This window comes from Phascolarctos cinereus, unplaced genomic scaffold, assembly GCF_003287225.1.
Source record: "Phascolarctos cinereus isolate Bilbo 61053 unplaced genomic scaffold, phaCin_HiC Scaffold_726;HRSCAF=1367, whole genome shotgun sequence".
NCBI classification, from domain to species: Eukaryota; Metazoa; Chordata; class Mammalia; order Diprotodontia; family Phascolarctidae; genus Phascolarctos; species Phascolarctos cinereus.
Genome location: NW_027556098.1, coordinates 193,128,681 through 193,417,038, shown reverse-complemented (window position 1 = coordinate 193,417,038; position 288,358 = coordinate 193,128,681). Strand labels below are relative to the sequence as shown.

General features: G+C 38.3%; 1 protein-coding gene across 5 annotated transcripts; it reads left to right on the top strand.

Moving 5' to 3' along the window:
- The first annotated feature begins 62,800 nt into the window (after positions 1 to 62,800).
- On the top strand, positions 62,801 to 279,956 carry MYO1B (myosin IB). Of its 5 annotated transcripts, none has more exons than XM_020993562.2 (31): positions 62,801 to 63,071; positions 119,111 to 119,254; positions 137,749 to 137,864; positions 173,333 to 173,427; positions 185,578 to 185,682; positions 189,970 to 190,016; positions 197,016 to 197,079; positions 215,004 to 215,102; positions 215,353 to 215,456; positions 216,476 to 216,623; positions 216,954 to 217,072; positions 222,629 to 222,715; positions 223,755 to 223,820; positions 234,400 to 234,504; positions 236,438 to 236,500; positions 239,787 to 239,987; positions 241,346 to 241,572; positions 242,964 to 243,164; positions 245,564 to 245,657; positions 247,272 to 247,421; positions 251,092 to 251,160; positions 253,707 to 253,793; positions 254,104 to 254,190; positions 256,678 to 256,764; positions 260,735 to 260,809; positions 264,147 to 264,281; positions 268,089 to 268,195; positions 270,725 to 270,857; positions 271,737 to 271,889; positions 273,692 to 273,819; positions 278,526 to 279,956. In XM_020993562.2, exons 2-31 carry the CDS (start codon positions 119,120 to 119,122, stop codon positions 278,647 to 278,649), a joined length of 3,411 nt encoding a protein of 1,136 aa, XP_020849221.1. In that variant the 5' UTR covers positions 62,801 to 63,071; positions 119,111 to 119,119; the 3' UTR covers positions 278,650 to 279,956. The 5 variants fall into 5 exon arrangements, with proteins under 5 accessions (XP_020849221.1, XP_020849219.1, XP_020849220.2 ...); XM_020993560.2 differs by lacking the exon at positions 62,801 to 63,071 and adding an exon at positions 65,970 to 66,063; XM_078146919.1 differs by lacking the exon at positions 62,801 to 63,071 and adding an exon at positions 92,451 to 92,529.
- The last annotated feature ends 8,402 nt before the right edge of the window (positions 279,957 to 288,358 follow it).

Sequence of the window (288,358 nt, the reverse complement as noted above, 5' to 3'; positions counted from 1 at the left end):
TAGGATTTGAATTAAGGTCATCCTGACTCCACCTCCAGTGTTCTAGCCACTGAGTCACTCAGCTGCCTGTGGGAGATAGAGCATCATCTCTGAGAAGCAAAGAGGCCCGGGTGGTTGGATCACAAAGTATGTGGAAGAGAGGAACTCAAAAGAAGCCGGTAGAGGTAGCAAGGGCTCAAGTTTTGAAAAGCTTTAAATGCCAAACAGAGGATTTTATGTTTGATCTTGGAGATAACGGGAGTTGCTGGAATTCATTGAGTAAGGGGTGGGGGTGACATGAACAGACCTGCACTTTAGAAAAAACAACTTTGAGCAACTAAGTCATTTTGATTCCAGTTATCCCTTCTATGTCGAGATTTTCCCCAGATATTTCTCGGGTCAGCATAAGAAATTAAATGGGAATTTTTAGGAGTTTTGCGGAAGCCATAGATGACATGTAAAGGCCAGCAGATGACGGAGACCAAATACTTAACCCAAATTTTACAATAAGGTACTGTAAACACCCCATAAAAGAAAAAGGAAAAAAAACAGACTTCTCTAGTATGAAAAGAGGGCCAAAAATTTTTACGTGGATTTTCTAGATCTCTTTGGGGGTGCCATGCCCCTAACTTCAATCATGTGGAAGGGATAATTGTATTATAAATACACAAATTAACTACAAAGGGCATATGAAGGATGCTGCTATCTGCATACAGAGAAAGAACTGATAAATAGAGTATGTATAGAATGATTTTACATATGTTTGTGTGTATGCGTGTACATACACACACACACACACACATATTTGTGCCTAACGGTAGCCATCTATAAGGCAGGAAGGGCAGTGAATAAAAAAAGGGAAAAAAGTCACATGATAATTTTATTATATATTTAAACAGAACACCAAGTTGTACATAATAGATTTGTAGTTTCATGTATAATCATCTTTTTTTCTATTCTACTATTTTATAGAAATATTTGTTTCATATCTTAAATTCAGAATAATATTAGTTAAATTAAAAAAAAGAAAAGAAAAGAAAAATCACCTTGACAGCTAAGTGGAGGACAGCTAAGGCCAGAATTTGAACACAGATTTCATCTGACTGTAAGTACAGAATTTTTCCCATTGCATTACACTGCTTCTCAGTTAACTATTGGTCTGAGACACTTAATTAATCTGCTTTCTGGAGGTCATTGGGCTGTGTGGGACTGGTGTTCTTGGGTCCTTCCTGCTAAGCATGAAAACGCACATGGTTTTGTGACAAACTGTAAAGCTGAACTTTATAAGCTCAGTTTGGTCTCATCCAGATATATAGACGTGGCTCTTTTCTACAAAGCAAGAGAAATAAACAGCTGAAACAATAACAGCTAGCATAATAATAGCTAGAATCCATAATGCAAAGCCCCTTAAAGTAAATAAAAATGATGTAAAGTCCCTTGTTGGACTGTCATATTAATTACTACACTATTACTACTACTAGTAGTTAGCATTTATATAGTACTTTAAGATTTACAAAATGCTTTACAAAAACTATATCATTTTATCCTCACAGCAACAAGTGCCATGATTATTCCCATTTTACAGCTAAGCAAACTGAGGCAGACATGGGTTAAACTGTTTGCCCAAGGTCACACAGCTGTATCCATATCAGATCAGGCATCCAGATGCCTGAAATTCTATGATTTTGTGATTCTGAACTCAGATTCAAATCTACTATAGACCCTCACCTTCCTTTATTCATATATGTGACCACGGTATGTGTATACTTCAGGTAAGTGGTTTACCACAACAAACTTTTCAATTCAGCAATGGGTCAATATATAGCATATATGGAAATTATTGGCACAGCAGATAGAGAACTGGACCTGATGTCAGGAAGATTCATCTTCCTTAGTTCAAATCTGTCCTCAGACACTAGCTGTGTGACTCTGGGCAAGTTACTTAACTGCCTCAGTTTCCTCATTTGTAAAATAAGTTGGAGAAAGAAACAGCAAACCACTCCAGTATCTTTGCCAAGAAAACCCTACAACCCTAAATGGGTCACAAAGAGTCAGACATCATTGAAAAATGACTGAACAACACTATATAACACAGTAGGAAGAGTATTAGATTTAGAGTTGATGAAAGTGAGTTTAAATCTGGCTTTGTCACTTACTACCCGTATGACCTTGAACAAGTCTCTTTGTCTCTATGGGCATCAGTTTTCTCATCTACATAATAAGAGGGTTAACCCAGATGGCTTCTAAAGCCCCTTCCAGCTCTTAACCTATGATTACATTAGATTAGAGATGAGGGAACTCTAAAATGAGCTTTGGCTTCAGTTTCCTTGAGAAGGAAATGTATGTACAAAGGCAGTACATAAAAGTAAAGGAGATGGAAATTTGGATGTGTATCTAAGGTACAGATTGTCTCATCCATTCAACAATTGCATAGCATTCTTATGCACAGAGAATGTTTCTTTAGCAATCACTCTGATTGAGACCACAGACTGCATAAGAGGTATGACTTTGATCCAATTGACTTGGCATTTGTTGTGACTATTAAGGGGTTTAACTATTGCATAGTTAAGCTCCTCCATTTACAGAAATGAAGAACTCAGTATGGCTGATTATATGACCCTTGAGCACCTCCTGCAATCTTTAATGCCCTTTTGTTTATACTTCTCTTATGCAATTATCATGTTTTTCTGTATTATATTCCACTCTAGAGACCTATAAGTTCCTTTAGGGCTTGTCTTAAATAACATTCTATTTCCCTCCATGCATAGCAAAGAACTTGGCACACAGTAGATGCTTAATAAAATCTTGCTGATGGACTGACTGCTTAAAGTCACATGGTTATTTAGTGGCAGAAACAAGACTAAGTTTTGAGCCATGCCAAAAATCCTAAAGCTATAAGTGTCTTGATCAGAGCACACACTTGGTAAATATGCTGAATAAAATCTATTGAATAAATTTTCTGTTGGATGAAGTCTCCTTTTTCTTGCCTTTTGGACTTACTTTTTTCTTCTCTAAAGACTTATCACAAGAGGATCTGTCTAATAAACAGAGCTATTAGATCAGTGCTAATGAGAGTCTGAGTTCAGTCATCTGATCAGCTTTACCAGTTCTCAAGTGGTGTATGTGGTGTTCAAGGAGACCAGCACTTCTGATGTGAAGGCTGCCAAGCCCTTTTCAGGGCTGCTCATCCACCTCTGGTGTTCAGTCTATCACCAACCTTTCACCTGTGGCTCCACGAAGCTATATCACACACAGCGGCCACACCCCAGTAAAACTGTCTTGGCAAACAGGCTAAACCAGGTTGAAGTCAAGCAAAAGGCTTCAAACCTATCGGTGAGGTAGGGGGATGTCTACACAAGCACAGTAGAATGGGTGGAATGGGCAGATGACAACAATATGTTCCAATGGCCTTGAAGGTAAGTAAAGCAGGCTCTGTGGTCAGACACCTAAGATGCCAAGGTCATCCACTGCATCTCAGGCCATTCAGAGTTGTCCTGACTTTTATCTTGCCACTGAACTTTGATGACTCTGGAAGAGAGACTGAGGCTGACGATTTTATGCAACTCTGCCTCACTTAAATTCAATTCATATGCAAGTCAAGACATCACCTCATAATATCATTGGTGCCCTTTGAAAATGAAGGAAAAACAAAAACAATAACAGTCCTCAAGTAAAGAGTAGGTCCCTTCTAGCCCTAGGAATCTGCGCTTTTAAAATATGCAGAGAAAAAAAATAAATTAAAATTTTAAAATTTTAAAAATTTTAAAAATTTAAAAAGTAAATTAAAATAAAATATTCAGAGAATCCCAGGATCAGGGAATAATAGTGGTCATCATATTTTCATAGGGTTAAATTGGATGAGATTTTTTAGGACACTGTATATGGAAACTTACTCCTTTAGAAAATTATATACGTACATGGAGTTCCACTTCTTATCCATTAAATACAAACAGTAACTCCAACCTTACTTCCTTCTTTTCCATCTGGCATCTTTGTCAATGAAATGAGGAGTTGGTACTCTGGAAAAGAACTTGGAGCTGTACAAGAAAAGCTACTAAATTGTTCATAATCCTTTGCCCTAGTGCTTCCACTACTGCAAATGTACCTCAAGGGAGTCCAAGGCCATATATATCCCTACATATAGCAAAATATTCATAACAGAATTTTTATATGGGAGTTAAAAACTAGAACCAAAGAGGGTGCCTATTGGTTGGACAATAGTGGAACAAAGAGTGGCATATGGCTGTAATTGAATCTTATTGCACTGTAAGAAATGATGGCTATAAGGAATTCAGAGAAACATGGGAAGATGTGAGAACTAATGCAGACCAAAGAAAGCAGAACCAGGAATATAATATACAAAAGGATGGCAATAGCATAAATGAAAAAACAGAGCTAATAGACATGAGTCATATTAATTGTATTTAACAATCTGGGTTCCAAAGGATGGATGATGAAACTCATTACCCTCTTATTGGTAAAGAGATGGTATAAATCTCTAAAAATTGGTATAAAATCGTCACATGTATTGTCAGATACCATATGACATAACTGAGTTGGCTATTTTGAAAATCAATCAACAAGAATCTATTAAGCTCCTGCTATATACGCCAGTTGCTGTGCTAGGTACTGGTGATGAATGAAACAATCCCTACTCGCAAGGATTTTGAATTCTGATGGGGGTACACATGTACACATGTAAATATATACATATATATCATAAATATAAAGTTGATGAATGCAAATATAATGTATCCCAAAAGTCTTAATGCATTTGAAGCTATTAAAGCTTTGATATAAAGTAGTTCCATCTAATGCAGTTTGGGAGGAAGGTGACTAGCAGTGGGGGAGAGTAGGAAAGGCTACATGCAGAAGATGCTCAAGGTACATCTTAAAAGAAGAGAGGGAATCTGAGGTGGAGGTGAAGAGGTAATACATTTCAGGCAGGTGAGAAGGCCAGGGAAAAAGCATGGAGACTTGAGTGGGAATGTCATGATTGGGGGCATGGAGAAGTTCAGTTTGTCTGGATTGAAGAGCATATGAGGGGGAAGAATATACAATGAAGCTAGAAAGATAAGTGGTGCCAGGCTTATAGGACTGTAAAAGCTAAACGTAAATGTTTACATTTTATCCAGTAATAGGAAGCCACAGGAGTATATTAAGTAAGAGAGTGACATGCTCAGATCTGCACTTAAGGAAAATTATTAAGACAATAGTATGTAGGGTGGAGAAGGAAAAGGCCAACCACTCCAATATCTTTGCCAAGAAAACCCCAAATGGGATCATGAAGTGTTGGACATGAAACAACTGAACAACAAAATGTAGGATGGACCACAGAGGTGAGAGTCTTACAGAACTGAGACCAGTGAGGAATATGTTGCAGTAACTTAGATGAGAGCTGGAGCTTGAACTAAACGTGACTATATAAGTGAAGAGATGGGGATCAGATGCAAAAGATGCTGTGAAGGAAGAAGTAACAATTGGCAAGTGATTGGATATGTGAGGTGTGGACAGTTACAAATTGAGTAAAATGCTAAAGTTACAAATCTAGCAGACTGGAAGAACGATGATACCTTTGAAAGATATAGGGAAGTGTGGAAGAGGAGGAGTTTCTAGAGAAACTGGTGGAAATATTACAAAAAGCATCAATAAAACACTTAAAAATGAAAAAAAATAAAATGTATGTTGGACTAAAGGATTTCTAAAATTCCTCCCAGGTATAACAATCTATTAACTTGCAGGAAATTTTTGTAGGAAATTTTGTTTGCAGGAAATTCTCTCCACCTATTTACTGACTCAACCCTACATTTCTTCTACAAATAAGACACAGAATGAATGCTCTTTAAGTTCCTACTACTGGTTTTTCCACTGACGTTACCTTTTCTCCCTGCCTTGACCTCTCACCAGCCATTCTGCTAGAGAAGGTGATGTGGGTCCAGCTAAATTCAACAAATATCTAATGGCCTAATATGGTACATGCACAACTCTGTGCCAGGGACCGGGAGATACAGATGAAATAAGTTGGTTCCTGACCTATGCCCCCAGAATGGCAATATTCTGTCATGTCCATTGCTGGGACTAAAAGGAACTTTGCAAAAGATTTAGAGTAGTTAGTGAATACTGAAAGCAATAGGCCCTTTTTACCAATATATTTGAAGATAGACTAAAAAAAGAAGACCACATTGTTTACCTAGAGACTTTAAAGACACAAAACAAAGTAAAGGTATCAGCACAATTCAATAAACTCCTCCACAGGCCAAAATTAACACCTCCAAATTAGGGGGGGAAAACCCTCAACATTTTTACATTGGGGTTTGGAACAAAACCTCCAATGATGGACAGTCCAACCATCTCACAATGGGGCTGGAACTTACACCTTCAAATTGGTACTGGCAAGGGTTAGGGAAAGGATGTGCCCCAGGATGTCACTATGGAACCTTGAGATTATGCTGGTCAGACCATGTCAGGAAGAAATTTTCTCCAGTGGCCTAGGACTAGTACTTCTGGGCCCATGCCTCAGGACAGCACAGCTCATGCTACTCCATTCTCCTATGTGCTATCAGAGCTCCTCAGATTGTTAGGGAGAGAGCTGAGGATCTCACTCAGGTGTGGCTGAAGTCACAGTCTGGGAGGCACTGATCAGCTATGCAAGTGAAAACTTTGCCTGACATCTTCCAAATTTGGTAGAAAATCCAGATATAGGGAAGTTTCAGAAAAGGGAAAACACAGGAGTAAAAAGTTACCAGATAGGAGGTGGGAACATGGCTGGAAAATAGATGTCCAGTCTGATAGAGAAAGAATAGTCCAGAAAACCAGAGGGCTTTTTTTTTCCCAGACTACATCATGCCTCTTTATTTTTTAAAGGGTTTCCCCCCAGCTAATCACTACCAGGAAACATATGGAGATTTAAAGCAAAAAGGGAAAAATACAAAGTTATAAAATATCTTAATATTTTAAGATCTAACCCATGCCATTGTTGGGAGAGCTGTTTAGAACTTCTGTTTCCTGACTGAATTCCTTCTTTTCCATTTTGTTTTCAAAATCCCTGGGCCTAATCTTTCTGATCCAAATACTAGCCCAAGAACCTTAGCTCAAGGCTTTTAGATTTCTCACCTCTTTTAGATACTGCTTCCAAGTCTTAGCTTTAGGGATGGGACCTCCAGTTTATGGAAGTTAATGGTTTCCAAGACAAATTCTTGACAAGGTGCCAAGCTGTCTTGCAATTAAATTGCACTCCCAATAGATGGCTCCAAGCCTTTTAGAGACCTAATCCTCACCCCTAGCTCCCCAGATAAGAAATATTCTTTTCTATGTAATCTCCGAAGATTCTTCCCCTGGGGTTCAGGACTTCTTGGAGTTACCTTGAAGTAGCCTACTTCCTTCCCTGGAGATTTCCATAGCTTTAGCCCCCCTGTTCCTTACCTCTGTTGTTAAGCGGGCTTGTCTGAAGCAAATTCTCCAACCAGTTGTTAAAACTGGTTTAGCTTTTTTAGGCAAAGTATAGTTTTCTCATGTACTGAAGGTGGGAATATTGCAAAATGGACAGAAAATGAAAGACCTCAGTTCAAATCTCACCTCTCAAAGTTGTGTCGCCATGGACCGGCTTGTGAGACTCATTTTCTCCATAGTATCCTATATTGCCTACCTCAATGCAGTGTGACATAATGGAGAGAGAGCCTGCTTCAATCAGGACAATCTAGATTCAAATCTTGACTCTGACCCATACTAACTGTGGAGTCATTGGCAAATCATTTAACCTCTTAGTTCACCAGGTGACTAACTCTCTAACACTTTAAGTTACAGAGCAGTTAATAATCTGCATTGGTAGAGAAAATTGCCATTTTAGGAGCTCCTGATACCAATGAAATCACAGGACTAGACTGAAAAAAAAAATTTCCCTACCTCACAGGGTTTTTTCGCAAGACTGGGAATGTTCAGCTGACATCATTCATATAAAGAGCTTGGCAGACATTTAGAAATTGCTTTATAAACATCAGTTACTTTTTATTGCTCTCACTTGGCCCGTGGACCTCCTCTTCTCTAGTGGCCATGGTTCTAGGCTGCCGTTTTCTCACCTCTGCCTTCTCAGACTTGAGGTTCTTTGAGTTTCCCCCTACATGCTCTACTTCTCTTTCTGTTCAAAGTCCAGCCCTGTGATTGACCAAGAATACAGTCAGTGCCTGTCTAAAGGATACCTTTATCTCTTAGGACAGCCATTAACAAAACGAAGAAGTTCAACAGGTACTCAGCTTAGAGAATAAATAAAGCTCTGTTAACCAGTGCTATTCATTCTTCAGCTGATTTCTCCCCTTTCTCCCCTAGGAAGTAGTTCTTTGAAAGCTCTAACACACAATAGAAAAGTACTTCACACAAAATAGTAACAATGGTAGACAATTCCTACCAGTCCTATGAGAATGATCCTTTTTCCCACCCATCTCTCGCTATCACACTACAGCAGGAAATATGCTATTTTGGAAAAAGGAATACAAACTCCACCTCCTGGCATTTAAAACCCTCCACAATCTGGTTCTTACCTTTTCAGCCTTAGTTCACATTAATTACCTCTGCACACCCTGTCTTGTTGACAAATTTAACCACTAGCTGACCCCAGAGTTCTACAAGCCAGTTGCCATTTTTGTTCATTCAAACAAGATCATGCAAGGGAATACATGTCCTCCCTATCTCCTCCTCTCAGAATCCTCCTCTTTCTTTTTAACTTCAACAAAGGTACCACTTCTTCCACATAGCCTTCTTGAATTCCCCTTTCCCCAGCCCCAAAGTAATCTCTTCATCCAACTTTTCTAGTTCCCTTTGTATCTCTCCTTTGCCTCTATATCACTCCTGAGCTTGTATTAATCTGTATCTGTGTATGTAACCTAGCCACCCTCCCACTATCAACAGAATGTAAGCTTCTTAAGGGCAGGGATTTTATCTTTTTTTTCATCCTTATATTCCCAATACCTTGTACATAGTAGATGTTTAATAAATATTATATGGTTAAATGAAAGGGAAATTAACTTTGGAAGATATGTTCGAGTCCTGGCTCTGACTCTTTGCAGATCTTTGTGACCTTGACCAAGACTTATCTTTTGAGAGTCTCATTTTCCTTATCTGTAACATCTATAACTTCTAGTGACAGAAAAACAAACAAACAAACAACAGCTAAGCAATGGTCTAGTCTAGCTCTCATATTTTACCAAGAAGGAAATTGAAACACAAAGAGGTTAAATGACTTGTCCAAAGTGACATGGACAATAAGTGACAGAACCTGAGTTCAAACCCGGGTCCCTGCTTCCAAATCCGATAATCTTTTCACTGTATGTTACATCATAGCGTATTCTAACCATGAAGCCTATATAAATATGAGGTCCTCTGCCTTCCATTCCTATCCTACAGGAATTTCCTTAGTTCTTACCTATCTCTCTCAACTAGATTCATTGCTCCAGGGACTCATGTCGCCTGCTCACTTTGGATCTCCCCTGTTTTCTTATTTGAATAGCTACTGGGGTTCAGTTCTACTGCCAGCCCTACTTACCTGCTTCTTAATGGAACGAGAAACATTTTGATTCCACTAGGAGAGGAAGGGATAGAAGGGCTGGGGATAATTTAGTCACTTTCTTCACTTGAAGTGTTCATCTTTCTTGGGGGATAAGGAGAAAGGGTCAGCATTTATAGCACAGTGGATAGACTGCTGGTACTAGAGTCAGGAAGATCTGAATTCAAATCCGGCCTCAGACATTTATTAGCCATGTGACCCTGTGTGATGCTTATAACCCTCAGTTTCCTCATCTGTAAAATGAGCTGGAGAGGAAATGGCAAACCACTCTTGTATCTTTGCCAAGAAAGCCCCAAATAGGATCACAAAGAGTGGGACACGACTGAAAGGGCTGAACTATGGCAACATTCCCTCCCAAATTCAGAGTGCAGTCCCAAGTGAGCCAGGCCATTTAAGAGCACCATAGACTGTCAGCCAATCAGCCTACAAGCATTTATTAAGTGTCTATTAGATTCCAAGCCCTGTGCTAATAGCTGGGGATACAAAAACGGGGGAAAAAAGTACTTGCTTTCAAGGTGTTCATGGTCTAATGCAAACAATTAAATAAATTGATAAGATAAATTGAAGATAATCAGCAGAAGGAAGTCACTAGCATTAAGGGAGCTCAGGAATGGCTTCTTGTAGGAGAGGAGATTTTAGCTGAGAATTGCAGGAATCCATTGAAGCCAAGAAGCAGAGATGAAAAGAATTCCAGGTATGGGTGACAGACAGTAAAAATTCCTGGAGTTGGAGGAGTCAGTGTGTTGTGTGAGGAAGGACAAGGAAGGTAATGTCACTGTACACAGAATACATGGTTGAGGGAGCATAGTATAAGGGGGTAGGGCGGGAACAAGCATTTATATGGCTTCTGCCTTATACCAGGAACAAATATTATCTCATTTGATTTCTTACAATAACCTGAAAAGCTAGGAGGATCCAGGTTATGAATGCCAAACAAAAGATTTTATATTTGACCCCAAAAATTAATAGGAAACTCCTGGACTTTGTTGAATAGATCAGACCTGTGCTTTAGGAAGATCAATTTGAAAGCTGAGTGGAAGATGGATTGGAGTGGGAATTTGTTGTTGTTGTTCGTTGTTTTCAGTCATGCCTGACTCTTTGTGACCCCATTTGGGGTTTTCTTGGCAAAGATACTGGAGTGGTTTGCCAGTTCTCTCTCCAGCTCATTTTACAGATGAGGAAACAGGAGCAAAAAAGGTTAAGTGTCTTGCCTAGGTTAATACAGCTGGTAAGTGTCTGAGGCCAGATTTGAATTCAGAAAGATGAGTCTTCTTGATTCTAAGCCCAATGTTCTATCCAAAGAGACAAATCAGAGGGTTATTTCAGTCTGGTGATAAGGGTCTGCATCAGGGTGATGGTAGTAGCAAAGGAGAGAAGGGGGTTTATAAGAGAGATGTTATGAAAGTAAAATCAATAGGACTTAAAAATAGATTGGATATGATCTTCCTAAAGCACAGGTCTGATCTATTCAACAAAGTCCAGGAGTTTCCTTCATATCCAATGAAAGAGTAAGGAGTCAAGAATAACACCTAGATTGTAAGCCTTAGTGTCTGGGATGATGGTGGTGTCTTTGACAGAAATAAGGAAATCTGGGAGAGGGGATTGTTTGAGAGGAAATATAATGAGTTCAGTTTGGGACGTGCTGAGTTTAAGTTGTCTATATGCAGTTTAAGATGTCCAATAAGCAGTTGGAAATTCAATTATAGATGCTGGGAGAGAACTTATGGTTGTATAAGTAGATATGATAAATGTTTATTGACTGACTGATTAGATATAAGAACCATCAGCATAAATATGAAAATGATTCCATGGGAGCTTGATGAAATCACCAAGGGAAATAGGATAGAAGGACAAGAGAAGTTAAAGGCCTTAAAGGGTGTTAAAGAGAGTCTTAGGGTATGCCCATTGTAAGCGGGCATGACCTAGAGGCAGATCAAGCAAAGGAGACTGAGAAGAAGCAGACAGACAGGGAGGAGGAGAACCAGAAGAGATCAGCATCACAAAAACCTAGAGAGAAGAGATTGTCAAGAAGGTGTTCAAAAGCTGCAGAGAGGTCTCAAAGGTTAAGTAGTAAGAAATGGCCATTAGATTTGGCATTAGAGAGTTCATTGGTAACTTTGGACAAAGCAGTTTCAGTTGAATGATGAAGTTGGAGGTCAGACTGTAGAGAGGTAAGAAGAGAGTGAGAGGAAAGGAAGAAGGGGCAGCCTCTCAGAGAGTTCAGCCACAGAATGAAAGAGATAAGGGATGATAACTAGAGGGGATGAATGATCAAGTGAGGGGGTTTTGAGGATATGGGGAGACATAGAATGTTTGTAGGCAGTAGGGAAACAGTCAGCAGACAGAAAGACAGTAGACAGTAGACAGAGAGAAGATAAATGAGAGAGTGGGAATGACAGAGGAGGCAATCTACTGGAGAAGATGGGATGGAATGGATCACTTGTACATGGGGAAGGGTTTGCGTTGAAAAGGAGAAGAACCACTTCTTCATGGGAAATAGGGATGAAGGAAGAAGCAGAAGGCATCTGAGTGATAGGAGATGAAGAGGATAGAAGAGTGAGCTGTCAAGCAATGGCTTCATTTTTTTCAGTGAAATATGAAGGATGGTACTCAGCTTGGAAGGGTGGGGAAAGGGTGAACTTTGGGAAGTTTGAGGAGGGATGAAAAAGTTTGGAAGTGAGTGGGTTAGAGTCAATTAGGAAGGCACAAAAAGAGTGTCTTGATGCAGAGAGGGCCCAATTTATATGATGTAACACAAATTCTTAGTGAACCCAGTCAGCATAGTTTTATAATTTTTTCTAGCTTCTTTCAGCTGCATGTGAATATGGACAAAGGCATTGGATGGTTTGAGTTTTAAAAGTCTGAAGCTTGGCAAGGCAAGATTGGTGATTGGATAAGGAGGCACGGATTATGAGAGAAGAAGACAGTGTTGAGTTGACCTGGTTCACTAAGAGGTCAAGATGGGGAAGGGAGGAAAATGTAGCCAGTGTGGGGATGATGCCCTGGGAAAGAACTGTAGGGTCAAGGGATTGTTGGTCCCTGTAAGGATGAAGAATAGGGTTTGGAGTTGCAAGGTAGAAAGAGAGGTAGAATGACATGAAATTATAAACAGATTAGGAAATTTCAGAGTTCATGAATATAGAAGTGAAACATTTATGAGTGAAACAAAGATCAAGGGTATAACCATCTCTGGGTATACCTGAGGTGGAGTAGAGGAACAGTTCATGGGAAATGAATAAATTGAGGAACTGGGAGATTAGGGTGATTGAGAGAGAATCAATATGTATATTGAAGTCCCCTAGTATAAGGGCATCTGTTTTAAAATGTCTTGTTATCAGGGGCAACTAGGTGGCACAGTGGATAGAGCACCGGCCCTGGAGTCAGGACAACCTGACCTCAGACATATAATACTTCCTAGCTGTGTGACTCTGGGCAAGTCACTTAACCCCAATTGCCTTGCTAAAAAAAAAAAAAAAGTCTTGTTATCTATTTGACTATGTAAAAAAGAAAAAACTGAATCTATAGTCTTTCTATTTCTTTTTTAAAAAATTGAGAATATGCAGTCTATTAGTTATACCATCAAGTCGTTAGCTTTTGTTGAATTCAATGTGCTGTTTTTTAACCTATATGATGAGGAAATAAAGCTCATTGGGTCAGGTGTTCAGTAAGCACTTCAGTAAGACTGAACCCTCTTTAAGAGGGAGGTAGTGGGTACCCCTGTAGGAATGTCAGATACCAACTTCCTTTGTTGGCATTGTCAGAGGAGTAGAGGCCCTAAGGTATACCTGGATCTTTTGTGGCAAGAGGGAACCTCGGGAAAAAAAGCTTTATTTCTGTTACTAAAGACACAAATAAGAAAACAAATAAAAAATTGTGTTTGCTATTTATAGTTTGTTCTTTTAATTGTAGCTTAAGTCCTAGTGGTGGAATCAATAGCTTAAAAGGTATGAATAATTCTACAACTTTTATTATATAATTCTATGTTGCTTTCTAAAAATATTATTCTAGTTTACAGCTCTGCCAGCAATGTAACAGTATGCTGATTTTCCACAGTTCTGCCAGCATTGAATTTTATAATTTTAAGCTGTCTTTGTTAGTTTATAGAATCATAAAATTATGTAATCAGAGAATTGGAGACTTGGAAGGGACCTCAGTGGCCTTCTAAACTAACCCCCACACAAAAGGAATCCACATTAGAACATAACCACTCTTTAATCAGATGCTATCTCAGATTTGTTTTAATTTGCAGTTCTCTGATTATTACAGTTATCATGGAATGGTAGAAAGAGACCTGGGCTTGGAGCCAGGAAGATCTGTGTTCAAATCCCAACTCTAATACAATCAGTTCTGCTAGAATACCTATTTTGAAAAACGTGGATTTGATCCAACATGATTGATGCAGTAAGGAACATTTTAAGCATAGCATGAGTTCTGAGTGTGTGGATATTTGGTTTCTTCAGTCAGAAGCATCAAGAATGCAGAAAATTGTACTACTTCATAATAACCCAGAAGCTACAAACATTTTCATAAGCAAAGTCAGGACTTTATCAAGTTAAAATGTCATTTGTATTGAATATCTTCTGCTGTAGTAAGAGTTCTGGGTGAAGGGGAGCTGCATGGACACACACACACACACACACACACACACACACACACACACACAGACTTCACCAGAATTGGAGCACAGGTGGAGCAGCAGCCCAAGGCCACAGAAGCCGCCACTATTTATTTTAGGATTTATGTATTTCTTAACCATTTAACATGGTTAAGAATGTACTACCACTTTTATTAGGTTTCTATATTTTTTTTAATGTGTCACTGGCTAAATTTCTGAGCACTGCACACCAAGACCATTTTCCTCATAAGCCCTGAGGTTTTTATTGCCCAATATTGCATAGTTCAGTGCTTTTTGGAAACCCATATGTCACAGTACAGCAGAACTGACTGCTCTTAAGGAGCTATGTGGCCCTAGGTAAGTCACTTAATCTTTATGTGCCTTAGGCAGCTACTTAGGTTTTATCTACTAAATTTTGGTTCTAGTAGAGAGAGATAAAATCAGAGCTCCTTCAAGTATTAGCATATATCTGATTATTACAAAATTTAAATCCTTTCTCATCCCAGTAGTTCCCTATTAGTTCTAGGATCAAATATAACATCCTCTGGTTTTTAAAGCCCTTCATAATCTGGCCCTTCCTATCTTTACAGCCTTCTTCTATCTTACTCCTTTCTGAGAACTTGGTGATCCAGTAACACTAGACTTCTCACTGTCATTCCTCCAACAAGATACCCCATTTCCTGGCTCTCAGTGTTTTCACCGGCTCTCCTCCATGCCTGGAATGCTTTACTTCCTCTTCTCCACCTCCTGGTTTCCCTGGATGCTTTCCAATATCTAAGTCCCCTACAAGAAGCCTTTCCAGTCCTCCTTGATACTATGGCCTTCCCTATAAAACTAACCCCAACTATCCTGTATTTATCTTTTGTTTACATAGTTGTTTTAAATGCTGTGTTCTCCATTACACTGAGAACTTTAGCAGAAAAGAGACTGTCTTTTGTCTTTCTATTCTCAGTGCTTAGCACAGTGCCTGGCACATAGTAGGTGCTTAATAAATGCTAGCTGACTAACTGGTTACTGATAATTTGTGCTTCTTCTTTTGAAAATTGTTTGTTCATATCCTCTGACTTCTTTTCTATTGAGGTATGGAGCTTACTTTTTATAAATATGTCTCAGCTCCTTAAAGGCTGTGGATGTCAGACTTTCCTCAGAAATGCTCATCACAGATATTCTTTCATAATTTGTCTCTTTTTATTTTATCTTGGATATAGAATATTTAAATATTTTGTTGCTGTCATTGTCTGGTGAAACTAATCCCCACTCATAATGTATAGTTTCTGTAATAACATGTGTTCCTACTTCTAAAGATGCAAATTAAAAATGAATTCCTGGAACACAGTCCATTTGATAAGTTTGGAACATGGTCCTCTCATAAACTGGGGCTGCTTGTACCTGTGGATGGATGCATGGATCTGGAGTTCTAAGATTTAGGTTCCAATTCAGCTTCTGCCCTTTGCCTCTTTCAGGAAATCACTTCACATTTCTGGGCTTCAGTGTTCTCATCTGTAAATGAGGTGCTTGGATTAGATGTTCTCTGAGGTCGCTTTTAGCTCTAAATCCATGACTTACGAGTATATGAAATCATGGAATGCTTATAGGTACAAGAGACCTCACAGATTGTCTCATTCAACCTCCTCATATGACAAATGAGGAAACTGATTCACCAAGTTCTCAAACTAGTTAGAATCACACTCAATGTTAGAATCTAGATAGATTTTATGAATCTTAGTCTAGTACTCATATGAGTATAAAATTTTTCTTTTGTTTTTTAGACTTGAGATATTATCCCTTGAGACTAGAGGATCAATTGTTTGGATTTATTTTACTAGCCAAGATGAACACCAATATATATTAATGGTTTGGATTCTTCAGACTGAATTTCAGCCGCAAATGATTCACTTGTGATAGAGAGGCTAGGATACAGGTCAAATGGGAAAAGATGGGTGAATGCATTTGGGGAAATTAGGAAAATTTGAAAAACTTTTTACCAACTCACTCTTGCAAATTATTTTGCTTATTTTATTTTTTTTCAATGGATTTTGAGGCCTTATTCTGCAATTCTCTTGGAAAGACATGGTTGGTCTTTGTTTTTATTGCACCTCTTCCTAAAATGGAACTGATATAATGGAACCCTTGAGGCAATCCAGTCAGATCAGACCGGCATCCACAGAGGAAAAAGGAAGATGGGGATACATAAACAGAATAACTAGAATGACTGATATGAATCTATAATGCAACCACTTAGTAGCAAAGGAATTTTTATCATATCTAACCTCATCTAGATTATTCTTGGCTGCTCTAATCAAAGATGCTGGAGTTCCCTTACTTTAGATTCTTGAATCCACTCCTTTTGTCCTCCTAAGTATAAAAAATGTCAAGTCCCGACACTCTGGAATCCCTCAGGACAGTCTATAGTCCTGTCAGAACTGATCAGCCCCTAAATAGAACTCATACTCTGTGGCATAGCTAGACTCAGCACAAAAAAGGAACTGAATAGCTACAAACACACTGGCTTATGTCCTCTTTCTATAATTTGTTTTAACATTAATAAATCATACATAGATGAATTTCCTATGAGCGTGAGATGTCTCTCTTCTTAGTTTTGCTGTGTGCAGCTAGGTGGCACAGTAGATAGAATGCCAGCCCTAGAATCAGGAGGACCTGAGTTCAAATGTGGCCTCAGACACTTACTTGATGTAAGACCCTGGGCAAGTCACACAACTCTATTTGCCTCAGTTTCCTCATCTGTAAAATGAGCTAGAGAAAGAAATGGCAAGCCACCCTGGTATATGTTTTCTCTTTATAGTTTGTTTTAACATCAATAAATTTTACACAGATCAATTTCCTATAATCACGAGTTGTCTCTCTTCTTATATAGCCCTCCTTTTAGTCTTTGATCCCTCTAATGCTGAGCCATAACTAGGGAATATCAACTGGGACTTTGTTCCTAGGAGTTAATATGAGGGAAGGGCTGTTTTCTTGGGGATGGGTGTAAAATGATATACCTTGTAATAGTCAAGAGATCATTATCTCTGAGGCTCATAGTCCACTGGCCTGGGATGGTTAAGGGATTGGGAGAGGCACACCCCAAGAGAGGGTAAATGAGCAGGACCACTGGCCAACTGAGAACAAGGAAGTAGTGAAGAGATGTATAGATACATATCTCCATCAACTGCAGTGACAGTCAGATCAGCCTTTGTATATACCATTCTCCCTCCACTTCTACTCTTCTGTGAGCTTCTCTTCCCCCAACAATTTTTGCTCTGAGTGAAAAAATTCTTCATTATTCTTCTGTTCTAAGGAGTCTTTCTCTCATCTCCACTGTGAAAAACAAGGAAGATCAGACAATATCCACATCTTTACAAACGGGCAAGTTGCTGTAGAATATAAAGAATTATTCATTCAAAAAATGTGCAACAAATATTTGGTCACCCATTATGGATAGAGTAGTTTAAAGGACAAAGAGATGTGTGGCACGTAGACTTTGCTCACTTGGAAATATCAACCATACAACCAATCTTTTCTTTAGCACTTACTGAGGCACTGTGCTGCTAGATACTTGGGTAGAATGAAAGTCCTAGTGTACCCACTCATCACAGGGGCTCACCAAATGGTTGCTCATGGATTTACCTAGATAAATCAGAGGATAACAGAAGGCAGTTTACAAGAATCAAAACAGTGGTATTCTTTCAGCAAGTACTAATTGAGTACAAGCTCTGTATAAGACTATGAGGATGCAAAAGGAATCAGACGCAATCTTTTCTATTTGGAGTTGTCTACGATGATCTAAGTCAGGGGTGTCAAATATGAAGCAGGTCTCATGCAGCTGCAATACTCCTGAGTGCAATTCAAACTAGGCTAAAATGTAATTGAGGAATATTTAACAAAATAAATCAAAATACAATAGAACATAGAGCATGCCAATGTATGCTTTTCTAAGTCAGCATGCAGCCCAGAGAGATCCTTTTATATGTGTGTGTGTGTGTGTGCATATATATATATATATATATAATTTAATGGCTCTTTTTTCTACTTGAGCTTGACACCACTTGTCTGGGGATAGCCTAGGCTTAGCGGGAGAAGGAGCTACCTGTGTGTTATAGTAGCAGGAGAGGGCTTTACACAGGAAATAGGATTTGAGCTGGGTCTGGGATAATTACTATTTGGAAGGCCTGAAATTATAATTCTGGCCTAGTCAAGTGGCTCTCTTCCTTATTTTAGGGCTGAATTTCCTGATCCTTTTTCCAAATGTTAGCTTTTCAATCCCAAGCACCTACTAGTCCAGTAGGTTGTCTTAACCCTACTGCCTTGAGACAAGTCACTTGGAAAATATCATAACAAGATGTGATATCAAGCCTACAACATCCTTGAAACTAAGTAAATCAACAATTGTGTAACAAGCAGAGAGAGTAATTCAATTTGAAGACTAAGCAAGGGAATATTTTTGATTCACATAAAAACCATGCTTGATCAAATACATCAAAATATTCTTCTAAGCTCTGCAGAACAAGTTGGGCTTATCCCAACATAGGGAAAGAGATCTTAGGTTTTGTTCTCTCTCAGTATTCTTAATAATTTGATGTTTTGGGAACTCCAGATATAGATACTGTCTAAGAGGTATTGGTTTTTTGCCATTTTAAAATGGTTTTTGCTGTTTTAAACTGCTTTAAACTGGTTTTCACTGGTTTGATCTGGTTTTAGACAGTTTGAACTGGTTTTGGCTGGTTAGAACTGGGTTTTTTGCCATTTCAAACTGGTTTTTGCCTTTTCAAAGTGGTTTCTGCCTTTTTAATATGTTTTTGGGGTTTTTTTTTTTGCCATTTTAATCTGGCTTTGGACATTTTGAACTGGCTTTGGCCGTTTTCATGTGGTTTTTGCCATTTCGAATTGGTTTTTGCAGTTTGGGCCGGTTTGAACAGGTTTTGACTAGTTTGAACTGGCGTTAGCCACTTTAAACCAGTTTTGCCCAATTGGAACTGGTTAAAACTTGTTTGATCCAGTTGTGGCTGATTTGAACTTGTTTGGCTGGTTTGAAATGGTTTTGGCCAGTTCAAACTGGTTTTTGCTTGTTTCAACTTTTTTTTTTTCATTTTAAACTAGTTTGAACTGGGTTTTGCCATTTTGAATTGGTTTGTGCAGTTTGGGCTGGTTTTAGAAGGCTGGAACAGTAGTCCTGAACTGGTTGGAACTGGTTTTGAGAGGTTTCACCTGGTTTGAACTGGTTTTGACCAGTCAGACCAGTTTTAGCCAGTTGGAACTGGTCTTGGTAGGTTTGAACTGGTTTTAGCCAGTTGGAACTGATTGTGAATTGAAACTGGTCTGAATCAGTTTTAGCCAGCTAAAACTGGTTTAAACTGGTCTTGATCAGTTTAAACCAGTTTTGGTTGGTTGGAACTGGTCTAAACTAGTTTTAGACAGTTTTGAGCCGGTTTGAACTGCTTTTGGACATTTGACAAATGGCTTTGCCATTTCAAACTTTTTTTTGTTTGTTTCAAACTGGATTTTGCTGTTTTAATGTGGTTTTTGCCATTTTAATATGTTTTTTGCCATTTTTAATCCAATTTTTTGTTGTTTTGAACTTGTTTTTGCCATTTGGGCCAGTTTGGACCAGTTTAACCAGTTTTAGCTGGTTTAAGCCAGTTTTGGACAGCTGGAACAGGCCGACCCAGTTTTGAGAGGTTTGAACTATTGTGAGCCAGTTTGAACCAGTTTAAGCCAGTTGGAACTGGTTTTTTGTTTTGCCCATTTGAAATTGTTTTAGCCAGTTTAAACCAGTTGAAATGGTTTGAAATGGTTTGAAAACAGTTTGAAATGGTTTTAGCCGGTATGAACTGGTCTTGACCAGTGTGAACCAGTTCTAACTGGTGCGAACTCATTTTGGCCAGTTAGAACCTGTTTTGGCTGGTTTGAACAGGTTTTGACCAGTTCAAACTGGTTTTTGCAAATTTCAACTGTTTTATTTCCAGTTTGAACTAGGTTTAACTGGTTTTTGCCATTTGAAACTGGTTTTTGCCATTTCAAACTTTTTTTGTTTTTTCAAATTGGATTTTGCTGTTTTAATGTGGTTTTTCCTATTTTAATTTTTTTTTTTTGTCTTTTTGATATGGTTTTTGCAATTCTGAATTGGTTATTGCCATTTGGGCCAGTTTGAACTGTTTTTTATCAGTTTTGGTCAGCTGGAACAAGTCTGAACTGGTTTTGACAAGTCTGAATCTTTAAACTGGTTTTGGCCATTTGAAACTAGTTTGAACCAGTTTTAGCTGGTTGAAACAGGTCTGAACCAGTTTTAGCTGGTTGGAACTAGTTTGAACTTGTTTTAGCCAGTTTTGAGGCTGTTTGAACTGGTTTTTGCCATTTTTAACTGGCTTTTGAGGTTTCAGACTGTTTTCTTTTGTTTATTTCAAACTGGATTTTGCTGTTTTAATGTGATTTTTGCCATTTTAAAACAGTTTGTGCCAGCTTTAGTCTGGTTTCTGCCATTTATAACTTGTTTTTGCCATTTTAAATTGATTTTTGCTGTTTGGGCCAGTTTGGACCAGTTTTAGCTGGTTTCACAGGTTTTGGCCAATTGAAATTTGTTTGAACTGGTTTTAACCGGTTCAAACTAGTTGGAACTGGTTTGAACCAGTTTTAGCCAGTTGCGACTGGTCTGAAATGGGTTCAGCTGGTTGGAACTAGTTTGAACAGGGTTTTTAGCCTGTTTAAACTGGTTTTGGCCGGTTGGAACTGGTCAGGTTTTTCAGCTGGTTTGACCTGGTTTTTGCCATTTCTAACTGGTATTTGCTATTTCAAACTATTTTTTTTGTTTATTTCAAACTGGATTTTGCCATTTTAATCTGGGGTTTTTTTGCCATTTTGAATTTTTGTGTGCCCTTTGGGCCAGTTTGGACCAGTTTAAATCAGTTCTAGCTGCTTTGAACCAGTTTTGGCAGGCTAGAACAGTGTTTAGCTGGTTTGAACAGGTTTTAGCTAGTTTGAGCCAATTTTGGCCAATTGGAACTGGTCTGAACCAGTTTTAACCAGTTGGAACTAGTTTTGGCTGGTTGGAAGTAGTTTGAACTGGTTTATGCCATTTCTGTCGCTTTTTCTTTCAAACTGGATTTTGCTGTTTTAATGTAGTTTTTTTCTCTTTTCATAATTTTTTTTGCCATTTCTAATCTTTTTTTGCCATTTTAAAATTGTTTTTGCCATTTTGAATTGGTTTTGACCATTTGGGCCAGTTTAAACCAATTTGGAACTTGTTTCAACCGGTTTTAGATGATTCAAATCAGCTAGAATAGGTTTTGACTGGTTTGAACCAGTCAGAACTGATTTTAGCTTGCTGGAACTGGTTTGAACTGGTTTTAGCCAGTTTGAACTGGTTTACACTGGTTGGAAATGGTTTGAATCCGTTTTAGCCAATATGAACTGGTTTTGGTCATTTTGAACAGTTTTTGACCAGTTCAAATTGGTTTTTTCATGCTTCGACTTGTTTTTTCTATTTTAAACTGGTTTTTGCTGTTTCAAACTGGATCTTGCCATTTTTAACATGGGGTTTTTTTGCCGTTGTAATCTGGTTGTTGCCATTTTGAATTGGTTTTTGCCATTTGGGCTGGTGTGAGCCAGTTTTGACCTATTTTAAATCCATTTTGGCTGGCTGGAACAAGTCTGAACCAATTTTTTTTGGTGTGAACTGGTTTTTGCCATTTCTAACATTTTTTGTGTTCCAAACTGAATTTTGCTGTTTTAATGTAGTTTTTGTCATTTTAATACTTTTTTTTCTTTTTTTTAACCTAGTTTTGTCATTTTATACCTGTTTTCTTCTGTTTTTAATTATTTTTTGTTATTTTGAATTGTTTTTTGTCATTTCAACCAGGTTTATGCAAGTTTCTGCTAGTTGGAACTGGTTTTAGCTGTTTGGAACTGGTTTTGAGAGGTTTGAACTGGTTTTAGCCAGTTTGAACCAGTTTTGGCCAGTTGGAATCAGTTCTGGCCAGTTCAAAGTGGTTGGAACTAATTTTTGCCTGGTTTGAGTTGGTTTGAGCCAGCTGGAACTGATTTTAGCTTGTTGGAACTGGTCAGAATAGGTTTTAGGCAGTATGAACTAGTTTTGGTTTGTTTGAACCAGTTTTGACCAGTTCAAACTGGTTATTGCATGTTTCAGGTTTTTTTTTCCATTTTAAACTGGTTTGAACTGGTTTTAGCCATTTTTTAAACTAGGGTTTTTTTTTTGCAATTTCTAACTGGTTTTTGCCATTTCAAACTGTTTTTTTTCCTTTTCAAACTACATTTTGCTGTTTTAATGTGGTCTTTGCTATTTTGAACTAGTTTTTGCCCTTTGGGACACTTTAAACCAGTTTTATCTAGTTTAAACCAGTTTTGGCCCGCTTGACCAGGTCTGAACTGGTTTGAACTGGTTTTTGACTTGTTTTGAATTGGTTTTTAGCCAGTTTGACTGGTTGGAACTGGTCTGAACCTTTTTTTAGCTGGTTGTAACTAGTTTTGGCTGTTTGGAGCTGGTTTGCATGGTTTTGGCCAGTTTGAACTGGATTGGGTAAGTTGAACATCAAACAGACAGATTTCTTTGGAAGGCAACCTCTCCAGCCAGGATGCCATTCATGTTAAACAAATTAGATTTGTAAACTGGTTTAACTAGCTGGATCAGAAATCAGCCTCAGGGCAAGAGTTTCACAAGTGCAAATGAGCATTTGCAAAAATCCTGGGGAAAATGTAGAAATTACCCGTTTTAACCTGAACTGCTTTTGGAGAGCTAACTAGTCTTTCTTCCTCCTCTCTCATTTCTCTACCTGATTACTATTGCAGTCATTATTGAGCAAGATCAATGTCCCTGATGATGATTTTTGGGCTTGGGCAATAATCCTATGCTATGCTAGTCACTTAATGAGCAGAGTGGTTTAGCAATGTCTTGATTAATTTAGATCAAGTGTCTCCAACTCTTTTGTAAGAAGGTAGCCCCATTTTCATATCCCTCATGGCCTGAGATCATGATCATGGAAGGAAAAGCAGGGGGCAGGGTTGGTGGGGACAGGGTTTTTTTTTGGGGGGGGAGTTTTTTTTTTTTGACTTGGTCCATGGGGTAGTGAAAAGACTCTGGATGATTAGTTGTGATTCCAGTGAATTGACAGGAAAATGGTGGACTTTAGCTGTGGAATCAGGCATATGCTCTCAGGCATGGCTAGTGTGTTGACTTGATTTGCTTAGCTGTACTTTCTCTGTTTCAACGGAAGGTTCTATTGGGTCATGGAGAATCATTGGAAAGTAATAATTGTGAGGATTAGTAGAACACTTTTTTTTTTAAGTCAGCCCTGTGTTTAGAAGCAAAGGGACTTTAGCTTAAATCTTAGTTATTCTATTATGTGATCTTAGACAAGTCATTTCTGCTCTTAAGGGCCTCAGTTTCCTCAAGTGCAAAATGAAGGGGTTTTTTTACTATCAGAAGTGAATTGGGCTACTTGGGTTTCGGGGGCTTGCCTTCATAGGAAGGACTTTGAACAAAGGCTCAATGAGCACTTCTGAGGTCTGTTGTAGAGAGGATTCTGTTTCACGTATGAGGAGGTCCCTTCCTCTACTGAAATTGATTCTGTGATGGTGTGACTAGATGATTTCTAAGGTCCCTATTTCTTCTTGAATCAAAGATACTCCATCTCTTGATTCTGGGCATTTTCTTTGATCTTCTATGCCTAGAAAGTTCTTTTCTGCCTTGGAACTGTGACGAGGATTCCCTATCCACCACCACTATGAGCTCCACCATGCCAGTGCTCCTCCTCACCCCAGGACTACCACCCAGAACTGCAACCCATATCCAAGCATGAGCAAAGCAAGAGAATCCTGCCTCAGTATCAGCAAAGAGATCCCTGCAATTCCCCCTGATCAGCCACTTGATTCCCCCTCAGTCTGTGAGCCAAAAGCTCCTAGGGCTACACCAAGACTGGGGCAGGGACGGAGCTTCACTGAGCTTCTCTCTCACCAGGGTCCCACAGACCTTTCCTCCTGTCCCTCTAAGTTGTGTTTGGTGTTTGTGGGTTGAGAAATCTGGAAACCGCCACAGCTGCCCATGAATCAGTCCCCTGAGGCCTGCTCCAGGTTCTCTGAGGCCTGGTCTTTGCCTACCTGCCCACGCTGAACTGTGTTCTTCTCCTAGCCCATCGAAATAGACTTTTCCAATCAATCATCCACATTGTCTTGGGCTAGAAATTTGTTTCATTCTGTCTTTTTGTGGGTTCTGCTGCTCTAGAATTTGTTTAGAGCCATTTTTTACAGGTATTTGGAAGGGTTTGGGGGAGAGCTCAAGCAAGTCACTGCTCCGCCCTTGGTGCAATTATTTCTGACATTCTTCTTCCATTCCACCTAATAGCTCACAACTCACAAAAGAGCATTCTATTCTGTATGAATCATTAAAGGCAGCCAAGCAGGATTCTGATTGCAGTGTTTTAGGGAGCTCATCTGTATCCTGGCTACCAATGATGCTACAACTCAGAGATATCACTACTAGGTCTTTATTCCAAAGAGATCAAAGAAAGAGGAAAAGGTCCCATGTGTATGAAAATATTTCTAGTAGCTCTTTTTTTTGGTGGCAAAACTGGACACTGGAAGGATGCCTATTAATTGAGGAAAGGCCAAACAAATTAGGGCTAATGAATGTTATGGAACAATATTATGTTACAAGAAATGATGGAGATGTTTCAGGGAAATCTGGGAAGAGTTGTATGAACTGATGCAGATTGAAGTGAAAACCAGGAGGATAATTTATATATTTGGGATATTATTTTGTGGTTGTTCAGTCATTTCATAAGAGTTCCCAGGTCTTTGAAAACTGTTTGTCTCTATAATATTGCTGTTTGACAGCTAGATGGTGCAGTAGATAGAGCACTGGGCCTGGAATCAGGAATATTCATCTTCCTGAGTTCAAATCTGGCCTCAGATACTTACTGAAAATGCAAAAAGAGGCAAAATACAGTTCCTACCCTCAAGCACCTGGCATTTTAATGAGGAGATGACATACAAACAAATATGTACAAAGCAAACTATATACAGAGGGAAAGCACTTAAAATTAAGAGGGGTTGGGGAAGGCTTCCTGCAGAAAGGTGGGATTTTAGTTGGGACTTAAAGGAAGCCAGGGAGCTCAGCAGACAGAGCGAAGGAGGGAGAACTTTCTAGGCATGGGGACCAAAGAAAATGCCCAGGGTAAAGCGATGGAGTATCATGTTCATGAACAATCAGGAAGCCAATGTCACTGGATCAAAGACTACATGATGGGGAGTAAGGTGTAAGAAGACTAGAAAGGTAGGAGGGGGCTAGTTTATGAAGGGCTTTGAATACCAAACAGAGCATTTTGTATTTGATCCTGGAGGTCATAGAGAGCCACTGGAGTTTACTGAGTAAGGGGTAGGGTGACATGCTCAAACCTCTGCTTTAGGAAAATCACTTTATTGACTGAATAGAGGATGGATTGGAGTGGGAAGAGACTTGAGGCAGGCAGACCCACCAGCAGCCTGTTGCAATAATTCAATTATGGAGTAATGAGGGTTTGCACTAGAGTGGTGGCAGTGTCAGAGGAGAGAAAGGGGAATATTTGAAATATTTTGCAAATCAATAGGCCTTGCCAATAGATTGGATATAGGGAGTCAGAGACAGTGAGGAATTCAGGAACTCCTAGGTTTCAAACCTGAGGGACCTAGAGGATGGCATTGCCCTCTACAATAATAGAGAAGGTAGAAGCAGGAGAGTTTGGGGGAAAGATAATGAGTTCTGTTTTAAACAGATTGAGTTTAAGATGTCTGATGAACATTCAGTTCAAGATATCTGAAAGGCAATTGGAGATGCAAGATTTTTAAAGGAAAATTGATTATGTATATTTAGTGTAAATTAGATTATGAAAGAAAACAAAAGATAAATTTATAGTTTTCTAGATGGAGTAGAGGAGGAGGAAAGAACCAGACTGATGATAGAGAGAGCTTCTAGTAAGCAAACCTTTGACATTAATGCAGAATTAGTAGTTGCTCTGAAATAAACAGTCTTAGAGAGACTCTGACACCAGGTCTCTACTCACTAAACCATGCTGGGTATTGAGTATACCAATGTGACAGAGGCCTCTTCCAACTGCATGGGCCCCAGAAACCTTTCTTTCCACATATTAGTATAGGAAACCATGTTTGGTGTCTAGCAACATAATTCTTTTTTTAGCAAACTCATATGTGTATTGTTGATTATAGATTAACACAAAAATTAATTTATGATTCAGGAAATTACATAGAATCTATCCACTGGGTGGCACTATACACTCTAAATGAGGGACATCCAAGGGCACTGTAGTAATGGTGTTTGCCACCTTCTCTGGCAACAAGATTAGTGTCAACCTATAGTTTTCTAGGCCTCTTCGGTTACTGTGCCCAGGAACGTATATTACTGGGTGTCGGAGAGCCACTGAGAATTGTGAACCATTGAGAAGAGAGCTCTTCAGCTCCCTTAGTGCTGATGGAGACGTCCCCTCCATAGGACACTTGCCATGCACATGAGACTCTTGTTTTTTAGATATGGAACAGGACGAAAACACTTTTAGCAGATGTTGTAATTCAAAAAAATCTCCTGTTTTTCAGAACTACTCTCTGTTCAGCAGATTATTTCCCCCTGCCACACACCCTTTTCTCCTTCTATAACCCTAATCTCCTTCCTTATCCTGGAATACCCTCTGGAATACTTGCCAAGCTAGAAATGTCCAGCTTACTAGCTAACTGGTGTCAGAGGCGGGAAACCAATCAGATCCACCTGAGTGGAACTTTCTAGAAAACATCTGGCCTTTCTCTGCTTCCTGGAACCGTGACAATGCTTGGAGTATGGCAGAAGTAACACGACTTTGATTTACCATTCTGGAGATAGCATTGTTCATCCTAGACTTTTTCCTCTTCCTGCTTTTGCCTTCATATCATCATGGCTGAGGGTCTTTGGCAATGTCTCTGATTGTGTCCCTTCCCTGTCTTCCTCTCCATCCCCAAGTGTTGGCTATTGCCTAAATTTGGGGGAGAGTGCTGGTAGCCAACTCTCTTGTTGGTGGGAGTGGGGAAGTATAAAGGATACACTTTAATCTACATTGTTAACATTTTCTCCATCCCTTTCCTAAGTCTAGACAATCAAAAAAAAATTTAGTCCTGATTTGCTGATTTCCTACTTGTTAATGCGTACACTGAAAATTTAACAATTGGCTTTCCCAATTTTGAGCTGATTCCAGCACACCCCAATGCTGCCCTTATTTTGGAGCTATAAACTGCCGCTCCAGTTTAAGGGGAGGAGGTGAATGCTGCCCCAAGATCCTTCCTTGGGTCCTCCTGCCTCTTCCTTTATGCTTCTTTGAATTTAAGTCAACATCAAACAAGAGGGCCTGTTTCCTTTAGCATCAACATGCTTGTCTAACTCTTTAGTACAAGCAAAAAGTAGTGGGGAAGACAGAGCAGTATAGATCTTTTACAAAATCATCTATAAAGAAACCATATATACTAATGGTCTCCTTATATTTCTTGCAATGGTAATTATAAAGGTAGATATGTGACATCTATAACATGGTTTATGAATCTAAGAAAGAGACACAGTTCATACTCACAGAGAACTTACGTAATTATAATTTACAAATATTAAAATAATGAATACAACAAGGATATTATAGCTGTTTTTAAGTTTTAGAGGTTTGTTATCTAAAAAAGGGATTCAATTTGTCCTGTTTGGCCCCAGAAACCAGAGTGTGGGGCAATGATTGAAAACTGCAAAAATACAAATTTAGGTTTAATGCAAGGAAAAACTTCCTAACGATGAGAGGAATCCAAAAGTGGAAAGGGCTACCTTGGGAGATAATAAGCTCCCACTCACTGGAGGTCTTTCAGCCAAGACTGGGTGACTGTGAGTCTGTCATGCTATAATGGGGATTTCCCCATTATATATGATATATACGTCATATATAATGCATATTATATATGATACATGTAATATATGTAATGGACTATAGGAGATGGCTTATGAGGTGCCTTCCTTCTCTGAGATTCTGTGACTCAGTAATATGCCAATCTGTAACATGAATCACCTGGATTTCTGTTGTCCTGATTTAGGACATGGTGTAGTCATATTGATTTTTGTCTTACCACTGGACTCTGATAACTCTGAAGGAGAGAGTGAGTCTAATGACTTTGTGCAGCTCTGCCCCCTTTAAATCCAATTTACAAGTAAGTCAAGATATCACCCTTGTGATATTATTGGTCCTCTTCAAGAATGAAGGACAAACAATAATAACAACATAGAGTTTTGCATGAGGCTTCTACAGAGAGAGAGAGAGAGAGAGAGAGAGAGAGAGAGAGAGAGAGAGAGAGAGAGAGAGACACTTCCAGAGCAGATATTATGAGTTAAACTTTTGTTACATGTATTTTTTACACACGTGCCTTATGATTATGATATAAGTTTAAGCTTACTTCTCCCATGGATGCTGTGTATATTTGTAGGAAGGACTGAACCAGGTTTTTAGGAGAACATTTTATATTAATTGCCTTTATACCATGTTATCTGTGAGTAGTAGTAACTGCTTTCTGGGGACCCAACTTGACAATTTGAGTTGAGGAATGATGCTATTTCTCCTTCTCCATCTCTTTCTCTTCCTCCTCCAAAACAACACCCTCATGATGTCACTGGTCCTCTTTGACAATGAAATGAACAACAGGACATGGCATACCACTAATCAGGCCCAGCCAAGAACTGGGTGTCTATGGCAGAACTACAGACAGATCTGACCGTTTTATACTCAGGAGTAAGCAAAGGTCTTACAAATGCAACAGCACAGAGCAAGCTGACCTCAGACTCCTTGGAATACATCAATTGTGAATAGGTTTAATGAAGAGGCACATGGGTTAAATGTCTTTGCTGCATCCTGGTTACGTTTCTGTAATTATCAATAATAGTCTTTTTCTATCTATATGTCCCACTTTCTCCTCTGGGAAAAGAGATCTAGTCTAACTAGATCGTCTTATAGTCCCAGGCCAAATAGTTCTTTCCAGGAGTATACAATTGCATTTTCCAATGGAAGTGCAGCAGCACACTCCAGCTGTGGTGGTCACATATTCTTCAGGAGTCTGTGTGTTTCCTCTCAGGTAACAAAGGCAGAAAAAGATCCAGAGACTTCTGAGATGTTTCCAGGACTGCTCTGGATCAGCCCAGTCATTGTGTTCATGGGTGGGGCTGGCATTTTCTAGTGTGCAAAATTATAGAAAAATTCTAGAACTCTACTATTTCCTTATCTTGGTGAATTTGCAAAATTAACCCATTTTTCTATTTGGTGGAGGTCAGGTTAGGAGGTGGTATTGGAGCATTTTTTTCTCCTTTCAGTAAAATGTTGTGTGTGCTATTTAGCAGTTCATCTCTTCTCTTTGTTCTGGAAAAAATTTACCTAATTCATGATTTTGTTCTACTTGGAGGCACCAAATGAGTGCTAGGCCTGAATTCCTCCCCTGCAGACTGCTGTTAAAGGACCCAAAGGAGGGTCATGCAACAAACCCACTGCTGAGAAATGGGAAATGTCCCAGCAAGTTATTATGTTTATAAAGGAGGGTTAATACAATCTTTCAAATAGTTTTCAAAAACTATCCAGCCCACAAGAATTATTTTTGCCCTCCTAAAGCTACTCAAATCAAATAAGAAATGTCAGACTTCTGGGGTTCTTAACAAAGAAAATAAATTACACTGGAATAGTTATCAAAATATATATTTTTTATATTCATGGATCGCCTGAAATCTAACCACAGTCCCTTTATTAATGAGTCCATGAATACCTGGTCTATAGACTAAGTACCACAGGGACTTAAGGACATTTTAAAAAATTCTTTTATCAATGGAAACAATGTTTATATATATATATATATATATATATATATATATATATATATATACACATACATATATATATATATACATATATATATATATATATATATATATATATATATATGTTCTAAATGGAACATATATGCATATGTTCTAAATTACCTAACAGAATTGACCTAACAAATTTTTTTGATTTTCTCCTTCACTTTGCCTATGTTAGTGAGAAGTAGACTTAAGCAAGATGTTGGAACTCTTTAAGAAAGCTGATTGGAATCTTTCCAGATTTCACATTTGTTTATATTGAATAGAACAGAAGCTTTCTTACTTGGGAAAACATTCTTTCTGATCCCCCTCCCCTTTTTTGAATTTCCAACAAAGACCTGTATCAGAGTGGGAACCATTTTCCGAGTCCCAAAGGAGTCTTCTATTCTTCCTGAAAGACAGCTGAACTGAGTTGTTGATAATATCATTCAAGAAGATAAAGACTCTAGCTGAGAATAACTTTTAAAAGCACTTTAGGCACATTTTCTTCATTCATAATAACATTTGTCTTATGACTCAGTATAAATGCAACACTAGAGACTTTTATTACTCCGCTGTTTTGCCTGTATGTATACCTCCTCTAACATCTCCAGCCATTTCTCTAAGAAGATGTGTCATGCAGGATGACCTCTGGACTTGATCCTGTAGCTCATTTACTCTTTGGGAGGTTTCTTTTTAATTCTTCTTTTGGAGTTTTTCTCTAAGTAGACATAAGAGAGAAGTAGTAGAAGTGAGCAGCTAGGTGGCTTAGTACATAGAATGCAGGCCTGGAGGCAGATTACTATAGGGCAGCCAGGTTGTACAATGAATGGATAGGGCGCTGGACTTGGAATCAGGAAGATTCATCTTCATGAGTTCAAATCTGGCCTCAGACACTTACTAGCTGTGTGACCCTGGGCAAGTCATTTAACCCTGTTTGCCTCAGTTCCTTACGTATAAAATGAGCCGGAGAAGGAAATGGCAAACCGCTCTAGTATCTTTGCCAAGAAAAACCCAAATGAAAAATATAGAAAGACTTGGATTTATGAAGGAAGGTGTTATCTACTCAGAGAAACAGAGGACAAACAAGAATAGTATGATCTTACATAGATGCATATGAATGTATGTCTACATATGAGTATGATGATAGACATCTAAGTACATAAGTATATGTGTATGTGATATGTATGTTTGTATGTATATATGTATCTATATGTGTATATGCATATGTTTATGCATATATGCATACATATCTGCACTTAATTGTAGCCTTCTTGGGGGAGAGGGGAGGAAGGGGGAAAAAAGAACAAAGTAAAAAGTGCACGGCAGAGAACAAAAGAAAACTTACAAGGAAGCAAAGAAAAGATGGACAGCTCTCAACAAGATGTATAGTATTTATTATACAGGCTTTCTTGAAATGCAAATTTATTGCTGTATATTTTTAATCATCTCTTATGTTCTGCTATGCACGTCAATGCTTTTTTTCTTTTCTTATTTTGTGTTTTAAGTTTTAGTATTTAAGTTTATAATATGTTTCTTTTTCTTTTCTTATTGTGTATTTAAGTTTTATTATTTAAGTTTAAAATAAATTAATGAAAAAAGAAAAAAGAAAATGAAAAATTGGACATGACTGACATGACTCAACAACAAAGCAGAAGTGAGGTCACTAAAAAGATAAAAGAAAATTTTAATCATTTTACATTATTTTGCCAACGTTTATATCATTATCATAACAGGAACTCTAGTATACATTACAAAGTAATTAGTGCAACTGTGATCAGATTAGGAAGAGTCAACAAATTAAATTTTGAAAACATTATCATCACACCTGCCTTTTGGCTCTTGAGGTAGCGATATAAGGAGTGCCCTTGTGCAACAAATACTTAAATGCTCAATTGGATCTGTGACCTCACTGACACGGGGTTGCAGGTTTAACTTGCCCCTCCCCCCATGCCTGCCTCTGTTGTAGAACTCTTTTCCATGTTCTCTATAAGCTTCTGCTGGAAGTCTACGTTACATGCTAGTGGCTTTTTCACTCTTTTTCTCACATCATAACAATACCAATGAAGTACATAGGTTGTCCATCAATTATCTCTCGCTTTCATCATGTATTCAATTCAATTCAATTCTTTTTCATTCTTGCAATACTTTGATGGCATATTTTATTTATATTCTCCTTTGTAATTCTTTTTTTTTCTGCTGTTTCACAGCCTATGCACACCCACCATGCACACTCACAATTGCCCTCGAATCGATCCTCATTTTCAATTCTTTCACCTTACATGGACAAAACAATTTTCAGCGGCGCAGGTCGACGAAATCCAATATTACTACTGGGATTATGACTCATGAACCAAGGAACAGAAAGTATCCACCTTAGATTTGCAGAAATGTTATTCAGAGTAGGGATTGTGAAAATGTAACCGTATAACGAAGGTGAAGTTGGGATTATCAACACACAGAGTATATCACTTTCAATGAATGCTACTGGATGCCTTGGCTGCTACTAGATTGGATTTGGAGCATGGGAGATATCTTGGCCACACAGTGAGAACTTACTTTGTTCCAGTGTACAGAAATAGGAGACAATGGACAAATGAGTAAAGAGATAACTACTACTGCACCAGATATCTTTTATATAGAGGAGCAGAACAGTATCGTATACCACTGTTTCTGCTACCAAAAATAAACCAACATTTTACACAATTGAAAGTTATGCGGTTGAGTATGAAGAGATGCACACAATGAATTTACCACCTTTGGACAAAGTTGATAAAAATATGTTTATGAATCATTTTTTAGGAGTGGGGAAGGACAACCAAACCCTGTTTTTTCATAAATTAATCAGATGACCAAAATACTCTTCACCTGGTAACCAACCTTCTGGTGAATGTCTATTCCTCAAGGGCAACAATTAGTTCTCATCTTTGTTTTTGTATCCCCAATTCCTAGCATGACATCTTGCATGAAGTAGGACCTTAATAAACATTTATTGAATTATTATTGGATAACAGCTTTAGAGCTGGAAAGGATATTAAAGGTCACTTAACTCTACCCCCCATTTTATAGCTGAGAGAACTGAAGCCCAGAGAGGTTACATATCTTGCCTAAAAGCACACAGGTATTAAACGGCAGAGCCACAATTCAAATCCATGGCCTCTGACTCCAGATCCAGCACCCTTGATTTGATGTCTCTGTCTCTATGCAGCTGGACAGGTACTTAGGTGACAGCTATTGTCTGTCTTTGGACCAGTACTGGAAGCCTTTCTCACTTGGCAGGAGCTGGATACTTGTGCTCCGCTCAAACAGCCATTGAAAATCCAGAGTCTCCTCCATACTATTATGAGAAAAATTACCTAGATAAATGAGGACAAAGATTCTTCTTAGAGATTTGGGCCTCAAGTTCTAAGCTTCAGATATGGTGGAGGCTTAAGCCTATCACCATTAGTCAGATTCCTTCCTCTAGCATCTCCCTCAGTATCACATGCAATTCATACTTCATAGGAATATTCAATAGCATAACTAGATCTTTGGGTGGCTTGGGGTGGTGGGAACAATTAGTCTACCAAAGCTGATGGAACATTTATCCTTAGGTGACTGATCTGATAACTCAGATTTTTTTCTTTCCTGGCAGTGAAGACTGCAAGCCACTTGAGGTCAGGCATCCTGTCCATGCATCTTTTTTTACTTTCCTAGATATGACACATATAAAGAATGGAAAGAATATAGACATAGGAAGACAGGAGGAAAGTTAAGTAGTGATTGGGTGGCATGTTAAATTGAGATGAGATGAGTAAAGTAAATTTTGAAAGGGTATGCAGAACCATAGCATGAAATGATTTGGTACAGAGCTATAGATAGTTATTTTTAGACTTGATATAACCAGAGGGATAGGCTTACTAGCATGTAGCAATCAGCAGTTGGAAAAGACACTACCACCCAGGACACCACAAAATTATTCATCTGTTAGTAAGAGAGGAAATACACCATAGAGCAAGGTTGCCACCACTGCCATGGGGGTGAGGAGGAAGCACACCTTGGGAAAAAGCCACCATGTGGGATTGTCAATGCCCTCTAAATTGTCTATCATGAAGCAAAGCTCTAGTCACTCCTTAGTTATAACTCTGATCTTGCAAAACCGTGGAACCATGGGCAGCAACAATAACTGCAGACCTATCTATCAAAAACAGAGTGGCTCTTTTTAGATATCTTGTACAGTGGGGAAAAAAATTCAGTGGACTGAAACTACTTATTGGTTCAAGGGGTTGTGCTAAAAATTCTTTAATGACACCTTAAGCAGTAAATAATTGCCCATTTATAGTACAAATATATTTTTCCTCTGTGATAATAGACATGTTCATGTTGAAGTATTAAAGGTTTGTTTCTGAAGTGATTTTATTTTATTTTTCCCACTCAATAGTATTTTATTTTTTCCAATAACATGCAAAGATAGCTTTCAACATTCACTTTTATAAGATTTTGAGTTCCAATTTTTTTTTCTCCCTCCCTCCCCTTTTCTCCTTCCCAAGGCAGCGTGCAATCTGATATAAGCTATATATGTACAATCATATCAAACATATTTCCACATTAGTCATGTTGTGAAAGAAGAATCAGAACAAAAGGAAAAAGCCATGAGAAAGAAAAAACAACAACAAAAAAATAGAAAATAGTATGCTTCCATCTGCATTCAGACTTCATAATTCTTTCTCTGGGTGTGGATGGCATTTTCCATCATGAATCTTTTGGAATTGTCGTAGAGCATTGTATTGCTGAGAAGAGCCAAGTCTATCAAAGTTAATCGTCACACAATGTTGCTGTTACTGTGTACAGTGTTCTGGTTCTGCTCACTTCACTCAGCATCAGTTCATGCAAATCTTTCCAGGTTTTTCTGAATCCACCTGCTCATCATTTCTTGTAGCTCAACAGTATTCCATTATATTCATTTACCACAACTTGTTCAGACATTCCCCAATTGATGAGCACCACCTCAATTTCCAATTCTTTGCCACCACAAAAAGAGCTGCTATAAATATTTATGTATATGTGTCCTTTCCCCTTTTTTATGATCTCTTTGGGATACAGACCTAGAAATGGTATTGCTGGATCAAAGGGTATGTACAGTTTCATAGCCTTTGGGCATAGTTCCAAATTGCTCTCCAGAATGGTTAGATCAGTTCACAACTCCACCAATAATGCATTAGTGTTCCAATTTTCCTACATCTTCTCCAACATTTATCATTTTCCTTTTTTTTGGTCATATTAGCCAATCTGATAGGTATGAGGTGGTACTTCAGAGTTGTTTTAATTTGCATTTCTCTAATCAATAGTGATATAGAGCGTTTTTTGTATGACTATAGACAGCTTTAATTTCTCTGAAGTGATTTTAAATCATTAGGATCATGCACACAACCATTTTGGTATTTGTTCAGTGATTACATCCAACTCTGACCACTTCTGACTAAGCACATGTTCTCGCAATTTTTTAACTTGTCATCAAATTGTTTCCAAACTGCCACAAGGGTTTGACATTTGAGCACAAACTGATTCCCAACAGATGTTCAGATACATGTGTATACCTTTATTTGTGTTCTGTACCTTCAACAGAGAAACTTTCTTATTCCCCTCTGTTACCAGGTACTTGTATTTCATCAGTTGTATAATCATGTGATCAAAGTGTGATAAATATTTCCATTCTTAAAGCACAAATATCAGGTGGTTTGAAAACCATGATTGCTAGGCATGCACATTATAAAGCATCTTGAAACCCTCAGGGACCATCACAAATGTTCCACAGAAACAAACCTTATACTGGGGCAGGTAGGTGGTGCAGTGGATAGAGTACCGGCCCTGGAGTCAGGAGGCCCTGAGTTCAAATCTGGCCTCGCTAGCTGTGTGACTCTGGGCAAGTCACTTAACCCCAGTTGCCTCATATTTAAAAAAGAAAAAAACAAGCCTTATGCTGTCACTCATTAAAGTATTAAGGCTGCTTTCCAATTTATATTTATTCTCTGTTTACTATTCTTCCATCTGTCAGATTTTCAAATGATATGAATGACAATACTAATCACTTGTTCAGTAGAGTTTTCATGAGCATAGAGCTGATATGCTGATGGTAGAAGAGAAAAAAGTCATGTCTGAAGAGATTATTTCCTTCCAAAGATTAGTTTACATATAAACATTGGTTTTTTTTTTAAAAAAAAGCAATATGCACTTTAAATACATTAAGCCCTTAATACAGTGCTTGTCATTAGCCAGTAAAAAAGTAAATATTTTATACCATAATTAATTACTTATTTTCATTGATTGGTTAGGTGGCTAAAAAATTAATTTCTGTATTTCAGTAAGAGAGATTGTAGAATTTTCCTACTATTTTCCAACACATACTTGTACAAGCAAGCATTTTTACTTTATTCTTGTTTTAAATTAAAATATGGAAATAAATTTGATATGGAACCAGATTTAAGACTGTTTGATTTTGAGCCAAAAATACAAACCTTTGTTCAAATAAAAAAGTCCAGCTTTGAAATTATGCTTACATATAATTATTATATTATGTTAAGCATCTTCTAAGTTATAACTTATTTCACTTAAAATGTTATTTATCTTCAAAAATTTGTAAAATAAATTTAACATGAAGTCTTGCAGTTAATAGTAAGCATATAAGGTCTTATTGGATTACTTGTTTAATTCTTACAGACTGTCCCAAATAAAATATTTATAATTATTTTATAATTTGAATTTTAAAGTTTTATATTTAGAGTTCTCATAATTATAGGCAGAATAAAACTTTATAATTATAATTACATAATATAAATTTTAATTTAGAGCTTTGGGGGAACATAATAATAATTGCAGTTATTGCAAGCATTTAATGAATAAATCAAAAGGAATATTATGAACCACATATTAAATTACTCACAACGCATTTCATTTTATTGAAAGGAGTTTATGGAACAAAAACACTAGGAACCACTGGACTAAGTCAGAAGACCTGGATTCCAATCCTAGCTCATTCGCTTATTTTTATACCTTTCAGAAAATCATTTAACCTCTCTGGGCCTCAGTTCCCTCATCTGCAACATAAAGGAGTCACTACACAAACTCCAAGCTCCAGTCCATCTCTAACATTCCGTGATTCTCCGATTCTAAAGGACAGTTTACCACACACACACACACACACACACACACACACACACACACACACACGCACGCACTGTGGAAATAACTCAGAAGTTCACATTTTAGTGTGTATATGTGACAAATCTTAGCAGACTCAGCAATTGTCCTTCCATTCTCCTCTTAAGTTGCAAGATTATATGTTAACCATCTGGGGATGTTAAGATCTATCCCTTTCTAAGAAAACTTTCTTAGAGGTTTAGAAGTGGGAAGGGTGGAAGAAGGAGCTATAAATGCTTGTTTAATAAGTCTGATGATTTTTCTAGTTCTCGAGTTTGTTGAGAGGACGAACTATGTCTACGATAACTTTAAAGCCCTGGAATCCAGCAGGATGTTACACACAACAAACACTGAATGAATGTTTGTTACAAATGAAGATGAGAGGGGGGAGGGGAAGGATACAAGAGGAGGACAAAAAATAAAATCTGAACAAAGGCACAGTGTTACTGTCTAACAAGCCAGGATAATTAATAGGGCTATATTCCTGGCATAGAACCCAAAAGGGGAACTTTTAAGCAAAGGGACGTTTTTAGTATTGTGAGAGGTGGGACCAAAATGCTTATAAAAGAATTTCCCTTGGGGGAAGATAGCTTAGTTGTGGTCAAGGCTGAATTAACTGCTCTAGTACCAGGCTTTCATGTATACCTGGGGCTTGGGCATCCATGGATGACTTTGTGGCCCATGTAAGAGTGAGAATTAAACTGGACATTTCCTGAACCAATGTTTTGTTTTGAGGTTCAAAAAGCAATTCTTGGACAATCCATCCTCACTGGCAAATTCTTTGGCTGAAAACAGCATCCTGTCTGCTTTCACCTAATTTGAATTCAGACTGTTGACAGCAGATAGCTGTCAGTCAGGCACGAAGAGCTTGCACAATTGTACTAGCCAAGCTTAAGAGGCCTCCAAAGGCTGAAGCTCCAATTATCCAGCTGCAGAGCCTCCATTTCACGCTAAACAGCTGTCTCGGATCAAAGAGCTCTTCAGCTATGAATCAACAGACCATCCTCTGCTGAGCCTTTACTCAGACTCATTGTTCAGCCAAGTCAATTTTGTTCCACAGACACAACCCATGGTTGGTACATGACCTCATGGAAAAAGAGTAAAATGGCCGTATGAAAGGCATAGTGTGTGAAAGAGTTAAGGCAGCTTCTCAAATTGCCCAAGCTGACTCTCATACAGGGATGCACTGGAGCAAGCTTGATTGTTAAATTTTCATTGTGAACTTTTATACCTCCCCATACAAATCAGGGGAGCAGCCAGGTGGTGCAATGCACAGAGTGCTGAGCCTTGGAGACGGGAAGTCTCGTCTTCTTGAGTACAAATCTGGCCTCAGACACTTACTAGCTATGTGACCCTGGGCAAGTCACTTGGCCCTGTTTGCCTCAGTTTCCTCATCTGTAAAATGAGCTGGAGAAGGAAATGTCAAACCACTCCAGCATCTTTGCCAAGAAAATCCCAAATGGGGTCACAGAGAGTTGGACACGACTGGACAACAAAAATACAAATCAGAGGGGCAGCTAGATGGCACAGTGGATAGAGCACTGGCCCTAGAGTCAGGAGGACCTGAGTTCAAATCTGGCCTCAGAGGCATAACACTTACTAGCTGTGTGACCGTGGGCAAGTCACTTAACCCCATTGCCTAGCCAAAAAAAAAAATGGAAAAAGAAAATAAAAAATTAATTAAAAAAATACAAATCAGGGCTTAGTTTACTGTCTTGTTGATTGTCTAGACTTAAGAAAATATTAATGCAGATTAAACTTAACAGTGTGTTTTGAGTATTTTGGGGGGGCGAGAGGGATAAGTTGGTAAACATCTAACAGCATACCCCTGCTTATGTGGCTCCAAACATGAAAGGACATATCTTGTCAACTCATAGGCAGAGGAACTGGGTTCAAATGACAGCTTTGCCACGTACTATCTGTGAACCTGGGCAAGTCCTTTAACCTCTCTGAGCCCCAGTTTCTTCCTCTGTGAAGTGGGTATGATAATAGCTCCTATCTCAAAGAGATGCTTTTAAAGAGAAAATGAAATAATGTATGTAAAAGCACTTTGCTCCAAATACAGGAATTTGTTTTGACTGACCATACATGTTTAGAACATGCTTTTGTTCTTCTGGTTTTTCTCAGTGGGGAGGGAAGGAATATAGGAGGCAGAGAAGCTAAGATCTTCTTTTGAAAATAAAATAAAATTTCATTTAAAAAACCTTAAAGGTCTTTGTAAATGTTAGCTGTTAAAATAATTACTATAATCGACCCCCTCTGAGCCTTAGTTTCCTCATCTGTAAAATGAGAGGGTTGGATAAGATAATCTTTGAGTTCTTTTCAGTTCTAGATCTGCAGGTGTCTAAGTACCTAAATAATATGGTGTATGGGAGAGACAGGCACAGAGTATTTATTTGACTGGTTTGATAAATAGGGAACATCAGCTCCTGCATTAGGGTTTGGTTTCTCTTCACAGACACATTTAAACCTTAAAAAATAAACTCGTCTGGGATAAGTGTGTATAGAAGCTTTTTTTGCCTTAACAACAGGAGATGTTGTGCTCTTGGCCATAGCCTCTTTCTCAAGGAATGCCTTTCTTTATTCCTCAGTCCAAAATTAGTTCTTTAATTTGAAGCAGTTATGAACACAGCACTGCACTTATCCCTTGGGTTTTCTTCTCCCACATCCTATCCCCATCCCACCCCACCCTCAGAACCCCACCCCCACATTTATTTTTTTATCCGCCTTTGTTAATTCTGACTTGCTTTTTTTTCCCCCAGACTTCATACACAAGGGCCTCCAGTGGTTGGGCTTTCCCAAATCCCTTAGTTACACTCTTTAAAGATCCCTAAATTCCATCTTGAAAGAATGAAATGAAATCTGCATTAATTTCAATCAATTCCAAGTTAAATCCAAACATCAAATTCTCTCATGTTTTGGTAGGGATCTTAGGTCTCTATTGATTTTGAAAATCTCTTCTAGCTTGAAAATTCTGTGATTCTATGGTTCTATATACAGTGAGTGGGAGTATAAGAATTATTGGGGTGAGTGGGGTCAGGAAGCAGGGGAAGGTCAGAGCTGGGGGGGCTGGGGGTTGTGAGAATGGTTGGAGAGTATGTGACCCTCCCTTTTACCTTTCTTCTTTATAGATACTTGCTACAACAGGACAATGGGACACTTTGCCTATGCCCCAACTCAGCCTAGTAGTCATGAAAGGGGGTGAAGCCAACAGCTTACATGATGAGGGGTTCTCTCACAGAGAGAACCTGTCTGCCCCTCAGGCTTTCAGAAACATAGGAAACTTGCATATCCAGCAGCCAGTTTGAATGGAGAATCTACCAAGGGGAGAAAGAGACTTTTCTCCTCTACATGGCTAAGAGGACTGGAGGCTGGAGAGGAGGGTTGCATGATCTCATTCGACCAGAATAGATATTAGAACAAGAATTTTCTTGTTTCTTAAAAACCTGTGCCAGGTTTTAAATATATGCCAATAATTCTCATATATTCCATCTGATATGGTGCCATTATAGTGGTCATAAAGCAGATCCGTGACCCAGAATGCCTGTGCCATGTAGGAAATGTGTTTTTTTCCTCTGACAATGCTCTTATACCTTGCAGAGGCTTTAGCCCTACTACTGCCTCCTGTATCCATAGCTACACCATTTTTGTTCCTTAATAAAGCCCCAGGCCACTACCTGTCACTATTGCAATCCTCCTGGGGCCCTGAAATTCATTTACCAGCCAATCAATGAATATTAAGTGCCTGTTATGTGCCAGGCACATACACCAAGCTCTGGAGATGCAAAGAAAGGAAAGGACTGTTCCTATCCTTACAATTCACACTCAATGGGGGAGACAACATTATTAACCTATTATTAACATAATGACTATGTAGAAACAAGTTACATACAGGATACATTGGAAATAGTCACACAGGGAAGTGTCTGGAATTAAGAGGGATAAGGAAAAGCTTCCTATAGAAGGTGGAGTTATAGCTGGGAATTAAAGAGAAACCAGGAGGCACAGATGAGGAGGGAAAGTGTTCCAGGTTTGGGGGACATTCAATGAAAATACCTGGAGTGGGGATACAGAGTGTGACATATGAGGAACAGCAAGGAGGCTCCAATGTCATTGACTCAAAGAGTACTTATTGCACTGAGAGCACATTTTTGCCATATCCTAGGATTAAGGGAAGCAGTCCCTGTAGCCTTCTCCCCCCACGTACATTTCCCTGATTCCATCTTTGTAGTCTTCCTTGATTCCACTCCTCCCAATTTTGAGAGATCAGGAGTCAAAGGGCTATGTTTTAGGGGAGAAAGCTGGACTCTGGAAGGCAAGCCACATCTACCCTGGCTTGACTGCACCAAAGTGCTGGTGAATGACTCTCATGAAAGCTACCTGTAGGATAATGAATGGGAAGGCTGGGGGATTTGGGTTAAGCTGGAATCTCAAGTCCTTCTTGCATGATAGGCGACCTCTTTCTAGCTATGCCTCCCTCTGCTCCCATCCCCAGCAATAGTTTGGTCTATCCTGGAATTCTTGTTCTCCCTTCTCCAAGGCTCCAACCCATGTAGCATGTCCCTGGGTACCTCCTCCCTTCCTAGCCCTTTATGCTGGGAACTTAGGTCTTTCCCTAGGATTGCCTTCTTCACCCCACCCCTTTTTTGTCCCAGGAGCTCTGCTTAGCTCTGCCATGAGCCCTGAACATGTAGATGGTCTACCAGCACAAACCAAGATCAATCAATCACACAGTCCTAATGGAGAAATATTTGCTGCTAAGTCTTTTCTTATTTTTTATGCAGCTTTGCAAATCACTTATGTTGCTGGGCGGTGAGTCACTATGCTTCTAGGAAGACCTTTATAAACTATTCCCCATGCTTACACTGTTCAGACTGATATTTCTAATTAAGTCCAGCCAGATCTTATTTGGAGTTATTTTAGACTAAGACAGATAGTTTAATATAGGTTATAGAATCATAGATTTAGAACTGGAAGGGACCTTAAAGTCCAACTTCTTCATTTTACAGAGGAGGAAACTGAGTCTTAAAGAACAGCTTAAATAACTTGGCCAAGGTCATATAGCTAGTTAAGTGTTTAAGGCAGGGTTTGACTCCAGTTCTTTCAGACTCCAGGGCCTGCTTCTATCCAATATACCATGTTGCCTCTCAATGTTTTATTCTTGTGATAAATAACTTCTATTTGATATTACACCACGAGCTCGGACAAATCACAACTACAAGTAATTCAAAGAGCAATGAAAAGCCACTTGGTAGACATAAGAAGGTTGCAGTATAGTACCAATTAAGATTCACAAATGAAAGATAGCATAGAAAGCACCAAAGACAAATGTGACTGAAAAAGGCTCTGGGCTAATCATGCGGTGAGAATGATAAAGAACAGAGTCCTAAAAACTTGAATATTGCACTAGCATCCTTGAAGATTAAAAGACCTAGAACAGGGGTTCTTAAGCCTTTTTTTTTTTGTCATGGACCCCTTTGGCAGTCAGACCCCTTCTAAAAATAACGTTTGTGACCTACATTCATAATTGAAGGAAAAGATAAATTTCAGCTGGAGATTAGTGAAAATTAAGATATAATTTTTTTCCCTTCTAAGATCACAGAACCGCATGGACTCCTGGAATTTGTGAACTCCAGGTTAAGAACCTTTGACCTAGGGGGCAGCTAGGTGGCTGCTAGGTGATAGAGCACCAGCCCTGGAGTCAGGAGGACCTGAGTTCAAATGTGGCTTCAGACCAAACACTTGACACTTACTAGCTGTGTGACCCTGGGCAAGTAACTTAACCCCAATTGCCTAAGAAAAAGACAGAAAGAAAGAAAAAACAAAAACCTTTGACCTAAAAAAAGGTCTCCCATGAATTGGATAGATCTATGTGGCCTGGTCACTTACCTCTCTGAGTCTCAGTTTCCTTATTTGTAAAATGGGAATAAGAATACTTGCAGTTCTTACTTCATGGGGTTGTTGGAAGGCTCAAATGAGGTAATACAGGTAAAACACTTTGCAAACCTTAGAGAACCATATAACAATTAATTATTTTTAGTAGTCAAAACTGCTGGACTTAGTGTTAGAAGAGACCTGGGCTCAAATCCAGACTCTGATACCCAGGACCCTGGTCAAGTCACATAACTTCTTGCCACCTCATTTCCTCATTTATAACATGGGGACAATAATATCTATAGTACCTGTCTCAGAGTTTTTGTGATAAAGAATGAAGAAGATGATGTAGTAAAAAGTGCTTGGTAAACCCTAAAGTACTATATAGATCTCCATTAAGTGGTGTTGTGGATAATTAAAATTCTACTTCAGATACTTAATAGCCATGTGATCTCAGACAAGTCATTCAACTTGTCTTCAGCCTCAGTTTCCTCATCTATAAAATGGGGATCATAACATCACCTAGCTCACACGGTTGTTGTGAGGACCAAGTAAGGTTTTTGTAAAGCATTTTACAAACATTAAATTGTTATATACATGCAGTTATATAATTCTATAAATTATAGTGATGAAAGACCAATTTTCTAGGATTTCAAGTTTAGGATTTGCCTAAGGCATTCACAAAAAAGGTATGCAAACAGGTCAGTCATGTTGCAGCTGCTGATCTCAGTGCCAGGATGGATCTTTTTTTGCTCATTCTTTTTGGGTCATGCCAAGGCTAGTCAGTGATTAGATTCATGGTCATGTTTCTTGGAATCACTCAGCTGAGAAATAAGTACTAAATGACATTATGCAATTGGTCCATGTGTCACTATGATCACTCAATTCTAGGCATTCAGGAAATAGGTGTTTAAAGTGAACCAATAACTCTCCTTTTCCAGGTTCAAAATGGTAGATTGGTTTGTTCATGAAGATTAGGGAGGGAAATGCTCTATTTGGACTCAGTAAGAGAAATCACAATTATTACTACTAAGTCTAACTTTTTTTTTTCCTGCAGTAGCTGGAAACCAAGATTTGGTGCATTAGGATGACGGTATAGAAGGGCCTAGCTAAAGAACAGAGGATATTGGACCAAATGCTTTCCAGAAAACAAATATACAAAAATTGTCTTTGCTTATGAATGTTTATAGCTCTTAGCAATACTTTGGCATATTAGGGCAGGGCATTTGACAAATTTCCTGAGAACTTTGATAGCAGATGGACAGTTGAGGCAATTTTTCTAAATGTGAGATGACAGGTATCCAACAGGGACCAACAAGAGTGAATAATGGAAAGCCTTGTCTGTCTGCCTCATCCTATGAAACCATGAAACACCGTCTGGTATAGTGAAAAGTGTTGGACTTGAACTCAGAAGAGCTCTGGGTTCAAATCTTAGCACTACATGAAATTAAGTGTGTGACCATTGGTGTTTCTTCATCAGTAAAATGATGATAAGAATAGATAGGGTACCTAACTTACAGGTTGTTGAAAGAATTAAAGAAGTAATGTTATTATGTAAAGAGTCTTGAAATCTTGAGTTCAGCTATCATCATAATATACCTACTTCACTACAAAGAGAGGAATTTGGACTGGTTGTGGCGGCAAGTAGATGGCACAGTGGATAGAGTGCCAGGCCTGAAAGTCAGGAAGACTCATTTTCCTGAGTTCAAATTTGGCCTCAGACATTTACTAGCTGTGTGACCCCAATATACAGAGAGGAATTTGGACTAGAAGATGGAATTAAAGGGATGAGTATAAAAATCAGTAGTGATATACAGACTCGTAAGCCCAAGACAGGGAAAGGACACAGACACTGCTGCTATAGCCATCAGTATAAGGAAACAGCTGATGGGAAATTTAAAGATGTTCTGTACGTGTGTTCACATGTATAGGCAGAGCAGACAGCTACAGACATAGTTGGATGGGAAGGGCATGAAAAATATCTTCTCAAATGGCATTGCTTGAAATTTTCACGTTACTGGGTTAAGGTATGGCTCCCCAACTCCCCAACTGCTGCCACCACTTCCCTCTCTACAAAGCTTAAAAGGAGTCATTGCTCCCAACTCCTCCTTTGGTGATTTGTATCTCTGCACTCCTACCACTGATGGGCCTTTTTTGTTAGTATTTATTCCTCTGCCCTATATCTGCTAATCTGACAGTTGACCATAAAATTTTGAGGAAATGAAAAGTATATCCTTCTCTGGAAAAATGTTGATACCCCTCTGTTTAAATTATTGAACTTAACTTCTACATCTTCAAATTTTATATGGGAAAGATAATACATTGTCATCATCAGTCATTAACAATTTTAATCAATTTATCAGATTGTTGAGCCAGTCTTGGGAAGTAGGTCCTAAATTAAGAGGTCAAAGGTTTGGTAAATTTTGATGGGCAGGGTAAAGAGGTTTGAATGTTCAGGAAAAGTGAGTCATTTACAGTAGGTATGCCATAAGACTGGGTAATACAGTATTGCGTAGAATACAGTAACATGAAAGCACTGGATGCCTTAGGGTGGGGAGTGGGAAAGTGATGAGGAGTCACACAGAAAAAGATGTGGGAGGGCTCTGAGGGTGAACTTTACCTTACTTTATAATTTTACCCTGGTCTGTACTTGGCTTAAACATGTGGACTCTAGACTTTTGTTGACTTTGTGTAAAGCTTCTTTGGCACCTACCACAGATACTTTCAGGGACAAAAGTAAACAGACCACTGAATAGTATCAAGTTCTAAAGCCACGGCTCAAGATGCGCTGAGAAGCAGCACATAAAACAAAGGAAATGAAGACAGGAAGAACTTCTAAACTAGGCCAAACAATATGCCAAGAAGGTCTGTGCTCCAGGTGACACAATTTTGAGGGCATTCCTGGATCCGTTTTTAACGTATCTGAAAGAGGGAAAGATCAAATGACTGGAAAATAAAAGTCATGGATGTGACCACTACTGAAAATAGGCATTCAAGGAGGTATCAAAGAAAACTGTACTTAGCCTTTGACCCAGTGATGCAACTACTGGATCTATATCCAAAAAACATTAAAGAAAGAGGAGAAAGACCTATATGTACAAAACTAACTAGAGCAGCTCTTTTTGTTGTGACAAAGAATTGGAAGCTGAGAGGAGGCCCATTAGTTGGGGAAATGGCTGAGCAATTTATGGTATATGTATGTGATGGAATGCTATTGTAGTGGAAGAAATGATGAAGAGGTTAGTTCAGAAAAACCTAGGAAGACTTGTATGAACTATAGCTGAGTGAAGGAGCAGAACCGGGAGAACACACAATATCGTAAAATCAAACAACTTTGAAAAGGGAAGGGAAAGAGGAATTCTGAAAATTCCAAAGGACTCACGATGAAACATGCTTCTCAACTGTGGATAGAGAGGTTATGGACTCAAGAGTGCAGACTGAAACTTCTTTTTTTAAAGCATGGCCAATCCTAGAATTTGTTTTGTTTTGCTGTATGTGTTTATAAGAAGTTTTCTTGTTTTCTCTTTGGGGGTGGGAGGTAGAAGAGAAAGGAGGTTGATCTTCAAGAAATAAAATAAAATTTGATCTAAAAAAGAAAATGCCAGTAACTACTAATCTTTATGTCTACTTTCCAATCTTCCAAAACTCTTTGTGAGAATAATTTATAGATGTATCAAGGGTATCTTTCATGAATCCTTTCATGAAAAGAGAACAGATAGGCTTTCACAAATAATATTCTACAGTATTTCATATTCTTTAAAGTCATGAAACTGATTAAAAGATTGTTTGTTGACTCCAAAAAAAATTGACACAGGAGCAAAACGCCACTTTCCCTCTAATTTTATGTCTTCCATGAATACGCAACAGCACACTGGCCAATGAGGTCTCAGTCCTGGAGGTATGTGTGTTTGGTGAGCCTGCTTTGGAAGGTTCTTGATGGTATGAGCCTGGCTGTCTACTTCAGAGTATGCCCAGGCATTTTATAACCATTTCCTATTCACTTACTACATAGTAAAAGAAAAGTTTTTCCACTGGTTTCTGAGCTGGAACTAAACATGCTTACAAAAGATCTCAGTGATTTGTGCAAAGACTCACCAGAGCCTGCCTTCTCTTTTCCTGCCAGGCTGTGTTTAAGTGATGAGGTTGGGCTATGCTGGTCCTCCAGGTGGGGGAAGGGCCTCCATTGGTGATGCTCCATTCATATGTGAACTTGGTGCGGTGAATGCTTTGCAGCAAACACTTTAAGTCTGAGCCCACTCTCTCCAGGAACAAGGCAGTATAAGGGAGAGTTTACCTCCTGTCTGTTGGGTGTTTATGCTTCTGTTTTTGCTATGTCTCCTCAGCAAATATCCCTTTTGTAAAAGTGTGTTTATGTTAATTGGTTAAATGATACTTAGGAACTAATCACTGGGTCTATTGATCACACAAGGGAGATATTAACTCTAACTGGTGATTGATATTCTGGGAAACACTGGAACGGAAGCTTGAGCTGATAGCACTAGAAAGATGCCCACCAACACCTCAGGTATACCCCTGGAACCCTAAGGGGAAGACAAAAACTTGATCTGGTAATGCAACTTGCCATGAAGAGTGGAAATCAGGAAAAGGACACCCAGAGCAAATATAGTCTACACGCATGTTAATATGACATACGATTTTCATAAAAAACAAATTACTTTGCTTGACTCCCCTCTGATTGTTAATGTCAAGTGAGGCATACAACAGGGACACATCTGTACACCAAAGTTGTTGGTTACCATGGTACAGAATGTTCAATGTTGAGTCAAAGTGGAAGAGGGATTCCCTACAGATAGCAATGTGCTTTAAGTGCTCCCATATATGGATGACATTGTGCTCATTATATCATATCTTAGAATATTGTACTGCCTTTTAAAGGAGATCCAGAAAAACTAAAAAGAATTTGGTCTAACTACCCACATGAGAAAAGCCAAGCGGATGAAGAATGCCTATTGCACAGGCTATGACCTGCAATTGAATGGATAGTCCATGGAATGGGTCCATCAGTACACATATCTTGAATTTACACTGCAGATGGAAAAAAAATAATGTATCCAAAATTGACTAAGAAGAAGATAGTGGGCTTTGGAAAATAGGAAAATACTTTCAAAGATCCAAACCTTCTCCCATCTTTTTAACACTAATATTCTTCTGGTGATGTTTTATGGCTTCAAGTCATAGAGTACCAGAATTTTTAAGAAATCAAAATTGCAGGTCATTCAAAGGGCAATGGAGAGATTCCTGGTAGACATAAATATGCTGTCGTATGTTACGAAAAATGAACTGTGTACAAAAAAGCTGAGTAAAAGATGTCATCCAAGAGATATGTAACCAGAAAAGGAAGTAGGCCAGTATTGATGTCGCCAAAGTGAGGAACAGCAGAACGACAGAACAAGCACTGTCATGGAGCAAATGTGTGTCTCCTGTCACAATGTCAAGACACTTAGAGGAGAGCCCCCAGCCTACTGGGCAGATCCTCTGGGGAAGACTGAATGTAAGAAGACATGGACAAGAGTTACATTAATAAGAAAATGTGAATGGGTTACAATTTGCATTGTTGGAGAGAGAATACATGTCAATGAGGTCGAAGATCCATTCAAATACTGAAAAAAGTATCTAAAATAAATGTGGCAAGCCAAGGTGTCACGCACGACAACTTTTCTCTCTACTCTTGGGCCCACTTCTTTTTGATAATAGGTACTTTGGGGCTATCATATCAATTCAGTTATCAACCAATATTAATCTTCCATTAAGATTGCTTAGAAAGGTCAACACACTATTATCTAACCTTAATAGAAAAAGGATTCAAGTGGAATGAAACTTAAAAGTTCTTATTATGAAAGATTCTGAAGAAGTGGCCAAGGAATTAAAGGGGGAAAATAGAGAATAACATTATTTCAAACATCCTCTGAGAGTGTGCATAGGAATTCACCACGTGACATTATTTGCAAAAGAAGCTGGAGGGGGAACTGTACTTTTCTGGCTTTATTTGGGGCTCCCAGAACAGGGTCTCAGGAGCTACAGAAGGGGGAAAAAAGCTTTAAGCTTCTGGTATAACCAAGAGAACAATTTTTACGATGACCACAATAATGCAAAGAAAAACAATATTGAGAAACATAAAAACTCCAGTTATTGAAATAATCAGTTTTGATGCCAGAGGATTCATCGTGAAATACTTACCTTCTCTTTGGAAAGGGTCAATGAGTACAGAATAAGGCATAGGATTGGTTGGTTTGGTTACAAGCAAAGGTTATATGGAAAAGGTCATTGGGAAGTAATTGAAATGTGGCTTTCAAAAATCAATAACATATTTATTTTTTAAAAGACTGTCTTGTGAAGTAGTTCCCACCTCTGAAATGTGGCTGGGGACATGAAGTCTGGGATACCCCAGTCATTTGAGTGATTCCTTGATGACAAAGTCTCCCAGAGGGCAAGGCAGAGACTCCATCCCTCCCATTCTACTCACCTTAAAACTGATTGTTAAAACAAACAAACAGACAAAAAAATGAGTTTCTTTTTGGAATGACAAGAGGTGGGGAAATCAACTGGATTTTGGCCTTTGTTTACTGTGAAAAGAATTGTACAAGTATTCTTCATTGGAAAAGATATTTGTCTCTTTTGGAGTTGAACTGCTTTCTACTGTTAAGATGTTCTGCTCAGGTCCTTAAGCCTTAAACAAGCTATAATTTGGTTTTTCATTCTCTCCAAAGGTGTTTTTAGGTAATATTTTATGGAAATTCCTTCCCTCCTGGCACCCTTTGGTCTAGTCAAACTGGCCTTACTGTTGTCTCTCATACACAGGAGTCCATCCCCCATCCCCAGGCCTTTTCATAGGCTCTCTCCCACATGTGACAGGCATTCCCTCTTCACTTCTGCCCCTTAAAATTCCTGGCTTCTTTCAAAAATTAGATGACATGCCTTCTCTTACATGAGGCCTTTCCTGATCCTCCCAGCTACTAAGCCTATTCTCCACCTTCTACCCTACCACCACCCTGTGTAACCTGGGGCTCAAGCCTGACATTTGTACAGGCTTTCTTCGGTAGTGGATTGTAGATTACTACCTGTGGTGGAATACTGAGTAGGAATTCTCTCCACCAGTGAAAAGTCTTATGTAAACATCAGGATTGAGTCCTGGGTTTCACTTATATTTAATTTGATTTTTTTTAACCTATTTTTATGTTGTTTCCCACAATAGAATGTAAGCTCCCTTAGGACAACACTGCTTAATTTTTTTGTGCTTCTAGTCCCAGCACCTCGAACAACACCTGGCACATAGCAGGTGCTTATATATTGTTTATTGATTGATACATCACGACTTTTGATCCTCTTAGTAATCCTGTGAAGTAACTATTCAGAACTCAGGTTAAGTAACTCACTACAGCATGCTACTTATCTTTTCTACAGCTTGTCCTTCCTGATCCCACTTGTTTTTTCTGTGCTGAGCATTGATCATAAAGAAAATTTCTCATTTTATTTAGTTCTCTGGAAGGACTTTAATACTGGTAAGTCAGTATATGTGAAAATGCTTATTGGGAATAAGGGCAAAACTAAAGTTTCTTGAAAGGTGGGCAGTATAAAAATGAACTTATTCATGCTTGGAACAGCTAGGTGGTACAATAGATGAAGCACCAGGCCTGGAATCAGGAAGATTCCTCTTCCTGGATTCAAATCTGACCTCAGATACTTACAAGCCATGTGATCCTGGGCAAGTCACATAACTCTGTTTGCTTCAGTTTCCTCCTCTGTAAAGTGAGTTGGAGAAGGAAATGGCCCACTCCAGTTATCTGCCAAGAAAACCTCAAACAGGGTCACTAAGAGTCAGATACGACTGAAAATGACTGAACAGAAAAACACAGGCACAGTGCCTGGCAAGTAGTAGGCACTTAATAAATGTTTATTAATTGAATGCTCTTGCAAATGCCAAGGCTAAAGAATGCTAGTTAAAGTTCACAGCTAAGAAAACAATTAGCAAATGTATTATTTCTCTCCTGTTTATACTTCAAACAAACACACACTCATTTATTTGTTTAGCAAACAGATCCAGAACCTTTCCTGTGGGCCATAATAGCCTTAAGGAGTTAAAATTCCTTTGCATTTCACTTCTGGAAAGTTTCTCCATATGTTTGTATTCATGAATCTAAGCTACTTCAACATTGCTAATACCTGTAATCAAGGAATAAAGTATGCTAAAAAAACCCCCAAACAAACAAACAAACAAAAAACCCCCAAACCCCTAATACTTATACTTTGAAATCAAACTATAAACTGAAGGGTAATTTGTGAATTAACTAATTGTTCTTTGCTGTATTAGTTGATTTCATCTTTTGTTATAGCAAGTCTCTCTCTCCTACATTTCTCCTTAGATCTGGGGAAAAAGCAGCTAGACAACAAAGTGTAATTAGGAAAATGAGAGCGCTCCAAACAACAATTCCAGTAAATCAAGTTGGTAGAAAGGTCGACAGACACTTTTTTCAGATTGATTTATGGTTTAATAGCAAAGGTTTGCCATAATGGAAACTTGTTACCACTGCTAAGAAGGAATTTTTAAAAATCAAAATAATTATTTTACTAATGGAGATAACAAAAAGCTAAATTACCAGACATCACAGGAAAAAAAAAAGTTCTGGGCAATTTGAATTCTATATGAATTCAATGGTTCTATAATTGTTTGAGGTGCCCAGAAGCATTTCAACTTTAAAAGAAAAAAAGTGTTATACTTTGGAGTTCTGTTGTGCAATTTTAATGCTTTATTTTGTTATAATATCTTAAAAGAAACATTGGCTTTGATCTCTAAATATTATAGTACCTATAAAATAACATGCTATATATAAATAATAATAGAGAATATAGTACATATAAAAAATCCCCTCCATTATTCCCTCTCCAAATCCTCCTTTCCATCCTCAAAAACTCTAATTTGCCAGTGACTGAGAAATTCTGTACTAATTTAAATTACTAATTTAAAATTAGTAATTTCATGTTGCCATTTATAACTTAGATCACAAGATTCTTGGAATAAAAGGATGCTAAAAATGTTAGAAGACTGCTTTTATAACATTTCATCTGAATTTCAGGGGACATTAAAAAGAAGTATTTACTTTCTTTTATATTGAAAGTGGTCAAAGGATGCAAATAGTTTTCAAAAGAATAGTTGCAAACTAAATGCTTCACATGGCTAATGGTAAGAGAAATACAAATTAAAATAACTGTAGTTTCATTTCACACCTTGAAATTTGGCAAAGATGACAAATAAAGGGAATAAGTCAATGCTAGAAAGACTGAGGGAAGACAGGCACGCTATAGAGAACAATGTGTTATAGTAGGAAAGAATATGGGGTCTGGAGTCAGAGGATTGGTTTCAAATCTTGGCTCTGTCCCTTCCTACTTGTGTGACTTTGGGTAAATAATCTGGTTGAACCTTAAGCTCCTCATCTAAGTGAGTTGGACTAGATGATCCCTATGGTCCCTTCCAACTCTACATCTATAATCCTTCAATATGTGGTTGATGGAGCTGTGAATTGATCAAACTCATCTGGATATGAGTTTGGAATTGTAGAAGAAAAGTAACTGAACTGTATTGGGTGTCAACTCCAATGATGTTAAAGACACCAACCTCTTCTTTCTAGGGGTCTCTTACTTTCCAATGCCAGCCCTTTCCTGCTTAGGCTCTCTCCTGCCATCAGCCACTGCCGTCCCAGGGGACACTATGGCGGCGGTCTTGCCAGCACTGACCAAAGGTTCTGTACCAAAGGAAAGAAGACACAAAACGGAAGTGGCCCCATTCCAGACACCAGCTTGTTTAGGCAGTAAGCCAGACCCTCTAGTCACCTCAGAATCATACTCACTTAAGTCAGAAGAAAGAGACTTAGCTAAGGCGTGGGTCAGCTGTTTTAATATAATCTTCTGGCTTAGCTGCTGATTAGGGCATTCAGCCCAGTAATGAATCACGGTGGCTGTTCTCCCCAAACCCCCCATCTTCCAGGTGGTGAACACAAATGGCCCCTAATCATGCTCCAAAGTGGAGGGGGAGGGGAGTACCCAAAGGGTGCACTAGCCCAATGGGTGCTGCATTATCCTAACCAATGAAACACATATTTATATATGTTATATATAGGCATATTTCTAGGTATATTATATAGTATATAAGGTATAATTCTTCAGGGCCTTCTTTTGTCACTTTATTCTAACCTTAATCCTTCTTTGATCTCATATGTGTTGCCCCTTAGTGCATAAAAGGAAAGCAGCTATGGCATAGTCTGTAGGTTCCCATCCCTGGTATAGGGAATCTAGAACTGGTCTCTGAATCAGGAAGATCTGGCTTGAAGTCTTGACTCTGACACCTATTAGTTCCCTAACCCTAAAAGTCATTTAACCTTTCAGTGCCCCAGGCAGCTCTCTAAAACAATAAATTACCTAGCAAAAGCTAATGTGAATCAAACTGAAATGGACTTCTAAGGCCTCTGCTTCAACACTTTTGCTTTACAGATGAAGAAACTAAGAGGACGGGAAGGGAAGTTAAGCGATATCCCTAAAGTTACACAATTTGTATGTGTCAGAAAGAGGATTTGAACCCAGGTCCTCTGACTCTTGAACCAGTGCTTTTTCCAATGTGCAGATTTTGCTTCCAAAAAAAAAAAGCTAAACAAAACCTTTTCATTGCAATCATGTACCACTGTTTATTCTTCCATCGCCCAATTACTGGGCACAAATATTTTGTTATTTCAAATTCCAGTGGTTGCCAGTTGCCTCCAGGATCAAATACAAAATGCTTTGTTCGGCATTCAAAGCCCTTCATAATTTAGCCCTTTCCTACTTTTCCAGTCCTCTTCTTCCCTCCCCCTTCCTCCTCACCCCTCAGATAGTCTCTGATCTGGTGACATTGACTTGCTGGCTATCACATAAACAAGATACTCCATCTCTGACTCCAGTCATTTTCTCTGATTGTACCCCATGAAATCAGGCCCTCAGATCAGAGCCCTACTCTATTGTACCCATGCTGCTTCCTAATGCCTGCTACAAGGAGATACTGAGTTTAAAAACAGGTATATTCAAGGTCCACAGTACGTGAAAGAGAGATGTCTAACATAGAGACAGGCATGTGGCTTGAGTACCTGTAGAACCAGATTAAAATGTAATTGGGAAATATTAACAAAGCAAATAAAAATATGATAAAATGTAGATAGCATTACATTTTAAAACTAAGCCAACATGTGGCCCATAGGGATCTTTATGTAAGGTTTAATGGCTTGTTTCTATTTGAGTTCAGCACCATTGCTCTGGGTAGTCAAGTGGCACAGTGGATAGACCTGCAGTCCTAGACTCCTTTTCCTGAGTTCAAATCCAACCTCAGATACTAACTAGTTGTGTGGCCCTAGGGTAAGTCACAAGCTGGAGAAGAAAATGGCAAACCACTCCAGTATCTTTGTCAAGGAAACCCCAAATGGGGTCACAGAAAGTTGGACGTGACTGAAAAACAATTAAGCAACAACAAAAACCATTGCTCTAGACTAGATGTACAAAAAAGTCATGCACCTAGGCTTCGAGCATCCCACAGGACCACGGGGACAAAACGAATGCATACAGGAGAAAAATTATCAACCTTCATTTCAGAAATTGCAAAATGATGGAGTAGAGATCGAATTCTTGAATGTTAAGGGAATGGAAAGATATGATCAGAGGGTATTTGAGTTAATTATTGATGGCTTTATTCAGGAAAAGCTTGCTTAGAACTTGGTCTCAAAAGAAAAGAATTCATACAAATTGGTAGAAAAGGTGTAGAGAGGACTCTCCAGGTGAATGTAGTATTACAAGCAGAAAACAGAACTTTAGAGTACGAAGGAATTATGTTGCTGTTGAGTTGTTTCAGTCATGTCCAACTCTTCGTGATCCCTTTTGGGGTTTTCTTGGCAAAGATACTGGAGTGGTTTGCCACTTCCTTTTCCTGCTTTTTTTACAGATGAGGAAACTAAGGCAAATAGAGTCAAATGACTTGCTCAGGGTCACGCAGCCAGGAAGTGTCTGAGGCCGGATTTGAACTCAGGTCTTCCTGACCCTATGTCAGGCACCCTATACACTGTGCCACCTAGATGCCCCGAAGTGACTCTAGAGATCCTCAAATTCCACATCCACATTTTGCAAATGAGGAAAATGGTGATGAGGTATGGCAGTGGATAAGACCCTGGAGTTGGAATCAAGAAGGCTTGAGTTCAAATGTGGCCTCTGACACCTAGCCTTGTGAACCTGGGCAAGTCATTTACCTTCTGCCTCCCCATCCTAAAATAGGGATAATATTAGCACCTACTTCACAGGATGGTGGCAAGCATAAAATGAGTGAGTATTTGTCATGTACTCAGCACAATGCTTGCCACACAGTAGTCACTTAATAAATGCTTGTTTAAAAATGTCTCGGGGTTACTTTCTCAAGATTGAGCATCCAGTTAATTACGGAACTAGAACTACAATGGTGGGGTCTTGACCTCCCGGTCAGTGTTCTTTCTCCTCTATCAGGTTAAAGCAGAACAAAATCTTTATGTTCCAATTCAGGGTCTTCTTCTTTGCCTCTATTTCCCATGTTAAACTATTTTAGAAGCTACACAGTATAACAGAAAGACCAGGAGTCAGCAAGTGCCGGCTGTTGTGAGGATAAAATGAGATAAGACCTGTGTACATTACCATTAAACATAGTAGGAGCTTAATAAATGCTTATTCCCTCCCCTTTTCCCTTTTATACTTACTATATGATCATGAGCAAGGCACCTGATCTCTCTGAGTTACCATGATAATTATGGTAAGCATGACCTAATAATCATAATCATCTTCCTATCCATAAGGCTCTGGAAGATATTCATATTCACCTCTACCTCTATAGCCTTGGCCTTTAGTTAGAGGGGTCACTGAGGTAGACCATAATAGTAGTAATCGTTATACATCTGATTTTTAGCCACTTGCCTCTGAGCTTTGAATCTTTCCTTTTTGGTTCTGGCCGTTTAGTAAAAAAATAATCTCAATATTTTTTCCCCTAAATCTTTACCATTCATTCTCTCCATTGACTTCAAAGTGCCTTCCAGATCTTCATCTTCCACTGTCAGCCCATTCAACTACGACCATGTTTTCCTAGATTTTCATTTTTATTAACTTACATCTTGTTTTTTGATTGATTGATCTGTAAAATTGGAGTAATAATTCCTGTAGTGCCTGCTTCACAGGGTTCATGGGATCTTAGATTTACAGCTAGCAGGGATGCTGGAGGCCATATAGTTCAATCTCTTCATTTTGAAGAAACTGAGGGCCAGAGATATTGGGACTTGTCCAGGGAGAGAGATACGGTCATAAGAGCTGGAGGTAGGATTTGAACCCTGATCCTCCAACTCCAGTGACCTTTGCACTGTGCTGTGCTGTGAAGAACAAATCTTATAACTTAAGTAAAGTGGTATTTAAATGCCTATCATTTTATGAGATTATTATAGCTATTGTTTAGATGTAAAAATTCTCCCTCTGTAGAAGAGTAGCAAGGTTTCACTTGTTTTTATTCAAATTGTTTCATATTTTCGTTCTAGTGATCAAGACTCCTACTTATCAACATTCTTTCACTTAGATATTTAGACAACTTATATTTTTCACCCCCAGATCTTAATAGCACCCTTTCTGCATCAAGGTATAAATGGGTGAGTATCTTTTTCAGAAGACTGAAACTAGACAGTAAGAAAAGATCCATTCTTAGCGCTGGAGTTATGATTATCATCCATTCTTGACAACAGCAGAAAGCATCTTATCTCTCGTCAGAGTATCATGGATCCAGGGTCATAGGGGACTTCAGAGGCCATCTTCACCAACTTTCTGAAATAACTAAGACTGAAGGAGGCTAAGTGATTACCCAAAGTCCCCCAGGTGGAATGTAAACCTGACTTCAAGACTTCAATTAGCCCTCTTTCTGAAGTACCTCAATGCAAATTACCACCATTCAACCTTTTGAAATGCAAAGTGAGAATACTTTTGTTTGTTTAGTTGATTTTCAGTCTTTTCTGACTCTTAGTGATTCCATGGGGGTTTTCCTGACAGAGATACTGGAGTGGTTTGTCATCTCCTTTTCCAGCTCATTTTACAGGTGAAGAAACTGAGGCAAATAGGGTTAAGTGATTTACCCAGGGAAACACAGCTAGTAAGTGTCTGAGGCCAGCTTTGAATTCAGGAAGAGGAGTCTTCTTGACTCTAGCCCCTGCACTCTATCCATTATGTCACTTAGTGAAAGGGATTTAAAACAAGAGAAAAATCTTAGGATCATAAAACCATAGATTATTAGAGCTAGAAGATTTCTTAGAGCTAATCTAGCTCACCTCCTTTGTTTCAAATATAAGGAAGTTGAGCCCCACAATCACATGTTGAATCAATGATAGAATGAGTACTAGAACAAGATCTTTTTTATCATTAATTTGGGTTACAAAGTTTATGAAAAATGATCGGTTTCCTTATCTATAATGGTGATAGTCACTTTTATTTATATGTCACTTTAAAGTTCATGAAGCAGATTGGACTAAATAATTTCTATCTAGGGTCCCTTCCAGCTCTAACAATCTCTGAATCTATTTAATATTAGTGACAGTTTCTAGAAGAAAGATACTGACTTCCTCTGGTTCTGTATTTATTTGTTTTTTATTCTAATGGTTTGGCAATAGTTTAGTCCAAGTGGTCTGTAGGACTAACAGTCAATTGAAGTAACCAGGTATTTTTAGATTTGAAGTTCAATGATATTTGACAGAAGAAGAAAAAAAGGAAGAAGAGGAAGAAGAGGAGGAGGAAGAAGAAGAAGAAGAAGAAGAAAGAGAAGGAGAAGGAGAAGGAGAAGGAGAAGAAGAGAAAGGAGAAGGAGAAGAAGAAGAATCTAGGTATGAAGTACCTAGCTCAGGAGATTGAAGTGGGAATAGAGAAATAGCATATCTGAGAGAAGTTCTGGACATTTATTGACAGATTTGATATTGGGAATAAGGAGATGGAGGAGGGATTAGATTTATTCTATCCAGTCCCAGGGGGCAAAGTTGGGACTAATAGAACTTGCAGAAAGGTTGATTTTGGCTTGATATGAAAGTAGAATTGGCCACCTTAGAAGGATAGTGAATTCCCTGTTGCTTGAGGTGTTCAAGTAGAGGATGTATCACCACATGTTGGGGACATTTTAGAGATTTCCGCTCATGTAAAGGCAGTGTCAGATGGCCTCAGGTCTCTTCTAACTCTGTGATTCTGTGCTATATTGCAACTTCCTCTGTGGCCATTCTTTCTATGCCTACTGACACCTTGCCAACTTTTTGCATCCACCCAAGGAAGGTGAGAGCCTCATTAAACTCACTTCCTGCCCTAAAATGCTTTCTTCTGTGCCTTAGTCATTCACAACTAGTAGCATTCAGCCTCCTTCCAGTTCAATTCAGTTTTGCTCTGCCTTTCAATCACTTCCACTAAAAGGACAAGCTTAATAATGTAGCATGTTTTAGGTTGTCATCCAGAAAATGATCCAGCTTCATGCATGCTTTCACCTCTCCACTCAGGGCAGGAGTTCCCGGAAGCTCTTTCCTAACAGGTCTCTCAATATTTTTCTTCCACCAAGCAAACAGATCCAAATCTGCCTTTTACTAAAACTTGGCCCACTTCCAAGATCAAAAGGTTATAGAATTTTCCCATTCTTCAGACCATTTGTTTACATTTTGGTATTTGTGAACCTGCCATGTGAATTTGTGCTGTTTAGAAAGGATGAACTGGGAGGCCAAGGGCTTACACAGGTCAGAGAGACTCAAAGGCATCCTCTTAAGAACCTAAAATCAGATGAGCAGGGGAGTGAGTCTGAAGTTTTATTATTGGATGGAAAACTATTTGTCTACTAAAAAGGTTAGGTCTTCATTAAAATCCTACATGAATGGCTCTTCACGGTCTAGACTTGACTTTGATTGACAGGATCGCAGATTTAGAGCAAAAAGGGGCCTCAAAAGTACTCTAGCCCAAACTCTTCATTTTACAGATGAGAAAACTGAGGCCAGAGATGTTAAGTGACTTGTCCAAATTTCCTAAAGTAGAAAGTAGCAAGATGAGGTTTGTAAATCTAGGTATGCTGATTGCAAATACTTGGTCATGTCACTGAATCAAAACCTCTAGCAAACTTCTCCCAAGGAGAATGGGCAAGGAATGGGCTAGTTAAATTTGGGGAGATGCATGACTAGGTTGGTTACCAGAAGATGACATTTTTTTGGCTACAACAACCCATGAAATCTAGTGAGATATAGAGAAGTCAGTGGGTCTGTGTCAGTGAAAGGAGTCACAAAAGAGAAAGAAATCTTAGTTCTTGATATATTGAAGAGAAGGCTGGACTCACTAGGGATGTCATTAATGCCTTCCACACATATTAATTGAAGATGATGGTGATTAGAGCTGTGACTACCTACCCAATAGATACCCTTTGGGGTAGGTGTTGGCTTTCAGAACCCCTCAGGAGCTGGGACTCTCCTTTAAGGATTCTGGGAAATGAATGTGCTTCTTATTCCTCGGAGGGACAACACATATTGCTATACAAGGTTTGAAAGTTTCTAGTTCACCTAGAAAGTTAACAGTTTCTAAATACAGGACAGCCCATTTAAGCCCGTTCCCATTTAAGGCAATTTATGTTATTAAAGGATTAAGTAGATAGTATGTGAGTAACACCTATTGTTACTACGATGTCTTTTAACACCTTAGCTAAGGAATTCTCACCTCACCCCTGAAGGGTTAGGTTAGCAAACTCATCTTTTTCATTGATGAGGAAACTGGGGCACAGGTTAAATGATTTATTAAAGTGAGTCAATGGCAGAGCAGAAATAAAAAATGTGGAAATTCTGATTCTCAGCCTGGGATAGTGGAAACCCAGCCCATATTGAGACCAGGAAGATCTGGGTTCCTACCAATAGATATATGTGTGTGTGTGTGTGTGTGTGTGTGTCTATGTATATGTGTCTATATATATATATATACATACACACATCCATATATTATTTATATATTTATACTTGAATCTATATATCAATACGTGTGCATATATACAGGTTCACATCACTTTATTGACTAGTACAGGATGTCAAATACCTACAGATTTTTAAAAGGTTAAAGAATATAAATGTCTATTTTCAGGTAGTATAGGAATTTGTACAGTCCACTCCTTTTATTTAAAAAAATCTGCAAAGCGGCACACTATACATTACCCATTTCTTTCTGCCATGGTATGAAAAATAAAACTCTTTAAGACTGAAAGCTAAGTGTACAATTTAGCATAACTTCCTTTGGTTCCCCAATCAATAGGGTTAAATAGTCATTTTCTGATATTCCTATTCTTGAAAGTTGAAACCTTGTTCCTTCTAGTAAAACAGAGAAACGTACTGCCCAGCATGCTCACTTTCTTACTCTGTGTGCCCTAGAGGGTGCTGGGGTCAGCTGCAGGAGACTCAGCCTCTGGGACCCCCAAAATCCCATTTACACCACAGCCCATCCTCTACTCAACTGTCCTGAAGTGCAGATTTGGCCAGATCACATTCTCTTTCCCCCTCAATAAACTGTAGTGACTCCCCATTAGGATCAAATATAAAATCCTCTTTTTGGCATTCAAAGCCCTTCATAACATGGTCTTTTCCTACTTTTCCAGTCTATTTACATCTGACTCACCCCTGGGTACTCTTTGACCAGGTGACACTGGTCTCCTTGCTGTTCATGGAACAAGAGACTCATTTTCCATCTCTGGGTTTTTTCATGGGCTATCTCCCATGACTCCTTATCTCTGCTTCCTCACTTTCTTGGCTTCTTTCAAGTCCCAGCTAAAATCCCACTTTCTACAGGAAGCCTTTTCTGGTCCCCTTTCATGCTATTGCCTTCTTTTTGTTGATTATCTCCAATTTATCACATACATTATGTATCATCACACATACATACATATGTACATATATGCATGGGATGTGTAGTTGTAGACAGTTGTTTTCATGTTGTCTCCCATTAGACTGGTGAGCTTGAAATCAGGGACTGTCTCTTGCCTTTCTTTTCAGCATGGTGTCATATTGTTAATGCTTAATAAATGTTTATTGACTAACAAACTGAGTAGGCCTGTGCCTTTGGCGGGCAGTGTGATCCAAAGGACATGCTGGAGCCAGCCCACCTTGCCAGCTCATTAATTTTTCAGCTTATCAAATTTTCAGCGTAAGCATTCATACCTTGGAAATCAGCAAACTATTTTTGTTGTTCAGTTGTTTCAGACATGACTGTCTCTTTGTGACCCCTTTTTGGTTTTTTTTTTTTCTGGCAAAGATATTGGAGTGGTTTACCATTTCCTTCTCCAGCTCATTTTACACGTGAGGAAACTGAGGCAAACAGGCTTCAGTGATTTGCTTATGGTCACACAGCTATTGAAAAATCTGAGCCCAAATTTGAACTCAGGCAGAGGAGCGTTCCTCATTCTAGGCCTTCACTCTATTCACTTCACTACCTAGCTGCCCCAAATAGTTATGCACACGGATTTCTTTAGTGGAATGTAGATGTTTTGAGAAAAGTAATGCTTTCATAACTGTCTTCATATGCTCAGCAGCTAGCATAATGCTATACACAAAGTAGGTGCTTAAATTTGTCTGTTGAACTGAATTGGTGGATTATAAATTGTAATAACATAGAAACTGATTTTGCATGTGCTATAATTCTAGGTGGAGCTATTTTATTATTTACAGATTAAATTAGTTTTCAATGGCATATTAACTTATATATGTTTATATTTTACCATTCATTTAAAGTTTCACTATGTTTTATATACCTGTTCAAATCATTAATATGGAATTACTATCCTGTATCTTTGTCCATAAATTTAATAATCCATGGTGGATGCATTCAGAAAACCACTATTATTTACTAAATCTTAATATGTATTTCACATATGACATTGATGACTAACTTAGTCTTGAAATTATTAAATAAGTTTAAATAAAATCATATAATGTGCAACATAAATTTCTTTGAATATCTGCATATGTGTATGCATATGCATGAAAACATGAAACAACATGAAAACAAATATGTACAAAGCAAGCTATTTGGATATACAGGATAAATACAGTGTATAGGATATAAAGGAGAAATAGGAAATAATTAACAGAGGGAAAGCACTGGAATTAAAAAGGTTGAGTAAGGCTTCCTGAAGGATCTCACTTCTCTTTCTTTCTTTTTTTTTTATTAAAACAATCCTGGAAAGCATCAGCGGGTTTACTGCGGGATACAGAGTAGGAAGGGAGGGGAATCTATAGATTCCATCCACAGTGCTTAGCACACAACAAGCACTTAATAAATGCTTCATCTATAGGAGGAGGCACGTGTATGCAGAATTTGGCTGTAAGCTCCCTGAGGGCAGGGGCTGTCTTTTGCTTCTTTTTATATCCCCAGTGCTTACCACAGTACCTGGCACGGAGTAGGTGCTTAATAAATGTTGCTTGATTGGATGAATGGCTGGCTGGCTGGTTACAGAGGCCACTGCTTGCGGTGGGGCCAGGTCTACGCTCTGCGCTCACCTGGGGGCGCTGTGAGGCCGAGCCGCCGGCCAGGCAGGCTGCTAGCGAGGGAGGCTAACTGCCTCCTCCTCCTCCTCCACCTCGTCCACGGCGGCTCCCTCTGCAGCTCTCCTCCCCGCGGAGGGGCGACTCCCGGGTGGCGAGGTCGCCGCCCCCGCCTCCGCCTCCGCCCCTACCGGCTCCTCTTTCTGCAGCCGGCGAGGGGAGTGGCCGCCCGGCGCTGAATGACTGCCTCCTGAGAGCCCGAGGCGAGCCTGCCTGCGTTCTCTTTGCGCACGGGGCAGACGGACGGACTGAGCGCTCGCTCCTTCGCTCGCGCTCTCGCTTGACTCTGTTTGCCGAAGACGCGGGGCTCGGAACCGCTGGAGGCGGCGGCTGTAGCGACAGCGGCAGCAGTCTGTGCCCGCGTCCTGCGGAGGTGTGTGGCGTGGAGAGGTAGGTAGCTCTTTCTTTTTTTCTCCCCAGTCCTTCTGCGCTTCCCGCTGCGCCCTGGAGCTGGAGCCGGGAATGGAGACCCGGGCTCCAGGGAGTGCGAAGGAGACAGCCTTCGCCAGCTGCAGTTGGGGGATCCCCTAGAGAGCGGGAGCGAGAGCCAGAGATTGGAAGGAAGGGGAGACTCTCCATACACTGTATTGTTCTTATTTATTTATTTATTTTGGTTGTTGGGCGGGGGGTTGAGAGGGGGACGCGGAAAGAACAGAGAGATGGAAGAATTAAGTTGCGCTTAGTTCGTCCGCGTCTTCCTCTTGCCCACCAGGAAAGGGAAGTCCAGATCCTCGCTCTCTCGGTGTGGACCCCTCCTCCAACCCCAAAACAAAACCTGATTGCTTCTCGTTGTCCCTATTTTATGAACATACACTCATTTCATTCAGTGTGGGAATGAAATTGAAGAATAAAGCAGGGTGCTGGGGTAGGGGGGGCGTGTTCGGGCTAAGGGCATTAGGGGTCCAGGTGAAGTGTGCGGTGTTTGGAGGGTAAGAACAAGATGGGGTTTCCTTTGCATACAGCTGCTCCTTCCTCCTTTGTTCAGGCACTGTGGCGGGGGTTGCCCTGGGTCCTGTTTCCTTGCCGGGATGAGATTGATTCATGATGGGGATGGGGGTGGGGTTGGGGAGGGAGGTGGATTGAAACCAGATTAGGAAGTGGAGAATATTTACATTTGAGCCACTTGTGGGGGAGGGCTGGAGATTGATGGTGTGTGTATGCCTTCCGGGGTACAGAGGAGTTGAAGAGGGGTGATGAGAGGATGGGAAGGGGGGTGCTTGTTCCAGCCAGCAGACCTTTACTTTAAGGGGCTGTGAGTCTCTAGAGCTGGCTTAAAAAAAAACCAAACCTTTGTTGAGGTTGTAACCATTTGTTTATTGCTGCAACAAGTTGTGTGCTTTGCGGTACCACTGAGAGTTTCTTCAGTAGTTTGTTGAAATCAAAGCTTGCCAGGTATCCTGGAAAGAGAGGGGAACCTGGCTGGTGTGAACCTGGAGGTTTCTTTTTGTGTCCTTCGAAACTAGCCGAGACCAAGGTATTAACCTGCATCCTAATACGTTATGGAAAACAAATGTAATGCAGTCAGATTCACATATGGTTAATTGTATACATCATAATGGAGAATAGTATAAAAAAAAACTCTCAGGAATGTCTGGGGGAAAACCACCAAAGGGACAGGCAGGCATTGCTAAATGTATGAATCAGGTTATGTAACATTCACTAGGAAAACCCAATTCAAGGACTTTCCCAGCAAATAATAATAATAATTATTTGTATTTTTAAAAAACCCTTCAGAAATAGTTGAGAGGAAGTGTAGTTTTCATTAGAGAATAGTTTTTTTTTTAATTCCTCAATTGTGCTTTCTACCCATGAGAGTCTGGATAAAGGAAGAAATAACACTTGGGAGTTTGGGGGAATCTGCTCTTATTGAGGGGACATAGCCCTTAAATATAGCATATCAAGAATTAGTTAAATTAACCTTATTCAGATTGGAAGCATTGACACACAAGGGAAACTGATGAAGAAGTAACTGGGTTTGGGGGAGAGGAAGTGAGTGAATGATCAATATTTTTGAATGAAGTATTTTGAGCAAAACTGTGTCTGGGAGGAGCCTGAAATTTCCAGGCATTCATGGTCTGGGCCCATGGGACACTGATGGAAGGGGCCCAACATTTTACTGAATGCGTGAGGACTGCTGTAGTGATGCAGAGAGATAGTCAGTAATACTCTGAAGAATTCCTGGGCAGACTATTTACAGAAAATAAGGTTGGTGTTTGTCTTGGGACAGTCCTTAACTGCAAGGGGGCAATATTTGTTTTTTGAGAGAGAGTGCCACTCTACTTTTCACCTCAGTCTTTCTCTTTAAGGTGAACCAAGTTTGAAAGTTGACTTTAGAAGGAGAATTGGGAGCATGCTCTGGAAAAATGTTTTCTACCCACTAACTGGTAATGGAAAAGCATTGTACATACTGCTGAGTGTGTGCCTTTTTACGTGGGGATGTGGTCAGCTTTTCAGGGCCTGCCTGCTAAGCAATGGGACATGTCCTTAGAAGCCATTGTGAGTTTTAAATTGAAGTGGGAATTTTTCCAACCAGGCAAGCTGTTTGTTATTATAACACAAAGCTGGGCAAAACATTCTGCCTTCTACAGTTAACAAAGAGTAACTTTTTCAAAAAGTTTCATCATTTTTAACTTTTACAGAATAACTCACAACATCAAGGGGAAAACCACATTTGATTATCTAACTTCTCAAATAACAATTGAAATATTCTTTAATGAAATATACATGACAATAGAAAATGATTGCTACATGGGGGGGGGTTTGCTGAGGGAGAAGCTGATTTTCCAGCATCCGGCTATCCTATTGTGTGATTGTATACAGTATTAAGGCCTGCAACAGGCTTTACCCCTTCTGAATGAATCATCATTTTGCCAAAGACAGGCTTTCCCCAGCTGTGAAGTGAGACCTCTGAAGGGAAATGGGATGGGGGTGGTGGGCTGGAGGAAAGGTTGTAAGAAGAGACTTCTGTTAATTATCTCCTACTTATCCTGTGTTTGCTTTGTGTATATTTGATTCCAAGTTGTCTCCCCCATTAGATTGTAATCTCCTTGAGGGAAGGGACTGTCTATTGCCTTTTTTTTTTATATTCCCAGGGCTTAGCACAGTGCATGATATTGATATTAATAATTTATTAATTGACATTAATTGACTATCAGAATGAAGACTGTGATTTAGCATTTCTTCCCTCTTTGATTTCTGCTCTCCTCCACTGCTAATAACAGGAGGTATGGAAATTTCTCACAAACTGTCTAATCTTTAGGAAGGCATTAGTGAAATTTGGAAGTTCAGATCTGAGATTGGTACAATGATGGCCTTTATGATGAGATTGAAAGACAGAGTGGAAAACATGGATTGCAGTCTGGCCTCTGATCCAGCCTTGGATGTAAGTAAATCCTTTCACGTCTTCTTGCCCCAAGCAATTCCTTTGTTTGTTTGTTTGTTTTTTTGCTAGGCAATGCGGTTAAGTGACTTGCCTGGGCCACTAGCTAATAATCAAGTGTCTGAGGCTGTATTTGAACTCAGCTCTCCGTGATTCCAGGGCCATGCTCTATTCACTGGGCCACCTAGCTGCCCCACCCCAAGCAGTTCTTAAAGCTGTAAATTATAGATGAGGTACAGATCTTCCTTTGTAAAGGGAGTTTGTTACTTAGGGAGTTATCTACACTTATTAAAAGTTACTTACTTACTTACCACTGCTACTACTACTACAAGTACTAACTTTTCTATGAAGCTTTTCCAGATCCCTCCAACTGCTCGTGCCCTCCTTTTTAAACTACCTTGTATTTAACTCTGTGGTATTTATTCTCTCTCTTTATATGCATATGTGTATGTGTGTGTATTTACATATAGAAAAGTCTCATGTCCCACACTTGTCACCTACTGGAATGTCAGCTTCTTGTGAGTACACATTGATTTGTTTCCCTGGTGTCTAGCACAGTGCCTGGTACATAGTAGGTATTTAATAAGTCCATATTGATTGATATTAAGATAAAAGGAAAAGAAACTTTAATGAAAAAGAGTCTGGTAGGCTGCCAATATGTAAAAACGCATCATTCCCTTTCAGTAAGCCTGTGTAAAAAGGAGAGGTGTATAAAAATGAGAGAAAAAGCATCTACTTTTTTTTAAGAAATTTTTTTTAAAAATTAGGAAAAATCATTTTCTCTGTCTCTCCCTCCTTCATTGGGAGGGGGAGAGATAAAAGCAAAAGCCTTGTAACAAGTATGCATAGTCAAGCAAAACAAGTTTCTGACTTGGCCATCTCCAAAAAAAATATGTATGCATCTCCAAAAAAATATATGTATGTTGAGTTTTTCACTGAGTCCTTCACCTCCCTGTCAGGAGGTGGGGAGCATGCTTCATCAGTCCTCTGGAATTGTGGTTGGTCATTGCATCCATTACAGCTCTTAAGCTTTCAGATTTGCTTGTTTTTACAGTGAAAGCATCTGTTTTTCAAGGTGTCTCTGCAGTGGTGAAAGACGTGTAACTTTTGGATAACATTTCCTAGGACATCAAAATTTGCTCCATGATGGGGGGAGATTTTGATCTTGAGTTTTTCTTATTACACTTTTTTTTTTAATAGGAGCAACCGGGAAGGAGGGAAGGCAGGCAGTTAATAAAAGGAGGAAGTGGTTCAGTGGAATTGGAAACATATGAAGTGGTCCTTAGTTTTTTCCCAGCACATGCTTTTTAAAAGTCCTGGCAGCAGCCCCTTTGTAGAAGACATTTTTCCTTTGGAAAGTGTCAAGGGTCTCTCTTTACAAGATCCTCTGAGATCATCACATTTCTGGACTCTGTGGGAATGAAATCCCACAGGATGATTTCTGTACTCATCTTTCCCCTACAGAGGAAGTGAGCCCACTTAGAAAGCGGCAAGAAGGAAGAGCAGAAGTGGAATTTTTAGCATTCGTGGAAGATGGGAGCAGAATGAAGAGTGATGGATGGGTAGGAGATACCTCAGATAGCCTTGGGAGAAAGCTGTTCTGAGAGTAGCTGCCAGTACAAACACAGAAAAGATTTTAACACTGGATTTTAACCCTAAATTGTTTATGTCTTCGTTGGAGGGATGAGATCAAAGGGAAAAGGTCAATATTAGTTGTTATGTACCCAAGATAAGGCTTCAAGTCTAGAAAGTTTGTCTTTACTTTATTTGGCACTTAATCATTTCATGACAGAAAAAGTCATGCAGTTGGCATAAGTCGATATTTTATATTTTCCAGTTTCAGGAAACGTCTTTTGTTTACTTTAAAATTCAGCTTTATGTTGGGGAGACAGGTACAAGGTGTGGCAAACAGCAATAGATATGTCAGGATTTTCTTATACCCAATTAGGTGTCAAACAATGAAGATGGAAAAGATGGTTCAGAGATGTTGTGGGCAGAAATTAATGAAGGGAGCTTCCCTTTTACAGTTATCTCATCTGATCCTTATGACAACTCTGGGATGTAGACGTCATTATCATCTTCATTTTATAGATGAGGAAACTTAGGTAGACATTGGTTAAGTGACTTGCCCAGGGTCGTACATAGCAAGTGTCCAAGTCTGGATTTTGAACCCAAGTCTTCCTGAGTCCAGGTCCAGAGCTGTATCTATGGTACCACTTACCTGTCTTCTAAGAGGCAGAGATGAAGAGAAAGAGCATTTCCAGCATGGGAAGCAGGAGATGGAATGTCCCTTTTTGAGGAACAGAAGGTAGGCTTATCTAGCTGCTTTGTAGAATTTGTGGAGGGGTTAATGAAGTGTATTTAGTCAGGAAAAGTAGGGAGAGGGCAGGTCATCGATCTCCAGGCTGCACTTTGAACTTCTGCCACACCCAAGCTCTCCATCTAGGAGTCTCACTTAAGCCTTGAAATTCACTCTGTGGCCTCTGTCTCAGATGGGATGGTTTCTTCTCCCAGAATTTCCCTTTAAACAGGGGGCCCAGGCCAGCCATGTCTGATTGTCTGATTCCTCTCCAGGCTGTACTCTCAACTTCTTCTGAAACTTATTAGCATCTCATTCCTGGGGCTTTTTTTCCCTTTTCTTGGAACAGCTGTGTAAAAGAGTACCAGTATGGAAATTCCCCTCCACCAATGCAGATCTGCAACTTAGCCGGAACTAATACTGTCTCACTGTTCCAGACAGTGCTTTAAGACTGAATGACTTGCTCATGGTCATTCATATAGCTAAGTATGTGCCAGAGGCAGGATTTGAACCCAGGTCATCCATGTTCCAAGGCTTCCCCTCTATCCACTCTACTTCTCATGGAGCTTCTCCTACATTGTTTTTTCAGTTGTCAGTAAAGTGTTCATCTTTGTCAGATCGTATCTCGTCAGGCATACAATTTAGTGCAGCACCCTGGCCTAGGTATTTTTAGGAAGCAATATGGGAAAAAATGCAAGTGAGAAAGTCTGTTGTCCCTGAAGGAGCACAAGGTTAGACACTTACTGAGCCGATGCTGGTGAATTCGGCACTAGAAGCTTTGGTGAAATGAATTGTAGTTGATAGCATCATATACCACAAAGAAAACAAACAAAAAATGCCATTGGATTGGAATTAAGGATTTTTTTTCTTTTTACTAGATTAACTGGCATAAGGTGAGCAAGATAGCTGCATAGAAGTGTTTTGAGAGGAAAGAAGACTGGTTTTTATACAGAATTTTTACTGTTGTGTGACTTTGGGAAGTCCTGTTGTCTGTGTCCTACAGCTTCATCATCTTTTCGTCAATGAAGGAGTTGGACTCTGGTTTCTTATGGCTCCAAATTATGTAAAGGAATAACTGTCCTTTTTCTTTTCACAAATTGGTAGCAATGGGGTCAGCTCTGTCTTTCTCTCTTATTTTCTCTTTCCCCACCAATCTGTAAGAATCCTTTCCACCTCAGTAGTAAATTAGACTCTGCAAAGGTGTTAACCAGTAATAATTATGTTGTTGTTCAGTCTTGTCCAACTCTTCCTATGGACTGTAGCACACCAGGCTCTTCTATCCTCCACTATCTCTTGAAGTCTTTCCAACCTCATGTATGATATTTCTGTGACACTATCTATCCATCTCATCCTCTGCTGTCCCCATTTCCTTTTGCTCTCAGTCTTTTCCAAGATCAGTCTTTTCCAATGAGTCCTGTCTTTTCATTATGTGGCCAAAGTATTTAAGCTTCAGCTTCAGTATTTGTCTTTCAGTATTTGCTTAGAAGGACAAATGAATATACTAGCTGATAAGCAACTCTGGCCCTTTTCCCTAGGATATTTGAATTTTAAAAGGATATACCTGAAGATTAAGGAAATCTTCTAGACCTAAGGTGAGGAGTGGGGTGGGAAGGGCAGGCATGAAGCTGTTGTGGTTGAATTATAAATGGTAGGGCTGGTGTTTAGGTTGAGTGGGCTGTCCACTTTTAAGTCCAAGAATTGTGACTGCATTAGTATTTAAAAAGAAATGTTCCTGCTAGGGGAGAGAGGTTAGTCAGTCTTCTCCTTCTAACTGTTTGTCTTAGTTGCTGAAAACTCAAGGCTTGGAGACCCTGTCACCAAGGTAGTGGCTAGGTGACGTAGTAAATAGCCCTCTAACCAAAGGTATCCCTCAAGGTTCTGTCCTGGGTCCTCTTCTTTTCTTCCTCTATACTGTTTCACTTGGTGATCTCATCACCTACTGTGCATTGTCTGTGTGGATGGTTTTCATATCTGTATTGCCCCAGTAATTTTGCTGACTTCTAATATTGCATTTCCATCTGTCTTTCAGACATCTCCAACTGGACGTCCAGTAGACATCTTAAACAAAACATATCCAAACTTTCCCCTTAACCCTTTCCCCACTCCCCACCTTCCCCCTTACTGTATGTAGAGGGCACCACCATGCTGTCAGTCCCTCAGCCATGAAACCCAGGAGTCATCCTGCATTCCTCACTATCTCTCTCCCCATTCCCCCATCCCTTCCATATCAAAGCTGTTTCCAAGGCGTATTTCACTTTTGCAACATATCTGGAATACATCTCCTTCTCTCCTCTGACACTACCACCAGCCTGGTACAGGTCCTCATCACCTCACACCTGGCCTATTGCAACAGGCTTGCTGGTGGGTATGCTTGCTTCAAGTCTTTCCCCACTCCAGTCTGTCTTCCATTCAGCCACCAAAGTGATCTTCTTAAAGTGCAGGTCTGACTATGTAACAGTATCCGCCTCCTGGTGCCCCCCCCCCCCCAAAAGCAACAAAACTCTAGTGGCGTACTTTGGCCTTCAGGATTAAATATAAAATGATCTGTTTGGCATTCAAAGCCCTTCGTAACTTAGGCCCTTTCTAACTTTCCAGTCTTCTTATACCCTATTCCCCAACACATAGTCTTCAATCCAGTGACACTGACCATGAAGAAGATGCTCCATCTCTGGGCTCTGGACATTTTCTCTGGCTGTCTACATGCCTGGAACACTCTCTTCTACTCTGACTAATGACCTGTCTGGCTTCCTTTAAGCCCCAATTAAAATCCCATCTTCCCTTTCCCAGCCCTTCTTAATCCTATTGCCTTCCCTTTGTTAATTATTTCCTGTTTATCCTGTATATAACTTGCTCTATATATATTTGTTTGCATGTTGTCATGACCATTAGGTTGTAACTTCCTTGAGGTCAAAGTCTGTCTTGTGACTCTTTCTGTATCTCCAGTGCTTAGCACAGTACCTGGCATATAGTAAGTACTTAATAAATGTTGATCGATTGAATGATTGATAGAATGCTGGACCTGACTTCAAGGCTTCAGTAACTTACTAGCTGTTTTACCCTGGGCAAATCAACCTCAGTTTCCAGATTTGTAAAATGAAGCGTCTGGGCTTGACAGTTTCTAAGGGCCCTTGCAGTCATAAATCTTTGATCCTTTGGCCTTAGTATGGCAGTACCAGCAGACTTAGTAGTGGCAGACTTGACTGACAGTTTCCCCTAATATGTCCTGCAGGAGCCTGCCACCTCCTCCTGCACACCTCACATACTCTTCTTTTCAAATAAAGCAGAGCTTCCAGGGACTGGAAAACCTGGCTGCCCCCTCTGCCAGGTTGCTGACCTTTGCCATATGGTATTTACTGTTCTCCTATGGTGGTGTGTTTCAAATATACCGCTCAGCAGGAACCAGGTTGCCTTCAGGTAGCTTTCAGAGAGTATAGGCTGGTCTCTTCTCCAAGACCAGCATATGGAGAATCTTGACATTCTTCCACTGGGCACTTAGATACTTGACTGAGATGAGTGGAATTAGTAAATGAGAGTGCTGTCCCTGCCTTGTGGCCAGGGGAATAAGAGGTGGAGCAGAGGTGTTGAAGTGACCTTGTAATGCAGTGAGAGCAGGTCTGTGTTGGAGAAAAGACTATGGTATAAGTCAAGTCCTGGTTTTCAAACTTACTAACTGTGTGACCCTAGGGAAGACCCTCGACCCTTGAACTTCATGTTCCTTATCTGAAAAAGGAGACTTTGCACCACTGCATTAAAATTATACTTTGTTCTGATCTTTCCGATCACCACACACCCCTAACCCCTTTCTGATTGGTTGTTCTTAGTAATCAAAGAGGACCAAAATGATATCACTATGTTGAAGTCAGTGTACAGTGTGTCTGACTGTGGCTGATCAGACCAATACGAGCTCAGAATGCTCTACCACAGGTCAGGCACAAATGGAATAGTCTGTATAAACATTTGGAATGGGTACGTCTCTACTTAGTATGGTAAGCTTTACAAGTAGCTAGTGTAAAGGGACAGTAGAAGGAAATAAGATTGCAAAGGGAAACCTGGAAGTCACGTATCAACTGTCCCAAAGATCAAAGGAGCATCATTTACAAATTGTACCATATAGTAACCCAAATTCACATCCTGGCAATGTGCTGGATCAGCAGAAGCCATCCTCCAGGGCCCTTTGGTCCCATGATATGTCAATCTCAGACAAATTCCAGACTTCCATGATAAAGACCAGCAGATTGCCACGTGGAGTCGATAATGTTGAGATGATGTCGACATGTTAAGTTTAATGTTTGACTGACAACTTTGAGATGATCTGATGTGTTAATGAACTTAACCCCAAGGTGGCCCAGATAAGAGGTAGTCTGATTGCCCCCAAACCCTGTAAAAATGAACCCTCAAACTCCTCCTTCCTAGTGCTCTTCTGTCTCCTAAGGGTCTGTGCTTTTTTTGAGTGTTCCCAACACCAATCCATGGTTATAGGAGTGATACACTCTGCCTCTCCTCCTCCTCATTTTCTTTCCCAGCCACCTACCTCCATTCACCATTCCAGCTGCCTCCCTGAGCCATCTGCCTCTGTCCCCTTTTGTCACCCTCTGTGCCATATTTAAGTGTGGTTGCAGCCTCACTTCCTGCTGTCATCATGGGCTTTTCCCAGAGTACCTGAAGAATCAAGTGTGCCTGTCCCCACCTCATAATTTCATGAATTAATTAATCAGTTCAGCCACTCCTCTCACAAGCCTTTTGTAGGGAAAATGCTGTATAGATTTTAGAAATGCTAGAGAAACTGGAGCAGCTACTGTTAATATAATGATAGTGACTGGGGGGGTGGTTTAGTAGTGATTGGCATAATGCCTTTCCCCTCTACATTAAGGAAACTCCGCTACCAGCTCAGGTGTGTTGGCACCTTTTCTGCACTTTATCGTCTGTTGCCTGGGGCTTCCTCAGGAGTTCATTGTCTTCCCCAAGGTTACACCGCCACTAAACTGAGTGGTTCTTCCCCTCGCCTTTTTCCTGCCTTTTCTGTACTTTGCCATGATGATGTTATTATATATGTGTGGAAATCAAATAGCAGATTTGGAGACTTGCAAAGATCAGAGGTGCCAGTTAGATCATTAAACACTAATTAGAAAAGGGTTATCTGAAAAACAAACAAAATCCCCCAAACAAACCTGCCTAGAGGGCAGGGACTATCTTTTGCCTCTTTTTTGTATCCCTAGGGCTTAGTACAGTGCTTGGCAAATAGTAGGCTCTTAATAAATGTTTATTGGCTGGCTGTAAGGAATAGGGTGATAATAACTGATTTTGTGTTTAGAAAAGTGCCTAGTCATTTTCATTTTGCTACATTTTTGAAAACCAGGTAAATTTGTTTTAAATGAAACAATTTATGGGCAGTGTTTTTTGACTGGCTGCAACCTATATTTACCAGCACCACACCCTTTCTGCCTTTCTTGGATTCTTCCCCCTCCCCCACCTTTCCCCTGCCCCAGTACTGCTAAGTGGTGAAAATTGCATGTGGTTCATAGTCACAGTTCTCTAACTGGTCATGTGAAAACTTAACAAAAGGAGACTCATAATTTCTCCCTTTTATTCCAGCGATCTTAATTTGCATTTGGAAAAGGCATATGTTTGAGCAAGAAGGAGATATGGTCCTGCTGAATATACCTGCTCTGGTATGACTATACCAAAGTGTAGTGTTCAGTTTTTTTAGGAGGGATCTTGGTAAGCTGGAGAGCATCCAAAGAAGGGTAGCAAGGATGGTGAAGGACCTTGAGGTCATGGCATTTGAAGAAAGCTTGAAGGAACTGGGGGTATTTAGCCTGAAGAAGAAAAGTGAGAAGGCAAGGTTATTTAAAGGATTGTCACAGAGAAGAGGGATTAGACTTCTCATCCCAACCCCCTTACTTTTTGCACATGTGGAAGCTGAGGCTCAATGGAGAAGTGATTTATACAAGGTCACACAGCTACTGAGTAGCAGGGTGAGGATTTGAACTAAGATCCCCCGACTCCAGATCCAACACTCTGTATTATAGAATGCTTCCTCCCATGCGGTTGCCAAATTCTGTGATTCGTTAGTGACAGACTTAGTGTCTTAGAGTCAGCTGGCCTGTGCCTATTCAAGTGTCTGTTTAATTTTGCAATCTTATTTAATCCATGGAGGTACATCAGTTTTGATCACTGACAGGTTAAATCTAGGCAGAAGTTAACATCACTTACTGGGATCAGTATACAGATAGGCACTATTCTATTAGGTTATAGCACTGGTCTATCTAGTACGTGGCAGCGAGTGCTGTCCCAGTCTTGGCCTTGTCACTAATTGCTGTGTGACCTTAGGCAAGTCTCTTCATTTCCTTTGAGTCTCAGTTTCCTCCTGAGTAAAGGGGTTTGACTTCAGGGGTGGGGAACTTGCAGCCTCCGGGCCACACGTGCCTCTCTAGATCCTTGGGTGTGGCCTTTTGAGTGAGTCCAAGTTTTACAGAGCAAATCCTTTTATGGGGTTTGTTCTGTGAACTTTGGATTCAATCAGAGGGCTTCACTTGAAGACCTAGAGGGCCACAGGTGGCCTCGAGGCTGCAGCTTCCTTATCCCTGGACTAGATGACCTCCAAGCACCATTTTAGCTATAAGATTCTGTGATTCTCAGTCACAATTACCCTATGTGATGTCAAATTTAAGAGGTTAGAAAATCATAGGCATGTGTTATTAGAGCTGGAAGGGGACCCTAGAGGTCAGGCTAGTCTGCCTCCCACCTTTTACAGCTGAATAAACTGAAGTTTGGAAAGTTTAAGTGACTTACCCAGATTCACACAGCTAGTAAGGGGCAGAGTCAGGATCAGGACCCAGATTCTCAGACTCCAAATCTAACATTGTTTCCACGGTACCATACTAGAAGTACCTTAAGTATCTTACCTTAACCTATTATGGGTTTTCTATCCATGAATCTACTTAAATTATAGTTCTTAACCCAGGACTTGTGAACTTGTTTTTTGAAATATTTTAAAAACTGTATTTCAATATAATTGGATTCTCTTGGTAACCTCATCTATTTTATTTTATTCATTTTAAAAACATGAGTCTGAGAAGAGGTCTATAGGCTGTGCTAGCCAAAAGGGTCTGTAATACAAAAAAGGTTAAGAACTTTTCATCTAGATCAGGGTGGGGAACCTTCGGCCTCAACTCCACATGCAGCCTGCTAGGTCCTTAAGTTTGGCCTTTTGATTGAATCCAAATTTTACAGAACAGATCCTTTTAATTTGGATTCAGTCAAAAGGCCAAACTTAAGGACCTAGCAGGCTGCATGTGGAGTTGAGGCCGAAGGTTCCCGCTTCTGATCTAGACCCTCTTTGAATCTTTCTATTTTTCTACACATAGTAGGTTTCATAACTTTGGACCCAGGTCCGTAGACTTCAAGTCTAACAATCTTTCTACAGTATTACACTGGAGGTACCTTAAGTATCTCTATCTTATCTTAACTTGTTTTAGGTCTTTTGACCATGAATCTATTTAAATTGTAGATTCTTGACCTGGGGTCTGTTTTAATAACTTCAATATTATTTCAAGTATTTCAAATGTGTGAATTTTAGTAATTTGTTTGAAATGAATTTGAATTTATTCATATATTTTCAAATATTTCATATAGTTCAATAATTTCAGTATAATTGTGTTTTTTTGGTAATCCTATGAATTTTATTTTAGGCGTTTAAAAACATTAATCAGAGATGAAATCCATAGGTTACACCAGACTGCCAAAGGGGTCTATGACAGAAAACTTAAGAAGCCTTGATCTAAGCGTTCTTTGAGACTTTTATTTTACTACCTATTGTAGATTTCAGAACTTTTCTGTCCTGAGGGTTAAGTGTTTCTTTTGTATTTACACGGTTTTCTACTTGGATGTTCCACCATAATTTTAAGTTTCATCTGCTTAGAGCCAAACTGAATGTCACCTTCAGCCCTACTCACCAGGAAGCTTCTCCTTATTTCTCCATTGGTGTGGATGGTACGCTTATTTTCCCAGTTTCCTCAAGCTTAACGTCTTGGAATCTTTGTTCCTTTTCCGGTCAGCCAGTCAGCTGCTTCTCCCCCCTCATTGCCCTCTCCTCTGTTCAAGGCCTCGACGTTGGATTCCCAGACTATAGGCAGTGTCCCTGACCCACCTTTCCGGAGTTCTGTTCTGTTGCTCTTTGACATGAATCCTGTGCTATACCCAAGCTCACCTCCTTACATCCCACAAGCACATTTTGTGCCTTTTTTTTTTTTTGGGCACTGGAATACCCTTCTCTCTCCTTGCAAGCCATGGATGTCCTGCCCATCCTTCAACGCCCAGCTCCCAACCCACTAACTTGCAAAGCTTTCCCAGGCTTTTCGAGCCCACAATGATCTCACCATCTTCTGAGCTCATGGGGCTCATTGCCTATGCCACTTGTTTGGCAGTCAATCAATTGTTGGAGTAAGATGTTCAGGAACCACACACAGAGGCCCCTAATAAATATCTGTTGATTGATTAGATTCTCCTCTTGACCCCTGTTCAGTATTTAGAGCTGGAGGCTCTGCCGCTTCCTAATAAAGAGTGATGCTGTCTTCATTATGGAAGAAGTGGACTCCATGGATGATAGAGGCTTCACCCAATTTCCCTTGAGGTGGGCAAGCTAGACTATGGAACCAGCTGTCATTACTTTAGCCTCTTATTTAGAAACCACTTTATAATTAGTGTTTTGCTCCGATCAGTGATTTTCAACTTTGTTTTCTCAGAATCTTCTAGGTGTCTTCCATGCTATCAGTGGGGGTTCTGAAATTCTTAAACTAAATTTTAATTCGACTTAAAAGAAATTCCATGTAGAAATTCTAAGGGGAAGAGGGGGGAACTACTTCAAGTCAAGTAAACATAAACTGTTAAAAATGCCTAAAGGTCAGGGATCACTGAGATTCAGTTATAGTATGGAATCAGGAAGTGGACAAGCTCCTACAGCAAGGACTGTTTAATTTTTGTCTTTTTGTCTCCAACACCTAGTACAATGCCTGCAGTAGGCACCTAACACTTGCCTTTGGATTGATTAGAGGGTGTGAGGGATCATCTGCTCTAACTCTCTTAAGAGAGAGGGGAAAAAAAAGTGGCATATAAGGTCTTTGGAGGGAAAGGAATGGAAGGGGAAGTGGTGAGTTTGTTTTGGGCCATGTTCAGTTTGAATATCAGGTGAAGTTATCAGGTAAGCAGATGGAAATGTGTGTCTTCTATCTATTTCATGGTTTTGCCTGGGGCTGGGTGTGTAACTGCCAATTTGTAGTGATAACATTGCTTTCTTAAAAAAATTTTTCCCCCTCGAGTAGAACCATTAGATGAAAAAGAAGATATTCTGGAAAATTACTAGTTAAAAAAAAAGCCACGTTAGGCTTGGCAAATTTCCCATTGATAAGGAGCCCTATATTAAGCACTTGACTTCATTGGCTTTTTCTAAAAGAGCTTAATGTGGTTTCATGCTTCCCTTTCATACAAATGTTACTATATGGTCATTCATGAGAGGAGGCTTGGGTCTGTGTAAAGGTGTGATTTGTTTTTTATAGGAATCTTTTCTGATGCAGTAGAACTCTATACATATTATTGCATAATTATAATATTGCATATAAGTATAGTAGTATAATATTGCATGTTACAGTGCAAGTTAGACCAGATGAGCCTTACCTACATTGCATTTTACACATGAGGAAATAGAGGCCCAGTAGACAGCAAATGATTTTTTTTTTTTGCCCCCAAGATCACACAGCTAGTTAGTGACTAAAGTTGGGCCTAGAACCCAGCTATCCTTACTCCTGGTTCAGGGCCCCTCCCACCATCCTCAGCCAATTCACATGATACTGTTGGCTTTGATTTTTGGCACGATAAGAGCTGTTGGCAGCTGCAGAACAGGGCTTGAAGGGGGCATTATCACAGGTCCCAGGAGCAGACTTAATCAAGGTGTCAGCCCAGCTTAAACCCTTTGCTAAACCTTTGCCAAGGTTTATTTGTTTGTTTTTGGTGTTATGTTATAGAAATGGTGGTATTCTTTCTCAGTCTTTGCTTTCAAGGTGACCTGTTAAGGTGCTTCATATAGCAGCCACCAATGGGGAAAAAAAGCTGTTGTATTTTTGATTTGAATTTGGCCTTTATCTCTACATTCTGCTACCTGAATTAGAGAAAATGCCCCCTGCTTTCCCTTAATCAGTTAGATTCGGTCCTACTCAGCAAGAGCTTGTTCCGGGTGATCATTGTATTAATGCATCTAGTAGCCCTGGCAGATGTTGTGAATCCAGTTGTTCAGCCATGCAGATGTTTGCGTGTCCAGTTGGATTTATTGAGAGAAGTAATCAGCAGTATGCCATTCCATAGGTTACGAGTATGTTCTTATTAGGTGGTGGGATCATTTTTTAGGATTTGGCATTGCCTATTTTAGGACAGATAGGATGGGAAGGATGAATTGTGGGCAGAAGAAAGAGGAGTACTATGCAAGAAATTTGCATTTGTCCCAAAGCCAAGCAGCTAGAAAAGTGACATCATCAGAATTCCTTCCCACGCCCCCCACCCCAGCCCTTCCCCCCAAATTTTCCGATACATGTTAGAGCATAGGTCTTATACCCTCAGCACTACCCTCACTTAGTAAACTGTAGTGGCTCCCTAGTACCTCTAGGATCAAATAGAAAATCCTTGTTTGTCATTTATGGCCCTTTACAGCGTGGCCCCATCCTACTTTTACAGTGTTCCTCGGTTTTGCTCTCCTTGTCCCGCTTTGCCGTCCAGCCATATCGACGTGCTTGGCGCTTCTTATGGCCCGTGTGTCTTTTTTTGCTACTGGCTTTCTGGAATGTTCTCCCTCCTCTCCCCTTCCTCTTAGCTCCCCCATTTTCCTTCAAGACAACCTTAAATTTTGCCGTTTTGCAGGAGGCCTTTCCCAATCCCCTCCCCACCCTGCCACAGCTGCTAAGAACTTCCAACTGAGATTACCTTTCACTCAATCAGTATGTATCTTGAATATACACTTTTTTTGGTCATGTTGTTCCCCCTTTGGATTGTGAGTTCCATGAGGGCGAGGAGTCATTTTTTTTTTTGATCGACATCTATGCTTGCGCTTTAGAATTATAGACTTTAAGAGTTTGCAGAGAATTTAGAGGGTTTCATCCTTCCTCTCAATGCAAGAATCCTTTCTGCATCATTCTTGGATGGTGCTTGTCTCACCTATTCTGCAAGGATATTTTCAGTGATGGGGAGCCTGTGGATTAACAAGGAAGCTCGTTCCTTTGTTGGAACAGTTTTATTTCCTGGAAAGTTCTCCTCTGCCTTTTCAACTGTTGTGTTATGCTGTTGGTTTGTGTTAATCTTGGGGATCAGAGGAAACTCCCAGGCATTTTTCAAATGGGAAGCAAAGGATGAAGAGGTAGAAGAAATGGGAAAATTCTTTGGAGTGTTTGATCCCCTACAAATTTAATTATCACATACTTTAAAGCTCGATAAATTCAATGCTAAAAAAACTCTGTAGAGATGTGAAAAAAATCTTTTTGGCTTAGGATCAAGAAATGAAAATGGCCAGATTATCAGTAAGTCTCTTGCCTGTATATCATGAATATTTATTCAAGAAGAGAGTTGGGAGATAGAGTACCTGATAATGAGCAAATAGCATAAAAAGAATGTGAAACTGATCGTATTCAAATGATGCCAGGAAATGACTTGTTGCTGATCCTAGAGTCAGTTCTGAATCTATCATCTGTAATCAGATCATCCCATCCAATAGGACAAACATTTATTAAGTGTAAGGCCTTATGTTAGGCAATGAAATATGAAGGAAATGGAAAAACAAATCCTGCCCTCAGGGAGCTTACATCCTACCATCAGAGCAAAAGATCAAAGCTAACCCCAAATTAGAATAATGAAAATGAGAAGACATGGTCTACCATTAATATAGATTTCGTCTGACATAGTTAAGCAGGCTATTGACCCTGGAAAAAGGGGAAATTGATAAAAGTGACAGACATCAATATGGACTATAGCGCCTTTTGCTAGTAAGTCTAACCACTGATGATTTTGTACAACTTAAATCCTTTTCACAAGAAATACTAAATCCAATTCACAAGAAATTCAAGACATCACCTGTGTTGTTATTGGTCCTCTGTGAAAACAAAGAACAAACAACAAAAACAGCAAACAGCAATAGTTACTACAAGGAAGCCAAAGTAGCCCAGAAATTGCCAAATTAGCACATATTGATTTTCTTGCTAATCAGAGACGTGTAGCAAAGGGTAATATCAGTTTAGATTATTAATGTATATGTTATATTTTACAGGGAGAATGGTGAAATGTTAATGAGTAATTGCCTTGTAAAACATAAAGAAGTGGTGAAATAAAGAGTGGAAGCTTAGTGTGAGACCCAATTCAGATCATCCTGAGAGCATTTAAGGATGAAATTGGAAGGATAACAAAGGGGCAAAAAAATAGAAAAGATCTGCCAGGATTTCTATTGCATGCTATTTTTTGCCCCCATCAGTAATAGTAGAGCAATCATAGCTGGATTCTTAAAATCATAGTCCTTGAGGGTACTGCATAATAAAGTGTAACTGAAGAAAACAGAACAGGCTATATTAAATGTACACAGAAAAAATCTATTTGGGAGGTGTTGAAGGATTGATTTTCAAAATATCTGAAAAGGGAAGATAACAAATACTTGGAAAAAAATCATGCACATTATTACTACCAAAAAAGTGATGAAGATATCAATCACAAATGCCTGCTGTATGCTAAACTCTAATAAAAATTCAGATTAGTTTATACACATAGGAGGACAACCTTGGCTTTTTAAAACTGATTTGCAGTAGCAGACCACACATCTTTATAGTTACATAGCCAACTGGAAAGTACAGAGAGCACAGGCTCCCATTATACTTATTTGTTAACTATAAAAAAGCATTTAATTGGACAGAGCAAAATTCTGAGGCTTTGCTCCAACGAGATTGTCTTTTATGCATTTGTTAAAATCATGCAAGATTCCTCGGTAGCATGTATGTAGGCAGCTAACCAATAGGAATTGGTAAAATTGGAAGGGGTTTTGAGGTTTGGAGTAGGTGAGATGAGAGTTCTTACAAGAGATGCATGTGTTTTCTGAGCTTGGGTACTCCCAAGTTTCCTTGTCCCCCATTTTACAGAGAGAAAACTCAGGTTTTGAGGAATTTAGTGATTAAGCCTTTGGTCATACAGCTAGTAAGCTAATAAGAGTATAGGTGGGATTTGAACTCGATCTTCCTGAAAGTCCATCCATTATGCCATGGGGCCATCTTTTGTGTATGTACATGTTCTACATCACATAGGTCAGGGGGGGAACCCTTTTGATAGGATTTTTATCATTTTCCATGAGGTCAGTCTTCCAGGGTTAAAAATCTTAGACGTGTGCCTGTCTGTTTCATTCTCCTTTCCCCCTAGCTCATCCCAGAGGGGTTTGATTTGGTAGGGTAAAAGTCAGTACTATTTTGTATTCCAAGAATTTCTTGCTTATCTCTAATTAGTATGCAGCAAAACAGAGTTTACAGATCATAAAATAACATGGCAGGTAATTTTATTGTAAGATTTTATTATAACATTAAGCTGTTTCTGGTAAGCTCAGATATCTAGTTTGTGGCTTTAATGTGAATTTTAGTTTTAATAGGAATGATCACCAGGCCTGAGATTTAGTACTGTATTAAGATTTGTCTGCAGTTTACAGTTTAGCCAATTTAGTCTGATTTTGGCTCATGGGTCAGGATTGTTCAAACCTTAGCTGTGGTTAAAAATAACTCTTTTAAGAAATTAGCAGTCTCTGTAGAGCCTAGGGCTAGAGTTGTATTGGAGAAAGTTTCTGTTTTCCTTCCAAAATGTAATTCCTTGGGAGCTGATCTTTTTAAAGATTCTTTGGAAGCCTTTAAGCAAAGGAAATGAAGCAATGTGGATAGGGTCTGGACTTGGAATCAGAAAGATCTGGATTTGAATCCTACCTCAAACGTTTATCAGGATTCTAAATATTAAGTTTCCTAATCCATAAAATGGAGAGGTTCGACTCAGTGACCTCTAAGGTTCTTTTCTGCTCTAAATCAATGATTCTGTGACTTTATTGGGCAGCTAGGTGGCACAGTGGATAAAGTGCTGGGCCTGGAGTCAGAAAGATCTGAGTTCAAATCTAGCGTCAGACACTTAACTATTTGTGTGACCCTGGGCAAGTCACTTAGCACTGTAGGCCTCAGTTTCCTCATCTGTAAAATAAGCTGGGGAAGGAAATGGCAAACCTCTCCAGTATCTTTGCCAAGAAAATCCCAAATGGGGTCATGAACAGTTGGACGTGACTGAGAATGGCTGAACAGCAAGGACGTGACCTTATTGAGTATTTCTGAGGAGATTCTTGCCCAACAATTAATTTGCATTAAATGGTCCCTTGCAGTTCTGAGATTTTATGATTCTGTGACTTGGGTATTATTAATGTTTTTGCAAAGTTATAGGTTGTCAGATAGGAATTTGTGTTAAGGTATTTTGACAATGTTTTGCTGTTCCTGGATCTCTAAATTTTTCTTTTGTGTCCATAGTGTACTGTATAATAATTTGTGTGTACCACAGAATTTTTATATCGCTATCATGTGTTGTCAGCATATTCAGTGGGTCAGTGACCTCTGGGTGGATACTGCCTCCATCGTGTCTACCTTGCATCCCATCTGTACGTCCTCTCCTTTTTACATTCTTGTTCACGTCTTCCTCCCATAAATCCTCCACAAAAGATCTTTCCAAAGCACTGCTACCTTAATATATGTAAAGCACTTTGAAAACCTTAACATGCTCTGTAAGTGTGAGTTATTTTGTCCTTATGTTATGCATTGCTTTTACTACATGACTGGCTCACCTTCTATTTAAAGGATTGCACATTTTCTGGATGATACCAGAAATTACCAATCCATATGCCTATTTTCCCATCTTTATGACTTTTTTATGAGACTCAGGTAAACATATTAGAGTGTCATTGATGAAGGTATTAGGAGGGAAGAAGCATGCTTTCATGAATGATATTGTACAGCTGACCACTTCTTTATAGTCATGCAGTCAACTAAAAGGTGTAGATTTTGCAGGGTTCTCCTTGTGCTTATTTTTGTTGACTTTCAAATGAAAGACGTTTGATTCTGTAAGTGCTTTAAAGAATAGGTTTCCAAAGCGGGTGAAACCGCCCTTTGGGGGGGGTACTGGAACAATGGGGGGCCGTAGTAACCTCAGGTGCATTTGGGGGCATTGAATAAAAGTAAGGGGGTGGTGGAAGGGTAAGGAAAGAAAAGAGAAGAAGATTTTGAAAAACCCTTTGTACATGTTTCATCTGTGTAACAACAGAGTTAAAATCGCAGTGATTACATTATTTTCCAAATAAACACAAAATGCAAGTTATAACTGATCAGTGTCAGTCTTCAGACTGACAGGTCTTTAGAAGCAAGCGTTGGCGTGGAGGGTGTCATGCATTGTTGGGAAGTCTCGCATGATTCGACAGGAACGTGTGCATGTAATGACTTGTTTACAATATGATACTATGTGGTTACATAGCACAGTATTGCATCATCAACATTTAAATGCAGGAAAAACCCACAAATTTACATTAAATTATTAAATTTAAGATACACCATTTAAAAAATATTTTATTTTGAATGATGTGAATTAAAAAAACCCTTTAAAGGGTTAAAGAAAGTAGATTTCCATGGTGTTGAGTAATTTTTTTTAAAGGGGGTAATAAGTCAAGTAAGTTTGAGAACCTCTGCTTTAAAGGATAGGTTCTTAATCTTTTTCAGGTTTTGGACTCCTTTGAAAGTTGGGCAAACCATTTTTAGAATAGTATTTTTAAATAATTGAAGGAAAATTCAGTTAGAGGTTTGAGAAAATGAGGGTGTAATTTTTTTCCCATCCAAGTTCACAGACCCCTGGAAATCCCAGGAAGATCCCGGGATGTCTGTAGACCCCAGATTAAGAATTCATTCCTTTTCCTTCACCAAGGGATATAATGGGTTATAGTCATAACAAGTTCCTTAAGTCATGTAACAACAGAGATAACTTATTTGAACTTCTGATAAATTCTTGTGACTTATAAAGCAGAGAGATGTAAACACACCAGAGCTGTTTGTCTCTGTTGGGTGAAGATGTCTGGCAGAGTCCAGATGGATAAGTAATTCCTTAGAGATGGGAAGGTCCTCAGGATCCCTATGGGTTGAGTATTGACTTAGAAAACCACATATCAATATTATCTATGTTTAGTTCTTATTTAATTTGTTAAATACTTTCCATTATATTGTACTTTGATTCAGGTTATGCTTGGGAGTTTTGCTGGCCTCAAATTTGATAGCATAGATGGATAATGAATAGGGCCTAGAATATAATAGGAAGGAAGCAGGCTCTCTCTCTCTGTCTCTGTCTCTGTCTCTCTCTCTCTGTATATATTTTTTTAAAATTTATTTTGATTCATCAACAATCACTTCCATAAGCTTTTGAGTTTTAAATTTTCCCCCCCTCCCTCCTCCTCTCCCTCTCCAAGATGGCATGCAAATCTATATAGGCTATACATATACATTCCTATTAAACATTTTCACATTAGTGATGTTGTAAGTAAGAATTAGAATATGAGGAGTCACCAGAAAGAGGAAACAAAATACACAGAAGAAAAATAAAAGCAAATAGTTATTCTTTGATCTGCATTCAAACTCCATAGTTCTTTCTTTGGATGTGAATAGCATTTTCCATCACGAGGCCTTTGGAGATGTCTTAGATCCTTGTATTGCTGACAAGGGTTAAATCTATCAATATTAGTCATCACACAATGTGGCTGTTACTGTGTATAACGTTCTCCTGGTTCTGCTCACTTCACTCAGCATCAGACCATACAAGTCTTTCCAGGTTTTTCTGAAGTCTGCCTGTTCATCATTTCATATAGCACAATAGTATTCCATTGCATTCATATATCACATTCACTGTTATGATTACTATCTGTGTCTTTCTCTCCATCCTTTCCCCCCCATCCTCGTTTATGCTTTTCTTTCTCCTTTCTCCTTTTTTCTCCTCACTAGTGTTTTGCTTTTGACCACCACCTCACTCAGTCCCACCTCCCTTCTGTTAGCCCCCCTCTCTTTTCTTTCCCCTACTGCTTATAGGTCAAGTTAGATTTCTATACCTAACTGATTATGTTATTCCCTCCTTGAGCCAAATCTGATGAGAGAAAGGTTCAAACAATGCTCATCTCCCTCTCTTCCTTCCCTCTACTGTAATGAGTTTTTGTGCCTTTTCCTGTAATGTAATTTACCCTTGTCTGTCTCCTCTTTTCCTTTTCTCTCAGTTCATTTTTTTTCCAGTTAAATCAGATTAATCTACTTACTTGGATCCATTTAACACACTTGATTAGATTTTATTTTGTCATTACATTAAAGTCAATTTATACCCACCCCCTTTATGTATACTCCTTTAACATGGTATAATAACAACACAGTTCTCAAGAGTTACAAGTGTCATCTCCCCTTGCAGGGATGTAAACAGTTTACCCTTATTAATAACATATTGTTTCTTTCTGTCCTGTTTACCTTTTTATGTCTCTCTTGAGTCTTGTATTTGAAGATCAAATTTTCTGTTGAGCTCTGGTCTTTTTATCAGGAAGGTTTGGAAGTCCCCTATTTTGTTGAATATACATCTCCTCCCCTGGAAAGATCATGCTCATTTTCACTGGGTAGTTGATTCTTGGTTGTAATTCCAAGCTCCTTTGCCTTATGGAATGTCGTACTCCATGCCCTATGGTCTTTTAATGTAGAAGGTGTAAGGTCTTCTATAATCTAACCGTGGTTCCATGATATTTAAATTATTTCTTTCTGGCTGCTTGCTGTATTTTCTCTTTGATCTGGTAATTTTGGAATTTGGCTACTATATTCCTTGGTGTTTTCAATTTGGGATCTCTTTCAGGAGGTGATCGGTGGATTCTTCCTATGACTATTTTACCCTCTGGTTCTAGGACCTCAGGGCAGTTTTCCTTGATGATTTTTTTTTTGGGAGGGGTGAGGCAATTGGGGTTAAATGACTTGCCCAGGGTCACACAGCTAGCGTCAAATATCTAATGCCAGATTTGAACTCAGGTCCTCTTGACTCCAAGGCCAGAGCTCTGTCCACTGTGCCACCTAACTGCACCTTCCTTGATGATTTTTTGAAAGATACTGTCCAGGCTCTTTTTTTTCATTGTGATTTTCAGGTAGACCAATAATTTTTAAATTGTCTCTCCTAGATTGATTTTCCAGGTCAGTTGTTTTAACAATGAGGTATTTTACGTTTTCATCTTTTTTTCCCATTCTTTTGTTTTTGTTTGACTGATTCTTGCTCTCTTATAGAGTCATTAGCTTCCATTTGCCCAGTTCTAATTTTTAACAAATTGTTTTCTTCTATTAGATTTTGTACCTCCTTCCCTTTTGGCCAATTGTATTTTTTAGGGACTTGTTTTCTTCAGTGTACTTTTTTTTTCCAGTTGGCCAATTGTTAGCCAATTGTATTTTTTCAGGACTTCCTTTTCCACAGTTAATTTTCGTCCTTCCTTTTCCAAGCTATTGACTCTCTCTTGCATACCTCTCATTTCTTTTCCCATTTTTTCTTCTATGTCTCTCATTTGACTTTTATTTATTTATTTTTTGGTTGGGCAGTGGGGTTAAGTGACTTGCCCAGGGTCACACAGCTAGTAAGTGTTGTGAGTCTGAGGCTGGATTTGAATTTAGGTCCTCCTGACTCCAGAGCTGGTGCTCTATCCACTGTGCCACCTAGCTGCCCTATTCATTTGTCTTTTAAAATCCTTCTTGAGCTCTTCTAAGAATAATTTTTGGGCTTCAGACCAGTTCATATTACCTTTTTATTACCTTTTGAGGCTCCAGATGTGAGTTTGTTGACAATGTTGTCCTCTACAGAATTTCTGCCTTGATCTTCACTCTTCGCATAATAAGAATCTATCATACGTTTCTTTTTGGTCATGGTATTTGCTTATTGATAGGCCTTTAAAGATATTGAGTTCTCCTGCTGGGGAGTAGAGGGCACGGACCTAAGCTGCTTGTGTTGGGAGCCTAGGGCCTGGTCCCTGGCTTTGTGCTGAGGTCTCCAATGCTGGCAGTTGGCGGTTGTGGGGTTCTGGCAGCTTACAGGGTGTTGGGCTGGAATCAGCAACACTAGAACTCTAGGGGTAGGATTGGGTAGTGTCGAACAGTTCTCTTAATGAACTCTGATGCTTCCCTGAAATAGTTGCCCACCTATTTACAATTAGTAGTTTTCTTGTGATTTATAGCTCCCAGTTTTAGAAAACAAACCATTTCCAAAGAATTAAAGTAGATGACCCAAAGGACAGTGGAGATGTACCTAGTGGGCAGGGGTAGGCTGCAGGTTTATTATTAACAAAGATATGTCCAAAAAGAGGGTGGCCATCATGTTGTGAGAATGACCAGTGGACCTCCAGTATTCATGCAGTAGCATGAGATCTAGAGGTAAACCCCAACACAGCGAGTTAGATCCACACCCATTCCTTTATGGAAGGAAGAAAAGTCTTACCTTTTAGGAAGATATGGGCAAGACACACACAGGATGAGAAGGTGTAAAGGAGCCTCTTCTTTTGGAGGGAGTTATTCCCATCAGTGAGACTGTATATTCACCAAAGTATTTTTTAACAAGAAAAATGACAAATGCTGGAGGGGATGTGGTAAAATTGGGACACTAATGCACGGTTGTTGGTGTTGTGAACTGATCTAACCGTTCAGGAGAGCAATTTGGAATTGTGCCCAAAGGGCTACGATACTGTGCATTCCCTTTGACTCAGCAGTACCACTACTAGGTCTGTATCCCAAAGAGATCAAACAAATGGGAAAAGGACCCACATGTATAAAAATATTTATAGCAGCTCTTTTTGTGGTGGCAAAGAATTGGAAATTGAAGGGATGCCCATCAATTGGGGAATGGCTGAACAAGTTGTGGTATATATTTGGGACAGAAATCTATTTTGCTGTAAGGAATGAACAGCAGGGTGGTTTCAGAAAAACGTGGGAAGAGTTATATGAACTCATGCAAAGTGAAGTGAGCAAAGCCAGGAAAACATTACACATAGTAACAGCAATATTGTAAGGATGAGCAGCTGTAAAAGATTCTGTACAGTGATCTAAGACAGTTCTGAAGGGCTCATGATGAAAAATGCTACCTATCTCTAGAGAAAATTTATGAACTTTTGAGTGAAGATTGAAGCATATTTTTTTTTAACTTTCGTGTATGTGTGTGTGTGTGTGTGTGTGTGTGTGTGTGTGTGAGAATGAGTGCGTGCTTTCTTTTGCAACATGGCTGAAATGGAAATAAGTTTTTTATGACTTTACATTATCTAATTGCTTGCCTTCTCAAGGGATGGGGAGAGGAACTCGAAATTAAAAAAAGAATGTTAAAAAGTTTTTTAACATGTAGTTCAGAATTATTTAACAAGATAAAAATATATATTTAAAAATGCTTCCTTTCCCCCTTATACTTTACATAGTACCTTGTTTCTTAAGTTTTTAATGCACTTATCATGTAATGTTATGTATTATTAGTCTATATGATAGTGTTCTAGCTTCCTAGTAGGGTGTAAATGCCAAAGTCCATGTTTAATCTAAACTTTATACGGCTTTCAAGGTGTCTCACAGTGCCCTTCATCATGTAGGTGCTGACTAAATTAAAAAAAATCTTAAAAATATATTTACATATTAGGAATGGGTTAACATCATGTATTTAGGTTGAGAGCATAAAGTTATTGGTCTACCTACTCAGGAAAGCAATTTGGGATTATGCAAATGAAGTGACTAGTCCATGTGCTTTGATCCTAAGATACCGCTGCTAGGCATATACCCCTAAAAAATAAAGATGAAAAGAAAGTTCCCCTTTTTTAAGTAGTACTTTTTGGTGTAATGAACTGGAAACAAAATAGATGTATGTTTTTTGGGGATTGACTAAACACATTCCCGTACATTAATGTACTAGAATATTAATGAGCCCTAAGAAATGGTGATTATGAAGAATAAGGGGAAACACAGGAAGAATTCTATGAACTGATGCAAAGAGAAGTAAGTAGAATCAGGAAAACAGTATATAACCAGTGATTAACAATGAAAGGAAGAAGGACAAAAACAAAATAATTCTGTGAGATTGTAATGACCAAGCTTTGTCCCAAAGAAAAGATATCAGAATGTACCCCTTTTTTTTGCAGATGTAGGAGACAGGATCATGTGTTTAGAATGTCTCATATAATGGACTTGGCAACCTGTACTGTTATTTTTTTTGTTGTAGTTTTTTATTTTTGGTGGTGGTGGTGGCCTTTCTTTTTATGTTCTTTGTTATAAGGAAGGCCTGCTGGCCACTTGAGGTCCACCAAAGGATTTCAGGGTGGTCCGAAAAATGTAGTGTTGCCATTGCTCATTCTTCTGTTTGTCACATGATCCGTGGTAACCAACCATCGTCAGTCTGTCTCTAGTCTAACCTATCTGTGGGCGAAAGAAGTTTAGCCTATTTTAATTTTGGCCCCTACCTACTGCTAGGTTGTGTAGGTTTGGTATAAGGGATGGATTTCTTGGAGGGGAACTTTCTACTTGTATGTGTATATGTTGTCCTCTATATCTCACTCTCCTCCTCAGAATGTAAGTTAGAAGTCAGGAAATTTGTCATTTATCATCTCTGTTTCCAATCATTTATTCAGTCAAGAAACATTTATTAATTGCTTACTATGTGTGAAGCATTGTGCAAAGCACTGAGCACCCACTTTCTAAAATGTTTATCTAGTTGAATTGATTGCTTTTTAGCAAAATCTTTGTTTTCCTAAGAAATGCAAGATTGGCTTTCAAGGAAAGTTTGTTTCCTCTGACTGTTGTAGAGAAACAGATAATTTTAAAGTGTGAAATTTAAATATAGTTTTAATAGTTACTTCTTTGTTTATCCTTCTTTTTTTAAGAGCCAGGTTATATAGAGACTACATTCTTGACTTTGGTTGTGGGCTTAAAGTGTATTTTGGTTCATTCTTAAATACTATGGGCATCTATTGCTGTGCATTTAGGATAGCATAAATATAGTTTGAGGGCAGCTAGGTGGCACAGTGGGTAGAGTTGCCTGCATTGGGAGTCATGAGGACCAGTTCAAATCCTGCCTCAGACACTTACTAGCTTTGTGACCTTGGGCGAGACACTTAACCCTCTTTACCTCAGTTTCCTCAACTGTAAAGTGAGCTGGAGAAGGAAATGGCAAACCACTCTAACATCTTTGCCAAGAAAACCCCACATGGGGTCCCGAAGAGTAGGATACAACAGAAACATCTCAACAACAACAAATGTAGTTTGGAAAGATCAACTGCATTACTAACTTTAGGTAGCATGACATTTATATCATCACCCTCTTCGCCTTATCTCCCAGCCTCTAAATATTGGCTTCATCTTTGACCTTTCTTTCCACATCTGGTCAGTCACCAAGTGTTGAAGAGTCTCATGTTACAGCATTTGTTACAGTCCTTTCCTTTTTATTGTCTTACTTTAAATCCTTACCTTGTGCTTTTCTTATTAGAATAGCTTCTTCCACCATCAATTTTTCTTTCCTCCGTTCATCTTGCACATTGCTTCCAGACTAATCTTGGGATCAAAATGCCAAATGCTGGAAGGGCTTTCTTAAAGGGCGGACTCATTTCTAACCCATAAGAAGGAGGTCTGGCTGGAAGAGCCACCACCAGAGGATACTTTTCCTGTTTGTATCCCCAGAATTTAGCACAGTGCTTTTCATATGGAAAGTACCTATTAAGTGCTTTTTCTTTCATTCATTCATTCACTCATTTGTTGCCCATTATAGCTTTTCTAAACTCACTTTTTCTTTTTTGCCTATTCAGATCTCACCCTTCTAGGTATTTGGATTGCCAGACTGACACATAGCCAGCCATGTGCACTTGCAGAAGTTAAAATCTCCCTGGGTCTCAGTTTCTTCATCTGTTAAATCAAGGGGCTTGGATTAGATGGATTTAGCAATGCCTTTCAGTTCCTGACCTATGAACCACGCTCCTACAACTTGTGTAAAATGTTTTGCAAACCTTAAAGCACTATCTAAATGTAAGTTATTAGTAGTAGTAAGGTGGTGGGGGTTCCTGCCTCTCCTCCTAATGGCTTTGCCAGACCAAGTCCATCAAGGTGTCCCTTCTCTGAATTCATGGCACTTAGTGGCTATATCACTTTTTAATTTTTGTTTTTGGTCAATTAGTAATGTTTTTTTGCTTTGTGATAATTTAAGATCATAAGACTCTAGATTAGAGCTGAAATGGACCTTAGAGGACATCTAGTGTCCAACCTTCTACATTTTACAGATGAGGAAATTAAGGCCTAGAGAGTTTTCATGACTTGCCTAAGGTCACACAGGAAATAAGTTGAAGAGCCAGGATTTGAACTCAGGCCCTTTGAGTCGAAATCCAGTGTTCTTTCTACTATACCACACCACTTCTAATTTGAATTTTATTGTTATTAAACTCTTGCAGTGTTATTTCACTTGGTATGTGTTATGTCTTTGTTTCCCCAAGTAATTTATAAGTTTGAGGCAGCTAATTGCCACAGTAGGTAGAGTGCTGGGCCTGGAGTCTGGAAGACCTGACTTCAGATCTGGTCTTAGACACCAGCCATGTGACCCTGAGCCAGTCATTTAACCCTGTTTGCCTCGGTTTCCTCCAGTTGCCTGGAGAAGGAAATGGCAAACTGCTCCAGTATCTTCACCAAGAAAACCCCAAATGGTCACAAAAAGTTAAATATAACCGAAATGACTGAAGAACAATTTATATGTTCAGTGAGTCCAGGAAATATTCTTATTTGTATTTCCTGTTCCACTTAGTGTGTTTTATTACAGAAGGTGATTTGTCATTTTCGGGGATTGGTTAAGAGTTAGAGTGATCATTGTACTGGATGGAAATGAATTTTTAAAAGCCAAAAATGTATGAGTCAGTTCTTTTCAAAATGTCACACAATTTGTTTTTTTCCCAATGGTTCTGCTCTTATCTATTTGCAAAATATTTGTTGTTCTTTGTGGATTTGCCTTTCGAAATCAGTGTTTTCTCCTCCCCTTTATGTGAATGATTAAATGACAGCAGCATAAGCAGAGTTCTAGAAAGAAACAATGGAGGGGAAAAGCAGTTGGTAAGTGGGTCTGATCTCCAAAGTTAGAGGGAACTTGTATTAGATTATTTTACACATCTCTTAAATAAGTTTGTACGATTAAAAACAAAAGAGTGTAGAGTAAGTAGTGTGACTTCTTTGATACTGGGGTCAACGGGAATACATTTTTAACTTAGGGCCGTAGGAAAAAGTTATCCAACTTACGTGTGATAGTTTTTGTTTACATGTGATATAAAATTTGAATTTTTCTGTTCTCTACTTTGGATCATGGCTTTTGATGCTTCCCTAAATGTCATTCTTTTACACGACATGAGTGATAGATTGTATGTGAAAAGGGAAATGAAAGTTTTTATCTTCTTTATAAATACTGTCAAGTTTGGCATGGAATGTTTTCTTTCTCTCTCAGGTGGGAGCTTCCCTTGGGAAAAATGCTTTGACTTAGTATATGGCCTGGACTGGCTTCTTCATTTGGCTGTGGGCAATGTGTTTCCAGCTGATCAACCTGAAAGATTGAATTGTTCTGGTGGGCTTGAAAGTAGGGAAGTTGAAGTGATTATTTTATAAAGTGAGGGGTATGTGTGTTTAGCAGTGGGGTTTGGTTGGTAGGGAATATGGTGGCATACCCCTGCGTTTGGCACAACCATTCTCTGGTTGCTGGTGGAACATCACTTCAGATTGAAATAAATAAACAGATAAATTGTGTGTGTGTGTGTGTGTGTGTGTGTGTGTGTGGTGTGTGTATGTATACACACACACATACACATTTCTGTGTCTGTAGGTATATATTATATATAGCATGTGTATATATTGTATGCAATATGTGTATATACATGTATACATATGCATATATTTGTATGTACATGGGTATATATATATAGTGCATTATATACATTTGTAATATATGTATAAGTAAATGTATGTATGCATATTTATTAATTGTTTACTACATGCCAAGCACTGTGCCTAGCTGCTAGTCACATAAATATAAAAAACTAGACAATCCCTGTGCTCTGCAGTCTTGCAGTAGAGAAAGACAACACATTAAAACCGTGTAAAATTCAGTTTATATATAATGAAGTTCAGTTTTAAGGTAGATGGAAGCTATGTTACTTTAGGAAAGAGCTGGGTATGGCTGGGATGGCAGTGTCAGGTAAGTAGAAAACATTCAGAAGAATCTTTTTCAGTGGATAATTAATTTCCTTCCAGTGCCTTGAGAGTTGTACTGGATTGCTTTGTACTGGTTCTAGAACAATCAACAACTAAAACCTGAAGTAAGAGGTCTTGGCCAGACCCTCTTATCCCCAAATTGTCCACAAAAATGTGTTTTTTTTCATGAGTAGAGAGATTCATTAGGCCTCTGAATAAGTGTTAACTTTATTATGTAGGGTTTCACTGAAATTTACTTGTACAGACAATTGATCTCCCCTCATGCCTCTGCAGTCAGTTAATAAGCACTTATTAACCCCTATTATGCGCCAGGCACTGTGCTAAAAAAGAGTCAAAAGATAGCCCTTGTTCTCAGAAAGTTCACGGTTTTAATGGGAAAGACACCATAGAAATAACTTTGTACAAATAAGTCATATCCACAGCATAAACTGGTGGTAACTAGTAGTAGGTTGCTTTAACTAGTAGTAAGTGGAATTGAGAAAGATTTCTTGTAGGTGAGATTTTAGCTGGGACTTGAAGGAAGCCAGGGAAGCCATGGATAAAATGAGGAGTAAGAGAATTCTTGGTCTAGAGGACCTGTTTGTTGACTTGACTGTGTTGTACAAATGACTGTGTCACCATAGGGTGTATTTGCTGATATCATGATGGGATTCATATTGAAAAGTGAAACAAAGCACACGTGAAGCCATAGCAAATTACATTTTGGCCTTTACAAACTGGCTTTGCAAACACCACTCCATTGTTACCCTACAGGTGCACAGCTAATAAACAAAATCCACACATTTATTTTTACTTTCTCCATGGATTTTGTTGCTTGCCTTTAGGCAGTGACTTGGAAACTGAATAATTTATTTGATGGATGTTTTAAAGCACAATGCTGAATTTTTAAAAAGTTAGTTGCATGGAGATGAAGTTAATTGAATTCTTGAGTATTTTGCCAAGGGGATTCATGGGTAGTTTGTTATGTTAGATGTGTTAGTCTGATTTTAAAATTTCTTATATATTGCTAATATGCAAATCTCTTAGGGAACTGAAATGTTAGGATTAAGTCACTCATAGAACAGCTAACCAAGGAAGCTGATTGTATGTGCCTGCTGACCTAGGTTTGAATCTTAGACAAAATTTTTGCTATTTAACTTTGTATAGGTTCTTTATAATGATAACAAAAGTGACCCACAATCAAAAGTTTATTCCTTTTTTTTTTTAGAAGAATGTTTTTATTTTTTCTCAATTATATGAAGACAGTTTTTAACATTTATTTTTTATAATTTTTGTTTTCCAAATTTCCTCTCTCCCCATCCCTTGAGAAGGCAAGCACTTTCATTTAGATTGTACATATGCAGTCATGCAAAACATATTTCCATATTAACCATGTTGCAAAAGAGAACACAGATTAAAAAAAATAAAGAAAGAAAGAAAAAACCCCCAGAAAAATAAAGTAAAAAAGAAAGTATGCTTTGACCTGCATTCGGACTCCATCAGTTTTTTCTCAGGAGATGGATAGCATTTTTCATCCTAAGTTCTTTGGAATTGTCCTGGATCATTATATTGCTGAGATTAGTTAAGTCATTTACAGTTGATCACTATTAAAATATTACTGTTACTGTGTACAATTTTCTTCTGGTTCTGTTTGCTTCACTTTGCATCAGTTCATGTAAGTCTTCCCAAGGTTTTTCTGAAAACATCCCCTTTGTCATTTTTTATAGCACAGTAGTATTCCATCCCAATCATATACCACAACTTGTTCAGTCTTTCCCTAATTGATGGGTAGCCGTTCAATTTCTTTCTTTTTTTCATCATTAAATGTTATTTTTAATTTATGTAATAAAACAAGCATTTCCATGGAATGGTACAATTTAAAAAAATGATCGTACATGAAACTGTAAATCTACTATGCACAACTTGCTTTTCCTTTCAAACATACAACCAAATTGTCATATAAATTTCTTTTTTTCTTCTTCCCTGCCCTAGAGATGGCTACCATTAGACACAAATAAGTATATATATGTGAAATTATTCTATACATACTTCTATTTATCAGTTCTTTCTCTGGATGCAGATAGTGTCTTTCTTCATATGTCCTTTATAGTTAATTTGAGTGTTTATCATAGTCAAAATAACTAATTCATTCAAAGTTGTTCAGTTTCCTTCAGTTTCCTATTTTTTGCCACTATAAAAACAGCTATAAATATTTTTGCAAAAATAGGATCCTTTCCTTTTTCTTTGATCTTTTTGGGATATAGCCTAATACTGGTATTGCTGGATCAAAGGGTATGCACGGTTTTAATAGCCTTCTGGGCATAGTTCCAGATTGCTCCCAGATGGTTGGATCAGTTCACAATTCCACCAGCAGTGCATTAGTGTCCCAATTTTTCCACATCTCCCCCAACATTTGTTTTTTTCCTTTTCTGTCATATTAGGCTAATAGCATAGATGTGAGGTGGTATCTCAGAGTAGTTTTAATTTGCATTTCTTTAATCAGTACTGATTTTGAGCATTTTTTTCATATGACAGTAGATCATTTCTTTTCTGAAAACTACCTGTTCATATTCTTTGACCATTTATCAATTGTGTAATGACTCATATTCTTGTAATTTGACTCAGTTCTCTCTATATATTTGTGAAATGAGGACTTTATCAGAGAAACTTGCTGTAAAAATTTTCCCCCCACTTTCCTGCTTTCCTTCTAATTTTTGCTACATTGGTTTTGTTCATGCAAAATCTTTTTAATTTGATGTAATCAAAATTATCCATTTTATGTCATGTAGTGGTCACTCTTTCTTGTTTGGTATTAAATTCTTCCCTTAGTCACAGATCTGACAGATAAAATATTCCATGCTTCCCTAATTTGCTTATAATATCACCCCTTATTTCTAAATCATTGTACCCATTTCAACCTTATCTTGGTATACAGTGTGAGATATTGGTCTATACCTATTTTCTGCCAAACTGTTTTCGGGTTTTTCCAGTAGTTTTTCTCAAATAGTGAATTCTTTTCCCCAAAGCTTGGATCTTTGGGTTTATCAGTCATTAGATTTCTGTGGTTATTTACTACTGTGCATTGTGTAACTAATTTATTCCACTAATCTACCACTCTATTTTTTAGCCAGTGCCAGATTGTTTTGATGATTACCACTTTGTATTACAGTTTGGGATCTGGTACTATTAGGCCTCCTTTTCCCTTGACATTCTTGACTTTTTTCCTTCCAGATGAATTTTGCTATTATTTTTTTCTTGCCCTATAAAATAATTTCTTGGTAATTTGTTTGGTATAATAAGTAAATTAATTTAGGTAGAATTGTCATTTTTATCATATTGGCTCAACCTACCCAGGAGCAATTAATATTTAGGATGTTCCTTTGATACATTTTTAGTACTTATGACAGATTTTCACTGCTCATTCTGAAGAATCTTTACGTTGTTTCTCTTATGAATTTTCTGAGATAGTTGGGTGAAATGAAGATATGTTTCTAAAGAGCTTCTCTAAGTACAAAGCTATCTGGCCAGTGCTAGAATTAAAATTACATTGTATCTACTTTGTATACATGTGAATCTTCTCCCTCTTCCCTCCACCCCTTATAATAAACTGTAAGCTTCTTGAAGGCAGGGACTGTTTAGCCTTTTTTGTCTTTGTAGCCCCAGGACTTTGTGTGATAGTAGGGGCTTTAAAAATGGTGATTGAATGAATGAAATAATCAATGAACAAATAATATAGGCCTCTTCAGAACCAAACAAGCAAATGAGTATTTATGTAGTGCTTTACATTAATTATCTCATTTTGATCCTTATTCCATTTTGATACTGTGAGTAGGTGCTGTTATTAATCCTAGAAGAATCTGAGTCTGAGAGAGATAAGTGACTTGTTCAGGGTCATACAGGTAGTATCTGAGGTGAATTAGGCCTTCCTGATTCCAGTACCAGTGCTCTTATTCTCTTTACCAGACTGCCTGTTTAACTGTTTTATATATTCATTAGCATAACACCAGATACATAAGGGGACACCTTTAAAGAAGTATTTGAATTACAGAGCAAGAAATAAAAGTTAGAGGTAGTTAGAATTGTCAATCCTTATTCTATGAGCTTGTTCATTAAAGGTTAGCCTGATCACCCTCCAAATCTAATGTCTTTTTTTTGCTGGAGATAAGATCTCATTAGTATCCTAATAGTATAGGGAAGGTTCTAGGCCTCGTGGTGAATTTGTTTTAGCTTATTAATATTTAATCACTCAGTTTGTCTACACAGGTCCTACCCTACTGCCTCAGCATGGCATGGAGTAGACTTGGGGTTCTTAATGACTACAATAAACCAAGTAGGTGATAAGTGCTACCAGGCCTTTCTTTAAGTCTTCCAGGGGTGAATTGAGGGATAGACTGTTGACCCAATCCAATCTAGCTAAATTCAGACATACTTATCACCAAAAGGTAGACTACCTGGTGACTTTTTGATTGGATTGGGGAGCCCCTTAGTTCAGGAAATGATGTACTAACATGTGGAGGTGCCATAATCTGTATTGGTGGTCAAGAGTCCAGATCAATGAAGTCACAGATTTTTTTGATGTTTTAAATAGGAGGTATTAATTGTAATGATGAAATCCCAGTGGGTGGGGAGAGGATGACTAGATGTCTAGGGGAGTGAAAGTCAAAGATACCAGTGGATTAAGAGAAGGGAAGGTATTTGTGAGTTGCTTGGGGGCAGAGACTGCCTTTTGCAGCTTTTTGTATCCCTAGCACTTAATATTGTGCCTGACACAGAGTAGGTGCTTAATAAATATTTATTGATTGGGGGAAATTGGAGAAGATAATGGCAGATGGGATTTAAGGCATTATCTTCTCCAATTTCCCCCAATCAATAATAGCTTTTATTAGTCAATTATTTTATTAGTCAGTAAATATATATTAAGCACCTATTATGTGCCAGGCACTGTGCTAAGCACTAGGGATATATATTATTATTGTTATTATTATTGTTATTATTATTATACACCATTAGGTCAGCTAGGTGGCACAATGGATACAGTGCTGAGCCTGGAGTCAAGAAGACTGTTTTTTGTGAATTCAAATCTGGCCTCAGACACTAGCTGTGTGACCCGGGGCAAGTCACTTTTTTACTTCAGTTTTACTTCAGTTTCCTCATCTGTAAAATGAGCTGGAGAAGGAAATTGCAAAGCATTTGAGTATGTCTTTGAGAAAACGCCAAGCAGGGTCATGAAGAGTCAAGACGTGACTGAACACCAACAAATACGTTATTATGCAATTAAAGTTAACAAACATTTATAAATGCTTCTTTTATGCCTGAGTGTACCAGGAACTAGAGTTACAAGGACAAAGCAATTAGCAGTTCTGCCCTTAAGGATCTTTACAGATCTTGGTGGTAGAGGGAGACAACGTGTCTGCAGAGGAGCTATTAGAAAATATATACATATATCCTGAGTAACTTAACTGGGATGGGAGTAATCAGGTAATGCATTTTGTAGGGAAGTGGTACCTGAGCTGAACAAAGCAAGGAGCTTGGCATCCTAATTTGCAAAAGTGAGAAGGGAGAACAGTTAGGCAAGAGCATGCAGGAGGAAGATTGAATGGGAAGCAATTAAGAAGTGAGAAGGCATGAAACGAAAGGCATTGCCGTTCTCCCACAGCTTTACTGGATTTATTAACTGAGAGTCATTGACTGTGTGACTCCACACACTTACTTTACTTTCTCTTAGAAACATGCTTTGGCAGTTCAGCCAGTAATATGTGAATGGAGGGGCGTCTCCAGTGTGTCGTTTATGTCCGAGGGGGATTTACACTCACTCAGGGATTGCAGGGTCACGAGCGCCAATTCAAATAAATTCTTTGGAATTTTTTAATTTGGCGGGCAAATATTGCTGGGCTTGTATGCAGTAGAATTACTGTGACCTTTGTGTAACTGAGTTTGTGTTTTCCTGATAAGAACAGTGTTCTTCCAGCATTAGGCTACTTTGTCCTGCAGGAGCTCTGCTTTTCTCAGACATTATCTCATTAGGCTTTGTAACGTTCCAGTGAGTTAAAAAGGAATGAAATGCCTCTCCATATTAACCCCATCTATTAAAGTGAAATTGAAATTTGAGGTTACCCCATGGGTTGATTGGCCAGACACCCACTGAGGTGAGTTCAAAGTAAGTGGATCCCATACTGGCAACGAGTCACACCCAAATCCGCCTGTGCTGGCTTGCAACTCTCTCTTTTCTTCAAGGTGACCAAAACCACATGGAACATTCTAGACCCAGTCGGTCATTGATAGGGACCAGGATGGCTGAGGATTTCAGAGGCTCTGACGTGGGCCTGAGAGGTAGCAGACCATCCTCGGGAACAGTTTAGCCCTGGGCAGACATAATCATCATCATGACTCACATTAGGATAGCCCATAAAGCATTACAGAAGCACTGTCCACACATTAACCCTGGGAGGTAAGTAGTAGGGCTATCATTATACCTACTTGACAGATGAGGAAACAGGCTCAGTAAGGTTAAGCAACTTAAGTCAGGGTCACATAGCTAATAAGTTGTGGAACTGGGAGAGTCATGGGAGCATGGTATCTGGGGCCCCTGTAAGGGTCATCTAGCCCAACTTTCCCATTTAACGGAGCAGAAAACTGAGACCCAGTGAAATTGTGCATCTTCCTTATGGCTGTAAAGGTAGCAAAGGACAGAGTAATGATTTGATCTCAGGTTCCCTTGGACAGGGGCAGCTAGGGGGCACAGTAGATAGAGTGCTGGGTCTGGAGTCAGGAAGACCTAAGTTCAAATGTGGCCTCAGACACTTACTAGCTGTGTGGTCCTGGGCAAGTCACTTAACCCTTTTTTGCCTCAGTTCCTCATTGGTAGAATGAGCTGGAGAAGGAAATGGCAAACCACTTCAATATCTTTGCCAAGAAAACTTCAAAATGGGGCCATGAAGGCTGGGACACAAATGAAATGACTGAACCATAACAATAACAATTGCTCCAACTCCAGATTCCACTCCCATGCTGGGTCAGATCTCCTCAATCCATATCTGCTCCTACTTTTGCTGCTCCACAGCGTCTGAAGAGCTGATTTTAGGCCGTTTCTAGTGTAACCTTTAGACAAGTCAGGTATATGTCCTCAGGGTTAGGCAATTCTTGTCTGTGTAGTTGGCACTGTGCATGTTAGAGCCAGTATCCTTTGCTCTTTGATATCAGAAGAGAACAAAGTTGCACTTATGTGCTTCTGTGAGTGAGTAACCTACCGTATTGGCTGTTTACATGGCTGTTACCCTAGCAAACAAAATTTGGTCGGGTTTTGGGTTTAGTACAAACTTAAGTCAAACATTAATTTCCTTCTTGAATCACGGCCCCTGGTTTTGCATAACTTTGCTTTTAGGAATTATTGTGTATCAGTTATTTGTGTGTGTGTGTGTGTGTGTGTGTGTCTTATAATCGCATTTATACAGTATAGAAGTTCTCAGAGACCCTTTCAGGGGGTGTGAGGGGTCAAAGCTATTTTCGCGATAATACTAGGACATTTTAATGTCTGTTATGGTAAATATTGATAGATATAACTCACAAAAACAGAAGCTCTTTTGGGGTCCTCAGTATTATTTTAAGACTATGAAGGGGGTTCTGAGGCCAAAAAGTTTGAGAACCACTGATAAAGCTCTTCGTGGTTTGCAAAGCATTTCATGCATATTATCTTGTTTAATCCTCATAACAACCCTGGGAGGTAGGTTCTGTTATTATCTCAATTTCTGTTTTGTTGTTTTGTCAGTTGGGGTTGTGCTTAACTCTTTGTGACCCCATTTGGAGTTTTCTTGGCAAAGATACTAGAGTATTTTGCCATTTCATTCTCCAGCTCATTTGACAGATGAGGAAACTAAGGCAAACAGGGTAAAGTGACTTGCCCAGGGTCACCCCAGTAGTAAACGTCTGAGGTATGTATTCCCTACTAGATTATAAACTTTGTGAAGAAAGGAAATGTGTATTCTTCATTCTGATATCTCCCCAGTGCCTCATGTCATAATCTGTTTCCAGCAAATGTTTGCGTGCTGTCGAATTGAAATGAGTTCCCCATTGAGAGAAAATAGGAATAGTTGTGAAAGGTCATGGTCCTGAAAGGAAGCTAAGACTTCTAATGACGTTTTAGTGGGGGTTCTTTAAAGGCTCACTATGGTGGTATGGTGGAACAATCACTGAATAGAGAGGGTGAGAAATCTGGGTTCGAATTCTTGTGCTGTTACTGGCAAGTCTTTGATTTTAGTACAGAGAATGACTTTTTAAGTCTCAAACTTTTTTATCAGTAAAATGAAGTTGTTGAAATGTCTGTGTTCTTAGTCCAGACCTATGAGTTCATCTGGGTGGGGAACTGTTAGTGTAGAAATTCCCTCCATGGTTACAGATTGCCAGGAGTTGGACACTGGTGGGTATGTGATAGGGCCAGACTTGAACCTTGATCCTTTCATTCCAAATTCTCTGACTTGAAGTCTTCAGGAGTTGCCTCAGGGGGGCAGCTAGGTGGCCAAGTGGATAGAGTGCTGGCCCTGAAGTCAGGAGGACCTGAGTTCAAATCCTGCCTCAGGCCAAATACTTGACACTTACTAGCTGTGTGAACCTAGCAAGTCACTTAACCCCAATTGCCTAAAAAAAAAAAACTAAAAAAAAGAAAAGAAAGTTGCCTCAGGCATTGAGAAGTTGTGTCTTACCCATGATCACTCACAACCAGCATATCTTAGCCCTTGAACTCAGAGCTTCCTGCTTCCATTATATCATGCTACCGCCCATCTGGATGATAATAATTCTTGGTATGGCACTTCATACTCCATAAAGCATATTCACAGCCTTAATTTCATTTTGATTTTCATCATAATCCTGTGAACTAATGTAAGGCATCTGTTATCTACATTTGACAGAGGAGGAAACCGAGGCTTACAGAAACAGCTGGCTTGCTCAGAGTCACAGAGTGAGAAAGTGGTAGCTCTGGGACCGATTCCAAATGTGATGCTCTTTCCACTATGCTGTGCTGCTGCTGTAGGCCTCTTCTGAGTCTGTGATTTTAAAAATGGAGCCCAAGGGATCTGAAATGGCATTAATGATTCCAAATGGTTACCTCCTTCTGTTACACAACCCAGAACCCTGCTGGTTATTATAAAAATAGCCATGGTAGCTAACTCCTACAGTGATCTTGCTTTATCAGAAGTTCTCAAATTAGGTTATGTCTAATATGTTCACCATGTGAGCTTTTTATTTATTTAGAGAAATCTGTGTTATCTGGCATGTTGCCAATAAGAAAGTTTTTAGAAGCAGACATCCAAATCTTTTGTAGTTGCTTGGAGCTGAGAGCCTTCCAGCACTTCATAGGCAGATTTTGTGGAGTTTGGGATTAGCCTTTTTCTATACGTCACTTTTTTTACTCTTGACCTCCCCTCCTTTTTGACAGCACTCCTTTCTCCCTTTTTCTGGTTTCTCTTTGTATGCTGTCTTCGCCCCTAGGAATAAGTTCTTTGAGGGTGGGTACTATTTTGTTTACTTATATTTGCATCCCTAGCATTTAGCACTGTGCCTGGCATATAGTAAACACATAATAAATGCTCTACATGGGAGACACTGGCAAAGGACAGCCCAGCATGGAGTGTCCACATCAAAGAAGGCGCTATGCTCTTTTAGCAAAGTAGAATTGCAGTAACTCAAAAGAAATGTGAGATGCACAAATTTAGACATCTTCACTTCAGATGTTCAAATGGATTATTTGTACTTGACGTGTGATAAAGCCTTCCAAGCTGGTATTGGTCTGATCAGCCACAGTTGGATACACTCTACCTTGACCCTAATGCAGTGCTGTCATTTTGGTTCTCTTTGAGAATGAAAGATAATAACCAACCAACCAGTCTATTAATCTGCTGAATTGTGTTGCTGGAGAAGACTTTTTAGAGTCCCTTGGACAGCAAGGAGGTCAAATCAGTCAGTACTTAAATTAATTCAGACTACGCATTGGAAGGACAGATGCTGAAGCTTAAATACTTAGGCTACATAATGGGAAAACAGGCCACCTTGGAAAAGACCCTGATCTTGGGAGCTATTGGAGGCAAAAGGAGAAGGGACGGCAGAGGATGAGATGGATTGATAGTGATGTGGAAGCAACAAATACGAGCTTGGACAGACTTCGGGAGATAGTGGAGAACAGAAGGACTTGGAGTGCTTTGGTCCATGGGGTCACGCAGAGTTGGACACGACTTAACCACTGAACAACAGTAACAAAGTTATCTAGAGCAGAATTCATTTTATCCAATTTGTGTGTATTCATTGTTTTTCCTTCAGGTAATCTTCCTTCCATTCCACAGTGGGCCCTAGCTCTATCTTGAAGGTCTTACTTAGGAAGAAGATCCAGGGGAGAACGAATGTCCCTAGGAACAGCATGAAAAGGCTCTTGGCTAATGGGAATTTTGATGAACAGATACTCCTATTCTTTGGTGTGCCAAATAACAGTTCTATTATGTGTTTGTCTTGCCTTAGTGCTGAGCATATTTCTTCTCCCTATTAAAATCCATTATACTTTCGTCATTGCCACCTTTCTTTGTATCTGTGTATATTCTCTGAAGCTTCAACGTAAGTAATCATAGCAAAACATCAGGGCTCTCAACAAGTTGGCACTGTTACTCCACAGAGTGCTTTAGAGGAAAAAGACCCTGACATTTTGGGACTTTTAATTGTTATCTACTCCAGTGGATCTGTATGCTTATCAACCTGGTTATTCCCTTCAGTGATGCCAGTCCTGGGCCATCCATGTTACCCATACTGTTCAACTGTGGTCCATGTTCTCCCATAACTTTATCACACTCTTATTTTTTCTTGGCATGGGGAAGATATCGGTGGAACATATGGGCCATACAGTGGTTATCCTTTATACTCGCCATGTTACCATTCCATTATTTTTTTCATGCATGCATTTCCCTTAATGATATTTGTTCTCCCATATAATTCCTTATTTGTAATATGTTGCAGCCTCCTTATACCCATTATCCATCTCTCTGTGGCTCTTTGTGTGAAATTTCATTTCTTCTCTGTTGCCATACCACTATGACTTTGAAAATACTATAGAATATACCACTCAGTTATTAATGGACCTGTGAGCTCATTGGTGGGGAGACACTCCAGAGGAGTAGGCTTTAACCCACCTGTGTCTACTCATCCTGTGCAATTCTTGTCCATATTCCCATATAACTGAGGTCCACCATGAACTGGGCCATGAGGTCCACCCAGTGGTTTGAGGGTATCCTTGTTTATTCTTGATATTGTGAGGATACTGGTGGAGTGCAAGGGCTGTCTATTGGTTTTACCTTACTCTTTCCATGTTCTTGTGTGTGGCAACCCATACAATCCATACATTTAAACCAGTGCACTATATTTTGTGAACAAAAATAACTTCTACCAGTGGTGTCAAACCTGCTGGTGCATATTGATTTATAAAACCACAAATTAACATTATTTATATTGTATTTTTACTTATTTAGTCAAACATCCCAATTACATTTTAATTTTCTTCCCCTGCACTGGGGAGTTTTGTAGAGTTTGACATCTGAATTACACTGTCAAAAAAGAATAGATTTCCAAGTAACTGATTTTCCAGTGTTGGTAATATTAAGTAGTCATCATTATGAGACTATAATATGGAAAGATTCTTATTCCTTTATTTGATGTTATTAAGAAGAAGAGTCATCTTTTTGATTCTCCCAAGTGGTATGTTAACACACTTTGGTTTGTAATAAAGACTTCTGTGTATGTTCTCTTGTGTTTTCTTGCTCTTCTCTGTGACTTTTTGAACAGGTATCGACATGATGGTAACTGTAGTGGCAGAGAGGTGGGGAATGACTCTCATGGAGTGAGTTTTAATATATGCCCGAAAACTACAAGAAGTATTATTTCATGGGATATTTGATCATCACATATTGCAGTAGTTAGAGTAAGTATATGCAAAAAGGCCACCATGAAAATAATTGCAACTTATGCATAAACATCTGTTGTTGAGGAAAGATTTAATCCTGACTTATTTAAACAAACTATTGCAAATAAAATAGGAAATGGACAACTGGAGCAACATTTACACCAACTATAATAATTTCCCCTAGAAGTTAAATCAGTGTAATTGCTACCATGACAAGAAAAGCTTCTTAGCAGGCATTTGACTTACTCATCAAACAGACCAGAGATGGATGTCATAGACAACACTGGGTTAGAATATAAATTCCCTCGTAAAATATTATGAAGAATGATAGATGATCCTGAGCAGTATTGTCTTATAATGCAGAGAGAAGCAGTGAAAGATAAAGCCAGTCTAAACGAAGTTTGGAAGAACCATCAACTGATCAAAGCTATCCCGAGAGTATTAAAGGATGAAAATAGAGAGAAGACCTCCAGAAGGAAGAAAAATGGAAAATATTTGCAAAACCTTTTAAAACAGTTTTTTTTCCCTCCAATTGAGAATAGTGGAACTGGTACAGAAATACATTTCATTCAGTGGGGAAATAGGGAAAGGGTAATTAAAGGGAGGATAGATTACAGGAGAGATTAGTCCTAAGAAAAATAAACTCTAAGGACGTACTGTACAGAAATATTTATAGTTCTTTTTAAGATGGCAAAGAATTGGAAACCAAGGGAGTTTCCATCAGTTAGAGAATGCTGAACAAGTTATGGCATATAAATATGATGGAATAATTTTGTGCTGTAAGATGAAATTCAGGAGAGTTAAATGTAAACTCTTGCCCCTACTTACAGAAAAATCAGTTCTACAAGTATCAAATGGGGGACGCATGAATAGATAGTTATTCTGGAAAAGATCTGGAGGTTTTAATGGGCTACAAGCTTAACAGGAGTCAGCAGTACAAAGTGGCAGCCCAAAACCTAACATTTTGGGTTACATTAAGAGGGACGTGTTATTAATTTGTTTTTCAGTAATGTCTGAATCTTTGTGACTCAATTTGGGGTTTTCTTGGCAAAGATACTGTGGTTTGCCTTCCCCAGTTCATTTTATGGATGAGGAAACTGAGGTAAGCAGGATTAAGTGACTTGCCCAAGATCATACATCTGATAAGTGTGTAAGGCCAGATTTGAACTTGGGAAGATGGATCTCTTTGACTCCAGCCCCAGTGCTCTATCTACTGAACCATCTAGTTTCCCAGGAAGGAAATAACTTCTAGGAATAAGGAGTTCTTCTGTTCTCTATCCTTTTGAAATTTCACCTGGAGTACTGAGTTGAATTCTAGGAGCCAAGATTTCAGAAAGATATTGATAAGCTTCTTAGAGTTTTCAGAGTGGGGCAGCTAGGATAGTTAAAGGGCCTTGAGTCCATGACATATAAGTATCATTTGAAAGAATTGGACGTGTTTATCCTGGAGAAGAGAAGATTGAGCTGTCTTCAGGCATTTGAAGGGCTGTCTTATGGAGGAGGGACTAGGCTTAATTTGCTTAGCCCAAGATTCTGAACCACGGGTAATGGGCTGAACTTGCAAATGAAGAGACAAATGTTGACTCAGTGTCATGGAAAACTTACCCTAAGAGCTGTCCAAGTTTAAATGGTTTCCTTGAGAGGGACTAGATTTCGCTTTCCTTGGAGATCTTTAAGCAGTCCCTGGACCACTTGTTGAGTTTCTTATTTGTGATTGGGTTTGTAATTTGTTTTATATTCCTTCTATATATGAGGTGAATTAGCCCCTGAATTACCTGCCAATTTTAGAATTCTGTGATTCTTTAAAGGTAACAAGGCAACGAAAGAGTGCAGGGGCACTGAGCAGGAACAGGAGTGATGTATGTCACCAAGAAATTGTATGATAGAAAGAGAAGATAGGTTGGTTATGTCAGTCTGTGAAGAGTCAGGATGAAGGATGACAAGTAGACAGGCAGATTATACTCCACTGGTGTCCTCATGGTACCGGGAGAAAGATGAGAAAGGCCTCCGGGACATTGGGAGGACCCTTGGAGTCAACTTTTGGGAAAACATGTATGAGAGTCACACAGAACTAGTAGGCATGGATGAGTTTTGATCCAGATGGTTGGAGAGAACTCCCAAATTACTGAGGTCACAGATCTGTTGGATTATTTAAATCATATGTGCAAAGGTGTCTGCCAGATGCAAGGAGAGATAACAGGAAGAATAAAAATTCCCTCCTTTTAGAGAGTCTAACAGGGGAAATAGAGATGTAAACAAAAGTTGTAGTTATTAGAATCAAGAAATGCTAGAAGGGCAATATGATATAGTTAAAAGGATCATTCAAAATATCTGGATTGAAATCCCAGTTTGGACATATACAGGCTATGTGACCTTGGGCAAATCACTTAATCACTGAGCATCAGTTTCCTTATCTCTGAAATGGGATAATACAGGAAATATGAATGTGAGCTATTAGAAGAATGGTGTGAGCATAGGTAGTGTTAGAGGACACTTCTGACTTGTGTTTCCCTCATCAAAATTGGATATGTGTCTTTAACCCTGTGGCTCTTAGAGCTTCAGTTTAATTCAACACCTACCTACCTGTGTTGTGGCTGGCAGCTTAATAAGCTAGATACATCTTCATGTAATTATAACTCCTCCTACCCCTTTGGACCAATGCTCCTTTAAGTTAAATAATTTTGGTGACTTAGTATTGGTTATCATTGTTTGTGTAACATCAGTTTTGATTGGCATGACCTTAATTCAAATCCCAGAATAGACAGGATTCAAATTTAAAGTAATATTTATTTTAATCTACTCTGAAAACAGATTAAATGGGAACTCTCCAGATGCATTATTCCAGTTCATGGTGCATTCTTTCTTGGTTATTATCATTTCTGAGTAGCATTGCTAGGTTTTCAATGCTACTGTGGTTTTGAATAATGGGTCAACTGTTTGTGCGTTTCTCTTGGAAGTACCATTTGGTCTAGCAATCTCTGAATGTGTGGGTTAATGGCTTGGCAACTGATGGTCTGAAAATTCCAGAGCACTGATGACGCTAGCTTGGTAGGTGGCTTGTAATTTCAGGGTGGTAGCTGAGAGATAGACAAGTTATATTTAAATGTTATAGTACAGAAGACCATTTTAAGATGTTATACGATACTTGAACTACACTTTTGGATGTTAAGAGATTTCTGAAATGGCATTTTTCATATTTGAAATAGTGTTAGCTAAAGACTGAAAAACAGATGTCTTATGGTGGAATGAATATACATTTAAAGATCAGTAAAGATTAGATAAAGGAAATGGCAAAAGGAACAAGCTGAAAAACTTTCACAGACTTAAAAATATAAGTTTGGGTGTTATAAGTGGCCCTGATGTTTAGGAAAAGCTAAGCGTATTTAATAGGAGGTTTAGAGACTTTGATTCTTGTTAATGTAATATTTTAAAAAATAACTTTTTTGTTCTGGCACAAATAGATTGAAGGTATGTGAAGTCTTTTTTCTTGCATTGCTAATATACAGAATTTTACCAGAATGAATTTAGCTCTCTGCTAAGAGACAAAGTTTCTTATTTGAGCATGAAATAATGTGGCCCAAGTTTTATCCTATATGCTACAGCACATAGGCAGGATTGAGAAACTGAGTGGTAACAGACTTTATGAGGATTGTGCTGTACGATGAATATAAAAACAATTTGACACAATGTGTGCAAATTACTTAAATGCTAACATTTGCCAAAATAACAAAGCAGTGGGCTTACTCTGTGGAGTGAAGACACATCTTTCCTGCCCTCGGAATGGAAGAAACATACCTTCAGAATTGGTGAATTGGCAGCCAACTTTGAAGTTTTTGTGTGTGTCTCACATAGAGGTACAGGCAGGCAGTCAGTCAATGAGCATTTATGAATTATATCAGGACCTGTGTTAGGTGTTGGAGATAAAACCTCAAGCCCTACTCAAGGAGCTTATGTCCTAACCAGGGAGAAAACAGCTATACTTGTTTGACTGTTTACAAAATTTTCAGTCATGTCCAACTCTTTATGAGCCCATTTGAATTTTTTTTGGCAGAGATACTGGAGTGGTTTGCCATTTCCTTCTCCAGTTCATTTTTATAGATGAGGAAACTGAGGCAAACAGGGTTAAGTGACTTATCCAGGGTCACATAGCTAGAAAAAGCATGTGAGGCCACATTTGTACTTAAGAAGATGAGTTTTCCTGCCTCCAGGCCTGGCACTCTATTCACTGTGCCACCTAACTGCCTAATTACAAAATAAATGTAAGATAATTTTTTGGGGGGTTGGATGAGGGGATGGGGCCAGAGGGAAGGCACTAACAGTAGGCAGATCAGTAAACAGTTTTCAATAGAAGATAATTTTGAACTCAGCCTTTTTGAGAAGAAGGGATTCTGAGTCAGAGCTAAGGAGGGAGAATGTTCTAAGCAATGTAAGTCAAGAAGCTGGGAAATGTATGTAGTATTATGTGTAAGGAACAGCAAGAAGGCAAGTATGGCTGCACCATAGAGTACGTGGAGATGAGTAATAAAGCTGCAAAGGTAGATTAAAGACAGGTTGTGCCCTTCCTGCTTTGATATCAGGTCGCCTTGGTGTTAATAGGGATCTACTGGGGTTGTAACTGACATGGTCAGACCTGCACTTCAGGTAAATCATTTTGACAGCTGTGTGGAGGATGAATTGCAGTGGAGAGAGATTTGAGGTAGAGAGATAATTAGAAATCTGTTACAATAAATAGTCCAGGTATCATGGAATCACGAAATGTTAGAGTTAGAAGAAACTTCATTTGTTCCCTAATCTAGCCCCTTCATTTTACAGAGGAAAAGGCTGAGGCAGAGGAGTAAAGTGTTTTTCCACGTGTCCCACACTTGGCCAGTGTTATGAGCCCAGGACTATTATCTGGTTCTTCAGACTTGTCATCTGGTGTGTGTTTCCTGACTCACCATGTCATGTTGGCCCCTTTTGAGGCCTGTCCCACTGGCTTGGGAAGCACGAATGACCTGTGTACCTTACAGGTGGTGAGGGTAGGAAACTCTCCACCTCAGTCTTCCACCTCCCCAAATATGTAAACTCATTGGTTTAATTCAAGCCAACCAGCTCTCTAACTTACGGGTTTGAGAAGAATTTCTGCCCTTTTTTCATTGCTTATTTTACTACTAATACCAGGGTGGGTTCCATGGTTATGCAAGGATATTGTTTCTAAGCAGTGAACTCTGATGGCAGTATCCTAGCAAAATTTTTCCTGCCATTGCTGTGGCAATTAGAAACACAGCCCCTTTGAAAGTAGAATCCCTGACCCTTGATGAAATCAACTATTTTTAGCCTACAGTATTTAATTAAAACAGTTCACACCTTTTTGCTGACCTCACCAGGTGTAGAGCCTATTGTTACTAATAAGGAGGGAGGGGAAGAAAATATGCCACTTCCTCTCAAAATAATCCATACAGAAGAAATTTGAATATATGTGTGTGTGTGTGTGTGTGTGTGTGTGTGTGTGTGTGTGTGTGTGTGTGTGTAGTGTGTGTGTGTGTTGTGTATATATATATATATATATATATATATATATTTATATATAATATTCCTTTAATTAGATAGCTTGTCTTTTATACTCTCCCACCTCTGAGAATAGAGGTTAGTAGATTTAGAGCCAGAAGGGACTCGAGAGGCCAACCAGGCCAACTTCTTCCTTTTACAGATGATGGATTAAGGTCTAGACAAGTGACATGACTTACCCAATGTCTCAGTCTCTGATGGGCTCCTTCCTTTCTTCCACTTTGACTCTGACTTCTACAGAAACTCTTCTGGAATTATCTGTTTTGACTTCTTTTCCCTTGGCTTCTTTCTATTTTCCAAGTTCATAAAAAGTCTCTTTTTCTGGTTTCATTTACCTTAACGGGGATCCCATGGCTTGTCTTTGAAGTAATTCTACCATCCTCATTCTGCTTATTTGTAGACCCTGACTGCCTACCTTATAGTTTGTTTTCTTTGTTTCCGTAGACTTCAAAGTACTGCTAGGAATACTCCTACCTCCACCATGGCCCCCAACATGCCAGCTGAGTCTGCTAGAAGTTCAAGGGACCTACTGTCTGTATTGGTCTTCATTGCTGTTAGTTTTTCTTTTAATTAACCTTTTGTTAATTGCTTATCAGATTCACCATGGCAGTTGTTCCAAATCATCTCTACTGTCCCCAAGCTCTTAACACTGTTACCCCCTTTAGTTTGATGATTTTGCTTTTATTATTTTTAATTAGACTTTAACATTATTTTAAAAAATTTTGAGCTCCAAACTCCTTCCTTCCAGTCCTTCCTCCAACCTTTGAGAATTTAAGCACTATGATATCAGTTATACATGTGAAGTCATGCAAACATTTCTATATTAGCCATGTTACAAAAGAAAAGCAAGAAATACAAAGAAAGTGAAAAAAATATGCTTCAGTCTATACTCGGGGTTGATCAGTTCTCTTTCTGGAGGTGGATGACATTTTTCATCCTGAGTCCTTTGGAATTGTCTTGGATCATTGTATTGTTTAGAGTAGCTAAGTCTTCACAGTTGATCATTGTTAAAATATGCTGTTACTGTGTACAGTATTCTCCTGGTTCTGCTTCACTTTGTAACAGTTCATGTAAGTCTTCCCAGGTTTTTCTGAAGACATTGCCCTTGTCATTTCTTCTATTGGGGTTAAGTGACTTGCCCAGGGTCACACAGCTAGTACGTGTCAAGTGTTTGGTTTGAGGCCGGATTTGAACTCAGGTACTCCTGACTTCAGGGCTGATGCTCTATCCACTGTGCCACCTAGCTGCCCACCCTCCTACCCCATCCCCTATCATTTCTTATAGCACAGTAGTATTCCCTCACAATCATATATCACAACTTGTTCAACCATCCACCAGTTGATGGATAGCCCCTCAGTTTCCAATTTTTTGCCACCACAAAAAGAGCTACTATAAATACTTTTGTATATATAGGGATGACCCTGCTTTTTCACTTTGCCAAGGAAATCAAAACTATCCTTCTTGAACTCACTTAATTCTTTCTTTACCTTAACAAAAAACAAAACAAAACAAAACACTTTTAAAAAAATTTTATTACTTTATTTTGATTTATCAACAATCACTTCCATATGCTTTTGAGTTGAAAATGTTTCTCCCCCTTCCTCCCCCCCCTCCCCAAGACAGTGCACAATTTGATGTAGGCTTTATACTTACATTCCTATTAACTGTATTTTCACATTAGTGAAGTTGTAAGTAAAAATTAAAACCAATAGGAGGAACCATCAGAAAGATGAAACAAAGCTCAACAGAAGGTGAAAATAAGTGATAGCGATTCGACTTCCATAGTTCTTTCTTTGGATGTGGATAGCATTTTTCATCCCAAGGCCTCTGAAGATGTCTTAGATCCTCGTAATGCTGAGAAGGGTTCAGTTTAACAATCTCAGTCATTGCATAACATGGCTGTTATTGTGTACAAAGTCCTCTTGGTTCTGCTCACTTCACTCAGCATCAGACCATATAAGTCTTTCCAGGTTTTTCTGAAGTCAGCCTGTTCATCATTTCTTATAGCACAATAGTATTCCATTACATTCATATACCACAACTTGCTCAGCCATTCCCCAATTGATGGGCATCCTCTCAATTTCCAATTCTTTGCCACCACAAAAAGAGCTGCTATGAATATTTTTGTACATGTGGGTCCTTTTCCCATTTGTTTGATCTCTTTGGGATATAGCCCTAGAAGTGCTATTGCTGGATCAAAGGGTATGCACATTTTTGTAGCCCTTTGGGCATAGTTCCAAATTGTTCTCCAAAATGGTTGGATCATTTCACAACTCCACCAACAATGCATCAGTGTTCCAATTTTCCCACATCTTCTCCAACATTTATCATTTTCCTGTTTTGTCATGTTGGCCAATCTGATAGGTGTGATGTGGTACCTCAGAGTTGTTTTGATTTGCATTTCTCTAATCAATAACGATTTAGAGCATTTTTTCATATGACTATAGATGGTTTTAATTTCTTCATCTGAGAACTGTCTGTTCATATCCTTTGACCATTTATCAGTTGAAGAATGGCTTATATTCTTATAAACTTGTCTTAATTCTCTATATAGTTTAGAAATGAGGCCTTTATCAGAGATACTGGTGGTAAATATAAAAAAAAATCTCTTAAAAAAAGCCCCCAACCCAAAACAAACAAACAAATAAAACTTCGGTAGCTTCCCTCACTACACCAAAACCTTTTTCTTCCTCCTCATTACATTCTTGAAGTACTGTTGCCTGTTGTTTCTTAAATGTTAGGTTCTCCATGACTTCCTTGTTCACTCACTCCATATTATCTTCATGTAATCTGGCTTCTCAAGTCAACTGTAACTGCATTCTGAAAGGTCACTAGCGACCTCCAAATCCAGTGACTTCTATTCTTAAATATTTTTTCATTTTGCTGTAGTATTTGACACTTGACCACTCCTGCCTTTTTTGCAAATTGGCTTGCAAAAGTGGCTTCTACAATATAACACTATCTTATTGCTCTGATTCTTCTTCCTTCCTTTCTTTCATTGATTTTTCCTCCTGAAGGAGCTTTCCTCCAGGGGAATCTGTTGGGACCTCATTCCATATTAATTCTCTCTCGTCTGACATCTTCTGTTCTTGCCTCTCTGTCCTTAACTATACAAAGTAGATATCTCTTGTCCAGACTTCTTCTATAGTGCCAGTCCTACATCTCTGCCCGTCTTCTGGACGTTTCAGCCTCTTCTTTGCACCTCACATAAAATTAATCAATGAGTTCTGTCATTTCTTCCTTTTGAAGTATTATCTGTATCCCTCTTGTTCTCATCTTTCTCACCCTCTTCATTCAGTCTCTCCTTAATTAACAGGATAGGATGGAGCTGAGAGTTGAGTGCAAACCCCTCATTTTACAGAGAATAATAACTGACATCTGTGTAATATCGTGAAGTTTATAAAGTGATTTGCATACATGATTTCTTTTCGGTCTTGCAACAACCCTGCAAAGTAGATATTACATGTTTTATTACATCCCTGCCTTTCCTGATGAGAAAACCGTGACTTGGGAAGATTAAGTAAATTTCTCAAGCTTACATGGTATCTATTATTTTCATTTCCCACTTTACTAGTTTGAGAACTGTGGTTTGGAAAGCTAGGTACTAGATTGCTCATGGTCCCATGGAGTCGGGGTTGGGATTTGAACCCTTGTCTTTCTGACTTCAGGTCAGCATCCTAGCCACTTCAGCATGATGGAAGCAAGGCTGAAAAGAAAAGCTAAGTAATTTGCTCAGGGGCACACGGCTAATTAGTAGTTGAGCCCAGACCAATATCAAGATTAGACTCTGTCTAGTCTTGTCTGAATTATTGTAATAGCCTTTGAACTCACTGTTTTACCCCTCAAATGCTGTCTCCTTCAGGAAGCTTCAGAAGATCTTTTTTCTTCTGAAAAAAAAAAAGAAGAAAAAAACAAAAACCAAACAGAACAGTCTTCATGAAGTAGTTTGTTTCAGAATGCTTCTATGCACTGATCATGTAATATTGTGTCCTCTGACTACCAGCATCGGCATCATCCTGTTAGTGGACTAGAGCTGTGAATTAGTCATACAATCACAGAATCTCAAACTTGTGCCTGCCTAGGAAGGAACCCTGTCTACAGTATCTCTGACAAGGGATCATCCAGTCCAGATCTCTCATGAGGGGAGGCAGCCCATCTTATTTTGGGCAGGAAATTTTTACTAATGTGGAGCCTATGCCTTCCTTTCTGTAGCCTCCACCCGCTCACTCCTGGTTCTACCCACTGTGTTCAAGCATAGCAAGTTGAATCTCTCTTACTAGTTGTGCGACCCTGGGCATATCACTTAATCTCTGTTTGCTTCAGGTTCCTCAACTGAAAAGTGAAGATAACAACAGCGTGTACTTCCCAGGGTTGTCGTGAGGATCAAATGAGATAGTATTTGTAAAAAGTACTTAGCATATAATAAGTATTATATAAAATGTAGCTATTATTAATATTTTTAAAAAGTACTTGGCATAATATCTGACACATAGTAAGCACAATATAAATGTTATCTATTGTTGATATTTGTAAACAGTACTTAGCGAAGTGCTTGGCACGTAGGAGGCACTTTAAAAATGCGTATTTTCTTCTCTTCCTTTGCCTTCCTTTTCCCTTTCTATATGGCATTTCTGTAGATACCTGAAAAGAGCTATTGGATTCTCCCCAAGACTTCTGTCTAGGTTAACTACTCCTAGTTCCTTGAAGAAATCCTTGTGTAGTCTGGTCTTATGGTTCCTCATCATCCTGTTTCTTGACTTCCTTTGTATGTTCTTTGGCTTGTTGGTATCCTTTTAAAAAAATTGTTACCCAGAACTGAATATGTTGCTTTAGTGCAAGGATTCATAACTCTGTGTGTGTGTGTGTGTGTGTAACCTCTTTGGCAGACTTCTAGTGAGGCCTATGGGACTCTTAAAAAAATGATTTAAAATGCATAAAATGAAATACATAGGATTATAAAGGAAAGCAGTTATGTTGAAAAATAAAAATCCCGCAAGGTCATTGATCTCAGGTTAAGAACCTCTGTTCTAGCTATAGAGTGGGCATGACATCTCCTGAGTGCTGGACACTCAGCGTGTCTTAAAGCAGTGCCTAGCAGAGTGCCTTGTACAGAGTATTTGCTGAGTATTTGCTTCATCAATATTTCTTGAGTTGAATCACATGAAGACTAAACTTACATTGACTTTTTTGGATCACACATTACACTTTTGACTTATTGAGCTCAGCCTGGTAAAACTCCCAGATCTTCTTTTTCTGAAGTTGAAATTTCATACCTTTCATTAAAACGAGTGAGTAGGTCTAGGTGATCTTTCTAAAGACGTTCTAAAGCCTACGATGCCTTATGGATCCAAGTGCCTTTTGGTACTTTGTCAGTTGGCCTTGCTTCATGGCTAGGCTTCAGACTTTCAGAGATGACATTTCATTACCTACTTTGGACTTAGCAGTTATTGTACTTCAGAATTTTTCTTTTCTTTAGACTTAACACAAAATTGTGTGAAAGTAGTGTGAACATTAGAGCTCCTGGGAACATAAACTTTTTTGATATGGGAAGAGACTGTGATAGGGAAGCCTTTCAGTGGGACTATTTGGGTTATGTTCCCCATAGGAATTAAAAACCTAAGTTTGCCTTTTCCCCAGTTGTGTCTGTGAAAAAAGACTTTCACACAGAAATCCATCAAGAGGCCAAAAATTCAGAGTTCCTGATCCAATTCACTTTCCCTTGTCTTAAATGTTAGTGAAGTTGTATATATTTTAAATACTCGGCTTCATTTTTCTCCTGTTCTCTCCCATATTCTCCCAATACGTCTCCCTCTCCCAAAAAACTAATTAATCCCCATAGCCATCCTTTTTCATATGTGTCTAATTCGAAATAGTCCATCTGAAGTTGGGTTTTTGGTTTGTGTTAATGTGATTTTTGAGTGCCTGAAAATTTGACTTGTGTTAATTTAGATCACTAAAAGTAATTTTCCTGTTTTAGTTAAGCCCTAGAGCAAAGCCACCTCTTGTTCAAAGATGGCCTGGCTCTTCCTATAGCACCAGGGATTGACTATTTCCTTCCTTCCATCATCATCTGTTCAGAGATGGAGTACAGTGCCTCATTCACTTGAACAGGCTGTAGACTCCACCCTGGGCCATTATTGTTTAACTGTAGTGTCTGGGGGCCATCTCTTAATAGACTGGTTGGCATGAAATCTTTACAGTATCACCAGTTTTTAAAAAGAGCATCTTTATTATCTTCTTTTAAATGTTAAACTTCCTTATTTGCCTCCACTCCTTCAACCTGTGAGGATGATTTCCTCACCTTAATCTTGGTTTTATTTCTTTAGATGTTTCAGAGCAGAAATCTGTGGGCTATTTATCCTCATAGGGACAGAAATGGTATGTGTTAGCCCTGGTGATAGTTCAAATTAATTACCAGAGTAGCCACGATTCTTGGCTTCTTTGAAGGAAGCACTGATTTAATGCAGTTTGACTGCCTTTAAGAGGCATACACCATAGAGTGTGAAAAGCAATAGTGATCCAGAGGGCATCTTTTTATGCTAAAACGCAGAGCAACTAAGCTACTATTTGTAAGGTAGAAGATGTTTCCGAGAGTTATTCTTTAATAGAAAGACCCCAAAGGTAGTTTTCTTCTTGTATTATGTGCTAAGGGTACAAAAGCTATTCAGAGCCATCTTGTTACCAGTTTAGGGAGCCTGAGGGCCCAGCTTAATTTGGTTCTAGAGCCTTATAACATTTAAAAAATAATTGTGTGCGGTGTGATTAAGAGAAAATTTTTGTATTCTTGAGAACACTCAGTTCTATAGCCCCAGGGATGGCACATTTCATAGATAGGTAGCTAGCTAGCTTCTATATACTGTACATTGGCAATATACACTGGCTTCGATATATACTTTTGTATGCACTGGTAAAAGTGGTGATGGAGAATTCTTTCCTCTTGGTGTGCGTCTTTTTCTACTTGGTAGAATCTCTATAACATTAAAAGGAAAAGTGAGTATTTTTGTTGTGCTAATTTAGCTTTGTGTAAATACTAAAATTTAGCATAATAACATTGAGTGGTATTTTAATTTTACTAGTATCAAGAAGCACGTGGTTATTTGAATGGAATGTGATACCACTGAGGTCACTATTGGCATGTTCTATAATCCTTGTGAACTGGGCAGCCCCCAACTCTTATGAATAGGTTTGGCTCCAAAAGTTGGTTTATAAGTTAATTGTTTAGAGTTCAAGATGCATTTTCCCTAAGAAACAATGAAATAAGAAGAGATTTGTTTATCCAGGCTAGCCCACAAAAATCTGTTACATTTGTAATATATTTGAACTGTAGAACCATGCACTTTTCATTGGAGTTTCTATGGAGAGAGTACATTGTTTTAACTTGGGATGCTAAGAACACATTTGCTGTAGGGGTAGGAGCTTCTTCCATGGTACTTCCCATGGGGATGGACAATGGCTGGGGTAGAAGAGGGTGAGGGATTTCTTCTTGTAGGAGAGAGAAGGTGGAAGGACAGAGTCTCTAGTTGTGAGGCTGGAGCAGTGGTGGACCAAGGGGTCAGTTCTGGAAGGGCTGGGAATTGGGAGGAAGTAAAGTGGCACCTAGGTGTGGGGTTTGGTATTTGCATCAATTGTTTGTAAGTTGGGTACATTGTGGCAGTGTGGGTTCTGAATGAGAGAACTGGGATTTAAATCCCAACTGGGCCCAAGTTCTTTGCTCTGTCAAACAGTGGGATTGGATTAGACAATCTCTAATGTACCTTGCCTCCAAATCTGTGATTCTGTGGGTGTTTATGTTTATAATTATATAATTATTATATTATATCATAGAATTATATTTTCTATATTGTATTAGAATATTATGTGATAATAGTATAATAATTATAATAACTGTCACTATTATGTTTCTGGGAGGCATTTAAGTGCCTAATGGAAGTGATTTTGCTCAGCTTAGTTGACTTTTTATGTTTTCCTTGATTCTAGTGGAGAGGAATGGCCAAAATGGAGGTGAAGACATCCCTTTTGGACAATATGATCGGAGTGGGAGATATGGTTCTTTTAGAGCCTCTCAGTGAGGAAACATTCATTGATAACCTTAAGAAGCGGTTTGACCACAGTGAAATATATGTGAGTACAATTCTTCAATCAGTTCACTTGGCAACCTCTCTGTACGGTGTGGGTGTTATGGGAAGTTTTTAGAGGGTCCTTACCGTGAAACTATCTATGTATAGTCAGAAGAAAAAGTAACCAAATCAAAATCCCTGGTGGCTACCTTCCAGGGGTGGCTCCTTTCCGGATATAGTTATCTAATAGCTAAGTCACTAATAAAATGTGAGCCACTGACTTTTTTTTTTTTTACAACTATGTTGACTTAATTGGCTCTTTTTTAGATGCTGGGAACATGAGCATATAATAAGTAGGCATATGTGTTTGGTGCCTGGAAAGTTTGGGAAATACAGTCATGCCCTATTTTAAGAAAATATGATACCATAACAATTCAAGCACAAAACTGCTAAACTAGACAAGCACAGAGGGGGGATTTTTCTTTTTTTTGTCTTAGAAAAGGATACCTCATTTTATGAAAGTGTTTACCAAAGTGCTAATTTCAAGTATTCTTTGACGGAATCCAAACTTCACAGAACAGATCCCCTTGGATTTGGCCTTGAGGCTGCAGGTTCCCCACCCCTGATCTAAGAATTAACCATCTGATGTATTGTTTTATTCCTGAGACACTGACAGTTAACATAGAATTGCTGAGGATTTTGACAACTGGCCCCAACACAAAGACATATTTGTTATACTTAAGAGATGGAGCTCTTCAAAGTGCTTATTTTATTGGGGGGAGATAGAAAGTGCCTTTGCCAAGCAATTAGCTTCATTGTTTGGGTTGGCAGTGACATGTGGTGTCACCTTCCCTCAAAGTGTAGAAAGCATTTTGCCTTCCAGGTGGGAAAACCCAGCAGTTAACACAGCTTTGGTTGTAATGTCTGGTCTGATGCCAAATAAAAGACCTTCAAACACAGATAGATTTTCAACACCAGTCTTTGTCACTGGGATAGAAGGAATAAATTATATCTCAACCAACTTTACTGATCACTTTTCCTTTTGGCCTCAAAAAAGTACAGTTCACCATTACATGAATTGAAAATGGGCCTGAGGGTTGAGAGTGGAACATTGAGTTCATTCAAATACCTGATCCATTGTGGCCAGTAAAAACAACTGCTTTTTCAGCCTAGTGCCAAGCTGTAGATTTGTGCGTCTTCCGCAGACGGGATGTCTGGGTTCCATAGCTTCCTAATTTTATTTTTTAAGCCATCCCAGGAATATCTTTTCTACTGTGAAGTCATTGTGCTACTTTGTTTCCAGATAGCTTTTGGGTATCACAATAGTACTGTTTCCATATCCTTAATGTGGACCAATTACCAAGCAGACATTTGGAATTATTTTATTTGAATGTAGGGGATAGCTCTATTTGGGGCCATCATCAACTGGGCCTATTAGGAAGATAGCAAAGTGGCATGTTGGATTTGGAGTCAGGGAGTCTCAAGTTGTATGACCTTTCCATTTAACATCTGTCTGCCTCAGTGTCCTCATTTGTAAAATGCAAATAATTAATACCTACCTTCCAGGGTTGTCATAAAAATAAAATGAGATAGTGTTTATAAAGTGCTTTGCAAACTTCAAAGTGCCATATAAATGATAGCTGTTATTGAGTAGTACTTTCAAGGGTCCTAGAAGATATTCCTTCCATATTGAGACATTCTAGAAAATATTAGCAGATGTGAAATTCAGTAATACATTAGCTATTCAGACACCAGTCTTCAAGAACTGTCAGGTTTCTAAAATGATGGTTTCAGATTCAGATAAATCTAGAAAATAAAATAGAACTCTTTGGCCCCAAAGACTATCCCCCTGAGCAAATAAAGCCTTTGGGGAACTGTTAGAGGCCCTTAAAATTGCACCAAATTCAGTGGTATTTGCCCCGTTTCACTTGTGGAACAAAAGAAAGTTCTCTGGTTGGCTAGTGATGTCTATGAGAGGCTGACCTTTCTGAATAAAATCTGGGAAGAGGAGCTGGAGGCTGAAGACAAAAAAAAAAAAGGAAGAAAAGCAAAGATAATGGAGCTGGAGAGCTGCAAAGGTCAGGATTTGCAGCAGTGCTGGTAGAGATTAGAAGTAGACACTGATGGAGAAGAGGAGCTAGCAGCAAAGATAAAGGTGATAAAATTCTAAAGTGCTTGGAGGGTAGGAGTGGAGGAAAATGGCCACCCACACTCTCAAGCAACCTTGAAGTCACATTGCATCTCTGTTTTGTGTGCAGCACCTCAAGAGAGTGCTTTTGAAAGCATTTGCATCTGATGCTGAGATTCTGCCAACCAGTACAAGTTAGGTTTCTGGGAGGGCTTACAGTACTGTCATCCAAAGTGTATATGCACATGATACACAAGAGTCAGCTGTATTATAGAAACCATCCTATGGCAGATTCTCATTGTTTCTAATTGTGAAAGGCAAATGGCAGAATTATGTAAAGGTTGTAGTAACCTTAAGAGAGATGCCTTGAAAGGGGTAAACATGAGGAAATGCTGATGAATCAGCCTAATCTAGATCTTTAGGGCATCTGTTGGTTTTTCAAATGACTTTGAGTCATCAGACATTGTGGAACAGCTCTAGGAGATGTATATGACTCCTATCAAGCACCTGGACCATGCAAATTGTTTTTCTCATAGAAAACCTTTGAAGATACTCTCATTTCTGGTCCCACTGTCAATGAAATAAGATTTAAAAAAAAATTGTGTCAAGTGCTTCTGACTGAGCCAGGCAAAGCATGGCATTAGAAGACTGGTGAGAAAACAGTAGTAAAGAAGAATTTTTGTCACTTCTTCAAGGGAGATCATTTCTGAGCACCATCCATCACTTGAGTCCTTTAACAATACCAACAAAAACTGCTCTGTCTTGGTGGTATTTGCTATACTCTACTTTGCCAGTTGTGCCAGGAAATCCATTGTAGCACTCACTTTAAGAAAACATTGCGCAATTACCTAGAAATACTGTTTTTTAAACTATCTTCCTGCCATGTAAATTCTCTGATTCTACCTAAGGGCTGTGTCCCATATGGGATGCTATTGCATTGATAGATCACATTATAAAAATAAAGATTCCATTTTAAAAGTTGTTTTTGCCTAAAATTTTTAAGACAGTCATTAAGGGAAGTTTTGTAGAGAATTGTGAACTTGGATTTTTAGATGAAGATTTAGAGGATGTAGACTTTGGGATTAAGTCCTCCCCTTCCCACTGTATCAACATACTTACAAGTGAAGTAGACAAATGGGTGCAGGTTGACAAAGAATAGTCTTTGGTCTTTTGGCTTAGTGATGGAATAGTCATTGATGGTGTTTTGAATGGTGATAGTAGGACAGAGGACAATGATAACAATTCAGCAAGTATTTATTAAGTGCCTGTTATGAACAAAACACCCTAATGTGCCCTGAGGAATATAACAAAAGAAGGAAATAATCTTAGCTCTTAAGAAGTTTGTATTATATCTGGGGAAACAATGTCTACATATATTAGTGTATACAAAACAAATATGTAACAACTAAACACAAGTTAGTTGGGGAACTCAGGCATCATGCAAAAGGTGATTCTTGAGTGACACAGTGAAGGAAGTGAGGCAAAGGTGAGGAGGAGTACATTGGGGCGCAACCAGTACTAAGACACTTAGTGCCTTGTGTGAGAGGTGGGGGGGAAAGCCAGTTTGGCTGCAATGTAGAGTGTAATGAGACCAGAAACATGAGTTGGGAGTTAGTTTATCTTAGAGGCAATAGGGAACTGAATGTTATTGGGTAAGGCAGACTCTAAAAAGTTTCTGGATGGTGAAAAAATAACTTGGGAGAAAGTGTCTTCAGTTTTTGATTTTCTTATTAGGGTTGCAGAAAACCAGCCATATTTAATTGCCTGTGAGGCCGTGCAGCTGTGTGCTTCATTTATAGAAAAGAGGCAAATGACCCAGGTCAAACTTATGTCAGAATCTTTTTAACAAAGCAGGTTCCAGGGCTGACTGGATTCATTATTCATTCTGTCCAATGCCTTTGACTGTCTGTCTACATCTGCATGTCTGTCTGCATCTTCACCCTGAGTATACCATATTGGTAACCTCAATAATTAGTCATATTGTCATCAAGCCAGGGCTAATCTGTATTTAGTAAGTATCTGAAAGAAATCAGGAAAGTGTATTTTAGAAGATATGAGAGGGGAAAAAAAAAAGCTAAATTTTCCAAGTCACATGATTAACAAGATGGAGGACTAGACATTCTCTCCAATTTTTACAACCTCTCAAACCTCTCCATTCTTGTGCAGAAATTCTGCACAAAAGATAAAATGGTTTCAACTGTCTCTGTATTTTAGGACACTAAGAACCCTAAAATGAGGTGGGAAAACCTAATGAATTAGCAGCAGTAACAGACTCACTCATTAGCCTCTTCCACCACTCACCACATTCAGGCCATGCTTAACAAACCAACCCATGGACTCACCACTACCACCTCTGCCCATGGCTGTGGAAAACCAAAAAGCTGAAAATCACTCAGACTGAGACTGCAGTATCTTTGTGTTCCTTACCCCTTTCTTATTTCTAATGTACACATTACCTGTATGCTCCAAATGTGTTTTTGTTTTTTCTGGGAGGACAATATGTATGGTGAGTAACATTTATTAAATACTGTAAAGACCAGTGTGAAAACAAAAACAAAAAACACCTCAAAACCTATCTCCATTGTTGGCTGTAGCATTGTAATTTGCAGACATGCTGTTGTGCACAATTTTGAACTGTTTGTCTTAAAAAGCAGCTCAAAGGGTGGACAAAGTCCAAAAATCCTCCTCAAGGAACTTTGGGAAGTCTGGTAACTGGCTAATAAAAACAATGCTAGATACCTAGCATCTTGTGACCAAATTCCCAGCATTTTAAGCCAAAGGGGATAGACTCCTTGTTTTGACAGTGACTGTCCATATTGTCATTTTCGAAGTTTCTCATAGGTCCACCTCATGCTGTCATTTGTCTGATGTCCTAGAACACCCGTCCATCCGTGTGTTATTAGTTTCATTGAAATGTTCACAATGCATTCATCTGATAAGTGAACGTGCTCTGTACACAAAGACCTTTCATTAGTCCTTTATGGTTTGGTATCATTTGTGTTTATCTCACTGAGTTAGAGAGAGTACAAATGGTGATATGTCTTGGATTAGGTGAATTGAAGAATACTGAGGACAGAATCCTTAAAACCTGAAAAGTAGACACCCTCCCTGCACCCCCCCCCCATTTAGTGTTTTAAAAATATTTAGGAACCTACCAAGATTATCAGGTCATACCTTTGGAAAAGTAGGATTGTACAGTGGATAAAGATATCAGAGATAACCTGGATTTGCATCCTTTTCCTAATACATACGGCCTCTGTGACCCTAGGCAGGTCATTTAATCACTCGGTGTTCCATAAGTAATTTTCCAGGATAGCAAATTGCAGGGCAGATGCTGATCTTCACTGGTATAAGGAATTCCCTTATTACTAGAACTTTTCTATTATCAGTCACAGTTCTGGTAAGAAGACAAATCCAAACAAAAAAGAAAAATGGATTGGCAATCATAGATTGCTTACAGTAAAACTCCTAAGTTTAAGACCCTGTAATACTTTTGTGATTGAGATTTTTAACGAGCTGTTGAGGATGTACAGGGCACAGGTGACCCCAGAAGCTATTCAGGGTTCTTCTTTGCTTGTTACTAAACTTAGTCTTGACTTGGATTGATCTCCTGAGAAAGAGGTAGCCTGGTCTTCATAGAGCTTTCTGGCCTGACTTGTTTTTTGTTCGTTTTTACTTCCCTTGAGATTGCATAGATGAGCTCTGTTTGAACTGGGAGATGCTACCATTTCAACTTTGGGGACTTTAAATGACCTTGTTGCTTTGCTTCTTTTGGTTAACATTTTGTTTTTCTTTCTTGTTCCTCCCAGAATTCTGACTGTAGCCACCTCCTCTACTTACTCATTACCCACTTTCTACTCAGCTGACACCAATCTGACTTCAGCTTCTTCCCTTCTACTGAAACTATACTTTCAAAGGTCATTGATAACATTCCAACCACTAGATTCAATGGCTTTTTCTCAGTTTGTATTCTCCTTGACCTATCTATAGTACTTTAAAGTACTGACTGACTCTTTCTTCTTTCCTGCCTTGGCAGGAAAGATGTCAGCCTATCCCCTTCTCAAAACCTTTTTTTTTTGGGGGGGGTGAGGCAGTCAGGGTTAAATGACTTGTGCAGGGTCACACAGCTAATAAATGTCAAGTGTCTGAGGTCAGATTTGAACTCAAGTCCTCCTGATTCCAGAGCCAGTACCCTATCCACTGTGCCACCTAGCTGCCCCAGCCTATCCCCTTCTCATTCCATCTTGGTGGCCTCCATACTGGCTCTTCATTTTACCCTCTAAATTCCGGGGTTTTTTGTAATTTAATCCTCAGTCCTTTGCTCTGCTGTGTATGTACTCTTTCTTTTGGAGATGTCAGATATGCCCATATCTTTAACTTACTTCTTTTCTTTATAACTCCCCAATTTCTGTCTTTCCTTGAGTGCTAATCCCCAGTCGTGTTCAAACGTACTGAACATTTCTACATGGATGTCTTACTGTTGTGTAGAGTAAGGCATCACATAGTGGAAAGACTTCTGTATTTGGAATTGCATGGCCATAATTTCAGATTTTGGTTCTGTCCTTTACTACTGGCGTGCCTTGAACACATCACTCGAGGCTTTGGGCCTCAGTTTCTTCATCTTTAAAATGAAAAGATTTGCTGTATGACCCCAAGGTCCCTTCTAGCCCTGGAAGCTTCCCATTTGAGGTAGTTCTCAAGACAACCCTGCTCATTTGTCGCCCAGTTCTGCTTCTGACTCTCTGGATTTAGGTATCTATCCCACAGATCCCTCTTTAGTGCCCTTTAGTAGTCCTTCCCCCTCCTTTAAAAACTGTATGTACAGTTTCCTCTGTCCATAAGAGCACTCCTTTGGGGCACACTTTTTAGTCTAATGAAAAAAGGTTCTTCACCTATGTTAGGGAATTGGCTGAAAAAAAGAGAAGGAAGGCATAAATGACAAAAAAGGAAGTAATGCCCCCAAATTGATTTCAGATTAGAAATGAAAAGCGCGAAAGAAAGAGGAGTCAAAGATGACCATGAGGTTTTAAGTCTAAATGACTGGGGAAATGTTGCTGTTTAACAACAGGTAAGTCATTGGGTGGGGAAAAAATGATGTGAAGTCAACTGAGGCATTATTATTGTTCTTAATTATTTATTAGAAAAATTGAGTCTTTGGCTTGGCTTAATTAATAACTTCATAAATTATTACTAATGATACTTAAATATTTCCAAAGATCAGTGATTTCACTGGTGGTAATAACTTACCTGTATATTAGTAGACAGTTCCACAAGTTGCTTTAAAATAGTGGTCCATATTTATGTAGCACCTGCCAAATTTTTTTTTTGCCTTTTTTTTGGTGAGTCGGTTGGGGTGAAGTGACTTGCCCAAGGTCACACAGCTAGTAAGTGTCAAGTGTCTTGAGGCCATATTTGAACTCAGATCCTCCTGACTCCAAGGCTGGAGCTCTACTCACTGCACCACCCAGCTGCCCCATCTGCCTATTTTTTTTTAAAGCACTTTCAGCACAAAGACCCTATGAGGTAGACCATAGGAGTATATGTTATCCCAGTTTTAGAGATTAAGAAATTAAATCTCACAAGATGAAGAAATTTGCCTAATAGGTGGTGCAGTATATATAGTGTCACATTTAGGAGTCAAGAAGACCTGAGTTTGAATCCTATCTCAGATACTCACTAGCTGTATGACCTGGGGGAGGTCATTTGGGGGGGAAGAAAAAGGCCTCTGTTTACCTTGCTCTGTTTGCTCAAGGAGCTTATAGTCTTACTATGTAAGTAATAAACATATTATATGTGTGTGTATGTGTACATATGTATAGTAAATAAATAATATAGTAAATTATACATTCTGTAGTGCTTACAAATAGATACCCATTTGATTACATGTTATCTCCCTCCTCCCCATTAAAGTAGAAGCATTGAGGACAGGGACCGTTTTTACTTTTTCCTAGTATTCTCAGTGCTTCATCCTGCTCTGGCATAGGGTAAGCCTTAATAAGTGCTCATTGATTGGGGATAATAATACCCACAGTATATACCCCATGAGATTGTTGTGGGCTTCAAACGAAATAATGTGTGTAGTTGTGTTCAGTTGTTTTCAGTCATGTCTGACTCTTTGTGACTCCATTTGGGGTTTTCTTGGAAAGGTACTGGAGTGTTTTGCCATTTACTTCTCCAGCTCATTTTACAGATGAGGAAACTGAAGCCAACAAGTTTAAGTGACTTGCCCAGGATCACACAGCTAGTATCTGAGGATGGATTTGAACTCAGGTCTTTATGACTCCAGGCCCGGAGCTCTATCCACTGTACCTCCTTGCACTTTGTGAGCTTACTAAAGAAAGGTGGTTAGGATTTTTGTCCTCTACTTTAGTTGGTCTTCAGAGTTCATCTCTGTTGCCACTGGTTCATTTGGCCACATTTAGATTTGAGTGTCATAGGAAAATGTTGATTCATAAAATAGGATCTCATATTAGAAAAAAGCAGTGTAGCAGGTTGTACCAGTTTTGTGTACTGCATTACTGCCACTAATGTGTAACTAAAGTTACACAAAACAACAATAAAACAAAACCTGTTTACCTAACTATGAGTTCTCTCTCTCTCTCTCTCTTTTTTTTTTTTGGCTAGGCAATGGGGTTAAGTGACTTGCCCAGGGTCACACAGCTAGTGAGTGTTATGTGTCTGAGGTAGGATTTGAATTCAGGTCCTCCTGAATCCAGGGCCAGTACTCTATCCACTGTGCTACCTAGCTGCCCCTACTGTGAGTGCTTAATCAATGTCCAGCCCTAGATTGTTGTTTGCTTTGGTGAGTCTGTCTGCAGAGCCACAAGGAGGGCTGTGTTGGACTGTAGGTTTCCTTGGCACTTGCTTACTTACTGCAGCCACACGACTTTGAACTTCTCTCCTTGCCTCCAGCCTTTCTCCTCCTGCAGTCCATTTTTCCACATCACTGCCAAATCAATATTTACAAGTATTTTAATTTTGATAATTTGTCTCCCAGTCTGGACCTATGATTTCAAGGTTGTGGGGATTAGGGGATTGTCACTGTGGAGATTGTCTCCACCAATGTAGATCCAGCAACTGGTCTATATAAGAAGTTAATCTTAGGAAGAGTTGTTTGGGACACTGAGAAGTTAAGGCACTTGCCCATACCAGCTGCTATGCTGGTATGTATCAGGAGGACTTGAACCCAGATACTTCTGATTCATGTTTTTCCTCTTGTAACAAATCTTTGATGATTGTGTGCCTTCTGCAGGATGCAGTTCTGACTTGATACTTTGGTTTTCAAGGTTTGTCCCCAACCTATTTTTCTAGCATTATAGTATTCAATTCCTTTCCATAAACTCTTTGCTCCCTGTGCTCTTCTCTCGAGTTGCAGACCCTCCCCTCCCTGCTTTTTGTCTGTTCAAAAGTTACCTATCCTAAAAACCTTGGTTCAACTCCCTTTTGTCCATGAAATCTTTCCAGGTCATTTTAATCTGTGGTAATCTCTTCCTTATAAGCTTATTATCACTGATTTATTTACTTTATCACTGATTTTACAATTATAGCACTGATGATGTATAGTGGGTAGGTGGATAAAGCACTGGGCTTGGAGTCAGGGAGACCCGAGTTCAACTTCTGATTCAGACACTTAATACCTTTGTGACTCCGGACCAACCCTCTTAACCTTTCTCAGTTTATTTTTCTTATCTTTAGGATGAAGAAGTTGGACTTAAGGGGCTCTACAGCTCTAAGTCTATAATCTTGTGATCTGATATCTTTGTTGTTTAGTTTCATTATTTAATTAGTGATGTCATTTGGTCCTATTCAAGAATGATGGACAACAGCCAACCATTTTCCAAGCTTTTTGAGGACAGGGATCATGGCTTTTAGTGGCGCGCGTGTGCGTGCACACACACACACACACACACACACACACACGTAACACACATGTATATACATATAGGTAATGTATATGTGTATATACACATGTATACATATATAATATACATGCATATATACCATATTTGTGTGATATGTGTGTATGTGAATACACTCATATACATATTTTGTGTATGGGGGCCCTGCACAAATATGGTGGACATTTACGGATTAGAGATCAGTGGTGATAGTATACAACAGCTTTATTCTGTGGAAGTCATTATATAGCCATGTGAATTGATTGATTTTCTCGGACTACCAGGTGAAACTAGATTTCAGCATCACGTTTTTAGGTGAAAGACTCTATTTGTCAGTACCATGATCACAGTCCTTTTCCTTACAGGCTCAGGCTTTTGAAGGCCAGAGCAGTTATTTGGCCATCTCTATGGGTTTATTGTCATATCCCCTTGATGCCAGTTGAGACTCAGTAATCGGTATTTGAAATCTATTCCTATGGGGGTGGGAGCTGCTCCTGCAAATGCACAGGGTTGGGAGCTGGACTTAGTAGAGGGAACTCCTATCAACCTTTTGCCAATGTGTGTTGGCACGTTCTTTGAACCTTATGGTCTTATAGTTCTGAAGGAATCCTGATAAATGCACATCCAGAGAGACAACTGATGAACTCTTGAGTGCAAATTGAAGCCTATTTTTTCACTTTCTTTATTTTTCTTGCTTTTATTTCATCTTATTTTGCCACATGGCTGATATGGAGATATATTTTATGTGATTTCACATGTGTAATTGATATATTGCTCGCCTTCTCAATACCCATTGACAGGTTATTGAGGCAGGAGGCAGAGAATTTGGAACTCAAATTTTAAAAAAATAGTTAAAAGAAAAGAAATAATGTTAGTTGTCTGAAGCAATGAGAGATTCAATGACTTCCCCAGGGTCACAGTCAATGTGAGTTAAGAGGCAACACTTGAACCCAGGTCTTTTCTGTCTTCTAGCCTAGTGTTTTATCTACTGTACCACATTGCTTCTCTAGTATTTCATTAATATGTTTAAACAAATATCTCCAGTTTGTATTGGTTGGTTTATGAGATTGTTCGATTTTTTTTAACCACAACAAATGAAAACTAATAAAATACTGTCTACCATTGCTTTATTCTTTTAAACTTTGGGTTTAAAAAAAAAGCATTATAAAAAGTTCTTTTTTTTCTTGTTCTTTATAGTTTGTGAATGTTGAAATCATGTATTACAACCTAACTGGCGGAAAACTCCTCACTACAAAAATGTTGGCAATTCTTCTCGTAGAACATTGATATCAGGCCGGTTTCCTGTGATGAGGAAAACATCCTGACAGGTGTTTTTCCTCCCCCTCCCCAAAGCATTTTGGACACAGCTGTGGCTGCAAGGGCTCTGTGTGTGTGTGTGTGTGTGTGTGTGTGTGTGTGTGTGTGTGTGTGTGTGTGTGTGTGTTGGGGTGGGGTTCCTTTAAAAAAATCTAAATCAATGAAGAGACTTGGGATTCTTCAGGTCTTGGTTCCACCATTCACTGTGTGATTCAAGTCACTTACCTTCTGTGTTAGTGTTAACCACATGAAGATAAGCAAGATAATCCCTGTGCAGCTCTGCCTCACAAAGACAGGAGTCTCCTTTGATATGGTCAAACTGTCAATAGATGTCCCTGCTTCTTCTCAGTATACTCCTTTCTAGAGGCAACTAAGTGATAGAGTGGACAGGGGGCTGGACCTGGATTCAGGAAGACCGGAGTTCAAATGTGGATTCATATACTTAGTAGCTGTGTGATCCTGGGCAAGTCAATTAACCTTCCTTTGCTCAGTTTTTTTTTTCACTTGTAAAATGGAAATAATAGTACAAATTATCTCACAGGATTGTTGTGAGGATCAAATGAGCTAATATTTGTAAAATGCCTGACACATGCTAAGTTCCCTTTACTCCCGTCCCCTCCCCTTCCCTCCTATTTCCACTTTCTTTCCCTCTTTCCTTCTCCTTTCTCTCCTTCCCTTCCTCTTTCTCTCTCTCCCTTCTTCCATCCCTTCTACTCTCCCTCTCTCCCTCCATTCTCTTTGTAGACCTTTTTTCTTAAATAGCAATGAGTAGTTGCTGCATGAGTTCCTTATGAATTTTCTTACAGAGTTACACGCATGGGATTTGTACCAGTTGCCATTATGGTGCAAAGGCCGCATGCTTTTGGGTTCTTGGTTGTGTTCTAGATGGTTGATGTTGATAGTTCTATGAGCTCTGCCTAGGAAGGTGTTGCTCATTCACAGCGTATAAGCAGTCCTAGCATGGAGTATCATTGTTAAAGATCTCTCTAGAAAGATGATGAATGTCACTCAGGAAATTGTTTTGTTTGGCTCAGGAATGTTCTTATGTTCTCTTGCTTTGACGATGTCTGGTCTTTGGAGGTGAAAAATTAAATTATTGACCCAACATGTTGTTGCCTTTTTGAACAGAGAAACATAGAATCAAATGATGAGAGCATGGAGAGAAATTAAGGCTTGTAACTATGTAGGAATAGCATATTTTGATGAGAAAGTAAAAAGCGCAGTAAATCATCTAGGGACCGGTCCAAACTGTGGCACATGTAGGGACACAGTCCATACTGTCTGAGCTCAGGCAGTTTATATAGTTTCTATGGGGCTTGAGTTTTATCTTCTGTAAAATGGAAGTTTGAACTAGAGTAGCTATTCCTAGGATCTGTGGGGCCCCTATGGGTCCATGGCATTGTTAGGAGTTTGAATTTTGAGCTTTATTTAGCTCTTACAAAATATGTAGGATGATGTGGTATAATAAATATGCAAAAAATGCTTTCTGTAGGCTGAGTAAACATCTCAAACATATACACACATACATATATGTTGGTGCTGTTAGGATTGATAAAGTCTGAATTCATTTAAAAATGTTACCGAATAGAGTAGTTTTTTGTTGTGCTTTTATTTAATCAGTTTAATTTGCTAATACTACATACTCTTATGTGAGTGGCACACTGTGGTTAATTGGAATGGAGCATTGGATCTGAATCAGCAAGACCTGCCTTCAAGCCCCATCGCAACCATTTATAGTTGCATGGACCCAGGCAGGTCACTTAACCTCAGTTTTTCATTCTGGGCCTCAGTTTCTCACTTGTAAAATGAGGAGGTTGGACTACTTTATTGGACTTGATTCATAGAATGCTGTTCATTATGTAGAAAGGGTTTTTTGTTTGTTTGTTTTATTTTGTTTTTTACTTTAAAAAATTTTTGTTACCTGGCTGAATCAATAAAATACTAGCTGAGCATCTTCTGGATTGCTACTTGAGTTCTAGGGTCCCCTTTAAAATAGGTAAAATTGACAGAATACATTAGCTCAGCCACACCACAGTAGCCTTGTATCCCTGTGTGGGCATTAGGAACTTTTCCTTCGTGCCATCACTAATGCCCTAAAGGAGGCCATTCACATAGGCATCACTGACTTAAATGCTGTTGGTGCCTTTCTTCCAGACAGCTCATCATTTTTTTCTTGGTATATTTAGTGCTAAAATGGGCATGTGGCGCCCAGCCATTGGGACTATGTCTTTCAGAAGCATTGACTGCTTTATGATAGTATGTTTTTGGTCTGGCTCCTGTACTTTTGGAGCATGATACAATTAGAAAACAGCAACTTTAGATTGTGTTCTGAAATGACATGTTTCAGAGGGAAAAAGCCAGTGCCCAGTTGTTATTGTTGGTGTAACCCAACATGCTTGCCAGTCTTGTTTCCACGTAATCAATGACAGGAGAAATTGCTTTGGTTTGTGCCAGAATGGTTGGTTCCTTCAAGAGCTCTGAGGTTTAACCAAGCAGTGAAATGACTTAAATGGAGCCCTTCCCTGACAGTTTTTTGGGATCTGCTCAGTGGCCCAAATCCAGGACAGCTTCCTCAAACCCCACCCTGTCAGCTGCTTTCTGGTAGTGACTCAGTTTGGTGAGGGTTGTCACCATGAACAGTGAAGTTTCTCCCAAGGTACACATGGGATTACTTAAAGCCTTGGCTAGCACACGTAGATTTTTTTTTCTTTTTTGAGGAAGAAGCTCTTTAAATGAAGAGTCTGGGAATCATAGTAGATGATAGACCTATTATCTGGGGGAGAGGCTGTTGAGTAAAAAACCTATACTTCCTAGTATTCCGTACTGTATTGGTTCAGTTTTTGACACTCTTGTTTTCTGTGGACTGAGAATCTTAGCCCTGGCTGGCCAGTTTCCCAGCTATTAAATTATGTGGGACAAGGGAAAATGAGGGAGAATAATGTAATTTAGGGACCCATGCAATGCTAACAGATGGGGAACAGGTTTACTGAAAAACCATGAGCATTACAAAGAGTCTACTTAGTATTCAGTTTCAACCCAGGGATACTTACGATAACTTGTCAGCAGTGGTTTGTGCAATTCATTTTCTTGGCACTAGGTAAACTGGAGTATAATGATCTGTAAACCTCCGTTTGGGAGTATGAGACATGGAGGCTGTATATAGTTTCTTTTGTTTGCAATAATGCTACCAAGGCAGATTTTATCAAGGGTTTAGCCACTGTCTCAGTATTAAAGAGAATGTTAAATGTCTCAACGTTAAAGGAAACTTTGTGTCTGACAGGTTCCTTTTCTTTCTTTCTTTCTTTCTTTCTTTCTTTCTTTCTTTCTTTCTTTCTTTCTTTCTTTCTTTCTTTCTCTCTTCTCTCTCTCTCTCTCTCTCTCTCTCTCTCTCTCTCTCTCTCTCTCTCTCTCTCTCTCTCTCTCTCTCTCTTTCTTTCTTTCTTTCTTTTTTTAATTTAAACAATGTATTCAAGAAATTACTAGTACCCTGTTTTCCCCTTGTATATCTCAAGGGAACTTTACCTCTCCAGTCTTCAGCTAATTCTTCCCACCTACCATGGGAATGTCTTCATTTAGCAATGAGTGGATTTTCTTGACTCGTACTTAAAAATTATTCTGTTAAAATCTGTTGTAGAAATAAACTCACATTGCCTTGCCCAAAGGGGAAGGAGGGAAGGAAGACTTTGTATAATACAGGAAAAATAAAATGCCAGCTGCCACCATTGGTAGCATACAGCAAGTTACCAGGTAACTGATTGTATCCATTGATCTAGTGATCCCTCTACTGAAAAGTTATTAAAAGGAACAAGAAAAATTGAACTGATCCGTATAAAAATATGTAGAGAGGTTTTATTTGTATATCCAGTAAAAAATAGAAAGATATTATGTAAGGCCAGGCCTGACTCAGGCCAGCCTCTGAGGTTCATTTTTGGTCTTGGGTTGGGTGGAAACACTTGCAGTCCTCTGATATCCAGCAAAGAAGAAATTTACTTAATAACATTTAAAGGATATTTAGCAAGAAATATGGCACGGATTAATTTGGGCACAGCTCCTCTGTGGCTTTTTTTTTTTTTTGGCCATTTTGGTATGCAGGTCAGAAGCGTGTGCCCAATCCAGGGAGTCAGTTAATGCCTTTTTTAATTGAACGTTTGCAATTAGATGACTGGGAATCATCTGAGACTTAATTCTCTGGACCATTTATGTCTCAAGAATTACTTCATTACTTTTTTTGAAAATAGGGGTTTTTTTATTGATATCTTTTGTTTTCAAATTGCCTAGCTTTCTCCTGTGCCTCTCCCACTGTCCCCTCCTAGTGATCTGTTGCTTATAACAAAGCAATAAGATTTTTTTTAAAGGAAAAAGAGAAAGGGGAGAACATTCAAAACCAATAGATTGAAAAAAATCTGACAATATATACAACATTTTGCCCAAGCTCTCTCTTACAAGCTCTTCAAAGGAGTGTGGGGGGAGTGAAGAAGTGTCTTTTCATATTTCTTCTTTGGGGCCAAGCTTGTGCTTTGTAATTTTGCAGCATTCATTTCAGTTGTTTTGTGGTGGCTATCCATTACATTTATAGTGTTATAATGATTGTGTATTTTGTTTTATTGCCTTTGCTCACTTCACTTTGTATCAGTTCATGTAAGTCTTTCTGGGCTTCTCTGTAGTCATTATGTTTACTGTTTCTTACAGCACAATAGCATTCTACTACATTAATATACCGCTTTATTACCTTTTAAGGAAAAACCAGGCTCAATGGCATTGGGGTAGGCATTCCTCTTATTGCAGCTCTCTTGAGTGTCTAGCTCTTGGCAAATGTTAGAATAAACTGGGATATAGAAATTAGATGGAATACTATAAAAATAGAAAATATGAAAAATACAAAGAAATGTGGAAGAAATTATGTGATGTGCAAAGTGGGGTGGAAGGAAGTTGGAATATTTAGCCTATGATACTCCGATTGTAAGTGAAACAGATCAGAGGATATGGATAGTATCTATACTACATTTAAAAAAAGCAGTGAAATCTTATAAGCACACAAACAAAAAAGAGGTTAGAAATAAAGATGTTTGGATAGAGAACCAGTCTTGGAGTCAGGAGAACCTGAATTCAAATCTGGCTTCAGACACTTGGCACTTAACCAGCTGTGTGACTTTGGGCAAGTTACTTAACTCCAATTGCCTCACCAAAAAGAAAAGGAAAAAAAAAGAAATAAAGGTGTTATTTTTATTCTTTTGTTAAATAAGGTTTCCCCGCTTTAATCAGAATGTAAATAGTGGCAAATTTATAATTTTAAGGTGTCATTCCTCATTTTTTATTATTTCTGTTGAAATTATTACTAAGTAGATGATAAATTAATTTCGAAATAAAACATCACATTCTCTACCTCACCATTTACACCTAAAAAGAGTTCTTTTTCTTGGGAGAAGAGATTCTTGTAAAAATGTAAGTGGGCTAAGAAACTTTTGGGTGGCTGTTTACAAGCCTGACTTAAATATTTATTGTGTATTAGTTCATGTTCTAAAATTACAGTCATGGCTAAATGTGAAGTTAGTATAGCAGGTATGACCTTTTTGGAATGTATGATTGTATATTTATGTGAATCAGGTAATTTTGCATGGAAGGACAATATAATAAAAAATGAAACATGAAGTCTTCTAGCTTGAGAAAATTATCTGATTATGACAGATTCTTAAATTATTTGGGGGGAAAATCAACATAGCATTCCTAATTCCTCACTTTCCATTCTGTGACAGATGCGCTAATACTTTATTAGTGGAGCTGTTAATTAGTTAAAGCATTCTGGCAAGCAATTTGGAGTTATGCAAATAAAGTGACTAAGATGCCCAGACTCTTGGACCCAAAGACTCCATTAGTAGGCATGCATGGATGGAGAGCACTGACAAAAAGAAAGGCTTCATGTACACCAGTATCTTTATAGTAGCATTTTTTGGGGGTAGCAAAGGATTGGGAACAAAGTGGATACCCATTAATTGTGGGAAGGGCTAAACAAAGCATGGTATGCTAATGTGGCGGATTTGTCATTAAAAAAAAAAATATGATGATGTAGAGAAACATGGAAAGATTTAAACAATCTGATACAAAGTGAAGTAAAGAAAACCAAGAAAACAGCACGCACGTTATCCACAACAATGTAAATATATAGGTCAGCATCCACAAAAAAATTAAAAATTGAATATTGCAAAATTACAAAAAGTAAGCTTGACCCTGAAAAGATTGTGAGAAGATATCTGCCTCCTTTGCTAAAGTGGAGGGGTCTGTGGGTGTAGAACATTACATATTGTAATGTCAATTTTTTTTTTGATTTATCGATTGATTTTTCTCAGTTTGGTTTTTTCTTCTAACTTTTTAGTTGAAAAAGTTTCATTTTAGGGATGACTCTCTGAGATGGGGGGAGGGGACAGCCTGTGCAAAGGCACCAACGTGAACAGTGATTGATTGCCAGTTATTGGGGATTGTAAAGGAGAGATTGGGAAGACCATGACTATATTGTTAGCTCGTGCTGGAAGTGGAGCAGAAGGGAGCACATAACATGTTGGAGAAAAATAGAGCCATCTTTGGTATGCGTTGCATTCAACATGTTTTTGGGTAGTTGTGGTTTTCATGTTTTATTTATTTATTTATTTTTGATTTATGGAATAAAACAAGTATTTCTACAACATAGTATAATAAAAAATATAATTGTTCATGAAATTACAAATCTATCATGTGTAACTTGCTATTCCTTTAAAATATATAATAAAATTATCATGAACATTTTTTTCTTCCTCCCCTTCCCCTTGCTAGGTAGTTGTAGGTTGTTTTTTTTTTTAATAGGACAATTCGGGTTAAGTGACTTGCCCAGGGTCACACAGGTAGTACGTGTCAGGTGTTTGATATGAGGCTGGATTTGAACTCAGGTCCTCCTGATTTCAGGGCTGGTGCTCTATCCACTGTGCCACCTAGCTGCCCCAGGTAGTGGTAGTTTTTAAAGTTCTTTAAGAGAATAGATCTCTGCTTCTCATTCATCATCTAATGTGCTAAACAAGACAGATCATCTGCTACGAGACTCTGAAACTTTCCTGAAGAGTATGCAAGTAATAGTCACATGTTAGGAATGATGCTGTGTTGTGAAGGATAAAAAAAAATGCTGAAATTCTAACCTAAAATGATGTTTATCTACACTGATGGATAATTTTTTTTTATTTTTCATTACAGACATACATTGGAAGTGTGGTTATATCAGTGAATCCATACCGATCATTGCCCATTTATTCACCAGAGAAAGTGGAAGATTACAGGAATAGAAATTTTTATGAACTGAGTCCTCACATGTAAGTATATTAAAGCTTTAAGGTTCTTTGTCGTTGAAGAGCTGGGTTGTTGACAGATGTGTCCAGCTGTTTTCCGTGAGTCATAGGAAAGTATGTTTTTATCAGTTGTGGTTTTCAAGATAAAAGATTGCAGAGTTCATTTGGTAACATTGCCTTATTTTTAAGGGAAAAGTCAAGCCATTTCATTTAGCGTCCTACTATTCTATTTGAGTTCCGAAATGTTTAGTTCCCTGTGTACAGAAGTTTTCTGGTATTTTTCTATGACAGTAGTAACAGATGTTGCTATATCTCAATAAAAAGTAAAACTAGGATTTATTTGTTTATTTAAAAGAGCACACACAGTGTTTTCAAAGACTAGTTGGCCTGAGAAAGGTCCCCAAGTGGAGATAGTTGAGCAGTGGAGGTTGAGTGAATGGGCTCAATGCTACCTTCAGTTTATACAGTGCATTTTTGAGAGAAATTCTTCAGTGTTGTAGAGACATTACCCAATTCTTCGCATATTTCTACTCACAGACAAGTTAAGGAATTTGCAAATGTCCCAGAGACCTAGGTACATACTGCTTCTGTGTGATACCGCGGTCTCTGAAGTCACTTGTGTGGCTATTGGTTCTTCTTTTTGTAAGACAGAGAAGAGTTATTTCTTAGAGTAAATAATTCTTGTATAAGGAATGCCACTGTATTGAATTTATAACCCTAATAATTAACATTTATATAACACTTAAAACTTTACAAAGTGCTTTATGTTTATTGACTTATTTGAGCCTCAAGATGGTCTTTTGTGGTAGAAACTCACAGGTATTATCCCCATTTGACAAATGTGGGTAAATGATTTCATCATGGTCACAGCATTGAGAGGCATGATTTGAACCGAGTCTTCCTGACTCTAGTACCAGCAGTCTATCCACTATACTACCCTGCCTCTCTGTTTATCTGTATTCTCAAAATGAACTCTTCGTAAATGGCTTAAAGAAATGCCCAACCTCTTCCAAAGGGGGCTAAACCAGTGATGATTTTGGTGTCATTTCTGATTAATTAATAATTAATTAATAATCCTAATTTAATTAAAATAACACTACCATAGTGTTTCTGGATGCCATAAATCAGTGGTGGGATCAAGAATTGGACCTCTACATTTTCTGATTTTGAGTTAGAAATAATAAAGATGAAAATCTTCATAAAGGGCTCAAAGAATGATAGTGATCTAAGTACTTTTAGTTTTTCTTTCGGCAAAGTGGTGATGTCCTCTTAGCTATTCTTTAGGACAGATCTTTCTCTACTCTCTCATTTGCAAGATGGCTAAAAGGGGAAAAAAAACCCACATAGTTGAGACTCTTCCCAAGACACCCAAGGATTCTCTAGCTATTAATTTAGCCTGCTACTTGGTTTTTATCTGGAATTAATGTTTGAACTTTTGTCAGCTGCTTAAATTGAGAAGTCTCTTGAAGACAAGAATTTGAATGACTATGTATGACAACTTGTTTGGTTGAAGAGGTAGCTACGTGGTACAATGGATAGAGTTTTGGACTTTGAGTTGGGAAGACTTGGGTTCAAATCCTGCCTCAGATACTTACAGGATATGTAAGCTGAGGAAATCACTTAATCTCTGGACCAATTTCCTCATCTGTAAAATAGGGGTGATAATAATAAGTGAAATGACATATATAAAATGTTTTGTAATCCTTAAAGTGACATATTAAAGTTATTGTTACTTAGAGTATTTACCAATAAGTGTTGGGGCAGAGTTATGGGTTATGGAGGACAGAGGTGTTCCTATCAGTGGAGTCAACTCCTTCTTTGAAAACCCAAACTGCTTCCAGTTTTAATGACCCATCTGTTGTAATGGAATTGAAAACATCAATGGGCAGCTGTTTGGCAAATGTGATGTATTGTGAAAAGAAAGAATTGGCCAGGGGCATATGTTGAGGCATATTTGAAAGTTATCAGGCTGATGAGCAGTACATTTGTTTTCTGGAATTTAGATGTTTGCTTGGCACTCATTAATAAAAGGACCTAGTAGAGTCATAGATGGTGTCATAGCAGGAGGAAGATTTACTTTGTGAGCTTAAAGACTCTCTCAGTTGGTTTTGATAGGTATAAAAGTATTTCTTTTGGAGCAGATGGTCCATTTCCAAGTATTTATTTACTTCCCTTGATACGTCCCTGAATGTTCTGTATGAAACTAGACATTAAAAAAAAATGAACCCACTTGTGAATAATTGTTTCAGACTCATTGAATTGTCCTCCAGGTGTGTTGGCAAGACTAGACAAAATTTCACTTAGCTTTATGTTTAAAATGTATCAGGAAAAAAATAGCATCTGAAAATTTCTGCAGAATCTTCAGTCTATTCAGTCCTCTGTTATGAAATAAATCCATTGCTTTATGCTTGAATTTTTATGCTAATCAAGTCTAATCTTTAGAGAGAGGTTTTCAATACCTGTTCTGTTCCCCAGATCCTAACCCAGGCCATAAGCTACCACATCTGGCAGTAGCCTTAGGCTTCTAGGGTATGCCCACGCTTTTGATGCAAGGGCAGCTAGGTGGTGCAGTGGATAGTGCTAGGCCTGAAGGCAGGGACACTTGAGTTTAAATTTTACCTCAGACACTTACTAGCTGTGTGTCCTGAGCAAGTCATTTAAACATCTGTTTGCCTCAGTTTTCTATAAAATGGGGATGATGATATCCTCTTCCTCTCAGAGTTGTTGTGAATAGCAAATGAGATAATAATTGTAAAATGCTTAGCACAGTACCTGACACATAATAAGCACTGTATAAATGTTAGCAGCTAGGTGGTGCAGTGGATAGAGTGCCAGGCCTTATCTTCCTGAGTTTAATCCCGGCCTCAGACACTTACTAACTGTGTGACCCTAGGCAAATCACTTAATGCTTCAGTTTCCTCATCTGTAAAATGATCTGGAGAAGGAAATGGCAAGCCACTACAGTATATTTGTCAAGAAAACCCCACATGGAGCCATGAAGAGTTGGATAGGACTTAACAATAACAACAACAATGATTATTGATGTTTTTCCATATCAGAGATACCTAGGAAAATGCCTGTGCTCCTGGGCACCTAACTCTTGCTCATCCACGATGTATGCTTTCTTACCCATCTGGATTGCCACCATTTCATTCCCCTGTCTTTTATCTTTATTTCATTCTGCATTCCAATTTCCACCCTCATCTCATTCTTCTTTTTCCTGAATAAGTCAAGCTTTGGACATAGGAACACAAACTCTGGAGCAAAGTTTTATTCCTCTCTGCCCTGAGGGTACCTGCCCTTGGAATGCCCACATAGAACACATCTCCAACATTGCAGTCTTGCCTACACAGCACCTCCCTTCTTCCTCCATTCTTGGGATAACTTTTCAGTGTGCTGGCCTCACCCTCTCTCTTACAGTATCTGAAAACAGAAGAGGTGAAATTAGCCGTGTTTGCTTAAATACTCAGGCTGACTCTTACACAGATAAGTCTTAGTTTTATGAGACACAAAATTAATTTCTTTTTTTTTTCTTTTTCTTTCCTTTTTTTTTGGCCAGGCAGTTGGGATTAAGTGACTGGCTCAGGGTCACACAGCTAGTAAGTGTCAAGTGTCTGAGGCTGGATTTGAACTCAGGTCCTCCTGACTCCAGGGCTGGTACTCTATCCACTGTGGCACTTAGCTGCCCCTATAAGATTAATTTCCAACTTTTTGGAAAACGACTGGACCATAAGCTCTACATGGAACATCCTAGGGAAAACAAAGCAAAACCAAAAACAAAAACTTGGGCCCTGGCTTCAGTTTAAATCCAGACTAGCTTAAACACAGCTCTGGCCATGTTCTGAAATTTTGGCTAATTATTTCTTCAGCTTAGACCTCATTGAAATTGAATTGAAACTTAGTTCACAGAGTCATCCAAACATGTAACTTTACATGAAAGCTGTGTGCTTTTTGGAGGAAGCTTGGAATCTGTCTTCTGCTTTCAGATAAGTCTTTGCTTTTAGACCTAAATTCCTTTGAAGTCCTTAATTTTCAGATAGTGGAAATAATGAATAAATTGGAAGAAAAAAAAAACAAATCCAACAACTAGAAATAATGGAGTAGGGTGGGAGAGGCTCTTACATTGCAGAAGTAGGTTTTAAAATGTTATTCATGTGGCATTTGTTCCGAAAACTACCTTGTTTCAGTTTTGCTTACCTGATAATTATAGGTATATTGTTCTCTCCCTTCTCTTGAACTCGTAATTGTTGTGTTTTTCAGTCATGTCTGACTCTTTGTGATCTCATTTGGGGTCTTCTTGGCAAAGATACCGGAGTGGTTTGCCATTAACTTCTCCAGCTCATTTTACAGATGAGAAACTGGGGCAAACAGGGTTAAATGACTTGTCCAGGGTCACACAGGTAGTAAGAGTCTGAGGCCATATTTGAACTCAAGAAGCTGAGTCTTCCTGACTTCAGGCCCAGCACTGTATCCACTGTGCTCAGTCAACACTTTGTTAATTGTGAGAGTTGGAATCTTTATGTAACTGACAAAAATTATAGACAAGTGTTGACTTTGGCTATTGAATTATATTTGATTTCCCAACATTTTTGAATGTGTACGTCATCATTGACCTCTAATCCTAATGTCCACTGACTGGCCTTTTGTCACTGTCCTAACTACTGTTAAGATCATAAGGTCAGATTTAGAGCTGGGTGATTAAAACCTTAGAGACAAGGTTCTGAACCTGAGGTCCCTGAACTTGTTTTATTTTATTTTATTTTTTTTAGTATTTTGATAATTGTATCTGTTATGTAAGAATAATTAGTTTCTTTTGTAATCCTGCATGTGTTGTTTTAGGCACTTAAAAACATGATTTTGAGAAGGGGTTCATAAGTTTCACCAGCTTGCCAAAGCAGTCCATGCTACAAAAACACTTTTGAGAACCCGTGTCTTTAACCTTCCAGTTTTTTAGATGAGGAAACTGAGGCTGAGATAGGTTAAGTGACTTACCAAGGTCACACAGATAACAGTGAGGAGGGATTAGAACACAGGTCCCATGACTGTAAATATAGTGTTCTTTCCACTGTCCTCGTTTTACTCCTCCAGAGGTGGCCCCAAAAGAATTTGGTATGGCCTAAAAGAGTTAAACAACTCTACCTCATGATCTGAGATTATCTATCATCTTTGAGTAGGGAGACTTAGAACTACATCTTACTCCATTTTTTAATGGACATTTCCTGTGCATCATGTTGTTTTAAGAAACTAATACCACCTTCAAAATAGATAAAATTACCCATTTTCTTTTAAGGCTGACTCTTATGGGCAATGAATACCGACATTGTTTGCTTGGAGACTTGGTTGACCTTTGACAAGCCTGCGCAGTTCTGGAAAACCAAGGCCACAATATTTCTTCCAGGTTTACAGTTAGCACATGTCAGTTAGCGGAAGATTCCTTTGTAAAGGACAACTTTGCTGTCTCTTAAGGTCATTTCAGTATTCTTCCTCTGTTACTTAAGGAGAAAAGAATATTTTTAATAGTTTTTTAAAGTGGTTGACTAGAAAATGAAACTAAATTAAGTCGTTAGTGTTCCAGAAGAAAGAAATTCTAAACATAATTGTCCTTTTGGACTGTGTTTATCTGACAGATGTTTTTTGCTTGGCTTACAGAATTCATCTTCCCATTTCTGTGTTGTAGAACCTGATAAATTCTGGCCAGTTTTCATTGCTTCCCCATAGATTCTCTCATCATTTTGGGAAAGTAGAATCTAGAGCCTTGTCTTCTTTGTGAAATGATTATTTTTGCATTCTGGTCTTTAGCCTGCCATTTCTTGGTTAACTGACATCAGTCATATCTCTTAGCCTCTTTGGGGCCTGCAGGTGTCTCTTCTTGTAAAAAAGGAGAGGGCTGAATTAGATCAGGGATCCTTCACCTTTTTTGTCACCTTTCACAGTCTGGTGAAGCTTGTGGACCCTGTTTTAGAATAATGTTTTTAAGTGTATAAAGCAGCATAAGCTTACAAAGGGGACCAAAGATTAATGAAAATATGGATGTAATTTATTTCCCATCCAACTTTATGTATCCCCTGAAATCTCTAGGGGTCTGTGGATCTTCTCTTAATAACGTCTTAATCAGATGGATCTGTAAGCTCTTAAAATTATGTAAGTTAATGTTTTAAATATCCATGATATTATTTTAGTTTTGTTTTGTTTTATTTTGTTTTGTTTATGAACAGCATGTCATAGTGCTGGATTTGGAATCAGGAAGACCTGTATTCAGATCCTACCTTTGACACTTAAAGGTGTGTGACCATGGGCAAATCACTTAACCGCTCTGAACCTCAGTTTCCTAATCTGTAAAATGGGATAACAAGAACTGTTTGACTCGCCTTCTCTGGGTGGTTATGTGTCTCTAGTCAGATAATATATGTAAAATATGCTGTAAAAGTTAAAGAAATATATGTGTCAGTTATTAGTTTTTAGGCAAATTTGTGCTAGAGACAGACAATTTATTTCTGAGATTGGGGAGATTTTGTAATTGATAGGACAGATTGGCACATCTATCACATTGATGGGTTTTTTTAAATGAGATAATGAGATCATTAGTAATGAAAGTAATCTTACTATGTGAAATTTCTTTCTAGTCTTGGAATCTTTATGTGGTCTGCAAATTCAAATGTATTCCTAAAAAATTGCCTTTAAAGAAAAGTACATTTGTCCAATGTATGTATATTTAAGCTCAAAGTTAAGACGGGGGGAGGGAGACTAGAGAGTCATTGACAAAAATATTAGAAGTTATTGACAGGCATTGGCAGTAGCCTGTTTAACATCAAGAATAAATTGATCGCATACAAGGGAATGTGGTTTGAGATCCTGGACACATACAATGGCATCTTGGTGATGAGTATTTCAATCCACGATCCACAGGTCAGACCACTGCCCTGGGCATCACTCTACTTGAGGCTAAGACCTGACTGCCCCTTTCTACTAGCTTTGTACTAGAAGAAGTCACTTCATCTCTTGGAACTTCAGTTTTCTCATCTGGAAAATAAATTGAACTTGTTGAACTATAAAGTTCTTTGTGCCTCACCATCTCTCTCCCTTTCCCCCCCAACCCCGCCCCTGCTACCAACCCAGTCCACTGTTCTGTGATTCTACGAAACTGTTCAGGCATTTCAGTTGTGTCCAGTTCTTCAGGATGGGGTTTTCTTGGCAAAGATACTGGAATGGTTTGCCATTTCCTTATCCAGCTCATTTTACAAATGAGGAAACTGAGGCAGACTTGGTTAAGTGACTTGCCCACAGTCATGCGGCTACTAAGTGTCTGAAGCCAGATTTGATCTTGGTCTTCCTGACTCCAGGCCTAGTGGGTCTATCCAGTCTGCCGCTATTAGGCTAGGTGATTAATATGACCTAGAATATAAAGTGACCATGTCATTCAAATTTGCACTGTATATTTCCATTGAGATGGAATTAGTATATTTTATTTAATTATAACTTTGAATAGCGCAAATTCAAATATATTTGCAGCCACTTCATGGAATTCATTTAGTTGCACTAATCAAGAACAAAGAATTGCAGAGGAATGATGAAAAGTTATGTTGAACAAGCAACTTATGGGTAGAAGCAATACCTTGTGATACAAGCATTACATTGTCAGTCTGCTTGGATTATTTGGAAATTGGAAGGACTGCTGAGGCCTTCTCTTTTCCCCCAGTAAGAGTATGAATGTTTGGGTCGAGGGTAATGCACCAAATCAGTTCAGTCCAGGAGAACTGGGGATTTTCAGCTCCCTACAGGTGTGAATTTTCAAATTGAGGTTTACCCTAAAGATACATTTCTCTGTGTATATAGAATAGTTTAAATTTATGCTGAAACATTTACAAATTGACATAGAAATGTGAGAATTTAGCACTGAATGATAAAAGCCAGGAAACAATGCTAGCGAAGTCATGAAATCAAATAAGCTGTAATGTTTGATACATTTTGTTTGAGTTGAATGAGGCATCAGTTAAAATTAGAAATTCAAAATGGCAAGATGCACATGGCCTTAGAGAAGTGAACATATGTGTGTGTATATATATATTTTTATATATATATATATATATATATATATATATATATATATATATATTATATATATGGTGTTACTAGAAGACATAAAACATTATTGAGGGGCAGTCACTGGAGATTTGAATTTAAAACTGAACTACTGATAATTTGTAACTATAATGTGATAAATTTGAAACAGAAATGATCTGTTGGGGGCAGCTAGGTGGTGCAGTAGATAGAACACTGGGACTGGAATCAGGAGGACCTGAGTTCAAATCTGGCCTCAGACCAGACACTTGACACTACCTGTGTGACCCTGGGCAAGTCACTTAACCCCAATTGCCTCACTTAATAATAATAAAAATAATAATAAATAATAAAAGAAAACAATAATATTTATTAAAAAAAATTAAGATCTGTTAGAAAAGAGGTAGGACCAAAAAAGGTAGAAACCTGTATGCATCAGTGGATAGAGTGCTGGGCCTGAAGTCAGGAAGACCTCAAGGTTTAAGGCACAAATGTGAGATGATACATGTAAAACACATTATAATTATATTGTGCCATATACATATTAGCTATTATCATGCTATCTATTAGAATCATTGTTGTAGAATTGGAAGAACCTTCAGAATGTATTGCCCCCTCCCCCTTGCATTTTACATGTGCCGAAACTTAGGCCCGGGGATGTTAAGTACTTTGCTTAAGGTCACATAGGTAGAAAGTGTGTTTTGTGTCTAATTGCTGCATACGTGCAAATCTTGCCTCCCTGCTAAACATCGTAAGCTTTTGGAAAGCACAGGCAAATCTTAGTCTATTTTTTTATGTCCCACAATGCCTAGCACAAATCTGGGCAGGCATAGGTGCTCAATTAAATATTTTTGAGACCCCCCCGTTACCCCCCCCCCAACAGTAACTTTTTGCTGACTCCACTTTTTGTGTACTTCTCACCCACTGAAAGGATCAGAGTGAGGTTTAAGTCTAAGTGGGCCCTGGCAAGAAATTTGACTTCTTAAGGGAGAAGAGGTGAACAAGGTCTTCAGCAAGTACTCATTTCTGTAGAGTTATTATAATGTGGATTTGATTTTTTGACACTTGGGCACCACATGAAGTAACATATGCGTGATTTTCTGTTTAGAGAACCTCAGGTTACAACTTGGAATGAAATTTAACTCCCCTTAAAATATTTTCAAATACTTAACTTTTAATGACTGTGATCACCTCTCCTTTTCATTTCATATTCTTACGTCTGGGAGAGATTATAATAAAAAAAAATAAAAGTTTTCTTCCATCTCAGATGTTTCTGTTCTTTTACCACGCTATTTGGCACATGTGCCTTGCTCAGTCTTAACTGTTGATTTATTGTGGGCAAGTGGCATGTCAGTGAGGGTTCGCAGCATCCCTTGTTCCTGAAGTAGTTTGCTTTGTAATTATTTGAAGATGCTCTAATAGTCCAACCTAAGATCCCATTTTTTGCTGGATTCCGTTGCATTGATTTTCTTGGCACCAATATATCTGGCTGTAGTTCATAAAATCTATGAGAATTTTTTGAAAAATAGAGGGTGATCTATTCTGCCTTGATTCACATATCCACCTATCAAGAACTGTGGCAGCGTGTTCTGATCATCCTGGACTCTTTAAGCAATGAATGTTAACTCCTTTCTCCAATGGGTGATGAATATAGAAAACTCAAGGGCATATGCCCTGGGAAGTTAATGCTGTGGTTAATGACAAGTGTAGCTTTCTTCAGTGCTCTTATGTGACAAAGACTTTTCCTGATCCCTCCAGTTGCTAGCCCTCTTCTACCTCAAGAAATAATGTACTTGCTTGCATTTAATAGGATGTCAACTCCTTGAGGGGCAAGGGCAGTGCCATTTTTGTTCTTGTAATAACATGTAGCACATAGCAGACACATAATAAATGCTTAATAGTTACTAGTTAATAAGTTAACTTAATAGTAAGTTACTGCTTAATAGTCTGTCCCCCTCCACGCCAAATATAAATGCCTTCAAAGATGGAAAATGAAACAGCCTTAAATTGGAAAGAACATCAGCAACAGCACTACAAGTGGCTTGTGAATGGAACATTTTAAATTGTATCACAATCATCTTGGATTTTATTGATTTCACTTTCGTTGTGAGGTACCATTTGTTTTTTTAGGAGTCTCTTATAGAAATTCTTCTGTCATACCCCATATTACATAGATGATACCTGATTGCATTTCATTAATTTACAAATGTATGATGGCCATCATTTTCATCTTGTCCTCTCTGTCTCTCTCTTTCTCTTGTGTGGGGTAGAGTATGGTCCATCACCATGATTTCATGGTATGGGGAACTTATAGTGTGAAAAATACCTCTGCTAATACAGATCAGAAAAACATCTACAGTATACATCATTAAAGAGTGGTGGTTTAAAAACAGTACTAAGACTTTTGGGACACCTTGTATTTGACCCTGTGAATTAGGTACAGAAAGTGTTGTTATCTTCATTTTACAGAGGAGGAAAATGAGATATGGAGAACTTAATCTGTGGTTACACAACTAGTATGGGTCAGGGGCAGGAATTGAACCCAGTTCTTCCTGATTCCGAGTCTTGTCATCTGTTACTCCATGCTATTCTCTTGATTGCTTCATATCTGTGTTCAAATTCAACTCAGTTATAGTTGGGCTAGAACTGTCCAAAAGGGAGTGGATGGCTGCCTCTGTGCTAAGCTTCATCCTCATCTTTATACTTTGCAAACCTTACATTGCTCTAAAAACGTCTACTATTATTATGAGAAAATACACTCCATTGTGGGAGAAAAAGAAAAAAGAAACTACAGTGTTTGGAATTTCAAGGCTGATTGTTTCAGTTCCCATAGGTGGATATATGAATTAGTCCAGAGTAGATTATCATCAGATTTTTGCTTTTCTTTGTAAGCCCCAGTGCTTAGAGCAGTGCCAGGCATGTTGGAAGCACTTAGTACCTACTTGTAGAGCTACTGGTTTCATAACAAGCCCAAGAGTTTAGGTAAATTCTGAAGACCTGATTAGAGATGTGCTAAAAAATTGGCTGGCTTACTTGTCTTCCTTCATGCCCAGTTTGTTCCTGTCTAGCCCTTGAGATAGACCTGATACCTCATAGGCTAACAAAAGCACTATTCTAAGCTAAGAGAGTTTAAATTAATTTATTGTAATTCTTTTGCTATGTTCATGGTTTCATATCATTTAAAAACTGATTGGTTCAATAGAAAGCCCCTTAAAGTAAATAAATAAAATTAAGGTAAGACCCCTTGCTGGACTGTAACATTAATTATTATTAATCATAATAATAATATTAGCTAGCATTTATATAATGCTTAAAGGTTTATAAAATACTTTACATATTTTATCTCATCTTCACATCAACCCTAGAAGGTAGCTACTGTTATAATATCCATTTTACAGATGAAGAAACTAAGGCGGATGGAGATTAAGTAACTTGCCCAGGGTAACACAGCTAAGGAATATTGGATTTGAGCTGATATCTTCCTGACATCAGGTCTAGCACTTTATCCACTGTGCCACCTCCCTGCAATAAACTTCTAGGTGGGAGTAAGAATTAATAGACACTAATTTGGAAGAGAAAAATACTTCTGTTGTACCCTTCTGTATTACTGGGAATATAACAAAAAAATTTGCCTCCAAATAAGAATTACTGTTGCTACTTAACTGACATTTCTTTTATTGCCCTCACTTTCAGTTTAAGAAGTGTACCCACTAGCCCTATAAAAATAATAATAATAATAAGTAATGTTTATGTCATACTTAGTGTGTGTCAGACACTGTGCTAAGCACTTTACAGTTATTTTCTCATTTGAGCCTTATAACAGCCCTGAGAAGTAGGGACTGTTATTATCACCATTTTACAGATAAGAAAACTGAGAAAAACAGTTGTTAAGTGATTTGCCCAGAGTCATACAGCTAGTAAGTATATTGAGGCTAGATTTGAATTCAGGTCTTCCTGTCTCCAGGACTGGCCTGGCATTGTATCCCCTGAATTCATGGATGAAATTTAATATATAAAGAGCATAAAGATACTGCATTCTTTCTTATGAAGCTGAAATAACTGGCTTTGACAGGGACATATTTCTTGGTGGCCTTTGGAGCCAGAGGATGTTAGGGCTGGAAGGAATCTGAGAGATCATGTAATATAACATCATTTTATAGAAGAGTAGTCAAGTGACTTGCTCTCAGGTTACACCGTAAATTAGTGGCAGAGCCAACACTCCCTGAATCCCTAGCTCACTATAGTTTGCTGCCTTCTCTTTCTGAATAGTAATCCTTATTCTAGTTATTGACATCAGTCATTTGATTTTAGAGTGACAGAAGTGAGGTCCATGGTTGTGGTCCTGAAGTTGGAAGAGCCAAGCTGTTGAAAATAATGGGCCCTAAAAATGGGACTAACTTAGAAAAATCTCCCAGAGCCAGGAAAGGTATATGCCTCAGCTAGCATCATTAATCAGTTGCATTACTACATTTGTTGTTCAGTTGTTTCAGTTGTGTCCAACTCCTCATGACTCCATTTGCGGTTTTCTCGTCAGAGCGACTGGAGTGGTTTGCCTTTTCCTTCTTCAGTTCATTTTACAGATGGGGAAACTGAGGCAAACAGGGTTAAGTGACTTGCCCAGAGTCACATAGCTAGTAAGTGCCTGAGGTTGGATTTGAACTCTAGAAGATAAATTTTTCTGACTCCAGGCCCAGTGCTGTATCCACTGTGCCACCTAGCTGCCCAATACCACTGCATAGTGCTAGGTAAAAACAGTGTTAGTTTCATAGGAGTAGAACTCAGCTGAATCATTATCTTCCCAAAAGGCAAGGATGGTGGGAAATTATTAACATGCTCCATTAAATTAGGCTTAGAGATACAGAATGTAGAGAAGGGACTGATCTTTATTTGTTTTAGGTATTTCACTATTTGTTACTACAGCTGGGTCGGTGACTTTATGGTAGATTTTTTTATGTTTATTATTTCTTGGTGTCATTGGTTAGAGCAAAATTATGTATGATACATGTATAACTTTATTTATGAGTCCATATTAAAATAGAATTATTAACCATGATACTCATGAAGGCTGCATTGTAAATCTTATCTACTAAAAATAAGTTGTACAATGTTTTGGGGACAGTATTTTAAAACCTAGGAAGTGACTTATTTTGACAGCAAAGAACAGCTAACTTGGCAAAGTGGCTTAAATCCAAGACTTAGTGATAGCCAACCCTGATGATAACTTGAGATTTATGTGTTGATAGGTTGTTGTGCCATAAAATAAAACTTGGTCTATCAGGCTGAGTTACAGTGGTTGTTGTAAGTGCTTGGAGTTCTGAAGGGAAAGAGTTTTGGATTGAATACATTTTGTTGACTTTACAAGTAGAAAAATAGACATTTGAAAAATCATTGGTGTTTCTTGGTCTTGCAAATATTGAGGAAATGTTGACATGTAATAGGAAATGGAATCATCTCAGATTTTTTAGTGTGAAATATGTCTTGTTCATAATGTGTCATATTCATATTTGCTGATGGAGTGATGAATTTCAGTATTCGTAGCCTCTTCTCTATTATGGGTATCAAAGAATGGCAATTTTGTTTACTTAAACAGTGTTGCAATGAAGACTCATTTGACTTTGAACACAATGAGCGCAATGGCCTATTTTCATTCCTTGGACTAGTCAACCTTTCTGTTGCTTTTGACACTGTTTCCTGCCTCTTCTTCCTTGATAATCTTTCCTCCTTTGGCTTCTGCATAGTATTCTTGTCTGGTCTCCTCTGACGATTCCTTTCAATCTCCTCCACTTGAGCTTTTTCCTCCTCCTGCCCCATAGTCTTCTTCTTCCTTTGTCTTTTTCCATCTGCTTGTGTATGTTTTCTCCCTCGGCAATTTCACTTATTCCCAAGGCTTAGGGTTTCACTACTCTGTTCTGATGATTCTCATATTTGTTTTTCCCTTGAGTCTCCAGTCTAACATTTCCAGTAGCCCTTTGGACAGTTTCACTTGGATGGCCTGCCTTAACCTTAAACTTGGCATGTTCAAAATGGAATCCATAATCTCCCCTTCATTTCTTCAGTTCACTTCTGACTCCTTTATCTCTGTTGATGTTACCATTATCTTCTTCCACATCTAGGTTGGAAATCTTGGGGTCCTTTTTGTCCTTCTCCCCCTTAACCTCACATGACTACTCAGCTGCCAATCCCTGTCCATTTTTATCTCTTCAGTATCTTGGGCATCCATGATCCTCTTTCTACTTTGAATATTTTATTTCTGAGTGCTGTTGCTTCTCACATGGATTGTTTTGGACTTTCTTGGAAAGAATTAAGAAAAAAGGTAGAAAAAAGGCTTGGGGAAAAAGAAAGCATGGAAAATGGAAATCTGAATTATCTAAATAGATAAGTGACTCAGCAGTAAAACACGAGTGTTCCCAGAGTAAATAATTTTCCATTTTCACAACCAGAGGTCAGGCCATGGACCTGATGACTTTTAGTAGCTATTTCTAGCCCATCAGTACTATGGTTTAAAAAGTTATAGCCTATTTTGTACACTAATCTTGATGTTGTGATCTGTCTTAACACTAGATTTCCTTAGCCTTGTGAACACATTTGAATGTGTCAATAAGAAGTGAATAAATGGAAATTTTTCTGGCCGTTGTTTTTCTTATCTATGGTTTGATCTAGTTGGCTCAGTGTGATGTCAAGAGTGGAGAGTGTTCCCTCCCCTTCCCCATCATCATTCATTATAAGACCTGCACAACAATAAATGGATTTCAGCCAAACTTGTTGAATCATTTAACCTTTCACTCCTTTCTGCAGTTAAAAAAAATGGTACATGGTAAATATCCATTTGTATTTTAAAAAATATATTTTATTTATTTCATTAAATATTTAAAATTTTTTTAACATTCATTTTTTAAAAAATGTGAGTTCCAAATTCTTTTCTCCTCCTGCCTCTCTCCTATTCTTTGAGAAGACAAGCAATATGATATCAATTATACATGTGAAGTCATGAAGAACAAATTTCCATGTTTCTCTCTCTCTCTCTCTCTCTCTCTCTCTCTCTCTCTCTCTCTCTCTCTCTCTCTCTCTCTCTCTCTCTCTCTCTCTCTCTCTCTCTCTCCCCCCTTTGGAATTGGTCCTCTGGTATTATCTTGGATCATTGTCTTTATCAGAGTAGCTAAGTCTTTCACAGTTGATGATCCTTACAGTTTTGCTCTTATTGTTACAATGTTCTCCTGCTTCTGCTCACTTTACTTTACATGAGTTCATAAAAGCCTTCCCAGGTTTTTCTGAAACCATCTTCCTCATCATTTCTTATGGTACAGTAGTGTTCCATTGCAATCATATGCCACAGCTTCTTCAGCCATTCCCTAATTGATGGACATCCCTCAATTTCCAATTCTTTGCTGCCATGAAAAGAACTGCTATAGGACCTTTTCCCTTTTCTTTGATCTTTTTGGGATATGGACTTGGTAGTGGTATTGCTGGGTCAAAAGGTATGCAGTTTTATAGCCTTTGGGGCATAGTTCCAAATTGCCCTCCTGAATAGTTAGATAAGTTCACAACTCCATCAACAATGCATTAGTGTCCCAATTTTTCCTCTAACATTTGTCCTTTTCCTTTTCTGTTATATTCTGTTATATCTGATGGGTGATATCTGAAGTGAAATCTCAGAGCTGTTTTAATTTGCATTTTTTTTTAATCAATAGTGATTTAGAACATTTTTATATGACTATAGATAGCTTTGATTTTTTTTTTCCTGAAAACTGCCTGTTCGTATCCTTTGGCCATTTATCAATTAAATACCCATTTCTCATATATAACTAGTTTGTGATGCTGTTTAGACTGCCATGATGAAGGATCCACTCTTAGGTTATGAAGGACCTTTAGTCAAGTGGTCTTTTGCACAATAATAATAATAGCTCACACATACATAGCATTGCAGTGCTTAGCAGAGTTCCTAACACATGATAGGTGCTTAAAAATGCTTCTTGACTTGATTTGCAAAGCTCTTCCTGTACATTGATCCTCATAATAAACTTCTGACATAATGCTATTATTATTTTGCCAGTAAGAAGACTAAGATTGAGTCTTGCCCATGGTAACATAGTAAATATTACAGGTGGGATTTGAATCCAGGTCCCTCTTCCTAGCCCAGCATTCTTTCCATTATATTACCCTTCTCACAAGTTTCAAACTCTTTTAATACGAAAGTCACAGGAGAGAAGTTGACTGTGTTCATAGGTTTAGATCTGGAAGGGGATCTCATGGTCTATGTAACCTTCTTATTTTATAGAAAAGGAAACTGGGGTTCTGGGAGGATAAATAACTTGCTCAAATCGGATGTGAGATTGGCACGCAGGTCCTCTGGCCTGTGCCAGCACTCTTCCCATTGTACCATAGATTCTGTGACTAGTCATTAATCACACAAACTCATCAGGGAAGTTTCTGAAAAATGGCCTATGGCATAATAATCCTTACCATGCCTAAATGAAATGGGAAGAGTATCTCGGTGAGGGAGAGAGGGAGGGTTTTTAAGGTAGCAGAGTTATTAGAAGATTTTTCTGTTTGCAATAAATTAGGATGTGAAGAATTAACCTATGAAGGTGTAATTAGAATTTCTGTGCCCCAGACAAATACCACACATCACACCTGAAATAATGTAAGCTGCTCACTTTAGTCTGACAGCTGGTAGCTTCTTACTTTAACTTGACAAACTAGGTTTTCTTTTGTTTCTATACTCCTGAAGGACTTCAAATACTGTCAGTACCCTCAAAATTCAATGCCCCCTAAATTTGGCACTTTGGCTTAAGCTCTTATCATCTTGCCTTAGTTGCAGTTTTACCATAAAGATATGTTGGATACTTTGTTGAATTTATTAAACAAGGATTTTAGGAGACTCTACTCCTAAATACCACTCTCTTGCACTTAAAATCCCTTCAAATAACAGGTCTGCTGCAGGTGGGGCAAGGTAGGTATGATTCTGACCGCTTCAGGAAACCTTGACCCAGAAATAGAAGGTAACGAGGATTGTTAAGGAATGGAGTGGTAATTTAACCAGCAAGGAGGAAGTTGGATCGGGGCAGTGGAGTGGTTTGACATGGGAAGAGGCTTGAAGAAGATATGTACTGGTCAAGAATGGATCAGCAGACTAGAAAGGACTTTTTTTTTTGTGAGGAAGAAGGAGTCTTCAAGAAAGAAAGGAAGAGGGGCAGCTAGGTGGTGCAGTGGATAGAGCACTGGCCCTTAAGTCAGGAGGACCTGAGTTCAAATCCAGCTTGAGACCAAATACTTGACACTTACTAGCTGTGTGACCCTGGGCAAGTCATTTAACCCCAATTGCCTTAAAAAAAACAGAAAGAAAGAAGGGAAGAGAGAATCATCATTGCCGACTCTCCTTGAGCACCAGTAAAAGAAATTCTGTTTTTTTTTTTTTTTTTTGTAAACCTTAAGGGTATCTTAGAATACAGATGTGATTAGTGGGACTTCTGAATCCCAATGAGTAATGTAAATAATTTCAAATATAGTATGAGAAATAGATTTCTAGATGAGCTTTGTATTGCGTTTTTAAAAATAATCTTGGGAACTTAGAACTCTAAATTATTTTTAAGAGTGTGTGTGTCCATATATATATATATATATATATATATATATGGACACACACACACACACACACACACATACATACATACATACACATTTTTGTTATCCTTTCATTTCCTTACTCAGCCTTTGGAAAGCATAAACAGTTATGTCCTTGACAATTTGATGCCCATTTTCTGTTTGGGTAACACAGATATTGAAAGAAAGACTGTAGAACAGTTGTAGTATTTTAACTTTCAATTAAATGTCCTTGGCCCCAGTGTTCTTCTAATATTTAGGATTTTAAAAGTCAGATTGTTTGTTTGGCAGGCCACAAATTCCTAGATCAAAGTATTCTCTTGTTCCCAAAAGGCTATGAATGTATATAGTTATAATTTGCATTATTTCTCTCTATATAATGAATTCCCTTGTGAGATTCTTTTCAGATGTTGTTTCATTGGCATATAGAAAGATTAACTTAGCTATTAAACTGGAAGAGCTCTGTATTTTTCTTTGCTTGTCTTACTTCCTGTAATTCTACTTGGGTATCCAAAAGTGCTTTGGTGTTTTACATCTTCCCTATGGAATATATTTTCAATTTGATTCTAAACAGAAATGACTTTAGCTTTTTTAAGTATCTTGCTTCCCAAATTATGTGTCCTGTTGCTCCAAGTCAAATGTGCAATCTGAACCCAACCTGTCACTTATTCCTTGCATGTGAACCCCATGTTCCAGCCAATTGTCTGATTCCCAGAACACACATTGCCTTTTCCTGCCTCTGGACTTTTGATTATATCATTTCTACTGCCTAAAATGTCTTTCCCTTTCCATCTCCTCCTCTTTTTAAAAAACTACCCACTTCTCCAAGGTCAGCTCAAATGTCACTTTAAAAAAATAAATATTTTATTGATCCTTTAAAAAAAAATTATTGTCACTTCCCATTGATTCCTACCAAACACCCAGGATACCCTCCCTTACAACAACAATGTACAGTTATCCAAAATATGCTAACACTTTGACCATCTGTCACAACCTGTACCTCATTCTGTACTTTTAACAGACCTTTTCTCTCTCTCTCTCTTCTCTCTCTCTCTCTCTCTCTCTCTCTCTCTCTCTCTCTTCTCTCTCTCTCTCTCTCTCATTTATTAGAGACATAGGATCCCGGGATTCCATAGGGGTCTCTATGGCCATCTAGTTCACCATCTCATCTGAGGAACCCAAGGCTCTGGGAGATTAAGTGACTTGCCCAGGGTTATACAGGTGATAAGCATGGGAGCCAGAGGCAGGTTTTGATTTAGTCCTTTTGACTCCAGAGCCCTTGATCTTTCATTGTCGTTTTCTTTTACGTTATTGTGTTTATTGTGTAAATTAATCTGTGGGTTCTATTCACTTCATGCTGAATCAGTTCATGGAAACCTTCCTAAGTTGTTCCATATCCTCTAGTTCCATGTGGATCTTTCAGATCACCCAAGACAGAAATAATCATATTTTCTCCCTGTGTTACTGAAGCACTTAGTTTGTAACACCATATAGTATTTCTTATGTACTGCCTTTTATAGTCGTTGTTTTGTGTAGTTATCTTGTGTAGCCTACTAGGTGGTGAACTCTTTGGGGGGAATGGGATAGCAATCACTCAACATTTATTAAGCTCCAACATTTATAAGCCAGGAACTAGGCATATAAATTTTTCTTTTAAAAAGAGAAACACAATAAGAAATGATGACCAGGATGCTTTCAGAAAAACCTAGAAAGACTTACGTCAACGGATGCAAACTGAAGTCAGGAGAACATTGTATACACTAACAGCAATATTGTATATTGCTCAACTGTGAATGACTTACCTATTCTCAGAAATACAATGATCTAAGACAGTTCCGAAGGACCTTTGATGAAAAATGCTGTCTACCTCCAGAGAAAAAACTGATATAATCTGAATGCAGATTGAAGTATTGGTTTTTTTTAACTTTATTTTTCTTTCTTTCTTTTTTTTTGTTTGTGTTTTCTTTTGCAACGTGACTAATATGGAAATATGTTTTTCTGATTTGTTTTGTTTTGTTTTTGCTTTTTGGTGAGTCAGCCACGGTGATATGACTTGCCCAGGGTCACACAGCTAGTAAGTGTCAAGTGTCTGAGGTCACATTTGAACTCAGGTCCTCCTGACTCCAAGGCTGGAGCTCTATCCACTGTGCCATCTAGCTGCCCCTCTGGAAATACGTTTTTGCGTGACTGCACAGTTAATGTGTAACCTTTGTCAAATTGCTTGCCTTCTCAATGGAGGGAAGAGAATTTGGAACTCAAATTATAAAAAAAAAAAGTGAAGGTTAAAATTGTTTTTACATGTAATTGGAAAAAATAAAATTTTAAAATTTTAAAAAAATGAAAAGAGAAACAAAATTCTTGCCCTCAATAGTGCTTTATTCATGGTGCGCACTCAACAGAAATTTATTGAGTGAATAACCTCTTTAGTTTGCTCCAAACACTTTAAATTGGAATGATGTTGGACGGGTAGGTCATAATAAGCCAGGTAGTCCCATAGTTTGTCATTTGAAGGATCAAATGCTTTATTAATGATTGTTTGTCAGCTAACCTTATGTCTCTTGTGAGCAATCAACCATTTGTGAAGTGCTTAGTATGTGCCAGGCACTGAGCTAAGTGTTGGGGATGCAAAGAAGACAAAAAACATGATCCCCTGCCCTCAAGGAGCTCACCTTCTAACGGGGCAGACAACATACAAACAACTATGACCAGGGCTATCTTTTGTGTGTGTGAAATCAATAGAGGACATTGTTATATGAATTATGAGGATTGGGGCGGAGGTGGGAGTGGGGGTGGGGAAAGACAGTTTTATTGGCATCTTTCTAAAGTAAATGGAAATAGACTTCATGAAGGACAAATAAAAAGGTCAGTGAAGATGTACCTGGAATTGAGGCTGCCAATAATAACCACGAAAATCAAACTATTAAAAGTATTTGAAATAATCTGGATTTGTAGGAAAAAAAAGCTTTTGAAGTACTTTTGTGGTTTCTGTTTGGATTGTATTTACTTTGGACTTGTAAGCCTGTTCTTTATAAAAATTGAAATATATTTAACTGTTTTGGCTGAGATTCTGATATTGTGGAAAATGTGACTTAGTGTAGAATACATGCATTAGAAGAGGGGGAAATTACTTAAGGGCTTGTTAAAAAAATCTGGTTTGACATTTTGGGTGGATCCTTTTCCTTCTCACTCCCTTCCCCCCAAATACAGTCAGGCACAGTCATACTCTGACTAACACTGTCTTGTCCAACTTTGTGTCATTATTATGTTTGACCCTTCAGTGAGTTTGTGATCTCACTAATGTGTCTATTCTCTTAAGAGATGCAGATTGTCTCCAGCAGCACCTAACCAATGTGGGACTCTTGTCCATGTCCTGGGCAACTAGGTGTCACAGTGGTTAGAATGCTGTCTCTGGATGCAGGAAGAAGTGAGTTCAAAATCAGTCTTAGACATTAGATGTGTGACCCTGGGTAGACCACTTAACTTCTGCCTCAGTTTCCTCATTTGTAAAATGGAAATAATAATAGCATCTACCTCCCAGGGTCGTGGTGAGGATCAAATGAGGTAAAAAATGTAAAGTATTTATCACAGTACCTGGCACATAGCAAGGACTATATAAATATTAGCTGCTTTGATGATAATGATGATGATGACAACATCGACAGTGTGGTCACAGGGTAATTGTGAGGATCCCCAGAGAGAATATTTGTAAAAATGCTTATCACAGTGCCTGGCACATAGTAGGTGCTTAATAAATGTTTGTTCCTTTCTCCTTCCCTTCCTCCTATAGGTCCTTCATGTGAGGTCCACCCAGTGTACTGGGAGCCTTTTGCTAGATCTCTTAATCTTGGTAGCTGTGCAGTGGCATTAATATATTAGAAGGAGGGGCAGCTAGGTGGCACGATGGATAGAGCTCCAGCCAGAGTCCGAAGGATCTGAGTTCAAATCTGGCGTTGGACACATAACACTCACTAGCTGTGTGACCCTGGGCAAGTCATTTAAGCCCGATTGCCTCACCAAAAAGGAAATTTACTTATTTATTTATTTGTTTGTTCATTCATTCATTCATTCATTCATTCATTCATTCATTCATTCGAAGCAAACCCTACCTCTATCCTATAGGGCAGGATATACAGTGGAGAGAGCCAATCTTTGATCCTCTGATCACTTGAGGTACAAAATGAGGTCAGTGATCTCAGCTGCAGTGTTATTTCCCCATGGTGTCCTACCAGTCCCCATTGATCATATTGTGCATGTGCCATCTTAACCCTGTTATATTTCATCTATGGTTATATTTTCAAAGGCCTAATTGATAAGGGCTTGTGCCTATTCAATTAAAGCCCGGAAATAAAAGCCTGGCTACATTGCTGCTAAGTATTGTAAATACCTATGTAAGATCCTTAGGGCAGTGACTTTTGTCATTTTTGTCTTTGTGTTTTTAACCTCTGTTAGGTGCTTAGCCGTTGTAGACACTAAGGAAACAGTAGCTGGCATTTATGTAGCACTTTAAGTTTGACAAAGTGCTTTACAAGTAGCATCTCATTTTATCCTCAGTGTCCTCATCTGTAAAATGGGGATAATAGCATCTATCTTCTAGGGTTGTTATGAGGACCAGATGAGAAAATATTTGTAAAGTGTTTAGTCCATAGTAAGCATTATAAAAATTTTAGCTATTATCCTCAACCATTTACAGGTGAAGAAACTGACGCAGACAGAGAGTTAGTGATTTTCTCAGGGTCTCACAGTTGCTAGTAAGTGTCTAGAGCCAGATTTGAATAGAGTCTTCCCAACTCCATAGTCCATGCTCTATCTATTGTACCTCCTAGCTACTTCTAGACAGATACTACAACAACAAGAAAATGTATTCACCCAGGCACCTTCAGTGTATGAATAGTGGCCAGGAATTGAGAAAGTGTAAGAGCCAAAGCTAGGGGAAGCCTGGGTCTGCATTCATGTATCTCCAAAGACAGAAGGAGTTTGTCTGCTGTGAAGCACAGGCTTTGGCTGTGACCTGAAACCAGGCCATTATGCTCATCAGGATATCTGTGCATCTGGCAAAGGTCCTTTTGTCTCAGCCTTGGTCAGCTGACTGTAATGTCCAGTGACTTCTTAAACAGCCCTGATCACTGAATGGGTGTTGCCTCAGTCAAAGTGAGAACTGGAAAGACCTTGGCTTAAAAAGACCAAAGTCTCCCACTGCATCCTGGGCCACGTCCAGTTGTCCTGATCTGTATCTGGCCACTGGACCCAGATGGTTCCAGAGGGAAAATTGAGGCTGGTGACTTTGCACAGCCCTCCCCCACTTAAATCCAATTCACTTGCAAGTCATGGCATCATCTTCCTGGTGTCGCAGTCCTCTTCGAGAATGAAGCACAAACCACAACAATAAGTAAATAAATACTGTTGAGTCTAATTGAAGTAAATATGGCAGGTCCTAGACCTGTGATCTCTTGACTTTCCTTATTTCTATGTGCAAAAATTTACTGGAGAAATAGAGCAGAGTACTACATTGCAAAGAATATAGGCTTTGGAGCCAGAAGACCTGGGTTCAAATCTTACCTTTGATGCACATTATTCAGGTGACTTTTGACAAAGGTAACCTAACTTCTCTGGGCCTCAGTTTCTTCATCTGTAAAAATGAGAACGTTAGACTAGATGAACTTTGAGGTCCATTTGAGCTCTATGTTCTCATAATTAACTCTTTGCAAAGTTCAGCTAGGATACTCTTGTCCTAGAGCAGCCTGAGAAACCTTATGTGGTGTTTAAATTAAGTTACTCTATCAATTTATGGTCTTCATTTTGAGGGGGAAGTATAGGGTCAAACGATGGATTATAAATAACAACTTTTAAGCCCTGGTGACCCTGTTTCCCTCTTAAGTATTTTCTTCTCTTTGTTTCCTGTCATTTGCTTTTCTATCTTATCAAGTCATATTCCTTCCTGTAGTAATTTCATCTCTTTTTTATCTACTTCTTAGTGGTAATCTCTGACACCTGTTTTTTTTTTCCACCTTATCTTTGAAAATAACTCATCACTTTGGCCCAGGACTTATTCTGGTCTGTCTCCTCGTAGAAAAAAGGTGTTGGTGTTCTCTACAGGAGGAACTGCAGACCAGATAAACTCAAACTCTGCTGGGGAGTTTTGAAATGTAGGGAAATTTCGGGTGTGAAAAAAGAACTTCAAATAACCACTTCAAAGAATATTGAAAGAAACACTAAGGTCCTGAAAGACAGCCATTGGTTTTGGGTTATTTTACATAGCCAGCTTGTGAATTTTAAAAATCAATTTTGTTGGTACAAATGCTAAAATGTTGGAATAAATGTAGCTCTTTGTCCAATGAGCCTTTAAAATAGGCCTACCAGGGGTGTACTGCAACCTGCTCCAACAGGCCGATGATTTAAAAATTTTCAGGGTGAGAATTTATACCATGGAAATCAGCAAAAGCTGTTAATCAGGACCTGATTATTGTTTTGTTTGTTTAGATTTAAGAAGGTGATGGAGAAAATGTTAATAATACAGATTAAACTTAAAAATGTGTGTCATGGGCTAATATGGAAACATGTTTTACATGACTGTACATGTATAACCTATGTCAAATTGCTTGCCTTCTAAAAGAGGTTGGAGGGGAGGGAGAGAATTTGGAACTTCACATTTTAAAAAAGAATGTTAAAAATTGTTTTTACATGTAATTTGAAAAATAATAATTTTTTTTAAAGTGTCATGGGCACATTTTATTTTCCTCATTGTTCCAGCATATTCTTGGGCCTGTTCATTCCACTTCTAAACATAAACTGTAACATATGCAAAGCCTTATATGTACGTTGCATTCTCAGAAAGTGTCATTATATTCTGTTAGTGGTTACATGGGATTTTCTTGATTATGGTATGCTTTTGAGTATTTCCCTCTATAAGAACATCAATCCTATTTAAATAGCCTAGTGTGCATGACACCATATCAGGTTTTCTACTCAATTTGTTTAAAGACTGTCTTCTACTTTCCAAAGACCTATGTAATCATTTTAAACAGGGCAGATGCTTTTCTTTGAATATTTGTCATGTCCTATTTTAGAGCCCAGCTTTGATGGTTTTTGTTAGTGGCATTCTTAAACAGATGTCATCTCAAAGTGATTCATCACTGAGATATTATTTCTGTGTTTTGAAGCTATTAAGGAATAGTCTTTTTCAGTAACTTCAGAGAAAGCTGCAGACCTGCCTTGAATATAAGGATCTCGTGATAGATATGATAGGACTGAGTTGAATGCTGAGCAGGGAGGGACTTTAGAAATCATCTAATCCAACTCTCTTTTTTATAGATGAAGAAAAGTCACTTAGATATTAACCACCAAGGCCAGGATTCAGATCTATCTTTCTTTCCACTATAGCAAGCATTTATTTTACATCTCTTGTATATCAGGCTCAGTGCTAGGTGCTGGAGATAGGAAGACAAAACAGTTCCTACCTTCAGAGATCGTCTGTTGTGTCTGATTTCAATCCTGCCAGTGAAACAGCCTTAATAGGTTAATCGTGGGCAAATCACAGTGCCCCAAACAGCTTTTCAAGACTATGTAAGTTACTATTGTGCATTGGTGGAGGGGATTTCCATACTGGGAGTTCCCTACACTAAGGAAATTATAGGTCTGCTCTTTTCCTCTCCCCCCTCAGAAAAAAGTATGTTATAAAAAATTTTTTTAGAAGATTGTATTTTAATTATAAGATAATAAGATCTTGCTGTTACCATATTTTGAAAAAGAGATAGTGATGGGATTCTTTTCTTTTTTCCTAATATGTGCCATACTTCTTCACTTGATGTCCTTAATCAGTTCCACAATAATGCCAAGTTAAATAACTGGAGCTAAAGAACTTAAGTTTAGTAGAAACAATGCTGCCCGTATTTCAGCGTGGGATCAACAAACATCAGAGCTGTGTTTTGTAGCTTTATGGTGAGGTTTACTTGTAATGTATTTACATTACTGTAAAGCCAAATTATTTGTTCCCGAACAAGTGATCTCACAGATCATTTCATTCAACCTTTTCCTCAAGTAAAATCTCAACTTAGCCTCTCCTCATACAGACCTTTAGGTATCAGGGAAGCCACCAACTCCTAAAGCCTACCATGCTACTCTTGGACAACTCTCATTGTTAGGATGTTTTCCCTTACTCTGACCTAAAATCTGTGTCTCTGCAACATTATGTTTTATGAATGTCTTAAACTTCTGGGTTCAAGAAAAAAGCAGAATGCATTTTTTTTTACCAAGCAAATGTTTAAACAAATTCCTCTACATTTCTTGTTCTACACATGAAGAACCTCACTGACTCATGCCCCCTGAAGGTAGATTAAACGGCTTTTTATAAGAATCTCATACCGTACATTTTTCCAGTTGCTATTTATTCTGAAAGAATAGCCTAATTTTGTTCCATATCTTTTTTCACTCCAACATTTGGATTGTTAGGAACGCTTCCCAGTAAGTACTCTGGCTATAAGTAGATGACTGTATAATGGGAAAAACATGAATATAATGTGTTTGTATTAATATTTTACAAGAAGATAGTAAAGCCTCCTGGCGCAGAAATAATAGGCGATTCCAAGTCTCAGCTGAAGTTGTGACAGGGTGAGGAAGTGAGTGCACAGGAGAAAGCAGGCAGCTAGATGGCAAAGTAGATAGAGCGCTGAGCGTGGAGTCAGGAATCCCAAGTTCAAATCCAGCCTCAGACAATAACTAGTTGTGTGACCTTGGGCAAATCACTTAACCTGTTTGCTTCAGTTTCCTTATCTGTGAAATGAGGATAATAATAGCATCTATCTCCCAGGGTTATTGGGAGCCTCAAATGAGATAAAAGTTGTAAAATACTTAGTACAGTGCTTGGCACATGGTAAGCACCATATAAAGGCTAACTATTATCACTATAGTTTAACCATGATAGTGTACGTCAGGTGGGCAAAAATTTGTTGAACTAAGAATGAGGCAAATAAAGACGCATTCGTTTGCCACAACTGTATTTTATGAAGTGTGGGCCTCTATTCCTTTACCATATAGGAAACAGAGCAAAGTTACTGAGTGAGGTTATTGTGCAGAACAATAGAATTTGGAGTGTCTGGGTCCTAGCCCTGGTTCCATGTGCACCCCCCCCCAAAGAACTAGAATGGTAACCCGCGATTATAATAAGTAACATTTATGTACTCTAAGATTTGCAAAGTATTTTTTATGGACTCACTTGATCCTAAAAACACACACACACGCGCGCACACACACGCACACACACACACACACACACACACACTCTTTTATATCTCTGTTTTCGTATGAAGAAACTGAGGCTCAGATACCATAGGTGACTTGCCCTTCACTAAACCCAGTTCAGTAGATGTCAGAGGCTAGTTTTGAACCTAGGTCTTTCTTGACCCCCTAGTGGTAAGAAGTCCTGCCACTATACTGCACTACCTCAGTATTTTGGGTAGGGCTTTGTATGAAATTTAAATTTAGACAGCATTTATCCAGCTTTTGTTATTTTCAGTTTGGAAATCATTTGAGTCTTTAGGATGTGAACTACAACAAGTCCTGAAAGGCATGATTCAGATTAACAGAGGGCCTCTCTGAGAATGAGCTTTTTAAAAGGCTGTATTTGGAAAGGTGCTTGACAATTAGCAGATCTTTAGTTCTGCTGTATATGTGGAAATGCTCTCTCTCTCTCTTTTTGTGCTTAAGTTGAGAATTTTTTAAATTATTGTTTTTTTTTAAAAGAAGAAACCAGAGACTGAAAGAGAATGCGATGGTCAGCAAATGTTTCATGAGCATTTGTTAGCAAAGAGATACTGGATAAAAATCATGCTGACAGCTTTCTGAGTTTGGGACAGGATTCCTGTGGTTGATTATTGTCAATAGGAATGAAGTTACTTTCCTAGAGATGGCAAGTGAATCAAAAGAGTGGGGGTTCTTCTAAACATGTTCAAGAGTATGATTCCTCACCATGTGGGCACTGTGGATAGAACACTTGACTTGGAGTCAGGAAGACATGAGTTCAAGTCCTATCTCAAAATACTTACTAGCTGTGTAATATAGGCAAGTCAGTTAACCTTTCTCTGCTTCAGTTTCCTCACTTGTAAATTGGATATAACAATAGTACCTATCTCTCTTAAGAGTTGTTGTGAGCACCAACCCAGATGACATGTAAAGTGGTATATAAATGTTACCCATCATCAGCATCAGCATCAGTGCATCGGGGAGAAATTAAGGAATTCAAGTGTTTGGAAGAAATGAGGTGAAATTAGGTGGCCAGATGACATAGTAGATAGAGCATTGGACTTAAAGTCAGAAAGACTTTACTTACTCAGATACTTACTTCTCTGTATGACCTGGGCAAGTCACTTAACCTCTCTCAGCCTCAGTTTCCTCATCTGTAAAGTGGGGAGAGTAATAGTGCCTGTGTCACATGGCTTTGCGGAGGATCAAATGAGATAACATAAGTAAAGCTTATGCTTTACATTATGCAATAAATTTAAATAAATATAAACATTTGTTATATAATAAATGCTAGATGATGATGAAGATGATTGCATTGGTTCTACTAGATTTGAGATGCCCAGAAATCATTTGTGTTTTGGAGTTGAGAGAAGGTGAAGTCAGAAAAGCCATGTCAGAATGTGAGATTTGGAGTCAGAGAAGGATGTGTGCCTTTTTTTTTTTCATGAGTACCCAAGTCTTTATAGAGATTAACATTCTGAACAGAAATAAAAGGAAGAGACATAAATACCTGCAAGACAATTTTGAACATGCAACCCAGCATTCCATATGTCAAAAAGTAACAGATGAGTCCCAAACCAAACTCCTGAAACCTACCAGTGATAGATACAGTTGTCTGGAAGCCTACGGCCGACATGCTTGTGCCACAGAAAGTCTGCCTCCAAATGAATAGCTTTCTGAGCTGATCTGGGACTGAAGGGAAGCTGATGAAAATGCAGCACTTTAACTTAGGGCCATTTCCTATACTTAGAGCTCAACTAGAGGACATAGGACACATTTTGTGTGCCCTTCATGTGGTCGGAGAGAAGGCACACTCGCTCTTTTACGTTATCTTCATTACTGGAAACCCTTCATTTTTGTGTGTGGTAAATAACAATGCTGACACACTCACAAAATAATAGGAAGCATATGGCTCCCAACTGTTTTTAACTTAAGAACTTCTCAAAAGACTTATTTAGATTCAGTAATTATATAGTGGTTTGGAAGAGTGGCATGTGGTCTCCGTTTGTAGTGTTGGCCTTCGTGATGGATAATATGCTAATCTTTCCAAAAAGGAGGAAGAAGAGGGTGGATGGGGGGATTCTTTGTGTTCCCTAACACTTTGCCACATTAAAATTTTTTTAAACAATTAACTTGATTGTGGTCCTCCTTTCATGTTTGATTGTGATGGGGAGGGGGGTGAACTTTGTGTCTCTAAGGCTGTGCTAGTAAGATCCCAAGAACCCTGTCAGCTCCTACCAAGACATGTGGTGCCTTTGGAGTTTAGGTACAGTGTCTGATTGTGTCTTGTCTGAAGGCTAGATTCCCCAGGTTTGGAGAGACTCATCACCAGAATTATGGATCTCCAGGTTTTGAATCCTCTCCTGTCCCGTCCTGTCCTGTCCCTTTTCTTTTCTTCTGCATCAACTCGTTAAATCTGTTTTTAAATCTTTGGAGACAGGAGCTAAGATTTGCATAGGTAGTAGGAATAGTCACATTGATAGACCACAGATCCTAAAGTACTCACTATAATAAAATCTAAGTCTACAATTTAGAAATAGGAGCGTAATAGTTGTGCTTGTGATGTGTGTGCTTCCTTTCGCCCTAATTAAATGATAGCCAAGCCTAGTAAGTGCAAAAAATGAATCCTATGAAGTGGTCTGATGGATTTGAATTCACTATTTGAAGTTTTAATTATGTAAAATGTGGCAGTCGATTGTTGCTCAAAATGTAAATTCAAATGATGCTGCCAGTTCATAGAATTCATTTTCTGCACTAATCTGGCTGTATCTGGCTAGGATATAAAGGTCATTTTCACAGAAGATTGTCCTTGAGTCTACTCCTTAACTCTTTCAGGTAATTCTAATTTGGGATCATTGGCTCTGGAAAAATAGACGTCTCCCCTAAATATCTTAAGATATCAAGAAATAACTCACATTGGGAGAGAGGGACTTAGTGATGGGCACCATGTATATTTTCTTGTCTACTTGGAAATGGTTAAATCTTCACCTAAGACATTTTAATTTGAAATGTGTTGTTTCATACAATCATCTTTCACTGACTGCATTCATTTAGGTAATACCTAAGTATTTTTCTAATCAGAGCTGCTAGGCATAAAAAACACATGAATACATAAAAGCTTCACATAAATGGCTATGCAAATTAGAATGATTTGAAAAATTTCTGTTAAAGATAATGTATATTTGGAAGAGTAGGAAACAGTACAAGTAGTGGGGCACCCTCCCCAGTGTATACAGACTTGTTTAATAGCTTCCAGGCATGAGGCTACAAGTTTTTTTTTTCTTTTCCTAACAATAGTGCCATAGCCTTATATCTATATAGGACTTTGCCATCCATGGGCAATGGAGTATAGTGGAAAGAGCACTGACTCTGGAATCAGAGGATCTGAGTTCAAATCCTGTCTCTAATGCTTTCTACTCTGGGCAAGTCACATACTCTCCTCTGTAAAGTGAAGGCATTGGATTTGATGACCTCTGAGATCTAACCAGATTTAGGTATATGATCCTGTAATGTTGTTTGAAGAAGCTGTTGTTGTCTTCATTTTACAAATTAAAAAATTGAGGCCTAAAGAGAGTAAGGACTTCTAAGGTCACATGGCTGAGAAGCAGGATAACTTAGTGAACAAAATACAAGACTGAGTTAGAGAAGCCTGAGTATGAATCCTTTATTAGATTCTCCTCATTGTGTCAGCCTGGGTTTAACCTCTGAACTTCAATTTTCTTGTCTGTAAAACGGGAGTAATGACATTTGTGGCACTTACCTAACAAGACTTTTCTGAGGATCAAATGAGATTATATGTGTAAGATACTTTGCATATATATGCAGTTTCTATCACTATACTGTTACTCCTACTCCTACTACCTAATTAGCATTTATATAGCGATTTAAGGTTTTTAAAGCACTTTACCAATATTAATCCATTTGGTCCTCACAATAGCCATGGTAGGTAGGTGCTATTATTATCCCCATTTTACAGATGTAGAAACAGGCTGAGAGAGAGCTTGAAGTGACTTGGCCTGGGTCACATAGCTAGTAAATGTCAGACTGGATTTGTACTCAAGGCTTCCAGACTCCAGGTCTAGGACTCCATTCTTTGCACCACCTCACTGCCTGTTGTTCTTATTAGTGAAGAAGATTTGACTTCATATCCAGACTGAAACATTCACTAGCTGTGTGACCCTAGGTATGTCACTTAACCTCCTCTTGCCTCTGTTTTCTCAGTTGTGAAAAATGGGAATAATAATAGCATCTACTTCATAGTGTTGTTTTGAACATCAAATGACATGATAATTATAAAGTGCTTAGCCCACTGCTTGGTGCTTAGTAAATACTGTATAAATGTTAGCTATCATTATATATATATATAGATAGATAGATAGATAGAGAGATAGATAGATAGATATAGATATAGATATATAGATATGTAGATATCTATATATCTATATCTATATATATCTATATCTAGATATATATAGATATAGATATGTATATCTATTTTGTTTTTGGAGAGGGTATTGAAGGAGAATCCCATCCAGAATACCTCTAAGTTTTTGAATCTTTTACTCCATCGCTGCTTATGATCCATTATTCTCTTATTGCTTTTTTTTCCTCCCTATTTTCATTGCCACTTTTCCAAAGATCCTTCAGGTCAACATCCTTATTCATCGTTTTTGAGGTCAGCTTATCCTACCCTCTTTGCTATTGGTACTTTTCTTAGAGATAAAGGAAAAAATATGAAAAAAGAGTCGTCTAATAAACAGCCTTAGAAATAATTGAGAGAGATGTTTTTATGTTGTATGTATTAATGCAACATTGTTCTGAGAGTTAAAAGAGTGGAGGAAGAAGGAAACTTCATTAAAAGACACGTTTTGTTGAGAGCTCATTTCTAAAGTGTTGGAAAAAAAAATCCAGTGATACCCATTTAGCTTCTATCTTTCTGAGTACAGGGGAATAAAGTCAACGTGTCATAAGCATAAAAAGAGTAGTAAAGGGATTTAAGTATAGTTCTTTGGGGAGAGCTAGTCCTCTTTTTAATTTTTTAGGCTTTTTTATGACTGTCTGTTGATTAATGAAAACTTAATGAGGTGTACTGTAATATCATATAGAATGTGCCCAATCTAAGAATTGACCTTGGTCCTTTGTAGTTATGGTAGACTTGAGTAGGCCTTTTTTATCTAGCAACTGACAGAGGTGCGGTATATGCTGAAATATTTTTTAAAAAATAGAAGGCAGTGCATACATCATGACTGACTTTATTCTCTTTTTTTCAAGTTACAGGGATCTGACTGCCTTTTTGTGTGAATTAAAATATCCTAGGATTTGGTTATGTGAAAACAAAATTCGTATGCAGTGGCCTCAGGGTAAAAGTTAAGAAGTGTATCAAAGGAATGTTATGACATGAAATAATTTTATGAATGTCACTAACCGCAAAATATGAAACTTGAATATGTCAGTGTTTTCTCTTTAACTTTTGATATCTGCTGTTATAGAATGAAGAAAAAAAAGTTGTATATGACTTGTGCCCAGTGTAGATTTTTTTTTAAAGATTTATATTTTTCAAAATCATTTCCTTACTTGGACATCTGAATTCTGTGTTAGTGTTTTCTTCTCTAGTTTAATTTCCATGCTAACCATTTAGACAAATACTGACTTCCCAGCCAGTCTCCAACTCTGGCTCTTGGATGCTTTAGGTTGTACCAGCTGGGTGTCACTAATACAGTCTGCAGTGGACTTCACAGTAGCTTGGGAGCACTTGATTAGATGGTAATAAGGAATTTGGCCAAAATTTTGATTGTGGTATAGAGAGAATAGGGCAAGAGCCAGGCAGGGATGACATTGTGACTCTGGCTTCCTGTTTACCAGCTTTACTGTCTGTCTAAGGGAGGGAATTGAGTCAGTTTCAGGGTAAGAACTATGAAAGGGTAAGCACTATATTTCACAGTCTGTGCTTGTACCACCACTTTAGGGCTGCTTTTGGGTTCACTGCCCTTCTCTCTCACCTCCCTCCATGTTATACCCCTCTTGACTGTCTGCAGGTGTCATGCAGTTGTGAATAGAGATCTGGACTTGGAGTCAGTGACCCATTGGTTCCAATGCTTCCTCTGACAACTAGCTTGGTGACCTTTCAGAGCCTTAGTATATTCACCTGGGAAATGGACATTCATAATACCTGTAGTTCAAATGAGGTTATAATGTATATACAGTTTTTATAGTGCTTTATTTTTGTTTGTTTGTTTTTGGCTAGGCAGTGGGGTTAAGTGACTTGCCCAGAGTCATACAGCTAGTAAGTGTTATGTGTCTGAGGCCAGATTAGAACTCAGGTCCTCCTGAATCCAGGCCTGGTGCTGTATACACTGTGCCACCTTGCTGCCCCTAAAGTGCTTTATTAAGACCTGTTATTATTGGTAGTCCTTCAGAGCTGTTAGATATTTCATAGTTTTCAGGCAAAAATGAAAGCCAAAAAACTAAAGAACTTTTGGACTTTAAATTTAATGTACAAATGTACATATGTGTGGGCAGGTAGGTGACACAGTGGATAGAGTGTTGGGTTGGGCCTGGAGTGAGGAAGACTCATCTTTTTGAGTTCAAATCTGGACTCAGATGCTTACTAGCTGTGTGATCCTGGGCAAATCTTGGGGATGTTTTGCTGTTGTTAGTAAAATCCAAATCTTAGGTGATATTCTGCTAACCACATCACTGACACTGGACCAGCCCCACTATGTGGGTGTAATAGTCAGTGCTTGTGTCTTGTGATTGCAGGGATTCTGAAAAGTCCTTTCTCTTTCCAAAGATGGCCCACACTACCTTTCAATGCATGAAGCTCCTGATGTCAGCTTTAGGTTAACTAACTACTATTAAAATGCTCCTCTGTTACCCAGGAGATAACATGTGTACCGATAGGCTCAAATCAAACTCTTTAGAAGAGAAATAGTTAGACTGCAGCTAATCTGAAAATCTGAGGGTTTTAGTGGGCATCATACTCAGAATGAATCATCAGTGTCATATGAGAATCAAAAAGCTCATGTCATATTGGGCTTCTTTAAGAGTGAATAAATAGCTTTGGGGAATAAGGAGGTGATGGTCCCAATCTATACTGCCTTGGGGAGCTACAAGTCTGGAGTATTGTATTGAATTTTGTGTAATGTAGTTTAGGAAGGACATCAGTAAGTTGGAGATTGCCCAGATAAGGTGCAGCTAGAATAGTGAAGGCCCATAGGTCCAAAGATCAGTAGAAGGAAGTCCAGACTTTAGCCTAGAAAAGAGAAAAGTGAGCAAGGACATTCACAACTCTCCTTGTATTTGAAAGGTTGTCACGTGGAAGAAACATTAGATTTGTTTTATTTGGCAGCAGTGGGTGGAAATTGCAAAGAGGCAAATTGGGGTTCTATAGCCGGAAAAATTGTCTGATAATTAGAGCCAAAAGCGGAGTGGGCTGCTTCAGGAGGCAGGCAACCAAGTAAAGGTGACCAGTTTTTTTTTGTTTTGTTTTTTTAGGAGGAAGGTTCTTTTTCATTGTATTAGGGGTCTGCCTAACCCATCCTTTCAACTTTGAAATTATGCGATTTGCTTGGAGTATATATTAGAATGGATTAGTTTCTCAGATTAACTAACAAGGGTAGGACCCAAAGATAGCAGATTTTGGTAATAATTCACATAGCTAGGACTTTAAAGCTAACAGAGTGCGTCGCCCCACCACAACCCTGTGAAGTAGTCAGTGAAGGTATCCTTGTCCCTGTATTTACAGACGAGGAATTTTTCTGGCATCACACAGCTAGGGATCAGCTGGGCTAGGATATGGACTCAGGAACCAATTTTCTTTGCATTGTAGAATGCTTACTCTTGATGAGTACAGGATCCAAACATGAAAGGTATCTAGGGAAGTCAGATAGGGTTTGGGTACAGGGGCAGGGACGACAAGGGCCACTGCATTTGTAGGTACCTCTGGTGAACTTTCCCCTGTGTTTCAGCAGTTTTGCTTCAGGTGAATCATCACGTGTCTACCATGTGTTTGGAAAGTGGGTAGTTCTGTCATTAGCTCCTTGATGTCGCTACCCACCATTTGGCTAATGTTAACATTAGCTTGGAGAATGCTTGGAACAGATGTTTTCTTCTATATGATAGAATATCCCTGTTAGTTTCTCTGATTGACATTAGCTGGCAAATCTTGGTATATAGTTCTTGGCTTGGATTATGACTCATATCTTTGTTTTTCAAAGTTTCCTGGGTTTTAATAACAGGTGTAGTAAATATGGCATGTCAAACTGATGCATTAGATGTTGTTAAAGTACAGTCACATTTCTCATTGTGAATAAATCTTTTTTTAGAGTAAGTTCAATCTGTAGAACGTGTCTAGAGCAAAAATGCTAATTAGCCAGAGGCAACGTAGCTATTTAGAATTTGGAGAAAATATTTGGGTGTCTTTTCTTGGTTTGTGAAGTGCTTGAAATATCCCCAGGTTCATTATCCATTGAACCCTCTAAACAATATTGGTTGACTTTCAGTAAGTATTTAATCATTGTCTCGCGGTGAATCAGCCACTACCACCAGTGGTTGGATTGGATTAAATGAATTCTAAGGATTGTTTCTTCATGCTTTTACAGCTTTGCTCTGTCAGATGAAGCATACAGATCCCTGAGAGACCAAGATAAAGACCAGTGTATTCTTATTACTGGAGAAAGTGGAGCTGGGAAAACAGGTAAGATCATTCTGCAACTTTTTTTTTGTCCCCTTTCATCCTTGAAGAAGGGAAATAGTAAACAGAATGGCTGTGATAAAGGAAAAAGATAGGGGACAAGTTAAGTTAAGGTTGTGTTCTTTTGATGTAGGAAGATCTAACAGCGTCCTATTGTGAGGTTCTCTTGTGTTAGTTCAGTGAATAGAATCATTGGATTTTGGAATTGAATAGAACCTCAGAGGTCATCTGATTATACAGATGGAAAAACTAAAGTCCAAAGAATGGGACTTGCCTAAGGTCACATGAGTAGTATATGGCAGGACTAAACTTTAGTTTAAATTCTTTTGCCTCCAAGACAGATGCTCTTCTCACTAGCTAGGTTCTGTGATCACCTCTGTGATAAATATGGATCTGCTATTAACTTTTCTCCAGAATGAACAAATTCATGAGTGACTGAATGACTGAAAAGTCATTTCTTAAGTGCTTACTATGTGCCAAGAGAATACATATAGAAATGGAGACAATCCCTGTTCTCAAGGGGTTCATACTCTTAATTGGTGAAGATAACATTTAAAAGAAAGTTCAGCTGCAGGGAAGATGTGAAGACCTAGAAGTCTTAAGGGGGTGGTGGGGGGTTGGATGACAAGGCCCAAAGGTCATTTGTTTATGTAGGTAGTTAAGATGACTGTGCTAGGGAACTGCAGGGACAACTGAGGCAGGGCAGATGATAAAGAGATCTCAGGAGACATTGGCATGGCAGATGATAGGACCTGGTGGCCCACCATCTCGTCAGGAGGAATGGAGTTGTTGACTCCTCTACCATCAAAGCCTAGTAAGTAGTCAATAGGCCAAGGGTCAGGCAAGTGGGAAGAGTGCCGAGTGTAGTTTTGGTTCTTCCTACTTCCTGGCCATCTAGGATGGGTTCTAGAATGGTTAAAGGTGTCACCATAGTGTTGACTCTTCCTACCACTGGGCTGTACTTTTCAGGGGTGAATAAAGATGGCTAGAGAGAATACAAGCGATCTAGACTACTAGGCAAATTGTTCAAAGGATGAGAAACCAGCACTACCGTTTCGGAGACAGTGTGGTACATTGGAAAGAGCATTGGCTCTAGAATCAGAGATCCCAAGTTTAAATGCTGCCTCAGACATTCAGTTCTTGTGTAACTTTGGGCAAATCACATAAACCTCTCTGAGACTGATTTCTTTCATCTATAAAAGTGAGGGGCCTGGATTAGATGGCCTTTTTAGCTTTGGGTCTTTGACCTCATTATCCCAGTTAAATTAATTTGGTTGATGTTGAGATTTACCAAATTGTACAGTTCTAGATTTTGGCTGCACATTCTTTGCTTTGTTTTCCAAAGTTGCCTGGGTGCTAGTAACAAGTATATTAACTCCTCTCTGGAAATATTTTTAAGACAAATGCCTGTTTTCCCTTTGTGATGATTTCTCTGTTTCCCAAGGGATTGAGATTTATCCTGTATGTTTCTTGCCAGGCATGTAATCAACCACTTCTTTATGCTCTTTATTCAGAGCATCTCATGTGATTGATCTTGAATGTGAAACTTATTCTACACCTGGTGCCCAGCTAAACTGGAAAAGACTCAAAACAATTGCTTTCTCCAGGACCAAAGGGGAATACTTCAACAATGACTGTCAGTGAACTTCCTCAATTGGAATGGTGTGGTGGTGGGGAGGAGGAGGAGGAGGAGGAGGAAAGAAGGAGGGTAGTGAGGAGAAAATGGCATTTTCAAAACTTTTTAAATCTTTAAATTGTTATTGTTTTCCAGAAAAGAATCTGAGTAATCATGAGCATTTTTCACAGCCTGAAATTAAAAGTATGCATATAATTAAAAGTTCTAAAACAGACCAGTTATGTGCAACATACTTTTTAATTTGTCTCCATATCATTTGAGAGGCTGCTCAGTTAACTGTAAAATGTTTTGTTTCCACTGACCAAAAGAAGAACAGCCTCAGTTTCCTCATCTGTAAAATGGGAATTATAATAATCACACCTACCTTACAGGGTTGCTATGAGGATCAAATGAGATAATGAATAATTGTAAAGTGCTTTTTGTGCCTTAAAGTGCTATATAAATGCTAGTTATTTTTATTATATCTAGATTTTTTTTCAGATTTAAGTACTTTTGAAATAAGCAAGCACAAAAAAACAGTGTGATTGCGAGTCAGAAAGATAAGTATTCAAGTCCTACTTTTCACATACACTAGTAGAATGACCTTGAGGTTGTTTATGTGGGTAACTACAGTTATCCTTCCTGATTGTGACTTTCCCCATTACTGTTTTGATATATTATGAGTCAGCATAAGAAATTAAATGGGAATTTTGGGGGAGTTTTGCAGAAGCTTTGGACCACATATAAAGGCCAGCAGAAGACACAGAAAAAGTTCATAAACTCAGAAATGCATAAAATATGTATAGTATTGTGTAATATCAACCCAGATTTTACAATAAGATATTGTAAACACTGCCTTAAAAAAAAAAAGAAGTTTGGACTTCTTCTCTGGTACAAAAGGAGGGCCAAAAAATTTTACTTAGATTTATCAGATCGAGGGGGTGTTGCATTCCCTAATCCCTAAAATGTGAAGGGATAACTGTATAAATATGGTGACAGTTTGAACAGAAATAGGGAAGTTGGGAGGAGCCACAGATTGGGGGGAGGAGGGGAGAAGACTCTGAATTTCTTTTTGCATATATTGAATAATCCTCCTTTTCCCCATCTGTCATTTTACTATATATTGGAACATTTTACTGTATGTTGGAATCAGTGGGATCATCTCTTCCTATCTTGAACCTCATATATCTTGTTGCCTAGAACCTACAGCTGAAAAGTACCTTTATTTTTCCTTTGGGTTTTGGCATTTTTTTGCTAGGCCCATTTCATTCCGGACCCTGGCCTTCCTAGTGCTGTTGTCTATTATTATATTATTTTAAAAAGTGGACTGTGCCAATTTTAATTTTAAAAAATCACCAGAGAACTTCCTCTGTGGCCATATAATTTTTTTTCTAGCTGCTTTCCTGCTTTCTTCCTCTTGGGGATGATTCGCAGTTGTAGAAAGAGAATTTCAACTTTTAGGCCCTCCCATCGTTCTTTACACCTCTTTTGTTAACACTCTGATTATGGGCTTTTATATATCTTTTCTCTGGTTTTTATTTTCATTTTTTTTTGGGGGGAGGCATAGAATCGTTCTTTCATACTATCTCCTGTGTCTAGGATTCCTTTTCTTCACTTAGATCAACTCCAAGATGACATGGTTACTTTGATACAATGTTCTGGTCACTTTTTTATCATATACTTGTTCTTGTTCCTTATACCTAGTCTTAGATAAAGTGATTGGGGGGAGGGGGGAAACAACAACCCTCACACTCCTTCTCCTCCCTGCTTTCCCTCCACCCCAGGGTCTCAGGCTTCTATGAATTATTTCTAATATTTTGACTAGGCAAATATAATTATTTCTAATATATCAGGGAAATCAGCTTATGTAATAACTTCCAGCAAGAAGACCAATGTAACATATACCCTGCATGTCATTGGATCAGTTTCCTAGGTTAAATTGCTCTTTTATATTTATCCTGGGTCAAAGCTGCTTGTTACTTTTATTTTGAATTATTATACTCATGCTAGTCCAGGGTGGGGAACCCGCAACCGCGAGGCCACATGTGGCCGTCTAGGTCCTCAAGTGCGGCCCTTTGCCTTAGCCTCTAGCTCATCTTCCTTACTTTGGAATGTTTGCAAATTGGGCAACACTCTCATGGTTGCCTGGCTCACAGAACCCATCTACCTGCTTATCTTTTCCTACCTGTTTTCATGTCTGTTTGTTTTGAAGACAATAGAGTAGGGATTACCCAATAATGTTTTATCATAGTTTTCTTTAATTAGTATTGTTAGATTCTAAAGTTGATAATCTAAAATGTATGTTCTGTTGAATTAGAAAGAATCACACACGCGCACATACATACACAAACACACAACAAAACTTGGGATTAAATTTTGGAGAATGAAAACATGAAAGAGATAAAACAATAATGTAACAGGAAGGGTATTAAGTTTAGAGAGGAAATCCACTCCACTCTTTTTCTGAGATGTTAAATTCCAGATCAAATGAGCCACAGATATTTTGCTTCTCTTTGGAAATGGAGTCTCACCTTCCTGCAGTACTTAGGTTCTTTTGAGTGAGTTTCAATACTAAAAATTTCACATCATGTAATTGGTGCCAAACAGTGCAATATCTTTCAACAAATTCTTTACCCAGAATCATGCACTTTTATAGCTGAAGGGACTTTAGAGATCAACTTAGCTGGGAAGAATGGCTTAATAAATGGTTGTGACTGACTGCCTTCCACTTCCTCCTCTGTAACCTGGACTCTGCTCCTGGGTCCCTTGGATCTAATAGACCAGCTTTTGCCTTATCTTTCTGGAGCCCAAGCCTTCACACCATGTCAATATTCTTTCAACTCTACCACACTCCTCCTGAAGGCACATTGAATAAGTAATAATTTATTCAGATGTGAAAACAGATGGAAGATTTGCTCTCAGGCCCAGCTTTGTGAGACATATATATTTATCTATTGTTTTATTTGCGTGTTATATCACTCTAATACTATCCAAGAGTAAACTCCTTGAGAACAGGGACTTTTTTGTTTTATCTTTGTATCTCCTTCTAATAAGTACAAATCTAGTTTTTTAAGGGTGTTGAATGATTTAATAATCTGTTCTAGAATTTTACTGTGGGGCAGTGAGGTAGCACAGTGGATAGCTGGGCCTGGAGTCAGGAAGACTCATCTTCCTGAGTTCAAATCTGGCTTCAGACACTTATTAGCTGTGTGACCCTGGGCAAATCACTTCATCCAGTTTGTTCTCAGTTTCCTCATCTGTAAAATGGAGCTGGATAAGGTAATGGCAAACTACTCCAGTATGTTTGCCAAGAAAACCCCAAATGGAGTTACAGAGAGTCAGACATGACTGAGACAACTTTGTCTCCAGTGTCTTAACACAATGACAGGCACTTACTGAGTGCTTGGTGGGTTGGGCAGCATCTGTTCTTAAACATGGAACGTTGCCTTCACCCCTGTGGCTGGGTCACTTTCTGTTGATGATCCAGGCATTTGATGAGGGCCATGATGTCTTCTGGGCCACGACAACTTGGGTGTTGCACTGCTGCTATAATAAAAGCAATTCACTCTTTATGCCTCAGAGAAAAGGCCAAGTGTTTCCAGGCATTACTCAACAAATTTCTACCCCAAGTACAAATAGTTTGTAAAGAGTCATTCAGGCAGAGAGAGGGGGAGAGGGAGAGAGATGAGGGTGAGGGGGGGTAGATAGAGGGAAGGGAGAGAAAGGGGAAGGAGGGAGAGAGAGAAAGAAAGGAGAGAGGGGAGAGGGAGGGAGGGGAAAGGAGGAGAGAGAGAGAGAGAGAGAGAGAGAGAGAGAGAGAGAGAGAGAGAGAGAGAGAGAGAGAGAGAGAGAGAGAACACAAGCACAGTAAGCAGTGCATAGGGAAAAAATGAATACAAGGATACTACCCAAGGACAGCAGAATAAGCCTGCCTAATTTAGAAAATAAGAAAATATTGTTAATTGTTTGGCTTAGAGTTTTACAGTCACTTGTAGCTTCTAGGAGCTCCATGTGGAAGCTTCCACATGAATTCTGCAGGCTGCTGGAGTCATTAAGACGTTTTGGCTCCAAACCCTCAGTGACCTTGTGCTGCTCATTTGAGATGGTCCCTTGCTGTTGGAGCAAAAAGATGATGCATTGAGTTTAGCCCAAACATGGACTGGCATTGCACATAAGCTGAAAATAACCAAGTTGACATGAAAGTGCTGTATAAAGGTCAGATATTATTTCATCCTAGAATGACCATGAGAAGACCTTCAGCACACTTTTTTTGGCCAGTCTTTATATCCTCAGGACCTCACATAGTAACTGGCCTATAGCAAGTGCTTTTGAAGAATTTATGTTCAAACAAGGGTCAGAAAAAGTCAAAACTTCTATCTGTAACCTTTTTATAATGCTTTAATCGACTTGGGAGATCTGCTCAATTAAAGCTTTGTTTGCTTTGATGTCTTAGCAACTGAGGTGCTCATCCTCACCCAAGTGTCCCCAGCATATTTTGTTGTTGTATGTGCATTTGCTCTCTTCCAGGTAACTCCTGTCTCACTCTACCATGATCTTAACCCATTAAGTAAATGAACATTTTGCTAAAACTTGGTGGGGGGTGGGGGGGGAAATCCTGTTCGAAATGTTGATGCAGTATTTCATCACAGAATGATATATTCATAATATGCAAAAAATCTCTTGTTCCCACAAGAATGTGTAGGTTATATACTGTATCATTCCTCCCACACTCTTCTAGGAAGCATATGTAGAGGCTGGAGATGAAAACATAGTTTTCCTGATACAGTTTAAGATTCTCTCTTTTGCATCATCATGTTCAGAATTATTTTTTAAGTTGTAAAGTACCTCGTAGAAGTGTGTCCTTTGTAGAAGGGTTTTCATTGGTGTTTTCATTGGAACTCCCTGAGGAGGTCCCTATGCAGATTGGCAGCTGTTCTGTAATTTAGAGATATGCTGAGAATTTTGAGAGTCAGTATGTCTCAGGGTGGCTGGGGGTGGAGCCTTGAACCCTCATATCATAGCTCCAGGGATCATCTCCTCATACACTTAGCTCTAGAAGACACTGCAGCAGCCATGTAGTTTAGTTCTCTCATTTTAAAGATGAGGAAACTGAGGCTTCAGGGTCCAAATGACTTGGATCCTGTCAGGGGTGGGATTTGAATCCAGGTTATCATTGACTCCAAAGCTGGCTTACTGTGTCATACTGTCTTTCATGTATGTAGATAAAGAGAAACACTGTGGCATTATGGATGGCATGTTCATCTTGGAATATTGGATTGTAGTTTTAGAGAAGGAACCTTAGAGGCTTTAAGAGCCTTCTTTATTTTACAGATGAGGAAACTGAGGTAACTGAGGTACAAGGTGGTCTGGGGATAGCTTGTAAGTTTCTGAAGGTGGGGTTTAAATGAACTCCTGGGTCTTCCCCGAGTCCAGCACTCTCTCCAGTAGGCCATATTCTGCCTCTGAAATGTGATTGTGGACAGTTAGAACTCTTTTAGCCTGAGGCAGTTCCCTAAGATTTTCTACCAAGTCATAGATGGTTGTGATCCGACTTGATGAAGGGAGTTTCCACACCCACACAATTGGAGATCCTTGACATTGCTCTGTGTGTCTGTGTGTATGGATATACATACCTTTTTTTTTGGGGGGAGGGGATGTGTTGGAGAAGAGAATCCCTTTTAAATCCTGTTGAACTGTTAGAAACAACCCTTTTAAATTCTATTTGGTTAGCATATTTTAAAAATTACTAATATTCCTTCTAAATGGGTGAAAGGTTTTTAGATTGTGACTGTTAGCAAAAGTTCTCCTTCTGTCCTTAAGCGGCATATTTTCTTGTTTTACAAAGTATACATGAGCATGAGGTAGGGTGGAGAGCTGTGATCTTGACAGTGTGCGGATATCCCAGGAGAGTTGCACATAGGTGTTGTTGTCATTATATGTCCTTTGTGCTTGAAGAAAACCAAAATGATATCATGATGTCAGAGTCAAATCAGGAGCTAGAAGAAACCTCAGAGGCCTCCAGTCCAGTCCTCTTATTTTATAGAGGAGGAATCTGAGGTTAAGCTGCTTGCACAGGTTTGCATAGCGTGTATTGTTGTTTAGTCGTTTTTCAGTCATGTCCAAGAAGCACTCCACCCGATAAGCACATATTGATCGCATGTTGTTTCAGTCACATCCAACTGTTCGCAACTCCATTTGGAGTTTTCTTAGTAAAGATACTGGATGCTTTGCCATTTCCTTCTCCAGCTCATTTTACAGATGAGGAAACTGAGGCAAACAGGATGAAGTGACTTGCCCAGGGTCACATAGCTAGTGTCAGAGGCCAGATTTGAACTCAGGAAAATAAGTCTTCTTGACTCAAGTCCTGGTACTCTTTCCAGTATAATGCTTCATTGCCCCATTACACACTAGGAAATGTCAGAGACCACCTTTGAACCGAGGTCTTCCTAAATTCAAGCTCAGTGCTTTGTCTACTACTCTGTGAATCCTTCTATTATTTAAAAATATTTAACTATTTGTTGTAAATTATCCTTAAATTTTCTAATAATGTATTGGGTGTTTATAAGCGACAGGACCCTGCAGAATTGTGGCTATACAAGGTCGTGTATTTGGCTGGTGCCTAACAGCAGTTGAAATCATCTGAGAACTAGGCTTTCAGATACAAAAGAATTGATAGCCATGTTCGGTTCTTGTGCTCAGTCCATTGGAGCATAGAACGAGAACTCAAGAGGGAGGTTGTCCAGCCTTCTCACTTTCCTGATGAGAGAACAGAGGCCTAGAGAATTAAAGTAATTTGTTCAAGAGCACACAGAGTAGATGACAATGCAGAAATCGAAACCCTTGTCCTCTGACTCCATAGCCAATGCCTTTTCCACTCTTTGGTCATTAATAGAAATGATTATGTAAAGATTTGATTTAGATAAATCTTAAGTATTTGGATACTGATCCAAATTTATCTGAACTTTGGCTCAAATAGACAGAAAGGAAATTGAGCAGAAAACCTCCTGAGATTACTATTATTTCCTGTTTTCAGAAGGACTCGACACTGAGAACAGACTGTAAAAAATTGTGTTCATCAAACATTCTTGGATCTCAAAATGCTGCCTTGCTGGTTTATTCATCTTTCTAAAGTAGTGACTGTCTCTTGGACTTGAGTTTTGAAGATCAGGTATCACACTGAAAAAAAAAATAGTTGTACGAGTTGACATTTTTGGTCAACAAGGCCTTATTTGGAGAAAATTACCCTTAAGCCCTGCTTCCAAAAGTGAATTGCTGAAAACAGCTCCAGAATCTTTGCCTGAAGACATATACCAACCTGAACCCAAGAACTTCTGAAGTTTTAAAATGAATGCCTTAGAAATACTATAGTTTTTTTAAAATTATCTTCTCATTGGATTATATAAATGAGTTTCACTGGAAAATGATAGTCACGTTTTATTACTTCCATTTGAGCTAACCTTTCTTTTAGTATGTCCTAATTAATGTTTGATTAAGAGCTCCCACATGATCTGGATTGTAAGATACTGCTTCTTCACAGGCCACCATTACATTCTGTAAGATCATATGTCGTTGAACCTCCAGGTTAGCCTTAGACTGGCTAAAAGACTTTAGCATAGTGATCAGTTGCTGTTCACAGGTAGCATGCCAAACCTTCATTTATTCACTTCTGGTGGAAGATGAATGCTGTAGTTGCCCATGGAAGCTACTGTTGGGTGTGGCTGGCCAAGACCTTGTCTCCTCTGTCACCACTCTTGGTGAAGGCCATCATCTCCTCACACCGGATTATTGCAATAGTTTGTTGCTGGGTCTGCCTGCCTCAAGTCCAATCCATCTTCCATTTAGCTACTAAAGTGACTTTCCTAAAACAAAGCCTAGGTGTGATCATGTCACTTACATACTCAATAAACTCTTGTGGCCCTCTGTCATCTCCAGGATCGAATAAAAAAAACTTCTGTTTGGCATTCAAAGGCTTTCATATCCTAGATACCTCCTACCTTTCCAGTTTTTTTATACTTTACTCCCAGACGCTTATTCTTTAATCCAGTGACATTTCCCTCTTTGGCTCTTCCACAAACAAGATTCTCCATCTCTCATCTTTGGGCTTTTTCTCTAGCTGTCACCTATGTCTGGAATGCTCTCCCTCAGTTCCCTTGTTGTTGTATCCCATTTCAGTTGTATTCTCACTCTTTGTGACCCCGTTAGGGTTTTTTTTTTTTGACAAAGATAATAGAGTGGTTGGCCAATTCGTTATCCAGCTCATTTTACAGATGAGGAAACTGAAGCAAATGGGGTTAAGTGATTTGCCCAGGGTCATGCAGCCAGCCAGTAAGTGTCTGAGGCTGGATTTGAACTCAGGTCTTCCTGACTCCAGGTCCACCCTATGCCACATGGCTCTTTATGTCGAAGCTAAAATCCTGACTTTTACAGGTAGCCTTTCTTCTTAATTCTAGTACCTTCCTTCTAAGTTATTTCCTATTTATCCTGTATATAGCTTATTTGTATATATTTCTTTGCATATTGTCTCCACCATTAGATTGTAACTTCCTTGAGGGCAGAGACTCTCTTTTGCCTCTTTTTGTATCCCTAGTGCTTAGCACAGTACCTGGCACATAGTAGGCACTTAATAATTGTTTATTGATAGATATACATTCATATGTAAACATGCATGTGTATTTACATTTATTACATGTATTTATTTTTATATATGTTTGTATGCACATATATACATATATATATATATATATACTTTAATTTCTATAGATGCATGTAGATATGTATACACATATACATACACCTGAGAATTACTAGAAACTTAGCAAGAATAATATGTGGGATAAGTGGAATAAGTAATATCAAAAGCAGTTTGGAGAGACATACAGATATAACAAGAACACACCCAAACGAAACTGCTTCCTTCTCAGTTTTTCTTGGGTCCATCCCTGTCCTAGATGTGTACACTGCGTTAAAGGTCTCTGGGACCATTGTATGTGAATGATTCTGTGAATTCTCAGTTATTGAAACCATGTTGGCGTGAGGCATTGGTAAATGTGGCAAGTTATTGAGCATCTGCTATGTACAAGGCACTGAGGGAGAAAAGGTGTTTTGCTTTTTTGTTTGTTTGTTTTTAAATGACACACCACCTACCACCTGCCCATGGGGAGCTAATATTCTTCTTCTTAGGGGAGGGAATGGTTATGAAATTTACATAACTAAGCATAATATACAGCAGAGTGTAATGGGAATAAAAGTGGGATCCAGACAAAATTCCCAAGGAAAATTTGAAGAGGTTGAGAAATTTAGTTCTCATGTAGAATTGAGAGCCTGTTTTAGAACTTAAGCAACTTAACACATGATATAGTTTATGTATACTTTGCCCGTATAGTAAGATTAGAAAACCTTGAGCTGATCTTAGAATAATATTTGTGAAACATTTTACAGTTTATCAAGTACTTTATATTCACTATTCTTTTCAGTTCATTAGAATATCCTGTTGGATCTAGAATGTTAATAGAAAGTTTAATTGATGCTGACCCACAGCTATAATCATTACATTTTAGCATTTAAGTATGTAGTTAAGTATGATTTGTTACCTGTTTCATTGCCTAGCTTGGGTATAAATCATAGGGCAATGAGTGATTAGGTCACTTTTTAATTTGAAGAGTGAATATTTGCTTCTGGCAGAACTGTACAACCATGAATAATCAGCAATATTTCACTAATTCAGGTTGATTTGAGGGGCTCTAGTGAGTATGACTAGAAACTAATTTTGAAGAAATGGTATTTTAGACCTTTTAAGTGTATGTAATTTGGCAGCAAGCAGAAGATTTACCAAACTTTGGCAGATAATCTGATTGGCATGAATGTGTAGTGAAGGCTACTTTAATAAGTGTTTTAAGGACAGTTTTAATTAGACTAGTGATTACATCTAAAACAAAACTTTAAGTTCTTTTTCTTAAATATCCCTCTGTTACATCCCCCACCCCTCTTTTTTTTTTTGCAGAAGTGGAGATCCATGGGTGTGGAACATTGCATGTAATATCAGATTTTTTAATGTGTGGATTAGTTTTTCTATTTTTCCCCTCTCTTATTCCTCATTTAAAAATACGTCATTCTTTGTCATAAGAGATGGCTCTCTGAGAGAGGGGGTAGAGAAGCAAATGTAGGTGATGTAAAAACAAAAGATATTAATAAAATTTTATTGTAAAAAAGTATTTCTTAGATATTTATGTTATCAATTTGCTAAACATAATGATCTCAGAAGAAATGTTTTCTTAGCAACCTTCCCCCCCCCCCCCCAATAATGTAGAGTTGAATTTAATCCAGCTGAGGTCTGAATTAATAAAGATTTACGCTAGCCAAAATTTAAAAATAAAATTTAACTTTTTAGAAAAGACATTGAAAATATGCTACATTTAAAAATGATGAGTTTATGCCCTCTCCCCCTCAAAACACAACACACTTTTACTGTTAGCACCACCCCTTAAGTATTTTTGAGATTTCTGTTTAACTCATTATGGTGGCTTGTTTCTCATCTACAGAAGCCAGCAAACTTGTGATGTCCTATGTTGCTGCGGTTTGCGGAAAAGGAGCCGAAGTTAACCAGGTCAAAGAACAGCTTTTACAGTCGAATCCAGTACTAGAAGGTATGATTTTCCTATATATGCATATATTAGGTCTGTTTCCTTCAGGTATCAGCGTGGTCCTTGTGGTTGAGGTCATTTTAGGAACACTACAAACACCTGGCATTTGGGAGGCAAAAGGAATGAAGTAAGAGAATTTGGACCAAATCCTGCAGAGTAAATAAGCCCCAGAACATACAGAGTGCAGGAAACGGTGTTTTTTTGTTGTTTTGTTTTTTTTTAAGAGAGAAACTTGCCCACTATTAAGTGATTATTTGTCTTTCATTTTCAAGATAACCATGTAACTTAAATTTTTTTCCACAAAAAAAAAATCCAAACTCCAAAATCTAGCTGACATTTGTGGCTTACATTTACTAGCTGAGAAGAATCCAGCAGGGAACAGCAACATTACCACAATTCAATTACGTACCCATTAAGAACTAGACTCTTGATATATGAAGACAAATTTGAAGCAGGCCCTTCCCTCAAGAAACTTCTTACAGGGCAAAATGCAGCAGAATTAAGGTAGGAGCTTGTTAGCTATCTCACTGAGTTGTTAATGACACCCAGGTTTTAAATATGAACGTTCTGAAGGTTAGTTTAATTTTTTCTCCGTGGCCACAAATGTCATCGCTAAACTTGAACGTCCATCTTGTAAACTGCATGTTCTTGAACAAAGTCAGAAGTGATTTCCCTTAGTCCCATAGGGAATCAAGCAAGAGTTACATCAGCACAAATCAATTACCACTATTGGAAAAACGTCTCAGATCATATGACTCGGGTCACTATTATCACCTTCTGTTCTTGAGAGGATTGCTGAGGTAGTCTGTATAGTTTTTGAGAGCAATCAGTAGACTTGGGAACTGAACAATCTTAATGCCATTACTAACTCACTGTGTAGATGGGATGGCTTCTCTGTTTTGGGTTTCTCAAATTTATAAACCTCCCCCTCATCTCCAGAGAGAGTGAAATAATAAACATAAAAATATGTTGAGGTCTCCATAAGAATACTGCTGAGGAGTCCAAGGTATTGTTACTGCCCTTTTTTGTTCCTTTTGTTGGCAGCTTCTATAACTTACCATATCTGAGGCCCATGCACAGAACTCTTGGCTTGGAAACTCCCTTCATACACCTAGATTACTAAGTTGTAGACTCATAGAAAAAGAGCTGGATGAGAGGTTACGGATGCAGAGTCTGAGGCTAAGGGAGGTAAATTCATAATTTGCCCAAGGTCACACAGGTAGTAAATGTCAGACATGGGATTTGATAGCAGGCTTTAGGAGTGAAGCAGATTCCCTCTTTACCTGCAAGATAGCCTTAAAAAAGTTGCCTGTGGACAAAATGACTAATATGGAAGTGTTTCACATGATTACACATGCATAACCTATATCAGATTGCTTAAACCATCTCAGGGAGGAAAGAGAAGGGGGGATAGAATTTGGAACTTAAAAAAACAAATAAAAAGAATGTGAAATATTGTTTTTATATGTATTTGGGGAAAATAAAATATTATTTAAAAAGTAAATATATACTGAATATTAAAAAAAAAAGTTGCCTGCGGGCACTGAGAGGTTAAGTTTTTTGTTCATTATCACACAGTGTGTATGTCGCATGGGCCACTTGAACCCAGAACTTCCTGAGTTCCAGGCTGCGCTGCTATGGATGGAATGCCAGGTCTTTTATGATTTATCATTCCATTCTTTGGATTTTTCAATTATTGACTTTTCTGTTCCTGCTGAATCATAGGCTCTTGTCTTAATATTTTGTGTAAGGTATGTGCTGTATATCTCCACGTGCTTATTTTAAGAATGCCATACCCTAAAGTAGGAGCATTGTATGGGTCTCTGGTCTTCCTTTGTGCTTAGAATCCATTCCTTTATTCCATGGTATTTGAAACTAGACTCGAACCCAGGAAATGGGAGAAATGTACGCTGGTGGGCATGTGTTATCTTTTAAGGGAATGCTCTTTGCTTTCTAACTGGAGCAGCTACTGTAAATGAACATGGAAAACAATGAACTTAGAAAAACAATTGAGGAATGTGTCTCAGGCATTTTAGAATAGAGTGCTTGTGTTTTGAGTTGGTGCTTCACAATGAAAAGCTTCAGTGTTTAGGTCTGTGCTTAATAATATGTAGCTCAGCTTTGCTAGATGAAAAGATGATTTATGGCTTACAAATGGCACCCTGAATAAAGTTGTTTTTTTTTTTTAAACAGTTCTTTCACTCGGCCCTGACCTTCTCTTCAACAAATTGCCCTTTTTATTGTATCAGCTCCTTAAGTTAGATCTAAAACTCTTCCAACCTCTTGGCTAGGGAGCTATGTATATTCCCACCCACTGAAGTTAGAGCCTTATGAGAAATACCAAAAATGTTAGGTTTTTCTTATCAAGCAAGTCAAAGCTCATTATTATCAGCACTGCATTTATGAAAATCATTAGCCTGCCAGATGGGTGACATGACTCCTACCTTCCTCATCAAGCATGGTTTTCAGATAGGATTTCTCCTCTTCCTTTGACACCAAGGAGTTATGTTACAGTTGATTTTTAGTTCAAATATGAAATTGTTTGCTAGGAGCTGTTATTCGAATCCCTGAACTGATTTTGTCCTTCAAAAATTTTGTCTGGGCCTGCCTTGTTTGTTTTGCTTAGTTGAGATAAAATGGAAATATGCAAAACAAAGAAGCCAGCCAGTGTAAAACCGAGTGAGCCTGGCCTCGTTGGTTTAGATACTTCACTCTTCTCTCCAAACATACCTTTTGGGCCTTTGATTGGTTGTTTGACTGCAAAATGGTAGCCAAGTCGTTGTAGCTCTCAGCTAGACCCAAAGTCCTTACCTTTGAGCACTCACTCCTTCGCCACCTTTGTAAGTAAAGGTAGAGAAGTAGCATTCAACATGTGTCCAGAAGATCTGAATTCAAGTCCTGGCTCTGACATACTGACTGTGTGACCCTGGGAAAGTCATTTAACCACTTCAGCACCCCTCCCCCCCCAACCCTCTTCAGACTACGAGTTGCAGATCAGACTGACCTGAATTGGTTAGGGAGCATTTCTTTAGTGGGAGTCCCCTATGCCTATGACGTCTTAGATTCAATACAAATAAAATAACCACTACAAAAACCAAGCAAATGTGAAACTGCTAAATTCGTTTGATGTTTAGATTAATTGTCTTTGGCAAGTAGGGACTGTTTCATTATTTTTACTTGTATCCCCAGCACCTAGTGAGTGCATAGTAGGCACTTGATTACTTATTAAGATTAAACTATAAGCTTTATTAACTTAAACCTGCACTAAGATTTCTGTGACACCCTGTATTAAGGATTTGTTTATTGAGGATATTTAGAAGATTTTTGAGTTTCTCCAGTCTTTCCCTCACGTCCTTATGCCCACATTTTTTTCTTTCCTAGAACATAGCACACTGTATGACTTGGTGAGACGGTCTTGTATCTCCTTATCATGTCATCACCCACGTGATGTTCCCAGAACAGTACTAGAGTGGAAGTCTGGATGTTGACGTTTAGGAAGCAATACTGCTTTATCCTTCTCTTCTTGGAGCTATTGGAATGAGCTTGAGCTAGGCCGAATCAGTTGTCTCCCAAAGGAGTTTTGTCCACCATAGTGCAGAAAGTTTTACATATGTCATGGGAATAGAAAATAAGATCCTTTGCAGTGTGAAGGTTATGTCCACTGTAAATTGGTTGTCAGTCAAATAGCATTTATTAAGCAATTGCTCTATGCCAGGCACTATGCTAAGTGCTAGTGGTGAGTTCTGTCCTTTACTCTGTCCTTGGAGGGCTGACTTAGTTAGCTTCGGTTAAATAAATTGCTTTTGTTTTCCATTGAGAATGCATAAAGTGTTGAGGTTTTTTCTGTGGTCTTATAATCTCCACCCATTGCCACAATCCCATGCTTCTTACTTATATTCACTAATGATGATAGAAAGTCATAGTTACTGAGGTTTGATGTTACTAAATTGACCAATATCAGGAAAACCTCAGAGTCTTTGAAATAAGTGACATCTTATGGAACACAATGAAGCCTTGCTATATACCCCCTAACCTGGAAATTTGAACCAATAGCAAGACTTGCAAATTTTAAACACTTCATTTAAAACTTTCCAACCTGGATGTTTCCAGGGAAATTTCACAGGGAAAATTAAATCAATTCTGCGTTAAAAATGTCATTGCTCAGCCTCCTCAGAACATGACTGAGTTTTTGAATAGGGTGTTTATATTTTGATCTTCCTGCTTCAGTTTTTCTCATAGGTTGTCAGCATCTTTTAATCATGTCAAATTGTATCTTTTTGTTTCCTACAGCATTTGGAAATGCCAAAACTGTAAGGAATGACAACTCCTCTAGATTTGTAAGTATTTGTATAGACAGAAGAGTTAACAATAATGTTTGGTTCATTGATGTTGAAAATGAATGAGATATTTAATATTGTCTTGGAGTGTGTGTGTGTGTGTGTGTGTGTGTGTGTGTGTGGTGTGTATGTCTATCTTTAAAATATAAAAAGAGAACTCTATTGAAACACTGGTGATTAAGATGGGAAATGCTTTGATCTCTCTTATATCTTACCCTGTAATTCTTTTGAGAAAGATAGCAAACCACTCTGGTATCACACTCTCCTTGTTACTGATGGCTGTTATAAAACTTAAAGGGCAATTTTAACATGATGGCAGGTAATAACACCTTCACCTTCACCTGATTGTATCTCAGCCAAGAGCCAAGAAGTGAGCCAAAAAAAACCCCAAAACACAAAAAAACCTCATGGACAAACAACAACAACAACAAAAACCCACTTAACTAAAATAACTTATATCAATATGGCAGTTTAAAATTTACAGTGTAATTTTTTGTAAGGTAATATAAGTATTCCCACCATACAGATGGGAAAACTGAGGGGTGAATTGTCTTGCCCTGAGGGTTATAGAGCAAAGAAAAATGCTAGGGCTACACTTTACAAATTCTAGACCATAAGGGTTATGTTTTGGAAATTAATTTATACAAGGACCCAACAGGCCCTCATGTAGCTTATTTCCCCTTATCCCACTGTTCTGGGCAGCTAAGTGGTGCAGTAGATAAAGCACCAGGAGTCAGGAAGACCTGAGTTCAACTCTGGCTTCAGACACTTAATGGATGTTTGACCCTGGGCAAGTCACTTTACCCTCTTTTTCATCTTTAAAATGAGCTGGAGCAGGAAATGGACAACCACTTCAGTATCTTTGCCAAGAAAACCCCAGATGGGGCCACAAAGAGTCAGCCATGACCAAAATGGCTCAACAACACAATACATAGTTATAACAAACTTTGATTTCTAAGCTAACTGCAAATTAAATGAAGGGCGAAGGATTGTCACAGTGGCAATTGCAAGAGAAAATAGGGGGTTGGACCACAGGAGCCCTTGAATTGCCAGTCATAGGATCAATAGATTTTAGATCTAGAAGAGACCACAGAAACTCAGAATAGTCATCTGGGACCATGTGGTCACTTAGTATGGAATCAGATAGCTCTGCACACCTCCATAGATCCTGAAGGTATCATATTTTAGCACAGAGCAACAAAGATATTTTGTAGTGAACCAGAATCACCTAGAAAAGGTTAGGTTATCTTCACTATCTGGAGTGAAAAACAAAAAACAGAAAACAAAAACTCAGGTGGAGTGTAATACATTCCATCCAGCATAGTTGTAGGATCTGTGGTTATATGGAAAACTCGGGTCCCTAAAGCAATTGATCTTGAAGGGCTCAAGTAAGACAAGTTTTTTACCAAAGTAACATTTCTCCTGTCTCTGCCTTGAAGCCACTAACCTGCTGTTATTAATATTGATAACAGACAACTAACAGATATGAGAAGAGAAGGGAAAAGGTATATTTAGTATCTCCAAGTTCCTTTTAATAAATTGAGTTATTTTCATGCTAGATGGATTCTCACTTGAAGGATAGTTAAAGAAATCGAGGCGTATGGCTTTGGAGATCAGGGGTCCTGCATTTTCTTTCAGTGGCATTTCCAGGGGACACTCTTCCACCTAATGTCTAGCAAAAGTTTCCTCATACAGGTACTTAACATGGTTGTATTTAATTGAAATGAGGTAGCCATGGTTGCAACAAACAGCTAGTTAGAGGTTCCATTTTCCAGACTTACAGGAGAGCTCATTAGGAAGTGGGGATGGCCTCAAATTACTTGAGAATCCGTAGTTCCGTGAAGGACTCACCTCCTTTGTGCCACGTGAAACAGAGAAGGGTGAATGGAAGCTAGCTATAATTTGAATGAAGGGATCTGTGTCTGTGGTGGGGGAAGAGAAGATCTTTATAGAAGAGCAAACTTAGAAAAGTATACATGATTGTACTTACTGTATATTCAGAAAGTTCTTTCACAAAGTGAGTGAGGCCAACTCCTACTTGAAAGGAAACGACCTAATTATGCCTTAGTTTGTTCTGTAGCTATTCTTACTGTATTGGCCAACCCTTATGGTCACAGGGCAGAGCCAGACAAAGGAATTTCATTATCAGTTTTACTTTTTTTCCTCCAGTATTTTTTAGATTTGACTTACTTTGATTAAAGTTATGTGAAACTTTAGCATATCTAATATAGAAGCAAGTTATTAATCCTTTAGTACAGAATTGCTATAGTAAAACCAGTAGTTTATATTATCCTGAAAAAATTGCAAGTTCCAAAATAAATAGTAGTCATTTACTATATTTATAGGAAAGGGAAAAGTATTGGGGGGAAAATACTGTTGTGATTAATAGGTTCATATAGATTTAGAATTGGAAGTGACCCTAGAGGTCATTGGTTCAACTCCCTCATTCTGTAAATGAGAAAACTTAAAGTTGGTCAGTGGGCAGCTACGTGGTACAGTGGGTAGAGTGCTAGGCCTAGAGTCAGGAAGATTTGAGTTCAAATCCATCCTAAGGCACCTACTAGCTATGTGACCCTGGGCAAGTCATTTACTCCTGTTTGCCTCAGTTTCTTCATCTGTAAAATTAGGTAGAGAAGGAAATGGCAAACATTCTAGTATCTTTGCCAAGAAAACTCCAAATGGAGTCACAGAGAGTCAGACCCTTGTATTGTGTGACCTTGGGGAGATCATTTAACTTCTGTAGGCCTTAGTTTTCCCATCTGTAAAATGAAGGAATTTGACTAGGGATCTCTAAGCTCCCTGCCAGTTTTAAATCCTTTCAAATACTTTGACTATGATATAGGATGGAGGTGTCAAACTAGCTATAACACTCCAAACCAAATTAAAATGTCATTGGGAAATATTTAGCAAGATAAATAAAAATACAATACAACATAGGTGATGTTAATTTATAGATTCCTAAATCAATAAGCACCAGCAAGGATCCCTTTCTATTTGAGTTAGACAGCACTGAGAAGGGCTAATCATTCTTTTAAAAGCTGTCCTAGTAAAATGTTCAACTGCTGGAGGCAGAATAAAGATGGCTTGTGACAGTGGTTCAGCTGTCAGAAGGCTTGTTATACCAACTTTGTTATGCATGAGATTTTTCTAATACCTAAGTGTGTGTGTGTGTGTGTGTGTGTGTGTATTGTTTAGTTGTTTTCAACTCTTTGTGACCCCATTTGGGGTTTTCTCAGCAAAAATATTGCAGTGATTTGCCATTTCCTTCTCCAGCTCATTTTACAGTTGAGGAAACTGAGGCAAACAAGATGAAGTGACACACTAGTCACATAACTAGTAAGTGTCTGAGGCCAGATATGAACTCAGGAAGATGAACCTTCCTGACTCCAGGCTCAGCACTCTATCCACTGTATCACCTTGTTTCATATATGCATACACAAATGCATATACATACATACACACATACATACATACACACACACATACATACATACATACATACACACATACATACATACACATACATACACACATACATACATACATACATACATACATATACTTTTTGTATGTAAGTATATATTTGAATGATGTTCTGTTGATGCAGTAAAGAGGATTACTCAGCTTGATTAAACATAGAGTACCTTCCAGATTTCCCGTTCACAGGATCATCAGTTTAGAGCTGGAAAGTATGTTAAAATGCATCTAGTTTAACTCCATCACTTTTTTTCATTTTTTCATTTTATTTTGCTTTTTGGTGAGGTGATCAGGGTTAAGTGACCTGCCCAGGGTCACACAGCTAGTAAGTATTAAGTGTCTTAGGCTGGATTTGAACTCAGGTCCTCCTGACTCCAAGGCCAGAGCTCTATTCACTGCACCACCTAGCTGCCCCGTTAAATTTTGTTGTTGTTGTTGTTGCTGCTGCTGCTGCTAGGCAGTGGGGTTAAGTGACTTGCCCAGGGTCACACAGCTAGTAAGTGTCAAATGCCTGAGGCCGGTTTTTGAACTTAGGTCCTCCTGACTCCAGGGCCAGGACTCTAACCACTGCACCACCTAGCTGCCCCTTAACTCCCTCATTTTACAGAGAGAGAATGCTTGGCCCAGGAAGGTGGAGTGCCTTGCTCATCTAAAGTTGGTAATAAGGAACAGAGCTGAGACTCAAGCTCAGGTTGTCTGAGTCCAAATCCACCAATCTTTCCACTATGCTTATACTGCCTAGTAATTCTTAAGAATCTCCTTTGTGCAGAGTATTGGATGAAATGCGTAGAAGAAAAAGGAGAAATGAATGATCCATACCTCCCAAGTAGTTTATAATATAGTAACGAAACATACACAAATCACTATAATCCAAGTTAGAATCATTGTGGGATCTGTTTCCTCCCGTCTCTGTTAGTTTATGTTATACTTGGCCTTCTTCCATATAACTAGAGATGACATTTCATGCTTCCTTTACAAGGTGTTTGCAAAAGTATAGGCATTGTCAAACAGAATGAGGCAAAAGTTTATGGTTTGTGTGAGGTGTGGACTGACAGCAGCCGATCCGTGATCTGGATTCAGATGAATGGATGAGGTGAGCAAAAGGTATAGACTGCATCAGAAACTAGACTTGTCTAATGACTGGGGAAGATATTTATTGTTTAGACCCCAGATCCAGGAGTTTTAGGGGTTTTTCTAACCAAAAGGCCATTACTGGCTTTTACCTAATGAATCGATCCCTTTCCTCAGTGCAGATCATAGCTGGCCCACACCTCATCCGATGGAATTCTTGTCCATTTTCCCTTACAGATTGTCGTAGGCTTTCATGGACCCCAGGTTAAGAACCTTTGCTCTAGATAGTTCCGTGTGTGTGTGTGTGTGTGTGTTCGTTTTTGTTTTCTCCCTCATTTTGTGTGCTGGTATAGCACCCAGCTGTCTGTCTGTTATCTCTGACTCTTGCCAAAATGACGGTCTCACCTTCTTTCTAATAATGCCTTTCCTGGATGATGGTAAGACATCCCTATCTTATTAAAATCCTATATCTGTATCCTATAAGAATAAGATATGGTTATGTTTAGATTGTCATTAGAAAATAAGCTGAAGTCAACTTATGTCCACCTTGTATCTCTTCTTTGTGCTTTGCTAACCTGCATTTCTTAAGGTGAAAAGGTGGTCCAGGGTTTACAGCCATGTAATATCACCAGGAGAGTAAATACCTTCTCCTACATCTTGTAGCACCTCACATCAGTTTACTTCACATCAGCCATAGAAGATAGAGTAGAAGAAAAACAGCTTTTTTCTGCTTAGAGATCAGGTAGAAATGTGATCTTTGCCTTTATTATTCCATGTTCTTTTCTCTTCCCTTTTTGGTGCCCCTCCCCCCTTCTCTCTACCACGTTTTCCTGCAACTGATGCCTCCTTCCCTCAGGCCTAAATGACCACTTTTCATTTTAATATATCATTACCTCTTAATTCCATATGTTATATATAGTTATAGGACCCTAATGTTTAGAGGAACCTCCAGAACAGACTGGTCTAAACAGTCATGTTTGCAACAATGTTTTTTGAAATCCAGTTACTGTTGCTGGTTGTTTAGTGAGTATTCCTTCATATGGACTTATTAATTGAACAGGTGCTATTTGAAGGCATGGGGCAGCTAGGTGGTACAGTAGATAGAACACTTGTCTGAGTTCAGATTCAGCCTCAGTCACTATCTGTGTGATCCTGGGCAAGTCATTTAACCCCTATATGCCTCAGTTCCTTATCTGTAAAATGGGGACACACTGGAGAGGGAAATGGCAAACCACTCCAGGATCTTTGCTGAGAAAACTCCGTGCACAAGTCCACAGGGTCACGAAGAGTCGAACTAACTGAATGACTGAACATCTACGTGGAAGACATTGTGCTACAAAGGCAAAAATAACAGCCTCTGCCCTTCAAGTACTTATGATGAAAACAGTGGTTTTGAAGAAGCATCTTTAAAGACCATGATTGAATTTTCTCTCTTTACCTACCCCTCCTCCCCCTGCCAATTACTTAGAGAATTAAAAATTAATAATGCAAGCTTCTTGAGGGCAAGAATGTGTTTGGTTTGTTGTTATTGTTATTGTTGTGGGTGTGTCTTTATATTCCAGGTCATATCACATAGTTAGTACTCAATTGATTCTTATTAAATTGAAATTAGGATAGAAATAGTTACAAAATGTTTGTTACTAAAGTGGGAAGTAAAATATAAGCACACCGTTATCATCCCAACATACCCTATTTCAAAGGAAAAACTGCCAACAAGATTATTTGTTACTTTTAACTTTATGGGCCTGTCCTTTAAAAAAGGGGGGGAGGGAGTGTGAGATTGGGTATCTGTGTGTGTGTGTGTGTGTGTGTGTGTGTGTGTGTCTGTACTGTGATGTTGTGCCGTGAATTGTTTTATAATCAACATCAAAAACAGAGAAAAAATCTGCCATCAGTCAGTGATTGATGGTTGTTCATACCTCGTACCCATTGGTTTTGCTATAAGATAGATAGATGAATAAGTAAAAGCCTGGAGTTTCTTTCAGGGGTTTGCAAAATACTTTACTTGGAAGGTGCTAGCATGGGGGTAGGGAAGCTCCTTCCTATGTTTATATTTTTTCTCAGCATATAAATAAGAACTATTATTTATTTTCAACAGTTATTATTAAACCAAATACCTAATTTACTTACTTTGGCCTGGAAATCAAACGAGAGAACAGTTTTTCTCTTAACAAAATGATATTTTTCGTTTTGTGCTAATGTTGTACTTTACCAGAAGTATCTTATGGGAGATTGAAAAATAGCGTATATGCCTTGAATTGAGACTAGGTTATTATCACTTGACCCTTTCCCCTTTCCTCATTACATTTAAATTAACACATGAAATATGGTCAAGGGCTTTAGCAAAGGTCATTGTCTTAGAAGAAATACAACTTAGAGATATATATCTAGATAGATAGATCTGTTGATCTGGATTTCAAAGCTAAATACACGTAAACTGTCTTTTTACAGGGCAAGTATATGGATATTGAATTTGACTTCAAAGGAGATCCACTGGGAGGAGTGATAAGTAACTGTGAGTGTTGTCCTTGGTTTCCTTTAGAAAATTTTTAAGTAGTTTTATAAAAAATATAATAGTAAATAAATAGTAAATAATAGTAAAAGTTTAGCTTGGAGTTTTGATTTCAAAATACAAATGTTATGTGTTATAAGAACAGTGGCATTTCCCCTTTTGTGCACAGAATTTGGAGATTTGAATTTCAGTTTATTTTGTCTTTTCTCATACATTATAAAATACGGAATGTAGACATTTGATTTCTACATATAAGGATATATAATAAACTAATAAGGTGTTAGACTACTAAGGTAAGGTGAATTCTAAAATCATTTAATCTTTTTCTTTGACCATTTCCAATAAATCCCTTTTAAAAAAATGTGTCAAGTGCCTCCTTGTGCAAGGCATACTCTAGAAATGAAACGGCAAAGAAGAAATTGTGTTCTTTCTTATCCTCCTTCTTTGTTTTCTTCCTCCCTTCTTGAAGGAAACCTAATGTATGAAAGTATGAGTTTGAAAGAAAATAAAAGATTTGTTTTATAGAAAGGTTTATATTTTGAGGATTTTAAATGGTAGGCTTCCTTAGCACATTTAGAATATTATTACATTTACACAAATTTTAATTACCAAACTATTCAGCAAAATATCTGTTGTCCAAAATGGAGAACAGATTTGAACTTGAGTATTTACTATGAAAACCTTTTGACACCATTATGTCTAGGTGAATTAAATTTCCGAATGCATTGGGATGGAATCTCAAATTCACCCTCTTTGTTTCTGCTTCTGTGCCCATTGCTGATCTGACAGTTGTCTCTCCATATAATTCTTCATCTACCTGTGTAGACTTATACTGTATCATTACTTTAGAGTCAGCTATTTGTTAAAGAGATGACTTTGGGGAAATGCATTGCTATTATAAAATGCTTAGTATCATAATGGACTTACGACGAATCATTTTGCACACCATATTTGGGAAAACAACAAGAGTGTTCATGCAAGCACTTCATGATGCAGCAGAAAGGATATAATTGTTACACCTGACAGACTAGCTGGGCTGGCACCATTCCAGATCCATGACATCTTATGATTCATTTTTGTTGTTCAGTCATTTGAGTTGTGTCTGACTCTTCGAGATCCTATTTGGGGTTTTCTTGGCAAAGATACTGAAATGGTTTGCTATTTCCTTATCAAGTTCATTTTACAGATGAGGAAACTGAGGCAAACAGGGTGAAATGACCAGGGTCACACAGCTAAGAAGCATCAGGGACCAGATTTGAACTCAGGAAGATGAGTCTTCCTGACTGCAGGTCCAGCACTCTATTCAATGTATCACTTAGCTGCCTCTTATTGTGATTCATAGTTTGGTATAAAAATTTGTGTGCCTGTGTGTGTGTAAACACATATATACATGCAGGCACACACACACACACACACACACACACGAATGTTGTGTATCAATGTTTGTCAGACATTTGTGCTATCCAAGGCAACTCTGCATTGATAGGAGGAGTTTCTTCATGAGGAGGTCTTCTTCCTGATGATATCACAGATCCAGCCTTCTCACCACCAAAATGTTCAAGGCACTGGGCTTATGGAGATGGAGCTAAAAAGATGACATAGTTCCTGTTTAGAAATGTAGTAAGCCAGGATAAAGCACGTATACAGATTACCACAGTGCAAGTTAGAATAGGATTAAGTACATTTGAAGAGTAAGTGACATGAGAGATAGGAGGAAGGAGGGATAACTTCTATTCCAGGTGGCCATACCAGGGAAGGGTTCAGGGAGGTGGTAGCAGCTGAGTTTGGGCCTTGACTCCGAAGAGTAATCTTCAGCAGGTTACAGTGGTTTATGGATACTATTCTAAGAAATGTTACTGTTTTCAGAATGTAGTTCCAAAATGTATTTATAAGTTTTTAGCGTTTCCCTTTGTGTATAAAGATAATTGAAAAAACTGTAATATTAATTTTAGTTGATAACAGTATTGTTGTTATTATTCAATCATTTTAGTCATGGCTTCTGACTCTTCATGACTCCATTTGGAGTTTTCTTGGCAAATATACTAGAATGGTTTACCATTTCCTTCTCTAGCTCATTATACACATGAGGAAACTGAGTCAAATAGAATGACTTGTTCAGGGCCACACAGCTAGTAAGTATCTGAGGTTGGATTTGGACACAGGTCTTCCTAAATCCAAGTTGAATGCTCTATCCATTTCACCACCTAATTGCCCTTAGATAATAGTATTACATTATGTTTTTATGGAAAAATAAACACAGGAAACACAATAATGATATGTTGCAGGAATATGAATATCACTGTATTTCAAAATTTAGACCCTTCCTAGCTGTGTGACCCTGGGCAAATTCACTTAACCTGTTTACCTCAGTTTCTTCAGCTGTAAAGTGGGGATAATAATAGCACCTACTTCCCAGAATTATTGTAAGAATCAAATGAGATAATATTTATAAAAGTTCTAAGATAAAATATAAGCTTCTCTAGTTTTTAATGCACTACCCAACTTGACAACTTGATCTTCCTGTCCTCACTGGACATTGCTGCCCTCCCCTCCCCTCTTCTTCCAGCTAAACTGGCCTTCTCGTTAGTCTTCCCATGTTATACTCCATCTCCAGACTCTCCTTTATGCTGCACTTGAGTCCCCTCTTCCTTTTAGATGGAATTTATGCACTCTGTCCTTCATGAAGCCTTTCCTAATTCTCCACAGAGTGCTAGTGATCTCTCTCCCAAATGGCCTCATATCTAGCTACTCCATATATATTTGTATTTATTTACTTTATTTTTTAATTGTGCATGTTTTTATATGTATTTGTTGTCTCCTATCAGAATGTAATCTGAATGGGGAGCAGAGCTAGTTTCATCCCTGGTACTTGGATCCACAGTGCCTGGAATGCAGTAGGCATTTAATAAATACAGGTTGATTAATCAGCCGGTTAATTAGCCTTTGTTTTTTCATTCTTCTTGAAGAAGCATATGGAGAGGAAGAAGCAACTCACTATGGATTAGAGTTTATCTTCGGGGAAGGGATTTCATATGTTTGCATTTCTTAGCATTTGTTTCCATAATGAAATTATTTTGATATTTGTGGTAATGGGAAACACACAATCATTTCTAAATATCCTTTCCTTTTTCATGGGAAGAAAAGGAATGAATTAGTGGTTGAAGCAGGAAATGTCTTCCTATAGGCATTGGGATGCTCATGAGTGCAGCAATCAGCCCTGTTTCTATAAGCAGCAGGGCAGTCTATCTAAGGGAATATAAAACGATGGAGAAATGTGCTTCCTCACTCCAAAATATATGGCATATCCCTGAAACACAAGCATACAAATATAAGTACTGTGTTGAACCCTCCACCTCCCACACATACTCCTTATATCCTGAAAAGAAGATAAGATCCCTGGGGCTGGCTGTAATGCCTCACTCAGTGAATGCAAAGGATTCTTCTAAGCCTTACTTAATCTTCCTGGACAGTTGGGCCCTATTTAGGAGAGTTGGGGAGAGATGTGAAGTCAAATCTCCAATTATCTTTTCTTCTGTTAAAACTGCCTCCCTGGGAGATCTCATCGACCCCCACATCTTCAGTTATCTTTGGGCAGACGACCCACAAGCCCTCTGGCCCCGGAGCTTCAGTTCTTCCCAAAAGCCTGTTTGATAGCTCTAGACCTGGCTCTGCTTCCTTTCTCAAACTTAAATCTAAAACCAGACACATAATTTTCTTCCCAAAACCTGTCCCCGCACCTTGCTCCCCTTTTTCCGTATTTGTCATCACCCTTCTTCACTACAGTGTGCTTATTATGTGGGGTGGGAACAGCCTGGTTTGCTGGTAAATGTTTAACAATTGTCTCTCACATTGTTCTCCCCACAAAATCCCAAGATAGTACACTTTTAAAGATTAATCCACATTATCAACACTTAAAAGTGTAGATCAGACTATCAATGGCACCAGCAGGGTACAGAAGTTTAGATAAAACCCATCTCCTGTCCTCTGGGAGATTGTATATATAGTCGAAAAGGAGGCAGGGAGGGGGCAGATAAGAGACTTAGAAAACAAAGTACTTTGTGGGATGTGAGGAGGAAGGTTTTTATTGAATCTTTACAGATTTCCCTGGCTTTTAAAGCCCTTTCACAACCTGGCTCCACTCTACCTTCTTCGAAGCCTTATACATTACTTTCCTTCATACTTTGCAGTTCAGACTAGCCTTCTAAAGCTGCTCAGCTCACGAGTCCCTCTGTGTGCTTTGCCCAGGCTATCCCCTCCCCCCCTCCAACTCCCATGCCTGCGATGAATGAACACCCTCCTCTTCTCTGCTTCTTAGAATCAGCTGTTTTTCCATCAGAACTTGTATTAAGTGCTACTTTCTAAGACTTCTCCTGATTTGCCTTTCCCCCCCAACCTCCCCTAAAGTCCCCGCCCTCACCAGCTGCTAGTTCCTCCCCTTCCTCCCATATTTACTCTGTATATACTTATAAATATACATGTTGTCTCTCTTGGTAGAATATAAGCTTCTGCCTGGCTCATCAGTGGCCCTTAATAAATGCTTATCAATTGATTTATCAACCCTCGAGATCAGGCAGCACTTCCTGGAGGTGGGAACCTTTTCCTCGAGTTTTAAATTAAAGGTTGAATTCATGAGACGAAGGTTAGTTCTAAACAAGGGGCCTACAAGTAAGAGTGCTGTGTCAGTTTTGACTTCTCACCCTCCCTTAGTGGCTGGGTGCTTGTACTTCTTGACTCTGTTGTTCAGTTGTGTCAGACTTTTTCGATCTCATGGACCATACTATCCATGGGGTTTTCTTGGTAGATACTGGAGTGGTTTGCCATCTCCTTCTCCAGTGGATTAAAGTAAATGGAGGTTAAGTGATTTGCCCAGGGTCACGCAACCAGGAAGTATCTGAGACTAGATTTGAACTCAGCTGTCCCTGACTCCAGGCCCAGTGCTCCATCCACAGAGCCCCCAGCTGCCTCAGCTTCTTGACTCAGACTGTCATAATGGCTTTTTGATGAAAAGGTGTTCCTGCCTCAAGAGTCTCCTTGTCTAAGTCCATTGTTCGTTGCAGTTTTCCTATTGCATTATCCTGAACCTCTCATTCTATTACTTAAAAGCATTCTATTATAATAAACCATGTCCTCCTCTTCCTTGCTCCCTCCACTATTGCCTACCACAGAAAGTTAGCATTCAGGGCACTTTAGTACAGTGCTGTGCACTTAATAGATGCACAATCAATATTTATTGAGTTTAATAAGGTATAGGATAACTGGAAACATTGTTTCCCAAGATAATAAAAGTAGCATTATACTATAAAACTGGAAGTCTGAATTACAGGAAAGTTTTGGGTGTGGAAATTAAAATCCCTTTCAGAATCATTTCTTTAGGCAGCATGATACAGAGGGAGGAGCACTGGGTCTATAGTTAAAAGACTTGAATCCAAATCTTACCTCTAATGCTTAGGTGTGCAGTGGGTAGAGTGGTGGGCCTGGAGTCATGAAGACTCCAGTTCAAATCTGGCCTCAGACACACTCTAGCTGTGTGACCCCTGGGCAATTCACTTAACCTCTGCCTTAGTTTCCCCATCTGTAAAATGGGGATGATAATAATAGCATTTACTTTCCAGCATTGTTTTGATGATTAAATAATTGTACACGCTTATTACAATGCCTCTCACGTAGTCAGCACTATAATAAGTTGGCTATTATTATTATTATTACTATCTGAATAATTTTGGACAACTTAACTGAGCCTCAGTCTCCTCTGTAGAGCTTTGTAATCCAGTGATCTCTTAGATCTATATGAGGGAAGTTAAAATATTCAGGTTTTAAAGACATTTAAAAATATTTCATGGCTGTTAAAAGTTGATACAGCTACTTACTTAGAAAATTAAAATAAGCCGTGAATTCTTGAGCTTTCATTTTATTTTTAATTAGCTATTATAATTAGCATAATCTAATTGTGAATTTTTTAAATAAAATTTCTCATTCTAAGTAACCAGTTCTTTCTGGTTCTAGCAGCTTTTTTCTAGCTATATCCAGGCACACTTATCAAGTTTGCATCTGTAAGTAAATTGTAGGTTTTGACCTTGAGGCTGAAAGGGAGAGGAGGAACACACCTGTCTCAACAAGTTCAAATACACATTCTCCTTTCCTTGACCTTGTTACAAAATATTTTCTCTAACCCCTGCCATCCCTTCGGCCATAAATAGACGGCCAAGTCAGTTCAGTCATTTAACTATTATATGCTATGTATTTGAGGTTTAATTCACTTTCATATTTTGCTCCTTTCTAACATAAACATAACATTTTCTGGTTGTCATTGGTTTCTTAAAATAATACAAAATAACTGAAATTTTTAAGAAATGACATTTATGGAGTGCAGTCATCGTCATCCATTATTTGGCTCCTGTGGTTTGATATAAGTAGTTAAGAAGAGTGGGAAGGGCAAGGTCTCAGGCTCTGGAGTATGCTCACATAACAAGAATAAAGTTAGCTGAGCCCCTGCTAAGAAAAGCACTGACAGGTGAATTCTTGGATGGACTCAGATTAACCCTTGTAGTCCATATTTTAGTTTAGTTGTCCCAATCCTTTGCCTTTCAAGTGTTATGCACATGCATAGTCTGGATTCTGTCTTTATACTTATATCTCATTTTTTTAAAGTACCATGTCATTGGGTACTTTCAACATGTTGCTCTTAAGTTGTTCTTATAACTGTTAATAAATAAGTATTACTTAACTGTTTTCCTGGGATATCCAAGTGGTGCAGTGGATAGAATGCCCAGCCTGAAGTTGGGAAGTCTCATCTTCTTGAGTTCAGATCTGGCCTCAGACACTTACTAGCTGTGTGACCCTGGGCAAGTCACTTAACCCTTTTCCCCTCCGTTTCCTCTGCTAAGAAAACCCCAAATGAGATCACAAAGAGTCAGACACAACTGAAAATGACTGAATAAAATAGGTAAATATTAAGGTTATCAAATGATCAGCAGCATGGAATAGTAGATAGATAGAGAGCCTGCCTTGGAGTCAGGAAGACCTGGGTTTAAGTTCTGAAGCTAATGCTTAACCTCTCAGTGCTCCCTGGAAATCTTTTAAGACTATAAATTACAGAGAAGTTGCTGTTCTACATTAATAGTAAGAACTTTCAACACTACTGAAATTACAGGTCCCATATTAAAAAAAAGTAAATTATTTTCTCAGTTATGTCTCATGTCTGGTTACATTAATTAATGGATTTTGTGTGTGTGTGTGTGTGTGTGTGTGTGTGTGTGTGCTAGGGGAAAACATAATGGGATGCTATTTCTGAATATTTAAAGAGAAAAAAGGATGTGCCATTCAGAATCCCATGCTGCTTTCTATTGACTTACTTTGGTTGCAGTGTTTTAACAGTTTTATAAGCCAAAGACAATGACATTGACAGGCAGGTCATTCTTACTTCTTAGGACAATTGTAACATGATGTAAGAAATTTTTTTTCAGATGAGGGGAAGTACCATTATCAGGTGATATTTATTTTTCGTAAGTTCATTGGTAGAAGAAATGAGGCAGAGTAATAGTATAGCCTAATTGTATTTTCTGTTTAAATGAAAAAGCCTATAACTGTGTAATGGATCACCATTATGTGTTATACTCTGGATCACCTAAAATAAAGCAGAACAGCTATGTTTTGTGTCAATAAATAAGCAATAATGATGATGTTTTATTTAAAGGTATACTTTAAATGTCAACTTGTGACCGTGTATATATGTATATGTGTGTGTGTGTGTGTGTGTGTCTTATCTGTCTGTCTGTCTCCCCATCACTATGCTAGGCACTAAATTAAATGATGGGAATTGATCCAAAGATGAAGTGAAACAGTTCATTGCCCTTTCCCCATCCTTCTCTTCCCTTCTCCATTTCTCTCTCTTCTTCCTTTCCAAACCCTCTCCTCTTCCTCTCTCTCTTTGTTCGCTATCTCTCTCTCATTTTCTCTCTTTTTCTCTCTGCTAGTGTGTTAGTGAAATATGCCATTTTTATGTTTCTCTCCTTTACGTTCATTTTTTCCTGTGTCTCCTAAACTCTTCAGTTCCCGGAGGTCAGAAGGTGTGACTTCTTCTGTTACTACCTGGTGTGCCAAGCACAGCAACTTGTCTACAGTGGGTGGTCATGGACTATGTTGACTTACAAGGGACGAGTTACAGAGTTGTTCCCTAAAGGCTTAACATAATAAAAAAATTACTGTATCAGCCCCATTCTTTGTCTACACATTTGAGTTTTGTGAGTCAATTAAATGAAGAAATAAGTAAGTTAAGTCTGTGTGCACAGAATCAAGTCTGTCATTGGCTTTGTATACTCTCCTGTTCTCCTGGCTCTGCTTAGGTGGTAAGGAGGAGAGGGAGAACTTCCAATTACAGTGCCAGAGTCAGCTCTTGTCAAAGGGAGTGAATTCCCATGAGGCATTTAGGGAGCAGCAAGATCTGCAGAGGCAGGAAGCTGGTAAAGCAAAAAGGTTTATTGAGCACATACATACTCACATACTTAAATAACTTGGGCAGAAGAAGAGATGTCACCATAATGGGTCAAACTCTGATGAAAAATGGCACCAGAGACTTTTCCGGGGGTTGGGGGAGGGAATGGGTGTGGGACTTTTCATAGGTGCTGTGAAACACAGAGCAGTTCCCTCTTTTCTTGTCCACCCTTAATTAAGGGAGTTAGGTATGACCAGGGCCTGATACCAAAGTAGCCTTACTGAGAGGTCAGTGAAAAGGGTGTCTATCATTGGTTGATAGTGGGGTATGACACTTGAGTCCTGCTATGCTATTAGGCAACCCTGAAGTGGTAGAGATCGCTGATAGTGAAGGGGCTCAGGGTGCCCCAGAGTAGGTGGGCCAAAGGTCACTATACATATAGTGGATGCTTAGTAAATATTTATTGAATTAAATTTACAGGATCTCAGAGTTCAAAGGTACCTCAAAGATCATCTAGGATAGTAGTGACAAACTGAAATAGAAAGAGAGTGCACAAATCCAATTCCTGTGGGCTTTATTGTATTTTTATTTATTTTGTTAAATATTTCCCAATTACATTTTAATCTGATTATTTTTGACACCTTCGATCTAGACTAATTTGAAAAATAAACCCTCTTTATTTATTTATTTATTTAGTTAGTTAGTTAGTTTTTGGTTTTTGGCCAGGCAGTAGGTTTAAGTGACTTGCCCAGGGTCACACAGCTAGTAAGTGTTATGTGTCTGAAGCCAGATTGGAATTCAGGTCCTCCTGAATCCAGGGCCGGTGCTCTATCTACTGCTCCACCTAGCTTCCCCCAGAAACCCCATTTACTAGGTGTTATCAGGAAGCCTGGTGGTATAGTAGGTAGAATACTAGCTCTGGTGTCGGAAAAGTCATGGTTGTGCTCCTTGTAGGACCAGTATGACTTTTGACAAGTCACTTAACTTCCCTGAGATCCAGTTTCCTCATCAGTAAATTGAAAGGTTTGGATTTGATATAGATGCCCTTTAAAGTCCCTTCAGCTTCATGATGTGTGATCCTATGCACCTTCCAACTCAAGTTGATGGTCAGTGATAGAGAACTCACTACTTCTCAAGGCTACCCAATTCACTTCCAAACAACTTTATTAAAATAGTTTAAATTAAAAAATTATGAGACTGTGACATTTGGAATTTGTCCAGTTTTAACTGTTGGAAAACAGGAATTAGCTAAGAAACCTAAGTAACTCATTGCAACAAATGGTGTGTCATTACTCATGAAATGGAAAAAGGTATAGTGAAAGGGCTCCAGCCCACTGGGAAGATCTTCTATGGCCAGTTCATGGGAAGACTTGAACAAGAATAGCTTAGGCTCAGGAAGAAGGGTTTGCAATATACATCAATGAGAGAATTGTCTACCTCAGTGAGTCTACAAGACAGAAGAGACTTTCAGGCTCATAAATTTAGTCTTCACAAAATTTTAAACAGTTGGAAAGTAAGAGTTGGTTAAAAACCTTAAGTAACTCACTATCTAGTTCAACTCACTTTGAACTAAAAGTAATAAATCATTTAAATACACAGAGGGCATTCCTTTGTGACTAATTTATATATGTTTAATCCAGCACATCTGCCTACAGGGCTTTTTAAAAAATGATTTCTGTCTTTTTCTTATAATTGCAATTTTGCTATTAGTCCCCACATATATCAAGTACGTGATAAACTCTTAGAAATTAAAAATTAATTAGCTTACACGGACTCCGTGCCAGCTTTTCAGCATTTCAAACCCTACTTTAATTTTTCATGAGCACAAAATGGAATATCTTTGAAACTTTGTCACTCAGCTTACCCAGCTGCCTAGGGGTTAAATGGGATAACTTTGTCATGGTAACTTAGTTAAGACTTTTAGTTGATTTATGAAAATTCTGGGAGAAGGGAGGGAAGAAAATGGTTCTTTTGTTACTTTATGCCAGATGTTTTAGCTCCCTTTTGTCAGTTTGATTTTAAACTTCAAATACACGACGCAAGTGCAAAAGCCGAACTACACACAGAGTTGGCAAGGCTGAACCTTTGCTACAACCAAGACCTGTTTTCTTTGAACAGACACATATTTTAAATATTATAAGAAGCCATTGCAGGCAGTTTTCTGCCTTTGAATTTCAGATCGTTTGTCAAACATCCTTGCTTTCAGTTCTGAAGATGCTACTTCTGCACCTCCCCCACCCCATCCCTACCCACAGAGGACACAGAGAATTAAATGGAGCCAGAAAACTACTTTTGGATTGACTAAAACATCCTGGGTGTTGCAGTTCATGTGGAAGTTAATTAACTTTTTATATAACATAGGACGTTGTTAACATACCCACTGAGTGTTCAAAAAGTGTTCATCTATTTTAATTATACAGAAGGACAGGAAGAAAATGGAGAGAAAATGTAGTTACTTGGCATCAGAAATCATATGATTAAAATGCTAGAGACAGAAGGGATTTTTGAGGATCTTCTCATCTAGTCCCTTTCGCTTTCAGACAAGTAAACTAAGGTGTATAAAATAATATAATACATAATAAATATATACATATTATATGTAATGTGTATTTATAATTATATATAATATACCTAACATATTATATATAATTATATAACATATATTATATATGAGTATATATAATATAGATAAAATATATAATGTAATAGTACTTCAGTATTATTCAATAATAATTCAAACCTTTCAGGTTTGAAGGGTAAAAAGAACTAACATACCCAGGCTAATTTTTATGCCTTAGGATCCCAATAACAAGCTTACCCACTAAACCCTATCTATCTCTATGCCAAGAAGAGATTTAACAGAGAAAATATTTTACCGTGAGACCTGAGCAGTAGTTTGGAAGGCCTCAAGCCAAAGGGTTTCTTCTGGGCAATAACCATGTCCCATTAGGCCTGTTACCTTTTAAAAATACTTCCTCCTTCCATAGGGTCTGAAAGAGAAGTTCTATTTCTTTTACTGTTCTGCATATATAATATGTAATAGAGAAGCATTGTGGTAAAGTAGAAAAAGTGGTGTATTCAGTGGTAGAAAAAGTGGAGCCCTGGTTCTGTTATTCATTCTCTGTGACCGTAAAAGGAGTCACTTGATTTTTCTGAGCCTTAGTTTTCTCATTTGACAAATGGGAATAATAATGCCTGCGGAACCAACCTCAGGAAAGCGGGTGTTATAAGGGTCAGTTGAGAGACTGTATCTAATACATTTTTAAAACTTTCAAACAATATAAAAATGTCAGATGATGATGATGATGGTGTTGTTTAGTCATTTTTCAGTTGTGTCTGACTCTTTGTGACCCCATGGGGTTTTCTTGGCAAGGATGCTGGAGTGGTTTGCTCTTTCCTTCTCCAGCTTATTTGACAGAAGAATCTGAGGCAAACAGAGTTAAGTGACTTGCCCAGGTCACACAGCTAGTAAGTATCTAAAACTGGATTTGAACTCAGGTCTTCCTAACTCCACACCCAGCACCCTATCCACTGCGTCCCCTAGCTGCTGCTGCTTAACAACCTGCAAAACCTATCTTAGGAGAGCAGTTATTATAAGGCTCAGTTGAGAGAAGGTATATGAATCATAGTCGTTTTGTGGACTTTAAAATACTATAACATGTCAGGTGATGATGATAATAATGATGATGATATTAGCATGTGACATGGATACCAATAAATGGTCAAAATTGAAGAGAAGCACCAGCTGATTGTATGGTGCCCCTACACAATGGCTGGTACATAAATACTTGCAGAATGACTTAATGGAGTCTTTTTTTTTTTTTGCTGATGCCCAGGTTGTAATGACAAGGGAACATTCTAGTGTTAGAATTTTTCTCCATCCCCCAGAATTTGATGGTTAAGTCCATACACTGGTAGCTTTAACAAATGCTAATATGAAAGGGGATTTAGCTACGTGAAGTGCTTACAAATTCTTTCCTATACTGAATTTCTTTGTTAGTGGAGGCAAAAAATGCCTGGAGCAGAAGAAAGTGCCGTGCCAATTTTCTGTTTAGACATAAGGCAGGGAGGCTTTCAAATAAATGAAAATGGTCAGGTAGTGGGTATTTGTAAATAATGAACTGAATTTATGTTCAGTACCTAAAGTAATCACCTGCTGTGACTTCATGCAGTTCTATTGTGAGTATGCACACATGGTCTTGGAAAACGCTAATGAATGCTTTTAAACATTTGCATCGATTTTGGACAAGCTGTTAAATGAAATATTTATCTAACTAGCAGCTCATAACTTCTAAAAGAGAGTAGAGAGTTTGAAACTGGAGTCTCTAGGAATGTCATAATTTGTTTCTATTCAGCAAAGGGTTGCTAAACCCTTCCTAGGTGTCAGGCTTTCTGCTAGGTGCTGGTGTTACAAAGATGAAAATCAATATTGTCCCTGCCCACAGAAAACCTACAGTGTAGCAAAGGAATGAGACATACATGCAAATGCCTGTAATGTATGTTAGAAAATTATTAGATGCATGAAGCGGGACTAAAAGACAAAAAGAAATGTCAGCAGATCTGGATTTCTAAAAAAAAATGCTTTATTTATTTTTAGTTTTCAACATTCGCTTTTATAATATTTTGAGTTCTAAAATTTCTCCCCTTTCCCCTAACCAAGATGGCATACAATCTGATATTGGTTATACATGTTCAGTCATATTAAACCTATTTCCACATTAGTCATGTTGTGAAAGAAGAATCAGAACAAATGGGAAAAAGCATGAGAAAGAAAAAAACCCAGAAAATAGTATGCATCTCTCTGCATTCAGACTCCATAGTTCTTTCTCTGGATGTGGATAGCATTTTTCATCATGAGTCTTTTGGAATTGTCTTAGATCAATCATTGCATTGCTGAGAAGAGCTAAGTTTAGCTGAGTTGGTCCTCAACAATGTGGCTGTTACTGTTACAGTGTTCTCCTGGTTCTGCGCACTTCACTCAGCATCAGCTCATTCCAGGTTTTCTGAAGTCCTCCTGCTGATCATTTGTTGTGGAACAGTAGTATTCCGTTACATTCATATACCATAACTTGTTCAGCCATTCCCCAGTTGATGGGCATCCCCTCAATTTCCAATTCTTGGCCCCCACAAGAAGAGCTGCTATAGATATTTTTGTACGTGTGGGTCCTTTTCCCATTTGTGTGATCTCTTTGGGATACAGACCTAGTAGTAGTATTGCTGGATCAAAGGGTACGCACAGTTTTATAGCCCTTTGGGCTTAGTTCCAAATTGCAGAGCTGGGTTTTGAATGAAAATGATTAAATTCAGTTCAGCGAGCATTTATTGGAAGGGTGTCAACTGGTGGACGTTCAGAAGAAGGCATATTTTGGTTATGGACGAAATAGGGGGACAAAATTAAATTAGGGAGCAAATATAGTCCAGCCAGTCAGCAAGCATTTATTGATCACTTACTCTGTCCTAAGTGCTGTGCTATGTACTAGGGATGCAAAGAAAGTAAAAAAACAGCCCCTTCCCTTAAGTATCTCCCATTCTAACAAGGGAGACAACATGTAAATAGCTTTGTGTTTATAAAGTGTACAAAGGAAGCACCGTGACATGAGACTGAGAGGAAGGCACCAGGCTGTGAAGAGCCCTGGAAACCAGGCCAAAGAGTTCATATTTTATCCTGAAGGTCATGGGTGAAACTCCCTGAAAGTTTTGCAAAGATGTGATTGGTCAGACTCATGCATTATTTACTCTGACAGTGGTGAAAAAAAAAATGAGTTCTGGAGTGGAAAAAAACTAGACACAGGGAGAAGAAGGAGTTAGGAGACCATTATAATAATCTAAAAGAAGGTCAACACAGGCCCAAACCAGGGTAGTTGCAGCAAGAGTAGGAAGGATTAGGGGTGGCTAGGTGGCGCAGTGAATAGAGCACTGGCCCTGGAGTCAGGAGGACCTGAGTTCAAATTTGGCCTCAAACACATAACACTTACTAGCTGTGTGACCCTGTGTGACCAATTGCCTTATATTAAAAATAAAAAAAGTAGGAAGGATTGGAAAAATGGGGAAGGTGTTTTAGAGGAAGGAATCTGTTTTGTCTCAGCTGAGGTTTTCAAGTTGCTTTTATTTATCCCTTTTTCTCCAACTGAGTTCTACCTCATTAGTTTTTCTAAACTATTAGCAACATTTGGCAACTTACTGTACATGGAAGTGAGGGAGAGGGAAATTCAAAGATGCCTGAAGTTCCCATCCTGAGAGACTGGAAAAATGTTGGTACCTTCAGCAAAAATGGGAAGGTTATCAAGATGGAGCATGTTTTGCACGTCAGATTTGTTTGGTTTTAGATGTATCAAGTTTGAAGTATTGGCCAGATATTTAAGTAGAGCTGCACTGCAGGGAGAAGGAAACCAGGGATTAGGGAAGAGATCAAGACTTGGCTACAGATTTGAAAGTCTTCTCCAGAAACGTGGAGTGGATAAAATTTCAGTGGAAAAAGAATACAGAGAAGAGATGCTTACATAAAGGTGATAAGAGAAGGAAAAGAAACCAGCCATTGGTCACATTGTTCAGTGAGATAGGAGGAGTGAGAAAGCAGTGTCATGGAAACCAAGGGAGTAGAAAGAATCAAGAAGTACAAATGGTCCCCAACATCAAATCAGTCAAAATGCCGTAAATGCGCTGAGTGCTGGTGGTACAAAGAAAAGCAAAAACAATCCCTGCTGTCAAGAAGCTCTGATCCTAATGAAGAAGACCACATGTAAATAATAAGATACATACAGAATAGATGGAGAAGAATCTCAAAGGGAAGGCACTAGACATTGGAGTGACTGGGAAAATCCTATTGCAGAAGAAGGGATTTGAGCTCAGAAGGAAGCAACAGATTTGGTAGGTAAGCCATTGGTTCACTGGTGACCTTTGGAAAGAGCAGTTTTCAATAGAATGGTGAGATTGGAAGACTTTATGTGGATGGTAAGGAAATTGGAGGCATCATATGGACACTGTCCATCTTAGACAGTTTAGTAGCAAAATGACCAAGCGGCAGAGCAAGTATTATAGCTTGAAGAATGGTATCTGGGTCAAGAGAAGTTTTTTTGTTTGTTAGAACAGGGATGATCTGACATGTTTGTATGGAAATATTGAAGATAAGGTACAAAGCCAGAAGGACATGACTAATGGAATGATTGGTGAGGTGACATTGGACTTGGAGTCAGGAAGACCTGAGTTGAAATCCTGCCTCAGACACATAATAGCTTTGTGATCCTGTGCAAATCGCTTAACCTCTCCCAGACTCAGGGTCCTCATCTGCAAAATCTGGATGTTACTGTCTACTTCACAGAGTTGTTATGAGGCTCAGATGAGGTGATATACATAAAGTACTTTGTAAACCTTAAAATGCTGTATATAGAAATGCTGGCTATAATAATTATTATTATTAACAGGTCCTAGAAAACATGGGATGGAGTAGAAAGGGTTACAGGTGGGGATGCTCATCTTATCCTCTCAGACATGAAAATTCGAGTAGAAGACACAGGGAAGTTTTGAGGTATAGATGTAGAAAGATGAAGACACTAGGGTGAATCTCCCTGATTACACATTGCAGTAAAATTTAAGGTCATCTGTAAAAAGGGAGGAGAGCAGATGTTGGGGTTGTGCATCTTGAGGTTTAGAACAGCTGCTGTGGGGGATATGCCAGGGAGTTAGTAATGCACTTATAATGGATCCTGTCAGCATTGCTTGGGGACATCCTGTAGTATTGCTCTTCTTCTCTGGAGTTGAAGGGAAGAAAGTAGATAAGGGAGGCGATCTAAGGGTGGTATTATCAGGTAGGAATCATTAAATCCTTATAAGGTGAAGGATTCAAGGGGGGAGCAAAGGTGTAACATTGAAATGCCTCACTATAGGTTCAGAACTGTCAAAGGTCAATGGGAGAAAGATCCAAGAAGGCACGCTGAGAACAGATAACAAGTTTAGGAGTAGATGAGGGTGGGAAGACTGCAGGTTGTGGCCGGAGAAGAAAATACTGAAAAACAAAACAAAACCCCAAGATTTTAGAGATTGAGTTGCTTCCTAAATAGTGAGCTCAGTGCAGGGAATGATAATCCTAGTAGATGTCAAAAGGACAGAAATGGAAGTCATAGTGGCTGAGCAGGTAAAGGAATTGAGAGACTAAGGGATGTTGGGAGGGCCATCATTTTTTTTTTTTTTTGGCCAGGCAATGGGGTTAAGTGATTTGCCCAGGGTCACACAGCTAGTAAATATTATGTGTCTGAGGCCGGATTTGAACTCAGGTCCTCCTGAATCCAGGGCCAGTGCTTTATCCACTGTACCACCTAGCTGCCCCAAGGGCGAGTCATCATTTTTAACATTATTATTATCAAGGATGATGGTGGGATAGAAGGGAGAGAAGAAAGTAAGCTGAGTCTTGACATCATTGAGGAAAGTGAGAGAGCATCCTGAAGGTTATGGTAGCAGCAAGCGTCAGGAGAAAAAAAGGTGTAAAGGTGTAATGAACTTCAAAGGAGCAGTATTTGTTGAGTAATCATCCTCATCAGCTGTACAGTAACAGATGTGTGTTATTGTGGTTAAAGTGTGGTTTAGATGTAACACTCAGCAGGCATAAGAGGCCTTCTGTATCCAGTGTTGAGGAGACTGTATATTTAGCACACGCACACACGCGTGCGCACACACACACCCACACTCCCTTGTAAGTATTGAATAGGCAGCCGAATAGACAGGTTACAGTGAGATGCCCTGGGCATATGTGAATATCATTCTTTAATTTGTGGCCACAGCTGCTGTTTGCAGAGATCCTTGATTTTGGCACCTCTCACTTTTTAACCCTCTGTTGGCTGAAATTCAGTCTTTGTTCCAAAAGAGCCAGCCGATTACTGATTGCTGATGGTGAAGTTGGATTCCGTGTTGCTGTTGCAGTCCATAATTATGCTGCATTGCCAGGGGTTATGATATAGTGAGTCTTGTAGTATTGCTGGTACCTACTTCAACTTGAATTCATTCATGCTGCCAAAGAATGGTGCGAGTCTGAAGATGCTACTCTTCACACCAGGAGTTGCCAACCTATGGCACACGTGGTACAAAAGATGACTTTTTTCCATGGTAGGTGTGGTTGGCATTGGAGATTTCTAAAAAACCTTTCCCGTAAAGCTCTCTTGCTCTCAGGGCCCATTGCTCCTGTCGTGTCTGGATGACAGGCAACTGTCATACTAATTCTATTTCTCCCTTAGGCTCCTCTGCTATCCGCAGATTTTCCCCTTAAAAAGGTTCAGATGGAGCCTGATGTTTGTGATTGTGAATTCTTGTTTAGACCTGGCCCTCTCTGGAGGTCTGTCTGGCCCATCATAGCCAAATGTGGAAACCAGTCCTGGCTATCAGTATCTTTGGTTTACAGGGTCTGAGTGAGACAAAATAGAAGGTAAAGGACAAAGGAGAAAAACTTGTGGAATTTGAGAGAAAGGTGATTGACGTTCTATTATTTGCCTCTTTTTTTTTTCTCCAGATCTCTTAGAAAAGTCCCGTGTAGTTAAGCAGCCAAGAGGCGAAAGGAACTTCCACATTTTCTATCAGCTCCTGTCGGGAGCCTCGGAAGATCTGCTTCGTAAGTATTTGTCTTCCTAGTGAAGCTGCCACAGTTAGCAATCACCTTGAGAGTGTCCATGATTTCCACCCACTTTCTTATTTCCCTTGAATTTTCATATGCAGCTTCTCAAGTGGGCTCACTTTGTTGCCATTGAGTTACCGTTAGGTGGAAGAGGTGATAGAATGAGTGAGGGAGGCATGGTGGAAGGGAGTTGAACCCAAGCACCTTACTGATGACACCCTGCATGTTTGCGTTTATGACCCATTAGATAAACTCAAACTGGAGCGGGATTTTAGCAGATATAACTACTTGAGCCTGGACTCTGCCAAGGTGAACGGAGTGGATGATGCAGCAAATTTCAGAACAGTTAGGGTAAGTACTCCTATCTATAATGACAGATATCCCAACCCTGTGTCTCTGAAACTGACATCGGTGATGTCTATGGAAAACCCAGATTGTTTGTAAGATACAAAATTCTAGGGTGGTAAGTTGTTATAAGAATTCTTCAGCTTTTTAAAAAATTATTTATTTTTGTCTAAATTGATGATTTCATCATGAGTGGTAATGGAATTGGTGAAATTCCCCCTCCATCTATGAAAGTTAGAAGCTCCTCTATAATTTAGGGTTTTAAAGAGCTGCCTGGGGAAGGTAAGGAACTTGCTGCAGTCACTCATATAGATTTTGTCAGAGGCTAAACTCGAACTCTGGACTTCTTGATTTCGAGTCTTTTCCTGTATCCACTGCCATGCTGCCCCCCCCCTTCTTGCTTTATTAACTCAAATTAATTCCATGCTGTAAGGGTGGCCATTTCAATAGCATTATCACTATAAAAAAGGAGTAAGACATTTCCTTCTTAAATTACCCTGAGGTTCTAGTCTTTGAGAACTACTGAGCATTGAATCATAGGCTCAGTTATCAAATTTAGAGCTGGAAGGGACCTTTAAGGCCACAGAATCTAAACCTCTCATCTTATAGATGAAATTAAGGTAGAGAGAGGTTAACTGAATTACTGAGGTGTTTGGGGCAGAAATTGAACCCAAAATTTGTTGGACTCAAAAGTCCAACACTCTTTCTACTATTCTTAAGTTCCATATGTTTTCACAGTCAAAATCGAGTGATTCAGTTCCAAGGCAGAGTATACGAGAAAAATTTTATGACGGTAGAAATGAAAAGACTTGGCAACAGATTGGATATGGGAGTGGGGTGGCTAAGAGTGTGTAGTGGAGGATGATACCTATGTTGTGAGTGATTAGGAGCATGATGGTACTCTTAACAGGGATAGAGGAGTTTGGAAAGCTCATATTTTTCCATTGCATCTGCCCCTAATGTGTATTTCTTTTCTGAAATGACTTCTCTTTAGTTAATGAAAATCACATGCTTCCTTTTCCCAGAATGCCATGCAGATTGTGGGCTTTATGGATCATGAAGCCCAGTCCGTCTTGGAAGTAATAGCAGCAGTGTTAAAACTGGGGAACATTGAGTTCAAGCCTGAATCTCGAGTGAATGGCTTAGATGAAAGCAAAATCAAAGATAAAAATGGTAAGTCAGTGAACTTTTGTGTGGCAAGTTTGCTTTGAACTTCTGCCCAGTTTTAAGTCTCAGACATGCAATTTACCTATATTTTTTGGTAGCTCCATCTGAATGTTAGTTCACCTGGTATTTAAGCTGCACCTAAATGTAATCCAAAGTAAATTCTGAGCATATATGAATGCTTGGAAAAAAGTCAGTTGGAATGAATTGGTAGTAGAAGCTGATGGAGAAAGCAGTTAAAATTCTTATGATTTCTTAGAGTGTGTTATGCAATATGCAGAGTCACATTCTGGGTTTTTGTTTGTTTGTTTAGTTTAGTTTTGGTTTTTTTTTCCACAGAGCTAAAGGAAATTTGTGAGTTGACGGGCATAGATCAGTCAGTCCTAGAAAGGGCATTCAGCTTCCGAACAGTTGAAGCCAAACAGGAGAAAGTTTCAACAACACTAAATGTGGCTCAGGTAAAATCCCAAATCCCGACTGAATTCCCTTGTTGTCTAAGTAAGGAGAGTGGTTTTGCTGCCTTTTGTTTACTTTAATTTTCATGAACATGGTGGGCATGTGTGTCCAACGGCAAAGATAGTCCAATATAGTAGTCTCCATAGCCTTTATATATGGTGTCAGTTTTATTTGTGTGTTTCTTTAAACAAAACCTTATTTAAATCAGCTTTGCATTTCATTTTTTTCCTCACTTAATCAGACCAAGAACTGTAAGCATGACTTTAGTTTTCTCTCACAAAAAGGATGTTAAAGTGAATGTTTCCTTTATGTGCTGCTGAGCTATTCTTTCTCATAGTGGCACTACTAACTGCATGTTTCAGTGTTTTTTTTGTTTCTTTCTAACAATGGTAGTAATAATAATGATAATGATCTTCTGTGCTTGTAGAGCACCTTTTCTGTTTCAAAGTACATTCACATGCGTGATATAATTTGACCTTCATTGTGTTCAAAATAGGGAGTACAGGTATTCTTATCCTCATTTTAAAAATGAAGGAAACTAAGATAGAGGTTGTGTCTCTTGCCCAGTTTCTCACTAGCCAGCAGACTAGAGCAGAGCAGAGCTAGACCCAGGGTTTCCTATCAGCTTTTGCTTAGTCTTTATATATGCTTTAGTCCTTCAGAATAGTGGAATGCAGGGTGGGGTTCAGCTGCTTGCCTCCATTGGTCAGTCTTCTGCATACTTTCCTATTATATACCTGGAGTAAAGGCAGATTCAGATTACAAGCTTCATACAAGTCCATATTCCTTACAAGATAAATACTCCTTTTTAGTCCCCCCCCAAAAAAAATACATGCTGAGGTTTTGTACATTGTATAAATTAGGGGAGAGTCTTATCTAACAACCCCCAAGAAATGTCAACAATATATTTTCCATTAAGAAAAGGTTGGCTATTTCTCATTTTGGGAGAATTATTTTTTATTGTAGTTTTTACTGTGTTTCTTACTAGGTGAATTCAGGTTGTAGTCCCCTTTTTCTTATAGGATCATGAAATTAGAGCTTGAAGGAACATTTTCCCTCCTTATTTCTGACATGAAATAGTTGATAGAATCATAGGCTCAGAATGGAAAGGTAGCTCAGTCTTTAACCAGACCAGCCTTTTTCCCAGAACACAGATTTTTTTTCTTTTTTGGTCTATAGCATCTCTAGCTTTGTTTGAAAAAAATCAAGTATAGTGATAGGTTTTTTAAAAAAATGTGTAATGAGTGTTAAAAAAAAATTATGTTTCTACCAATCCTTTTATGTCAAGTGGAGGGTTTCTTCTCCCTCCCTTCCCAGTGAGTAAGGAGTTGAATTTATTAACTTTTCCTCATAGCTTGCATTCTTCCAAACTACTGTCATTTTTTAATGCTCCATAGCTTTCACTCCCTGAAGTATTCAGATCTTTTCTTTGATATGGTGACTCATACGGAATTAGAATTTCAAGCATTGAGTGGTATTGAGCAATAATCCAGCTTACTCTGACCGGCTCTCAAGGCTGGAACCTTGAGGCTCTCCAAGATAATTTCCCACCATTTCCCAATAAGGACCCGCTACTCAATATTTCTTGGTTGGTGCTCCAGACCTCAGCAGATAAATGGACTTTTCCTTTCTCAGACTTCCTCCTTGCCATACTTTCTCCATCCCAAGTCTGTAACCTCTCTGCCAATCAAGAGCAGCAGACATGCTGTTTTTAACACAAAAACTGATAGTAAAATCCTCCTGCTTAACACTGATTTAAGGAAAGCAATGACTTCACCATAGGAAGCATTTAACTGAATGTGTGTGTGTATATATATATATGTATACACACACACACACACACACACACACACACACACACTCACTCTCTCTCTCACACACACACACACACACACTCACACACTTGTATGTGAAAAAGACGATAGGAGACCCGAATAAGTTGGAAACTTTCCTACAGATACCTCCCCAAACATACTGCCCCGAAGCTTTTTTCTCCTAGTTTTCACTTTCTTAAAATATCTTTACCCTTTACTTTTATTTTATGTAGTTTCTTCTATTCCTCTTATATACTCAGTGTCCCCAACGTATATCACCTTAAGTCTCAGATTCTATAGCCCTGCACCTTAGCATGACTGAACTTTCTCCTGTGAAGACCCAGTTCTGATTCTGACAGTTGTGTCCTACAAGGCCCAGTCTATTTGGCCTTGATTGAATAATCAGGCTTGATGGCTTTTAAAAGCACTTTTGTACCTGTTTTCACAACAACAATGAAAGATAGGCAAGGTAGATATTAGCCCCGTTTTCCTGATACTGTTCAAGGAAAGCAGTTAGCATGGCACATGTGAATGCTGGTAGGGTGACTGACTTGACTAGAGGTCTGGAGTGTCAACCAGGAAATAGTGACGTTAATAGTACAATGAGTACTTCCTGGTTCCCCCACTGGAATATCCATTTGTCATAGGTAGGTCACCCATTTGGTACGTATGACAGATGACAGAATTGTTCTAGCATGGCAGAAGAATTCCAATACTTTTTAGATAGGCTGCTTTCTTTCCTTGTCTTAGACACTTAATAAATCTTTATTGATCATTTGATTGATCTGCTGTCCAGATTTTTTCAGCTGCAGAGTATAGATTTCTTTTGTAGAAAACCAAAGTGTCTGTGTATTTTCGGGGACTTGTAAAACTTTAAACTGTAGAGAGTAAGGAAAGTGAGTACCTATAAAATAGGCCTGATTTTCCTTTTTTCTATTATTGACCTTTGAAACTTAGTAATAATAGCAACAATAGTAATAATATTTATAGTGCTGTAAGGTTTGCAGAGTGCTGAACATGTTGTCTCATTTTAGTGTCGCAACAAACCTGTGATATAGATGTTACAGAAGTGAAGGCTGAGAAAGTCTATGACTTGCCTGGGGTCACACAGCTAGTCAGTGTCTCAGGCAGGATTTAAACTCAGGTCTTCCTGACTCCAAGTCCAGTGCTCTAACCCACCTACCTTCCCAATCTTAGCATTAAAACTATGAACAGTAGTAAAGGCTTATTTTAACAAAGAAACAAAACCAAGACTCTTATGAATTTAGGAGATAGTCTTCAGGTAGAAGGTAGGAAACTTATAGAAATCTGTAGTCTATTCCTAAAAAATTTTAGAAAAGAAAGGTATAATTGAAATTTCTTTAAAACATTTCTAGTGGGTATATGTGTTTGTTTTACTTATTGTTTATTCATTTTTTCTTTCTCCACTGCAATTAAACAGTTTTCTTCTCTTCCTCTTTTCTTTTGATTTTGTTTTTTTAGGAATAGTCTGATCCTCTGAAGAAAGCTTTGTCTCACTATATATACTAGACCTTTGATGCATCTACTTCCTTTTTTATAGGCCTGGAAGGATTTCTGTATACAATTAATATATAGTGCATTACATAATAACATATATAAATGTTATCCATTTTTATTATTTCAACATTTAAAAGGGTTTTAGGACCTAGAGATGGGACCTAGGTTAATGTCAGGTCCAAGCAGTCTACCTTCTCTTTTTGTAGCTGCTACTAAATAATTCATTCATCCAGCAAGCATTTATTAAGTGCCTACTGTGTTCTAGTCACTGGGGTAGGCACTGGGAATACAAAGTGGAAAAAAACTGAAACCCCTGCCTTCAAGGGGCTTACATTCTATCTAGGCACTGGTGATTGGAGAATTAGAGGGGCATCAGGATGAGTTTCCTACAGGAGCTGTTACTTCAGCTGAGGGGGATTCTCTGAGGCAGGGGTGAGAAGGAGTGGAGTACATTCCAGGCTCGGAGGGTAGCCTGGGCAGAGGCATGGGCAAGGGATTTGAAATGGCCTCTACAGAGAATATTATGCAGGCTGGCTTGACTAGAATGTAAGGCACATGAAGGAAAGTAAATGTGCGATCAGCCTAGAAAGATAGAATAGAGATTGTGAATGGATTTTTAAAGCCAAATGGAGAAGTCTTTATACTTTGTGCTAAAGAGGTGGTTCTTAATCTTTTTTCATGTTATGGACCCCTTTGTCACTCTGGTGAAGCCTACAGGCCTTTTCTTAGAATCGTGTTTTAAAATAATTGATAGACTGTGTGTGTGTGTGTGTGTGTGTGTGTGTGTGTGTGTGTGTGTGTGTGTATATTCCTATCCAAGAATGTGGATTCCCTGAAATCCATCCAGGGACCCCAAGTAAAGAGGCAAGAAATCTATCCATGGACCTCTTTCTAAAGGTAAAAGAGAAGTACTAAATTTCTTTAGCAAAAGATGAAATAGTCATACTTGTGCTTTAAGAATGTTATTTTGGTACCTGTGTGGAGAGGGGATTAGAGAAGTGAGACTGGAGACAGAGAAAGGAATTAAGAGGCTGGTCCAAGCTAGAGGTAATAAGGGCCTGAACTAAGGCAGTTATCTTAGGTACCGAGAGACACTGTGGAGGCAGAAGAGACAGAAGGGTAGCTTAGTGGTTAGAATGCAAGTCTTGGAGTCAGGAAGGCCTGAGTTTAAATCTTTCCTCAAATACTTACAGCTGTGGAAACTGGTCAAGTCACTTAACCTTTCCCATACTCAGTTTCCTCATTTTTAAAATGGGAATAATTATAGTACAGGGTTCTTGTGAGAATCAAATGAGATAATATATGTAAAATGTTTTTCTGACTTAAGATGTTAAAAGGTTTGCTGCTGCTGCTGAGACATGGCATTTCACTAGGTTTAGACAGGGAAGGAAGAGTAGTAGCCTCTTATAATAAAGGCACATAGCAATTAGTTATTTCAGGTATTGATAACTGAGAAAAACAGGGACGTCCTATAATGTTTACTTATGGTTTTTATGAAATAAAATAATCTTTAAAAATTTAAGCAACATAAATTAGTCAAATTCATTTCTTAATAACTATGAAGTACTTGTACCCCTGGAACATGTTATAGAAATAAAAACTTCCAGGGACAAATGTTGTACCTTGTTGCTGAGATAAACTCTGATTGTCCCCCTCTTTACATACATGTGCATTGGCTCTGTCCCCCTCTTTACATACGTGTGCATTGGCTTCTGACCTTTCTTCCAGGTTCTGTTCTGAAAGATCTTGCTGTTCTAACAGATCCTGTTTGTTGGTGTTATTGCTGGGGTCTTTTAGCATCACTTTAATTCCAATAGCTTAGCATATATTTAGCTTCTAGTTAGAATACAGGCATTTTTAAATACCTGGTTAGCTCTTCTCTGCTCATCATAATGTGTATTAAAGACAAACAAGGTCTAGTTTTTCCTGGCATTAGCCCAACCAGAGTTCTAGGATGCAGGACATGGTGGTTGTTGCTTGCCTGCTTCCTATCTTCCTGTTAGATCTAAATTGTGTTCTTAAGGTAAGCCCTGTGATTTTACTGTTTATCTGAGAAATTGCTAATTCCTAAGGATCCTAAGGATCTCTGCATGCATCTGGAAGGAAATAAAAATCTTTTTAAAGGGGCCAGATTCCTTCTGCCTAGTTTTAAACAGTTAAACATGTTTTCTCATAATGCCTATGAAAGTAGCGATTGTAGTAATTGTATATGTTTATTTTTAATAGGCTTATTATGCCCGAGATGCCCTGGCTAAGAACCTTTATAGCAGGTTGTTCTCTTGGCTGGTGAATCGAATCAATGAAAGCATCAAGGTAATAACTGTGTTTGAATGTAAATAAATCTGTTGTTATAACGATGGAAACTTTAAGGTACCAGTGGATTAAATATTAATAATTCCAATTTAAGTAAATTAAACCTAATATTTTCTTCGGTAATCAGCATTTTTAAAAAAATAGTTTTATGGAGATTGGTTTAAAAGAGACTTGATTGGCATATGAATGAAAGCATTTGTTAAACACTTGCTATATACAAGTCACAGTTTCAGTAAATAGCTGAAATACGCTTTTTATTTTTGTATTTCAGTATCAAAATATTTAAAAATAGTTATTATTAATGCAATTAGTAAAAGAAGCAATAGACTGAATGGGTTTTAGAAAATTTGGATTCTGGCCCTTCCTGCTGCTAACCAGCTCTGTGACCTTTAGCAAATCACTTAGCTTGTTTGTACTTTTATCAGTAAAATAAGGAGGGGAGGGAGTTTTATTCTGAGCCAAGAGTAGGAAAAAGCAGGAGAAACAGCCAGCTGCCTAGAGCACAGCAGGTAGAGAGTTGAGTGTAGCAAGCTCCACATTTTATTATAATATAATGCATGGTTTTTTTAGTGCTAGAAAGGTCTACTTTCCATGGCATATAGGAAGAATTTATCTTGTAAGTCTTAAATTGTGGTGAAGGCTTAACGTCTCTGATATATAGTAACATGAGGCACACGATTTTAAAACCTTTCATTGAACGTGCAGATGTGTTGTTGTATATCTCTTGTTTGGAGCCAGGAGCCTAAGAGACTCTTCTAGCTCTAAAATGCTATAAATCTGTTTTATTAAATTAAGAACTTTTATGTCACATGGACTGACTTACCTACCAATAAAATTTCTGAAAGAATCATTGCTGATTTATAATCTTTTTCAATGCACTTAACAAATTAATCTCATGTCCTTCATTACTGTTATATTCTTTGTAAAGAAAACCATGGGGTAATGAATTCATGTGATTTGTCTGTAGACCTCATTTTTCTTTGTTAATTTGATGGTAATCATTTATTTCATGCTGAAATTACAACTCTTGTTTCTTAAGGCCCAAACAAAAGTGAGAAAGAAGGTTATGGGAGTTTTGGATATTTACGGCTTTGAGATTTTTGAGGTAAGTTGGCTGAGAATTAAATTATTGGAGGGTAAATTCAGAATATCCCTTAATGTCCATTAGCCTCAGGTCTGAGTATACCATGAGCAGATTTAGTGTAGGATTTTCCTAAAGTTAAGCACTACCATGTTGACTGCAATGCTGTTCTTAAACAATTCATTCTTAGAATAGCAAATAAATTTTAAAAGCACAGATTCAAACTTTGTACTGTGATCATGCACCTACAGACTACCTAGATATTTATAGCATGCTAGTTTGTATGTGTATTTCTATAATTCATGGGAGAAGAAGGCAGTATGAGACTATGGAAAGAACACCAGCTTGAAAAGTAGGACTAGGTTTTAGTCTAGATCCTAGAGAAAGTCATCTAATGTCTCTGAGACTCTGTTGCTTCATCTATAAAAAAATTAGATCGTGTCATCTCTAAGATCAGTTCCTATAGACATGATTCTATAAACCTGAGTTATGCTATGAAGGCGGAAATGATTTCTCCTGTGTGTATTAATATTCATCACTGACGAATAGACCAACATATGTAAAAAATATGATAGTGCATCACACCATCTCCTGCTTGTTCATACACAGTTCAACATCGATAATGCAGTAATAAGTATTTGATAAGAATAATTCAGTGTTATGTGACTAAATGTTAATAATTTTCATGCAGATATGGGATAGCTAATTAAAGTCTAAGAACTTGTATGTTCCTTGTTTAAAAAGGAGTGAGGTAGATTAGAGTCGGTGTGTGTCCCTCAATGTCTCCTGTAACTAGAAAATAACCTTTTTTTTCCCATGGATATGCCAATGCTTACAATTGTTTAAGTCCTGCACAGAGTCAGCAAATGACCTTTCAGAGTAGATATTCTGTATGTGTTGATCACTGGAACCATAGAACAATCTGGAATATTGGAAATGTCAGGGCACTTCAGCCTAATACTTACTGAAAGGATTTGTTGAATGTAAGGGACTTGGTCCATAGCAGGGGTCCTCCTCTAAGAGCTGAGATGGTTTATTGTGTCCCCTACATCAGGCTACCCATATGCATGCATGTGTGCGCGCATGTGCGCACAGACGCGCGCACACACACATACACACACACACTCTTTCTTTTACCTATCAGGAATTAAAACCAATATTAATCCCTCCCTCGCTGCTCTCCCCTCACTGTCCATGCCCCTGAGTAAAGTTTGAAAGTGCTGCTGCTATCACATAATTCTAGGTCGCTCCCCAGGAGTGAGAAAGCATTCTCCTAGACTGTACCTAGAACCTGCCCACTGGTGACGCTATGTGTTGTGATCGGTTTGGGGCCAGCCACCACAGATCATTCTTGGATTGCTTGCCATCTCATGTCCTGGGTCAGTCACTTTGTCCAGACCTTCCTTTCCTCATTTGTAAAGTGAGTAAGTTGACCTGAATGATCTCTACGGTCTCTTCTAGCTCTGGAAATTTTGATCCTGTAAGGTTGGAAGAGCACCAGGGGTATGCTAGAGCCAACTCATATAAGCAGCCAATTGTTAAATTTTCAGTGTGAGCATTTATACCTCATAAATTGGCAAATGATACAAATTGGGGCTTGATTTATTGTTTTGTTGAATGTCTAGACCTAAGAAGGTGATGGAGAAAATGTTCATCATGTAGATTAAACTTAAGTATGTCATGCATATATTTTTCCTATAGTGAGCCAGTTGTTAAACATTTCCCAGTCAGCTCCTAAATAGCCTATGGAAGATGAAGTACTTCAGAATAATCCCTCTTTAAGTTAGAGATCTGTCATCCATTAGCAGACCTTTGCTTTGCAAAGGACAGTACAGCAATTCAATTCAAGAAACAATTACTATCGTTCACATTGTATGAGTAAAGGATTACAGATGCAGAGTTGTTTTCTGCATCAATCTCCCCAGCAAAGCTTTGTACAGAACGTGGCCCTTTTCTAGCAAGACTTTGCCTCACTCCCACTAATGGGAAAAATGAGAGAGGCATTATGTTTCATAGTTGGCAGAGATAGAATTGGTCTGCCTGGCATACAGCTTTTCTGAATTTTGGCATTTTTGATAACAGGGCAGATGGTGAACAGAGCTCTCACTTGAAGGAAGTTAAAAAAAAAAAGGATGTGCTTCCTGATGTCTTGAAAGACAAGGAAACTGGAAGAGATTTTCTTTGCTGTCTCAGCACAGAATCTCTTAGATGATTTCTAAAATCCCTTCCAACTCTGGATTCTGTGACTTATATTCTAAACTAGCCCAAATTTAATTGGAATTAGTTGGGGATAATTTTCTTGGAATACCCTAGCATATAGCTTCATAATGGACACATTATGGTCTTTCACTTAAATTTTGGTTGAATTGATTTTGTGTCTATATCTAGTAAAACAAATCTACATAGGGAGAAATATAAGGGCTTTAACCCAACCATAGCTGTGTTCTCAGCTCCTTGACTGTGCCTAGCACAAAGTAGACACTGAGTGAAGGTTTTTGAGTGACTGTTTTGAGGTCCAGAGAGTTCTTTTAATTGAAAATGTGATAGTTTCATCCTATCAAACTGAACTTTACCTTGTTATTTACATTGTTGGGGGTAACTTTGACTTTGAGGAAGGACCAGAAGTAAGGATGAAGGCTGCTCATTTTGCTATTTGGAATTAGAAGAAGAGAATATATCTTTTTTTTTTTCCAAGAGAGATTTTGTTTGTTCCAGAACAGTGGTCTGGGGCTCAATTTCATAATAGAATTAATGCTTCAAATTCTATTATAATAAGAGGGTGATGGAATAAGAAAAGTTTAAGCTCTGCCTTTAACAGGCTTAACTACTCAAACTTAGAAGAGACTGCTTTATATCTCTAGAGGCCAGTTTATTCGTTTGTGGTAGGAGACAAATATATAGCACAATATCCTAGTGGTTTGTGGATCTTATGATGTGGACTTTCCTTCCAGTGACAGAACTTTGACGCTAAAGGTTGCCAGTGGAACAAACAGGCAATCATCTAGGCAGTGTAGACTTTTGAGTTCAAATCCTGCTTCCGACACTTCCTAGCTGTGTGACTACTGGACAAACTTATTAAGCTCTGCCTCAGTTTCCTCATCTGTAAAATGAGGGTGATAATTATAGCACCTCTCTCTTAGAGTTGCTCTGAGGATAAAATGAAATGATATATGTACAGTACTATATAAATGCTAGCCATTCTTATTTTTTTATTTTCATTATCATCTCTTTTGTTATGTGAACTCTCCCCCACCCCTTTTTTTTCTGGTCATATATTTCTTTGATGACATCCTTCATATCACTTCTTCTGTAATTCCTTGTTTATAATGTGTTCCAACCTAATCATACCCATCACATGCTTCCCCCATTGTGCTTTGGGTGACCCCTCAACTTTCCTTCTTTGGGGACTGTAGTATTATGTAACTGGCATTATCCAGTATCTAGACATTTATTAAATACCTACTGTTAGCCAAGCGTTGTGATAACCTTTGGGAAGATACACGTTTTAGATAAAAACACAATCCCAGTTCTTTAGAAGCTTGTAGTCTGGGAAGGGCTATCCATACAGATGATTATTACATAATAAATCCATTAGAGGTCTTGGAGGAAGGTTGTTACCAACTGGAGAGATCAGATAAACTTATCCGGATAATTGAGTATTGGGTTTAATTGCCTGTTTGGTGTGTGGTCCAGCTCTAGGAACTCAAATAACCTTCCTTATCTGAAGGTTATATGTATACGTGATTGTAGCAGCTGAGGTTAGATATGCGTCTGGGATATTCTCATCCAGTTATCTGGTGACATCCTCTTCTCTGCTTCAGGGATATTTCTGTTCTGAGAACCCTGGTGTAGGGGAAGAAACATTACATTTGGAGTCTGAGGACCTGGGTTTAGCTCCTGGTGCTGCTACATAATGACTACCCAAGTGACCTTGGAGAAGTCACTGAACCTCTACGGGTCTTACTTCCCTCATCTGCAAAATGGGGTTCGGGGAGGCTTGGACTAGATGGTATATAGATGGTATGTTCTTACTCTAACTGTGTGATCCTGGGAACCAGTCTTCTGATTAGATGTAGAAACACGTTGTTGTTGTTTTTCCACCTGGGGCCCTCATTTTCAGTACCTTAAGCTGCCATCTTAGACCTTCTGATGATGTCACCCTTTTCTAAGGCCTCTTAAGTGTTGTTGAAGGTTAGTAAATGGGCCTGAGGTAAGCCAGGCACATGACTCTCCTTAACTACCTCAGGGGAAATCCCAGCCCAGAAAACACTGCAGCTTACAGATATGTGAACTTAAGAGGAACAGAACACTAACAGGGCGTGCATTTGGGATTCTTTAAAGACAAACCCTTTGTTTACTTACACTGCATTTCTAAAGACTTCGCTCATACTTCTCTGGGAAGACCTCCCCTCCACACTAATCTGTCTATCCTCAGTGAGTGTGAATTCCTTCCATTTTAGACCAAAAGACATACACTTTCCCAATATCTACAGACTCTGTGTGTGTATATGTATATGCATACATATACACATGTATGTGTATATATTTTTAAAGGACCAAATTTGATTGTTCTGAATCATAACTATGAGCTATGGCTAAAAGCCATATTGTTTACATAAAGCTCTTTAAAGAGCATAAGGTCGATAAAGTTAATTTTCTTTCTCTGAACTGACTTCTCTGTTTGCCTTTTCCTTTTATTCTTTGATAAAAATAAAAATGTAAGTTTTTACAGTTAATTTTTCTGTGATTTGCCCTTTTTATGCCTCCTCCGATTAATCCTTCAGATATCCTGGTGCTCAGTAATGGAGAGGGTGGGAGGGAGGGTCATCTGATTTCCTTTCAGGAAGTCCCAAGACAGATTCGTCTTGTTTATTTCATCTTTTCTTTGAAGTAAAAGTAGAGAATTTTTCATCTGTTCTGTGTTTGCCTGCATCCCCTACTAGCACTCTGGGCTCTTACACAGTGAAAAACTAGGAAACTTATAAAACTGAGTGAAGTAATTGAAAATCAGGAGGGGACGGGAGAAAGGAATAAGCATTTATTAAGCACCTGCTGTGTGCCAGGCACTATGGTAAATGCTTTACAAAGACTGTCTCATTTGATCCTAAGCACTCCAGAAATGTTGTACACAAAGATAAAATAGACTGTAGACTCCAGCCTGTCTTTTAAGATTCTCCCCTGTATACTTTCACATACATTCCTGGCTTCCTACCCCCCCCCCAAAAAAAAAAAAAAACCACACACTCCTTCATCATTAAAAGCAGCTAGGTTTGGTGCAATAGATAAAGCACTGGGCCTGGAGTCAGGAAGACTCAGTTCAAATCCACCCTCAGAGGCTTATTAGTTATATGACCTTGGGCAAGTAGCTTAACCTCTGTCTACTCAGTTTCCTCAACTATAGAGTATGTGTGTGAAAGTATATCAGGGAGGCTCTTCCCATTTGTTTTTATGAGCAGATTTTATTATTCTGCCTAATTCTGAGTAGTTCATTGGTGTTTTGGAATATTATGAACTCTTTAAATTGGCTTTGGAATTATTGACATTTTTATTCAGTTGGCTCGGATTAGCCATGTGCATGGGACATCCCTGCAGTTATTTATTTTCCATTCTTTCTGTCAACAGTTGTTTCTATGTTTGTTTTGTCTTGGTGGGTTAACACCCAGATAGTTAATACATTTTGTTGTGGTTTGCATTTCTCTACCAATTTTGCCAGGTTTCCGTGAAATATAAAAAATGTCATCTCTTTTTTTCATTGTTACCTCCACGTCTGTCAAATTCAGTGTCTTTGTTGTATTGATCTGGTCTGTAATTTATTTTTGATTGATTATTGGTGTTGATATTCTGTTAGTGGGGAATTTCTTAAAGAATCCTACTGCTACTAATTTTCTGTCTCTTCTTATAAGAGTGCTCACTTTTCCTTTATAAATTTAACTGCTACTTGGAACAAAAATATTCAAAATTGATAAGCTTTTGTTATCAGAGGCACCTTCAAGCATAACATGCTTTAGTTCTCTCTCTAAATGGTTTGAATTGAGCTTTGTCAGCTATCATTTCTGCAGCTCCAGATTTTCTCAAGCAAGCCATATCCTGTTAAACTTAGGTTCAGCCTCTCAATTTATATCTACTTACATCTTTTGACATTAAATTATAATGATGGTGACAATCATGTCTCTTCCACTGAAAAGCATTTTAAAGAATTAAAGGCTCACCCGACATGCCGCCCCTTTCTTGTCTCTTCCAGTTATTCCAAAGTGAATTGAGTTGGAAAAGAATTGTGGCTGTTTAGTTTCAGACCGACTTAAAGGCACTGGGCACTTCGTGCCGTCACTTAGGTCATTCACTTTTTACCACAACCAGCACTGCCAAAATGGTTCTCTCTGTCGGCCTGACATGTCAAAAGAAGCTTTGAGCAGATTGCTGTGTTTTCTCCAGAATATACTCAGCCTTCTCTCTCTCTCTCTCTCTCTCTCTCTCTCACACACACACACACACACACACACACACACACCCGTTCAGGAGATATTCTTCCCTCTCCAATCTGCTGTTTACCCGTCCTAAAAAATAAACCTAGAACATCAGAAATACCTGCTGCTCCCCAGTACAATGTGAGATCCTTAAAGGTAGAGATGGAATGTAAAGTCAATTTCTACTGGAACTTCAAGGACTTTGAGAGGAGGAATAATATAAAACCACACAGGAAAGGTGAGTTGAGTTGAGATTGTACTGAGCCTTGAATATCAGGACAAAGAGTTCATATTTCATTATCTAAACAATAGGGAGCCACTGATACTTAGTCTCCCAAAGTTATAAACACATAGGTGCTAAATAGTGGGACACTACATAGAAAACTGAAATAAAAATGAATCTCTTTTCTGCCCTATTACGAACGTCACAGGAACTGGGTCAGAGTTTGGCTTGATGTGACCAAGGTTTTAGTGTGACGGGGGTTTTAGAACTGGTCTGGGGTTGCTGTGGAGAGCAGAGCTAAAACCAGAGGACTAGTGATAGTTCTGAGGACTAAGAAGGAAGGTTGGAAGGGAAAAGGTATCCCAGGCAGCAGCCACCAGAATAGGAAAATTCCAGGCCTCGCAGTTGAGTCAGGAGTGTCTGGTCATCAGCTTCCTATAGGGTATAGGTGTTAAGTCAAAAATAAGCCTATATGGTAAACTGGAACTTTGCTGTGATACCACTTACAATGCAAAAGTAAATAAAAGTAGTTTGTCTTAGGTTCTATTTAAAGGAGCTTAATTACTCAAGTACCAGAAGGACCTCACATTCCCATCACATGTATTCCAAGGGTAGAGCTATATAGCTGGGCTCTAGTGCATATCATAAGATAGTCTAAATCCAGTGGGATATATGGTAGATGAATAGAATGTGGCTCAGCTTCTCCTAAAGACTTAATTTCCTTTTTCTGTTCAGCCTTGCAGGATAATTCAGAGGTGGCTAACAATTGCAGGTATACAACTGAAGTGGAAATGGAGGGGGTGGGGGAAGAATAAGGAAGAAATTAATGGAACCGGCTGTCTCCCTAGTCTGTCTTAGGAGGCTTTGGGCCATGAGACAGAAAGGCTGGAAAGAAGTACCCTGCTCATGAATAACTTGGTTCTTTCATGTTCTGGGTCTTTATTATTTACAAAGTTGATTTAGACCAGTTGATTGTAACTCATAGCTTTTTAAAAATTCCAGACAGCTAGCTGCATCTTAAAAAGGATGAAAACCTGACATTACTTAATGTTGCACAGATTAGGGAAAATAGTCATGTTCTAGATGGAACTGAAGACAGCTTGGTTACATTTTGCAGTACAATCCTACTTTACATTGAAAAGCATAATGGTTAGAATACAAATTTGCCAGAATTTTTCAGATCAAAATTGTTATGTATTGGATTAGTAAATCTCATCATATATTTGTAGTGATGTGTGTGTGTGTGTGTGTGTGTGTGTGTGTGTGTGTGTGTGTGTGTGTGTGTGTGTGTTAGAGAAACAACACGCAGAGACGGACAAAATGTACTGGGTACCTCTGTAACTCTAAAAGGGGATAATGATCAATTATGTTTCACATTGAGATGCTCAGTTTTTTAAGCCCAAAGAATATAATTGATTATAATTTCTCTTAGAAGGTACATTGGAAAATCCTTTTTGTTTAGTTTTTATTTATTTTATCTGAGGTGGAAAAGAAAATCTTTTCTCCTGAATCTCATTACATCTCACCTTCTTTGGTGGTGTCTGTTTGCCTGTTCCCGAGGCTGTTATTGCAGGTGGATGTGGGCTGTGTTGTGGGCCTGTCACACAGATTTCATTTATCCTAAGAATAGATCAACATTAATCCTCCTGTACTGACTGTGCTTCAGGGCATCAAGACAGTCACTCAACACTGTTTTAGTCAAACCCATTGAAAAAAAAATGTGAAGGACCTGTCAGAGTAGGACCTTAGTGAATAGCACTGAGTGGGAAGTAGAACTCAGTCTTAAACGGTTGATTGATCTATGACACATACTCACATATTCTGTGTAATATAGACTGTTTGAGATGTGCATATTTGCCAGCACGAATAACTTATCAACAACTGTTTTATTTCTGAAGTTCCTCATTCTTAAGAACTGACAACATCTTATATAATTTGTCTTTTTTTGCACCAGAATTCAGTAAGTATGACCTGTTTGCGGTGCCGCTTTGTTGCATGCTACGTGTTAATCTCTTCAGCTGTGTGAATTTTGCAGCAAATAAACCTTAGTTAAGCACGTGGCCAATAGGGCACATTGAATCCAATAGGAAGAAGTGTGTGTGTATATATATATATGTTTGAGTTTGAAGGGCAAATTTAATTTGCCTTTATCTGAATTATTTAATTGTTGTGGGTAATTTGTGCAGCTTTGGTCTTTGTTTCTAATCTTTGTGTGCATATTTCATATTCCTTGTTTTGTAGCTTAGCAACCAGAGGAGATTATATTCTCATGTCTAAGAAAATTCATTGCCTCTCCCACCTCACTTAAAGCTTGTCAACACAATAAGGGCATTGTAAATAGCATCATGGCTACTTCATGGAGACTTCCTGAATAACCTCAAGGACTATGTGGCCCATTGTATAAGATCCTATAAATATGTTTCTGAATTAGCCAAATGTCTATTCTTCACATTAACCTTTCAGGGAATCCTTTTTTTCTTAAGGCCACCCTTTTTATGACTTAAGAACCCTAAATGTCCTCTTGTAAGAGAAGTAAATAGAGTTATTAGTGTAGAGATGATCACAATAATAAATCCTTTAGGTACATAATTGAATTGTTCAGAGCTAAATTTTTAAATACCCAGGAATTAGAAGCACTTTAAGAACTGTGTAAAAATTAATGTCAGGAAGAATACACTTTAAAGGATATATGATGTAGTAGAAAAGACTGCTGAATTTGATGCCAAAAGACTTGGGTTCAAATAGTGGTTTTGTCCCTGAGCCTCAGTCTCCTTATCTGTAAAATTAGAGGGTTAGTATTAGATGATCTCCTAGATTCCTTCTTGCTCTAAATCCTTTAATCCTATAAACCTGTGATTGCATCCATTTAAAATATTAAAAACAACTTTCATTTATTTAGTTGAGTATTTCAGTGAGTACTTAGGATTTTTCTACCTTTCCATTTTTTCTTCCTTAACACAGTCCAAATGGGATCGCACTATATAATATCATATTCATGTTATTTGCAGCTTAGAGCTGAATATTTTCTGTCACCAGCTCATCAGTGGTGACTAGAAATCCTGTACTGGCTTCCAGAAGAAAAACTAGGTCAAGTGCTTCTTTGCAGGCACCAGATTCTAATTTCTTCCAGCATCTGCCCTAGTTCCTTCCCCAGCTGCTTCTGCAACATTCTAAGGCTCCTACCTTCATCTCTTCTTGTAATGAGGGAATCAGAGTTTCTGTCATCCAAGAAACTAAATGGGAGTTCTGTGATGAGCTCCCTTCATCACAGAGTGAGAGCAAATCAATAAATGGATGCCAACAAACCTGAGCTGGAGAAGATAAACTTAATATATAAGGGTTAGGTAGAGTAGGAGCACCTTCCTGCCTTCTTTATTCCCATACCACCGCCATCCCATATGCTCTAATCATCCCTCAGCAAAAAGGGAAAAAGGAAGTGATGCTACCACCCAAGTCAAGGTGGTTGTCTCTACCAGGAAGACTTTGGACCCATTTAAAATACCCAATAGGATTTCCATTCACCCATTTGCTGGCTCTGCATCCTTCAAATCACAAGGACATGATGTGAGAAACTTTAGGCCACATGATTATGAATCCCACTTTCTCTTTTCTGACCGTTAAAATAGGAAAAAAAAACAACACAACAAAAAAACAAGGTTCATCTTTCTTCCACCCTGGCGCCAGACCAAAAGCTGATCTACGTTCCTGGAAATGGCATCATTTGGGTGCCATTTATTTTTTTTCAATTTATTCAGACAACATTTACTGTGTGCCTGCCAGGCCTAAGTCACTGTCCTTTACTCCACTGTAGCTAAATCTAAAAAGCTTGTTCCTCATCAGCTGAACTATGTGGGCACTATAAATACACTGAGTTGTGCTTTGTAAAAAACCATTCTTGCTTTTTTTCCTCCTACAGGACAACAGCTTTGAGCAATTCATTATTAACTATTGCAATGAAAAACTGCAGCAGATCTTCATTGAACTCACCCTCAAAGAAGAGCAGGAAGAGTACATCCGAGAAGTAATGTCCAGATACTTTTAAAAAAATTATTTTGCCAGTACTAAGAAATATATGGGCATTTAAAACTGTTAATAAGACCTGGGTTTGAATTCTATCTCTGTTTTTATTAGCTGTGACATTCATGTTACTAAACTCTCTGAATTTCAGTTTAAAACTAATACTTCTGCTGCCACCTGCCTTAGAGGGTTGTTGTGAGGAAAACACTATATGAAGTGAGCTATTATGTAGTACAACAGGAAGAGCTCAAACATAGAGCTCTGAAATAATGGAGTATTCGGAAAAGTGTCCTGAGAATTGCTTTTATTGGCTTATTTCCTGAAAAAAAAATTCATTTTCTAAAAATATCCATTTTAGATCACTAATAGGTAACATCTGTCAGGTGCTTTCAGCCTTAGTTGAAAAAGAGGAATATTTTGATTCCCCTGCCCCCTTCCTCCAATATTCATGTATTTTCTAAGTATGAACATGCCGTAATTTGAAGAAATTTTAGAGTCCCCAGGACTTTATTTCTCGTTTTTTTTTCCCATTTAGTTGCCTTATGCTTATTAAATAATAACATTTTTGTAAGGGTAGTGTGGCTTAGTGGTCTCAAAGTCAGGAATATCTAGATTCAAGTCTTACCTTTTGACATATACTAACTCTGTGATCCAGTGTCCCAAGCATCTATCTTAAGATACTAAGTTATATAGCAGCTGCCAATCTGTATTGGCAGAGGGAGTTTCCTCCCCAGAAGTGCCCTCTATGAATGAAATCACAAGATCAGTCAAAAAAAATCACCAGAAAACCTTCTCCATTATTATTTTTGAGGTCCAATAAAAGTTGATTATTTCTTCTCTTCAGCCTTCTTTGGTCTTCACATCCCTTGTGGACATGAATTTTACCCCCTTCCCTGACCCTGAGTCCCCTCTATGTTGATTTTTCTAATGTGGTAGTTTTCCCCCCATGAACTCCTAAAGCAAACCATCTACTTTTTTGCTTTGAGGATAATTTATAAATATTTTGTCTTTGTTTTACAGGGAAGTCATTACACTTTAGTAATATGTTTTAAGTGTCTGGCACCTTCCTGCAGCATAAACATTTTATAAACTGGGTCCATTCTCTTCCTGTCTTCCATCATAAAGAAAATGTTGGAGCTTTGATCTGTAACTTAAAGTTGTTTGTACAGTTTGACTAGGACACTCCTACAAGTAACTGTAGTGGGGTGTATGAATGTTTATCTGTGTGAAGCTTGAATATACAAAATGGGAGTGGACTTTGATTTGATGATTGCAATGATTGCATCTTGCATTTAAGTTTTGGCTATACTGACCTGATAGTTAGAAAAGACTCATAGTTTTCCATGCTTTTAAAAACAAAACAAAACAACCAACCAAAATAAATCTTTAATGTGCACTGTGGCCTAGCATTGGGTCATTTCACACTTGAAGTAGTTACTATGTGGTTAATATTCTGAAATATCTGACCAACCTTGATTTTTTAAGTATATGCTCTTAAGATTGTATCTCCATTTAATTTTTCTCATGTTTAAAAATCAAGAACAAAAAAAAAAATCTAGGATCTCAGATACTTGAGCTCTAATTCTGACTTGTTTCCTTATAAACATTGTAAGTATACACAAAGCATTATTGACCCAAGGATTTGGCCCCTTGCCAATGAAGTGCATGGGAAATTGACACAGATTGGAGAATGGAATGGAAAGCAAGCCTGGAAACAGTTCAAGGGCATTCATTTTGGTTAGATAATGTCAGTGGTGGACCACTTCACTCAGATAAACATTTGGGGACCCAAAACCACGTTCATAAGCTGATTCTTTAAAGGTAACAAAATGAGGGGGATTTCAATACATTGAGACAAGCAAGATCTGCATAATTGATGGCATTCTACATAGATTCTACATACATGATGGCATTCTTTCCTTTTCTTTTTTTTAAAGGATATAGAATGGACTCACATTGACTATTTCAATAATGCTATAATTTGTGACCTCATAGAAAACGTGAGTACCTGATATACAACTTTCTGAAAATTCCTTTGGTACAATAATGATCTTTAATTATAAATGGAAAGATATTATTGTGTTGAGTCTTACAATTTTTGTTTTGACTACTTGATTCTAGGAATTAGTGAATATAAGTTTATTAAATACCAAGCAGGACTGTATCGGAATCCATATAGGTGCTAGAAAATTCTTGAGGCTCCATGACAGACACTTAAAACAAGGTGAATTGTTAGGTATCCTTTGCTTTGTCAAGCACTCCATTCCAGCATATCAAGTCTTTGAATACCCCTTAACTGTCTGTTTAGAGCCTGGGCCAAATTCAACATTCCTGAGATTGTGGTTTCAGACCACAGTAGGTTCCATCTGTTTGCTACATCACACCTTTGGTTTCATGGTAGTTGCAGGGCATCTCTGCAAGGGATGGGTTAGCTCTGGGGTCCACTTTAGAGCTTCTGCACAAGAAATGGTGAAGTTTCAGGCAGAGTGTGGCAAGTGGTATCTTAGTAAGTAACTTCTACTTTCTGAGCCCTCCTTACACCTTTATTCACTCCTCCTGGGTATGTACCCCAAGGCCAGTCCAGAACCAGAATGGCCTTCTCAAGAAGGCTCTAGCCTGGTGGCATATACTCATTGTAGGCCCAACCATGTATCTGGTGGCCGTGGAACATGCCAGTTTGGTCAGTTATTTTTACATCACTAAAACAGCAATCACTGGATATTTTATCTTACTCTTATTGCTACCCAAAAGCCATCCCTGGAGACATCAATTCTAGACCATCCCTCCCTACAATCCATACCACATAAATACATACTGGTGTGTACAAACAGACCAGTGTATACACATAATTGTTTACCCTGTCAGATTTTCTACAATAAATAAAAGTTAGCAAGATATAGTGGAACAGGCTGGTCCAAGCCAGGGGACCTTAACCGTTAAAAGCCTTTCTAGGCACTTTATTCTCCCTGGGGCCCATTTCCTTATCTTTAAAATAGTGGATTGAACCATATTCCTGCCAGTTCTAAAATTCTCAAAACTTGAAGGTACTGTGGTGATGTGAAGTGTTAAGAACGCTAACATACTTATATGCAAAGGTAATTTATTTCCTGGGAGACTAGAATGCAAAACCACCATATGATATGTTTTAGCAAACTTTGTGTCCATCTTGGGCTGCAGTAGTCCAAGAGTCTGATTTCTTTCAGTGTTTTGTTGGAAAGGCTGTCCTAAAATAGAATGGGCTGTTTTGGAAGTTAGGAGGTTGCCCCCTTCTCTACAGGTTTTCAGGTAAAAGCTAGATGCCTACTTAAAGAAAGGATTCCTTTATGAATTAGACTGTATGACCTCTGACATCTCTTCCAACTCTGACGTTCTTTGTTTCTATAGAAAGCATTGTGGGAGATTTATCTGTTTTTTCTATATGGAAATCAGGACACTGATGGGTACTAGCATGATATTCTGTGTGTTAGAGTAAGATCAATAGTTCCTATTGGCCTGAGTTTTTTCCCTGTGTCTGTTGATTCCTTGACAGTGATGACAATTAAATGATGAGCAATCTTCATTGAGGTTATTCTGTGTTGCCCATCCCTTCCCTTTTTTCTGATTTACCTTTAAAATATGAGTGTTGATGTATTTCTTCAGCGTGAGCTTTAAAATTCAATGAACAAGGGTTCCCCAACTTGTGGATACTTGTGCTGGTTCATTACTGTTTACAGTAAACAGTAACTCATCTCTTTTGTGACTGAGTTAATTTGCTGCAGGAATCATAACTTGTGAAATTCCTAACTAGCATGTTTCCCTTCCTAAGCGTAACATCACACTTAATTACTTCCCTTTAAGTTTTGGAGGGGAAAGCCCTGTAGTAATATGCTTATTCAATCAAGTTATCTCAGCCCAGAATACCTACATTGTACATATGATGGAAGAAACGCATGTTCACCTAAGAAAGGACCTTGATACCTACCTACAGGAAGTATTTCCTTCCAGCATTAAGTTCAGAAATCCTGTTTATTCTTGTTGCTATTGTAATTACATTGTACTTCAAGAGAGTCTGTACTTCCCCTTGGTTCCATCTGGAATGAATACGTACTGTTGAAAGGATGTCCTGACTCCTGTGGGGAAAGTTAGAAGAGAATAGGGAGATCTGCACCAATGGAAATAGGTGGGGCTTCTTTTAAGTATCATAGGGCTGTATCCGTGGGAGTTGAGGTGGCCATCACCATTTCTTTGGGGAGGGAATGGTACACGAACACTTTCATAAAGTATACAATTGAGGTTTTCCTGTTAAACTTGGATGTGAGTACCGTGTCTCAGTTTTGGCACTTGAGATTAATGAAAAGTGACAGATTCTGAAGGCACACAAAAGTAGTTCTCTCATATCCAAAAAGGAGAATATTTTTACATTTATGTTAATGAAGAGAATAAGGTTTTAAGCTACTTAAGCTTAAAACTGCACTAAGACTTTTAGGACACTGAATGTGTTTGTGTATAAACATATATGTATGTATCCATATCCATATATTTGTATATACATGTTGTCTCCTCAGATAGAATGTAAGCTTCTCAAGGGCAAGGACTTTTATCTGTTTTTGTATCTAAAGTTCCTGACACGTCATAGTTGCTTAATAAATATTTGTTGATTGATAATTGTTTTTATTAGATTGGTTGCGTTGAGCTCTTGGAATTCAGTCTTTCATAGTCTCACCTTAAACAGTTATAAATACATGCACATGTTTGTGTGTTTCTCCTTAAAAGAAAATGAACATTGTATTCTATATTTTCTGTTTGGGAAATTTGGTAAAAATCTGAAAGAAATTTCTCACGTTTCCTTCCCAAAGTGAAAATCGAATAGTGGCTTGAAAAGTTTCTTTCATAGACTAACTCCCATTGAGCTCTGCTGTGTGATTTGAAATCTCATAATATAAAAATAAAACAATTAACATTGATTTCCATTTTCTAGATTAATTGCTATCTTAATTTTTTAAAAAATGAGCCTCAAAAGAAGCTTTTTTTCTTTTCAAACCAGCTGAATGGTGTTAATCTCCAAGATGTTAAGAAACCCATTCCTCTCCCCTGAAATGAATTTGGGTTGAGATCCCAAAGTCCTATGAGCTATGTTCTTCTAACCTTGCAAAAAAAAAAAATTGGCCTCGGTGTTTTTAAATTTAAACACTTAGAGTAGAATGGTTTTGGTTTTAAGTTAATTGTGTTTTAATGTACTTATTACAAATGATTATTAAAACAGTTGACTGAGGAAGGAAGGAAACTTTTTTTTTTTAACAACTACAGAATACTAATGGAATCCTGGCTATGCTGGATGAAGAGTGCCTCAGGCCAGGCACAGTGACCGATGACACCTTTTTAGAAAAGCTGAACCAAGTCTGTGCCACCCATCAGCATTTTGAGAGCAGAATGAGCAAGTGTTCCCGGTTCCTAAATGATACCTCTTTGCCTCACAGCTGTTTCAGAATTCAGCATTATGCAGGCAAGGTATGGGATGAGCCCCTGACTAGTGAGCCTTCCTCATTTTTGTTTAGGGCAAAATCATGCTCTGGGTTAGGCAGTCTCACCAATATTGACTAATTTCAAGGTTTTGAGAGTAAAAGAGTATAAAAGTAAGAAAATGATTGAATAGTGAGAGTTTTCAAGGTCACTGAAAGTTCATCAAAAATCAGAACTCCCAAACCATATAGGGCAAATTCATTTAATGTACCATGCACTGGAAGACAAGCCAGTTTGCCTTAATACTAATAGCTAACATTTATATAGTGCCTTCTTATGTACCAGGCACTCTGCTAAGTGCTTTTAAACAAAAATGTCTTGATTTTAAAAAGAAATTCAACTTCGTTACTCTCAAATGCTGTCGTGTGTCTCAACCTATATTTATAGATGGTTTATAAATACTTAGTAAATAAAACAAGTTGCTGATAAACAAAGTATACTAATTTAAAAATTGAAAAACACAATAGATGAATAATAATATGTAAACTTAGAAAGTCATGTAGAGTATAAGAATTCAGTCAGAAGTTGAAGTCAATGTTGCAGGAATCCATAATTCATCAACAATCATTAGGAAGGATTTGATGCTACTTATTACATAAGAAAGATGGTAGAAACTAATTTTGGCAGCTCTTGGGCTAACTTCTGAAGCCTTTGGTTCAAGAAAGTTACTAATTTTAGTCAGTTTTTCTTTATTTACAAGCATGGCCCTAAAAATTTAGAGGAGAAATTATTTTGAACTCTTTCCTCAATAAGAAACATGTATACTGTATCTGAACTAACATATTTTGTGAATTAGTGCAATTAAAAATTAGTGAGATATTATTACATTCCTTTATTTCTCTCCTGGCTTCTGACAAAAGTATATTTCCTGATATCAAATATACATACATATCATACATATATATGTATTTTTTTTGTGGTACAGAATACCTAATTAAGAAAGCACAAATAGTATCTGAACCATTTTCTCCCTTCTGTTTTGTGATGAGATTCAGACTTAGGACACATGTAACTTAGCAGGTAAAATAGAACCTCAGAAGATGTGTTTAGGCAGTAATAGAGCTAAACTTGGAAAATGTTAAGATAACATATTTGGAGTTCTTGCAAATCTTGGAGGGCAGAAAAAAGCACTTTGAGACATATCTATTTAGACAGATGGGAGATAAACTTAGAGGTTTTCTTGAATGTTTGGAGCTAATTTGGTATTACAGTGTGACTAAAGCATGCGTTGTTTCATGGAGAGAGGGAGGTATCTGGGAAACAGATTATTTTGAAATTTTTCTTTAAAGAATTTAATGTTGTTGGGTCCAGCCTGCCTACCGCCAACATCAGTGTATTTCTTACAGGTTATGTATCAGGTAGAAGGATTTGTTGACAAGAACAATGATCTACTCTACCGTGATCTGTCTCAAGCCATGTGGAAGGCCAGTCACTCTCTAATAAAGGCGTTATTCCCTGAAGGAAATCCTGCCAAAATCAACCTAAAGAGGCCACCTACTGCTGGATCCCAGTTCAAGGCTTCAGTGGCCACACTGATGAAGAATTTACAGACCAAAAATCCAAACTATATTAGGTACTTTAGGCTTGTCCAAAATTCTGGAAAGCTACTTGTAAAACTACTCTAGAGCAGTAATGTCAAAAATAAAATAGAAACAGATCCCTGGAGACTTGAATTGATTTAGAAAACCACAAATTAACATTATCTGTGTTATACTGTACTTTTATTTATTTCGTTAAACATTTCTCAATTACATTTTAATTTCTGGTTGGGTTTATTTTGACCCTTTTACTCTAGAGGGTAAAATATTTTCAGGTCTTATTTGTCCACCCTTAGCCCAATATATTTAATATATTCTTAAACTTGTTCCTGAACAGAGTTTTAGGGGAAAACATTGCTTCAGTGACAGTAATCATCAGTAGTCTTATCCTTGTTGCCAACAGGAATTGTTATATTCTTCGTACTTGTATCCCCAGGGCCCAGCACATATTAGACATTTAACAAATACTTGTTGATTGAAATGAACACAAAACTGGATCTAGTTACAGATGATGAGTTTGTTAGGGGAAAATTATCTAGATTTTTCCTGTGAGAGTTGTAAACCAAGAAGAGGGTAGAAAGAGACAAGTTTGTGCAATGTTGAGTAATTCCCATCATAGGAATAGAAGGAACTGGTTTGCCCATTCTTCTTGCCCCTAAGCAACAATTGCAGATTATTCCATACTCACCATTGCTTGTGGATTCAGTAAAGGCTGGGTGTTAGTATGGTAGGCTGTACATTTGATGAGCTTTGTGCCGAAAGGGATATTTCTGGTGGAGTGGACACTGTACCGAATATCCAACCTCTTAGATTACTTTTGGTGGAGATTACATTAATAAGGCTACTAACAGAACCAATGGACAAAGCACCTTGTACCCTAATTCATTACAGTCAAAGGCCCTTTTTAAAATCTATATCTATATACATGCATATACATACACATATGTGTGTGTGTGTATATATATATATTATATATATGCACACATATACATACATACAAGAATATGATCTTTTTAAAAAAATCTGTGAATAAATACTGTTGGCATTTTAAATTGACAGCATGATATTTTTAAACATAATGAGGAGAAGGTGAAATTATCAGATCACACTAAATGAAATGAGCTGTAATTCTATGGATATTTATCAGTGGTATGTATTTGTGTGTGGGTGTGAGAGATTTATTTGATAATCCCAGTCTGGCCATAAGCAATGGTAGATGTTTTACAGTAACTGTTCCCATGGATTTATTTTAGGGTTCTTTTAAATGAATTCAAATAAACTAAGAAAGTATCATTCATAGTTACATGTTTTTATCTTGCAATATATAGAAAAGATAGACTTGTAAGAAAGTATAATTCGTCATTAGGTTATTTTTCTTTTAAGAAATACTGAATTATTTAAAATCAAAATACCCTTCATTTTTCAGGTGTATCAAGCCTAATGACAAAAAAGCTGCCCACATCTTCAATGATGCCCTAGTATGTCACCAGATCAGATACCTTGGTCTCTTGGAGAATGTCCGTGTAAGAAGGGCAGGTTACGCCTTCAGGCAAGCTTATGAGCCTTGCCTAGAAAGGTACAAGATGCTTTCTAAACAAACATGGCCTCATTGGAAGGGGCCCGCCAGGTAAGAAATTGACTTATTTCATCATGAACTTTTAAAAGGAGAAAGGCTTGTCTTTCCCTTTGTGCTATAGCCAAAATGTTAAAGTGAGATTTTGACTATGATAATCATAATATAATTAGCATTTATACATACTTTACCACTGCAAAGCTAGAGGCTGCTCCTAAGAGCAACTGTGAAGGGTAGGTAGCCAGTGATTCTTATGCTGAGGCTCAGAGAGATGAGGTGAAACAGCTTCTTAGTAGTAGAGCAGAGTCAAGGAATGCAGAAATCCAAGTTCAAGGCTCTGCTTGTCCATTATGCCATGCTCCAAAACAGCTTAACTTCCACTTTGCTCCCTCTTTCGTGAAGCTCTCATTTAATTTTGGAAGCCAAAAAAGATTCTTCAGTTCTATTTTGTTGGATTATATTATCAAGGAAATTTTAAAAATAGGTATATGGCAGATGAAGAAAGAACTGATCAATGACTCCTAGTAGAACTTTACAAAACATCTCTTTGAACACCTCCATTTTATAGGTAAAGACATTGTGGTCCAGAAAGGTGGACCCAGTTAAGTTATTGGCAGAGATGGGCGATGATACAACTTTGAGATTATTAAGAAAAAACTATTCTTCCTGTTATATTATACCTCCTCCAGTTTAGTTCAACAAGTCCTTTTCAGGCATCTGCCACGTGCAAAGGATATGTACTGTTCCAGGTGCCAACGACAGTAAGAAGAAACAAAGACCGGTACTTGCCCTCAGGGAGCTTACTATCAACATTTACCTCATCTTTCACATGGAAATCCATCAGCAGTTTTGATGTCCACCTTGTGCCAATTGATAACTTTATAGTTAGACATAGAAAATCATAGATAGTGTGGTCTAATAAAGATTTTGTCACACCATTGATTGGAGACCTTGGTGCCATGTCAGCCTGTGGTGTTAGTTTTTGGAGTAGTATGGTATAAAATTCCTATATTAGGGGAAAGAGTGAGAAGCTGAATTAAATACACTCGGAGGTTGCTTCTTATGCTAATTCTATCCTTCTCTGTATCCAGTTGATTTAATTTCTTTGTGTTTCATTTTTCCTCACCTGTGAAACAAAGGCAGAGTAGATAAAGAGCTAGCCTTGGAATCAGTAAGACTTGGGTTCAGATCCTGCCTGTGACACATATTGGTTGTGAAATCCTGGGCAAGACATGGCACCTCTTGGGAACATGGTACCCAGACAATCATATTAGAGTATAAATTAAAGAGCAGGTGCTGGGTAATTGGGACATCTTTATTAGGAGTTACCCTCTACCAATGAAATCATATATCTCTACCTGCCCAGCTCTTTACTGTGGAAATAAAATATTGTGAGCATTATTACTATGCCCAAGTAGTGTCTGTATCCTGAGTTTCCCACCAGCTGGCACTTTTTCTCTAGCCTTGTTTCCCCACTTATGCCCCAGGGGATGGGAATGTTTTTAAAAATACTTTCAGTGGGTTAACTGAGGGGGCTCAGAATAAATCCTTGCACACATTTGACATCCTCTTCTCTGCATTGCATAATACCTTCTGTGCAAACCCACCTCTGGATAGTACATAAATATGGGTACATGGATGCAGGGCGTTGCTGTTATTGGCCAAATGCAAGAAGAAATTGGCTGTAGGTCCAGGTTTCCGTTTAAAAATTAATGATAAACCTAAATAGACCAGTATATACAAAGGATTAAGAGGATTTGGTTTAATCTGTGATATTAAGTCTTTCTCCTTGAAAATTGAGGGAGGAGAGTGTGGGAGGAATGAAATAAAATAAATAACAATGGAAGGACTAAAAGAAGGCTTTTTTAAAAAGCAAAAATAAAAATAAAGTTGATACACAGATTTTTTTTCCCTTAGCACTCAGTAAATAACACAAATTCATGGTCACATGAGCAGTGGCTTAAATCATTTTTTTTGTTTGCTTGCCCTATTTTCTATATGTATTTTATTTGTTCTTAATCATATAGTTGAATCTTTATAGAGAGGCAGCTTGGTAAAGTGGACGCAGGATTGGCCTTGGAGACAGTGTAGGTTCAGGTCCCAGCTCTGTGACCTTGGGCACCTCCATGCCCAGGTGGTATTTGAAGTTGCATAACATCTGTATTGGTAGAAAGAGATGCTGCCCATACTGATGAAATCCTAGGTCTGGACCCGTCAAAAAAATGTCATTGCAAGTTATAAAAAAAAAAAGTAATAGAATTATTTTTAGAAATTTCTCGTAAGAAATGTTTTTATAAGAACGGTGACATTTTAAGCATGCAAGTTTTTTTGTTTGTTGCATGTTTTGTTTTTTCTGTATTAAAATGCTACAAGGCAACTTAGTTTGTTTGGAAAGAAACTTTTTGTAGCTAAAAAGTAAGAGAAAAAAGCCTCATTCTTTTTCATTTTCCTAGAGCTGGTGTGGAAGTGCTTTTTAATGAATTAGAATTCCCTGTAGAAGAATACTCCTTTGGTAGATCAAAGATATTTATCCGGAACCCAAGAACGGTATGTGACCCAGATCATCTTCTCGGAGGTTTTAGAGATTTGTATCAGTAGGTTCATAGAGAAAGTCTAACTCTAAAATGTTACCTGAGTATTACAAATACACTAATTGGGGGAAAGGTATTGTTTCCTCTACTTTTTTTTTTAACAGCTACACAGACCTGCTACTATTTTGAGCAGAAATTTTTTACACAACCTGATGACTACAAGACATTTTAAAAGTTTTTTAGCCAATAAACATAATGTGAATATTTCCATTGAAAATTACAAAGTCCGCATATCTTTGATTTTATTTATTAATTGAATGATACCATAAAATTTGTACAATTTTATCAAAATATTCACACCATCAGTCACTATTTAAAACATTATTTTTCCTTTCCTGATGATGCTATCACCCTTACCTTCATATGGGGTTTTAAGTGTGTCTTGCATAGCTGCACGCTTCTGCTGCTAGATAACTTTGGTAAAGCGGTCACTCCAGCAAACCATTGCTTTCCATTCCATTTGAAAATGTGAACGCTGCCTATTTAATTCCTGAGAAGGCCCAGTGGCTGGCCAGGATCACATGGGCCAATCCAATGGTAGTTGATAAACCCATTAGAATATGTAGAACATCAGGAAAGGAGAGCAAAAACAACTGTGTAAATAGTGACATCAGACCAGCAGTTTGAAAATTTCAGAACCAGCAGAAAGAACATTTCAATTGCATGGATGCAGTCAGTGTGCACGGTAGCATCTCCATCCCCAGGCAACCTGACATCCATGTGGCTTAGAGAAAACACTAGAGAAGATCAGATCTATTCAAGGAAAGTTTGAATTATGGAATACTTTGCCATTTATTACTTAAAAGTCATACAGAAACTGGAATGAAGCTAACAAAGGATTGCCTATTCCAGATCCTAAAGGTGCCTACTTCAATGTTTTGATCAGAATAACACATAATTAGCATAACATAATTGTGTACTTTGAGATATATAAAGCACTTACTTTACAACAGTTGTGTAAGTATTATTATCTCAGTTTTTCAGGTAAGGAAACAGGCATAAAAAAAGACCAAGAGACATGTCTCTGGTCATAGAGAAGCTAGGAGTGACAGAGCTGAGATGCTTTTTAAACTTCCCATTTTCCCCAACGTTTGTAAGTGTAGGCCCTTAATAAATATTCATAGGATCATAAAATTTCAATCTGGAAGGCGCTTTAAAGAGGACCCAATCCAACTCCCTGAATTTTAAAGATGAGGCCCAGAGTGAGGAAATGACTTTCCTTCAGGGTCACAAAGTAGCAGAGCTCAGATTTGAACCCAGGTCCTCTGTCTCTAAATCCACCACTGTGTGATACATTAGATTTGATAAATTGTACAAATACAGATTTTAGCTTTTCCCCAATTAATTGCCATAGAGCAAATAAATTTCACATTAATGTGGTTTTACTTTCTGTATTTACCAGCATAATTTTTGCATAAGCTAGTTCCCAGTTTGTTGTAAAATTAAAGTATTTAAATGTTCATGTGGCTGAACATTGTATTGTTTTATTAGCTTCTTAAGAATTATCTTTATATATGATATAATCTTTTTTGAAATAATCTTTTTTTTTTTTAAATACATGACTCAACAGCTATTCAAGTTAGAAGACCTAAGAAAACGTCGCCTTGAGGACCTGGCCACTCTCATTCAAAAAATTTTTCGAGGTTGGAAGTGCCGGACACATTTCTTGTTAATGAAAAAAAGTCAGATTGTTATTGCTGCCTGGTACAGAAGATATTCAGTAAGTTAGCCCTCTTTAAACATGTGGTCTTCCTTATTGTATGATAAATTGGCTTGATTTTTACCTATGCTCATTTTCCTCATCTGTAAAATGAGGGAATTGTCCTAGATGTTACCTGATGTCCTTCCAATCTCTTAAATCTATGAAACTGTGATGTGAGAAATCAACACCAGAAATGGAATCTAATGTCACTGACCTGGCATTGATTCATTTAATCTTCAGTAGATATTGGCCTAATGATTGCAGTTTAAAATCTCTGTTGCAAACCCCATTTTCATGCATTGGAAAGAACAGACATAGTCATAGCTAGCATTTATGTAATGATTTATGGTTGGCACACCACCGCACACATGCTATCTCAGGCTGCAAACCTAAACTGAAAGATTTTATTTCTTTTGATTCTTGAGAAAACTCATCTGTATTGATAAATATGTGCAAAAGTATGCTTATCTAATTAGTGAAGAATTGTAGTTATTTGCTTTCCCATGGATTAAAGATTCACCATTACAATTAATCCAATTTCAGGTACCTGTTCATCTTTTTAAATTTTTTTTTTCCCAACTTCTTAGCAGGTGAATTGGAAAATGAAAATTTGAGTGCATACATCTCCCTTGGAACACTCGGCCTGTTTTTAGTCAATAGACATGTTCAACAGTAAGGCCATGTTAAATCAGTGGCAGATGTTGCTAACGTCCTCCCATAGTGCCTTTTAGTATAGTACAAATGATCTTGAAGTTTGGGGGATTAATGAAGTACTTAACTACTTATTGATTTACCCTAGGCAGCAGAAGAAAATCTGCTTGATCTTCAGCCCTTTGAAGACAAAGTATTTGTTTGATTTAATATAGTGCAAACACAGCAGAACTTCAAATATGAATGTGTGTAGACAAGTTAATGCTTGATTCATTCATGGCATTTTCTTAGAAGATGGATTGTTTGGTTTCATTATTACTAGATGGTCCTGCTCTAATGGATTTCCCACTGGGGAGAACTCTAGTTCCACTTGACTGGATTAAAAATTATAATGCTGTGCTTTGTATTTATTTGAGAAAATAACAGTGTAGAGTCATGTCTGTGTAGGCCTATAGTATTATTTCACTATTTTGAAATCATGACTGGAGATGAAAAATAGGACACACAGTAATGTTGTGTATGTTTTATTGTCAGTTGCTTGGGGTGGCTGGATGTCCAAGTGATATTAATTTTTTTAGGTTTATAAGTACTAAGAATAGCCCATTCTCTAAGGAGAAACTAAATTTTATATGGACCTATGACTGTTCCATAAGTAAACATCAAATTACTCATCTAATCTAGTCATTAGACTAAATATTTTCCTTCTACTGTGTTCTCCATAGTCTGAGTCCCATCCATTGGGATGATATTCTGAAATTATTTTCACTTATTTGATAAATCAAATTTATGAGATAAAATTTCAGTTTATTTTTTAATAAAAATTAATACATAAATAGGGTCTTATGGCTCCTTAAGAAAAACTTCAGAAGGTAAATGAGTAAAGTTTTTGCAAGGAGAAGGTCGTCATGCAGTCAGAAGCACCCACTGATTTGCCCATTCATTTGAGACTTTTAAAAAAGTTGGTCTAATAGCATGCCTTAAACATCAGTGAGTTTTAAAGCTTCCTCAGTAGTTCAAGGAAAAGAACACTGAGGAGGTGTAGAATCTGTGGGAAATAACTCAAGTGTCTCATTTCCCCTGTTAATCCAGAGAGAGGAGGCAATCTCTGTACATTTGAGGGGCAGATGTATTCAGTATTTCACAGTGATTGAGGAAATATTGCATCCTCATTTTTGTGCTAGAGATTGGCAGGGAGAGGATGGGCAACCATAAAGTAGAACCCTCCCTGACTTAGGTTGTCTTTTGTTGATAGAAAACCATCTAATTTAAATATATTCTTCATAATTAAAAAAAAAACTCTGGTAAAAAAAAAGTGTTGTTACCAAAAGGTGTTTGTTGAGTAATTTCTCTATTTCTTTGCAAAATTTATCCAGAGACATAATAATTTTCATGTGTGTTTGTGTGCGTGTGTGTGTGTGTATACATATATACATATTCTATTTAATACACACACACACAGAGAGCTTGGTATATTATTATACTTGAACTAAACTTCAATTCCAAGAACATTTATTAAGTAAGCACTTACTATGTGTAGCACTGTGTGGAGTGCCAAGGATATGAAGATAAAAAGTTAACATTGCTTGTCCTTAAGAGGCTTACATTCTGAGGGTGGGCAGGGATTATAGCATGTGTAGACAGATAAATAAATACCAGCTAATTAGAGGATGAAGCATCAAAAACTGGGGAGATCAGGAAAGGATTCACAGAGGATTTGGTGCCTGAATCTTTCCTTAAGGTAAACTGTATATTCTAAGAAATGAAGGTGAGGACATGAGGAGAGCTGTCATGAAAGACACATGACGGTTCAGGAACCTCTAGTTTGTCTGTAAATTGTGTGAAGAAGAGCAATATAAAATAGGCTTGGAAAGGAATATGGGACCCAGACTATGGAGAACCTTAAATTTTGTGTATTATCTTAGAATCAACGAGGAACCACTGAACAGTGTTGAATAAGGTTGGGGTGAGGGGTGTGATGTGATCATACCAATGCTTTAGGGTTATTAATTGGGTAGCTGTGTGGAGAATGTACTGGATAGAGAAGACTTAAAACAGAAAAATCATTAAGGAGCTCTTTCAGTAATCCAGGTGAGAGGTGATAAAAGCTGAATGTGCAGTAGTGGTCATGTAAGTGAAGAAAAGGGGATGGGTGAGAGGGATCCTGAGGGTGTAGAATTAGTAAGTCTTGAGAACTAATTGGCTATAATACTGGTGAAGGATAGAAAAAAAAATCAGAGGATGACTCTGAGGTGGTAAATCTGGATATCTCCTGTAGAAAATAGGCAGGTTTAGGGCAAAGAATTCTGTTTTGAAATATCTGTGAGATAAAGCTATCCAGAAGGTAGGCAGATGGTGATGCGGGACCAGTAGAGGACAGAATAGTGCTGGATATTAGCTGTGGAAGTCATATGTATAGATGACCACTGAAGTGATAGAAACTGATTATATCACTAAGGGAGGGAGTATAGAATGAGAAGAAAAAAGCACCCAGGTGAGATCTTTTGGGAGGCACCCATGCCTGGTGGTGGAAGATGCTTGATGATTAACGTGGAAGACTAAGGAGAAGCAGACAGGTAGAAGGAAAACCGGCAAAAAAACAGTGTCTCACACTCATAGAAAACAAAAGAGAGCATTCGGGACAGCAACAGTGTCAAATGCTGCAAAGAAGAGAAGTCAGAGAGGATGTGAGGATAAAGAAAAGGTCACTGGATTTGGCATCAGTGGTATTCTGTAGCCTGCCCTGCAGTTTGACTATGACTTCAAGTCTGGAATTAACCCTGGAACCATACCTGTTTTGTGGGCAGGAGTCCTGATAGCCCCACTACCACTGTTGCTCAGCACAGGTTGGGGGAAGGGGTATAAAGAGGAGAAGGATCAGTAAGTAAATGGAAGTCTGAGAAGAGAGAGGAAGTAATTCCCTTTCATCTTCTCTTCCACCCCAAGAGTCAACACTTGCCTTTGTTCAGCCCTCAAGCTTGTGCATTTTATGGATCTGTAAATAGAACTATTTACACCTTTTTTTCTTTTTTACCTGCAGCAACAAAAGAAATATCAACAGATAAAGAGTTCTGCCATTGTGATACAGTCTTTCATCCGAGGATGGAAGGTGAGTTTGAATGGAATATGATATCCTTGTTTGGAATCTTCACATTCTTTATAATTTCTTTATGGGTACCTAGAGTTGGTTAAGGAGGAGGAAGTCTCCTTATTTCCTACTCTACCCCCTTAGTCAGTCAGATGTAAAGTGATGCCTGTTAGTGGCCAAGCTGGTGATCTAATGCTTCATTATTCCAGGTTCACTCTGTCTTTGTTCTCTGAGAAAGGTGTTGGTAGGGTCAGTGATAGAAAAATTACCCTGTCAGATACCTTTATTTGGGAAGCTGCAGTCCCCAGCAACAGTGCCATATCGTTTTAGTTTAAAAATGTTATTAATTATTTTACTTTGCTAAATATTTCTCAATTACATTTTAATTTGTTTCTGGCCATGCTGGGGCATGTTTGACACCTCTGGTTCAGAAGGCCTTACTTGCATGCCCTTTGATCCTACCAGGCTGTAGGGCATCTACATTTTTCCCTTTTCTCCTCACTTTCCAACCCTGGAGTGGATTCAAGGATGCCTGAGCTATCATAGAGTGATGTGTTCTAGGTCCAGATCAACTCTAGAGGAATCGTAGATCAGTCGCCTGCTTGTAGGTCCTTCCTACCAAAGGCTAATTCCAGGGCTATTCTGATGTCCTTGTTCCAAGACACTTTAGACTCTTACTTGTCCACTGCCTTGCTTCAAAATGCCCTGGTTCGGGCTTGGATAAAACTTTTCGATAATGTCCCAGGCTCAGAGATTTATACTTTAGGTTGGTTACAGGCTATCTCCAAAGTAGTGGACTTTCTATAGAGGCAAAGGGCTTGGGCTAGCCTGGGGAATGATTGGTCTTTGTTATAGACTGCTAGGGTTGATTGTCCTGAAAGCAAAATACTCTTCATTGTAGCAAAAGCTAAAGAGGAAGTCTTAGTCCAAATAATAAGCAACATGGCTCCCTGTATAGTTCCTCCCTCGTATTCCTAAGTCTGGATCCTACCATCATTGACTGACCCCAGTGTTCATCCAGTTGGGCCTGACATTATTCCTTCCAGCAACAGTTTCTCTTCTCACCTGATAGCCACATTTGCCCACCTTTCTTTCCTTGGCCGATTCCCTTTGGTTCTAATTCCTTTTTTCGTGCATATCAACCCAGCCTTGGCTTTCAGCTCTTTTCTGGATGAAGGTCGTGCCTTTACCACATCTCTGCCAAATCTTTTGTTCTTTGTGCTATAAGCTGTTTTTTGTTTGTTTTAGTAGAGAGACATCAAACAAAGGAGACATCCGTTTCATGCAAACTGGTGGTTATTCTTCCTTTTTTTAGATGATCTGTCTAAAAGTTCGAGTGATTTACCCGACTTTGTCTGATGTGTAAGGACAGAGCTAGTCAAAACTTCCTTTCCCTGTTCAAGTAATTGTCACATTCCTTTGGTCTGAACATTGTATGGCTGGGATAGAGACACTGCTCTCAGCTGCCATCATCACAGCCAGCATAAGGATACTCCAGATCTGTCGGGAAGAAGAGCATTGCTTTTTCTAAGATACCAATGAGTTGGTGATATTGTTTCTGGTCTGTATAAAATGCCAGAAATGGAGATATAAACACTATCACATTTCACACATCACTACTAAATGGGATCACACTGTTAATGACCTGTAGGACAACTAGTGTTCCTTAGCCCGCATTCTGAGAACCACTGTCTTACCATAGTGTAGGCTCAGATCCTTCTCTTAAAGTGTTGGTTTTATCATCTGTGAGTGTGAGGTTCTTCTGGTCTGCCCTAGAGTCAGAGTAATGGGATGTAGTGGAAAGAAGGCTAGACATGAAGATGGAAGACCTGAGTGTGAATCTTGGTGTAGATTTGCTGTTGAAGGATCAGAGACAAATCATTTCACTTCTGAGCCTGCATTTAATCATCTGTAAAATAGGATTAGAATATTTGGAGTCCTTACCTCACAGAGTTGTTTTGAGGACTCGGCCATTGCATTTTTTGACTTCTTAACATTAATATAGATATTAGTTCTTTTAAAAAACAAACTTTTAAAAGATAGAATTAATTTTTAAAAGTGTCTTATTGATCTTTCATTTTTCTGTCATTTTAATTTCCAAACATATTCCTCCCTCCCATATCCCCACCCAGAGAGCCATCATTTTTCACAAAGAATAAAAAGGAGGGAGGGATGTGGTTCAGCTTAAAACTAAGAAACCCATTGATGGAATCTTGACAGTATATATGATGTTTCTGGACCCACCATCCCCTCTGCAAGAAGTGGAGTAGGATACATTTTCTCTCATCTCTGCTTTGTGGCTGTTAAAAGAGAATGTATGGTGATGATCATCTCTTGAAATTTCAAAAAAAAAATTATTATCTTTATTAGATGCCAGGCAGTGTGCTAAGCACTTTTTACCAATATTTTCTCATTTGTTCCTCACAACAACCCTGGGAGATAGGTGCTGTTATTATCTTCATTTTACAGTTGAGGGAACTGAGGCAAACAGTTTAAGTTTTGAGTGGGGTGGGAGATATCATTCGTTTTACTTTTTGATTTTTCTTTTTCTTTTGGATGCACCCTAGGCTCGAAAGATTCTGCGTGAATTAAAACACAAGAAGCGTTGTCAGGAAGCTGTCACCACCATTGCTGCTTTCTGGCATGGTACACAGGTAGGCAAGACGCTGCCTTACAAAGCCAGTGATCTGGGGAGAGACACGGGAGCAGAATTGTTGGTCCCTCCCTGATGAGGAACAGATAAATCTGTCACTGACTCACACTCCCAAAACTTGCATTTATTTCCCTTTTTGCTGCTTGCTTGTTTTTCAGCAGTTTGGGCGTGGAACAGCAGCACATGCTTTCGAGTTTACTGTTTTGTACTGACCTGTCTCTCTCTTTCTTTTTTTTCTTTCTCCATTGGGAACTAGCAGTAACCATTTCCGCCTTAAACTTTTCTATAACTCCTTTTCAAATACACCACAGGCGCGAAGGGAACTGAGACGACTGAAGGAGGAGGCTAGGAATAAACATGCTATTGCTGTTATTTGGGCTTACTGGCTTGGACTTAAGGTACTTCATGCACACATCACATCACCCCCGTCTGTGACTGATGGTCCCCAACCCTATTCGGTAGCATATAGAGAGGATTAATGACTAATGTTAAAGTTGGCTAATATTGGTGCATGCATTTGATGCCACAAAAAGACTTTTAATGTCAGTAGTGTTTGTACGAAACTCAAGCATGTCCGGACAAACAATACTAATGGCTTACTAATGACTTGCTAGTGTAGAATTAAAAAAAAATGTTTTAAATTTAAAAGAATAGGTTTTGGAATTGTTTGAACTAAAATACAGCATGCATGTTTCTCTTGGCTACTAGCCATTTAATTTTTTATGGTAATTTTTTTTTAACATGGATTGTATCTCATCCATTTCTTTACAATGGAAATGCTAAAAACTTAAAAAAAAAAACCCCACATACTTTTAAAAGAAGTTTAAGAATGAAATTTATTTACCAGGCTTACAGAGGCAACTATTAGCTATCAGGAAGGAAACATTACGAATATATAATGTTATCATCTGAGTTTTAACAGAATGCTGTTTCCGTGCAAAACTAGGCTTATGGCCCCCAAGGAATCCCCGGAATTTCAGCATCAGCTGTTTGTTTTCAGAAACAAAGTCCTCCTGAAATACTCTTGCTAATCCCCAGGCTATGGTTGGAGGCTGTGTGAACACTGAAAATACTCCAGGGAGCAATATTTTAAATATTTTTATTACTTTAAACAGCTAAAGGTCTCTTTGCTCAAAATTTAGATTCCTTTTTAAAGCTAAAATTGTTGGTGTGGCCCTCCTGGGGTAGGCTGATATGATGAATAGAGCATTGAACTTAGGAAGACTTTGATTTAAGGCCTACATCTGACAAGGACTTTCAAATGCTATATAAATGTCAGTTATTACTATTATCGCCGCAAACTCAATAAGAAAAGTCATATGATGAGCTCGAAGCTATCTACAGTAGATTTACACACAACCCATTATATTATAGATACATCTGTAGAGCATTTATTAAGCCTGTACTACGTACCAGCTCTGTGTAATCACGGGGGATACGATACAAGCAAGTAAGACAGCCCCCTACATTCCAGGACTTTCCATTCTAATAGGTAAAGACAGCACATAAATGGAAATAAAGATGGGGACAGAGAGTGGCAGACCTCCATATATCAAGAGTAACAAAAGCCTTTAATAAGGTCTCAGCCCAATCGATGTAGTTTACTTAGTTTGGTTTTAGAATTTCATAATAAATTATTCAAGGTTATGTTACTCCAGTAACTTCAGACGTGAACTATTTCTACATGTAAATCAAAGTTATTTTCATCTATTTCTGAATCAAAGAAATGTTTCTTGAAATTCCAACTTTAATTGAAACTGTAGTCATTTAGTTATGTTTTTGTCCCTGAGACTTATATTCTTCAGTGAACTCTATAATTCTCTCCTTGAGGCATGTGTATATACCTCTTTTGAGATGTACACAGTCAGAAACAAGTGAACCATTCCTTTTAAATGAAAATAATTCTTAATTGTGTAAGTACATGGCTACATCTACCTTATTGAAAATCATTGTTCCCATTGGTGGTTAAAAAATACATAAACACATAAATAAATTTAGTAGTTGAACCTTTCCCAATAGCTAAAACAGAAATCTTATGAACTTCTGAAAGGCGAAAAGTAGAATTCACTATTTTGTGTACAGTTTCAATGAAGTACATGAAATTGAAAGGTGGAAAAATATCCAGCATCTTCCACCTAGTCAGTCCATCGTTGTTTATTTTTATGGTAGAATAAATACTTAAATCTTAGTTAAAAATTGAGTGCTTATGGTTAGCTTTAAAACTGGGCAGTTTCTTCTTTTTTTTTTTTCTTGTTCCAAACTTACTGAGATGAGGTTAACTCTACTACATTTCCTTTTGTGTACTTGGCTATAACGACGACTGAGTTTTCATGATGAATACTTCAGATTTTTAATGCAAAAGTATTTCTCTTTAACTTAAAGGTCAGTCTTCAGGGAAACAGCCTCTATTTGTGTTTTTCCCTTTGCAGTTACTGTAAAGAGTGCTTCCTTTTTAAAATCTTACTTTCTAATTAATAAAACCAAATAAAGACGTGGCTTCTTTAGTCCTAAGCATCCCTAATGTTTTAAGGGGTAGTTATGCAAGAAATGCAAAAGAATAAGAAAAAAGAAATAAAGGAAAAAAGGAAGGAAAGAGGGAAGAAACAAGACAAAAAGGAAAAGGGAATAAGTGGTAGCATGCCACCATTCTTTGACCTCAGGTACCCTGAGTTGACTCTTGTGCAGAATCTTGTTCCATTGAAAACACTAGTGACTTTGCACCATTTTCACACTGGTCCTTTGGGTTTAAATGGTCATATCTTGTTCTTCCATCATTCTGTAACTTTCATTCATAAATCAGCTGTTCTGTTTGGGAGTCCCTTTTTTCTGGACGTTGTGCTGTCTGCATTGGGCTGTCTCTTTTATTCACTATCTAAACCTTTTAGGCTCGAAGGGAATTGAAACGCTTGAAGGAGGAGGCTAGGCGTAAGCATGCAGTTGCTGTCATTTGGGCTTACTGGCTTGGACTGAAGGTACTCTCTCAACCCCTCCTTCCTCTCCACGATGAACTCAGTAAAGCGTGGCACTTACTAACGTCAACAACCAGTTTTTTGTGCTTGCTCTTGATCTGCACTGTCTTTTAGACTAGTCTTCCCTAATTTGTTTTGTTTTGTTTTCTTTTGGGGGGGATAAGCCATTTCAAAATTCTCCGATTTTAATACACATTTTAATAATCTTTTTTAAGTGACACATTTTAGAATGATCTTTTGAGGCACTTTTATTTCGTCAGATTTCTAACATCAGTTTTAAGTCAACATCTTTTAATAGTATTTCTTTTATTCCTTTTATCAGCCTGATTTTAATGCCTTAAGATTTAGAGAAAGAGAAGCCCCCCAAAGCACAGCCCATCAGAGAGCAAGTTCAATATGTAATTCAAATCATGCTTCACTACATTTCTACATTTAGATGAAAGAAAGGCAATCTGTGTTTACCCTGGAGGCTTGGCTAATGGACCACTCAAGTTAAACTAGGACACTCAATTCAGAAAATGTGTTTGCTTTAATGCAAGTGTTACAGCATTAGAATCATGGTGTGCAAACTAAATATGGCTTTAGACTTCAGAAAACTTTCCAAATGATCCACTCTGGGGCATTTTTAAGGATTTTTCTTTCCTGGAGATGTATGTCAAAATTGTGCAAGCTTTGTTGAAATTTGTAACTACAGAAATAACTTTGTTCCTCTAATTATGAATGTCAAATGAGGCTTAAAACAGGGAGATACTCTTGGCAGAGTCTCATCAAGTATCAACAGAAGAGGAATTCCCTGTAGATGCAGAGGTATTCCAAATGACCGTCTTTGCAGATGTCATGATGCCAATTGAATTACGCCCTGGAACGCTGCAGAACCTCTTCAAGGAGATACATCATGGCTGTAAAGAATTTGGTCCATCTTTCCATTCAGGCAGAACCAAGTAGATTGAGAATGCCTATGGTCAATATATGTCTTAGGTAGTAAGCTAGACCCAGAACTTGAGAAGAAGAGAAGAATTAGCATTAGGAAATCATAGCAGTCTTTTCAGTGACTTCAAACATTTCCATAGAACCAATGGCTTCTCTTTTTAACAACAGTAATTCCAATAATTCTGCATGAACACAAATCATGACACATCACAGTCTACAAATAATTTAAAATGGAGAATTATCCATCAGGACACGAAGACACACATGGCAGGTGTGATTAGGCCATGTCAAAATACAAGCAAAAAATTATACTTTGAAAAATGCCATAAATAACTTTATAAGAGAGATTTATGAATGAAAAAGGAGCTGGTTATGAGGCAGGCAGCCAGGTGGCACAGGACCTGGAATCAGGAAGACTTGAGTTCAGATTTGACCTCAGACACTTCCTAGCTGTGTTACTTGGGCAAATCACTTCACTGCCTCCGTTTTCTCATCTGGAAAATGGGGATGATAATAACACCTACCTTCTAGGGATGTTGGGAGGATCCAATGAGATAATATTTCTAGAAGCCTTTAGAAACCTTAAGTGCTGTCTATATAAATATTATAAATTTATATAAAATTATAAATAGTAAATAAATATTATTATTGTGGAGCAAGAGTGAGTATGCTCCACTGATGTCCGCACAGTGTTAAAAAGCTTTAGAGGAAAATCCCTCAACATACTGGGCAGACTCCACCTGGGGAGAATTCCAGAAGAAAATAGACAGGAGTCACACAGGACGAGATGGAATGAAAGGGTTTCATTCTGCACCAGTGGAGGGAATACCCACATTGATGAGGCCCCAGATATATTAAAGAGAGGTGGGTGCACACAGCCACTGGCCATAGCAACCTATTTTTGCCCTCTCTTAACAGGTTGTTTTTACTGTTATCTTTCTATCAATAATTTGACAATTACACCTTGTCAGCAAAGTGAATGAAGTATGTTGCAATTTACTTTTAGTCCTGTTCAAGGAAGAGAAAATTAATTATGAAAATAGGACTAAAGCACTCTTTATAAGATCCACAAGTTTTTGAATTTGAATAACCTTAGGAATACTAAATCTCTACTATGAAAAGTCTAATTACTAGTTCCATGTATAGGATTTTAGCAGATTACCATTTCAATTAATATATCTGAAATTAAAAAGTAGAAAAGTTAGCTAAGGAGCATGGACGAAATGCCTTAACAAATAGTCCACTGTTCTCATTGTAGATACACTATGTCCTTAAGCTAACATTTTTTTAAAAAGAAAGAAACGAAAAACTTTGACAAATGGTACCTTTCCAGTACTCAAGAAATGTACTGTGTGATCATTTTGTTTTTAATTAATTAACTAAACCTTTTACTTGTTTTCTCATCTTATCTATATGTTATAATTGGCATATTTTCTTGCTGGGGAATCAGGGATTTTCAAAATAAGAAACAAATCACATTAAGTTGAGATGTTGGTTAAGTATAATCATTCTTAGTCACCATTATGTGATTCATTTACTTCATCTGAGTAGTTTATTTCATTTTTCGTCTGGCATTATGGAAATATTAAAAATAACAGCTATCAAAATAAATGGTTTTCTCATTTTAAAATAATTGATATTTAAGTGATATGAGCTAAACATTTCAAGTTCAAGAATTTTATCCAGAGTAAGTTACAAAGAACCTGTGGGGGGAGTATTTTTACCCATGGATTGATTTGCTATTTTAATTAGTACTACTTTGAAATAATTTGAAAATACATTAGAAGCCCCTTTATATCTTGTCACAGTGGACAAGTCAGTATTTACTGAATTTCACGAATTGGATCAAATTTTAGATCCGGCTCCCATTTTGCAGGCTAACCAGATTGTACTAGGCTTTTACGAGCTTGGTTTGTTTTTTTTATTTTAATGGTTTAAAGGATAATGGTTTTCATATGGTTTGTCTAACATGAAGTACCAGTGAGCTATGTTATGATGAGGTTCTCCTCTTCCTAAATCAAACATATGTGCCCTGTCCACTTGTACAAACTATACTGTAGTGAAGATAGCTGTTCATTAGTAGTCTTTAGATTTTAAAGTTTGTCAGTTTTATTCCATTTTTTTGTGGCCAGAAATGATTGGAGAGTGTGAATTAAAATATTCACTCGATCTGGTGACTCTGTTGCCCAAGAGAAATAATGGTAATTGATCTCTTAGTACTTAAAGTGAAGGATAAATGATTATAAAATGTAGAGGAAATATATTTGGCTCTTGGTTAGAGCATGAAACTTTGCTCTTGTAAAATTTACTATGTTTTATTTTTTTAAAAAAGACAAAGGAAACTATCTCTTCCTTTAATGATTTTTTTTAAAATAAGCCAAAATATTGATAGATAAATATTGATTCTTAGATTCATTTCAATATGATGATGAATATTTAAAAGAAAATCTTTTCCTTTTGGTTAGATAATTTAGCTTCTTTTATAGTAGATAATGATAGCAAAGCTATAAGTGCTATATATTTGTATATTTTTAAACCTTCATATTCACTTTTGTCAAAATTTGGTTCTAGGTAGGGCCGTATGGCTTACTGAAGTTGTGATTATCTTGTCACTTGTATAAGTTTTAGAATTTAAATATTGTTATTTAATCTATTTTAAGTAGTTTTCTAGCATTCATTTAGAGAGATAGTTGTATTAAAACATTGTATTATTTTCTGAGATATATACATTTGATTTTTAAGAGTTTTTTTTTTTAAATTCTGAACTTTTTAGTTAGGGTCTTAAAAAAAAACCCATCACCAAAACTCTTGAAAAAATCAAGGATTGCCTCTTGGCATTTTTTTTAACTCTCCCTCCCTCCCTTTTTTTTTTCTTACCTAATTACCACTTTTTTAGTATGCTTGAATTATTTTGGTTACTTCTGGAAAGCATGTCTGTAAGTTCACACTTTTCTAGTATTTTTTTCTTTCGTAGAAAAATACTGCCTTTTATGAACAAAATGCCAGAAGTTAACCTCTAATCATCCTAACCTTTTCTCTTAAGGTACGTAGAGAATACCGGAAATTCTTCCGAGCCAATGCTGGCAAGAAAATTTATGAGTTTACACTTCAGAGAATCGTAAGTTCAGACCATTTGTACTTTTTTATATCTTATTAAGACTATCATGTGAATGGTAAACAATATTAACAGTAAAATAAGACAATTACTGGTTTGTTTTGGGGAGCATAAAGTACATTAGTTCCAAGTTTAGTTACAATAGTTTTTAATAATATTCTTCTGGCCAGACTATAGTACAGATAGATAGATTCAGGAATGGTTAAATGAGGAGTCATTAATAATTTGATGTTATCCAAGAAGAAGGTCTCTAATGGAGTGTCTCACAGATATGTTCTTGCTCTGTTTAATACTTTGAACAATAATTTGGGAGAAAGGCTCTAGTGGTTTGCTTTTCAAATTTATAGGTCACAAAAAGCTGTGGGAGATAAGTAACATTGGATGTCAGTCAGAATTCACAAGATCTTAGGCTAAAATGTTAGTTTGAACTTGATCTAGTGAAATTAATTCAGAATAGATAAATCTAAAGTTTTACATTTGAATTTTTAAAAAATTCAACTTCCCAGGTGCAAAATGGGGAGGGTGGGGTGAGGTGTGCTGCTAGATAGCAGTAGTTCATCTGACAAAGGTTTAAATGTTTTGTTGAAATGCAAGCTCAGTGTGTGGACAACTGCTGGTGCAGTGGATAGAGACTGGACTTGGAGTGAAAAAAGACCTGAGTTCAGATCCCTCATCAGGCACTTAATAGATCTGTGACCCTGGGTAAGTCACCTACCCTCTGTCTGCCTCATTTTCCTCAACAGTAAAATGGGGATAACAATAGCACCTACCCCACATGGTTGTTGTAAGGATCAAATAACATAACACAAGTTTTTAGCACAGTCCCCTGGCACATAGTAGATGCTGTATAAAAATGTATATTCCCTTCTTTCAGTGTGTCTGCAGTTTGATATGGTAGGGAAAAAAGCTAGTCATCCTTGGAGTTCATTAGGAAGCATAATCTGTAAGACTGGGAAGTGGTAGTTCTGCTCGGCTCTATCCTGGTCAATTAGTTAGCAGTTTAGGAGAATCCTTGACAATGCCCAGAAGAGGGCAGCTGGGATGGTAAAACGCCTTAAGATCATGGCCCATGAGAGTCAGTTGAAAGAATTGGGGATATTAGGCTCAAGAAAAAAAGGCTTGGCATAGGATAGGGGACACTATAGCTACCTTTAGGTGTCTGAAGGGCTGTCCTCATGGAAGACCCATTATGTTTTCTCTGCTTGGCCTCAGATGTTTGAACTGTGAGAAATGAAGGAAAGTTGTAGGGAGGTATCTTTAGGCTTGATACAAGGCTATGTTTCCTAATAGCTAGAACTAGCCAAAAGTGGAATGAGTTCTGTTTTAAGTTAGTAGATTCTTTCATAGTTGAGGTCTGTAAGCAAGGGCTGAGATGGCCCCTTGGTGGAGTCTATTGGAGAGGCATTTTTTTTTTCCAGATACATATTGGACTAGATGGTCCCTGAGGTCATTCCCCTCAAGCTCTGAGGGTGCTGTTTGCCTGAAGAAGCACCGAGACAATTGTGTAAATGCTCAACTTGTGAATCTGTAGAAGAAACTTCTGGTAGCAGAATTTAAATTGTAATAGGCAAGGTGACTTAAAGTCTTACAAGAGCCTCTGTCTGTGGTCTGAATACCAGCCTACCAAGATTATGGAGAGACTTACCACCATAAGATTAGCCACTCCATGATGAATTCTTTGGCCATGATCACCCACTTCAGTCACACAGCTGACTAAAAGATGCAGATAATGAGCTACAGCTGTGTTTATCACTGGTAGATTCCAAAAAAGCATTTGACTGGATAAGACAAAAATGCACCCTTCACGGCTGTGTTGCAGTATGGTGTGTCCCACATAAATGTTAAGATGGTTAGTAGATGCAGGGACAGAGATAACATTGTTCAACCATCCTCTCATCATCAATATGAAATGACAAATACCCAAAGGGTTCACCGCTGTCATGGAACTTGTACTTGTCAGTACAAGTGGAGCACAGATTCCCTTGTGTCCCAGATCCCTGTGGCAGCCTGGTGTCAACGGATCCCTTTTCAGAATAATGTCTTGAAAATCATAAAGTATACCAAGTTTATGGACCTCTGCTATAAAGACAATGATCTTGCTACTTGCCTCACCAATACAGAGTTCAACCCATATGTACTTTCTGTTCCTAAGCATAAAAGTAAAATATGTATGAAAATATATCAAAAGAAAAAACAAACATTTCTAGTCTCTTACACTACTGCACAGTCTAGATAAATTGACCTACTTACAGTTCCTCACACACAACATTCCATGTCTTGTCTCTGAATCTTTGTTTTGGCCATCCCCTGTACTTGGAATAATCTCCCACCTCACCTGAGTCCTGGCTTCCTCAGACTCCTTTCAAATCATGTCTTCTATGGGAAGTTCTTCCTTCCTTCCCTAGTCCCTCCAGTAGCTGGTGCCTTTTCCTCTGAATATATCTTCTGTCTACTCTGTATATATCTTGTATTCTGCTAGTATTTACATGTTTTCTCCCCTGTTTGCGTGAGCTGTCTCTTCTGACTCAAGGGCGTGTTTTTGCCTTTCTTTGTATTGCCAGCTCTTAGCGCAGTACCCGGAACATAGTAAGGACATAACTGCTTGTTGACTGACCGGTTGACTAGACTCTGATGATACAAAGACAAAAAGTGAGATAATCCCTGTGTGTTATATCAGAGACATGCCTATGTATAAATATTTACAGAATAGATAGAAAACAAACTAGCCTTAGCCAACAGAACTTAATGAGCTTAAGGTAGAGGGTTGGAAGACAAAGGTAAGGATGTGATGAGAGAAGCAAGTGAAAAGGAGGGGTCTGTGTGGCTATACAGAAGGGTCAAGGGGAAGGGAAAGGAATAAAGCTCTATACGTCACCTGTGTGCAAGGCGCTGTGTTAATTGAGCACTTTCCAAATATATCGTTTGAGTCTCACAGCCACCCTGAAGGATAGGTGCTGTTATTATCCTTATTTTACGGTTGAGGGAACTGAGGCAAAGAGTGAAGTGCTTTGTGCAAGGTTGTATAACCAGTGAGTGTCTGAGGCTGGATTTGTACTCAGGTGTTCCTGACTCCATGGTCCAATGCTGTTATCAGTGCATCATCAAGAAGTAGCCTGGGCTTCATAAAATCCTTTCCCTAATGTTCCTTAACCGATTGGTAAAGGATGCTTAAAACAACTATTCAGTAAAGTTTAAAGGAGGGCTTAAAGAATTTCAGTCAGAAGGTAAGCAAACAAAATAGAAGCTACTGTATCAAGATTTGGCTGTGTTTTTTATATGAAGCTATGCATTTTCTTGGTTAATGCAAATGATCTAACTTCTCATCTTAAATCCAACACAGGTGCAAAAATACTTCTTGGAAATGAAAAATAAGATGCCCTCTTTATCCCCGATAGACAAAAATTGGCCAGCAAGACCTTACCTCTTCTTGGATTCTACTCACAAGGAACTAAAAAGGATTTTCCATTTGTGGAGGGTACGGTACCGTATGCTGCCACTTTAAGAATTTGACTGTCTGTTGAGTTTATATTAAAAGTATGTTTGTAAGAAATCTTCCTTCCAGAATTGCAGAGAAAGTCTCAGGACTTAGGCTACTGTTTCCTTTTGTTCTTTATATTTGACTTGCTGTGATAACTTACCCCTCACTCCTAACCCTGGTGTCTTCTCTCTGAGAATTTCTCCCATTTACCCTGTGTATGTCTTGTATGTACATACTTACTTACATGTCGTCTCCCCTTTACATTTACCTTCCAAGCACAAGATTATATAAAAATAGGCTTTCTGGATTAACTTTCTGACTGTTAGACTGTGAGCTTCTTGAGGACAAGGACAGTGCTTGCAATTTTCTGTGTATCCCCAGCACTTAGCAGAGTGCCCATTGTGCAGAAGTATTTTAATAAATGCTTATTCACTGACACAGCAGTGTCTGGACAGCTACCCTGGAGCCATATATTCCAGCTGATGGTAAGAGTAGGTATTGTAAGGACTTATGCTACTTGTTAATTAGAAATACCCTCCCCTCCCCAGGTGGGTTGCGATGGTTTCAGTTTAATTGTCTTCATGCCTGTTAATATTCTGCACACCTGGAAAAATTGGATGAAGCATTTGAATTAATTCATGTTTGTCTTAGATGCTGTTATGGAGATGGTGAAAATCTACCCAGTTGCAAACATGAGAGTTACTTTTTCTTTTCTCTGCCTTTTAAAGCTCCCTGTGCAATCCTCATAATTAAGCTAACTCTTAAAATTTCTTTCTGTAAGGAATTAAGGTTACTGGTAGTAAATGGAGTGTCTTGGAGTCAAGAAGATGGGTTCCATTTCTACCTCTAACTTGTGATGTATGTGACTATAGGCGAGTGCCCCAGGCACCTCTTTCAGGAGGTAGATTACAGATAAGTATTGGTGTAGTCATCTTCCATGCTGGAGCTTCCTCCCACCAATGAGGTCATAGGTAGTGAACCTCTTCCCACCTCTCCTCCTCACCCAACCCATTCCATACATACAATACAGAGTCTAGAAACTGATCAGTCCTGTCCACATTCCCATGGCATGAGGAAATGCATACATTAGACAATTTTTTACACATTCACTATAACCTGCCCTTTTTTATTTCTAGCTGTTTTTAGCTAAGGAATTGGTTTCTGCGTTATAGATGGAACATTTCTGTTCCACTTGCTTTCAGTGAATACAATTGTTCAAAGAATATGCCTGGGGAAAGGAATGATATGGGCCTCAAAGCCATCGAATTAGAACATATTCAGACCATGGAAGGCCATGGGCATAAAAGACACATTTAAGATTTTCAGATTGTATAAGTCACATCATAGGATTTATAAACCTCTGCCGTAGAAAGGCAACTAGACTTTGAAGTCCTTTGCATTTATGTAAATTTCCTCCTAATGGAGGAAGTTAATCCAAAAAGCCTATTTTTATATAATCTTGTGCTCGGAAGGTAAATGTAAAGCTGGCAGCAACCTCAGAGGCTTCTCAGGTCTCCCCCGCCTCATTTTGTAGATAAGGAAACCGACTCTTGCCCGAATTACTCACACAGATTGTAAATAGCAGACTTAAGATTTTAATCCATGCCTGCTGACTCCAAACCTAGGTAGGGCTCTTTCCACATTACCTCCTTTCGAGTCTGCACTTTATCTGACAATGTGTTGTGGAACTGAAGTGTTTCTTGTAAGAAAGGTCCACTAAGGTAAGGTGAGATATGGGGAGTGAATAAAAAGGAGCCTGCAGCGTGTGTTTGAAGAGGCCTTCTTTAGTCACCATGTGTGAGAAATGACATAATCTGCTGCATTTATACAAGAATGTTGTTGTTGAGTCATTTCAATCATTTGTGAGCCCATTTGGGGTTTTCTTGGCAAAGATACCGAAGTGGTTTGCCATTTTCTTCTCCAGCTCATTTTACAGATGAGGAAACTGAGGCAAACAGGGTTAAGTGACTTGCACAGGGTCACACCACTAGCAAGTGTCTGAGGCCTGACAGACTCATGAAGATGAGCCTTCCAAATTCTAAGCTCAGTGCTCTATCCATTGTGCCACGTGCTCTCTGTCTCTAGCTAGCTGTTGAATTTTCAGTGTGAGCACTTACACCTCAGAAATTGGCAAAAGCTACAAATCAGGAGCTTGATTTATTGTTTTGTTGGTTGTTTAGACTTAAGAAAGCGATGGAGAAAATGTTAATAATGCAGATTAACCTTAAAACTGTTATTCAGTTGGGTTTTTTTTGTTTGTTTGTGTTTGTTTTTCAGAGAACTGGTTGTTAAACATTTACTAACATATCCCTGCTTTGGGTAAATCATTTAAACTATGAGGCCTCCGTTTATTTATCTGTAAAAGCAGTGTCACACTAGCTAATCTTGATGGTCCCTTCATATCCTATACTTGTGTCACTTCCCTCTAGGATCATAATCTTAGAGATCATCAGGTCCAACTCTTCATTTTACAGATGAGGAAACTGAGGCACTAGGAGTTTAAGGGACTTGGTCAGGATCACACAGATGGTACATGTCTTATTTGAGATTGGATCCCAGGTCTTCTTGGGTTGTTATGACTGAAACATTTTGTAAACTGTAAATCCCTGTATGTGAATTATTATTATTAGTGCAGTGATAGTAACTGAATAGATAGGATTACAACAGTATGTAAAAAAAAAATTAGACTGATTTCTCTTTCTAGCTGTACCCCTATCTCCATATGTGAACTTCCCAAGAGCCATCAACCTAATGTTAGTCTCTTTCTTTATGAATTGCATGGTGGCATCTGTGTCACAGGTATAATTTAAAATGTAAGAAGACTTCCATATGCATTTCCATAGCTCTAGTGTCCCCAAGGCTCCTAATACAGCTCCCAACCATGTCCAATGTCTGCATGCAGCATCAATCCCACATTATTGATGACAGATGAGAGAATACTGATGACTGGAGTGAACTGAATCTGAAAGTGGGGAAATGGTGCTCCTAGAACCATGCCTAGAGAGAGGACTATATCTATAGTATAGAAAAAAACTATGTTATTTTGACGGGGGGAAATAATTATGTTTTATTACTTTTTTTCCAAGAGACTAAGAATTTGGGGGGTGGAAAGGGGAAGGCAATATCTCTAATTTCTTCTGTGTAGGGAACTCCCTATAGCAATGTGCATTTAGGGTGCCTCCTATGTATCAGGATAAGGGGGCAGCTAGGTGGTACAGTGAAGAGAGCACTGGACCTGGGGTCAGGAAGACTCATCTTCCTGAGTTCGAATCTGGCCTCAGACCCTTAGAAGTTATGTGACCCTGTGCAAGTTACTTAAGCCTTTTGCCTCAGTTTCTTCATCTGTCAAATGCACTGGAAAAAGAAATGGTAAACCACTCCGGTATCTTTTCCAAGAAAACCCCAAGAGTGGGATACGACTGAGATGACTGAACAACAGAGAAATCTCCCTCTACCAATGCAAGTTTGCAACTGTTGGGCAACTTATAGCTTTAGAAAAAGACCTGAGATCTTCCTGACTCCCAGTAAGGCTGACCACTGTTCTTCATGATTCCTGCAACTATTGGATGACTTATAGTTTTAGAGAATGACTTGAGACCTTCCTGATTCCGAGGCCAAGCCTCTGTTCACTGGAGTACTGTGCCTGTCACCATTGCCGTATTGGTCTTAAAAGCAAAACTTCATTGTGTTGTTTATCTCTATAGTTGTTGTTGTTTGGATTACTTACCATGCCATTTAAATGTGATTGATAATCCAGCAAGAAAACATCACGTCTGGTTTTCTCTTTCATGTGCTACCTCGCAGTGTAAAAAATACAGAGACCAATTCACAGATCAACGGAAGCTTATCTATGAAGAGAAACTGGAAGCCAGCGAACTCTTCAAAGACAAGAAGGCCTTATACCCATCTAGGTACTGTAGTTTCTATTTTACTCACTGAAATAATTAATTAAAAAGGTTTGACAAATAGATGTGGAGGCAATAATTCCAGGGATATTTTAGTTCTGCAGCAAATAATTATTTCCTTATATCATGAATTATTTGTTAACCATAAAAATAAGAATATTTATTACATACATATATATGCATGTATGTCAGTACATTAGTGAAATGATACAGAAGGTAGCGTTGGTAACGTGCTCAACACTGTATAAAATAATTGGGTAAGACCCATCTTTTAAAACTCCTAATTATCATGAGCTATTCAGCATCAAGATTGAATACTTTGTGTTGGATTATGAGGCATTCTCCATGATTCCCAGGGAATAAATACAATTTCTGTTGGCTGTTTTACAGTAATTATTGTTCAGATTGTCTTGCCTTAAAATATCTATGAAATTGGTCAGAATTGCACTTACATGATGAAATTAGGAGAGTGAATCAATTTGGAGCTTTTTGAGAGTTGCTGAGCCCCCATAAATGGTGCCCTTTAGCTCTGCTAACTCATTGAGCATTACTTAATTGACGTGCAGCTAGCTGATTCCCTATATAATAGGCCCACCACTGTCATAAATAAGGAACAGATTGCTAATTGCAGGTGCAGAGAGAGAAGCCATTTTTCTACCATTAGATGCCTTGCCCTACTTTTCTAACCGTGTCTCATAACGGTCATTTTTCTTCCGCATACTATAATTTTTCACTTGGTGATTGCGAGAAAAAAGTACCTTGTAAAGTCTTAAATATGTTAATGGCAATTTTATCATTTTCTCCAAAAAGAGCACCTGAAAATGAAAATATATTGCTCTACATTTTGTGGAGGTCTGCGTGGAGAGAATTACACAGATCAGTTTGCTTGAAATATTATTCCTCTTCCAGCATTTTCCCTAAGTTATCAGACACATTCTTTTAGAACAATAAAGATGGCAAAAATAATGATAAAGAACAGCTGGATTGTAACTTAAATCATGACTTAAATTGGAAATTGGGTATTTGTCCTTGTTTGGAAGCTATTTTCTTTGTTAACATGCTTTGGAAATTGATAATGAATTTTTTGATGAAGTTTTCCTGAAGGTGGTTATTTAGAAACAAATAATGCTAAGAATACTACTTAGTAGAATTTGTGGAGCATTTTGATTAATTCAGTTTGGGGTTTAACTTTTGAATTGCCAAAATGGCAATAACAAGAACCTAAGCCTTTATACTTGGTCATTTGGTTGTTGGTAAGTTTGTTGGTCCATAGTACTGACAGGAATGGAATGACTGGGTTGTCTCCTAAAACTTTTCATGACATTGCACGTCTTGGGGAACGGAGTGTTTCACAACCTCCTATAGAGAATTTTCTTCCTTAATCTCCCAACCAGTTCTCATGGAGAATTTCATTTGCAATTATGAGAACTCTTCAGCTCGGATCGAGGCTTCCAGTGCCCTGCCCGCAGCTGTGGGCTCTTGGTTTTTGTAAAGATGCTCATGTCTGAGGGTCAGTGGAACAGTGGAAAGAGCAGGGAGATGATCAGAAGATCTGCCTCCGGGTAGAGTTCAAATTCTGCCTTTGGGCTTTACTATTTGTCTCATTGGACAAGTTATCTCACCTCCCTGGGCGTCAGTTTCCTTCTCTGTAGAATGAGACAGTTGGCCTAGATAGTCTCTGAGGGTTCTAACTCTGAATCTATAATTTTATCAATAATACATGATTTTGCTTTGTCAGAATTTGTTGAGTTATTTGTTGTTAGAATTCATGTGTTGTTATGTAAAGTAAAAACTGAAATTTTCCTTCTGGCAGCTTGTGTCTCTTTCTATTTTGTTCTGTGAAAGTGGCTTAATGTGTCCTAGGAGGATAGAATTGCACTTTTCTCATGTATTTCCTATTCAGAGCCTTATTTAAAAGATCTAGAGTGAGGAAAGGCATGTCGTTTTCTTTCATATTAGTTGTTCTGCATGGAGTTACTCTAACAAGTATTCTACTCCTATGCCCAGAAACACCTATTGATTTCTTTTCCTCTTGGAGACTGAAAATTAAATTTTTCATTGTGTCAGGTGGTGGTAATTATCTGTACCCTTTCTCCCATCACTACACATTGTGAAAAGCTGCTAATAAATGCTTTGGGAACAGCTGCAGTTAAGGCTTTTTCATTTGAGCAGATGACAAGGACCTACTCTTTATTCATGCAGTGTCATGTACCTACTCTGTAATGTTCCTCAGCTGAGTGCCTCATGAGGTGTGGGGGTAAAGAAATTGATATTGCCAGCAAATGCTATGGCAACATGAAAAAATAAATGTGAATAGAATTAATATGCGTTTCTAGCTGGGATTGAGGACCAGGTGCAAGTGATAAAACACTGTAATATATAAAAATTTGAATGTCTGCATTTTTATGAAGGTGGCACACTCTTCCCATAGGAGTGTTAGGTTTCAATTCCATATTGAACCTGACTGTTCACTAACAGTGTGACGTCCATTTAAAACCATTAAAATATTTTGTTTCCTTTTTTTTATTGTTGTAGTGTTGGCCAGCCATTCCAAGGGGCTTACCTGGAGATTAGTAAAGACCCCAAGTATAAGAAACTCAAAGATGCCATTGAAGAAAAAATTATCATTGCTGAAGTTGTGAACAAAGTTAACCGAGCTAATGGGAAGGTAAAAATACCAACAGTGAAGACTTACCTAAAAATGTGAATTAAGCAGAATGCTTTTCCCTGCTTTTCCAGATATTAATGAATGTTTTAAATTTCTGCTTGGGCTTTCATCAGGATCACTGTGAAGGATGGGGAGAGGGCTCTGGGATTTGGGACCAGTATGATTTGGGGGAATCCCTTCCCTTCTCTACCCTCCTCTTCTTCATCAGAGTTATGGTAGAACAGTTGGAACTCAGACTTTTTTTATTTATTCACAGCATAGCATTATTCTTTGCCAGGAGGAATTATGGCCCAATTCACAAGAGTTGGGAGACTCGTTTGTGACAAACCTAGCCAAAACTTACCAGCCTGCTGGTTAACACCAGCACACTATTCTTTGAGAGCCACAGGATTATAGTCTTTAATGTCCCTTCTAACTCTGAATTCAATGACTTTGTTTTTCCTGGTGACATTAGATTGAATAATGTGATAGAGCCAAGAAAACTTTGACACAAGGTAGAATTTTAAAGCTTTAAGAAACCTTAGAATTCATTTCGTATAATTCCTTCTTTTTCTGCAAGTGAGAAAACTGAGTCCTAGGGAATTGAAGTCAGTTGCCCAAGCTAGTTAATGGTAGAGATGAGGCTACAACCCAGTTCTCTGATTCTGCATTCATTGGTTTTTCCAGTACATCACGTTGCCTCTCATTCAATGCAGCATGTTCACTAGATGTACACATCTGTAGGCAAAGTAATGTATTATGGAATCAAATTATGTTCTGGAAATAACTGTTGCTTATGGTTTTTAATAGGTGGGTAGTTGTTGCCAATCCATTACTATTACAAATCCTTTACTATTTACATCTTGGTCTTTCATTTTGCCTTTTTTTTTTCCCCTTCAGTGTGCATCCAGGATTTTCCTTCTAACGAATAATAATTTGCTTCTTGCTGATCAAAAGTCTGGACATATTAAATCCGAAGTCCCTCTGGGTGATGTTACAAAAGTGTCCATGAGCTCACAAAATGATGGTTTCTTTGCTGTCCACCTAAAAGAGGTAAATTTTAAGTAGGTTTTCTGCTATTAAGCTGGTTGTTTAAAAGTAGGAAGGTCTGACTTCCATATGTGGTTCATTGTATAATTTGAGGTTTATGCTGAATTTAGCCATTATCAAGTTACTCATTTGAAGTGAATGGAAACCAGCTTGTACAACTCAGATGTGGACTTTTCCAGTCATTTAATGACTACTCAGCTTAACTCATGTTTGATTATATGTTCACTTAACTGTTCCTTTATTGAATAATTTTTTCTTACATGTGTTTGTACAATTAGTGGATAGAAGTTGTGTGAATACATACACACACACACACACAAACACATATCTTTTTCTTCCTTGCCAACATGCAATTAGCAAATGTTGAACATGGGAAGAAGGCAGTGAAAAGAGAGAAAGCCTTACCACGATCACAATTTTTCAGGCATGCTGTGTTTTAAGCCATATGACTGACTAGTACTTCTCCTCCTAGACCTTTAAGAACATGGATTCTGGAACTAGTAATACCACTGAATGTTATCCCATGTAATATTGACTCATAATTCTTTCTGCCCTAGCCTTCCCCTTTTGCAGATGTAATGATTACTTCTGAGTTCTTTGGAAGGCATTTAGGAGAATGCTAGGTAAACTCATTATAGCACTTCGAACAACTTGGAAGAAATGCTGTTTTTGTAAATGTAAGAGTATCTGAGGCCTGAGTCTGCTCCAAATTAAAAAACCAGTTCCTAAGTGTCTGTTGTTCAGTTGTTTCAGCTGTGTCTGACTCTTCATGACTCCATTTTGAAGTTTTCTTGGCAAAGATACTGGAGTGGCTTGCCATTTCCTTCTCCAGCTCATTTGACAAATGAGGAAATTGAGGTAAACAGGGTTAAGTGGCTTGCAAAGGGTCATGCAGTTAGTGTCTGAGGCTGGATTTAAACTCTGGTCTTCCTGACTTCAAGTCCAGAACTCTATCCACTGTGCCACCTAGCTGCCCAAGCACCTGTTACAAAATTACTAGTGCCCTGTAGGTGTGAGAATTCTGTGCCTTTTATCTTTTAATTCAGAGGTTCTTAACCTGGGTGCCACAGACACTTCCAAATTATAAGGAATCCCTGAACTTGGATGGAGAAAAATTTATATCTTTATTTCACTATAATTGATTCCCATTGTAATCTCATATATTGTATGTATTTTAAAACATTATTCTGAGAAAGGAATTCATAAGCTTCACCAGGCTGCCAAAGGGATCCATGACACAGAAGTGATTAAGAATCCCTTCGCTAGGTGCAGTGTCCCTGTTGTTTATCCAGTAAGCTATAATGACATTGACTCAACATAAAGAAACTCTCTGTCTCTTTCAACTAGGTGGTTCATTGGTTAGTGTTCTGAGTCTGGAGTCAGGAAGACCTGAGTGGAATTTAGCCACAAACACTTGATAGAACTGTGTGGCCCCGGGCAAGTCATTTCACCTCTATTTGCCTTAGTTTCCTCATCTGCAAGATGAGGATAATAATAGCACCTACCTCCCAGAGTTGTTGTGAGGATCAAATCAGAAAATTATTGTAAAGTACTTACTTAGCACAGTGCCTGGCACATAGTGTTATATAAATGTTAGTCATTGTTGTTGTTGTTATGATAATGATGAGGATGAGGATGATGATTCTTTGTCACTAATGTTCTTTCTTGACTCACATGGTAATTTTTGTTATCTTTTGTTCAATTCTGTAGTGAACCCAGATACCTTATGATCACCTCTGTCACATCTCTTTGGTAGCTTTCTCTAATTATGCCTTTTTAAAAAACTCTCATTCACTCTCTCTCAGGGCTCAGGAGCAGCTAGTAAAGGGGATTTTCTCTTCAGCAGTGACCACCTGATTGAAATGGCCACCAAGCTCTATCGGACCACGCTAAGCCAAACCAAGCAGAAACTCAACATTGAAATTTCAGATGAGTATGTTTGTTTTACTCTTGGTAGATGATTTTCCTTTATTTCTTCTCTCTTAGTTAAGATTTCCAAACTACATCCTTTTTTCCAAAATCTATTTTTTTATTGCTAGTGGTTATATTAATCTAAATAAGTAACATTTTATAACTGAGAATTAAATATTGGCAATACTCATCACCAAGTGAAACTGGAAACTTTTTATTCATTTGAAAGTTCTTTTTTTTTTACTTGTGGGAACAGTGTTGAAATGTCAAAAGACTTCTATTTTAGTAAGTATATAGATGTATTTAAAAAAAAATTTGATCTACAGTTTTAATTTTTGTGTTGCCCTGAACATTTAACCCCCAGGTTATTCTCTAAGACTGTTAGTTGTAGAGAAGATGCCAACTTGCCTGGGTAATTTTCCTCATTGAGGAATTCCTTATACTAATGAAATAACAGATGCTAATCCCTATTTTAACTTTTACCTTGATTCAGCAAGTGGTTTGTTGTGCCTATGTTTGTGCATGGACACAGGTGCACTGTACATACTCTTCACAGCAGCAATTTAATCTAAATTAACCGCAGGGCTCAAGGTTTAATAAGTTCTGGTTAATTTATTTTTTCAGCTTAGCTAAGAGCTGACCAGAGAACCCTTTGGGTTTCAACCTTTGCTGGAAATCTTTCTAAAGTAATGTCCTTCTCTTTCCTGCCCTTAGGACATAAAGAAAGCATAGGGAACTTGATTCAAACTTTTTTCATTGAGAATCCCTATCTTTAATGTCTTTTCTCATTGTACTCTACTGGAGCCGGTTATAGGCCAGGAGATGAATGTGTAGTTTGCCTTACTTGCCTCCTCTCCTTACAAAAAAGAGAGAGGGCTGGAAGGAGGAGACTCTGGCTGCTTCATTAACATCCAATTGAGCTTTCTGCATACATTCTAGGTATATTTAGAACAAAGACCGTTTCTTCTAATATTTTCAGGCACTGCTAGAAGGTATAGTAGACACAGTGTTGGATGTAGGAGTCAGATAAACCTGAGTTTATATCCTGCCTCTGCACTAGCAAATCATTCAGTCTTTTTAACCTCACGTCTTTATCTGCAAAATGGGATTGTGCGAGGATCTAAAGATGATGGATGTAAAATGCATTGCAAACCTTAAAGTACTATGTTCATCATCTTTTGTATCAGCTCGTCCCCCCGAGAGCTAAGTACTTTATTCTGTACAACATGAACATCTATCAAATGTGAAAGAAAATTAAAATCAGAGGAAGGTATAGATCCGTCCATGTCACCTCAGAGTCTAGAATAGGACTGTATATTGTCATCATTAGTAATAATAGCAATGATAATAAGGCACTTAAGCTTCTTCAAAGTGATTTATATGTATCATTTCCAGTAAATACAGTAGTTGTTAGTGGATGGAATTACTATTCTTACTAGCTACCCTAATTCAGGCTCTCATTATTTCTTGCCCTGGACTATTATAGTGGTCTCTAACTTGGTCCATCTCTAGTTTTTCTCTTCACTAATTCTTCACACCATTGCCAAAAGAACCTTTCTAATGCAAAGTTCTGTCTGTGGAGCCCTTCTACTAAAATTTTTTCAGTGGTCACCCCACTGCCTATGGTATAAAATATAACCCCCCACCCCCAACAGGAACTGTTTCACTTTTATTTTTGGCGTCCTGGTGTATCACTTGCACGTAGGATCAAATGCAACAATAAAGAAAAAGCTGGGGCAGCTAGGTGGCCCAGTGGATAGAGCACTGGCCCTGAACTCAGGAGGACCTGAGTTCAGATTTGGCCTCAGACCAAACACTTGATGCTTTTAGCTGTGTGACCCTGGGCAAGTCACTTAACCCCAACTGCCTTGAAAAAAAATTTTTTTTAAAAGAAAAGAAAAAGCTCTTTGCACACTTTAAAATACTTGTAAATGCCTGTTTTTATTATTTAAGTCCTAAAAAAAACCAATTTTTGAATTATTTTTTCCCTGAGGAAACATTTCGTAAAAAGGAAAGAGCAGTGAAGATCCTCATGTTTCTCCTGGGCCTTTCTGAAGGCCATCTATTTCTGTGGCCTTATGTTACAGATTTAGTAGATCCATCTAGAAGGTGTTTCAGATTTAAGCAGAAATTTGCCAAAAAGCCACTGATGGGACAAGTATCCTAGAACAGCACTGTGTTTTTCAGTCTCAAGTGGATTTATTTCCACTTTATCATTGGTTTTGTAGACAGACATTCTTAGGGTTTGGACTCAGTATCTTTTTTGGAAGTAGAAGCAGCTATTTCCAACACCACTCATTTCTGTAACCATTATTGAGCAATGGGTTTGGCAAATTACAGGGAGAATGGCATAAGGCGAGTCTACCTCTTATTACACTGTTGTCGTCTCTATAAGTAGACGTTGGATGAGACAAGGGAAGGCTACGGATAGTTAGAGCAGGCAGACACCCAACTGCCACGGCCACCTGAGTTTCTCTGGAGCTACAGAATATTTCTTTTCCATCTAACCTGTGAGTATATAGTGGTACTCAGAATGAGTTTATTTTAAGCCCCAAGTATTTTAAGTGATTTTAAGGATTCATGAATTTTGCATGGAAATCTACATTTTTGTAACTGTTACTAATTCAAACAACTATGGGCCTGTATATATTTTATTGTTGTTCAGTCATTTCAACCACGTCTGACTTTCTATGAACTTGTCTGGGGTTTTCTTAGCAAAGGTACTAGAGTAGTTTGCCATTTCATTCTCTAGCTTATTTTACAGATGAGGAAACTGAGGCAAACAGTTAAGTGACTTGATTGGGGTCACACAGCTAGGAAGTGTCTGAGGCTGGATTTGAACTCAGGAAAATGAGTCTTTCTGGTTCCCAGCCAAGTGCTGTGTCTGCAGTACCACCTAGCAGCCAGCCACACACACACACACACACACACACACACACACACACACACACACACACATATTTATTGGAAACGTACAATTCATAGCATTGATCTGCTGAGAGAGCCTTTTGAAGTGGTACATGGAAGACTCCATAGATTGGATATATCCTTATATTTCCTTATAGTCCTGCCAGAATTCATACACTCTTCTTAAGGGGTCATGTGCTGAAAGCACATTGGGAAAAAGCAGTTGGCATCCATGTATTTCATAGAACCTCAGAGCTGGAAAGAGATCTTGGTGTTCATTTCAGTCCATCCCACCTAGATGTAAGCAGAAAGTTCCCTGAAAGTATTCCTTAAAAATGAAAATGTATTGATGTCTATGATGTCAATTAATTGCTTTCAGTATTTTAATTGAACTTTAAAAGATTGTTCACCCACCCTCACCCCACCCCTTTCAGGAAGAGTAGTACAGAATTATGTGTGAGAATAAAACGCTTCCTTCTTACACTCTTGGCTTTAAAAAAACTCCAAGCCATTCAAAATCACAGGAAGTGGTATATTTTTAAATTAAGGCTGAGCTAAAGCCTGGCATATCAAATTTCATCCTAGTATGTAATGTCTGAAAGAATTGGGTCGTCCAGCCTTTGAAACTGAGGCTTAGCTTAAAAATATCGGAACTGTTTGCATCTTATTTGTTGCTATGGATTTCTCAGTGGATGTGTCAATTTACTTTCTGTATACTTACACCAGTAACATTTATACAACTGCTCCATAAGAAACACACAGGAGATACTATCAAATTTAACTCTGCCTTGTGCCTTTAGAAACTGTCTTGCATAGTGTACAGAGCGTAGGGCTTGGAGTCAGGAAGTGCTGGGTTTCAGATCCCGGTTGGGGCTCATTGTGATACAGTGGTAGGAAGACATGATTTGGAGTCAGAGGAGCTGGGTTCAGATTCCAGCTCTGCCACTTACTAGGTCCAGATGACCCAAAACTGTAGTCACCTTGTCTTCTCTTGGCCTCATTTTCTTCATCAGTAGAATTAAAGGATCCGAATAGACAGCCTTGTATTTCTTTCTAGCTCTTAAATTTATGAGCCTCTGATACTAGCTGTGCAGGTCTCTGTGAGTCATATAACCTTTATGTTCCTCAAGCAGTTCACTGGCACTTACCTGCTAAATAGAATCATAGTTGTTCAGTCATTTCAGTTGTGTCTGATTCTTTGGGACCCCATTTGGGGTTTTAGTGGCAAAGAAACTGGTGTGGTTTGCCATTTCCTTCTCCAGCTCATTTGACAGATGATGAAACTGAGGCAGACAGGGCCAAGGGACTTGCCCAGGGTCATACAGCTAGTAAGTGTCTTGAGGCCAGGTTTGAACTCATGTTTTCTTGACTCCAGGCTCTGACACTCTTTCCACTGTGCCACCTAACTGCCTCTTTATGTATTTGTGTATTATGCCTATGAATCAGTCACTGAACATTTGTAAAATGCCAACCTTCACTATTTTTGATGAATTGTACCTGTGTGAAATTAAAAAAAAAAACCACAGAGAAACACAACGTATTTTGTATGTTATATAATGATGAATAATCATCCCTAGACCTTCTGGCGTCAGAATGACATCATATATATGAAATAAGCTAATATGCGTCATTTTCATTAAAGATAAAGCTGATGATAATGTCATATCAGTAGTACTGGTGGAGGACAGGGTGCTAATGACATGAGAGAAATTATTCACTTTATCCAGGGTTGTGACCAGGGTGTTTGTTTTTAAATCATTGTTTAGCATAATCTGTTTTCTGCTTGTGTGCTTTACTTACCAGTTTTCTTGTCTCTCCTAGGTTCCTGGTTCAATTCAGGCAGGACAAAGTATGTGTGAAGTTTATACAGGGCAACCAAAAAAATGGCAGCGTCCCAACCTGCAAGCGAAAAAACAACCGTCTCCTCGAAGTGGCTGTACCTTAACTGCAGTCCTGCTCTTGGGTCTCTCACGGACTCTTTTTTTGTCATAGTGCAATTTTAGGGTTTTATTGGGGGCGGGGATTGGGGAGAGACAGAGTTGTCCACTTGGGGATTGCCAGTGGCTAGTAGTGTTAGAGACCTTTGGCAAAATATTTTGACTAATCAACCTTTAAATCTTTTCTTACTGGAGCAGTTTTAACCCCTGAAATGCAAATTGTCCAGTGACAGGATTTTAGAAAGTAACAATGTTTGTATTCTTATTTTAGTCATTCACCAGCTAGTACTACATTCTGTAAATTGACGTGTGACTGATAAAATATTAATGTGTTAGCATAGAAACCTGACTTAAAAGGTAGATCAAGGTCCTACTGTGAAGGAGAATGAAACCTTACTTGGATGTTTTCCCCCTCAACACATTGCCTTCAGGCATTTTCACTAGTGCTAAGAGCTGGCTAACTCTTGGACTGGGAATGTTGAAAACAAAAATGGTAACTCATAGTAAACAGCATTATTAAGAGCTGTGTAATCTGATCATTAATAGAACGTAGTGCAAGAAGGACTATTTCCATGAGGTAGAAGGAATGTAAGACTGCAAAGAAAGTCCATGCATATGGTTTCTATTTGAAGAAGAAAATCTGGTATTTAGAAAGGACTTTGGAATTTTATTCAGATTATTTGTAATGGCTTTAAGTTGTAGAAAGCTCATATTCTTATTTTAAAAGAAGTGACAGTAGATTTCCTGTCATTTTCCAAAGCAGTGCAGTGAAAATATATTTTTCTCTGATGCATATTCCTTTGTTTTCAGTTAACATTAGATGAGTCTACATCATGCTAATGCCTGCAGAGCGCTATTATCACCAAATTTCAGGTAGCTATTTAAACAGTTAAGTGAAGGGTGAAAGCCTTTTCAGATATTGGCATATGTCCTTATGATGTGCAATAAAGCATTCAAGACCTTTTTTTTTTTTGAAAGTTATTTATAATACACTTTTGTGTATAAGAGAGGTGATTGGTACAGCTTGCATATTTTATGCACGGATTAAAGTGGGTTTGTGTTATTAATCTGTAGGATTTTTTTTTTCAAATTTACACTAAAGTTCTCAATTTGGAAACTATGCTTGGAATTAAAGAGTTTCTTAATTTGGGGAGATGATGTATATAAATTGGTATTATGTTAAATAATAAAATTGTTCTAATTCGGTGCTTTTTGGTATTCCTATGTTATAATCATACTTTGTATTTCAAACTGTTTCCTCTGTTTTGTGCCTGATGTAATGTGTGCGCACAAAAAAAAAACTTCACAAAGTTTACTTTATGTTTTCAGTGTAACTGATTTTTCACTTATCTTTATAAACCAGAAATGTTCATTGAAAATATTAGTTTTCTTTTTCGTTTTTAGATAGAAAGAACTATTTACATGAAGAGTTTCTTTAAGTCATTTTTACTTGTTGATGTATGGATAGTCTGATATATCAAAATTCTTTCAGTTAGGTTAAGTGAGGATCTCTGAATTGTGGAGTAGAAATATAGGCATAAATGTACTTAAGCCCAAAATGACAGGAGAATTCAAGTTTTTCATTGGTTTACTTAAATTCAAAACTAACAACTAAATACCTCATTATTTTCAAGTCATTTCTTATATTATAAAAAAAATAAGGCTATCATTGCTACATATGTGTGTGATATACACATGCACACACACACATACATACACACACACACACACATTTTTTGCACAAATATCCTATCATAGTATCGTTGAAACTTTACAAACCATACTGCATTCATCTCCTATAGATGAAATACTTAGTCTCAAACTCCTTGTGGAATGTTTTCATATGACATTTTCTTAACCAATTAGAAAAATTCGGTAATGCTTTTTCTCCAGTAGAGATTTGTCCTTTGCTTCAGATATGATAGAACGAAAGATTCTTATCAATCAAAGTTCACATAGCTTTTGGTCACTTTTTTAAAACTGTAGAATTCTCAGGATGGTGATGTTTGACTTTACTGGGTTCAGCTTTTCCCTTGGCTTTCCGTCACTGTCTCCTTAGAGTTCTTTAGTCCAAGGTTGCAGGGGGATATACTATCTTTAACATTGAGTGGGAGTTAAGATTTTCTTCTAGGGACTCTTGATTGAAGAAGTCACAAATTTAGCAAGAAGATGGATACGTCTCTCACACACACGTGTGCGCACACACACACACGTAATAGACATTTGAGTCCAATTTGAAATTGCCCTGAAGCACTCATTTTATAGTTTTCAGCATGTAAAAAGAATAAGAAGTTTGTGGCCTATCTTATTTAAGAAGCAGGCAAGCCTTAATTTTAGCCAGATTGTCCCCTTCCTGGAAGTGGTCCCCACGGTTGGGTTTGCAAGATTGGAGAAGGAGCAGAGCTAGTCTACCAGAACTGCGAATAAAGAGGGAGCCCAGCATTCAATTGGCCAATCCAGAAAGCTTTTTTTTTTAAAGACTGGAACTACTCTTCACATTATTAACCTCAATTGCTTGTTCAAGGCAAGGCCCTAAAAGTAGTTAATAGCTCTTGTGCTTGTAGTGGCCAAGCATAGAGACTTATACCTACCTTTAGCCACAACCTGAAAGATATATTGCAATGAGCACACTCCAGAACTTCTGTGGAATCTGCTCTGACCATGAGGAGGATCTCCCTGTGGGAGATCATTCTTTCCTAAGCCTCAGGACTTGACTCATTCAGTTGCTCAAAATCTATTTTAAAAGAGGTTTCCATTCCTGTGGAAAAAGGGAATAGGGAGATAGTTGAGAGTTAACAAAGTTTAGGTACCAGCAGCTACCTGCTGGAAGTTACCATCACTGACCACACTCTGCCGTGTTCCATGAGACCAAGACAAAGAAAGACCCTTGGAAGTTTTGCTCTATGACTGTTAGAACAACATCCTGGAAAGCTGAGACCTAGACTTATATGCCCAGGGGTATGAATTAACTCCAGTTTGAATTCTATACATGTATGTAGTTTGGGGTATGTTTGGCACCATGGCCAGACATGTCATTGAAATATCTGCTAGTAGTGAAGCAGAAGTTTAAAATTCTTGTTATCATGAAATGCATATGCTGAGTTCCCATGCCATTCATACCATATACGGGAATTTTTTCACACCACATGCAATCTTTTGTTTTTAAACATGATGTGAGTTTATAATATAAAGCTTTTTGAAATATTTAATTGGGTAATGTAGTACAGGAATAAATTATTAACTTTTATGAATGTATGTACTCCTTTATACCAAACTTAAACATGAATTCATTTTAATAAGCAAGTCTCGTTACCTGAAATAGGGATTAATGGGATGGAGAGTATAGGATAAAAAGAGCAGTGATTTTCCTGGAAAATTTCCTTATTCAAAGACTATGTACAGTAAAATACAGGAAAGATGGGGGAAACTAACTAGGCTTTTCTCCAGTTTTGTGGCCCTTATGCTCCTCCTGCTAAGGAGTTCAAAACTAGGCCATTTGGGATGTTGGCAAATGCCAGACTTCAGCTATCCTAGCTCATTAGGGTCTAGTTCATACACAAGCAATATAGGACTTGGGGGATTTTTAAAAAATATACTTCTAAATGCTGTTATTACCACTTATTTTATTTGGCATGGAGAGTATTTTCAAAATCTTACAAAAACCACTCTTACCTTTTTTTTTCCCAAAAGTTTCTGTTCCTAGAATGATGATCCCAGGAGCTTGAGCTAAAAATCTTAATTTTGTAATCCAAGAAAGGTCCTGTCAGCTTCTAAGTGATCTTGGTATTTGGGTGATGGATCCCTTATCTTGAATCTAATCCCATCATTTTACATATTAGGAAATTAAGACCCAAGATGATTAAAGACTTCCCCAGCATCATATAACAAATGTCAGTACTGGGATTTGGCATATCTGCAGACTCCAGAATCAGTACTCCTCCCTGTCTTTGCAAAAGAAAAAAAAAAGGCAACCAAATAGGAAAGCCACTTATCCTTTGCTTTCTTAAATTCATAGATTTAGGGCCAGAGGGGACCTTGGTGGTTGTCTATCCCCTCACTGATAATAAATCTAATTTATTCTTAAAAAGTGAAATCAATAATCTTTATTTTCTCTTTCAAACTTAAGGAAAGGCCCAAAGTTACTGGAGACCTGGGTTCAAATCCTGCTTCCCTCACTATGTCTGTGAGTTGGCACAAGTCACATAACCAACCACCCCAGACTTCAGTTTCTTCACTTATAAAGAAATGAAGAAATGAGAAGGGGTGAGCATTAAGAGACCAGACCTGACTTTCCATGATTCAAATGAATATGATATGTTCATGTAAGCCTAGTTTTTCATTGTAGTTTTATAGCTATGAGGATAGAATCAGGTCTTTTCTTTAACGTTAATAAAAATCACATGTTTTTGGAGTTTTTTTTTTCCCTCGGGGGCATTTTGGGGTGGGGTGTTCTTAATGGGATCATGCAAGGAAAATATTAGAAGAGTTTCCTGGGGAGAGTGGAGTTCTGTACTTGTTATGTGGCATTATGGTTTTCCATGGATTCTGTGGTTTCTAACCTCTCTATTACTAACAGTTCTCTCTCTTTTTTTCCTATGTTGGCTCCCTAAAGTTACTGGCTTGGAAGTACTCATGAAATTTTATTTCTTCCTTAGGCACATCTAAATTGGGTGAAACTTCACAAGCACTCAGATCAAATTCCCTTCCCTTCCCACCCCCTTTTTTAGATCTGGTGCCTTTTACTGAGACATAATGAAATGGACATTTTGGTCCATTTCAGGACCAGATCCATTTCAGTTCAGATATGATAGAGGAACATGAAAAATTAACTCCTTGGCAAAGAATGCATCAAACCATAGGATCATCAGATCACAGATTTAGAATTGGGGCCTTGGGGGCACTGACTACCCTTTACAAATAAGGAAACTGAGGTAATTGCTTTTATTTTGTGGTTTCACTGTCATTTGTCCGTGAAGCTAGATTGATGCTGAAAGTGAGATTCATGGCTACATTGGGTTACTCATTTTCCCAGAGGTAGCTGGTGGTTCAGTGGATAGGGTACTAGATCTGGCATTAAAAAGACCTGAGTTAAAATCTGACCTCAAGCATTTACTAGATGTATGACCCTGAGCAAGTCACTTTAACCTCTGTTTACCTCAGTTTCTTCAGCTGTAAAATGGAGATAATAATAGCACATTCCTCCCAGGGTTGTTGGGAGGATCAAATGAGATATTTGTAGAAAGTGCTTAGTGCAGTCCCTTCCCTTCCCCTCCCCCCCATTTTATTGAAAAAGTTCCTCTTTCCAAACGTTTTCTGAGAAATTCAACAATGTCCCACTGCTGAGTATGTTACATATAGGACATTGCTTTCTCCAAACCAGTCTGCAAGCTCAGCCCTTCTGATGTTGGGATTTAAATTAGCTGCCTACTATACACAAAGCCAAGATTAACTTCACTTTAAAAAAAAAAAAGTTGGCCTAAAAGGCACACGCCTCATTTGCCGAAGTGGAGATTTTCAAACATCATGTTGGGGGTGGGGGGAGGAGATGGGACATTTTTTTACTCCATTATTTTGGAGAAAACTTAAAACAGCATTTGCCAGAAATAGTCATGTTGTGATGCCGGTTAAATGAGAACTTCATTTCAGACGCTTTTTTGCCTATAGTAGAACACTGTGATATATGCTAGAGGTGATTAAAAAAAAATATTCAGATAAGACCCAGTCCTTACCTTCGTTGGGCTTTCAGTCAGTTTATAAGTGGATAGACAAAGTAACAAAAACAAGTACAGATAATGATAATATGTAAGTAGTTTTGAAAGGGGCAGAACAAAATGTTATATGAGATGACATATATATATATATGTATTTTGCAAAAGATGAAGTTCTTGCTGTATAAATGTTAGCTATTAATACTCTTCTAGACTCAGAAAAAGCATTAAAATGGAGAAGTGGGGAATTCTTCCTGAAGGAGGTAAAATTTGAGTAGAACTCTAAAGGATGATTAGTTAGTTGAACAAAAGGGAGGGAAGACATCACAATATGATAAAAACAAGGCAGTGTACTTGGGGACAGGGTACTTTGGTTTGGCTAGAGCGGAAAATGAAGGAGGGGAGACTGAATGACAGAAGGCTAGAGGGGACCAGGTTGTGAAAGACATTGAATGCTAGGCAAAGGATCTTGAACTTTATTCCATAAGTCATAGGGAACTATTAAAGGTTTTTGTATAGACCAAACGTTTAAAGAACAATTATTTCCAATACTATATATCTATTTGGGAAAATAGGCAAAGAAGTAGTCCTACCAAATTCTTTTTGCTAAACAAATATGATGCTGGTAACTAAACCAGAAAGAGCAAAAACAGAGAAAAAAACCTATAGATCAATTTCCCTAGTGAATATGTATATAAAAATTGTAAATAAAATTCCAGCAAGGATATTACAACAATGTATCACAAAGATCATATGCTACAATGAGGTGGGATTTATACCAAGAATGCAGGAAAACCATCAGCATAATTGACCATATCAGTAACGAAGCCACAAAATCATAATTAGTAGATGCAGAAAAAGCTTTTGACAAAATACAACACTCCTATTAAAAAACACTAGAAAACATAGGAGTAAATGGAGCATTTAAAATAAGTAATATCTATCTAAAATCATCAGCAAACATCTGTAATGAGGATAAGCTAGAAACCTCAGTAAGATGAGGGATGAAGATGTCCATTATTATCGCTGTTATTCAATATTGTTTTAGAAATGCTAGCTATAGCAATAAAACAAGAAAAATAAGTTGAAGGCATTAGAATAGGCAATGAAGAAGCAAAACTATCACTGTAGATGATATAATGGCATATTTAGAGAGTCAACTGAAAAACTAGTTGAGATAATTTTAGCAAAGTTACAGGATGTAAAGTAAACCCACATAAATCATCAGCATTCCTATATATTACCAACAAAGTCCAGCAGTAAGCTATGGAAAAAGATATTCCATTTAAAATAACTGCAGACAGTATAAAATACGTGGGAGTCTACCTGCCAAGGCAGGCCCAGGAAATATATGAACAGAATTACAAAACACTTTACACAAAGTCAGATCTAAATATTAATTACTCAAGCTAAGCCAATATAATAAAAGTAACAATTTTGCCTAAATTAATTTACTTATTTAGTATTATTCCAATCAGATTACCAAAGAATAGTTTTTATGAAACTACAAAAAAATAATAAAATTCAGCTGGGAGAACAAAAGGTCAACAATATCAAGAGAATCAGTGAAAAAAGGTGAAGAAAGGTGGCAAAGCGGTATAAGATCTCAAACAGTATTACGAAGCAGTAATCATTAAAGCAATATAGTACTGGCTAAGACATAGAGTGGTGGATCAGTGGAACAGATTAGGTGTACAATAAATACACAGTAATAAATGACCATAGTAATCTAGTGCTTGGCAAACCCAAAGATCCAAGATTTTGGGACAAGAAATCACTATTTGACAAAAATTGCTAGGAACACAGTTTGGCAGAAACTAGGTATAGATCAACATCTTGAAACGTATGTGGAGATAAGGTCAAAATGGGCACTGATTTAGACATAAAGGGTGATACCATAAGCAAATTAGAGCATGGAATATTTTGCCTGTCAAATTTATTGATAAAGGAAGAATTTGTGACCAGACAAGAGATAAAGAACATTACATGATGACAAATGGATGTTTAATTACATCAAATTTAAAAGGTTTTGCACAAACAACAAATGCAACTAAGATTAGAAGGAAAACAAGAAACTGGGGGGATTTTTTTTACAGCGAGTGTCTTCAATAAGGGCTTCATTTCTCAAATACATAGAGAACTGAATTAACTATATAAGAATATGAGTCTTTCTCCAATTGATAAATGGTCAAAGGAAATGAACAAATAGTTTTCAGAAGAGGAAATCAAAGCTATTTATTGTTCTTCTTGTTCAATTCTGTCATGTCCAACTCTTTGTGACCCCAGGCCCTTCTGTCTTTCACTACCTCCCAAAGTCTGTCCAAGCTCATATTTGTTGTTTCCATGATACTATCTATCCATCTCATCTCTGCCATCTCCTGCTCCTTTTGCCTCATCAAGAGACTTCTTAATTATTCTTCACTATCTGCCCTCAGAATAGTACCATCTGCATATCTGAGATTGTTGATGTTTCTTCCTGCAACCTTCAGTCTGGCTTTTGATTTATCCAGCCTGGCATTTTACATGATGTACTCTGCATGTGAGTGAGAATATAAATACTCCTTTTCCAATATTGAATCAATCAGTTGTTCTATATTCAATTATAGCTGTTGCTTCTTGACCCACATGCAAGTTCCTCAGGAAACAAGTAAGATAATCTGGTACTACCATCTCTTTGAGGACTTGCCACAATTTGTTGTGATTCACATAGTCAAAAGCTTTAGTGTAGTCAATGAAGCAAAAGCAGATATTTTCCTAGAACTCCCTTACTTTCTCCATAATCCAGACAATCTATAGGCATGTGAAAAAATGCTTTAAATCACTATTGTTTAGAGAAATGCAAATTAAAACAACTCGGAGGTACCACTTCACACCTATCAGATTGGCTAATATGACAGAAAAATAAAATGACAAATGTTGGAGAGGATGTGAAAAAATAGACACTAATGCATTGTTGGTGGAGTTGTGAATTGATTCAACCATTCTGGAGAACAGTTTAGAACTATGCCAAAAGGGTTATAAAATTGTGCATACTCTTTGACCCAGCAATTCCACTACTAGGTCTGTATCCCAAAGAGATCAAAGAAAAAGGAAAAAAGACCTGTATATGTAAAAGTATTTATAGTACCTTTTTTTGTAGTGACAAAGAATTGGACATTGAGGGGATGTCCATCATTTGGGGAATGACCAAACAAGTTGTGGTATATGATTGTTATGGAATATTATTGTGCTATAAGAAATGAGGAGAAGGCTGCTTTCAGAAAAATCTGGGAAGATTTGCATGAACTGATGCAAAGTGAAATGAGCAGAGTCAGAAGATCATTGCACACAGTAACAGCAATATTGCATAATCATCAACTGTAAATGACTTAGCTATTCCCAGCAATGTAATGATCCAAGACAATTGTGAAGGACTTGTGACGAAAAATGTTATACACCTCTAAAGAAAGAACTAAAGGAATCTGAATGCAGATTGAAGCATACTTTTAAAACTTTAATTATTCTTGGTTTAGTTTTGTTTTCTTTTGTATCGTGACTGATATGGAAATGTTCTGCTTGACTGCATGTGTATAATCTATATCAAATTGCTTGACTTCTCAAGGAGGAAGAGGGAAAGGGAGGGAGAGAAATTAAAACTCAATTTTTTAAAAAATCAATGTTAAAAATTTTGTTTACATATAATTGAGAAAAAAAATTAAATGTAAAAGAAAGATTTTTTTTGTATGGAGGAATCATCCAATCATACTATTTCAGTATTTATATGAGCCATTGGGAGGCAGGAGGTACCTAAGCTATTGAAAAAGTCTAGGCAAATGATAATGAGCTATGGTAAGGTCAGTGGGAATAGAGAGGAGAGAACAGATACAAGAGATGTTTAGGAGGAAAGTCTGATCGATGAGGGAAGAACCAAAGATGAAACCAAAGTATTAAATATGAGAGACCAGGTGAATGGTGATGTCACTGACAGAAATAGTGAAAAAAACCCAGGGGATTATTGATCTAGAAGATA

Excerpts from the sequence above, each read along its gene's own strand:
- MYO1B (XM_020993560.2), top strand. The coding sequence starts at position 65,986 with ATGATGGCCTTTATGATGAGATTGAAAGACAGAGTGGAAAACATGGAT. Across the intron at positions 215,103-215,352 it reads AGCCTCGGAAGATCTGCTTC|ATAAACTCAAACTGGAGCGG; the intron begins GTAAGTATTTGT and ends ATGACCCATTAG. Across the intron at positions 215,457-216,475 it reads CAAATTTCAGAACAGTTAGG|AATGCCATGCAGATTGTGGG; the intron begins GTAAGTACTCCT and ends TCCTTTTCCCAG.